The sequence below is a fragment of the Salvia miltiorrhiza genome, unplaced genomic scaffold (assembly GCF_028751815.1).
Source record: "Salvia miltiorrhiza cultivar Shanhuang (shh) unplaced genomic scaffold, IMPLAD_Smil_shh fragScaff_scaffold_143_1, whole genome shotgun sequence".
Lineage (NCBI taxonomy): Eukaryota > Viridiplantae > Streptophyta > Magnoliopsida > Lamiales > Lamiaceae > Salvia > Salvia miltiorrhiza.
This window is the reverse complement of record NW_026651418.1, coordinates 366,306-636,829: the sequence shown is the minus strand read 5'-3', so window position 1 is coordinate 636,829 and position 270,524 is coordinate 366,306. Positions and strand designations below refer to the sequence as shown.

General features: G+C 34.2%; 24 protein-coding genes, 7 long non-coding RNA genes and 1 pseudogene across 32 annotated transcripts; 26 read left to right on the top strand and 6 right to left on the bottom strand.

Moving 5' to 3' along the window:
• The first annotated feature begins 11,326 nt into the window (after positions 1–11,326).
• LOC131002572 (microtubule-destabilizing protein 60-like) lies at positions 11,327–16,922 on the top strand. Its single transcript, XM_057929040.1, has 8 exons — positions 11,327–12,360; positions 12,469–12,511; positions 12,598–12,690; positions 13,537–13,656; positions 14,540–14,638; positions 16,352–16,411; positions 16,495–16,589; positions 16,663–16,922. Exons 1-8 carry the CDS (start codon positions 11,408–11,410, stop codon positions 16,760–16,762), a joined length of 1,563 nt encoding a protein of 520 aa, XP_057785023.1. The 5' UTR covers positions 11,327–11,407; the 3' UTR covers positions 16,763–16,922.
• Positions 16,923–18,318: 1,396 nt separating this feature from the next.
• LOC131002568 (40S ribosomal protein S19-3-like) lies at positions 18,319–20,074 on the bottom strand. Its single transcript, XM_057929036.1, has 4 exons — positions 19,785–20,074; positions 19,094–19,184; positions 18,618–18,801; positions 18,319–18,494 (listed from the first exon to the last, which is right to left on the bottom strand). Exons 1-4 carry the CDS (start codon positions 19,869–19,871, stop codon positions 18,419–18,421), a joined length of 438 nt encoding a protein of 145 aa, XP_057785019.1. The 5' UTR covers positions 19,872–20,074; the 3' UTR covers positions 18,319–18,418.
• A 1,855-nt stretch (positions 20,075–21,929) lies between these two features.
• LOC131002571 (uncharacterized) lies at positions 21,930–23,259 on the top strand. Its single transcript, XR_009094343.1, has 2 exons — positions 21,930–22,462; positions 23,032–23,259. It is a non-coding gene; the product is annotated as an uncharacterized LOC131002571 (long non-coding RNA).
• A 3,070-nt stretch (positions 23,260–26,329) lies between these two features.
• LOC131002566 (zinc finger BED domain-containing protein RICESLEEPER 2-like) lies at positions 26,330–27,750 on the top strand. The gene is made up of 4 exons (XM_057929035.1): positions 26,330–26,671; positions 26,816–27,082; positions 27,278–27,563; positions 27,662–27,750. The coding sequence occupies exons 1-4, from the start codon at positions 26,330–26,332 to the stop codon at positions 27,748–27,750; spliced, it is 984 nt and encodes a 327-aa protein (XP_057785018.1).
• A 6,170-nt stretch (positions 27,751–33,920) lies between these two features.
• LOC131002570 (probable mitochondrial-processing peptidase subunit beta, mitochondrial) lies at positions 33,921–38,455 on the top strand. Its single transcript, XM_057929038.1, has 9 exons — positions 33,921–34,765; positions 35,336–35,500; positions 35,629–35,766; positions 35,851–36,002; positions 36,088–36,196; positions 36,662–36,760; positions 36,865–36,930; positions 37,748–37,855; positions 37,956–38,455. Exons 1-9 carry the CDS (start codon positions 34,109–34,111, stop codon positions 38,040–38,042), a joined length of 1,581 nt encoding a protein of 526 aa, XP_057785021.1. The 5' UTR covers positions 33,921–34,108; the 3' UTR covers positions 38,043–38,455.
• Positions 38,456–39,077: 622 nt separating this feature from the next.
• On the top strand, positions 39,078–42,436 carry LOC131002569 (4-coumarate--CoA ligase-like 1). The gene is made up of 6 exons (XM_057929037.1): positions 39,078–39,527; positions 39,605–39,770; positions 40,793–41,398; positions 41,707–41,852; positions 41,937–42,004; positions 42,097–42,436. Exons 1-6 carry the CDS (start codon positions 39,108–39,110, stop codon positions 42,317–42,319), a joined length of 1,629 nt encoding a protein of 542 aa, XP_057785020.1. The 5' UTR covers positions 39,078–39,107; the 3' UTR covers positions 42,320–42,436.
• A 6,254-nt stretch (positions 42,437–48,690) lies between these two features.
• On the bottom strand, positions 48,691–49,627 carry LOC131002544 (rop guanine nucleotide exchange factor 7-like). Its single transcript, XM_057929014.1, has 2 exons — positions 49,471–49,627; positions 48,691–49,396 (listed from the first exon to the last, which is right to left on the bottom strand). Exons 1-2 carry the CDS (start codon positions 49,609–49,611, stop codon positions 49,289–49,291), a joined length of 249 nt encoding a protein of 82 aa, XP_057784997.1. The 5' UTR covers positions 49,612–49,627; the 3' UTR covers positions 48,691–49,288.
• Positions 49,628–51,678: 2,051 nt separating this feature from the next.
• On the bottom strand, positions 51,679–53,902 carry LOC131002543 (uncharacterized). Of its 2 annotated transcripts, none has more exons than XR_009094342.1 (3): positions 53,642–53,902; positions 53,012–53,092; positions 51,679–52,563 (listed from the first exon to the last, which is right to left on the bottom strand). It is a non-coding gene; the product is annotated as an uncharacterized LOC131002543 (long non-coding RNA). The 2 variants fall into 2 exon arrangements; XR_009094341.1 differs by having other exon boundaries at positions 51,679–52,525.
• A 16,794-nt stretch (positions 53,903–70,696) lies between these two features.
• On the top strand, positions 70,697–73,430 carry LOC131002542 (uncharacterized). Its single transcript, XR_009094340.1, has 2 exons — positions 70,697–70,973; positions 73,157–73,430. It is a non-coding gene; the product is annotated as an uncharacterized LOC131002542 (long non-coding RNA).
• Positions 73,431–100,477: 27,047 nt separating this feature from the next.
• On the top strand, positions 100,478–101,107 carry LOC131002565 (3-ketoacyl-CoA synthase 19-like). The gene has a single exon (XM_057929034.1). The coding sequence runs from the start codon at positions 100,478–100,480 to the stop codon at positions 101,105–101,107; it is 630 nt and encodes a 209-aa protein (XP_057785017.1).
• A 7,368-nt stretch (positions 101,108–108,475) lies between these two features.
• LOC131002511 (probable LRR receptor-like serine/threonine-protein kinase At3g47570) lies at positions 108,476–113,166 on the top strand. The gene is made up of 7 exons (XM_057928987.1): positions 108,476–108,859; positions 108,930–109,154; positions 109,677–109,901; positions 110,106–110,330; positions 111,199–111,342; positions 112,343–112,567; positions 112,888–113,166. The coding sequence occupies exons 1-7, from the start codon at positions 108,523–108,525 to the stop codon at positions 113,064–113,066; spliced, it is 1,560 nt and encodes a 519-aa protein (XP_057784970.1). The 5' UTR covers positions 108,476–108,522; the 3' UTR covers positions 113,067–113,166.
• Positions 113,167–116,319: 3,153 nt separating this feature from the next.
• LOC131002529 (uncharacterized) lies at positions 116,320–119,812 on the top strand. The gene is made up of 3 exons (XR_009094327.1): positions 116,320–117,013; positions 118,869–118,933; positions 119,578–119,812. It is a non-coding gene; the product is annotated as an uncharacterized LOC131002529 (long non-coding RNA).
• Positions 119,813–123,165: 3,353 nt separating this feature from the next.
• LOC131002564 (receptor-like protein 9DC3) lies at positions 123,166–123,897 on the top strand. Its single transcript, XM_057929033.1, has one exon. It carries the CDS (start codon positions 123,166–123,168, stop codon positions 123,895–123,897), a length of 732 nt encoding a protein of 243 aa, XP_057785016.1.
• A 1,670-nt stretch (positions 123,898–125,567) lies between these two features.
• LOC131002536 (uncharacterized) lies at positions 125,568–126,291 on the bottom strand. The gene is made up of 2 exons (XR_009094334.1): positions 126,152–126,291; positions 125,568–125,845 (listed from the first exon to the last, which is right to left on the bottom strand). It is a non-coding gene; the product is annotated as an uncharacterized LOC131002536 (long non-coding RNA).
• LOC131002520 (DNA excision repair protein ERCC-1-like) lies at positions 125,658–129,709 on the top strand. Its single transcript, XM_057929002.1, has 10 exons — positions 125,658–125,795; positions 126,042–126,335; positions 126,423–126,507; positions 126,902–127,005; positions 128,007–128,106; positions 128,189–128,265; positions 128,473–128,572; positions 128,694–128,765; positions 128,855–128,923; positions 129,048–129,709. The coding sequence occupies exons 2-10, from the start codon at positions 126,088–126,090 to the stop codon at positions 129,351–129,353; spliced, it is 1,161 nt and encodes a 386-aa protein (XP_057784985.1). The 5' UTR covers positions 125,658–125,795; positions 126,042–126,087; the 3' UTR covers positions 129,354–129,709.
• Positions 129,710–134,570: 4,861 nt separating this feature from the next.
• On the top strand, positions 134,571–138,632 carry LOC131002563 (leucine-rich repeat receptor-like protein kinase PXL1). The gene is made up of 7 exons (XM_057929032.1): positions 134,571–135,020; positions 135,094–135,318; positions 135,856–136,080; positions 136,618–136,842; positions 138,053–138,277; positions 138,386–138,445; positions 138,535–138,632. The coding sequence occupies exons 1-7, from the start codon at positions 134,642–134,644 to the stop codon at positions 138,630–138,632; spliced, it is 1,437 nt and encodes a 478-aa protein (XP_057785015.1). The 5' UTR covers positions 134,571–134,641.
• Positions 138,633–138,927: 295 nt separating this feature from the next.
• On the top strand, positions 138,928–146,627 carry LOC131002562 (disease resistance protein BAK6-like). Its single transcript, XM_057929031.1, has 5 exons — positions 138,928–139,197; positions 139,902–140,045; positions 141,781–141,852; positions 146,033–146,104; positions 146,521–146,627. Exons 2-5 carry the CDS (start codon positions 139,952–139,954, stop codon positions 146,625–146,627), a joined length of 345 nt encoding a protein of 114 aa, XP_057785014.1. The 5' UTR covers positions 138,928–139,197; positions 139,902–139,951.
• Positions 146,628–148,006: 1,379 nt separating this feature from the next.
• Positions 148,007–148,906, top strand: LOC131002561 (receptor-like protein 9DC3). Its single transcript, XM_057929030.1, has one exon. It carries the CDS (start codon positions 148,007–148,009, stop codon positions 148,904–148,906), a length of 900 nt encoding a protein of 299 aa, XP_057785013.1.
• A 4,269-nt stretch (positions 148,907–153,175) lies between these two features.
• On the top strand, positions 153,176–240,549 carry LOC131002518 (DNA excision repair protein ERCC-1-like; annotated as a pseudogene).
• Positions 160,311–161,905, top strand: LOC131002524 (receptor kinase-like protein Xa21). Its single transcript, XM_057929006.1, has 2 exons — positions 160,311–160,946; positions 161,622–161,905. The coding sequence occupies exons 1-2, from the start codon at positions 160,313–160,315 to the stop codon at positions 161,720–161,722; spliced, it is 735 nt and encodes a 244-aa protein (XP_057784989.1). The 5' UTR covers positions 160,311–160,312; the 3' UTR covers positions 161,723–161,905.
• LOC131002560 (putative receptor like protein 25) lies at positions 167,730–168,638 on the top strand. Its single transcript, XM_057929029.1, has one exon. It carries the CDS (start codon positions 167,730–167,732, stop codon positions 168,636–168,638), a length of 909 nt encoding a protein of 302 aa, XP_057785012.1.
• Positions 184,714–189,208, top strand: LOC131002508 (uncharacterized). The gene is made up of 12 exons (XM_057928984.1): positions 184,714–185,053; positions 185,453–185,485; positions 185,573–185,647; positions 186,253–186,312; positions 186,402–187,162; positions 187,242–187,805; positions 188,024–188,113; positions 188,205–188,291; positions 188,547–188,633; positions 188,710–188,826; positions 188,909–188,977; positions 189,073–189,208. The coding sequence occupies exons 2-12, from the start codon at positions 185,458–185,460 to the stop codon at positions 189,166–189,168; spliced, it is 2,034 nt and encodes a 677-aa protein (XP_057784967.1). The 5' UTR covers positions 184,714–185,053; positions 185,453–185,457; the 3' UTR covers positions 189,169–189,208.
• On the top strand, positions 189,202–190,954 carry LOC131002522 (uncharacterized). The gene is made up of 6 exons (XM_057929005.1): positions 189,202–189,276; positions 189,373–189,542; positions 189,619–189,799; positions 190,087–190,203; positions 190,281–190,424; positions 190,499–190,954. Exons 2-6 carry the CDS (start codon positions 189,379–189,381, stop codon positions 190,859–190,861), a joined length of 969 nt encoding a protein of 322 aa, XP_057784988.1. The 5' UTR covers positions 189,202–189,276; positions 189,373–189,378; the 3' UTR covers positions 190,862–190,954.
• Positions 191,923–194,889, bottom strand: LOC131002559 (protein FAR1-RELATED SEQUENCE 5-like). Its single transcript, XM_057929027.1, has 3 exons — positions 194,696–194,889; positions 193,669–194,461; positions 191,923–193,318 (listed from the first exon to the last, which is right to left on the bottom strand). Exons 1-3 carry the CDS (start codon positions 194,718–194,720, stop codon positions 191,923–191,925), a joined length of 2,214 nt encoding a protein of 737 aa, XP_057785010.1. The 5' UTR covers positions 194,721–194,889.
• On the top strand, positions 221,262–222,104 carry LOC131002525 (probable LRR receptor-like serine/threonine-protein kinase At3g47570). The gene is made up of 2 exons (XM_057929007.1): positions 221,262–221,598; positions 221,673–222,104. Exons 1-2 carry the CDS (start codon positions 221,262–221,264, stop codon positions 221,918–221,920), a joined length of 585 nt encoding a protein of 194 aa, XP_057784990.1. The 3' UTR covers positions 221,921–222,104.
• On the top strand, positions 232,431–233,327 carry LOC131002558 (receptor-like protein 19). Its single transcript, XM_057929026.1, has 2 exons — positions 232,431–233,116; positions 233,222–233,327. The coding sequence occupies exons 1-2, from the start codon at positions 232,431–232,433 to the stop codon at positions 233,325–233,327; spliced, it is 792 nt and encodes a 263-aa protein (XP_057785009.1).
• On the bottom strand, positions 237,836–238,916 carry LOC131002541 (uncharacterized). The gene is made up of 2 exons (XR_009094339.1): positions 238,787–238,916; positions 237,836–237,958 (listed from the first exon to the last, which is right to left on the bottom strand). It is a non-coding gene; the product is annotated as an uncharacterized LOC131002541 (long non-coding RNA).
• Positions 240,550–247,200: 6,651 nt separating the features above from the next.
• On the top strand, positions 247,201–253,884 carry LOC131002540 (uncharacterized). The gene is made up of 4 exons (XR_009094338.1): positions 247,201–247,720; positions 251,664–251,807; positions 253,326–253,397; positions 253,811–253,884. It is a non-coding gene; the product is annotated as an uncharacterized LOC131002540 (long non-coding RNA).
• Positions 253,885–258,794: 4,910 nt separating this feature from the next.
• Positions 258,795–259,709, top strand: LOC131002557 (receptor-like protein 19). Its single transcript, XM_057929025.1, has one exon. The coding sequence runs from the start codon at positions 258,795–258,797 to the stop codon at positions 259,707–259,709; it is 915 nt and encodes a 304-aa protein (XP_057785008.1).
• A 1,728-nt stretch (positions 259,710–261,437) lies between these two features.
• On the top strand, positions 261,438–263,230 carry LOC131002526 (DNA excision repair protein ERCC-1-like). The gene is made up of 4 exons (XM_057929009.1): positions 261,438–261,662; positions 261,909–262,209; positions 262,311–262,395; positions 262,935–263,230. Exons 2-4 carry the CDS (start codon positions 261,962–261,964, stop codon positions 262,974–262,976), a joined length of 375 nt encoding a protein of 124 aa, XP_057784992.1. The 5' UTR covers positions 261,438–261,662; positions 261,909–261,961; the 3' UTR covers positions 262,977–263,230.
• A 440-nt stretch (positions 263,231–263,670) lies between these two features.
• LOC131002555 (DNA excision repair protein ERCC-1-like) lies at positions 263,671–265,014 on the top strand. The gene is made up of 7 exons (XM_057929024.1): positions 263,671–263,715; positions 263,797–263,909; positions 264,047–264,146; positions 264,229–264,305; positions 264,513–264,612; positions 264,734–264,805; positions 264,895–265,014. The coding sequence occupies exons 1-7, from the start codon at positions 263,671–263,673 to the stop codon at positions 265,012–265,014; spliced, it is 627 nt and encodes a 208-aa protein (XP_057785007.1).
• Positions 264,972–265,713, top strand: LOC131002527 (DNA excision repair protein ERCC-1-like). Its single transcript, XM_057929010.1, has 2 exons — positions 264,972–265,377; positions 265,561–265,713. The coding sequence occupies exons 1-2, from the start codon at positions 265,053–265,055 to the stop codon at positions 265,587–265,589; spliced, it is 354 nt and encodes a 117-aa protein (XP_057784993.1). The 5' UTR covers positions 264,972–265,052; the 3' UTR covers positions 265,590–265,713.
• The last annotated feature ends 4,811 nt before the right edge of the window (positions 265,714–270,524 follow it).

Here is a 270,524-nt window from a genome sequence, read left to right as displayed (position 1 = left end):
CTGAATAGATCTACCACACCAACACTGTCTACTGCACGGAATAAGCTCTGAAAACCAATACTTGGAATTCACGTTAAACCATAACACAACGATAGTTAGAATTATATCACATACTTGGCGAAACTTATCGAGATCTAACAAAATTCCGCAAATTATACAACTAACACCAAAATGAACATTACAATGAGAGATCAATTCAGTTAAACCTTAAATTACTACAATCACGCAAACCGCCGTTTCAGATCAGACATCACCGACATAAATAAAACCATACAACAAATCGATAAACTTGATCTACACTCATTTCATCAACAAAATGAAACTCATAAACCTTGGACACATAAACTTCAGAGACAAAACCACGCCCACCGACACAATTCTGGTTGCTGATGTTCGCACATAATGAGAGAGATTAACAATCTATGGACAAAATGAAGTTGTGAATTGGAAATGGTGAGGTTTACCTCTCGATCGCGCGTTGGGATTTGAGGGAGATGAGAGAGAGATCTGTGGGAAGGGGAGTAATGTATGAAATGAATTTTGTTGAAAGCAAAGAGAGCGGGTAGCTCCTTAAATAGTCGTTGGAATTCCAAGATCTACCTCCGTGGACTTCACAAAAAGACGAAAACACCCCTGTGCGTAATCAGATTTCATTAAAATACAACAGTAACCCTACACCTTAAAAGGGGGGTTTGGCATTTGATGATTTTGACGGCCCGCTGGCAAACAGTCTCAAATCTTAAGTGTTATCTCTCTCTTTTTTCTTTTTCTGTACCACGTTTTAGGGATGTCAATGTAGCTTAAAATTCGTGGGCTGACCCGATTAACTCGTCATTCGAGAGGATTAGAGTTGAATATTTTCAACCCGATAAAAATTACAATTCGATTAGCCCGTAACCAAATAGTCCGGCACCCAATAGGGCCGGCCCGACTAACCCGATGGGCTAGCCCGAAACCCAAATACTTAATATTAAATATTTAGATATAAAAATAACAAAATATTATAAAGTCTCATCATTTCGCTTTTCTGTATTTTTGAGATGCTTTGCTTCTATGAATTCAAACTATTGTTGGATATTTTATTGTTTTTTCATTAAAAAAGTTGAACATTTTATTGTTACCAACTTATTTTATATGTTATGCAATCTTGATGTTTTTTTCAATATCTTATATTTTTGCATTTGCTTGCTATATAATTTATATCTTTGATTTCTATGTATATTTTATACATTATACATTAGATCATTAAAAATAATAAAATACAAATGATTATTTTATTTTACGCATTTAAACCGACTAGCCCGGTGGGCTAGCCCGAAACCCGATCGTTTAGGGTTAGGGTTGAAAATTTATAACCCGACAAAATCCTAGGGCTGAGCAAAACCAAACCAGAACCGCCAAACCGAACCGAACCGAGTGGTTTGGTTCGGTTTATGTAGAGAAAACGGTTCGGTTTGGTTTGAAAATTTTCAAATCGCCAGAAAACGGTTCGGGTTCGGTTTGAGAAAAACGGTTTGGTTTGTAAACCGAACCCGCCCGATTTAAATATAATTAATAAATATTTATTTTTAAATAATTAATTAATAAATATTTAAAAATTAAATTTAGAATTTTACACTTTACATTAAATTCAAAAGTACATAAGATTTTTATTATGTGCTTGTTTTTTTAATTTTTACAAACTCTTGATTGTAGAAGTAAATGGATTTATCTAGACGTGGTAATTTTTGCTTATTCATAATACTTTAATTTTTGCTTATAGCTTAAAAAAAAAAAAAAAAAAAAAACGGTTTTGGCCAAACCGAACCGAACCGAAAATTTACGGTTCGGTTTTGACCAGTCAAACGGTTTGGTTTGATTCCAAATTTTTTAGGCGGTTTGGGTTTCGGGTTGGGTATTTCGGTTCGGTTTCAACCCAACCCGCCCGAATGCTCACCCCTACAAAATCCCCAGCCCGATTAGCCCTCACCCGATTAACCCGAAACCCGATAGGGCTGGCCCGAAACCCGATGGGCTGGCCCGATTGACATCTCTACCACTTTTTATACTCTATCCGTGCGTGCATGATTATTGGTGGCACAAATTTTAAATGAATGTATTAAAAGTGAAGAAAATAGTTCATTTTATTATAAAATATGGGTAAAAAACAAAAGGTTAGTGATGAAATCATGTTCAAACATAACAAATACACACTCTTGTAGGGCGTTCCAAAATAAAAAGAAGTGCACACTCTTATGCGACAGAGAGAATATATTTGTAGTTATAACAAACAAATTTCAATTATTATATTATGTATTTGGAAAATATTTATAGTATAATAATGGTTAAAAATGTGATCTTTATTGTAACATTAGTAAATATACTTCATCCGTCTCACTTCAAATGTCTTGTTTTTTTTATTGGGTTGTCTCACTTAAATGTCTTATTCCCCTATATGAAAAAAGTTAGTCTCAAAATGTAAAAGTTTTGGGGTCTACATCACCTTTTAACCGTGTCGAAAAGAAACAGGACACTTGAAGTGGAACAAAAAGAATATTTTATTTCTTTTTTTATCAATACAAAACTATTTTTAATCTAACTAACTAAATAAAATTTAAAAAGTTAACCTGATAAAAATAATTCGTTGAACATCTCAAAATTCTATTTTACAAAACTATAAATTAAGCTAAATAATTTGTAAATATGATGGAAAAGAAATAAAAAAGTTATTTATGGAAAATAATACTCCTTCTGTTCTTTTTGAAACATCTCATTTTTTGGGATACATAAATTAAGGTATATGTGATTTAGGTATAAATCAAGTTGTTTATAATTAAGTTGGAAAGAGAAAATAATTTTTAAAGAATTTCTATCAAATTAACTGAGAGAGAAGGTAAAAACTAACTTTTTTTGCTCTCTAAGAAAAAGACTAACTTTTGTGTGTCATATTATGTAATTAATGAATTATGTGAGGGGTGTTTGTTTTGTGTTGAGTGTCTCAAAATAAATAAACATTTCAAAAGGATGATCAAAATTGAAAAGTATGATATTTCAAATGGAACGAATAGAGTATTTTTGACTGAACGATGTCAAATATGAACTTACTTGATCGTCACTGTTGTTCCTATTAATCCACATATACTTTGTTCCATATTAATTGTGACATAGTCTCGGTTTAATCATAAATATATTACTCCCTTCGTTCCATTACAAATGTCTCACTTTCTATAATGGGATGTCTCATTATAAATGTATCATTCCTTTTTGTGGCAACATATTCTCTCTCTATACCTACTTTTAAAATAATAATTAAACAATTTTCATCAATCCACTTTATCTACTAATTACACATTTCTTAATCTATGTGTCCAAAAGTAATAGAACATTTGTAATGGAACGGATGGAGTATAACTTTTACCATAGAATCATGGTTACATCAAATATATTAATTGCATAGCATTGGCCACAAAACAATTTATCTCTAACCTTGAAAAATGTTTTATTACAAACATTGTATGCATGATAAACAAAGCTAAACAAATATGGATACACGTAAGTCAACCATTGAGTTCGTTCTTTGATGGTGGCTGAGCTACACCACTAAGATTGATCTCGTCGATAGATGGTGCAAGTATGTATTTCATTTTCTTTTTGTCAATTTATATATATGTTGGTACTAGAGTGAGTAATTACTGGTGTATGGATGGAATATACCAATTATAATTTTTCGTTGCTTGTTTATTCAGTTACCAATTAAAACTTTTCGTTACATGTTTACTTCTATTGATAAGACTGATCAATTATGCATAAACAATTAGCTTTCAGATGACTAGATTAGCACATGATGAATGAGTTGACGTCTGTCTAAGTAGTTGACTTGTCTAAGCAAAATTAGCTAGCTAACCTACTGACGATAGATTGTTTTTCAATTGAACATAACTGATGTAGGTGAAAGATGTGGCAGTTAAGTTTCTCGCGTTGCTTTAGAAAATCTTAAGTTGATTATCTATTGGAGACATTAGTCAGTTTATGCAGATCAATTGATTAAGTATGTTGATGGAAGTACGTTGATAATATCAAGCAGTCGAATGAGTCAATTGACATGTTTGTGTGCTTATTGTGATGACAGTTTAATAACACTCATTGTAAAGACATAATTTAAAGTATGCAATGTTCAACATGGTTTAGAGAAACTTCTCCTATGTCCACGGGCTTGATAAAAAATTGAACTCACTTAACTTTACTTACTTTAGAGCTGCAAGTCAGCTGACCAATTATGTAACCTTAAATTGATCCACGAGTTAACTGACCATGACTAGCTATCTTACTTCACTTTCAGTCAAGTAACACTTTGTTGCTTACTTGCTTCTACTTTTAACAACAAACTCCTAATTTTTCTAAGTAAAAGGTAAGTGTTTGAAGGTGGGTTCCAATTTGAACAAACTATTACAATGAAGAACAATAATGATGGTTTAGTTTACTCGATCTGAGGGTTTGGAGTAACTGTTGGAATCTCAAGGGATAACTTGTATTAGAACATGAGAATTTGTAGTAATTGAGTTTCCCTTTTGGTTCCTTCACTGCTATGAGTGATTAAAGATATGAACTTTTAATTCGTTTGTGAGTTTAAGTTTGCAGTATTTTCAGGTACCTTCATCGAGGTGAGTCGTCTGGTATTTATAGGAGGGAAGTGAATAGTAGTCTAAATTACATCAGCCGGTCATCATCATTCGACGGCTTTGGTATCTAACCAAAACGTAAAAAAAAATCCAACATTTTTCTCATTTTTTATGAGGCCTAAACCACTATTAACTCTATGCAACGAATTGAAGAAAAACTTATCTCTACTGAAGGAAAGCGGTGCAGGGAGCTAAAGACTTTATGCAAAAAGACTACTTCCCTATAAGTATGTTACTTTCCATTGTAAGAGAATGGTTAGTGCAATCATTAGAAAAGTAAAAAAAAACTATAAGGACAGAACCTAGACAAAAAATTATTATGGTCGGGTTAAATCAAGGAAATGAGACATTCGGCAAAACTGAGGCACCCAAAGACTCTCCTTTGTGAGAGGTCTTGGGTTCAATCCCGCTTGCGTGCGGTGATGTTTTCTCACTTTTGGTGGTGCTGTATTCCTGTTTGCATGCGGTGTTGTAATGTTTGGTGTTGAGGTCCCACACGCAGGGTGTTTCTCGCCTGCATGCGGTGATGTTTTCCCACCGCTTGGGTGGTGGTGTGGTATCGCATGCATGCGGATTGCATAATTAATTATATTCAAATACCTCTTGTAATTTTAAAAAAAAAATACTTTATTTTTTTAAAAAAATTGTATATAACTATCAGACAAGTTGATTACAAATACATCAGATAATAGATATTAAATCACTACTATATACAATCTATTATATGTAAGATCATTTGGGCTTTCTTTTTCTCTTGTTCACTTTACGCGCATCAACCATTTGAGCATCCTTTTGCTCATCCGCCAGTAGCTGTCCGTACTTGCTAAATACTCTCTCCGTCCCACTTCAATTAGCACACTTGCCTTTTTTATTTGTCTCATTTCAATTGGCACTTTCTAAATATAGCATGTGGTCTCTACCTTGTCTACACATATTAAACAAATGGTCCCCACCCACTTTACACACCCAAACCTTTATTCTTAATTTTCGTGCCCAAAGTAAAAGTGTCAATTGAAGTGGGACGGAGGGAGTATTCAATTAGAGAGCTTTGTATCGAGACTTGTCATGGTGACTCAAAGTTAATAAGAATTCACTTTTAATTTTTATAAATTGTAAGATATTATATATTATATAGATCTTATATTTTTATACAATGTATATTTATATAAATTATACACCATAAATATATATATATATGTGTGTGTGTGTGTGCGCGTTTTTTTAATTTTTTAATACCGTCAAACAAGCTGAAATAGAATTTTATTAAAAGAAAGAAAAAAACGGAAAACCAAGAACCCTTGAAAGCACAAAGAAGCAGACTAAGGGCCGAGCCTCGTTAAAACTTCATTAAGAACACCCGAGGGGGAAGCCTTAGTGAGGAGAAAGAGAACTCGTCTAAGGACCGACGGAGCTAAGTTGGGAGGCCTCAAAGGTTCCGGCCAAACCATCACCCCTAGACCACCCCGCTCACGACCGAGCAAGACAAAAGAAAAAGAGCCAAGAACTCAAGCAAAGCGAGTAAAAAAAGGAATGGTGACATCCTCCGTAACAAATTCATGTAACCCAACAATGTACTTTTATGTATTTTTAATATGTATTTTTATGTGTTTTTTTGTTGTAGATTAATGGTCATATTTTGTTATTTTAACCAAAATTTAAAATATTAATTGCTAAAATCTAATTACCGTGAATTACTAAGCTCAATTATAAATTATTGAATTATAATTAAAATTCTAACTATTATTAATTAAATTGTTAGAGTTTTATTTGCTTGAGAGTTGATGATTGGAATTATAATTTAATATAATTTCATATTTGATGTTGTTATCTCAAGCTGCAGAAGTGATGATGCTCATAACTCAATTATGATATTTCAAATTTCAAATTCCAGAGAGATAATGCTTAAAAATTATAAGTGGTTGTGAAGCTCGAGCCTTTAAATGAGATTATCCTCAAAATTCAGTTATGATATTTTAAACTCCATATGAGATAATGTTTACAAGTCAGGTCTGATCTTTAAATTTCTATATGATGCTCATAACTGAGGTGTGGCCTTTCAAGCTCTAAATGCGATGATATACAAAAGTCAATTATGATTCAAGCTCGAGATGAGATGATGCTAAACAGTCAATTATGTTCTTACGAGATCTAGATGATATGATTAACAACAATGTGACACGTCATTCCTCCATCATATCTAATTATTATTCCCTCTGGCCCACTATAACTGATACAAAACTTTTGAACAGACGAATTAAGGAGAATGTGTAAATTGGTTAAAGTTGACAGGACATGCAGTTTTTTCAATGGTTAATTTTTGTCATTTATGGAACAGACTATTTATAGCGAGACAACTTAAAATGAAATACAAACCACTTTCAATAGGATGAGTGAAGTATTAATTAAGTTGTTAGAGTTTTGTTTGCTAGAGAGCTAATAATTACTTGAAATATACCACCAAATTAATTTGCTCAAATTAAATTAATTAATCAATATAATAAATATTTCATATGTAATAATATTATAAATAATAAAACGATCATAAATTTGAAGTGATAATGTCGAATTTCGACGGGCTAAGCTCTAGTAAATTTTAAGACAATAATATGCTACTTTACTTTATAAATAATGTGTGATTATTCTAATTACATTCTCGTTCTTCTAAATGGACTACTACATTATATGCACGTGGCTTAATAATAAAGTGATTAATGCATGAAGTCAAAAATTATGTGTGAAAAATTTTATATTTAAATCTATTATCGCATAATTTTTTAAAATATTTATTATCTCGATCAAAATAAAATAAAATAAAATACACCACTGTAATATTCAAATACACAACTGATTTTCACGTAAACTGAATCGCCCCTTAAAGCAGTAAAGCTTGATTAACTCTTGCAATGTAAAAAGCATGAACGTAAAATAAGCATCAAGGTATACATAAAAAAGGCATGATTAGTTTATACGGAAAAAAAGGTGGTTATTTAACCATCCTCAACATATATATTGTGATAATGTAGTAAAGTATATACATTATATATAAGAAAATTCTTGAAGCAACGTGAGTTGACATGCATTAATCTACAAGTGATATGAAAGTATATGAGGCCAGCTTTTCCTGAAAAGAATTAACACTAGCTAGTAAAGGTTTTGTGAAGCCAACTTAATCACCAAATTCATGATCAATAGGAATTATATTTTTATGATGGTATATTGGATTGTTGGTGAGATAGTACATGCAATTGGAAGATAATTCAAATCTCACTATTATGGTATTACCTTATAAGTCAAATTCATTGTATATGGCGTCTTCCCTTCCCTTCACTTTCATTCTCTTATATTTATATATGGTTTTTTGGCAAAGGCATATAAGACGAGCAGAACCGATCACCTGCCCACCGTGGGCAAGCATAACGTGCCCACCATTGTTGTGGCAATTTTAATTAGGAAATATAATTAATAAATCTTACTCTAATTAAAATTATCTTACTATAATTACAATTGTCACATTATGGTGGACATGTTATGCATGCCCACGGTGGGTAGGTGATCGGTTCTGATAAGACGAGTTTATCTATAGCACGTTCATAAATATTGACTGCACGCCTCAAAAATATATATATGTTTATATATTGATTGCAGATCTGTTAATAATAATAATAATAATAATAATAATAATAATAATAATAATAATAATAATAATAATAATAATAATAAATTGGGAGTTTTTGATCTAGTAGCAATATTAATTTTGTGTTGACTTGAGAAATCCTCACATTATTTTTTACTGACATGCTAATATATAGGCAGGATTGTAGGAGATGAGTGAGATGTAGCTTTTTGCAAATTCAATGAGCATTCATTGCAGGCAGAAGGTCCAACTTCAGAATGAAGAAACCCACCTTTGCGGGCTCCATAAAAAGTAATTTGGGGAGTGATGTTGAAGCCACAATAATTTAACAGGCTCAGTATCGTAGACTACATTCTAATTGTAATTAATAAATTTTAATTTGGATTAATAAGTAAGTATTAATTAATTAATTGTGGCTTTCACACGTGTTGGTCCTGAACGAGTATGTATCGGTGAGTATACACCAATTTAGTGGCGGATCCAGGATTTGTTATTAGGGGGGACGAATTTTATTGAAGTACGACGTTTGAAAATATCTATACGGGGTTCGGGGGCGGGAGCTCCCGAGCTAAATCTTTTTAAGCATTCCGTCAATTAATTTTTATATCCAACTAGAATATTAATGGGTTTAGAATTAGAATCAGTCACTTAATATACTCCCTCCGTTCCAACGAAAACGGTGCACTTCTTTTTGACACGGGATTTAAAGAGAATAAAATTATAGTGTAAAACTGTATAAAGGTGTGTGGGGCCACATTATTTATAGTGTAAAATTATTATCAAAAAAGGAAATGCACCACTTTCGTTGGGACGGCTCAAAAAGGAATACGCACCGCTTTCGTTGGAACGGAGGGAGTAGTAAATAGTTGTTCGCAATTTTAATTGAATGACAAGTACATTAAAAGCATATAAAGACCTACTTCTAATACGCTTTTTGAAAAATTGTTTTATCTTAAAAAAAAAACTAATTTCATTATTAATAGTTCATAATTTACTTTAACTCGAGGACTGACTCAAATTCAATATTAAAATTTTATTAATTAGAAATGAAAATAAGACAAAAATAACACAAACTTAACAAACTAATAGAACAAATAACTGTAAACTGTTAAACAATTAATGTGGATATTATAATTATTAAAATATTGTATTATATTTTTTTTGTATATATATATAGTAAATAAAAAATAAAAAAAAATTGGGGGTACAGTTGTACCCCCTTGCACCCATGTAGATCCGCTGACCAATTACAAATTTTGCTATGCTTGGAAGATATTGCTTAAGATAATAAGATAAGTTGAGCTGAGTGAAGATTCAACTTAAATGACATTGATCAGTTGACTGAATAGTAAGTTGACAAAAGTCTAAATAAAACTTATTATGTTATTAATTGCTGAAAAGCTGGTCAATTGGACTAATAAGATCATATTGTGCAGAATGTGGTGGTTAAGATATTTGTGTGTTCATGAAATTTTTAAGTGTTCAAGTTGAGCTTAGTCAGTTTTAAATTTGATTAGGAGATTCATTAGTCTATTTTGGTAAGTCAGCTGAAAATTGAACTTTCTGCTTAAGCTGAGTTTTGTACGTCAATTCAAAATGCTTTAAGGGCGTGTTTACTTTGATGGAAAATAAAATAAAATATATATATTTTTCACAAATTTTTCACCATTTTCACACGTATACTATGATAGAATTTTTCTTTGGGCATCAGGCAGCTTCTTTTCACTCTTTTTCTCTCTAATGCTGTATAATATTTTTAGATAGTGGTGTCAAAATATTTTTCAATATTTTTTTTATGTCTAGTAAACACATAATAAAAAAGGAGGAAAATACAATATTTTCTCATATTTTCTTATCCATCATTTTCCAATGAAAATTTTACAACCAAAATGCACCCTAAGTAGATACAGAAAATAAGGCACATACTAGTTTAACGTGGTTCGGAGATAACCTTCCTATGTCCATGGATATGGATTACACGTAAATTCACTTAACTTCTGGATTCCTTATTGTCAAAGCTGCAAGTCAGCTTGAACAACGAATTAAGTTATGTTGAACCACGGGTTACGCGGCTGTATCTATTATGTGTGATTACTCAGTCGTTTTCGAATACAATTTAATTTTCAATGTAACACCCTGATCTAATTAAAATGTTAAATACTTATTTAATCCAAAAAATCATAAAATAATTTTTGATCATTCTAACACCATTTTCAAAATGAACAAGTTCTTGAATGAAATATTCAAATAAAATTTGAGTTAAAGTATCGAGTCATGACATAAAAACAACATGATAAATTGATAATATTAAACGTAGTAAGTCAAATGCTATTTAGAAGTAGTTTGAGTTTCAAAGCTTACACTACAATGCTATTTGGAAGTAGTTTGAGTTTCAAAGCTTACACTAAACAAAACATTAGATATTATATTTAGGTGCAAATAGAAATATCATTTTTCAAAAATGACTTGACGCAGTTATTCAACTCTCCACATGTCTCCAACATTAAATACCTGTTAAATATGGGATGAATATTAATATATTCTTTTAATTATCTTTAAAATTAAATATATAATTGAGATTATTATAAATAATCTATATTTTGTGCCCAAGATATTTTTTATATTAATATAGATTGGTTGGGGGGGGGGGGGTTTCACCTATTCCAAAAGTTCAATTTTAAATATTCAAATTTGTTGCACATTTTCGGCCATAATTTCCATTAACAACTCGAAAATCCTTTACTTGAATTTCAAAGGTTACCATAACACACATTATTGAAATTTTTGTGTAATTAAATCACGGATGAATCCCATCTCTATAGGCATCTTTTTTGTGATTTATTGTTTTTCCTTTGAATAAGGTGACTTATTATTGTCAATTGATATTAAAATTAAAATTATTGATTGTCAATTCACATTCTTTTCCCTCAAAATAAATATATAAATATAAATAATTATTTTGATAGAAAATCAATTGACATATTGACTTGTCCTTAATATTTCATTTTATATCAACTCAAAAACAAATAAATAAATAAACTGATTTTTATACGCTCCAAATTCAGCGCGAGAAAACTAGCCGTTTGCAAGCGCCTCCCAATTCCCAAACCTCAAAATGATCCATTTCTCCTCTTCTCTTCAAATATTTGATCAATGCAATTCACGTTGTAGTTCGAAAAACTCACACTCTCTCTATCTCCCCAATTCGTGGTCGATTTTCATGGAGTCGACGTCGGAGTTCACTAGAGTACTAGTTACTCCGACGAAAGAGAGAGTCGCCGGTTCAGGTCGGACGAAATCGAACGAAAACCTCAAGTATGCGGAAAATTTTGATCCAAACGTTTGTCGTGCTGGAACGAAGCTATACAAATCAGCATCAATGGTCAATTCTATACTCAGCGCCAAAAATCCAAGTCGCGGGAAGTCTAATCTTAACCGATTGGCTTGTCCTTCTGCGATGATGAAGATTCGAGGCAGGAAGTTTGTGATCGCGAAGGAAAAACCTCGGGTAGAAGAATCGAATTCCGCAGCCGCCGCTGTGGATTGTAAGAAGTGTGAAAAGGCGGCCGGGAAATCCAAGTGTTTGTGTGTGGCGTATGTGAGTTTGAGGGCTTCGCATGAAGAGTTTCAGAACAACCAGGATCAAATTCAGAAGGAGGTTGACTCTGATAGGGTAAGTGAGTGCGAGAACCCTGGGATTGACGATGAAGGAACGAAGGAGACAAGTGATGTATTGATTGAGAGTGATTGCGAAAATGGTGAATTGAGGTTGAAAAAGAGCAGGGAAAGGCTTTTGGAAGCGGCGAGACGGAGCGTGCCGGAGCCGGGATCAGGAAGGGTGATGCATTTGGTGAAGGCATTTGAGAAACTCCTTAAGATGCCGAAATCAGGCGATTTTGATGAAAATAAGGAGAAGAATGTTATAAAATGGGCGTTACCTGGATTGCAGCGGCCTCCTAAGGTGCCTCAGAAGCAAATTTCTTCTTCATCGTCAGATTTTTACCAAACATCAGAGAGCTTACCTCTTGATTCTCGTCCTTCTTTCTCATCAGATGGCAACCAAAGAAGGTTAGCGAGGATGACGGCCAACACATTTGAATTGTGATGTCTATGTATAATTGTGTGTTATATATCTGTTCTATGTTGGAATCTAACATTGTTTTTATGAAGCTTCAGCCTGTCATCGAGAACTTCGGCCTGTGGAAGAAGCAGGCTAAGTGTGAGAACCTTTGACTACGCTACACTTAATGGGAGATAACTTCCCTTTTCTTTTTGACAATCTCATCTATGTTGTGATTTTTGCAGAGCTCTGAATCTTCCAGAACCTTCAGCAGAAGACAACGGAAAACAAAGCAGCAGAAGTCAATCTCCCGAAAGCCTTTCATGCTAACGACAGAGGTTAGTCTCATGGAAATTGATTCTTGTGTATGCACTATGCAGCACTCTTTAGATTTGTACTGTGTTAACCAAACACGTTTGTAGCGTGTGGACTCATATGGATGGTGTATGGTTACAATAGAGCTGTGTCATGATGGGATATTTCAATTAAAATAAACAATTCATATTCACATCCACTAAGAAAAATCGGTTATTATTCGTTCATTCCATTTGCATTCTGCCATGTTGACCTGTGGGCGGAGACCATGAGGATATGGTTTTCTTTCAACTGTTTCTAGAAGGTTTAAGTTCTATAAAGTGAAAACTTCAAGCTTGTAACAATTTTTTAGTCTAGTCATAGCCTCCTATTGGTAAAGGTTAGATGTAGAATGATGATTGGGTGAAGGAGCTGGAGTCATAAGAACACATGTGAAGTTGCATATATGAGTAGAAATACGAAAATAATTGTGTAGCAGCAGGAGTCATAAGTTTTTTTTTTTGGGGTGTTTTAAGCTTAGTTTTCAGGGAGATTACTGGTTGATAAACTGGTGAGAGTCAATAGAGCTAAAGCCGATCCATCATCTAATAGTTACAAGTTATTTTTAGAAGGTAAATAACAATAATGATCATTTATACAGTCATAGTGGCGCCTTCCGTTAATAAAAAATTCTCAACCGATCAACAATTTTACTAATCCTAATTATCTGCAAATGGTTTGTATCCAGATGCATGTTTGTATGACAGAAAAAACTCGTGTTTTCGACAGCAGAGATACATGGACCTATGAGCCCGTGCATGGTTTTGATGCTTGGTTATCTGCTCCTTCCTTAAAATTGTTACAAATTTCGGAAACTGATCTTACTGCAGCAAAGAGGAAGATATAAGGAGGAAGATCTCATGCAGAAGCTAGAAAAGAAATTAGTGGAAGAGGAAAAGTTGAGGATACCTATTGCTCTAGGTCTTCCGAGGACAACAGATGAACCAGAGGTAAATTGCTGTTATCTTCTCATTGCTGTTTCCTTAATCATTTCACATGGTTCATCTTAGTGCATTTTTATTGTTTTTCTCTCAGAAATATCGATTTTAATCAGGTTTCTTTTTATATATGTTTAAAATATTTCATATGGTTCTTTTTCGATTTCTAATTCTGTCAGCGTAAGTTATGTTTGTTTCACCAAATCTCGTCTCAAAATCTCAATTTATCTTTCCTAAATTTTTCCACAAAAAAAAATATCAACCCTTTTATTATAGTGGGACAACCACTTGCATAGAGGGTGGTTCCAATAAGTTGAGCATGACTTGGAAGTTTTCAATTTCATCTGGTAAAACTGTACTGGGTAAAGGGACACGGGATTATGAGACTCAAGATCATGATAAATGATAGTATTGCTTTTCATCATTGTTTGAGTTGCAACAATTTTTAGCTTAACAAGTACTTATGCCTTAGCTTGGCCTATACAAGTGAAGATTTTGTAATTGCACTGATATTCAATTATAAGAACAGCAAGTCAAACGCTTGAGTTTGAAATCTGCTCTATTCATTCAAGGATATGATTTGAGACTCACGACAAATATATGAATTTCTTTTTATGAACTCTAAATTGTATCAAATCCAATTTATAGGAAAGCTAAACGTAAATCCTTTATTTTAGTAAGCGTAGCTTTGTGCAGATTGTTAAACAAGCAATACAAAAATTTCAGTTTAGTTCTGTTGCGTAAGGGTGTGATTCCATGAAAAGTAGTTTACTTATTCCCGCTGGCTACTGGACTTTCTGTTTAATATTTTCTAAACCAGAAATACAGACACTAAAGGGAACATCTAATGCATACCAGAAATAGATATTGAGCAATCTGGTCTGTGGTGTTTCAGATCCTTGTGAAGCCCCCAGTTAAAGAAAGCACCAAGCCTGTCGACTTGGTACTGCACAGTGATATCAGGGCTGTGGTGCGTGCAGAATTTGATAATCAGGTACGAAAATAAATTAAATCTGTGAAGTTCCCAAAACTAGAATCTTGATGCTTGCTATTAGTACTACTGAGATGTCATAGTATTATTATTGAGACTCTTTAGATTTCATTTAAATAAGAGCCATGTAAAAATTGCTAAATCACTTGCTTCTTAACTTCATTGTCAAAATTTGTGTAAATCTTCCCCATAACAAAACAGTCATTTGCTAAGTTTTTTGAATTAAACAAATGATGTCTTAGAAAAGTTTTAACTTTTCAATTCTAAGCTTCCATCTCAAAATGGCAAACATAGTCATAGGGTAGACTTAAGAAGCTATCATAGCTGGCAAATTATGCACAGTGAATACTGCTGGAAAAACAGAAGGACAATTCAAAACCTTTCTTTTCCTTATTTCTTTCATATGTAAAATTTAATTTGGGAATTCATGTATATATATATATATATATATATATATATATAGAAATGATAAGTTGATAATAATTAAGATTGTGTTGGATTGATCATAATGTTAATGTAACAAATCAATATATGTAGTCCAATCATACATCAAACTGTAATGAATAAAACTGGGTGATGGAAGAATGATTAAGATTAATACACAGGGATGAGAAAATGGCGTTTGGCCAAGAAAACAACTGAGGATGGAAAAGAGTGATTGGATGACCAAAGAGATTGATCAGAGAGATAATGGATGTATGTGGCTGGGAGAAGATAAAGACAATTAATAAGGAGAAGAGAGCTAATAGATGAAATGCTGGTGACTGTAATAGCAAGAGCATAATAAAATGAGAGAGAGAGAGAGAGAGAGAGATGGAGGGCAAGTGGTGATACACAGTAACATGGTAATTGAAGTGTGGATGAATATGTAATGGTTGAAGGATGTCAATGGAAGAGAGAGAAGAAAAGCATGGAAAGTAAAGAAAGAGAGATTTGGCGGTGAGGAAGAAATGTGGTTCAGATGGCTTTGAGTGATGGATAGGGGAAGAACAGGTGGTAGAAGGTAGTGGTGAAGAGAAAAACAGAGTAATTGTGGATATAAGTGGAAGAGGAAGAAAGAATAGAGGGGGAGAGAGGAGAGAGATGAGGGAAGAGAGGGGACGAGAAAATGCAGAGAATGTGTACAAGGAAGAGAAGAAGTTCTAATGGGTAGAGAATTGGAGAACAAGTATCTTGAAGTTCTAAAAGATGTGAATCTCAGCGCATGCAATTTACACTTTGCTGACTTAAAAAACGAACTTTCCTAGTGATTGATTTTTCCAAAGCTCTTAGTGCAACATAATTCTATGATCTTTGAATATTCTTCCATAGATATTCAAATAAGCTTGGTTTAATGCCCAGTTGACTAGAACAGAAGTATAGATGATCAATACTATTATATTTCCCAAAAGCTAATAAATAGTATGATCTAAGGATTGAGCTTTTAGTTGGTTAAAATCAACATTACTGGATAGGAACAGGTCTTGTGAAACTATTATTAAACCAGAACTTCGTCCATTTCTAAGCCTAGCAAAATGCAGTGTTGATGTGTGTATTGACCAAGCGGTAAGGGATTAATGCCTAAGGACAAAGGTCTTGGATTTAAGTCCCTTGTGGCGCGGCCTTTAAATTTCTTTATTTAATATTGTTAATTTATCAAAAAAAAAGCGGTGTTGGTTCTTTTTGAGGTTCACCACCTGTATTCGTCTTCCGTTGTGACATTTCTTTGTCTTTTAGGTGGCCAAGAAAATGAAGCTAATTGAGCAGTACCGGATGGAAATGGAAAGGCAACGAAGGGTAAACCGCAGTCCAGAACTCGAATTCAATACTGTCATTGTTAACCTAAGCTCACTCTAACGTATATCTGTTTTATTTTGCAGCTAGCAGAAGAAGAAGAAATCAGGAGACTGAGGAAGGAGCTTGTCCCTAAAGCGCAACCTATGCCGCATTTTGACAGACCTTTCGTGCCAAAAAGGTAAATTCACCATGTCTCGCAGAGGAATTTTAACAAGAAAATACGTAATCACCTGCATTCCATTGATCATCAGGTCTGTGAAGCACCTGACCATACCAAAAGAAACAAAATTCCATTTACCTCAACATAAGAAGATCAAATGCGCTACATGCCTGCCTACACAGGTGGAGTGAAGGGATCGACGTTGGATTAGCTTATTACGAGGCTTGAAATTTTCATGTACAGAATTATGGATTGAATGTGAAATTTGTCGATGAGAATCAACCCATATGGTCATGTCCAGCTATAACTAAAGCAATGTTGATTTTTGGATTAGAAATTTCCATACAAAAATCCACCACGTTTTGAAGTAGAGGTGGAAGAGGTGAGCAAGCTCATCAGAACCCACAAGCAGATTGAAAAAAGATGTTAAGAGTTGAAGTCGAAACAAAGCTCTAGAAATCAAGAAATCTAATACTCTCAGTCTAGGTGACTTTTAACTTGATTGAAAATAAATGGTTAAAATTGCTTAAGACGTATGACCAAAGATAGGTTTTTGTCCACAGATATTCAAACGGAAAAGATATCGAGTTCAATTTCTATAGAGGGTATTACTCTTCTTCCCCAGTTATTAATAAAGATTAAGAAATCCAGGGACAACCATCTCTTCATCTCAGTCGACACCATAGTCCCTATATAATTTATTTTTATTCCATCTCTATTCATTTAAGGCGTTTACTTTGCATGATTGATAAGATGTAGGGTTAATATTCGATTTTGTCCCATCGTATTAATATGGCACAAAATTGAATATTTACCCTAAGATGTATGAATATTTTTATCCTCAAAAGTAGGATTTCTCCAATCTAAATAAGAAATCAAGCAAAAAACGGATTTCTCCAATCTCACTCTTTCAATGAAATAAGAAATCAAGCAAAAAACTAATTTAAATGATAAAAATAATCAAGAACCTTAAATATTCCAATCCATCAAAATATTAATTATAAGATTAATCCTCCAAAATAAACTCTTCCTGAAATTTTATGTTAAATACCTAGCTCTTACGCTTTCAATCTTTTCTACTTTTATCTCGAACATAAATGGCAGGGAGACATTTATCTACCATGTTTCATTTTTGGCCCTATTAGTTACTGTTTGAGCTTTCGCACCTCCTTTATTAGTTGAACGAAAATAAAAAAAGCCAGCCTAGGATAAATAAATATATAATCTCTCTATCCCATTATTTTTTACTACGAAGATTAAAAAATATGTAAAAAATAAATAAAATAAATTAATAAAAATTATTTAAATATTAAGTATAAAAAAAATATATTACCAAAAAAAAATGAAACATTTATAATGAAACATCTCATTATTTATAATGGGACGGAGAGAGTATTTTTTTGACAAATTCATGAGAACATTTTAGAAAAATTTATGTTGAATAAGCGATAAATCCTTTTAACCATTTAAAGATAAATATCTACATATCCTCCTCCCCCAATAAAAGACTAAATCAGATACTGAACAGAGTAACATGAGATAATAAGATGAAATTAAGAAACTAGTCCTTATATGAAATTAAAACATACAGTAACAAAAATTCGACAAAAAAAAGTACTAAAATGCCACAGAAACTGGAAACATGCCATCTAGAGATATGTCTGAGATCAATAGTCAACCGCCTGTAACTAAATCACATTTAAATAGCACTTAATTAAAATCCAGAGCACAGCATCAGGACCCAAAATTTGATCAAACATGCAAAGATTTCTATTTCAACCCAAAATCATTTCAGGATTTTACTCAAAGAACAAAGCCAACAAGGTAAAAGATGGGGCGAGCGCAAATCAAGGCGCCACAACAACAATTCTCCCAGAAACTTGGTCGAGATCCCTCCGGCCATTGGATGTGATTCTTCTTCCACTGCAAGAAATTGAAAAGTGCCAATAAATCTCAAGTTCAAAGCTATTTTGCAGACATACTGAGTATTTAAACATGGAACAGGGTCAAGCAAGAAATACATCATATATGGTGGAGAGAGCTTACCCCCTTGGTTCCATCTCGACAATGTTCATGTTCTGCAACTGTTGAAGGATGTGACGAGCAACAGAGCCGCTGCTCTTGCCAAAGTGGGGCGGGCGACTTCCGTTCCTCTTGCTCCCTCCATAAATTCTCCTGAAGGAGCCAACACCAATACCTCCCCTGAGGTATATCTTCCTAGCCATGGAAGCTGTACAATCCATCAAGGCATTTATCAAAATAGTAACCGTGAAATTACCATTACAAAGCTTCCTTATTGTAAAATACTTATGCATAAGACTACAGAATACATTTTCATCCAGACACAATAATAAGAGTATCAATTGGAAAAGGATATTGTATAAAAAAATCATATTTGCATTCTACAAAAAATGCTTGAAAGACTGTAGCAAAGCTCACAAACAACCAGAAAGCTTGAACAGCCAAATAACAAAACACATTAATCAAAAACTTGAAAAAGTGATGAGCAATGAGATTATTACCGGCCCTAATGTAGTACCAGTCGGGATCATAAGGAGCAAGTTCTTTGAGGACACCAGTTTTCACAATGTCAGTCCACTCAGGAAGCTCCATCTATTTGTTTAAACATGACGAAATACAAGTAAATAATCAGTTATTAAAAGTGAACAAATTCAACCTGAATTATTAGTAAGAGCTCCATCAAACTGTGACTTTAGACATCATAAAGTACATTAAAAGATAAACTAATATAACAATTAACATAACAATCCATTAAAAGAGGTAAAAAGAGCTTTAATCTCGATATAATAATTAATGTGATAACCCATCAAGCGATCTAAAAGTCTATATCGTTTCATTTAAATTAATAAATCCTGACATAATACAAAACTAAATTGCGTAATCAAATATCCAATAATCTAAATCGACATATTTCGAAACTGTTCATATTTCTTCGGGAGAATTTGAAAAATTAGATGATCCATAATTCCTCAAATCAATTCTCAGCATGAAATTAATACGTAATCATCTGAAAAAAGAAAACAAAAGTGGAAAACAACAAGCATAAGAAACTATCCATTGTCATCTCCAAAGAATATGTTATCAATTGTCTAAACAAAATTGCACACACTATAAACTTCGATTACCGAGAAAAAGGAAAGGAAAGGAAGGAAAACAAAACGGAATCGCAAAAACTTAAGCAACAAATTTGACCTTGCCGGACCGCTTGAGGTGAGCGGCGTAAGCTTTGACGAACTCATGAGGAGAAACATCCTTAACAGTTTTCGCCGTCGCCGCCATATTTCCGGAAACCGTGCAGCTCGCCTGTCCGCCGAAATAGAGAGATGGCCGAAAAGCAGCAGCGGTGGAGCAGAATGGTTAGGGTTTACGAGGCTATTGCTGCGCGAATATATATACATACATAAATGGTTTTGATGGACCATAGCCCGTTTCGTCAACACTCATTCTTTGGGCTTTATCCCGTTATGTTTAGACCACACACCTATATTTTTTCTAGCCCACTTTGTTTGTATAATTTTTTTTTTTTGAATATTTTATTTTGGGGTTCACCGTGTTTATATACTCCCTCCCTACTTCCAATAGCTAAAAAATAGCTAGACATTATTAATGGAACAATTACTAACGGGACAGAGAGAGTAATTTCTTAATGAATAAATTAAATATTGTGTTGCTAAATACTCCAATTCTTCATATTGTTATAAGACGAATTAATGCTCTCGTGACTAGGGATACGAATTTGGTCAGCATGCTTAATTGACAGGCTATTTGATTATCAACTATTCAAATTATAATATTTTTTAGTTGTAAATTTTTTACCATAACCCTCAATTTTCGGATTCTGGGCTAACCTGTCGAGCTCGAAAATTTATTTAAAAAATTAATTAATATGTAACTCTATATTTATACAATCAATTACCATGTTAAATGAATATTATTCCAACATCAACTTACATAATAATTAATATGTAACTCTTAGATAAATAAGAATACACATATTTTTTTTCAAATGGTTATTATTTTAAATCTTTTTACATCTAAACGGTTTATATTAACCATTAAGAATAAAAACGCAAGATGACATGATGAGTATAACTTTCGAATATTGAACCAAAATGTATTCCACAAATATATCGGAAAAAATCTTATTTTTACTAACTTTCAAAACTAAGGTAATGAGTTTGAAAACCAAATAGCAAGAAAAAAAATCAATTAATAAGGTCAAACTCGTTTTCGGGCAGTCCTATCATGTTCGGGCCATTTTCGGGTTAATCCTATCAGGTTGCAGGCTATTGGTTATTCGAGTTGTAATTTTTTTCATGCTATAAAATTTTAGTTTTAATTTTATTTGATTATCTGTCTATTTGGACCAACCCACGAGTTTTGGGTTAAATTGACATCCCTAATCGTGGTTAATTGAAGTGACAAATTAATGTCACTATGACTAGCTAAAGTGACGTAGACATTCAACTACATCGCTTAGTACATCGGTCATTTAAGTCTTGTAGACATTTCGAAAGTCCACCTCATCATTAATTTGAGAGCAACTGATAATCGTGTGAATAAACAAAATAACTTAGAGTTATGTGTTTGAAGGAAGAACTTTTAGTTCACGAGAAACTAAAATTTGAGATGCAATTATATTTTTTTATTTTATTTATTATGTTTTCTATTTTTACATTACCTTGTATAGCATGAAGTTAATAGTATTTATTAACACAATCAAGGCAGGAAACAGAGATTTGGGATGATAATCAAGTTGACTACAAATTGGTTGTGGCGACTCAAAGAAACACTTATGTATGATAAATCCGTTTGGAAGTAAATTGTTGACTTATTACTTATAACTTGGGTTATCAAATGGTTCAAGTACGTTTAATCGATTCGTAAATTTTGATTACCCGAATTAAAAGTATACCTAACCTAAATTTAATAATTGATACTGAATCGAAATGAATACTCGGTTAACTGTGATGAGGAGTAAAATGTGTACCAACACTGTGCACCAGTGGAAATCCATCTTGGAGATTTCCACCCATGTCAACTTCCAGCCACGATATTTTCCACCCGTGCCAGACTTCCAGCCAAGATATTTTCCACCCGTGGCAGACTCCAGCCAGGATATTTTCTACCCGTGGCAAACTCCATCCAGGATATTCTCCACCCATGGCAGCCAGCTATGTCATTCCAGCTTTGCCAATTTCCATCCGTGTCAATTTCAGCCATGTCAATTTTTGGGCTTGTTTAATGGACTTTAGGGCTACGCCCACTTAGTCACTTATAAATAGGGCTCTCATGTATAGAATTTAGGGGGGATTCCATTCATTTTACTTAGGGATGTCAATCCAACCCGAAACCCGTGGGCTGACCCGAATAACCCGACAAAATTAGAGGGTTAGGGCTGAAAAATCACAACCCGATAACAAATCGGGCTAATCGGGCTAGCCCGTTCGGGCTGGCGGGTTGAAGCGGGCCAGCCCGTCGGGTTGTCGGGCCAACCCGTCGGGTTACTCGATTTAAAAAAAAATTAAAAATACTAAAATTTTAGGGTTTGAAATTGAATTGCTTCAGACCTCAGTTCAGCCGCGCCTCCACTCTTCCATTCTTCTACCTCCGACCCCGCACCAGTCACCACCTCCAGCCACGCCGCCGCGCCGCGCCTCCCCTCTCCGGCGCATCCAACCCAATTTGTCTCCCACCAGGCAACCACCGAACCACGCCGCTTCCCACCTGAGCCCAGCGGGCCAGCGCCATCGCGCCTCGACTCCTCTCCATCTCCCACCGCCGCGCCTCTTCCCACCTGAACTGAGCAGCTATCGCTGTCGTCTGCTGCTTCTAGTCCGCCGCAATTGCCGCTCACTCCATCTACTCCGGTGAGTAATTTTTCAAGCATTTTTAGTTTCATTTTAATATAGTAATTTACTAATTTTTTTCTGCAACTGCCGTCTGCCACTCACCTGAACTTTTTGAATGTTGGTTGCTTCATTTTATTTATTTTAAATTTAAATTTTTAAGTTTTTGTTCATATAGTTTTTGAGCGAATGCTGTTTGAAATCTTGAAAAATATAGACCTCAAAGTGGCAAAGTGCGAGTTTTGTAAAGTTAAGATAACTAGCCTACTGATATTTGGAAAAGATCATATAGTCTCATGAAGTTCGGATGTTCTGTTGTAATTACCCTTTGCAAAAGTTTCAATTCGCAAGTTTAGTTAATGTTGAAAATTTTGAGGTAGGCTCTACTGTGAAACAAGGTAGTTTTTTCGTATGGTTAAACTATGTTCTGCATATAAGGATTTAGCTTGCTGTTGATTAATGGCTTGTTTCATTGCTTCATTGTTTCAAATAAACATTGTGGACACACTTATGTAAGATTCCCTTTTTGTTATTGTGTTTCAAATTATCGAACTATATTATGCTTTAATTATATTGTTTTCTTTTAATAGATGGTGAAGATGATGAGCAAGAAGACATGGATCAAGTTGAAGCACCAAATATTATCAATGTTGAAGAAGAGTGTTACTCAAATGTTTAGACTTTATATTAATTTTTGAGATGCTTTGTTTCCTTAATTTCAAATTATTGTTGAATATTTTGTTTTTATTTTTTTAACAAGTTGAACATTTATTGTTATTAACTTGTTTTATATATTATGCGATCTTGAATATTTTATATTTTTGTATTTCATGCTTTGTTATATAATTTATATCTATGTATATTTTATACATTATACATTAGATCATTAAAAATAATAAAATACAAATGATAATTTTATTTTTACACCTTTAAAACCTCCAACCCGATGGGCTAGCCCGAAACCCGAATGTTTAGGGTTAGGGTTGAAGATTTACAACCCGAAAAAACCTCCAACCCGATTAGCCCGCACCCGATTAACCCGGAACCCGATAGGGCTAGCCCGAAAACCCGATGGGCTGGCCCGATTGACATCCCTAATTTTACTACTCAACTTTTTACATGTAACAACTCAAAAATATAGTGAAAACACAAGCAACCTCCGTGGATGTAGATCATTATGATCGAACCACGTAAATTCTGGCCTTCTTTATTATTTTATTTATTGTGTCGATTTTTGTTTCACCAAACTGATAATTGAAACAGTTATTTTGATTCGATATTCATATATCTGATATAATCGGAAAAAATACATTTTTCTGCATTTTTTCAATTCAAATTCTAAAAAATATAAATAATTCAACGGCAATGGCTCATGATGTGATTGGTGAACATCAGTTATTATTCTATTGTTGTATGTCAGTAATGAGAGATAAATGATAGACAGATGAGGGTGGTCGTGGCGGTGGTCGACGACGAGACGTCGCCGTACCAATGAGGCAGCGACTAAAAAGAAAGAAACACATGATAAACTAAAATAAAATAACACTAAGAAAATTATTAATAACCAAGACTTAAATAATTAAAAAGAGAATTTCCAATACTCTTTATTAAGTGCTAACGTTCGAATAACTATAAGAACCACAAGTACTGATGAACTACTGTAAAAACAACAGTAGGTATCCAGTTAAATCCAACCAATTTAAACACAAGTTTTTACAATCCAACATAAGACTACAACAATTAGAAAATCACAGTGAAAATTGCAGTTGGCAGATATGTATGATTATTGGGCATAGACCCCTTAGAGCTAGGGATGTCAATCCGTCCCAAAACCCGTGGGCCGACCCAAATAACCCGACAAAATTAGAGGGTTAGGTTGTAAAATTGCAATCCACTTACAAATTAGGCTAACCGGGCTAGCCCGTTCGGGCTGACGGGTTGAAGCGGGCCAACCCGTCGAGTTACTAAATTTTTAAAGAAAAAATCGAAATTTAAAATACTTTAGGGTTTGCAGTTTGCTTGTCCCCTGAATCGCTTCTCACTCAGTGTGCCTCCCTTCACTCTTCAGCCATTCCATCTTCAGCCACGTTGTCGCGCCGCGCCTCCCTTTCCTCCGGTGCATCCACTCCGGTTTGTCTCCCACCGGGCAACCACGCCTCTTCCCAGAAGAGCCGTTAGCCAGAGCGCCATTGCGCCTCCACTCTGCTCCCTCTCCCACCATCGCGCAGCGCCTCTTCCAACCTGAGCTGAGCGGCTACCGCCGTCGTCTGCTACTTCTAGTCCGCCGCAACTGCCGCTCATTCCCTATACTCAAGTGTTGTCTCCGGTGCTATCTATACAAAGTTCCGGTAAGTAATTTTTCAAGGTGATGAATTGCTCATGTATAGTGTGTAATCTTATCATCTGTTGTTTGATTTGATTGCTCGCTGCAATCAGTCTTAGCCTCAATTGAAAATCTAGCGTTGCTTTAATCAGAGTTGATGCCCTAATTTGATTTCCCCTAATTTGTTGAAGCCCTAGGAATAATGTTGTTGATTTTCAACCAATTTTGACTTTATCACTTGTATGCAGCTGATAACATCCTATATCTTCGCGACAATTGCAATCTGCATGTGTTTTATGTATGGGATCATTTGTGCGAAATTTAATGCTGTAAAATTGCTTTAGCTTTTGTTTGGTGTGAGAACTAGAATTCTGGAAAAAAAGAGCTCGACATTTTGTGATGTTGCTTCGATTGACTCTAAAATCAAGCCCAATGCTGTTGGTTTCGCCTATTCAATAGATGTGTGTTTTTGTGCTTGTAATCATTCTTCTGATATGGAATTGGTTATGGTGTATTTGTTGTGGGTTATTGACGGGCTTAGTTTTTTATCATATTTGGAATGACATGTTTATTTATTGCTTATTTAATTTTATCACAAGATTGATCGGTCTCAAATTTCACTCACGAGGTTATATCAATAACACCCATCATGAATCTCTTTTTGCAAATTAAATTTTGCTTTTGTAATTGCATGTCGTGTACATATAGAGCATGCATGGTCTGCCCTTGTCAATTCAAGTGAATTTTAGAACATTGATTGAGTTACAAGAGAAGCAAATTTCTGAAAACTTCTTGTGTTGATATAGGTGTTAAAGATGGAGGACTCATCTCCAAGTGTTGATATGGAGAGTGGTGAAGAAGATGTCAAAATTCTTGAAGATTCCAAGGCTAAGAAGAGACAAAAATCTTCTGAAGTTTGAAAAAACTTTTTAGAGGACAAACCCGACAAATATGGAAAGAACATGAAGTGCAATCATTGTGGTCAAAGATGGAAATATGAAGGTATGAAACAATGAACTTCAACTTTTAGTCGTCATATGTTGGTGTGTAAGAAAAAACCAACTTTTGGAGATGTGGGTACTATGTTAAAGGCTAAGAGTAGAGTAATAGATCCTAAAATATATCGTGATTGGATGACTAAGATATCAGTTGCACATGATCTTCCATTGAATTGGGTCGAGTATAAATATATAAGAGGTTTTATGCAGTATTTGAACTCAGATATAAAATTCATCTCTAGAAATACTCTTGCCTCAGATGTAATAAATGTATATGAATCTGAAAAGAAGAAATTGAAGCATTGATTGAATGATATTGCTGGGATGTTGTGTTTGACTTATGATGTTTGGACTGCTTGTACTAATTTGGGTTACATTTGTGTGACTGCACATTATGTGGATGAGAAATGGAAATTAAATAGCAAAATACTTGCATTTTGTTCTATGTCTCCTCCTCCACATTTTGGACCCGAATTAGCTCAAAAGATTTACGATATTTTGGTGGATTGGAAAATAGATAGAAAAGTATTTTATTTGACTTTGGATAATGCTTCTGCCAATACCGCCATGGTGAAAATCTTGAAAACAAGACTTGATTTGCAAAATGCATTGTTGTGCAAGGGTGATTATTTCCATGTGAGATGTTGTGCACATATCTTGAATATTATAGTTCAAGAAGGGTTGAAAGTTGCTAGTGATGCTTTGGATAAAATTAGAGCAAGTGTCAAATATGTAAAAGCATCAGAAGCGAGAATGATTAAGTTTAAGGAATGTGCTAGGAAAATTGGTATTGAGCTCACTTCTTCACTTTGCTTGGATGTGCCTACACGTTGGAATTCCACATATTTGATGCTTGATAGTGGAATTAAATATCGCAAAGTTTTTTGCATGCTTGCATTTGATGATTTGGTATATAAGCATTGTCCGACAGAAGAAGAATGAGATAGAGGATAAGTAATGTGTGAATTCTTGAAGCTATTTTACACCATTACTACTTTGATTTCTGATACATCTTATCTTACTTTCAATTTGTATTTTATGGAAGTTTGGAAGATTGCACGTTTGTTGGAGGTAAATGCTAGAAGTAAAGATAAAGTGGTGAAGTCTATATCTCTTGCTATGCAATCAAGGTTTGAGAAATATTGGGAGGAGTATAGTGATATTATATCAAAGGGAGCAGTGTTTGATCCAAGAATGAAGTTGAAGCTTTTGGAGTATTGTTATTCAAAAATTGATCCTATTTCTAGTAGTGATAAAATCAACATATTGAAGATGAAGTTGCATGTTCTATATGATGAGTATAAGAGAAAGGGTGTTGGTGTATCTTTTGTTCAAAGTTCTTCAATCCAGTTCTAGTTATCCAGTTAGAGAACTTAAATTTAGAGAAAAATGATGAGGAGTGAGAAGACAAGAATTGGGAAGATGATTGAATTTGGATGACAAATAACTTAAATTTGAATGTATTTATATTTCAAATTATACTAATTTATTCATATACAATTATTTTTATTGTAGGAATACAAAAGTTACAAAGGTGGAACTTCCGATTCAAAATCACTTTTGGATATTTATTTGGAGGAAGCCCCAATAAATGAGAAGGTTGAAATTGATTTGCATATGTATTGGAAAGATAATGCTTCCCGCTTTGGAGAACTTGCTAGGATGGCGTGTGATGTGCTTAGCATTCCCATAACGACAGTGGCATCCGAATATTCCTTTAGCACTGTAGCACATGTTTTGAACAAGTACAGGAATAGATTTTTTCAGAAAGAGTTCAAGCTCTTATTTGCACACGTAATTGGTTACATGGATATTCCGATGGTAAGATTCTATTTTTGTTATTATGTTTCAAATTATCGAACTATATTATGCTTTAATTATATTGTTTTCTTTTAATAGATGGTGAAGACGATGAGCAAGAAGACATGGGTCAAGTTGAAGCACCAAATGTTATCAATGTTGAAGAAGAGTGTTACTCAAATGTTTAGACTTTATATTTATTTTTTAGATGCTTTGTTTCTTTAATTTCAAACTAGTGTTGAATATTTTATTTATATTTTTTTAACAAGTTGAACATTTTATTGTTATTAACTTATTTTATATATTATGTAATCTTGAATATCTTATATTTTTGCATTTCATTATTTGCTATATAATTTATATCTTTATTATCTATGTATATTTTATACATTATACATTAGATCATTAAGAATAATAAAATACAAATGATAATTTTATTTTTACGCCTTTAACCTGATTAGCCCAAAACCCGAACGTTTAGGGTTTGGGTTGAAGATTTACAGGTTGAAGATTTACAACCCGAAAAATCTCCAGTCCGATTAGCCCGCACCCGACTAACCCGCAACCCAATAGGGCTAGCCCGAAAACCCGATGGGCAGGTCCAATTGACATCCCTACTTAGAGCATCCACGGTGGTTCTTCTCCACTGTGGTGCCACGTAAACATATTTTTCAATTTTTAATTTTTTTTCAATTTCCTACGTACTATTACGAGCTCATATTTAATGAAAAAAAAGGAAAAAAAACAAACAAGTTGGTTTTAAAAAAAATGAAACAAAAAAACAACTAAATGCAACAATAGTTCTTTTCCCCTTGCCCCATTCTTACAGCGTGCGGTTGTACAACACACATCAGAGTGGTTTTTTTCTTTTTTCTTTTCAATTTTGTGTTGTATGGATGATTGATTTGAGTGAAAATGGATCCGCCAAGTTCAGAGCCTCCTAGCAAGCAATATTGCTCTTTCTCTCCCGTCTCTCCTCGCTTTCTTCTCCTATAAAGGGCATACTTAATGGTAGGAATTTAAAAAGAAATTGATAATGTGAATGGAAAAGAATGGTTACAGAGAAAGTTAAAGTGAATAAGAAAAAGAGGAAAGATGATAGAGGGGGAGTAATTTTCTTGTTGGGAAGCAAGCCACGCGTGGTCCCCACTCAAGGAAAAAGCAATGATGTGATATAAAATGGAAAAACATCACTATGGATGCTCTAACTGTGCTTTCTCGTCCATGTCATCAACTTCCCACAATTTTTTTTCATTGTGGATGCCCTAATCAACAACAAAAGTTTCAACTCAGCTCAACTGCTCCACCTCCATTCACACCAATTCAACCTACACATTTAGAAATACATGTAGGGTTGAGTACAAAGTACTAAATGAAAACATGCCAAAATAATTTAAAAGAAATTGCTTTTAAAGCTATACATATTGCACTTGTCAAAGTAAGCATAACACAAGATGTTTTCATGAAAATAATCATGTGCATGCCAAAATATTGTTATCAAGTAAATATAGTGCAACAAATTACATTATTAAGTATGTTCCACACCTACTCATTATCATCATCATCATCATCAATTTACATATATTGAGAAGTAGATCTCATTCTCAAACACTGTGAACGACCAACTCGAAAGACTACCACGAGCACAATATGTACACAAATCCCTCCTTAAGCGGAACCAAATTAGTCTTTCATATGTAGAGGCATCATATAAAATTATTTATAATATGGTTAGCCAAAACTTCACAATCATTCACATAAATAGGCTTTGCATGATAAATAAAATTTAATTATTTACTTGAGTATAGAAAATCCACATTTTTTTGCTTCTTTACCAACTTGTAAGGTGTTCTTTTTCAATCACTTATTACTTATGTTTGGTCATTTGTAATAATAGACTTTGAGGAATGAGTGCATAAAAAAATAATTGAAGAAGAAAATTTAAATCATATAATACTTGGTGGGTAAATTATGGTGCTAATACTCATATAAGTATTACTATGCAGGGTTGTCTGATCTACTAAAAGCCGATGATGAAAGACGCATCTTTGTGGACGATGAAAAATTGGTAAAATTGGAAGCAATTTGTCAGTTTAGGTTGTTATTAGGAACTGATATTTATTTGGATTTAAGAGACACTTTTGTTGTATCGTTTTTTAGACGAAATTTTGTTTATGTTTCCTTATTGGACAAATTAGGTTATTGTTGTTCATTTGGAAACAATCTGTTTACTTTGTCTTTAAATTCAAATATTATTGGAAATGGTTACCTAACTTCTTATGACAACTTTATTTGCTAGAACTAACTGCATCCTATAATGAAACATTGCACGTGGATTCACGTGGTACTAAGCAAAAATTAAATAAAGAAATTCAACGTCATTATGGCACAAACACTTAGGTCATATCTCAAAAGGTAGAGTTGAGCGTCTTGTGTATGATGACATTTTAGACTCACTTGACTTTACAGACTTTGATATCTGTATATAGCGTATAAAAGGAAAACAGACAGAAACCAGGAGATTGGGTGCCAACATAACTTCAGACGTCTTAGAATTAATCCATATAGACATTTGTGGGCCATTCCCTATAACATCCTAGAATGGTCAACAACATTTCATAACATTCATATACGACTAATCATGTTATGGGTACATATATCTCATTCATGAAAAATCTCAATCACTAAACGTGTTCAAAGCTTTTAAAGCTGAAAATGAAAATCAACTCAACAAAAGAATTAAGATTGCCATATTTGATCGTGGTGGTGAATACTACAGTAGATATGATAGATTAGATGAATAACGTCTAGGACAATTTGCTAAATTTCTAGATGAATGTGGTATTGTCCTACAGTACACTATGCCGAGGTCACCTAGCATGAACGATGTATCTGAAAGACCAACAAGATTCTTAAGGATATGGTAAGGAGCATGATTACTCATTCTACCTTACTCGAATCCCTCTGGGGAGAAGCATTAAAGACAACATCTTACATTATGAATAGAGTACTGATTAGACGTATTTATACACATTTATTTGGGGGATTTTGGTTCGATTTCTATGCTCTATTGTTGATATTTATTATATTTTAGAATGAATCAAGGTCTTATATGTATTTTGATGATATTTGATAGGTTTTGGAGAAAAGACTTGATTTTGAGAAGAGTTTTAAAGTGGTGAAGATGTGAAGAAGAAGTTGTGCGCGTCTACTGCGCGATGTGCTCTTACCATCTGAACGTGGTATGAATTCCATGGAGTTTTGAAGAAGTATCGAGAACAGAGAGTTTAGAAGTTGATTTTTGACCCGTGGACTGCTACTTTGACTTTTATTTATGAGCCCTTTTTTATTTTTTTAGTTGTGGGCTCTATTAAGCCTTTATTTTGTTAAAGGGCTTGCACCACTTTACATTATTGTTATTAGATTAGGTTTTATTTTATTTCTTTAACATTTACTATCTGTGTCCCATAAGAGTGTATACCTTATGGGACGACACAAGTTTTAAGAAAAAGTTTGTAGTTAATGTGTTGAGTATAAATGAGTGGTTGTAGTTGAATTGATTGTGGAGTTATATAAAAAATGAGTGGTTGAGGTTAAAAAAAGAAAGTGGGGGCCATGTCCCAAAATAGAAGTGATACATTCTTATGGGACGGACGAAAATGAAAAATGTGATACACTCTTACGGGACGGAGGGAGCATATATTAGGTAGAATGCTTAGGAAAAAATACAACACATTATTCACACCAATTCTGGAGCAGAATTATGGGCGCAAGTTTTGTAGTTCCAATCAAGTTTTTATTTCCATCATTCTTCTTGAAATTATTTATTGAATTTATTTGTTTTATTTTATTATGAGCTCTAGCTAATTCGTTTATTCGGGCAACGATTGCGGAAGCACTAGCAATATTATTCCGTAAGATCTAATTTATTTTTATACTTTATTTTATGTTTGCATCTGCTATTCTCTGTGTTCAATGATATTAATTATTTTAATCTATTAGATAGTTGCAAATATTTATTGGGTTAGAATTAGTTATATAGCCAATTGAATCGGCCATACGTAATCGTGGTTTAGGTTTGATTAGTGGTAAATTGACACATCAGAGTCAAGGAAAAAACAGTCTTTATTCAGTAATCCCGCGTCAGAGTTTATTGGTTTTGAATCGAGTTTCTCTATAGAGTGTCTCTTACGGTTGTTAGTTGATTAGGGTAGTAATTAGTGAAACGTCTTCCTGATTATCGAATAATTAAGTATAAATAAGATCACTTTTCGGTGGTTATAACTGATTTGCTTGCATGAATTAAAGTGTTATTTGCATCAATGATCGGGATAATTAAACTAGGGTGGACTTAATTGATTGTTGGAATTCTTTATTAATTGTTGGATTTTTATTCATCTTTTGGTAATTGAAAAAATTGGTTTAATTTGGATTATATTTATTTATTTTTACATTTAGTATTTTCTCAATTTTCTTCTCAAATTTCGTGGGTTACATTTCAGGCCTTAATTGCGAAAATTCTCGTCAGTCCCTTGGGAGACGATCTTGCTTACTGCTGTTTGCGCAGTGTGGGCATACCGGCTGACTGCCGTATATTTTTGGTGTAAAACGACGCACCAATCAACTAAAGTAACAACTAAAATACCTTATGAGCTTTGGATCGGCTGGAAGCCTAATCTTAAGCACTTTCACATTTGGGGATGTCCAGCTGAGGCAAGGCCTTATAAGCCATACGAAAAGAAATTGGACTCCAAAACAGTTGGCAGTTATTTTATAAGTTAGTCTGAGCGATCACGGGGCTATAAGGCTTATGATCCCACATCCAGAAATATTTTCAAGACGAGAACTGCCATATTTTTTGAGGATGTTGAGTTTGGGAAAAAAATAAAGTTAGAGACATTACTTTTGAGGAAGAACTGAATTCAACCTCAGTTCATACTATCACTTTTGACGATGTTCAGCTTATGACTATTATTGATCAAGTTGTAAATCCAGAACCTCATCGAGACACTGTTGTACAATTTCTCATTCCAATGAAGCAATTGTTACAGAAGAACAACCTGAACAACCTCAAAGACAAGAGCCATTAAAGAGATCCATAAGAGAGAGGATAAATGAAATTTCTGATGATTATATAGTGTTTCTTCATGAACATGAGGATGACAATAAAATAATGGAAGATAATCCAATCAACTACAATCAGGCCATGAAAAGTTCCAACTCTAAAAAGCTATTCTCATGCAAGAAGAGTATAAGTCTGAAGGTGTAAAACCAATTAGTTGTAAATAGATATTTAAACCAAAAGGGATGCAAATGGTAATGTAGAAAGGTACAAGGCATGCCTTGTAGCTAAAGGATATACTTAGAAAGAAAGCATTGATTTGACTGAGCCTTTCTCTCCAATTTTATCGAAAGACTCTTTTAGGATAATCATGCCGCTCGTTAGTTATCTTGATCTTTGAGTTGTTAAGACCGTCTTTCTCAATGTAGACATTGAAAAAACCATTTATATGGTGCAACTAGAGCATCCCTTGAAAATTGGAAGATCTGAACGGGTCTGGCTTAAATTCGCCGATAACAGTGCTGTTTACAGCAACCCTGATTCATAGTTATAAGAGTGGGACATAGTGGAACACATAAAATTATGAGATATTAGATCTCATCTCTTGGAACAGAGGGGTGTCCAACTGAGCTCTCCCATCGCCTCTGTTGACTTACTTCCCGACGTGTTGAGCCACGACTCCTCGGTCGCCGCCGTTAAGTTATTCAACATCGAGAAAGAAAAATAAACTTTCAACGGCTCATCTAAGAACAACAAAGAGTCTTCACTGTCGGGAATCACCTTGTTGCTCAAATATTCTTTCCACCCAAATGTAGGATTCATCACAGCAAAGTGGAAAGAGGTTCGAAGAAGAAAGACGAATAGTGTTAGTGAAGAAGAGAGCCGAAAATGACTTAAGGTTTACAACTCGAATAGCGCAACGCGAGGAAGAGAGCCGCAAAGTGTGGGAGAGAATCAATTGGGGGTGCAAGTTAGGGTTAATTTTAGGCTTTTATAATTTAGTTAATTAAGTTATTAATTCACCCCTAATTATGCTAAAAAAAGGAGACGAGGCATGTTAAATGAGATAGCTCAAAAAAAAAAAAATACGAGTCAACAATATTAGAACGAAAGTAATATACTTTTATACATCCTACTAAATTATTGATTACATATTACAAATATTTTATCAAACATAATAATAGTTACTAATATTAAAATATAGTGAAAAATAGGTCAGTCAAACAATGGAACTCACTATTTACAAGTTTTCCGAAACTATTTTATGTGTATTGGACTAGTTTTAAGCCCTGGGCCGATTGTGAAGGGAAAAGAATGAGCCAGATGCAACGACGTCGTTATCGGATCTCAAGTATATGAAATGAAATGAGACTTTGCTAATTTCTGGTCGCTCGACTCCCCTACCTCGTCTCCACGACGAAACCCTAATCATCACTTAACACAAACATTTCACCACCGCCACCGCCACCGCCGGAGCCGCGGCCATGACGATCCGCCAGCTAATAAACATCGGTCTCCGTAACCGGAGACCAATCCGCCCATTCACTGCTGCCCGACCTCACTCCACCGCTGTCGCCACCTCCGCCGACGCAACCCTCCCGTCTCCTCCGCCACCAACCGCCATGATCTACGATCGATTGGCGGAAAGTGTGAAGGAGAAGCTGAAAAGGCTGGAAGACCCCGATCCTCGCTTCCTCCGGTACAACTCCCCGCATCCAACATTAGATTCTCACGCCGAAATCTTATCCGCCCCGCTCACGCGAGTCACGACCCTTCCTAATGGCCTGCGCATCGCGACGGAGTCGAATCTCGCCACGACGACGGCTACCGTTGGTGTTTTCATTGACGCTGGATCGAGGTTCGAGAGCGACGAGACCAACGGAACAGCGCATTTTCTGGAGCATATGATATTTAAGGGGACGGAAAAGAGGACCGCGAGACAACTGGAGGAGGAGATTGAGAATATGGGCGGGCATTTGAATGCTTACACTTCAAGGGAGCAGACAACGTACTATGCGAAGGTGTTCGATAAGGACGTGCCCCGTGCTCTAGATATTTTGTCCGATATTCTTCAGAATTCGAAGTTTGAGGAGACCAGAATTACCAGGGAGAGGGATGTAATTCTTCGCGAGATGGAGGAGGTATTTTGTTGACGTTTGAGTAATCTTGCTCTTTTTGATCAATTGCTGGTATTATTTTTGGTTGATGTGATTTATCATTGTTTTAAGTCTCATTGTTTTTGCGTGTTCAATATTGTGGTTGAATTGATTTATTTTTTATTGCGTTTGCATTTGCTTTTGGGGAAAATGTTGTGATTTTTGGCTCGAGATTGCAAGAAATGTTTGCAGGTATAAAGATAAATCCTAGGAAAGTGTCTTTATTGATTCCTATATAATGCTAAAAGTTGGACATTGTCTTAGGATCTTCTTTTAGATTCTAAATATAAGTAGCTGAGGGGATCGATTCATTACTTTATCCATTACATCCTAATTAGAGCTTCTAGCAAGACGTTGGTAATTCAAATGGAAGACTTTTTCCATGGGAACCACACTTTCAGTTCTCAAAAGTTGCTTACTGCCTTACTCCCCAGTGAATGTTTCCTCTATAATTTAGTACAAAAATCCATATTATGTTGCATCCTTTCTTATTATTTATTTAGAGACACTTCTTGTTGCCATGTTCAGTCTTTTCCTTGTCATAACTGATTGTAGGTAGAAGGACAAACAGAAGAAGTTATCTTTGATCATCTTCATGCCACAGCTTTCCAGTATACTCCTCTGGGTAGGACAATACTTGGACCTGCTGAAAATGTCAGGAAAATTGGCAAAAAAGATATACAAGACTACATAGCCACTCACTACACTGCTCCAAGAACGGTAATCAGTCATCGCTGGGCGTTTGTTCATCGAAATCCAGCTAGTTTATTAGCATTTTTTTGCCTTTTGTCATATCATTTTCTTATGAGTTATAATGTTGTATGTTGTCATTGTGGCTTCCGTTCTAGGTTCTTGTTGCTTCTGGTGCTGTTAAGCATGAAGAATTTGTAGAGGAAGTGAAGAAACTGTTCACAAAGTTGTCATCAAATCCAACAACATCTTCTGATCTGGTTGCTAAGGAGCCTGCAATTTTTACAGGGTCTGAGGTATGCTCATCTTTTGTTTGAGTGGTGGTTCTGATAATATGGCGGTAACTTACTATATTAGTTACATTTTCAAAAAATATATAGGTTAGGATGCGTGATGATGACATTCCACTAGCCCAATTCGCGGTTGCTTTTGAAGGAGCCTCTTGGACAGATCCAGATTCGATTGCTTTAATGGTTATGCAGTCGATGCTGGGCTCTTGGAATAAAAGTGCTGGCGGTGGAAAGCATATGGGGTATTTATTTACCTCGCTTGGTTCAAGTGGTTCTGTTGTCACTTTTGCCCCACTTACATAACTTTTTTCTGAATCTCGAATGCAGTTCTGAGCTTGCCCAGAGGGTTGGGATTAATGAAATAGCAGAGAGCATGATGGCTTTCAATACCAACTACAAAGACACTGGACTGTTTGGTGTTTATGCTGTTGCTAAGGTGGGTTTGCCACTAAAGCACTATGGCTCTTAGCTCTCTTTCTCTGAACCCAACCTGTTACTTGTTTATGGTTTAAATATCCACGAACCTTTTGTTTTAAGTTCTCCTTTCACATCATTATTTGTAGACTGAATATCTATATCTGGGCCTTTTGTTTTTGTAAATATCTTTTTTCGTTTCTTCATGGCAACAGTTCTGGTAGATGAGGTTTTTTGTATAGTGCATCTGTTGTCTAATATGGCTGGCAGTCATCTGTTGCTTCTTGGTGCTGAACTTTTCTATTGTGTGCGGACGTTTTGTTTTTGCTAATTCTTTGATATTCTTCCAGTGGCCTCTACTGAATTGGTCTTTCATTTTGCTTTTTTTTTTTTTCCCTCTATTTGGGGTGGGTAAGAAATTAATAATAATTGCTCCTCTGGTGTATGACTCTATAGACTGATTTTACTTCTGCATCCTCTTATGCAGCCTGATTGTTTGGACGATTTGGCATATGCCATTATGTATGAGTTGACCAAATTATGTTACCGAATATCAGAAGCAGATGTTATTCGGGCTCGTAACCAGGTAATTTACTCAAGTCAAATGTCAAGTGAGATTACCTTTTGTATATCGGAGTAATTTTGCCTACTTTGTACATGCTATAACTCACAAAATATGGTCATCTGCAGTTGAAATCTTCTCTGCTGCTTCACATAGATGGAAGCAGTCCTGTTGCTGAGGATATCGGGCGTCAGGTATGTTTTATTATATAATAATGATTCAATAGCATAATCTGATTAAGCATGCATGTACATTCCTGAATGGGTATGCATCTCTTTGGTGGTGGTGGTGGTGGTTGGGGAGGGGGGGGGGGGCAGACTGATCATATAAACCGTGGTTATGTTTCTCAAAAGAATTCCTTGAGTCTATTTAACTGTATGATTGCTTGTAGGACCAAGATTAGGTTAGTAGTAGAGTCTCCTGTTAGCAATAACGCTACTGGCTGCACTGCATGTGTCTTTTTACTGGTCTAGTATTCTTCCTGCTTGTCTTTGCCGTTCCTGACATATATTTTAGGCTACTGGTCTAATATTATTTTCGGAACTTATTTTAGTGAACCAGGCACAGATATTAATATTAATTCCTTATGAGTTATGAATGCCTGTGGTGGGTAATGATGCCCTAATCTTTCTGATGAGGTGTTCTAGTAGCACCTAGCCAATCATAGCTACTCCACTAAGTATCTTCGAGTATCTGCAGATTGGCCTATAGCAGTTTCTGTGATGTGCTGATGAGTCATTTGAACTCCCTGTTAGACAACTTAGACTTCATGTAGATCTTGATCTTGATAAGAAAGGGCTTGTAGCCTTTTGAGGTATTTTAATTTTAAAAGGGAGAGGTGGGTAAACAGTGCAATTAGATATACTAATAGTTTGAAAGCTTGATGTTCTATGAATTGTTTAACTGAGGTAAACTTGCACATGTTTACTCATGGGAAAAGTTTGATTTTAATTTTGGCACTTTGGTGGCGAGCAACACTCTTGTTCAAATTTATTGTTTTTGTGGTTGCAGATGCTTACCTATGGCAGGAGGATTCCTTATGCTGAACTATTTGCCAGAATAGATGCTGTAGATGCCAGCACTGTCAAACGTGTTGCAAACCGATTTATATTTGATAGGGTAGGATGGAGTTCAGAATCTTTTATCAGCTCTAATGGTTCTAGTATCTACCATTCTTGAATACCTTTTAAGTTGCTTATATAAATACGCTGCCTTGCAGGATGTTGCCATCAGTGCCGTAGGGCCTGTCCAGGGCTTGCCCGACTACAACTGGTTCAGGCGCAGGACCTACTGGCTCCGCTACTAGGCTCCTCGCTTCAAACTGGCTCTTCTACGTGGTTCTTTCTTCGACTCACCTGTTTACCTTCATTTGATCCAATGCCACCAGTTTATTGTTCTGATTTCGCCATTTGCTTTGCTGTTTCCTGTATAATTTCTGGTTAGTTAAAATAATGAGGCAGTAATCAGGGGAATGAATTTATCTGCAAGACAAAGTTCAGTGATATCCTTCGGGACGAAGGCACACAGTAGACTTTCTTTATCCGATTATCTTATTTTTGGGCCTTCGTTTGCGTTTAGTGAGATAAGAAAGTTGTATGTACACCCAGCCCCCATGAAGAGATTTTGGCGTTACATACATGATACACCGGTTATATAAGATCCCACAATTAAGTGGATGAATTTTTTTCATAAGAAAGCTTGTTTTTTCTGTTTTGACTCGAGGAGAAATGTGCAGGAAAAGGTTAATTGTTGCAGTTATCAATATTGAGCGGTATATAATGGGCTGATTTTGTATATTTATATGCCAGAGTGCAGAACTCACATATTCATAATTCAAACTAAAATGTTTCAGCTACAAAGTTAAGACAAAATTTGTGTCTGCATTAACGGGTCATTTGTCAATTAGAATTTATTAATCTTTAATCAGGATTTGTTAATCTATAGTTAGGGTTTATTATTATTTGATTATAATTTATTTTTCATCTGGATGCACCAGAGTGTGCATACCAACACATATATGGCTTAACTGATGGTGTAAGGACTAAGGGATACATGAATTTAATCAATAATCTTCATTTAACAAGAAAACAAATACTCGACCGAAAAAAAAAAAGTAAAAATGTATGAGACAAAAATCTAGATGAAAGTTGGGTAAGAGCGGCAACCTTGTGACTTCTTTTTTAAAGTACGAATTAACCCAAACAAGATATCATGTGAAGTAACAAAATTGTATCTGCCAGAAGTCGACTTATTCTGACCTAAACCCACACTAAACTTTCACACGAACATGTTATGATCAACAGAAAATTAATCCCCTATAAATGCTGAAAAAGTTAAACCAACTCCAACTCCAAAAAAGGAAATAAGTAATATGGGAACTGAAGCTAAAAGCTTAGTGCATGAAGAGATCATCTTCAGAAGCAAATTTCCAGCAGTTGAAGTTCCTGAAGATGTGACCCTGCCGGAGTTCGTGCTGTCGGGCATCGAACCGTATCTGGACAAGGTGGCGGTGGTGGACTCGATAACGGGAAAAGGGTACACCTACAGAGAAGTGAAGAGGGACGTCTACAGATTCTCCAAGGCCCTGCGGTCGCTCGGGCTGAGGAAAGGCCGGGTGGTGGTGGTGCTCCTCCCCAATGTGGCGGAGTACGCCACCCTCGCCCTCGGCATCATGGCGGCTGGGGGAGTCTTCTCCGGTGCCAACCCCAATGGCCATGCATCCGAGATCAAGAGCCAAGTTGAGGCTGCTGATGCCAAGCTAATTGTCACTGATGGATCAACCTATCATAAGGTTATTAATTTACTAGTATTTCTTAAAATAATATGTGCATCCAAATTAAAATTGATGTATGCATAAACACTAAACAGGTGAAAGATTTGGGAGTGCCGGTTATAATACAAGGCGAAGATCGTATAGAGGGAACTATAAACTGCGAAGAGCTGTTGGAAGCGGCTGATAAGGCTAACACTAACACTCTCTTCATTGACGATAAAGTGCTGCAGACTGATCTCTGCGCCCTTCCATTCTCATCAGGTCATTTTTTTTTTCACTTTTTGGTTGATTTATGATTTTTTTTATAACAGTTTTAATAAAAGTTAATTTGTATTTGATGAGTGGAGAATAATATCAATATATCATTGCTTATTTTAAATTCTTAAGGATAATTTAATAATATATATATATATATATATATATATATATATATATAAGACAAGAATATTTTTGTGTCTAAAGTTCCCTAAAATTAAGACAAAATTTATAAATTTTGACATGCACACATATATAGAGAAAAAATTGAATGAAAATGTTATCTTTCATGAGGACGAGAATTGATATGAATAAGTAAATAAAATTTACGAATAAGCTTCTTATAAATTATTATTAATTATTATAACTTGTATGTGCATCATATTGCACATTATCATTACGTAATTTATTTAAGGGAAAATTATAGTTTAATATTCAAATTATTGATCTTTTATAATTAAATAGTCGAACTATTGACATATTAACGAAAATGCCACGAACTACATATAATTACATTTAAATGACTCACAAAATAAAAAAAGAATGCCCGACCCAAATTTAGTATCCAGTCACATAAAGATTATGTGGCTCGTCAAAAATCATTATCATTTTTACATTTTAGAAAGCTAACGACGTTCTTTGATGCTAGCTTTATTTTTGTGTTAAAATCCACATAATTAATCTTTCTGTAATAAGTAATGTGTGCGTATGTTGGTCTAGTGGTAGGTAATTAATTCACAAATATATCAACGCTCGACATGATCGACTTGCAGTGGTCGAGCATGTCATGCAAAGTTTATGATTTAAGTAAGGACAATTTTATTAAAATAAGTAGTTTTTATAATGAATATTTTTATTTTTTGTGTTTGGGAAGGTAAAAGCATATTATTATTACTACAGTTGTTATACTTGAGGTAATTAATTGTTAGTATTAGTTAAAATATTTGATTGTAATGATGTAAATTAGGCCAGTAATTTACTAGTTATTAAAGCGTGATAGATAAATTTAGAATTGGGATTTGGATCAGGTACAACTGGGGTGTCGAAAGGCGTGATGCTGAGTCACGAGAACCTGGTGGCCAACCTCTGCTCCACGCTGTTCGGCGTGGGCCCCGAGCTGATCGGCCAGGTGGCGACGCTGGGCCTCATCCCATTCTTCCACATCTACGGCCTCACCGGAATCTGCTGCGCCACCATCAAGAACAAGGGCATGGTGGTGGTGATGCAGCGCTACGAGCTCCGCCTCTTCCTCAGCGCCCTCATCAGGCACCGCGTCACCTTCGCGCCCATCGTCCCCCCCATCATGCTCGGCCTCGTCAAGAACCCCATCGTCGACGAGTTCGACCTCACCAAGCTCTGCCTCAGGTCCGTCCTCACCGCCGCAGCCCCTCTCGCGCCCGAGATATTGAACGCCTTCCAGCGCAAGTTCCCGGGCGTGGACGTTCAAGAGGCGTATGGGATGACGGAGCACAGTTGCATAACGCTGAGCTACGGCGGTGTGGTTGCCAAGAGGAACTCCGTGGGATTCATCCTGCCCAACTTGGAGGTGAAGTTCGTGGATCCCGACACGGGGCGTTCCCTTCCCAAGAACGCCCCGGGGGAGATCTGCGTCAGGAGCAAGTGCGTCATGAAAGGTGAACTAGTAACTAGCTACTTTAAATCGAATACTTCCTTCGTCCCTGTTCAATAGGCCACATTTCCTTATTTGGATATCCCAATTCAATAGGTCACTTCCCAAAATAGAAAGTCAATATATACATAACAAATAACGTTAACTAATTCATTATTTACATCATAGGTTATTGTGATCCACGTATAATTACTTCTCTTCTCATTTAAAAAAGAATATCTTCGTATCTCTCTACTAATTCTTTGCAAATATATTCTAAAAAAGAAGTTAATAAATACTCCATCAAATTTGATAGTGGTGTGTGGTTTTCAGGTTATTACAAGAAGGAGCAGGAGACGGCCATCACCATTGACAAAGACGGATGGCTCCACACTGGGGACATCGGCTACATTGATGATGATGGCGATGTTTTCCTCGTCGATCGTATAAAAGAGCTAATCAAATACAAAGGTTTTCAGGTAAACAGATGTTCATATTCTTCATCTTTATACGCTAAGCCAACTTCAAAAAACATAAATTACTAGTATTTTTTGAACATGCAGGTTGCTCCAGCTGAATTAGAGGCAATCCTACTAAGCCACCCTTCAGTAGAAGATGCTGCTGTTGTGGGGTACGGATTCGCATAAAACTCTAATATATAATAATTAATTTTATTATGGTAAACGTGTGACATGAAAGAAATGTGGGTTTAATTTGCGGCAGATTACCAGATGAAGAAGCAGGAGAAATTCCTGCAGCATGCGTAGTGATAAAAGCAGGAGCAAAAGAAAGCGAAGAAGACATAATAAAGTATGTATCATCAAAGTCAGCGAGCTACAAAAGAGTTAGGCTTCTGCAATTTGTTAGCGCCATCCCCAAATCGCCTTCTGGGAAGATATTGAGGAGACTTATTAGGGAAAATATGCTCAAAGATCTGCACAACTAATTATCATATTTTATCACAATATTCAACTACTGATTTTAAACAAATAATGGAATAGATTCACCCATCGCATGCATCAATCTCATATATTAGTATTGTTCTCAGTTTAATTATCACTCATTTCTTTCCATGTTCTCAATATTGTAGCTTCTGCAGACTACATATATACTTTCTCTGCCTGCCATAAAATTACCTAGTCTTTTTTTTCCTCTTCGGGATATTTCAAAACCTTCTTTAATTAAAACTAGTACGCGCTCCCGTGCGATGCACGGACAACATCAAAATTAAACAATGTTTTAAATAAATAAATATATTTATTAAATATAATCAAAATATAAGTAATTGTGCTTTTATATATGTATGTGGTTACATATATATATAAGTAATGGAGGTCAGATTAATGATTATTCAAATCAATTTAAATTTTATAAAAGTTGTATATTTCTAAATTAAATATACTAACATTATGTAAATAATAAAAGCTGACCAATTTTTTTTTTTTTGCCGTAAAATAGTATGTGGGAGTTGTTGAAATATAAACTTGATTTGTAAGTAAAGATATTTTGTAAAGAAAAATCTAGATTCAAAAATAAAAATAAAATATAGGAAGAAAGTAGAAAAATCTAGAACCTAAGATATTTAGATTAAAAGGCAACTTGAATTAATTAGCTAACTATCTAGATTATTCTAGCAAATAAGTGTCATAGAATAGTCTAGCAAATTAAGTCGGTTACTTAACCGACATAGTCATAATATATATATGTGTGTACACTTTGGTATTGAGGTGTAGAGCAAAAAAAAGCAATCAAGTTAAATAGCTTTAAAAAAGTGTTCCCCTTGTTCATTTCTTTGTTTGTCACGTCCACACACCCACATACACATTAATTCTTATATAGCCTCTTCATAAGTTTCATCCTCCAAAATAAATTTCTAAATAAATTTGCTTACATTCTCTCATCCTATATTCCAACAAAGTGGTATCAGAGCCACAAGATTCTACTTGTGGTATGGCGAATTTACAATCGTTTCAAGTCCCCATGCTCAACAAGAGCAACTTCGACAATTGGAGCATCAAGATGAAGGTGCTATTGGGAGCCCACGACGTTTGGGAGATCGTGGAGAATGGCTACGAGGAGCCGCAGGACGAGGCCGCACTATCCCAACAACAAAAGGATAGATTGCGAGACGCGAGAAAGAGAGACAAGAAGGCTCTCTGTCTCATTTATCAGGCGCTAGGGGACGACGATTTCGAGAAAATCTCAAACGCGAGCACCGCCAAAGAAGCATGGGAGAAGCTCCAGAACGCGTGCAAAGGAGCGGAGCAAGTAAAAAAGGTACGACTTCAAACTTTAAGAGGAGAGTTTGAGTCTTTACATATGAAAGAGTCCGAATCGATATCGGATTATTTTTCAAGAGTCTTGGCGGTGTCTAATCAAATGAAAAGAAATGGTGAAAAATTGGAGGATGTAAGAATTATGGAGAAAATATTGCGCTCACTAACCCCAAAGTTTGAGCACATTGTGGTGACGATCGAAGAAACTAAAAATTTGGAGGAGATGACGATCGATCTCTTGTTGGGGTCGCTGCAAGCATATGAGGAGAAGCAAAAGAAGAAGCAAGAAATTTCAGAGCAACTTTTAAAGTTGCAAGTAAGCCCGAAAGAAAAAGAAGAAGGTTCGAGCAATGGCCATGGACAATTCGGGAGAGGACGTGGTCAAGGTCAAGATCGAGGAAGAGGTCGTGGACGTGGACGAGGACGAGGAGGCTTCGTCAACAGTGGTGAAAGAAAGGAGTTTACAAGTGGTCGGGGGAGGAGCAACCCGCAGTCGAGGTACGATAAATCTTCGATAAAGTGTTATAATTGCCATAAATTTGGGCACTATGCTTCCGAGTGCAGAAGTGAAAAAGTAAGGATTGAAGAGAAGGCCAATTACGCCGAAAGTACAAATCAAGATATTGGTAGTGTGCTTCTGGCATATAAAGGAGAAGCTGGAAGACAAGATGACACGTGGTACCTCGACACTGGTGCTAGCAATCACATGTGCGGGAAAAGAAATATGTTTGTGGATCTCGATGAGTCGGTAAGTGGCAACGTCTCCTTTGGTGATGAATCTAAAATTCCAGTTAAAGGAAAAGGAAAAATTTTAATCCGCTTGAAAAATGGAAATCATGAATTTATTTCCAATGTTTATTACGTGCCCAATATGAAAAATAATATCTTGAGTTTGGGACAACTCTTAGAGAAAGGTTATGATATTCACATGAGAGATTATAACCTTTCAATAAGAGATGGCAAAAATAATCTTATTGCCAAGGTGCCAATGTCGAAAAATAGAATGTTTCTATTAAATATTAGAAATGATGTGGCCAAATGCTTGAAAGCTTGCTATAAAGATCCGTCTTGGTTATGGCACCTACGGTTTGGGCACTTAAATTTTGGCGGCTTGGAGTTGCTATCAAAGAAAGAGATGGTGAGAGGCCTACCATCCATCAAGCATCCCGATCAACTCTGCGAAGGTTGTCTACTCGGGAAGCAGTTCAGAAAGCCGTTTCCAAAGGAGTCAAGCTCAAGAGCTCAAAAGCCACTGGAGTTGATTCATGCTGACGTGTGTGGGCCGATAAATCCAAGCTCCCTTGGTAAAAATAATTATTTTATGCTCTTCATTGATGATTTTTCTAGAAAAACGTGGGTATATTTCTTGAAGCAGAAGTCAGAAGTATTTGATGCTTTCAAGAAATTCAAAGCTGCCGTCGAGAAGGAGAGCGGACGACAAATCAAGGCCATGAGGTCCGATCGAGGCGGAGAATTCACGTCAAGGGAGTTTCTAGAATTTTGCGAAGCAAATGGAATTCGGCGGCCTCTGACAGTTCCGAGATCCCCCCAACAAAATGGAGTGGCGGAAAGAAAGAACAGAACAATCATGGAGATGGCGAGGAGCATGCTAAAGACGAAGAATTTGCCTAAGGAGTTCTGGGCAGAAGCAGTGGCGTGCGCGGTGTACCTATCCAACCGATCACCGACAAGGAGCGTGTGGGGAATGACTCCACAAGAAGCCTGGAGCGGGAGAAAGCCAGGAATTTCTCACCTAAAGGTATTTGGGAGCAAAGCCTACGTGCATGTACCAGATGAGAGAAGGAAGAAGCTCGACGATAAAAGCGAAGCATTCATCTTTATCGGGTACGACTCTAACTCTAAAGGCTATAAGTTATATAACCCAGAGACCAAGAAAACAGTGATAAGTCGAGACGTCGAGTTCGACGAAGAAGGAGTATGGGATTTCAGCTCCAACGGTGACTTCACCTACATCCCACAGTTAGAAGAACAAAGAGCAGAAGAGCAAGTTGGAGAAGTCCAACAAGAGCCAGTGACTCCACCAGCTTCACCAGTGCCAGTCACTGAAGACTCGCCACCATCTTTCTTAAATGAAAGAGCCACACCACGAGCAAGGAGTTTGGGCGAGATATATGAGGAAACTGAAAGGTTAGAAGATCTTACCTTATTTTGCCTATTTGCTGATTGTGAGCCTGTTAGCTTTGAAGAAGCAGCAGATAGTGAAAATTGGCGAGTCGCGATGGATGAAGAAATCAAAGCCATAAAGAAGAATGATACATGGGAGCTCGTGACACTACCAAAAGGGCACAAGGCCATTGGAGTCAAGTGGGTGTATAAAGTTAAGAAGAATTCCAAGGGTGAAGTGGAAAGATATAAAGCGAGGCTCGTCGTGAAAGGATATAGTCAAAGAGCTGGAATCGATTATGATGAGGTATTTGCTCCTGTCGCTCGCTTAGAAACTATCAGACTAATACTCTCTCTTGCAGCCCAAAATAGATGGAAGATTTATCAAATGGATGTCAAGTCAGCCTTCTTGAATGGGTATATAGACAAAGAAGTCTATATCAAGCAACCAATGGGCTACGAGGTGAAAGGGCAAGAAGATAAAGTCTTGAAGTTAAAGAAGGCCCTATACGGACTAAAGCAAGCACCAAGGGCATGGAATAGCAGGATCGATAAGTACTTGGAGGAGAATGGTTTCACCAAATGCCCTCACGAGCATGCTCTCTACGTGAAAGCCAACGGAGGAGATGTCTTAATTGTGTGCTTGTATGTAGATGATTTGATTTTCACAGGAAATAATCCAAAGATGATTGAGGAGTTCAAGAAGGCCATGTCAAAGGAGTTTGAGATGACAGACATTGGGCTGATGGCGTACTACCTCGGCGTGGAAGTCAAGCAACTCGAAGATGGGATCTTCATCACACAAGAAGGATATGCCAAGGAAATTCTCAAGAAGTTCAAGATGGAGGACTGCAAAGCAATCAACACGCCAGTGGAATGCGGGATAAAATTATTCAAGAACGATGGAGGAGAAAAGGTGGATCCGACATTATTCAAGAGCTTGGTTGGAAGTTTACGGTACTTAACTTGCACAAGGCCGGACATTCTTTATGCGACAGGACTCGTGAGTCGCTATATGGAGAATCCAACCACTACGCATTTTAAGGCGGCAAAGAGAATTCTTCGATATCTAAAAGGTACGCTCAACTATGGCCTGTTCTATTCAAGTACTGATGATTATAAGCTTGTTGGGTATAGTGATAGCGATTGGGCCGGAGACAATGACGATCGCAAGAGTACAAGCGGTTTCGTATTCTTCATGGGAGACACCGCTTTCACCTGGATGTCCAAGAAGCAACCCATAGTCACGCTATCAACTTGTGAAGCTGAATATGTGGCTGCTACATCCAGTGTTTGCCATGCAGTTTGGCTACGGAGTTTACTGGAAGAGCTTGGATGGCCACAAAAGGAGCCAACAACTATTTGTGTGGATAACAAGTCGGCAATCGCGCTCTCAAAAAATCCGGTGTTTCATAATCGAAGCAAACATATTGACACCCGCTTTCACTACATCAGAGAATGCATTGCAAAGAAGGAGGTTCAAGTGGAGTATGTAAAATCACAAGATCAAGTTGCCGATATTTTTACCAAGCCGCTCAAATTTGAGGATTTCGTCAAGTTCAGAGTTTTGCTCGGAATGACAAATCAAGTTTAAGGGGGAGTGTTGAAATATAAACTTGATTTGTAAGTAAAGATATTTTGTAAAGAAAAATCTAGATTCAAAAATAAAAATAAAATATAGGAAGAAAGTAGAAAAATCTAGAACCTAAGATATTTAGATTAAAAGGCAACTTGAATTAATTAGCTAACTATCTAGATTATTCTAGCAAATAAGTGTCCTAGAATAGTCTAGCAAATTAAGTCGGTTACTTAACCGACATAGTCATAATATATATATGTGTGTACACTTTGGTATTGAGGTGTAGAGCAAAAAAAAGCAATCAAGTTAAATAGCTTTAAAAAAGTGTTCCCCTTGTTCATTTCTTTGTTTGTCACGTCCACACACCCACATACACATTAATTCTTATATAGCCTCTTCATAAGTTTCATCCTCCAAAATAAATTTCTAAATAAATTTGCTTACATTCTCTCATCCTATATTCCAACAGGAGTTTAGGTACACTCGTTATTTCTACGTGATTTTGTAAATAAATTAGGATTTATTTTCATAAATACTTGTTTTATTAAGTTTAATTTTATAACATTGAATGATAATGTTGGGTTTCACTTTTGATTTTAATACAACAATTATCTGAACATTGATGCTAATCATGCTATTGGTGAATCGTGAGTATATACATGCCAAATAGATTGAATAAATATGAAAATGGTTATTTTATATAAATTTAAATGTTAATTTATGTTATTTTACCGAAAGTTACTTTTTTTTTTTTATCTATGAGTTAGTGGGAAAAAGAGGTTGAATATAAGACAAATGTTGTTCATTTTAAAATAAATAAATGTTGGTGGTACTTTCTTAAAATTTAAATAGACGTGATACCATAAAATTGAACTCTTAAATTTACCTTTATCTTTTAAAGATGAACAATAATGATTTTTGAATGAGTCATTTGATTCTTAAGTCACTCACATATTAGAAATAGAAAATATAATCTTAGTTACATTAATATTAATATTTAATATTTATATTCATATTAAATATAACTTATACGTAAGTCAATTATAATCAAATAACTTATATTCAATATATGCACATAATACATAAATAAATTTAAAAAATAATTGAATTTTTTAATTTTTAAATAGTAATGGTAAACGTGATTGTTATCATGATCCAAACATATAATCAAATTACTTATATACAATATATGCACACAATAATATTTATTATATGATTCTTAATCACTGAAATTTCATTCATTGAAAATTTATTATTTTCAAAATAATTTCAGACAAATTTAATAAATTATGTCAATACCCTCTACTCAAGGAACACCCATAAGTATAAACATCTCTCTTCTATTAAAATAAATGCACTTTCGCTTTTCTCTCTTTATTCACTATGGGCCAATTAAAAAAATTAATTTAGGGTCTAAACTAAATAGAGCCTAACATAAAAGGTATTTTCTCTTAAAATTAAGATCTCTTTCATGCTCTCCCTCTGTCTCATCTTTCTTTTTCTCTCAGTTATAGAGAAATACATAACCATTCTCTCAAAGTCTGAAAAAATAACATAACGATTCTATCAAATATGGCAGCTGAGTCTCCCTCAAAGTTTGATGAGCGAACGATGAAAGGCGAACGTCAGTAGATACGGCGCTGTAGAATTCTCTCGTAGGGTGCTCGGAAATGAATCCGATCTCTCCATGCTGTTTCTCATCATCTTCTTCCCTTTCCCATCTATGCTCAAATAATCTGTCAAGATCTTCTTCACCCCAAATCCACCAAGCGGGAGGTTGCAGTTATCCTTGTATGGCGCTGCTCTCTTCCCCTTTGCAAGGGTGCTGATGAGCGGCGAAGGTGAGAAGCTCCGAGCTGCAAAGGTGGCCTTATACCCGAAAATCTTGTGAATGAGCACACCAACTTTGGACATGGAAATGAGCTGATCCGAATGCTTAAGACAAGTCGTCCACAGACATAAGATCATCTATACGTGCCACAATGTTGAATGCTAGGCTCTCAAGAACTCTTGAATAGCTCTCCAATATAGATTTTCCCACATCCTAGTCAACACCAACTGCATCAACAACAATATCATGCATAAATTCTATAATACATTTGTAACTAACTGATTCACCTTGTTGCATTGGATCTTGCATATGTCTAGTGTGGTTTGAGGCAGGCCAGAGAACCTCAGTTTCAAGCAGATGAGAAGGCTCTCAGCCCTCCCAGCCAGCACCTCACGTCTATCTGCATCACTAACAAAATCCTTAACCATTTAGCATGATGATCTTCAACTGCTGTAAAGGGTTGTGAAATTGGAGGCATATTACGAACCCAGATTTTTTTCACTTCATATTTTCGAATCGAATATTTTCGAATCGAATCATATCGAATACCATTCGAATACTCGAATCGAATATTCGGAAAAACAATTTAAGGAACTATTATACAACGAATCGAATCGAATAACTCGAAAATATCAACGAATCGAATAACAAATCAAATTTAATATTCGAACTCGAATCGAATCACGAATCGAATAATAGTTGCATTTCATGAATACGAATCGAATATGTTGATATTCGCTTCGATTCGATTCGATTACAACCCTACCCCGTACCCAAATCTTGACCTGTATCTTGACTCAAATCGTATAAATGATATTATTTGGTTATACAAATGACATTACATGTAATTGAGAGAGAAATCAATGTTTCTTAATGATTTCTGGATTCATCTCTCTTTTTACTACACATTCAAACTCCTAATATTGTGAAATACAATTCGTTAAACTTCAATATACAGATTAGCCTTCTGTTCTTCACTCAATTATGTAGTTGAGATCGCTTTGATTATTACGAATTGTGTTAGGCATGTTACGAATTAAATTGTAAGGTAGTTTATACGAATTTGATTAATTATATTACACAATCGTATATGATGATTTTTAACAATATTTTATTGATTTTACGAGTCTTTGATTATTTAGGCAGTGGGGTATGGTTGCATGTATTTTATTAACATGTTACGAATTTTATTTACTATGTTACATAAAGGTATGAAAATGAATTGTCTACGCATTTCAGTGGTTATGTTACGAATTTAACATGCAAGAAGGTTACACGAATTCTTACGCATTTCATTAGTTATTATGCAATTTCTGGTCATTTTTTGTGGGAATTTTAATTCGAGTCTCTTTGATTATTGGGCAGTGGGGTATTGTTACATGTATTTTATTAACCATGTTAAGAATTTTATGTATTATGTTTCGCAATGGAATAAAAACAAAATGTGTACGCATTTGGTTGGTTATGTTACAAATTGAAGTTGTAGGAAGTTCACAAGAATTGTTAAGCATTTTTTCTTAGTTAAATTTTGAATTAATAATTAAAGTGGAAAACTATTGGTCAAAATGCTTTGTTCACTAATATTGTTTCATATTAAAGCAAAGAAACCTAAGAGAAGGTACAGGAAATGTGGTCGCATTGTTCGACATGATTCACGTAATTGTGGCAAGGTTGTTGAGGAAGATAGCGAAAATGAGTGATTGGACGACGAGAATTTAATATTGTCATTCTGACTTTCAAATTTTTTAGTTTTGCATGTGATTTGAATTTTATTTGGATTTCTTGACATTCTGAAGTCATAAAATTATTTAGGCATTGCTTATAAATTCAATAGTGGGTTTTTTTTTTTTTTTTACTAGCTCAGCCGATCTTTAGTATTTGTATTCTTCTTATTTATTGTGCTACGATTTATAGTCGTACTCATGGAGTACTTCTAACAAAAAATGGAATAGAATTTTGGATCCTTAAAGTTAACCTACTAATTCATACAAATTTTTTAGAAATTCGTAACACGTGTGTAGTTTGTGCAAAAAAAAAAACGCCATGGTATTATTCAGTCATTGCTTATAAATTCGTACGTCCGTGTGTAGTTTGTGTATAGTATTTTTTCTTTCAACTATGAATTACGATTTTTACGTATTTGTATTGTTCTTAATTATAGTACTTCGATCTATATTCCTATACTCATTGAGTTCTCAAAAATTTGATTCCTTACACATAATAATTCATACAAAAATGTTAAAAAAGTCATAACACTTGTGAGATTATTTGTAAGCTGTAAATTGTGCCTTCACAAGAACCAAGATAAGTGGTCAGAGATAAATTATTAAAACTGTAATTTGTGGGCTGACTTTTCGAACACACCCTTCAACCACAATATACTTATTAAATATGTGAATTTTCCACATCCATTTATCTAGAATTCTATTTCTAGTGTTTTACCTAGTACGAATTATAAATTAATATGCACTATCCATAGAATCAAATACCAATAGTTAAACAAAACCACGCTTATTCAGCAGGAAACCAAATCAGTTATGCAACATAATTAACAAAACTTCCAACAAATATCCAGAAACCAAAAATAACAAAATGATCCAAATATGAACCAACTCACCAACAAAGAAAAACAAAGTCTAACTCTGCAAGTAGATATGCGTCATCATTCCAAGATCCATATATTAGTTGAATTCATCATCCTAGAAAAGTAGCATCAATGTCTACAGTGGGGTTGTTGAAGACCTCGTCATAGTACACATTAGCTCCGACCGCAACCGCATCTCTGGCAATAATTTTCTCCCACCCAAGAAGCATTGCACAGTACCTCGCACGTAAGAGATTTAGTTGCTTCTTTAGCTTCGGCGCTAATCCATAACTCCATAAAGATGGAGTCTCACCCATAAAAGCCTCCATGTGTCGCATCATGTATACGCCAGAGTCATTTATGTTCTTTGAATCCCCCCCATTTGATATGTGGTATCAACATTTTTGCTCGTTTCACAATGTTGCTCTTGTGCACATGACCTAAATGTCCCATGTAGTCTCCAAGCATTTGTTTATGTGTAATTAATAAGCATTACAAAAGGACATAAACATTAAACAATATACCACATTGAAAACAAAGTCGCAAAACAAACAAAAGCAATTATTTTCACCACATCGTTGACCGTAGACAAGTATTTTTCATCTCGGTAATGTATTTGGGTCTCATTCCGACTGTCTAAAACATACGCCTTCTCTTTCCTTAGGTCGACAATGGATCCAGCACCAGCAGGTAGTTCGCTCTGAACTACTCCAACAGTAGGCAAATTAGCCGATGATCCACCAATTTCATGAGCTTTCCTTTTAAGAATGTTCGTTGTACAACATTCAAAGAAAAACTATTCAATATAAAAAATTATTAAACAAGTTATAAATTAAAAACATATACAGTTTATTACAAACATATAAACCAACATATTAATCAACAACACATAGACCAAAACAGTCTGCTTAAAATTCTGCTTCATACACACGAAATAGCCAAACAAAAGTCGCAACAATCTACTAGAAAAATGTAAAAACCAATAAATCCCATAAAAATCTTACTGAATTCGTAACAAATTAATAAAAATTCATATTAAATGCCAAAAAGATTCGTAACAAATTCTATACATTACACATGCAGATAAAATTCGTAACATAAACGTCACAATTCATAACTAACAGCCCATATTTCGACTACATCTAGGGTGCATCTAGTGTACAGAATAAATAAAAACCAAGCCACATCAATCCACATAATAAAAAAAACAAATAACCATGGAACACAAGAATTAATTATTATACCTTCATTAGATTGGCAGCCACGAACCCCATGTTCCACGACTTGGTCTCCTTGTTTTTCTTTACCCTTTGACTTCACGTTTGCTGCATTTGTCGAATTAAAGTTAGATCTTGCACGTGCTAGGAACTAACTACGAAAGACAATTCATAAGAAAATTATGCCCTTCTTCACACGCCACATCTCAACACAATTCGTAACATAATCGCAAACAAAATAGAAATAACGACACATCCTTAAAAAAACTTTGTACCCAATCGCAACTAAAATGGAAAAAACTACACATCACAAAAAAATTCGTAACCGAACGCAGCCAAAATGGAAACGACACATCCCCAAAAAAAAATCGTAACCAATCACAACCAAACATTCTGTCCTTCTACACACGACACATCTTAAAACAAAAACCCCAAATTCAGACCCCCAATTCTCAAAAACCTCAAATACGGACCACACACATAGAAAACCCCACAAGTGTTAAAAAAAAGTGGAAGTTTAAGAAATCTGACTGATTCTTCACAGCAATCGACCAAAGTTAAGAGATTTATAGAGAGATTGCATAACCAAATTATATAAAAAAAACCTTCCTATGAATCTTAAATAAATGTAAGCATAAAGAATGCACAGTTACGAACCTCCCGAACCGCCCTTCGTCTTCGCCATGTCGTTGCGTCCACAATGCGCCGTGAATGGATTACCGCCGTCAATGGAAGAGGGAAGGTTTCGTATTTTCGCAGACCTAGTTATAAAGTGAGGGAGAGAATCTCGATAATATCAATGACTTATACTTGCAAATTCATAATGCACTAGAGTAAATGTATTAATTTTTATCTTCTCCTAATTGAAAAGATCCGATCTTCCATTCCCATAAGAGAGAGAGATATTAATTTCCTAATTTCAATCACAAATCATTTCAGATATGAAAAATAAATCTTACCATATCAATCGGCTACATAATCGGAAAAGACAGTCATAAATAAAATGCCAAATTTCTGGTGTAACAATTATACCCTTATTGTATTTATCACTACTGTTGGGAACCTTGTGGAATATCCTAACCCTTGTTTTGATGATACCAAAAATCATAGGACTTATTTGTAATAGACTAGAATCGTTTTGAACTCAAGTGTTAGAGTTCGTTTCTAGTTTAGTTGCGGTGTCGAAGACTGAAGACTGGAGTTACCAACTGAAGTATCAGTTGAAGACTGATTATTTAATGCGCGCAATGGACTGATACTAAAGTCAAGTATCAGTTGAACATTCCTCCTAGGACTGATCTTCCAACGTTCAGAGGAAGCCACGTACGCACAAGTACAGCCGCATTAAATGCAGAGATATCACAATATCTTATCTCTGCAGAGGTCATTCCTATCTGGTGGTTACTTTTCAGAGATGTCACTTCTCCTGTCCATCAAAGAGAGCTGTTTCCACACAGACAAGGAACCTCGAAGATTGAAGCCTCAGCCCAAATTCGAATTGCTCTCCAACAGAAGAAATCTTGAGGACGATTTACGCCAACGGATCTATTCAAGAGTTCTCCTACAAATAGCGCTCGAGGATCACTTCAATCTTCACCGATTCAACGACATAAGCTGAAGCTCTGCCGAAATTGCTACTCAGCCTAAAGCTTAACCACCTAAAGCTTGAATCGAAGAAGAGAATTCCAAAGCCAAAATCAGTCTCTACTGATTACATACATTCTCTTAGACCCTAGGCATATATTTGTTTACCCAGAAGCCAAAGGTCAAACTTGCTTCAAAGAACTTGTTCTTTGTAAGTATAGTTGGCACTCGTTTAAACCTCTCCTCCATAAGAGTGTTTGAGTGATTCGGAGTTCAGGAAGGAACTCTGAACTCTGAGTGGGAAGTCTGAGCACGAGGTGTGCTTAGCAGGGAAATCCTACGCGAGGTGTGTGGGTGCTGAAGAGAGTTTATCTTCAGTCTACGGTTGTGTACACCAGGCAAGCACACGGGTACGGTTTGCAGTGCACCAGGCAAGCACTTGCGGAGTGGATTGTTGGTCTGATCAACCAGCCGTGGATGTAGGAAAGGGTTTTTCCGAACCACATAAAAGTCTCTGTGTTATTTACAGCTTTCAGTTTTACATTCAATACTTGTGCGATTTCAATTGATAAAACTGAACACTGACTAACAGGAAAGAGAAACCTTAATCCAACTATCTGCTCCACCGAGGCTATTCGAAACTAAGTTTAATTTCCGCTGCGTATGATATCAATCTGACTGAACTATCCTCTGATAGTAAGGAAGAGTGATATCATCTCTATCTTTGCAAACACGACTGAAGCCCTTACGTGGATCAGTTAAGTTCCAGTGACTTAACTGATAACTCTTTACTGAAGAGCTTTCAGTATCAGTCGTCAACCCTGTTGGTCAAAACTAATTTCGGTAAAACAGGTGTCTTGTTTGCATGTAAAGTTTCGCTTTAATCTCTGACTGAGATCCCTCTGATTGAGGTCGGTAGATTGTTGTAAAAATAGCCTATAGGTGTATTCCCCCCCATACACCTATTCGAGACCCCCCGGACCTAACAACTACGAATCACAAGTATAAACATTAAGAATCATCCGTCTTGCAAATACATGATCTGGTCCGTTGATTTAAGAGTAATGGATGGATGGATTTTATCCATAATTTATACACTTAAGAGTGTTTTCATCCTAGGCCACCCCATATATATATATATATATATATATATATATATATATATATGGGGTGGGCTAGGATGAAAACACTCTTAAGTGTATAAATTATGGATAAAATCCATCCATCCATTACTCTTATATATATATATATATATATATATATATATATATATATATATATATATAGGGGAGGGCTATGGTATAAACACTTCTTAATATATAAAATATGCTAAAATGTATGAATTATGTGTAGAACACGACACCAATTTTTCAAGTATTGTTTTGACGGAGAAGTCTTAAGCAGTCAATCTATAAAGTTTTACTCTGCGTTGATTGGTCAAGAGTAAGGATTGAAGATCAAGGACATTAGAACGTAGCAGGTTGTTTATTTGTCCGATTAACATTTTGTGTTGTATCAACATTCTAGGTACAATTAATAAATAGATGTTTTAATTTTAGACAGTCAATCTGTAAAGGTTGATCACCAAGAGATTTTGTATTGTACTGTGTAATATTGTTGATTAGCATAGTGATTTTGGTTATGGGACATTTACGGGTTGTATTTACATAACCCGTGAAAAAATATCATGTAGTATTTTATTTTCGCTGCTTATTAGTTTGAATGTTATCAATATTTCTGCTATCTACATAATATTACTTGTTGTAATTTGAGATACTAAATTCTTTCATGTATCAACTTGCACAATAATCTCCATTCAGAATAGTATTTTATTGTTGGGAAATGGATTGAAATGCGATTAACGAATCAATAGTGAATCCCATCATTTCTACATTTAGTAAGTATTGTTGTTGGGAAATGAATTCAAATGGGATTTAATTAAATAATCAATCAGGAATCCCCATATCTGGATTATGGTGAATGAGTTGGAAAGACAACTTATGCGAGAAGTTTGACTATGGAGATCACAGATTCACAGTCACATTTTTTAATTGTTGTAATCCTGTCACGTTCATTAGTCATGGAAACATGTGACATAATTGAGTTCCAACCCTAATTACACATCACTTTAATTCAACATTAAGCACCGGCGATTAGCACACAAATGACAAGATTAGAATTTAAAGGATAACAATAAACGTGATGCGGATTTTGTCCGGATCTTCCTCACTCAAAATATATTATTAACGATTTGCATAAGAGGTGGTTTTGGGTACATTCGAGTGTACCGTACACTCGAGTTGACCCGTACCTAGGGTTGTAAATGAATCGAATAATTTTGCTCGATTCGAGATTCGATTCGAAATTTCCTGATTCGTATTCGAAATTATTCGATTCGTATTCGATAATAAATATTCGATTCGATTCGATTATTATTCAAATACTTATATGAAATTTTGATATTCGATTCGATATTCGTAGATATTCGATTCGATATATATATATATATATATATATATATATATATAATTTTAATTAAATTTTTTTAATGTTTAATTCTGACCCTTATTGTGTATATATACTATATATATAGAATATCAATATTTAAATTATTATTTTTGTAATATCTCATTTTTTAACCCTCTCTTTAAAAAAAATACTAGTAAAAAAAGAGTGTAACCCTAAATCTAATTAGCAGCCTGCCGCGTCGCTGCCCTAAAGAGTGTAGCCTCTTCTTCCCCATTTCAAAATTGCAATTGAGGGTTTGAAAAAATTGCTGCGCCGCCTCTTCTTCCCCACGCAAGTCGCCGCGCCGCCCTGTCGATCGTCGCCTCCATCGCTCTCTGCCCCACCCCCGCCGAAGATCTGCGCCTGCACTGCGTCGCCGAGCCGCGTTGCTCGTCGCGCCTGCATCTGCACCGCGCCGTGTCGCCGCCTGCATCTGCATCGCCGCCTACTCCAGAGATTGCACCGCGTCGCAGGTCTGCTCGCCGCCCTGCTCCAGAGCTTGCACAGTGTCGCCACACCGCCTGTACCGCGTCGCCGCGCCCCCACCGAAGATCTGCGCCAGCACCGCGTCGCCGCGCCGCTTGTCGCGCCTGCATCTGCACCGCGCCGTGTCGCCGCCTGCATCAAATTGGGTTTGATTTTTGTTTTCCAATTTCGATTTTATGTTAATGTTTGTATCCAAAAATTGTGTGAACTTTGCCGTTCCATTTTTCTACTGTTGCTTTTGCTGAAGGAAGCTGCAGATTTTAGTTTAATGGTGATCCATGGAAGTTTTGTGAAATTGGAGGCATATTACGAACCCAGATTTTTTTCACTTCATATTTTCGAATCGAATATTTTTGAATCGAATCATATCGAATACCATTCGAATACTCGAATCGAATATTCGGAAAAACAATTTAAGGAACTATTATACAACGAATCGAATCGAATAACTCGAAAATATCAACGAATCGAATAACAAATCAAATTTAATATTCGAACTCGAATCGAATCACGAATCGAATAATAGTTGCATTTCATGAATACGAATCGAATATGTTGATATTCGCTTCGATTCGATTCGATTACAACCCTACCCCGTACCCAAATCTTGACCTGTATCTTGACTCAAATCGTATAAATGATATTATTTGGTTACCCAAATCTTACTATTTTTGTATAAACGATCACATATGTCCAGTAAATGTAAAATATTTAGTAAATATATGTATTACAAATTTAACAACTGCGTTGGGCTGAGTAGAGTAGGATTCGCGGGGCAAAGCGTATTTAAGAGACAAAGGGAGAGTCATGTGTACGAGGTTGGGATGAGTAGAGTTGGATTCACGGTGGTCAAGGGTATTTTGGACCGAAATTATAAAAAATGGCCATAATTTGTTTTTTCAGATGGGTGGCCGAAAATTGAGTTTCATTGCTCAATATGGCTATATGAGTGTATATTCTCTAATAATAGTATAGAAGAGGCAAAAACATCTAAACATTCTAAATTATAATTGTTTAAACAAAATAACTCATAATATTAATATTATATGCAATCAAATTAGTTCATTAAAAGTAATTTGTCATTCGCATACACGAACATAAAAGATTAAATTTTCACATTTAAAATTTTGAGGACATTATAGAGTATAACAACTCTCAATCAAGACAAGTGATTTACTACATTTGTTATCAACTTTATAAATTTTCAGCAGAAAAATAAGAATTAAGATGTGAGCAGGATTAAAAAATTTAAAAATACAATTAAATTCGTTATTACAATTTGAACTTACGAAGATAATCAATTTTTTTATGAAGCGTGAAAGCAAGAATGTGAAAATGTTATTCAAAATAATTTCATTTTCATTGAATTATTAAAAAAAATCATTTACTTTCTTAAGAAAATCTTAAACCTTTATATTATCTTATGTCATTTTCCTCATTCAAGTTATTTCATTAAAAAAATTAATTCATTTTTTTTAATTAAATTAATTCATTTTAGTTTTTAATTTATCTAGAAAAAATTATAAATACACACAAAAAAAGAGTATAATTTTTGGTGTGCTCAAAACAATCATCTAACTTCTTCTCATCTCTATTGTCCTCGTCCACGTTGAATAAAATATATCTATTTATCTCAATTAAATAGACTTATTTTCTTAATGAGTAAAAATTATTCATTAAAAGTTTAAGAAGATCTTTTTTGCTAATATACATAAAAAAAAAAGTTTTAGAAAATCTTTTTTGCTTAGTAGCAACCTTAAATAAAAAATATATGAATATTTTGGTGGTTATTTTAACAAGCTAATAATGATCGTTGATAAAAATATGTTGTTAATTGAGATATTGGTCATTGATTTGACACACATACAACTATAAAAGTAATCTTTATTTGAACAATTATAGTATTAGTGAGATGTATCTTATGTATAAGTTAGAAAATTATTAATGTTATCTTTTAAGTTATGAAAATATTACAAATTTTGTTATAGCTGTATGATATAAAAAGACATTCAACTTCAAAATTATAAATTACTTATACTTTTTAATAATTTAGTTAAATAACTATTACCGTGCATCGCACGGGAGCAAAACTAGTTTTGAGTAACAATGGAGTCTCCAAGCAAAAGGGATAAGGAGAAGGGTTTTTGCAAGTGATATGTGAGAAAAATGGTTGTTCAACTCCCGCTACAAATATTAGTGGGACCAACGTACGTATTCTTTTTTTTTTTTTGAAACAAATTTATTGTTAGTTCTTAATTATTGATTAAGGTTGTTTTTGGTCTCTTTCGGTTTCATTGATAGCAGGAGACTGTTTTGGTTAAGAAATATACTAGTGGGACCCATTTTAAAAAAAATAAATAAAAAATAAAAAATACTTAACGGTGTTAAGTGTCATTAGTCACAGGGGGCATTTTGCACTTTTTATGAGATGTTGAGGGGCTAACAGCCCAACATCAAAAGATAGGGGGTAAATGTGTTAGGGGGGTGTATGATAGGAGGGTATATGCTACTTTTCCCTAAAATATAAAAATACTCCCTCCGTTTTTTATTAAGTGTCCCCAGCCGTCAAAATACACATACCAATAAAATAAGATATTTTACATTTGTAACCTTAGTAATTAATATTATCATAATAAATGCATATATACAATTAATTATTATATTCATACAAATATTAAATAAGGATAAAATAGGAAAAATGTCCTAAATATACTCTCAAATTTTGAAATGGGACATTTATTGAAAAACAAAAAAAATGAGCTAAATGTGACACTTAAAAAAAAGGGTAAATTTGGTTTAAAACCATAATAAATTTTCAAATTTTGGGTTTTCCCACAATCTTTCATTTTTGTTTCAAAATTCATAATAAATTATTTTTTTTGGAATTTCCCACGATGACAGATTCCAATAAAAAATTTAAATAACGTACCAATACAATGTAATTACATGGAAATTATGTGACATGACAATCTAATTGCCCCTTACGTTTTAACGGTGCTTGATCCCGTTAGAGCTGCGCTTGGGGCGGCCGTTAAAATGTGGGGGCGTTTTTCTTCAGTTTTGAAACGTTGAGGTAGTAAACAGCGCCAACCCTAACGTTAGGATGTTAAAGGCGATAGGGGTGTCAACATTGAGGGGGAAAGTGGTACTTAACCCTTAAATATGCCACATCATTCAAGTTCGGCGCCACGTCATTTAAAAAATTCGCTGAAAAGTCACACTGTGGGAAATTCCAAAAAAAGTCATTTATTATGTATTTTGAAACAAGAATGAAATTTTGTGGGAAAAATCAAAATTTGGAAATTTATTATGGTTTTAAACCAAATTTACCCCAAAAAAATGGAGGGAGTATTAGTTTGTTCCGAAAAAAACACTTTTCATTTATTGGAGTTAGTTTCGTTTTCATATGCTCCGAGCGGTTATTAATGGCGCGTCAAACGGTTAATACTTAAACCCCTTTTTTTTTATTTGCCTTCAAAAACCTTTGTTGTCATTTCTTCTCCTTCAGAAAGGAGTTCGACTCCCATGCACCACAATCAAGATCATCAGAATGCTCTCCAATAAGAAATATTTTATTTAAGCGATTTTTTTTTTATAAGATCGAGTTGATTACTGTAGAATTATTTTGATCTGCTCCGCTGAAAATCAGAATTTTCGCAATTGATTCTTTCGCAGTTTCCTTTGCAATGTTGGTTCTTGCAAGCGCAGTAATTGCCATGGCGCTTGCTATCTACGCTTGTTGGAAGGTAACAGCTATACTCCTTTCTTTTCTGCAGATTGTAAGTTTGGATACTCAATTTGCAGATCTGCGCCTCTCGTAGGCTGATTGCGCTAGTTTGAACTCAACTTCCTTCAATTTTGCAGATCTGCGCCTCTCGTAGGCTGAATGCAAGGGGGATTGAAAATGCCGTTGATACGATAACAACAACATCTGACGTGATGGCTGCCGAAGTTGAAGATCTTAAAAATGAGGTATGCCAGGGGTTGGATGCTACCGATTCGAAGTTGGATGAGATCCGTGAGATCAATAACAATACACTTGCTCAGGTACGGTTCTTTAATTTCACTTTTAATTAGCTGTATTCTCTAGCTTTTTTTTTTATCCATGATCGTCACATTTTCACAACACTTTGTTTTGTTGTTGTAGGCTGGGATGACTGGCCTTCAGATAAAGTCAGTTGAAGAGGAACTAGAAGAATTAAAGGGAAAATTTGTTGCGGTTGCAGAGTGATTGGCTGAGGCATAAGCTAGGGCAGAATCTTTATCAAACGCTGTGACTTCCGCTGTTCTACGCCAGTCAGCATGGCAGAGAATGCAGTACTGGTTGTCTTGGAACTCGGGTAAGTAACTGGTTCTGGCAATAATTGCTACAAGTCTTCTTGCTTCTGCATGTTCAATTTTTGAAATAACAGTTGATACAAACGAATATGTGTTGCACGGTAAATTCTACTCCGCACAAAGGTGCTCGACACCCTCTATCTTGATTGTCGACACGTGTCCTTACACTATTTATTAATTTTGAATTTTCTTTTCTAGTGTTAAGTTAACGCTGTTAACTCCTTCAGTGAAGCCATCATTACGTTCTCGGGGCATGTTATAATTCGGCATTAGAGTTGGGCAACTTATGCTGGCCAAACCTCCTCCAACCTAAAATTTATCATTTTTGCCGCCCTTTTTCGAATGACACTGTTTTAATGATATATTTACGAAACTCTTGGACTACTTTTCTTTTCTACGAATCTATCAGCTCATTTTGAAACTCTTCATTGTTTTCATATCAAAATTAAATCGCAAGCTCCGTAAGCTCGAATTTTAGAATTTAAATCGTGAGGTTGTTGTATCATTTGTAAAGGCCGCTTTATCACCTTTTTGGTTGCGAATTTTTGTGTTCTTAATCCATGTTTGAAAATTCATTTTTTATTTTCTATTTTTCTCGGTTGTTGTTGCTGATTTTATGTTTTGCTAATTAGATTCGTCCATTGTCATTCATGATTATTATAATATGATGTTCGTAAGTTTTTTTTTTAAACTCAACATGATGATTTTCTTATCTTGTTTCATGTTTCATGGTTTTTCATAATTTTGGCAGTTTTTTTTCTTTCAAATGCGTATAATTTTTTAATAATTATATATAATCATGCCGAAAAATCTGCCGATATATGATTTCTATATAATAATTAAAGCTTTTGAATTATTTCGGCATTTTTGAAAATTTTCGCCATTTATTGGATTATTTCGGCAATTCCTGAAATATTTCGGTTGTTTTTCAATTATTTCGGCAATTTTTAAAATGTTTCGGCAGCTTTTGAATTATTTCGGTGATTTCCTTGTTATAATGATATGAATTAATTTTGTTCGTATTGTGAATGATTTTTGTGTCATTATAGGTTAATGATGGATTATGATTTGAACGAGTTCATCTAATGATGTTGGCGATGAAGATGAAGTATTGTCAAGGAAGGAAACATGTGTTGATGAAAATAGAAATGAAGATTGTGATGATAATTTAGATGTTGGAGACGGAGATAAGGATCAAAGTCTTGAAGAAGTTGAGGAAAATGTTGAAGATGAGCAACATGTTGAGCATGATTATGGCAAATTTATCGATCTACTTAATAGGATTGATGTACTTGAGATGGTATTAGAGGTTGGAAAATCTGTGAAAGATCTCGAAGCAGCTCATATTTTATATTTCAAGTATGCAAGACTGAAGGGATTTAGTGTGACAAGAGATAACAAAGGTTACTTTAATGGTACTAGAATATGTAGTTACAAAACATTTCTTTGCTCTTGCCATGGTAAGAGTGAAACGAACACATCATTGGATACAGGGATGGCTACTTACAAGAAGCAAGATCGAAAGACCATGTGTAAGGCAAAGCTAAGGGTGTCACGCAGACGTAATCAGCCATGGAAAGTGAGGTCTTGGTACAAAGATCACAATCATGAATTATTCCCCTCTGACCAGTCCTATTTGTTACGCTCAGCCCGTTCTTTGTCTAAATCTAAGAAACTTTAGATAGAAGCAATGAATTCAGCAGGCATTGGCATCTCTCGGGCTTGTGCATTCATGGAGAAGGAGTCAGGCGGGCCACAAAATTGTGGTTTTACACGGAAGGATGCATATAATCACATTAATGGCATAAAGATGAAGACAAAAGTGGAAAACGGTGATGCAAATAGCCTTATTCAATATTTCAGTAAGATGTCGAATAGTGAGGCATTCTTTTATTTTAACTTTCAAGTAGATGATGAAGGGCGACTTATGAATTTTTTCTTCAGAGACTCTCGCAGCTTTTTGGATTACGATTATTTCGGAGATGTGTTGTCTGTAGATAGTACATATCGGACCAACAGATACAAGCTTGTTTGTGTTCCTTTTGTTGGTGTCAACCATCATTTGAAGAATGTTATGTTTGGAATTGGTTTCCTATCTGATGAAACCACCCAATCTTACGAATGGTTACTTTCCACTTTCTTGGAGTCTATGCATTCGAAACAACCGGACATAATTTTTACGGATCAATGCCAATGGCTTATTGTTGGGAACCTTATGGAATATCCTAACCCTTGTTTTGATGATACCAAAATTCATAGGACTTAAATGTAATAGACTAGAATCGTTTTGAACTCAAGTGTTAGAGTTCGTTTCTAGTTTAGTTGCGGTGTCGAAGACTGAAGACTGAAGACTAAAGAATGAAGACTGAAGACTGAAGACTGGAGTTACCAACTGAAGTGTCAGTTGAAGAATCAGTTGAAGACTGATTATTTAATGCGCGCCATAGACTGATACTAAAGTCAAGTATCAGTTGAACATTCCTCCTAGGACTGATCTTCCACCGGTCAGAGGAAGCCACGTACGCTCAAAGTACAGCCGCATTAAATGCAGAGATATCTCAATATCTTATCTCTGCAGAGGTCATTCCTATCTGGTGGCTACTTTTCAGAGATGTCACATCTCCTGTCCTTCAAAGAGAGCCGTTTCCAGACAGACAAGGAACCTCGAAGATTGAAGCCTCAGCCCAAATTCGAATTGCTCTCCAACGGAAGAAATCTTGAGGACGATTTACGCCAACGGATCTATTCAAGAGTTCTCCTACAAATAGCGCTCGAGGATCACTTCAATCTTCACCGATTCAACAACATAAGCTGAAGCTCTGCCGAAATAGCTACTCAGCCTAAAGCTTAACCGCTCAAAGCTTGAATCGAAGAAGAGAATTCCAAAGCCAAAATCAGTCACTGCTGATTACATACATTCTCTTAGACCCTAGGCATATATTCTGTGTACCCAGAAGCCAAAGGTCAAACTTGCTTCAAAGAACTTGTTCTTTGTAAGTATAGTTGGCACTCGTTCAAACCTCTCCCCCATAAGAGTGTTTGAGTGACTCGGAGTTCAGGAAGGTACTCTGAACTCTGAAAGGGAAGTCTGAGCACGAGGTGTGCTTAGCAGGGAAATCCTACGCGAGTTGTGTAGGTGCTGAAATCCTACGCGAGGTGTGTAGGTGGGGAAACCCTACGCGAGGTGTGTAGGTGCTGAAGAGAGTTTATCTTCAGTTTACGGTTTGCAGTGCACCAGGCAAGCACTTGCGGAGTGGATTGTTGGTCTGATCAACCAGCCGTGGATGTAGGAAAGAGTTTTTCCGAACCACGTAAAAGTCTCTGTGTTATTTACAGCTTTCAGTTTTACTTTCATAACTGTGTTATTTCAATTGATAAAACTGAACACTGACTAACAGCAAGAGAAACCCTAATCCAACTATCTGCTCCACCGAGGCTATTCGAAACTAAGTTTAATTTCCGCTGCGTATGATATCAATCTGACTCACTATCCTCTGATAGTAAGGAAGAGATATATCATTTTCATCTTTGCAAACACGACTGAAGCCCTTACGTGGATCAGTTAAGTTCTAGTGACTTAACTGATAACTCTTTACTGAAGAGCTTTCAGTATCAGTCGTCAACCCTGTTGGTCAAAACTAATTTCGGTTAAACAGGTGTCTGGTTTGCATGTAAAGTTTCTTTTCTATCTCTGACTGAGATCCCTCTGATTGAGGTTGGTAGATAGCTAAAAATAGCCTATAGGTGTATTCCCCCCCCCATACACCTATTCGAGACCCCCCGGACCTAACACTTATGAATGCAATTAATTCCGTATTCCCAAGCGCGAGTCATCGTCTATGTCAGTGGCATATCAACCAAAACGTGCCATCGCATTTTGGGAACTTGAATGGGAATTCACTCTTAAAAAAAGCTTGGTTTCATTGTATGAATGGATGTGACACTGAGGATGAATTTGAAGTAACATGGATGTGTATGATTGATGAATACGGGCTTGCCGAGAATAGATGATTTAATACCATGTACGGGTTAAAAAAGAGGTGGTCCTCTGTCTTTACAAATCAACGATTTTGTGCCAGCCTACATGCAACATCGCGTAGTGAGGTAACAAACAAGGTTATAATTAAGAACCTTTGTAGTGCAAGCACATCATTACATGATTTTGTGCTTAAGTTTGAAGAAGTATAAATTAATGGCGGCGAAAAGAAGCTGAAGAGGATGCACTCTGTATAGGAATGCCAGGGTTATTTGTGCAAAACAATGAACTGTTGAATAGTGCAGCTAAATTCTTGAGACGAAGTGTCTTTCGAAAATTGGAGCATGAGGCTAATTATTCAATGAATGTTGATTTAATCAAAGGGCCATCAAGTTATGCTTCGGATGACATAGAATTCACTGTGTCGTCTGGTAACTCTGGTGGGAACCTGAGGGTTGTTAAATTCAATAGGTCAAGTGACCTTGCTACCTGCACTTGTCGTCTTTTTGAAACAGCGGGATATTTGTGTTCTCATATTTTCAAGATTTATTATCTTATGAATGTGAAAAGTATTCCAAAAGAATATTTGTTGACGAGACTATCTCGGTTGGTGAAGAATAGAATTTCGATGAATCTAGCTTTCGGCAACGCTATAGAGAATGATCCGGAACTACATATCTCCAGTTTGGCCTTTGTGAATCACTTGATGCGGTCGACATATGATCTTGCTGAATATGCAAAACTGCATAGTGATAAGTGTGGCCTTATTATGAACCGCCTAACATCATTGCGTGAGGAGGTTTATGGTTCGAAAGAAGCGTCAAATGCCTCGGCAAGAAAAAATCCTAACTTGCCGAAAGGAGGTGTTGTATTTCGAAATCCGAAAGTGGCAAAAACACATGGTGAAACGAATGCAAGAATTGAAAGATACTGGGATAGATCTAAAGGCAAGGGCAAGGAAAAAATACCGAACAAGAAAGCAGGTGAGATTTCCGAAAAATCTTTGCATAGGCCGAACAATTTTAGAAGTGATCGAAATTTTTTGCCGTCGGCCGAAATTTTTTGCCATTCGCACTGCCCGAAAGTTTTTGCCATTGGCCGAAAAGTATAGATCTAGAATAATATATTGTAGTATTGTACTATTATTCTCATCTTCCATACTCATATTTATACCATCAATTGTATGTAACAGGTTGTCAAACTCGTGCATCTCAGAAACGTAAGTTGCACCACTCGGACAATGTTAGGAACTGTACATCGATTGATATGCCATGTGATTATCAGGGTACTCCTAATCCTACTGACACACCTACTTCTCCATGGACTCATTCTGATTCTATGGTATTTTTCATGTACTTCGTGATATTCAAGTACTTATTTATTAGTACTACTTATATATTTTTGTGTAATTTTTGACCTAATTTATATTTGATATAATTGTAGGCATATGTCAAAATTATTGATAATGAAGAACCTGTAAATCCCACTCCAACTGACGACTCTAAAGGCAAGACTAACCAACAAATCCCACTTCTGCAATTTGTTAGCGCCATCCCCAAATCGCCTTCTGGGAAGATATTGAGGAGACTTATTAGGGAAAATATGCTCAAAGATCTGCACAACTAATTATCATATTTTATCACAATATTCAACTACTGATTTTAAACAAATAATGGAATAGATTCACCCATCGCATGCATCAATCTCATATATTAGTATTGTTCTCAGTTTAATTATCACTCATTTCTTTCCATGTTCTCAATATTGTAGCTTCTGCAGACTACATATATACTTTCTCTGCCTGCCATAAAATTACCTAGTCTTTTTTTTCCTCTTCGGGATATTTCAAAACTTAGACCACTTCTTTAATTAAAATTATACTAAAGCATTCTTTTACTAATAATATATACTCCCTCCCGTCCTCCAAATAATTTTCTAGGAGGGAGCAGGGCCGGGCCTAAGAGAACGTAGACCCTGTGTGAATTCTTAAATTTGAGCCTTTTGTACGTAGTTGAAAAAAATTTATAAATTAAAAATATTTGATTTTGTTAAATTATTTAATAAATGTATAAAAATTTAGTTATACACTTAACAATAATTAATGAAAACAAAAAACTAAAAATATAAAATATAATTAAAATTTTAAAGCAATCACGTTGCTTTGAACTTGAGATATTGTTGAAAAAAACTTTAAAAGAGAAGATGCATGAGAGCAAGAAATTCTAAAAATAATAATAATAATAATAATAATAATAATAATAATAATAATAATAATAATAATAATAATAAAATTTAGAAGCTTGTTCGATAATTTCAAAAAGAGAAAGACGTGTGATTGCTTTAAATAAAGGATATCATATTTTCGCAACATAAATAAAAAGGCCGGGTCTTTAATTAGAAAAAAAATAAAGAAATGCAAAATAAGAAAAAAGTTCTCGCAATATCTCCCGTGAGTAGGGGTCTGAATTTGGTTATTCAGTATCCAATTAACCGAATTTTTTTTAAATTAAAATCGAAACCGAACCAAAAAAATTGAATTAATCCGAGAAAAACTGAAAAATCTGAAAAAATCAATTTTTTTTATAAGATTAAAAAAAATTGCTCAAAATTAGATTATACTATATTTTATCAGTACCCATCATTTATTTCAAGAACATATAATTAAAATATTATAATAATTAGATATTAGAAAATTATAATTAAAATATTATATATATATATATATATAATATAATTAAGTTTTCGATTTTGTTCGGTTTTAAAAAATTCAAACCGAACCAAAAAATCGAAAAAACCGAATCATATTTTAAAATTTCGATTTGGATTGGTTCGGTTATTCAATTTCGGAGTTTTTGCTCATGACAAACATGGTTTTCGTACCTCAATATCGCATGAATTGTTGTCATTTTCCCCCATGAATTGATTGCTAATATGTGTTTGTATCCAATTTTGAGTTTTGTTGAGTTTTAATTCCTTGGTGTAGTTTTGGAGTGATTTCAGGGAAAATCAAGAATTAATTGGAGGATTTTGAAGACATGAGATCGAAGTACGTCTCGAGAGGAATCCGTGAGCGCAAACGGCGACCAAATCCGAGTCCGGACGAGAGAGAACGGAGCAAAACGAGCGGACTGTGCAAAACGCCCAGTACCCCGCGGTCACCACCCGCGGCCGCGGGGTAAGACCGCGGGTCAGCTGTTCCCAACTCAGGAGACACCCGCGGTCACCACCCGCGGCCGCGGGGCGGGACCGCGGGTCCCCTGAGCATCCCCCACGTTTGAAGGCCGCGGACGCGGGCCGTGACCGCGGGAAAAGGGCGGGGCTCCCCCAAGTGGACCCCAAACGCGATTTTAGCCTCAAAACTCCATTTTTCTCTTCTTTTCCCCATTCATTCACCACACACACCCACTTCATCTTCCCCAACTCTCCAATTCCAAACCCTAGCCTCCATTCTCTACCATTTTTTCTCTCTTCCACACACAAAAACAACACCAAAATCAAATAAAGAAGGGGAAGACTTGGAAAGGAGCTCATCAAGACTACATGATTGAAGATCAAGATTATAGGATTTGTCTATGAATCTCTATCTCTCTATATCTTTATTTATGTTTTCTTATGACTTGAGATTTGCTTTTATTATGAATATGCTTGGCTAAAATCTCTTATCTTAGGGATTAGATTAGATGGATTTGTAATGGATTGATTTCTTTGTTCAATATATATCTTGATTGTGCTTATTGTTATCTTTTCAAGTCCTAGATTTATCTCTTGTATGATTGGTTGGCCACCTTTTGTGCATTTCTAATTTGTGATTTGAATCGGGAGAGGATAATTACAATAGATTAGGAGTTTGATACATATCATCTCAATAAACCGGGAGGTTGAGAGGTGGGTGAGGGCTTATTGATCTTTTGTGCTATTGGGAGTTATAGGTTAGAAATTGACCGGGGACGGCAATTATGACCCGTAATCTACTGTTTTAGTCGTCCGGGAGGGGGCTAAAACTAGTGGGGAGATCGCCCTAGATAAGTAAGTCATAACAAGATTTATATTGATTTAAATTGAAGTTCATTACGATCCATCGAAATCTAGTCCCTAGGATAACTTTCCTTTGAGTCATTCCCCAATTTATTAACTAAGTTTATATTTTTGTTATTTAGTTTGCTTGCTTTAATTTAACTTTGATTTAACCTTCAATATCTCTTCATCTTTGGTTGTCTAAATAGATTGAAAACAACTTATTAATGGTATTTAGAAGTTTGAATTCATCAATCCTTGTGGGATACGACCTTGCTTCCTTTATATTGCAACTACACCGTATACTTGCGGCGTGGTGAAAATAATTGCGAACAGCTCACCCCTACTCGTGAGGGCTCGATCCCAGATCAAGCAAACTTGAAAGGAATTATGGATTAAGCTATATTAAACATTTAACTATTATAAGAATTTTAATGATTATATATACATATGAACCTATATATTTTGGGGGCCCTATTTTTTCAGAGCCCTGCGCAGTAGACCACCTCGCGCAAGACCCAAAATCGTCCTTCAAAGGGAGGGGCATGAGTTTTAACACAACATTGTTGAGTATGTTGGTAGTGGTGAAAAGTGTTATAATTAATACTAATGATTCATTAAAAGTGATGAAAATGTATTATAATTAATATTAGAATTGGTGAAAAGATGAAAAGTAAGGGCGTCTTTAACTGTCTAGTATGGTTATGCCACTTTAGTCAAACTCAAGGAAATGGTAAGGGCAGGGGGCTAGTTAGGTTATATTAGAAATGTGTTATGTGGTAGATGTTAAAATCATGATACAGGTGTTTACGTGTTTGATAAGGCCATATTAGAATATTGTATAGTGTGTGAAAAGTCTATTATAATAACCTTTTCAATTTTCTGTTTTCCAAGCTTGTCCCTTAGATCTCCCGCCGCTACTTGTATTTGCGAGGGAAAAAATCGTGGCTTCTTTTTTATGCCAGATCAAAGGACACACAATTGCCAGCCTTACGATTCGGCTTTCGGAGCTCGCACGGATCAAATCTCAGGCGATTCTCAACTTTTTATATTCTCATATCGATATGAGTTCGACACATCAAGGTACGAAGCTTGTTCGTTGATTGTGCAACCCATCTGCTAGGGTTTGATCCTTGTTTGGTGCAAATCCCTAACCGTAGTTCTGACAATTGAATTGGATGTGTTTTGGGACATTCTGTGTTCAGGCTGTGTGAAATTATATATGTTGTTGTTTGAATTGCGATGGTTATAAATTCCATGCGTAAGTTATTTTGGAGGACGGAAAGAGTATATATGTTTGAGAAAATAATATATATATATATATATAGGGTTCGAATCTATGGAGAATTAAATATATTTCGTTCTGAATAAGTCAATAATTTTATCGAATAAATCACATGACCGCACATTTATCCATTCAGTAAAATTGTTAGCGTATTCAGTAAATTTGTTGACTTATTCAAATCGCTTTTCTCATTCTCTCTTTCTCTCAATATTTAGCATTCTCTATTAATCTCTTCCCCCTCTCTCTCTCTCTCTCTCTACATATATATATATACAGAATCAAGAAGTTCAATAACAGAAAACTATAAGTTCATTTGACTATATCTACAAGTTCAATAAAATTAACTACACATTCATTGGACTCCACCTGCAAGTTCGGAGAAGGGGGCGGCTTCCTTGCTGGAGTTTAGAGAGGTAGGCGCTCGGGATCGACAAAATCAATAAGTTCAATAACATATAACTATAAGTTCATTTGACTATATCTACAAGTTCAAAAAAATTAATTATACATTCATTGGACTCCACCTACAAGTTCGGAGAAGGGGGCGGCTTCCTTGCCGGAGTTCAGAGAGGTAGGCGCTGACTTCAGACTTCGTGGCGGCAGAGGCGATGGAGGGCGGCTTGGCAGACGTGCAACGACGGAGGCGTGAATTGCAGCAGCAGCCGCTGCGTCTTCTCCCGGCAGCAGATAGCAGCCGCTGTGTCTTTCCCTTGCCGGTTGTCGCCTTGAACGGCGACGTTTTTCCGGAAGCAGCAGCAGCAACAACAGATCCGTGTTGGTGGTGTGGCGTCTGAGGTCTGGAGTGCCACCGCTGATCGAAGGCGTTGGAAGAGGCGGCGCCGCGCTGAGGGATTCGAACCCTAGGCGGCGCGGGTTGGGGCGTTCACGGTGACAGGGGGCGGCAAAGAGGGAGAAGAAGAGATAGACGTTCGTGGCGGTGGGAGGATGTTCGTGCGGTGGGGAGAAGAAGAGAGAGAGAGAGAGAGGAAGATGAGAGAGGGGACGGAAGAGAGAGAGTGAGATGAGGGAGAGAGAAAGTGGAAATGAGTAATTTTAGGGATATATGAATCTTACCAATTTTAAGTATATTCACTTTTAATCTCAGCCTTTGATCAAGATTGATCTAATGAACCATATTGCGTCTCCTTTCTCCATCTAACTTTGTGTTTCCATAGAACTTTACCCTATATATATATATATATATATATATATATATATATATATATATATGGGTGAGCTACCGTGAGAGCACATCTTAAAATAAGAAATAAGAGCAATTTTTATTGTATGAATTTTATGTAGAACACATATAAATTCGCTGTATAAAGGTATGAATTGTGAAAAATAAATTTTTGCTACCTTTGAGATTCGAACTCAGGACCATAAATCCATCCAACGGGATTACGAATCAACCGTAGATCTTAATGATCTAAGGGCTGAAAATGATTCTTATTTTATATCTTAAGAAATGCTCTTATTTTAGCCCTTCCCTATATATATATATATATATATAGGGGAGGGCTAGAATAAAAACACTTTTAAGTGTATAAAATATAAATGATTTTCAGCCCTTAGATCATCAAGATCTACGGTTGATTCGTAACCCTGTTGGATGAATTCGTGGTCCAGGGTTCGAATCCCAAAGGTAGCAAAAAATTATTTTTCATAATTCGTAACTATGTTTGATGAATTCATAACCCTGTTGGATAAAATTCGTATATTAAAAAACGTTTATATTTATATTTTAAGAAGTGTTTTTACCGTAGCCCTCCCCTATATATATATATATATATATATATATATATATATATATATATATATATATATATATATAGAGGGCTACGGTATAAACACTTCTTAACATATAAAATATGCTAAAATGTATGATTTATGTGTAGAACACGACACAAGTTTTTCAAGTATTGTTTTGACGGAGAAGTCTCAAGCAGTCAATCTGTAAAGTTTTATTCTGTGTTGACAGGAGGTCAAGAGCAAGGATTGAAGATCAAGGCCATTGGAACGTACGTAGCAGACTGTTTATTTGTCCGATTAACATTTTGCGTTGTATCAACATTCTAGGTACAATTAATAAATAGATGTTTTAATTTTAGACAGTCAATCTGTAAACGTTGATCACCAAGAGATTTTGTATTGTACTGTGTAATGTTGATATATTAGCATAGTGATTTTGGTCATGGGAAATTTGGAGGTTGTATTTATATAACCCGTGAAAAAGTATCATGTGTATTATTTTATTTTCGCTGCATGTTAATTTGAATGTTATCAATATTTCTGCTAACTACATAGTATTACTTGTTGTAATTTGAGATACTAAATTCTTTCATGTATCAACTTGCACAATAGTCTCTATTCATAATAGTATTTTATTTGTTGGGAAAGGGATTGAAATGCGATGAACGAATCAATAATGAATCCCATCACTTCTACATTTAGTAAGTATTGTTGTTGGGAAATGAATTCAAATGGGATTTAGAGGGTGTTTGGCTAAGCTTATTTTAAAGAATTTATAAGTTTTTTGAGCTTATAAGATGTTTCAAGAGCTTATAAGATGTAATTTTTAAGAGATTATAAGTTGTTAAAGTGTTTGGATAATTGAGCTTATAAGCTAGAGAGAGATTTTTTTTCTGGAGAGAGAAAATATTTTTTTAGAGAGAGAAAATCGAAGAGAAATAAACTTGAGTGATAAATGATGAAAATAATAAATTATAGTTGGAAAATATTTATAAAATAATTATTGCATATGAGATTATAAAAAAATAAGTTGGGGTAGAGGAACTTATAAATTCTTGGAGCTTAATTATTTGGAACTTATAAGTTATTTAAGAACTTATTTTATCAAATACTTTGAAAGAGCTTATAAGCTCAGCCAAACACCCTATTAATTAAATAATCAATTAGGAATCCCCATATCATGGTGAATGAGTTGGAAAAACAACTTCTGCGAGAAGTTTGACTATGGAGATCACAGATTCACAGTCACCTTTTTTAATTGTTGTAATCCTGTCACGTGCATTAGTCATGGAAAAATGTGACATAATTGAGTTCCAACCCTCTAATTACACATCACTTTAATTCAACATTAAGCACCGGCGATTAGCACACAAATGATAAGATTAGAATTTAAAGGATAACAATAAACGTGATGCGGATTTTGTACGGATCTTCCTCACTCAAAATATATTATTAACGATTTGCATAAGAGGTGGTCTTAGGTACATTCAAATGTACCGTACATTCAAATTGACCCGTACCTAGATCATGATCCGCATCTTGACTCAAATCGTATAAATGACACTATTTGGTTATACAAATGACATTGTATGTAATTGATACTATTATGTTATACAAATGACACTGTGTATAAATGACACTATAACATTGTAAATGACACTGTGTATAATTGACACTATTCAGAAATATAAATGGCACTTCCTGACACTATAAGATTTTAAATGACACTATAATATTTTAAATAACACTATAAGATTGAAAATGACACTATAATAACATTTTAAAATATTACAATGTTATTTATATAATTGAATAGTGTCAATTATAAGCAGTGTCATTTGTATAATTGAATAATGTCATTTACACAATTTGAGTCAGGATGCGAATTTAAATTAACATGCAGATCAGACTTTGAGTACGAATCAATCAAAATATAAAAGTACATCTGAATGTAGAGAAGATTTTGTGTTTGCATAAACACTCATTTTGAATCGAAAATGGGTGTGGGCTTATCATAATTTGATTCCAAAAGCGTGTTGTCAAGATATAAACATTGCATTAATAAATACACGTGTTTCGAGTAATAAAAAATTCAAACTAAAATCGCGTTCAAGTAAGCATCTTGGATTAAAAAATAAAAATAAAAACAAAATCAAAATTTTCGTTTCATTAGGCTACACTCTTAAATTTTCAATTATTTTGATTGGACTATTTTTGGGTCGAATCGAAACTTAAACAATCCTCACCCCAAAATTATATATGTGAATATGAGCTTGTTTAATTTCATGGCTATATTAATAATAATAATAATATGTTTTTTCATGAAAAAAGAAAAGGAAAAATGATTGGATATTTGCGTGGGGTGGGGGAAGGGGAGAATGATAAGCATGCAGGGAATGTGCAGAACATGGTGTTATTGGTGTACAAGCGATGCTTCACTGTCTCAACTTTGTCACATGCAAAGCTACAAATATAATCCTCTTTCCCTGCTGCATGTGCTTTCCATGTGCTCTTTCTCTATCTCTATCTCTCTTCGCATGCCCCATCCCACTTTCACATGTGCCCTTTTCCGACCCCACACCACCCCGCCTACACTTCAAATCTTACAAATGCCCTCCATTTTACTTACTACTTTCATACCTTAATAGTCACATTTTCTTATTTAAACATCTCAATTTAATACATAATTTCTTAAAATAAAAAATTACTAATATATAACAAATATTTTCACTTTAACTCATTATTTACAAAAGGAAAAATAGCACCAAAATCCTTGTGATTTCGAGAAATTCGCATATTTCCCTTTACCTTCAAAAGGTAGTGATTAAATCATTGAACTTAATCCCGATTCTTATTTTTCCCATAAAATTGATTGGCCCCTAAACTTATGCTGACATGGCTGTCGGAAATCCACGTAGAATTAAATTTCCGGCGAATCGCTGACTGTGTTTAAGTGAGAACATTAAACGTCGTCGTTTTAAATGAAATTAAGATTCTTCAGAGATGATCTGCTCCTCTCCTCTCCTCTCTTCTCCTCCGGCCGCCGCGACCAGGTCACCGGTTGCCTCTCTCCCGCTAATCTATCTCTCATCTCTTTACAGATCCCTTCTCCTCTCTTCTCCTCCGGCCACCGTGACCAGGCCATCGGTTGCCTCTCTCCCGCTAATCCCTCTCTCATCTTTTTACAGATCCCTTCTCCTCTCTTCTCCTCCGGCCACCACGACCAGGCCGTTTCTCTCCCGCTAACCCCTCTCCTCATGATCTCTTTACAGATCCCTTCTCTTCTCTTCTTCTCCGGCCGCCACAGACACACAAGCACGAGGCGGCCACCGCTGTAACTCCGGCGAGGAGCGTCGGCCTCGTCCTTCGTCTGTACTCCCTCAAACAGAAACACCCTCTAAATCTCCCTCTCTGTCCTCTCCCATCCGCCCTTGGCTGGGCAGCGCAGCGACGCCGCCGCCGTCGCCGACCCCAGCCACCCTCATCTCTCTCAACTCTGCCCCTAAGTCAGATGACGGCACACAACCGTCGACCGCCTTGTTCCCTCAACCAAACCAACACCCTCAACAAGAAGCTCAACAAAACAGCGAGAAAACATCATTTTAAGGTCAAAGGAAAAACGATAATCGCGCCAAACTTCAAGGATTTTGACGCTATTATGTTAGACGCAAAACGACGTCGTTTAGCTTCTAATTAATCTACTCAGCATAAGTGTGCTATATTGGTGACACGTCATCTAATTAATGGCCGGAAAACATCACTTAAGGGAAAAACGAGAATCAGAGCAACGGTTAAGGATTTTATCACCACCTTTTGAAGGTCAAGGAAAATATGCGAATTTCGCGAAACCACAAGAATTTTGGTGCTATTTCCCCTTTATAAAACATGTCATTGTAGCTCACACATAATTATCTCTTTTTCTCATTTTATCTGTCTTACTTTTAAAATAAATATATTCTAAAAAAAATTAATCTCTCTCCTATTTTATGATAAAGAAAGAAGTAGCAAATAATCCCTTTTCATATAACCCCTGTAACGCCCCAATTTTCATAAACTTTTCAAACTAAAATCTTGAAGAACTAATAGTTAAAAATAAAATTCCTTGACTATCAAAATTTATAAAATCAACTTGCTAAAACTAAAGTAGTAACATGAAATAAAATGATAAACTAAAAAGTAACATGTTTCAACTTAAATTTCTATGGAAATACTAAATCTCTAGTCATTCTCGACTTCCATGGCCACCTCGACTCCATAACTGCAAAACTGAGAAGATAAGGGGTGAGCATATTGAAAATATACTCAGTGAGGAAATTAACATGCAAATATTCACATACGCTTAAACATGCAAATAATTCACATTGTCATACACATATACTGATAATCTGATGGGCGAACTGAGAGCCCCTGAACATGTATTTCAACATGGCTAAATTTCTGAACATGTATTTCTACATGGCTGAACATGTATTTCAACATGGCTGATTTTCTGAACATGTATTTCTACATGGCTGAACATGTATTTCAACATGGCTGATATTCTGAACATGTATTTCTACATGGCTGAGCAAGTATAATCAAACATGAACTAAGAGCATATAAAAACATACATGAATATAACCACAAGCATATAATCCCTCACCTTAAAGTCGAAGCTAAGTAAATCAAATCCGGAATGAAGGTCTTAATAGCGCCGCACCAGAAGAATTCGTCAAAAACGCAGCTGAACAGACCAGTCAGCTTCAAGCCTTCGTTTGAAGCCTGAAACGTCCTCAAATCGTATTTTGCCCAGAAATACGACTTCTTCGTCTTCGAGAGAGATTTCTGTGGCCGCCTGTTTCGCTTGAATCGGAGTTCTGTGGAGGAAGTTATGGCCGTTCTCCCGAAACTGTCAGAACTTGATTTCCTGCGAAAATCTGACTCCACACGTTTCTGGCCCTTTCTGCTCTCTAAAACCCTAATTAATTAGTGTGTCCGTCTGTTTTAGGGTTTGAAAAATAGATCTCATATTTATACTAGTTTTTAAAGAGTTCTAGTTCTAATAGGAAACAAAAATAATACTACTACTACTACTACTACTACTAATAATAATAATAATAATAATAATAATAATAATAATAATAATAATAATAATAATAATAATAATAATAATAATAATAGTCTAGATAAAATTAAGGGTTAAGTACCAAATACCCCCCCAACGTTGGGGCCCCTATCGCGTATAGGACCCTATAGTCAGGGTCCGCGCTGTTTACTACCTCAACGTGGCTAAACCTAAGCAAATCCACCCCCAACGTTGGGGCCCCTATCGCGTATAGGACCCTATAGTCAGGTATTAAGTACCAAATACCCCCCCAACAGTGACTTAATGCAGGGGGGGTATTTGGTATTTGAGGGGGGGATTTGTTTAAAATTAGCCACGTTGAGGTAGTAAACAGCGCTTACCCTGAGTATAGGGTCCTATTTGCGATAGGGGCCCCAACGTTGGGGGGGTATTTGGTACTTAACCCTAAAATTAATGGTGCATATCTATATGTATCATGTAATTATTTAAAAAAATAAGCTATACAAGAAAATACTATTAATTAAACTTATAAAATAAATCTAAGTTATCGGGGTGTTACAACCCCTAATATATTTACCTCCTCATCTTTTGATTTTGGACTGTCAGTCCCCCAACATCTCATAAGGAGTGAAAAATCCCCCTTCTATTTTTTTCCATTGGGGTTTCAATAAATTTTGCTATGTTGAAGAAGAAAAAAATTATTTAAAAAAAAATTATATTTCTACGTGCATTTGATTAATTTGGATGCTATAATAATTTGAACAGTTGATATTTCCAAGATTCATGTGTGTTATTTTGCAAATTCAATCTTGGGTTATAAAATATTTTGCTTATATAATAGCTGTCAATAATAATACAATTCCTTAATTGAAACTTTAAGAACTAGGGATCTTATGCGTATTTTGCTCTTCTTATCATCCCTCAATTGGCAGTTTATATCCGTAGAGTGTGACTCACTTAAGAAATAGAAAAAAAAAAAAAAAAAAATTGGACGGAGTTAAGTGTCCGTCATAAATAAGAGGGATTTTGCACTTGTTATGAAACATTAAGAGGATGACAGCCCAAAATCAAAAAATGAGAAGATAAGTATGTTAGGGGGTTATATGATAGCTGATTATTTTCTACTTCTTCTTGTTATAAATTATTTATTTTTTAATATTCATGCTTAACTCTGGTAGCCTATTACTTGGAACGAAGGAAGTATAATTTTATGAAGTTTTGTCACTTGCAGGACATTTTGGGCCTAATTATTTGGGAAAAAAATCACAAATTTTGGGTGACTTTTAGTTATAACATGTTTTCTTAGTTATAGTAATAATAACCATATATACTTCTTACTACACTCCCCAAATATCTTTTTCAGGGACATAAATTAATGCTACTGCTTCCAAAATGACTACCAAATATTACATCGACTACTTGAGCCAAATCCAATTGGTACTACCCAAAAACACAAATTAACGAAGGTAGAAATTTCCGTTAACAATTCGAAAAAACTCGTCATTCTCAACGAAAATAATTTGAAAATTTCTATCGTTAATTTTTTTAATGAATAATCAAGGAACGATCACTAAATTAATCGTGAAAAAAAAATTAACAATAAAAATTTCCATCGAGAAACTTAACGACAGATTGTTGATGGCCAACTCCCGTCGTTAATACATGGAAATACAATGTCACCAAATCGAAATAACAAATTAACGACGGGTTAATGAAGGAAAATCCCGTCGAAAAATTAACGACGATATTTCCCTATCGAGAAATTATTTTTATTTTGAAAATCGCGGTCCATCGAGAACCCGTCAAGAAATTAATTAATTTTTGGTCGAGAATTCGTTAAAAATTACATTTTTTGCTTCCCGTCGAGATTCATTTTTTTTTTTTTTTTTAATGTAATAACCTGTAAAAAATTAATTTAAACATCCAAATTCAAACATACTTATCATAATAAAACATCTAAATTCAAACATACCTACAAATATAAATGGGGTTATTGCCGGAAAATACATATAGTTTGTCAATTTTCTGGTTTATAACATGACCTTATAATTTGACCAGAAAATATATCAATTTTTAATTTAATCGTAATTATAACATGACTTTATAGTCTGACCAGAAAATACACCACGTTTCAATTTATTATCAATTATAACATGACCTTATTTAGATTATTTTTCATCCTAGATGTATTAATATTTATTGTATTCATATTAAATTGTTATGTATAAAATATTGTTAATTGATTGCTTAATTTTTATAAAAATTAAGTTAGATGATTATTTATTTTATAATAATTATTTCATTATATATATATATATATCAAGATATTATATTGATGGTTTAAAAATACACATATATATATATATATATTCAACACACAAATGCACATATATATATATATATATATATATTTGATTTTAATATTCTATTAATATATTACATATATAATAAGTATTTATTTATTTAAATTATGAAATTATAAAATATTAGGACCAATAATAATTTAGGTACATATATAATAGAAACTATGTTAAAAAGTAAATAATATTATATATTATTTACATATAGATGTATATTTATCAAATATATATGTATATATATAGTATATTGTGAGATGAAAAGAAAATAAAAAATATTTAATATTAAACTTTGATATTAGGGGTAATTGCCTGTAAATTCCTAACGTTTACACGGAATTGGTTTTTGCACCTTTTTTTTATTTTTCTTCTTTTAAATACCTAACCTTTAGTTTTTGTCTGGAATTTGTCCGGTGACCGGTTTTTACTGACACCGGCGCCGGAAATTACAAGGTGGCAGCCGGAATCGATGAGGTGGCAGCCGGAAAGTGACACCTAAGCAAATTTAGGACATGTGGAAAAAAAATAAAAAAAATGATAACGAAAACATCCACATCATCATCTTCTCCATTCTCCCACCTCCCAAACCCTAACTCCCCCCCTCCCCCCCCGGCGCCGCCTGCCGCCACCGCACGCCGGCGCCGGCAGCACCTTCCCCCTCCCTAGACCCGTCGGCCTCCCCCTCCCCAGACCCCGTCTACCCCTCCCCTCCCCCAAAATCCCGTCAGCCCCTCCCCCATCCCCAGATCCCGGTGCCCCCCTCCCCAACCCCAGATCCCGCCGCAGCCTGCCACAACCACACGCCGGCGCCCGCCGCCCCCTCCACCTCCCCAGACCTCGCCGGCCTTCTCCTCCCCCTCCCCTCTCTGAAATTTCGGCGACAGCAGCGGCGAAGCCGCCGCCATCGTCTCTCCCTCAAACCCCATCTCGGCACTACAACCCAAAGCCCTAAATCCCCAAATCCGACCCCCACCTCGGCACCGCCACTTCCCCCTCCCCCTCCCCAGACCGCAACGGCCAAATTCTTCCTCAACAGACGGGCAACAGTCAACAGAGGCACCTCCGCCTCCGCCTCTCTCCCTCCATACCAGCACAACTCCCTCTCCGCCGCCCGCTGAAGTCTGGATTTCAGAGCTTGGATTCGAAGAAAACAGAGGGGGCTCGACTCTTCTGTTTGGGAGTGGCGGTGGAGGGTGAGGGAAGGCGAGGGGGCGGCGGTGGTGGTGATGGCAGAGGGTGGGGGAAGGGGAGGTGGCGGCGGTGGAGGTGGCAGGGAGCGGCGCCGGTGATCGGTTTGGGGTGGGGGGAAGGGGGAAAACGGAAAAGACGATTGGGGGGTGGGGGGTGGGGTTTCCTTTTCTTTTTCTTTTTCTTTTTAATTTTCTTTCCACATGTATTTTTTATTTTAAATTTCTTTAGATATTTTTTCCATATGTCACAAAAGTGCCACCATGTTAATTTCCGGCTGCCACCTCATCAATTCCGGCTGCCACAGTGGCATTTCCGGCGCCGGTGTCAGTAAAAACCGATCACCGGACAAATTTCAGACAAAAATGAAAGGTTAGGTATTTAAAAGAAGAAAAATAAAAAAAAGGTGCAAAAACCAATTCCGCGTAAACGTTAGGAATTTACAGGCAATTACCCCTTTATATTATTATACTAAATTAATTACAAGGTCATGTTATAATTGAGAATAAATTAAAACTTGATGTATTTTATGCTCAGACTATAAAGTCATGTTATAATTGTGATTAAATTGAAAATTGATGTATTTTCTAGTCAAATTATAAGGTCATGTTATAAACCAAAAAATTGACAAATTATATGTATTTTCTGGCAATAACCCCAATATAAATTAAACTCAGTATCTAAATCCAAACTCCATAGTGATAACATAAATCCAAACTCCATAATGATAACATAAATTCAAACTCCGTAAACAGGTATCAAGGATTAGGACCCGTTATTCATATTTGCCATCAACTCCGCCATCATACTCTTCAGATCATTGATGGTGCCATCTTGCTCCAACATTGAGCCTTAGGGTTGTCCCCTTTAGCAACCTGCACATCTAATTAAGCTTTGAGCGCCTCAACTGTAGTGACCCGCTCTTTTATAAACATTAAATCCAGTAATGAGTGTTTATTTATGTTCATCAGTGAATTCAGCTTATGATCCTGAATTCATATTATTAAAGCAGTCAATGATATTATTTCAGAGTTATAACTGACTTAGCAAAGTCACGTTATTTATTTAAGCGAGATGGAATTAGATTTTATTCTTACTCAAGTTGTGGATTATTTCAGACTCGTGAGTTAATTAAATCTGCGGATTTAATTTATATATTAGAACAACGAACGAATTAAATCTACGGATTTAATTTTGATTCATTATATAACTTATCGATTTTAGCGAGATATCACATGTCGAAATCGAGATTTATGTAAATACAGTATCAAGCAGAATCGAAGTCAGTATTTTATTTCAGTTACGGAATCACCGAGACATAGAAAATACATCATTAATTCTTCTCTATTTTTTTTTCTTTTTATTTCCATCAATCTTTGACCACCACTTTTCCCCACCACTCATTTTTCACCCCGACCATTCACTCTTTCCCAATCCCTTCCCCTACACCCTACTACCATTCTCCTTAGCACACTCAAGTGCACTCCATCGCCCCTTTGCCTTCCTAGCCTACAAGTTCAGCCAAAACACTCCCTTAATCACCAGCAAACCAAGGGAAGTAACTAGTCTAAGCTGCTGCCAGAAACTCCAAGGTGAGATTTGGCTTTCATTCATCCACCTTCCTCCATTATTCACCTGCAATTACAAAAGCAACAACGCAAATTTGTTCCAGCCATTCCAGTGCAGATAATACCCAAAGATCCAAGAGTAAGAAAGAACATTGATACACTGCCATAAGCTCTAAGGTAAACCTTGGCATTTATCCCTCATCTTCTTACATTTGCAACCTGCATTTATTGAAAGAAACAAGTATGATTTATATCATTTATTTCAGAATCCTCCCATTTAATCCACCCACAGCAGCCAACCAACACAATCCACCCACAGCAGCCAACCAACACCTATACCTCAAGGTATTTTATGCTATCTCAGTTCACTATCTTCATATACATTTCACCCCACGCATCATGTATTAGAAGTTCAGAAATATAGGTTGAAGTATATTACAGAGGGGCAGCAAATCACATATGCGTACATAATTTATGGCCTTCAACAGAAATAGTATGATTCATACATTGAGATATTACCACTGTACATAGAACCAAAGCCATGAGAACTCCCATCATGTAGTGACATGAATCGAAATACAATAACAGAGGATAGAACAAAAAAACTTAGCTTTAGAAGAGGAAAGGGGCCACTGCCCTGCTCTGCTCTGAAACCAAGAAGGACGGTGCGACGGAGCTCGGAGGACGACGGAGGCGACGGGCCTTCACCTGCCGCCGGGAGGAATGCAGCAGCAACGGCGAGATTGAGAGTGCGCTGAGAGGACCAGGGCTCGACCTCTGCCTCGGGTGTGTGTGTGCGTGTTCCCGGAGCTTCCAGAAGGGAGAAGAGATGAGAAATGGCGCCGGGCTCAGGCTCTACACCGGCGTCGCCGATTTGGGAGGAAGAACGATGACTAGCAGTCGCCGGATTTACAGAGTCCACGGCGAAGGCGATTCGAGACTTAGAGAATTTTGGGGGCCGCCCTTTGACCTCGCGCACGTGCATTCAGAGAGAAGGAGAGATCGACTCTCGTCGGATTACAGAAGCAGCGGCGTCGCGGAGGAAGGCAGCGGCCGCTCACCGGTCTTTCAGTTGCAGCGGCGGCGGGTTTTCGACGGCAGGAGAAGAGCTAGGGCTCGATTTTGGAAGGGGGTGGAATTTGGGCTCGATTTATGATCTGCGACTGAATTGAGGAGAGAGATGACAACGCCGGGATTAAACGCGTCAATAACCGACGCCGGTGGTAGCAGGCGACGGCTGGATGGCCGGAGAAGGAGGAGCCGAGCGATCCTCGGTGGGAGAAGAAGAAGCCGAGCGGGCGGCTCTTTGAGGAAGGAGGAGAAGAAACCGAGAGTTTAGAGAGAGAGATTGGGCTATTTTTTGTTATTTAATTTGGGCTCCTATTTATTTCAATTTGGGCCCTATTATTTTTATTGTGTAATTGGGCTCACCCTTTTAATTAAGTTGTTTCAGCCCACTCTCATTATTCTGTTGGGCTTTAATTATTCAGATAATTGGGCTGGCTTATTTATTAATATTGGGCCTCTGATTTTATTTAAATGGCCGATTTTAATTACTGATTGGGCCTCCGATTTTAATTATACGGGCTTTGATTTAATTATTGTTTTGATTTGTATGGACTTCACTTAATTGAGTTGGACTTTATTTATTTTAATAATTGGGCCATTACATTGGGCCATTTCATTGGGCCGGAGTTTATTTAATTATGTTGGACTCCTTATTTGGGCTTCGTTTCAGTGGGCCGATTTTATTTTAAATTACAGTGGGCTTGAGTTGGGCCGAAAATTTGGGCCTTTATTTTATTTTCTTTGGGCTTCATAATTATTTATTTTTGGGCCTTGTTGTATTTATTATAATTGGGCCTAATTCAATTATTTTGCTTGGGCTTTAGTTTAATTCATTGGGCCTAATTTAATTAATTCATTGGGCTTTGCTATTTTAATTCCGATTGGGCCTCCTAATTATTTTCTTTAGGCCTTGGTTATTTATTCAACTGGGCCCTAAATTTTTTTTTAATTACTTGAGTCCATGAATTACTCCAACTAAACTTTTCAATTTAATTATTGGAATGCCACGATTTATTTAATTCAAGCCCACTTTTCTTAATTAATTATTAGGCTGTATTATGTTGAGCCTTTTAATTATTTGACTTATATTATTACTTCAAGTCATATTTGTTTGGCCCGGTTAATTAGACGCAGCTGCCCAATTACGATTAATTCTTACGAGATTACTAAGCGAATGAGCCGACTTAGTTATTTTCTTTTAATCGATTAAATAGAGCGAGATCTTTTAATCCCATTTAAGTTAGAACACCCTAAGAGAACGGATTAATTTTTATTAATTATCCGGCTTCATGAAACGAGACTTAGCTTTTGTTTAAATCCGATAGCTTGGATTAACAATAGAAATTCCTTGATTATTATTTCAGAATAATAATTCATGCATATAGATCATGCATAATTAATTCTGTATTCTCATTATTTGAGGATTTTACTCGAGCAATATCTTATTTATATTCTCGTAATAAAGGTCAAGCACGAGATTAATAATCAGTCAAGGAGCTACTGTACCACAAAAAGTTTCTAACAGGTGGGCATTACTTTCATATATATCAAATGAGTTTAAATGTTACGTTCAAGCAAGTTATTTCATGACTAAATTAATTGAAGTTATTTCAAATATTGTCTTGCCATAAAATGTTTAAATTTCAGTATGATATCTATCTGATGTGACTTTAATCATGTAATCGAATTCGGGTCTTGAGCAGTTGATAGCTATCCTGCCAGGGCTAGTGTACACCAATGACCGTGAGTCATCTAGCGGGTTGGCCGGTCAAGTGTCCGTGAGAGGTGGCCACCTCTCCGGCACAAAGTTCCAGATATGATAGATTACAAGAGAACTTAGTCTGCAGACGAACTTTAAGAATCACAAATGAATTTAGTAAGCTTGGGCCTTTTAGCGAAAAACTCCCTTGCTGTACTGTTTAATTATGGCATGACAATTTACAGTTTTGAAGCATGTATTTTATACTTAGGCATACGTGCCCACTGAGTACTTTTGTACTCAAGCCCTGCATATATTTCTAAATGTGCAGGTTGAGCAGCTGCAGATGGTGATGAAGTGACGAGCGGGATTCTTTTGTCTTGTTATGTATTAATGAACTCTAGGGTTACATGTCTTCATACATGTAATCAGAATCATATTCCGCTGCGTACTCAGAATTTTTATGTTTATTTGGCTAAGTCAGAGATATCTGAACTTATTAGTTATTTGAGTCTATACGACTAAACTTCTGTTATATTATAAATATTCCTTTTGTTAAATTATAAAATGTGATTCTTCTTTGTTTAATTATCCCCTTTCTACCCCGCTTCTAATATCCCTCCATTAGTCACGGTTTCCCGGCTTAATTATCCTTAATTAGGACCGGTCGTGACAGAGTGGTATCAGAGCAGTTCATTTGCTCTGAACCCTAGAGTTAATAAATTTTTCTAGTATGATCACTAGTATGAAAGAGTCAGTCGGCAAAAGCTCAGCACTTCATCACATCGCTATGCTCAACAGAAAGAAATGCAACAGAAAGTTTCGAATGTTGAAGTTTATATTTCGCCTTGATGCAAATGTTGATTTTACTTATGCCTTTTTATGGAGATGTTACTCAATGAACTTAGATGCGCTAAGGATGCATGATCACTGTTATGAACACAACAATAGAAGGAATTTAGCAAGAACATTTTTGCTTTTCTCTGTAAATTGAGGCGATGAGTAAATTACAAAATTAGTGAACCAGACGAGAAACCAACAAACAAAATACAATGGGGAGTAAAGAAAAGTGTCACACATGAGATAGTGACACGGGCATAGATCTTCGTTCGGATTATTCACGCGAGGCGGATACCGAATCAACTATTGCCTTAATCAGAGTATAGTGGGAACACTTTTCATAGTAATAAGAATACCCTACATAGTTTGGAAACTGCGACATAACGGAGTTAATTCTTTTCAAAACCCTAATTAGTACTAGTTGTAGCATATTTAAGACTTCACGAGTTATATATTCGAGTCTAGTGTTAGGCTCGGTCCTCTTATGATTATAATACCGTGGTTAGAATTTCGAGACTCAAACAGAATTTTTACCTTACTGTTGTAGATGTGTTTGAACCTTACTGTTTTTGCCACCTATTTTGATATTCGTGAGTTTGATTATGCGCCCTTCATGTATAGATGGCGAGGATGCGCTTTACCAGACGACGGCCGTTGCGTCGAGATGCTAGTCCGGATGCTATCAGGAACTCATATTTTACTTATCGCCGATGCCACGGTGATGACTTAGGCCAATTCTTGGCCGGCTTCCATCGACACTGGGTCGCTGCAAGAGACCATGGGATATCGGACTATGACGGAATGGAGCGGCTAATGGATTTGCTGCCATCAGAATGGCAGGGATGGGCGAGGATGATTTCCGCTCACTACATCACTCGTTCTGGCAGGTCCTATGACTTGCATTATGACTTCTCTGGATTTACTGCTGAGATCCAGGCACAATTCACTCGTTGGGGAAATGCTCCTCGAGGGCCGTATATACGTCCGGGAGACCTTGCTCGAGTCGGAGTACCTTCGCCCGACGAACTACTGGACCCACTTCCGGAGCCGACTCCACCAGCAGCCCCTATCTTAAGGCAACCCAGGAGGCACGACGCTGAGGCAGGCCCCTCTAGACCTCAAGCCTACAGAGATTTTCCACCTGGCACGGGTTCAGTGCCATTAGTCTGTGAGCCACCATTGTCATCGAGGCAGTTGAGCAAGGCAGAGATAGCAACCGCTATGGCCGACGTGGACAGAGTCTTAGCCGATACCATGGATTTCCTCAAAAAGGGCAAAGCCCCGGCCATGGACGACCGCCCAACTCTTCGAGTCACCTTGAAGATGATTCGCTCAGCCATCATTGGCCAGGCAGCAGTTGAAGGAGGGGGTGAGTCGCACCCATCTGGCGGAGAAACAGATGAGGATCCAGAGGAAGATCCGGAAGAGGATCCAGAGGAAGATCCGGAAGAGGATCCAGAGGAAGATAGCCATGCCCCGACCCAGGGATCTTGTACCCGATCTTCTTAGACTGGTTTATATATATGTCTAGTATGATGTTATTTAAATATTCCAGAAACATAGATAATGTTAATGCTTTTGTATGCCATATGCCGGCATAGTCTTTTGACTAGTATTAGTACGGATACGCGAAACCTTGGGCGTTCTGTGATTGAGTACTTTTTGTAATGGCTTCGCTGGATAGCCAGTTCATCATGTGTGGTACTTACATAGATCTTTGAACCTAGATTTTTATGATGATGTAAAGTCCTCATTGAGGCAATTTTCCCTATGTTATATATGGTGACCTTATTGGTCTTTCGTGGCAAGTCATTCCGCTATGTTTTATTTATATTTTCGCTTAAGTTTTAACAGGAGCAGAACTCGATGAGTTAAAGAGTAACTATAGAAATGATAGTATGTCCTTATTGCATTTTAATGCGCTGACAACTTATGTTTTGACCTAATAGAATGCCGCCAAAACGAGGACGACCAAGAGGAGGGGGCAGGATTCCCCGAAATGAAAGAAGAGACCCAGAAACAGTGCCAGAACCAGAACCCGAAATAGTTCAACCACCTGTTCAGCCAGAACGACGGATTGAAGAATTATTCTTGCGACAGAACCCACCTACCTTCAACGGGACAGGAGACCCGGCAGAAGCTGAAACTTGGGTTCGTGCTATTGAACGCATTTTCAACTTCCTGCGTTGCACCGACCAAGAACGTCTGACTTGTATGTCCTTTCAGTTGACTGGGTCAGCTGATTTCTGGTGGGAAGCACGGATGAAAACGATGACAGCAGAGCAGTTAGAAAACCTGACCTGGGAACAATTCAAAGCTGGTATATATGACAAGTATATACCCAAGAGCTACCGCAAGAAGAAGGAAGCTGAATTTTACAATCTAAAGCAAGGGAAGATGTCGGTAACTCAATATGACAGGATGTTCTGCGATATGTCTAGATATGCGCCGGAACAAGTGGACACAGATGAGAAGATGGCTGAAAAGTTTTGTGCCGGTCTGAGGCACGAGATTAGGATGGCCTTGGCAAGCCATGGAGGATTGTCTTACACTGAGTCGCTCAGCCGAGCGTTAGACATTGAGGCAGCCATGCCAGGAGAAAGACTTGCAACTGTACCTGCTCCAGCACCTCTACATGATCAAAATCATAATCAGAATTTCAAAGGGAAGAGGAGATGGGACAACAGTAACCCGAACCAAAGCGAGAAGAGGCCATGGCAGGGACGGGTCTTCCAGTCACAGGGCTATGGAGGTCAGAGTGCACCGAAACAGATGGGAAATAACCAACAGAGGGCCCCACATTGCCCCAAATGTAACAAAAATCATGTGGGAATCTGTAAGGCCGGCAGTGATAGTTGCTATATCTGTAACCAGAAAGGGCACTATGCAAACCGGTGCCCGAATAAGCAACATGGAACGAGTTCAAGGCCAAACCCACCTATCCAGGCTCCGCATCTTCGAGCAATTCAAGCTTTGCCCCAACCATACCCAAGGCAGCAACCACAGTATCAGCAGCCACAGCAGCACCAACAGCTACAGTACCAACCACAACCTCAACAACCATATCAGCAACAGGCCCGCCAACAACAGCAGCGACAACAGAAACAACATGAAAAACCTCGTCATGCTAGAGCCTATGCTATGAGGCAGAAGCAGCCCGAGAACAACCAGGGAAACCTGGCAGGTATGGGCATGCTACTCAATACTCCTGTTGTACTTCTATTTGATACGGGCGCATCGCATACTTTCATTTCAAGTACATGTGTTGACACATTAAAACTTAAAATGGAAAGAGCTGACCAAGAGTTGAGTATATCATCACCTATAGGAGGGATGACGACAGTAGATCATGTGTGCTTGAACCTAGAACTGAACATAGGGTCACACAAGATTGTAGTGAACAACTCCTATGTTATACCGATGGGAGATGTGGACATAATCCTAGGAATGGACTGGCTAGCCGAGAACTATGCCACCATCCTTTGTAACGAAAGACGGATATCGTTTCGACCCCCAGGAAGGGAGCCGTCACATTTCCACGGAATTAGTATGGGAAGAAGAAAGATGATCATCTCCGCCCTACAAGCAACGAAAATGATGAAGAAGGGATACCCAGCTTACCTCGTATATTTGCACGGAGAACTGGGTACTGAAAAGAGTATAGAAGATGTAGCAATTGTACGGGACTTTTCAGATGTATTTCCAGAGATTCTGCCAGGGCCACCACCGGACAGACCAATTGAGTTTACCATTGATTTGGAGCCCGGGGCAGCTCCCATTTCGAAGGCACCATACCGGATGGCTCCTAAAGAGTTGGAAGAACTCAAAATACAACTGCAAGAACTTTTGGAACTTGGATTCATTAGGCCAAGTGTATCACCTTGGGGTGCACCTGTACTTTTTGTGAAGAAAAAGGATGGCACATTGAGAATGTGCATAGACTATAGGGAACTGAACAAAGTGACACTGAAGAACAAATATCCTTTACCAAGGATAGATGACCTCTTCGACCAGCTCAAGGGAGCAAGCGTGTTCTCGAAGATTGATTTGCGGTCTGGTTATCACCAGCTGAAGATTCGACCAGAAGACGTACCTAAGACGGCATTTCGAACTAGGTATGGCCACTACGAATTTGTAGTTGTGCCATTCGGGCTAACTAATGCGCCAGCCGTGTTCATGGACCTCATGAATCGAGTGTTCCATCCGTATTTAGACAAATTTGTCTTGGTATTCATAGATGACATCCTGATCTACTCGAAGAACGAGAAAGACCATGAGGAACATCTGAGAATTGTCCTAGAAACGTTGAGGACGGAGCGCCTTTACGCCAAATTCAGCAAGTGCGAGTTTTGGCTCAGCGAAGTCACATTTTTAGGACATATTGTGTCATCAGAAGGGATTAAAGTGGACCCTGAAAAAGTGCAAGCGGTGCGCGAATGGAAATCGCCTACTAACCCTAATGAGATAAGAAGTTTCTTAGGATTGGCAGGTTACTATCGGAGGTTTATGGAAGGATTTTCCAAAATTGCAAGGCCAATGACGCAACTACTCAGGAAGGGAATAAAATTTTCTTGGACAGAGGAGTGCGAGAAGAGCTTCCAAGAACTTAAGGAGAAGTTAACTACAGCACCAGTGTTAGCCGTCCCAACAGCTGATAAGGAATACATGATCTACACAGACGCGTCCAAAAATGGACTTGGTTGCGTGCTGATGCAAGAAGGAAGAGTGATAGCATATGCGTCACGACAGCTTAGGCCACATGAACTGAATTACCCGACTCATGATCTGGAGTTAGCTGCAGTGGTGCATGCGCTGAAGATTTGGAGGCACCACCTATATGGAGTTAGGTGTGAAATATTCACAGATCATAAAAGCCTGAAATACTTTTTCGAGCAAAAGGACCTCAACATGAGACAGAGGAGATGGCTCGAACTAGTGAAAGACTATGACTGCGGTATTAACTACCACCCAGGCAAGGCCAACGTAGTGGCTGATGCATTGAGTCGTAAGACCCAATCTAAATTGGGAGCTCTCATCACTCGAGAGACGGTGCTCATAAGGGAATTTAGCAAAATGAGCATAGAAGTGGTTAAACCACCAGGGACGATAGCAAGCGTTGTGGCAACAGTACCTAACTTGAGGAAGATGATCGTAGAAGCACAAAGAAAAGACGGGAAGATGGAAAAACTACGGGAAGCAGTAAGAAAAGGAGGCGTCAAGAATTATCAAGAAGCATCAGATAATGTTATCCTCTTTGAAGGAAGAATATGCATCCCCCACGATGATGAGCTTAAGGATAAAATCATGAGTGAGGCTCACGATACCCCTTATACTGCCCACCCAGGCAGTACTAAGATGTATCAGGACCTAAAGAAACACTTTTGGTGGGAAGGAATGAAGAGAGACATAGCGTCATTTGTGGAGAAATGCCTAGCATGCCAACAGGTGAAGGCCTTACATCAAAGGCCATATGGAAAACTACAACCGTTGGAAATTCCAGAATGGAAGTGGGAGCACATAGCAATGGATTTTGTGACCAGTTTGCCCAAAACAAAGAAAGGAAACACTGCCATTTGGGTAATAGTAGATCGACTCACAAAATGTGCTCATTTTATACCAATACCGATCACACATGGGTCAGACAAGCTAGCTCAGTTGTATGTTCGAGAGATTGTACGCTTACACGGTGTACCAGTGTCGATCACTTCAGACCGAGACTCAAAATTTACTTCTAGATTTTGGATGAGCTTACAGAAGGAGTTAGGCACGAGGCTAAATTTCAGCACCGCCTTCCACCCACAGACAGATGGGCAGTCTGAAAGGACAATTCAGACCCTCGAAGATATGTTGAGAACAGTGGTGTTAGATAGAGGTGGAAGTTGGGAAGTAGTGCTGCCGTTGATTGAATTTGCCTATAATAACAGTTACCAGACGACTATCGATATGGCACCATATGAGGCATTGTATGGAAGAAAATGTAGATCACCACTTTATTGGGATGAAGTGGGTGAGAGAAAAGTTTTAGGACCAGACATGGTAAATGAGATGGTTGAGATAGTCCGCCAAATCAGAGGGCGAATAAAGGAGGCGCAAGATAGACAGAAATCTTACGCTGATGCACGCCGAACCGAATTACAGTTTGAATTAGGAGACAAGGTCTTCCTAAAGGTATCCCCTACCAAGGGGATAACTAGGTTTGGTGTCAAGGGAAAACTTAGGCCCCGATTCGTAGGACCTTATGAGATTTTGGAAAGAATAGGCCCAGTAGCCTATAGGTTGGCATTACCGCCAAGTTTTGGAAACGTTCACAATGTTTTCCACGTATCACAACTCAGAAAATACGTTTTCGATCCAAAGCACATAATCCACCAAGAAGAGATGATCCTTTGCCCAGACTTGAGTTATGAAGAGAGACCAGAGGCCATTCTAGATCGAAAAGTACAACAACTCAGGAATAAGGCAATCATATCAGTGAAAGTCTTATGGAGACACCACGGACAAGAGGAAGCCACGTGGGAGCTTGAAGACAAAATGAAGGATAAATACCCCGAACTATTTTAGAAGAAATATGCAAATTTCGGGACGAAATTTTTGTTAAGAGGGGTAGTATGTAGTGACCCGCTCTTTTATAATATTTAAATCCAGTAATGAGTGTGTATTTATGTTCATCAGTACGGATATTATTCTGATATGAATTCAGCTTATGATCCTGAATTTATATTGTTAAAGCAGTTAATGATATTATTTCAGAGTTATAACTGACTTAGCAAAGTCACGTTATTTATTTAAGCGAGATGGAATTAGATTTTATTTTTACTCAAGTTGTGGATTATTTCCGACTCGTGAATTAATTAAATCTGCGGATTTAATTTATATATTAGAACAACGAACGAATTAAATCTACGGATTTAATTTTGATTCATTATATAACTTATCGATTTTAGCGAGATATCACATGTCGAAATCGAGATTTATGTAAATACAGTATCAAGCAGAATCGAAGTCCAGTATTTTATTTCAGTTACGGAATCACCGAGACATAGAAAATACATCATTAATTCTTCTCTATTATTTTTTTCTTTTTATTTCCATCAATCTTTGACCACTCATTTTTCACCCCAACCATTCACTCTTTCCCAATCACTTTCCCCCATCACTCATCATTTTTCCTACCACTCATCACTCAAGTGCACTCCATCGCCCCTTTGCCTTCCTAGCCTACAAGTTCAGCCAAAACACTCCCTTAATCACCAGCAAACCAAGGGAAGTAAATAGTCTAAGCTGCTGCCAGAAACTCCAAGGTGAGATTTGGCTTTCATTCATCCACCTTCCTCCATTATTCACCTGCAATTACAAAAGCAACAACGCAAATTTGTTCCAGCCATTCCAGTGCAGATAATACCCAAAGATCCAAGAGTAAGAAAGAACATTGATACACTGCCATAAGCTCTAAGGTAAACCTTGGCATTTATCCCTCATCTTCTTACATTTGCAACCTGCATTTATTGAAAGAAACAAGTATGATTTATATCATTTATTTCAGAATCCTCCCATTTAATCCACCCACAGCAGCCAACCAACACAATCCACCCACAGCAGCCAACCAACACCTATACCTCAAGGTATTTTATGCTATCTCAGTTCACTATCTTCATATACATTTCACCCCACGCATCATGTATTAGAAGTTCAGAAATATAGGTTGAAGTATATTACAGAGGGGCAGCAAATCACATATGCGTACATAATTTATGGCCTTCAACAGAAATAGTATGATTCATACATTGAGATATTACCACTGTACATAGAACCAAAGCCATGAGAACTCCCATCATGTAGTGACATGAATCGAAATACAATAACAGAGGATAGAACAAAAAAACTTAGCTTTAGAAGAGGAAAGGGGCCACTGCCCTGCTCTGCTCTGAAACCAAGAAGGACGGTGCGACGGAGCTCGGAGGACGACGGAGGCGACGGGCCTTCACCTGCCGCCGGGAGGAATGCAGCAGCAACGGCGAGATTGAGAGTGCGCTGAGAGGACCAGGGCTCGACCTCTGCCTCGGGTGTGTGTGTGCGTGTTCCCGGAGCTTCCAGAAGGGAGAAGAGATGAGAAATGGCGCCGGGCTCAGGCTCTACACCGGCGTCGCCGATTTGGGAGGAAGAACGATGACTAGCAGTCGCCGGATTTACAGAGTCCACGGCGAAGGCGATTCGAGACTTAGAGAATTTTGGGGGCCGCCCTTTGACCTCGCGCACGTGCATTCAGAGAGAAGGAGAGATCGACTCTCGTCGGATTACAGAAGCAGCGGCGTCGCGGAGGAAGGCAGCGGCCGCTCACCGGTCTTTCAGTTGCAGCGGCGGCGGGTTTTCGACGGCAGGAGAAGAGCTAGGGCTCGATTTTGGAAGGGGGTGGAATTTGGGCTCGATTTATGATCTGCGACTGAATTGAGGAGAGAGATGACAACGCCGGGATTAAACGCGTCAATAACCGACGCCGGTGGTAGCAGGCGACGGCTGGATGGCCGGAGAAGGAGGAGCCGAGCGATCCTCGGTGGGAGAAGAAGAAGCCGAGCGGGCGGCTCTCTGAGGAAAGAGGAGAAGAAACCGAGAGTTTAGAGAGAGAGATTGGGCTATTTTTTTTGTTATTTAATTTGGGCTCCTATTTATTTCAATTTGGGCCCTATTATTTTTATTGTGTAATTGGGCTCACCCTTTTAATTAAGTTGTTTCAGCCCACTCTCATTATTCTGTTGGGCTTTAATTATTCAGATAATTGGGCTGACTTATTTATTAATATTGGGCCTCTGATTTTATTTAAATGGCCGATTTTAATTACTGATTGGGCCTCCGATTTTAATTATACGGGCTTTGATTTAATTATTGTTTTGATTTGTATGGACTTCACTTAATTGAGTTGGACTTTATTTATTTTAATAATTGGGCCATTACATTGGGCCATTTCATTGGGCCGGAGTTTATTTAATTATGTTGGACTCCTTATTTGGGCTTCGTTTCAGTGGGCCGATTTTATTTTAAATTACAGTGGGCTTGAGTTGGGCCGAAAATTTGGGCCTTTATTTTATTTTCTTTGGGCTTCATAATTATTTATTTTTGGGCCTTGTTGTATTTATTATAATTGGGCCTAATTCAATTATTTTGCTTGGGCTTTAATTAATTCATTGGGCTTTGCTATTTTAATTCCGATTGGGCCTCCTAATTATTTTCTTTAGGCCTTGGTTATTTATTCAACTGGGCCCTAAATTTTTTTTTAATTACTTGAGTCCATGAATTACTCCAACTAAACTTTTCAATTTAATTATTGGAATGCCACGATTTATTTAATTCAAGCCCACTTTTCTTAATTAATTATTAGGCTGTATTATGTTGAGCCTTTTAATTATTTGACTTATATTATTACTTCAAGTCATATTTGTTTGGCCCGGTTAATTAGACGCAGCTGCCCAATTACGATTAATTCTTACGAGATTACTAAGCGAATGAGCCGACTTAGTTATTTTCTTTTAATCGATTAAATAGAGCGAGATCTTTTAATCCCATTTAAGTTAGAACACCCTAAGAGAACGGATTAATTTTTATTAATTATCCGGCTTCATGAAACGAGACTTAGCTTTTGTTTAAATCCGATAGCTTGGATTAACAATAGAAATTCCTTGATTATTATTTCAGAATAATAATTCATGCATATAGATCATGCATAATTAATTCTGTATTCTCATTATTTGAGGATTTTACTCGAGCAATATCTTATTTATATTCTCGTAATAAAGGTCAAGCACGAGATTAATAATCAGTCAAGGAGCTACTGTACCACAAAAAGTTTCTAACAGGTGGGCATTACTTTCATATATATCAAATGAGTTTAAATGTTACGTTCAAGCAAGTTATTTCATGACTAAATTAATTGAAGTTATTTCAAATATTGTCTTGCCATAAAATGTTTAAATTTCAGTATGATATCTATCTGATGTGACTTTAATCATGTAATCGAATTCGGGTCTTGAGCAGTTGATAGCTATCCTGCCAGGGCTAGTGTACACCAGTGACCGTGAGTCATCTAGCGGGTTGGCCGGTCAAGTGTCCGTGAGAGGTGGCCACCTCTCCGGCACACAGTTCCAGATATGATAGATTACAAGAGAACTTAGTCTGCAGACGAACTTTAAGAATCACAAATGAATTTAGTAAGCTTGGGCCTTTTAGCGAAAAACTCCCTTGCTGTACTGTTTAATTATGGCATGACAATTTACAGTTTTGAAGCATGTATTTTATACTTAGGCATACGTGCCCACTGAGTACTTTTGTACTCAAGCCCTGCATATATTTCTAAATGTGCAGGTTGAGCAGCTGCAGATGGTGATGAAGTGACGAGCGGGATTCTTTTGTCTTGTTATGTATTAATGAACTCTAGGGTTACATGTCTTCATACATGTAATCAGAATCATATTCCGCTGCGTACTCAGAATTTTTATGTTTATTTGGCTAAGTCAGAGATATCTGAACTTATTAGTTATTTGAGTCTATACGACTAAACTTCTGTTATATTATAAATATTCCTTTTGTTAAATTATAAAATGTGATTCTTCTTTGTTTAATTATCCCCTTTCTACCCCGCTTCTAATATCCCTCCATTAGTCACGGTTTCCCGGCTTAATTATCCTTAATTAGGACCGGTCGTGACAGATCAGGAAGGGCAATTCTGACTGAGTGGAGAATTCAAAACCAGGCCTTTAAGAGAGAGAGAGAGAGAGAGAGAGAGAGATTGTTCAGAATCACATAAGTTATTTTTTGGACTTGGTAAAAAAACATTGGATTGCATTTTTACTTAATGTCGACAAGTGACAACCAATGTAGGAACTAAGAAAAAGAGGAATAAGAACGTATTGGAAATTTTAGCATTTTTTTTATCTCATATTATATGATGGAAAATTGTGGGAAAATATTATCACACTAATTGGAGTGAAAAAAGATTGCCAGAAAAAAATAAAATGAGTCGTTATCAATTGGACGGAGAGAGTATTTTGGCGAAAGCATTTTGAAGGTTTTTGTATAAATGGTTTTTTTGTTTCGATAGGTTTTTTTAGAGGATCAAAACTTTCATTTTATTAAATCCCTTTATTTCTATATATCATCGCGTTATTTCTATTAAAAGGTCATAAGTTTTTCATCAATTACATTACACGTCATTCTTTTCTATTCATATGCCCTTATATCAATGTATGTATAAAATAAAATTAGAAATATACATTATATATTAATAAAATAGAACATAAACGTAATACAATAATGTCAATCGAGATAATTAAATTAAATCATGTTCTTCCACTCTTTAGAGGTTTTAACGAGATCTGACCCTTGTCTTCTTTGTTGTGCTTCCAAAGGTTTATATATATATATATATATATATATATATATATATATAGGGTTAGCTTATATTGAGATTTTAAATTTTTTGAGATTTTGAGATAAATGAACATATCAATAAATTCTTTGAACATAACCAATATAACTGATGAACATATGAATCTATTTAATTTATTTAAAAAACACGCCACTTGTAGGGATTGAACCCCAGACCAACGCGCGTTCATAAAAATTAATTGACAAGTTCATCAAAATGTACTTATATGTTCATTTATCTCAAAATCTCAAAATATATATAAATCTCAATTGAACCAATTCCTATATATATATATATATATATATATATATATATTGCAATAAATCTCAATTTATTTAGTTGATGGGAGTACGAACCCCCCATAAATACTTGTGGGGAAGAAAGTTAAAAGTAAATAAATATAAGAGTAATATATGTGTATGGATCTAGGTTCATAACCACGATAGGTAAAATTTACCTACAAATTAACTAGTATATATACTTCACGAGATTTGTACTTTTACCTTTTATCTTTATTAGTATTATATTTTAATATCACCAATATAATTGCTATGAATTAATACACGTACGTTTTAGCTTTTTCATTATTTTGTTGGTGTTCTATCAATATATAATCTCACTTTAAGTCCTCTTAAGATTTTGTTGTACAATTTCTTGAAATTGTTAGGACCATAACTTGCTTTAATTAAATTCAAAACTTTATAAAATATTTCATGTCTTGGAGCCTTCTTCGGGAAATTCTAATAGCTTTAAGGGCTCGCTTGCTATGCAGTATGGAATAATGTATGATATCTTTGAATGTGTTATTTATTAATTTACTATATATCAATATATATCATGTTTGTGATATTAATATCATGTGATACAGAATCAACAATATATGGATTGTAGATAACAAACTACATTAATTTATAAAGATGTTTGATTTTTTAAAGCAAACAACATATTAGGATGCCATAGGTATATATGTATCACCCTTATCATGTATAATAAATGAGCCCTAAATGATATAGTATGCCGTGTCGCGTCGAAATTTTAATATTTTTTTAGGGTTTTGTACAAAAATTAACAAATAATTATTGACCATTTTGCTATTATGGACGGGATAATTACATTTTACTATTTAAAAACATGTTTTGACAGGCTAAATCACATTTTTTATACATATAAAATCAGAAAAAAAAATACAAAATAGTACTACAATTTAATTACAATAATTCAAAAAATTGCCTGCATGATGACAGGGACTAGTGATCAAAGATTAATTATACAAGTTCAAATTATACCAACAAATTATGCTTTGAGTAGCATGGGTGCATTTATATAGTCTTGAAAAAAATTAAAAAAGAGTTATTGTGATATTAAGTTGGGAGACATAGATAAATCAGCAACTTTCTCTAAATTGTTTTGCTTGTAACAAGTTAGGAAACGATGCATAAATGCATTAATATTTGACAACTCATCTAAAACAAGGGGCTCCCCTCCATTAACTCGTACACATTCGTACTACAAAGTTGAAATCAATTTTTAGACCAACACTCAATTAATTACATTAGTCACCCCCCTTCAGTCATTTTTATTTATTTATTTTTGTAGGATTATTGTTAAATTATAGTCCAATTTTTGACAACATGGAAACTTTTAACCAAAAATAAAAAGTATTATAAATATAATCTATATTTATCTCTATTTTTTCACTTAATATGTCGGGTCACAATTTTGGTTCAACTTAAGAGAGTTTTCGTTGGTTTTTCAGCATTTAAAGAAAAAAAATCGATTGTTTGTAGGCATTTCATTGGTTTTGATGTCTGTTTCTTGAAGATCACACGTTAATTGGTCGAAAATTTTTACTTGTGTTGTGTGCGTGTCTTGGCCAAGTGTAACGTGGTTAATACTTGAGGTCAAACGTCTCAATTTGAATCCATTGTCACATAATGTTTAAAAATATTTGTTTCTCCTGCTAGAAAAGATGAACTTGGACTATTAAATAAACAACATATACAAATACAATTTATACTATTTTAAGTTCACATTTTTGAGCTATAATTTAAGAATAATTCTTTTTTTTATTGACAAAAACCGGTGTGGGACAAACCCTAGACTTCTCTTTCTCTTTTTTCTTTGACAGAAAAATCAAATATGACGTTCGACTTGAATTTAAAATTATCGGCCTTAAACATTAACAACACTACTACTGAATCAACACAGGCACGCAGACTTCTCTCTTAAGACAAGAGTTTTCACCGCTTGAATGTTCCCGAACAAATAAAAAGTCACCCCTCCATCAAACTCCAAACTATAAAACCAAACACACTACTAACCAACCAACCCCATCACCCCCACCCCCAAATGGAAACCCCCACAACCCTCCTCCTCCTCCTCTTCCTCTCTCTCCTCCTCACACTCACCTTCCTCCTCAAGCGCAAGCACTCCACCACCTGCTACATGCTCAACTACGAGTGCTACAAACCCTCCGACCACCTCAAACTCGACACCGAGGCCTCCTGCCGCGTCGTCCTCCGCAACACGAACCTCGGGTGGGAGCAATACAAGTTCCTCCTCAAAACCATCGTCAGCTCCGGCCTCGGCGAGGAGACCCACAGCCCCGCCAACGTCGTCGCCGGCCGAGAAGCCGACCCGTCCCTCCCCGACTCCCTCCAAGAGCTCGACCACATCTTCTTCCAAACCCTAGACAACCTCTTCGCCAAATCCCGAGTCTCGCCGCGGGAGATCGACATCCTCGTCGTCAACGTCTCGCTGCTCTCGCCGGCTCCCTCTCTATCGTCTCGAATCATCAACCGCTACGGAATGCGCTCCGACGTCAAGGCCTTCAACCTCTCCGGCATGGGCTGCAGCGCCAGCCTCGTCGCCGTCGACCTCGTCCGTCAGCTCTTCAAGACGTATCGGAATAGGCTCGCCGTCGTCGTCAGCACCGAGTCCCTCGGCCCCAACTGGTACGACGTCTGTCTCCTTAATTGATAGTAAATTCACAAACTATTAGTATATATATATATATTTTTTTTTTTTCATATTTTATAACGTTGGTGAATAATTAAATACATACATGAATTTTGATGAATTTTGAAAATATTACGAAATTAAGATTTTGATTAAATTTTTACAAAATTTTAGATGTGACATCGCTGTGTATAGAAATACGTCTATTGGATTGGTCTAGTTAGAAAACTCGAACCGTGCTTAATCGAGAAAAAAAAAAAGTCAAATTAGAGTAATTGTACCTAGATATAAGATATTCACATCAAATTTATGTCGTCGTTATTAGGGGAAGTGGCAAATTATTGTCATCGTTACTAGCTGAAGAGGCGTAGACACATCCAACCAGGGGCGTAGCCGGGGGGCTGAAGCCCCCTCCCAAATTTTGAGAATCAAGTACATTTCCTATGGCATGGTTTGACACCACTCTTATTCCGATGTAGCCACTATTATGATCATAGAAACATGTGTTTTGCAGGCTCTTGAGATAACAATATCTTGACACCATCATATTGAAATGCACCTATTTGATATACCTGAGATCTCGAGAAAGGACCTTTAACAACACCTCTGTGCATCAATGAGGACCATAAACCTAACTTGGCCACTTCCTTTTGCCTTGAGTTTATTTTTTATCTGCAAAATCTTGGTTAACTAGTACTTTTTGGCTTCCAAAGACCAATATTTGAACGAAAGTAAGTTTATAATTTGATACCCAGAAGCAAGATTTAATTTCATTAACAAACTGAGAAAATAAACTGCATTAATTTGTTATACTATCAATGGTTATATATATGAGGGGTTTGATGTGGATGCTAAAAGCATACTTGATTATGTCCCTTTCTCTAACTGTTCTGATATTTAAGCACTTTTTACTTTTTGCTTGTGGGAAATTGGACAAAATTCTATTAATGTTAATTATTCTAGGTGATTTACTTAGGCCAATCTGGTGATTTATGGTGCATTTTCATTTTGCTGTTATGGGCATTTGTCCCTTTAAAGTCATATCCAATTTTCAGAAAATTAAGAGGTTATCTCCCATAATACTTCTTCGGAAGAATTCGGTTAATGAAATTTATGAGTTTCTTTTCTTATATAAATAGATTCAATTAATATTGTATTGACCAAATAAATTAAACACGAGTTAATATAGTTGGGATATGTGTTAAGTTAATGACTAATAGTATATAATAAACACACATTTTTTTAACTACTCATCATTTTCAACTTGTAGAGTCTCAAGGCAATCTATAGAATTTTTTTCTACAATTGTGAAATATCATTTTCGTATAAAATAAATACATATAAAAATAAAATATAAACAAATAAAAAATATGTTTTAGTAAAATGTAATAATTCACATCAATTACTCAATAAAATTCTGAATTTAAGAATGTAAATATTCAATATTTATACAAAGTGTAATGATAATTATAGTTATTAAATAAATTTAAAAAATTATTCGATAATAAAAATTTTCAGTAAACATATGTTATTCATCATAATAAATAAAAAACTATAAATTTTGAATGAAGAGAAATAAAATAAAATATTTTAAATTTTCATAACGTATTCATTTTAAATTCATTTTTGATGATTTTTGTACAAAATTAAATTTATGATACATATTGATTATTTTTTCATGATCAAATTTGATGACATTTAGAAAATAATTACAATATAAAAAGGTAAAAAGAAAAAATATTTAAAATTTTAATGGAAGAAACCTCCAACCCTCGATCTATCAGAATCGACCCCTCGCATCCCTAAATCATCAACACTTTTACCATCAACCTCAAAAACTCCTCACTGGGAATCATTAATTATCCTAAGAATTACTATATTTTTCCTCAAAATATTGCACTCCACACTTAATTGCATAATTGCATTCTCCATGAAATTTATTGTACTCTATCCAAAAAAAAGTGAAATTTTTGCTCCGCATGAAATTCAAACTTAGGTGATGCACTTATGCTGCATATTCACTGTAAGTATTTACGATCGAATAAATAATTGTTTGAGTTATATTTGAGTATTTGGTCATCAAATAATTATAATTGGATTTAAATCGAAAGAAAATTATACATAGTGCCAACTAAGTTGAGAGTTTTACCACTTAGTTGAGTTATATTCTAATTATGTCGACTTATATTCTACCACTTTCTGAAACAAATTAATTTGTTAATTTGCTGTAATTCGTTAATGTAATTTGTTTGTAAGATTTATTCGTAGCTGTCAAAGCGATTAGAATTGGGTGGAAATTTTCAGTAGTAAAGGCTGAATTTTTACTGAAATGATTTGGTTGTATTATGTTGATTTCATAAAAATACCCAAAAAGAGGATTAGTGATGAATTGGGCCTGGGGAGTTCAATTAAAGTAATTACCTAATTAATTCAGCGTATTAATTACTTCGAAAAGTTTTCATCTTTGGCGTGTTAATAATTTCGACGTCTAAACATATTTTTTGCTTTCTTCAAACTTTCTGATCATGAAAAGAGCTTTCTCTCAAATTGTTAAATTAATTATAGCTGTCTTCATATTCTTCGATTAAATATATAACTCTATTATGACCTGTGATTGAATTCTGGAGGGGGTAAATTTTTTACCACATTTGTAAATTTTATTGATTTATTTATTCTCATTGGATTCCAATCTTATAGAAATAATATTTACCTTAACTTTAATACCTCAACAAAAATTCGATAATTACAAGAAAATTTTCACATAAGAGGATTTATTTACAATGTGATCCGAATGAATATATAATTTTGTGTAAAGTCAAGTTACACGAATTTTGATTACACGTAAATTTCATGTAACCCGTGTAAATGTGTAAAAGCATATTAATATGGACATAATTTTCTTTTAAGGTCCATTTACTTTGATAGAAAATAGGAGAAAATTTTATATTTTCATCATTTTCCTATCATTTAATTTTCACATATTTACTATGATAGAAATTTTTCTCTTGGTAGGGTGGAAATTTTCTCAGCTTTTTCTCACTCATTTTTTCTCCAATATTGGGTAATGGTATGAAAATATTTTCCAACATTGTCTCATCTTTTCATCTTTAGTAAATAAGTAAACATATGATAGAAAAGAAAAAAAAAATAGTACTCCCTCCGTCTACCAAAGAACTTCCTATCTTTCTTTTTTGGGACGTCCACAAAAAAACTTCATACCTATTTTTTAACTATACCCCACCACTTATAATTACTTACTTTTCACTTTTTCACAACTCTCAATATTAAATATAATTTCCCGCTGAAAATTTTACAATTAAAATAAACACATCCTTATTATATAGGAAATGTTAGAATTCATTATTGTCTTTTATACTCCCTCCGTCCCATTTAACATGGCCCCTTTAGTCTTAGTGTCGTGTCCATGTTAAATGGGACGGAATGAGTAATATTATAATCATTCTTTATTTGAGAATTGCCAGAGTTTGCTGCACTTCTCAAGTTCTCATAGATTTCGAAGACTTGGTCCAACTACAAAATTGATCCTAAAATCAATTTCTTTAGTTTAGCCTTCTGCTTTATTCAATTAAAATCTATTTTATGCTAGTGCCTGTCGTCTCCATTAATATACTACTCCCTCCGTCCCACTAAAGTTGGCTACATTTCCATTTTGTGCGTCCCACTAAAGTTGGCCACTTTCCTAAAATAGAAATATTTATCACATTCTATCTCCTACTTTATCATATTCTCTCTCCTACTTTATCACATTCTCTCTCCTACTTTATCACTTTATTACCTTCTCTCTCATACTTTATCACATCCTCTCTCCTACTTTATCACTTTATTACCTTCTCTCTCTCACTTTATCACCTTCTATTTCTTACTTTATTACTTTTATACTTTATTAACTACACACTTAAAATACTAATCTACAACTTCTTAATTCCCGTGCCGAAACGAATGTAGCCAACTTTAATGGGACGGAGGGAGTATAATAGTAGTATCATTCAAAATCTTAATTTCCACAAGTCTACTTTTCCTTTGCTGATAGTCACACACCACTCACTATTCACACGTCTACTTTTGCACTCCACCTCCACTTTATTAAAGACCCACTCATGTGGTTTATAATATCTTATGTATGGATGTTAATTCAGTCCGTAACTCGTGAATTGATCCGATTAACTCGTTGATCCGAAAGGGTTAGAGATGAAAATTTTTAATTCGATTGGCCTGTAACCAAATAGTCCGGCACCCGATAGGATCGACCCGAAATTAACCCGAAATCCTATAGAACTGACCCGAAAAAATGTGTTCGCTTGATTATATGAAAATTTTCTCATTATTTGATTTTCAACTTCATTACTTTGCTTATGAAAATTAGTATAATAAGATATTTAAAAAAACAAATTGTGAAATGTATTTTAATTCAATATTAGAAAGTAATACTCATCATCAGTATTTTTAATCCAATATTTAACATAAAATATTTAGTTGTAAAAATTAAAAAATGATACGTATTTGATAACAACATTGCATTTTATATCTCTAAGACTTGCATATTATATCTCTAAACTTGCATTTATATCTTGATGTTGAAATATTATTTATTTATGCATTTATTTATTACAAATGTAATATTATCAAAAGAAATATGTTAGTTAATTTTTTTAAAATAAAATTTTGAGCTAGATTAACCTGATGGGATAGCCCGAAACAAGAACATTTAGGGTTAAGGTTAAAAATTTCTAAAAATCTTCAATATGATTAGCCCGCACCCAAATAACCCGTAATCCGATAGGGCTAGCCCGAAACCCGGTGAGTTGGCTCGATTGACATTCCTAATCTTATTAATTCATCAATTTAAAATTCTCAACAAAAATAAAACTAGTTTTTGACCATCAAATTTTGGTACAAATCAACAATACTAATTGAAATTGACATTGAGTTCGATTGGTGGAATAATAATTTTTTTAAAAAATGTTGCGTAATATTTTCTCAAGAAAAGAAAAACGAAAACAGATTCTAATATTTCCATTACATGAAATTTCATCAGTTTTCTTATTTGCCCAAATCACACTCCAATATTGAGAGCATAAAGAAGACTAGGCCAATTAATTTAATTCCTAAATTGAAAACTTACATTTTGGGGCGAGACAAAATAGTGACTTACGCTGACTTCAAAAAATGTGGAAAATTTACATTTTTGGGGATATGAGCAGTAACAATATCATTAGACTTTTTGGGGACAATTTTTATCATACAAGGCGTTTACTTTACATGATTAGATATTTTTTATCTTTAAAATAGGATTGCTCCAATTCCACTCTTATAATGAGATAATAATAAAATAAAATTAGCTTAAATGGTAAAAATAAAGATATATAGCTATGATTACTGCGGTGGACTCTTATTAATTTATTTATTTTTAATTATTATTATTTCTCTCACTCTCTCACTCTTTCTATTCTTGACTAAGTTTGCATCGATCTAAATAGAATTGTTTACAATTTAGCCCATATGACAAGATATATTCACTTTCATATAATTAGATAAAGCACATCACTAAAAATAATGGCCTAATATATATATGTCAATGTGAGCCTTATGGGCCGAGCCGACATGGTTTGGTCAGAGATCAGCCCAACTTTTGATTCAGACGTATATAAGGTTAGAATTGATTCATAATTCCTATACAAGGGTATTGTCTTATTGAATATATATTTAGACATAGGGAATGCTCAAATAAATGCACGAGATTGTGTGTATTGGTTTGGGATTCTCTTAGATTTTTTTGGATTTTAAATATATATTCAGACTGTCTTTCTTTTTCTCTATACATTTAACATTCTCTATCGATATATTCCCTATATAAATATATATTTTCTTTTTTCTGAGAATTACAAGAGGTATTTATTACATAATCAAATAAGTAACTCGCACGCACACGGTCCCCTACTTTTGCAGATGGTCACACACCACATACTATTCACACGCATACATACACTCATATTCTTCACATATTTCTTTTTGGAGTTGAAAATTACCTTTAAAGTGAAGAGATGATACTTGCTCCAGTAAATTTTAATCTTTGTTTCTTACTTTTTCTTCATTTTAATTGTTTCTCTCTTTCTCTTTTATCTTTTTGAATTAGGTCGACTTATATACTACCACTTTCTGAAACAAATTAATTTGTTAATTTGTTGTAATTCATTAGTTTAGTTTGCTCTGTGAGACTTCTGTCGTGCTTAATTAGATATATTGTAATTACAATTCGGTAATAATTTATGTAGTAAAGGCTGAATTTTTCCTGAATTTAAGTTGGTTGTATTACTAGACCAAATATTCAAACAAATACAATTCAATATCTACATGCGGTTGATGAGATAGAATCTTTTGGTGCATCAGTTTTGCTGCTTGAACTAGGCCTCTTAACATAAATTATTCTGGTTGTGTCACATTGATTGAAACATCTACTATCGAATACATTTTTAGAAATATTGATGCTTTAATGCATTTCGTGATTGATATAATTATAGTTCCGAAGGTTCAATATAAGTTATAATGTTAACTTTAATTTAAACTGATAGGGAAATAATGAAATTTGTTTTTTTCTAAATAATGAAAAAAAATAAAAATAAAGAAGAATTAAAAATGATAAAAAAATTTGGAAAACAGTTTGTCTAATTTATATCTTCAAAGTTCGTATAGTCTCTCAAGTAATATCAAATATATTTAATAAATTATTCTCGAAATTGTCTCGATAATAAATGAATTTCACCCACATTTAATTTAGTCTATCGACTCTAGTGCCGGTCGCCTATGAAATTTTTAGATGGGCATGTGGAGACCATTAATACAATTAATATTATTGACTATCACGCAATCATACACTTTAAAAAGTAATAAAAAAATATATATTTCCCTTTCAATCAATTTCAGAGAATTATCTCATTCAAGAAAATAATACAAGGCGCAATTTTTCATAAGGAAAATATACAGTTGTTTTGCCATTATAATGATCAAAACGTCCATTAAATTAAAATTCAAGAGATTTGATGTGTTAAATTGTGAACCCATTTCAATTAAGCTAACATTATCTTCAACTTGAATAATATTGATTCTCCATTCAAATTAGTACGTACATTGAAATTAAATGATATATTTAAATAAATAAATATTTTCGTATATAGAATTTTTTTTAATGAAAAGAGGGAAAACAAAATATTTTAAATTTTAAATTTTTCATAACCTATTTGTTTTAAAATTGATTAGAGAAGCTTCCCTCATATTTCCACAAAAATGTGCGTGGAAAATTTGCATTCCAGTTGACTTAGACTTGACTTGTAAATAGACTCTGCTACAATTATTTTAGATTTGAATATAAATGTCAATTGGTAGGCTTTTTGTTTTCTCACACAATTAGCACTCACAATATGGATACATTTTCCACATTTTTCCTTCTTTCGCTACTCTTATTGTTTTCATGTCTTAGCCTCTCAGTTGCACAGAACATAACTCAAATCAAAAGTGATGAATCCATACTTCTTGCTTTAAAATCCCACATCACTTCAGATCCTCACAATATGTTGAAAAATAATTGGAGCAGTGGAACCTCGTTTTGCACGTGGATAGGAGTTACTTGTGATTCACGTCGTAGCAGGGTGACTAAATTAGATATCTCTTATATGCAACTCGAAGGAAGCATTCCACAGGAAATTGGAAATCTTTCTTCACTCGTTTATCTTGATATGAGTAGAAACTCTTTTCATGGTTGTATTCTTCATCCATTTTTAAATTTGTAGTTAGTAGAATCTATTTATTTATATGGTAATCCTATCAGGTCGGCTACCAAAGGACATTTGCATGCACAACAATCTTCAAAGACTCAAACTACTTGACTTGTCGTCTAACAAATTGCAAGGAGATATACCATCGAGTTTGTACCAATGTCCACAACTTGAGAGTATTGGCTTGTCAAGCAACAACTTTAGTGGATATGTGCCTGCACAAATTTGGAATATCACACTGCTTAAGGTATTAGACCTTAGTTCCAACAATTTGAGAGGTATGATCTTATCTCTATACTGAGAATTTAACAAGTTTGATACCTTACTATTTCATTTCTATTGATAATCCAGAAATTGGTTGATAATGTCATTCGGTTTAAACGTAATGATATTCTGCAGTTCCTCGGTAACATGATGTATATATAGCTAAGCAATTTATTTATTCTTTTCTCATTTTACTTTCAACTTTATTAATACTAATTCTTTATTCAGATGCTCAATCTAACAATAAAATCGGGCATACACCTAAATCTAGATTTGGTATATTATAGTCTCCAACTATAAAAAACTAGTGAGTATTTTGACGTGGAATTATTTTAAATTGTAATTTAAATTAAGTTATAGTATTATTTTCCGTAATGCTATTATCTAAGCTGATTTGTGAGATTATATCGTCTGGAGTTTGTAAAATTTAGTCACAATACACTTAACAAAATTCTTAAAATTTGTGCCGAAGCTATTTAGGTATATATATTTTTTTGCGTACGGAGGGTGTATTTTATAGCATAATACTTTATCAGGCCGTCTACCAAAAGACATTTGCTCGCATAACAACCTTCAAAGACTCAAACTACTTAGCCTGTGGGCGAACAAATTGGAGGGAGAAATACCATTGAGTTTGGGTCAATGTACACAACTTGAGAGTATTTACTTGTCAGCTAACAACTTTGGTGGAAATGTCCCTCGAGAAATAGGGAACATCACACAGCTTAAGGAATTATACCTTGATAGAAACAACTTGAAAGGTATGGTCTTATCTTTATACTAATAATTTAACTGATAATCTCGAAATCAATTGATGATATATAACGTCATTCAATTTCATGCTTTGTTTTCAAGCTTTGCATTGTTTTCTCTTCGAGTTTATTTCTCTTCGCCGACAGTCACCAAATTTTCTTTGGATTAACATATTGGCCAACAATCACTTTAACTCATTCACTTTATATCAGGCCGCCTACCAAAAGACATTTACTCGCATAACAACCTTCAAATACTCAAAGTACTTAGCCTGTGGTCGAACATATTGGAGGGAGATATACCATTGAGTTTGGGTCAATGTACACAACTTGAGAGTATTTACTTGTCATCCAACAACTTCGGTGGAAATGTCCCTCGAGAAATTGGGAACATCACACAGCTTAAGGAATTAGACCTTAGTTGGAACAATTTGAAAGGTATGCTCTTGTCTTTATACTAATAATTTAACTTAAATAGAAAAAATATTAATTTATTTAAATTATTTTTTAAAATAAAAATAAATTATATTCTCTACATTGTAGTTTTTTTATAATTTTTTGCAACTTTTTTAGTTTTATTAAAAATAAATTAAAAATAAAAGATGCAAAAAAATAACTACAATATAGATAATATAATAAAACGACTAAATTCAATTAAATTAATTGAAATTTTTTCTATTCAACTAAATTGTGGGTGACCAAAATATGGCTACATAGATTTATTGAATCTAATAACCATTATAGGTTCAACAAGTTTTGAAATATCACAAGAGATACATACATGCATTCATTTATTTTCATATAGTTGGACAATGTTAATTTACATTTCATAATTGATAAGATGTATGGATATATTTTTTTTTTCATTATTTGAATTTTTTTAGTCCCACCCTTGTAATGGGATATTAACTCACGTAATAGTATTTATGAAGGTCTTGAGATATCCTAAAATCTTACTTATGTTATTTTTATTTATCTAAGATTATCGTAAACAATAATTATCAATACACCTTTTGTTTATATCCACAACTTCCCCCATTGACGTTCACATTTTATTTCTCCGAGTTTATTTCTCTTCGCCGACCGTCACCAAATTTTCTTTGGATTAAAATATTGGCCAACAACCACTTTAGTTCGTTCTTCGCGTAGTAATTATATAATATTTATCCTCACTTTCATATAATTAGGAAAAGAACACCACTAACTAATTTTCTCCAATATTTATGATTTTGGAGTTCATACTATTTGTAACATATCATTATACCTGATTCAAATCGAGCTTTCATGATTTAACACAATTTTACAGGTGGTATTCCGAAAGAGATCGGTAATCTTAATAATCTAGAGATATTAGAGATGAGTTACAACAATCTTAGTGGACCATTTCCAAGACAAATTTTGAACATCACAAGTCTCCGTCAACTAGACCTCAGCAACGCCTCTTTAAATGGTATGTCTGCACTACTCTTTAAGCCAAAACTTTAGTGAAAGAGTTTGGTATATCGTAACTAATCATGAGAATTGGAAAAAATATGTGATACACATTTAGTCTTATGTTTAAGTCAAAGTCTATTGCCCGTCGTGTAAGAGATGATTATATTTCCCTCTCATTCGATTTTTGAAAATTATTGCGTCCAAGAAAAATAATTGAAAGCAATTTTCCATATAGAAGATGCCATTAATTTTTTTATAGTTAAGAAATTTAATTATTCATTTGTCATTCCATGAGCCTAAGAGACCCGATTACTTATTGCAAGTTATAGCACCAAAAATCGAACATACCAGCTTCAAAAGAGGTGAAATAATAATAATCTTTTTAAAAACTTGCGTAATATATTTTCCCGATAAAAGAAAAAGGAAAACAGACTCTAATATTTTGAAAAATAATTGGAGCAGTGGAATCTCTTTTTCACATGAGACTTGAAGGCAGCATCCCACTTGAAAATGGAAATCTTTCTTCGCTCGTCTATACTAGGAATTTAACTAGTTTCATACCTTACTATTTCATTTCTATTGATTATTCAGAAATAGGTTGATAAAATCATTTGGTTTAAACGTAGATTTTTGGGAAAATGGCAAAACTACGGCTCTTGCCTCTAATGATATTTTTCGGTTCCTCGGTAACGTGATGTATATATAGCTAAGCAATTTAATTATTCTTTTCTCATTTTACTTTCAACTTTATTAATACCAATTCTTTATTCAGATGTCCAGTCTAACAATAAAACCGATCATACACCGAAATCTAGATTTGATGTATTATAGTCTCCAAATATAAAAAAACTAGTGAGTATTTCGACGGGAAATTATTTGAAATTGTAATTTAAATTAAATTATAGTATTATACACATAACAAAAACTTAACAAAATTCTTAAAATTCGTGCTGAAGCTATTAAGGCATATATATTTTGCGTACGGAAGATGTATTTTATCGATAATACTTTATCAGGCTGCTTACCAAAAGACATTTGCTCGCATAACAACCTTCAAAGACTCAAACTACTTAGCCTGTGGTTGAACAAATTGGAGGGAGATATACCATTGAGTTTGGGTCAATGTACACAACTTGAGAGTATTGACTTGTCACACAACAACTTTGGTGGAAATGTCCCTCGAGAAATTTGGAACATCACACAGCTTAAGGAATTACGCCTTAGTTGGAACAATTTGAAAGGTATGCTCTTGTCTTTATACTAATAATTTAACTTAAATAGAAAAAATATTAATTTATTTAACTTATTTTTTAAAATAAAAATAAAATTTAGTTATTTTATTATATTCTCTACATTGTAGTTTTATTAATGTTATGGGAAAGTATAAAAAGAAATCTAACATTGTGAGAGATGATGTAGTCAATGCAGGTGAGCACTAACAATATCATTAGACGTTAACTATTTTTCTACTAATACTTATGATTTTGGAGCTCATACTATTTGTAACATATCTATATGCCTGATTCAGATCGAGCTTTAATGATTTAACACAATTTCACAGGTGGTATTTCAAAAGAGATTGTTTATCTTAATAATTTAGAGATATTAGACATGAGTGGCAACAATCTTAGTGGACCATTTCCAAGACAAATTTTGAACATCACAAGTCTCCGTCAACTATACCTCAGCAACGCCTCTTTAAATGGTATGTCTGCACTACTCTTTAAGCCAAAACTTTAGTGAAAGAGTTTGGTATATCGTAACTAACCATGAGAATTGGAAATAATATGTTATACACATTTAGTCTTATGTTATACACATTTAGTCTTATGCATGTCATTGGGCTCCCCAATAATTTGTCTATAGTTAAGAAATTTAATTATTCTTTTTTCATTCCATGAGCCTGAGAGATCCGATTACTTATTGCAAGATATAGCACCGAAAATAGAACATACCAGCTTCAAAAGAGGTGAAAGAGTAATTTTTTTGGGAATTTATACTGAGAGGTATATATGTTCTTATCTCTATACTGAGAATTTAAATAGATTGATACCTTACTATTTCATTTCTACTGATAATCCAAAAATTGGTTGATAATATCATTCAGTTTAAACGTAGATTTTTGGGAAAATGGCAAAACTACGGCTCTTGCCTCTAATGATGTTCTCCAGTTCCTCAGTAACATGATGTATATATAGCTAAGCAATTTAATTATTCTTTTCTCATTTTACTTTCAACTTTATTAATACTGATTCTTTATTCAGATGCTCAATCTAACAATAAAACCGGGCATGCACCTAAATCTAGATTTGATGTATTAGTCTCCAAATATAAAAGCTAGTGAGTATTTCGATGTGGAATTATTTTAAATTGAAATTTAAATTAAGTTATAGTATTATTTTTCGTATAATGCTATTATCTAAACTGATTTGTGAGATTATATCGTCTGGAGTTTGTAAAATTTGGTCACAATACACTTAACAAAAACTTAACAAAATTCTTAAAATTTGTGCCGAAGCTATTTAGGTATATATTTTGCATACGGAGGGTGTAGTTTATACCATAATACTTTATCAGGCCGTCTACCAAAAGACATTTGCTCACATAACAATCTTCAAAGACTCAAACTACTTAGCCTGCGGTTGAACAAATTGGAGGGAGATATACCATTGAGTTTGGGTCAATGTACACAACTTGAGAGTATTGATTTGTCAGACAACAACTTTGGTGGAAATGTCCCTCGAGAAATTGGGAACATCACACAACTTATGGAATTAAACCTTGATCAGAACAATTTGAAAGGTATGGCCTATCTTTATACTAATAATTTAACTGATTATCTCGAAATCAATTGTTGATAACGTCATTCAGTTTCATGCTTTGTTTTTTAAGCTTTGCATTGTTTTACAGTTATATCCATCATAAAAGAAAAGATGATTTTGGAGGCTTTTCCGAGGCTCAAAAAAAGTTAATTTACCATTTTGTCATAATTATTATTCATTTTTCTCGTTTTGGGGTTTGAGATATAATATAGAGACAGCACCCTACTCCAACCAAAACCTTTTAGTCTTAGGAAATTCTAGTCATACAAATAAAAATATGGAAATAACAGCATTTTTTTTACTAAAATACCTTTTTAGTGTGTAACAGTTTAAAATACTCTACTACACACTTTTTAGAAGCGAAAAAGTGCGTAACAGTGTAAATACACTATTACACGATTTTCGTGATTATTACATGATTTTTGAAAAAGTGTGTAACAGTGTATTTTATATTATTACACACTTTTTCGCGAAAGTGTGTAACAGTGTATTTTCACATTATTACACACTTTTTCGCAATTACACACTTTTGCGAAAAAATGTGTAGCAATATTAAGGGTATAATTGTACATTTACATTAAAAAATGCTAGTTTTTTCATATTTTTATTTGGGTGGACATTTTTTCCTTTTCTTATCTAATTGAGTCCATTAAAATATGAATACTCTCTCCATCCCATAAAAACATGCATAATTTTCCTTTTTCGTCCGTCCCGTAAAAACATGCATAGTCCATTTATAGTAATAATTCTCTCACTATACATCACAATCAATGTGGACCATTTCTCCACTCACATTATACGATTTCTTAAACACGTGCCATCCCAAATCTAATAGCCATTATAGATTGAACAAGTTTTGAAAGATGACGCAAAGTACTCAAAATATCACAAGAGCTCGATGTGATCTGATATAGTGGTCTTATATATTTATCTTCACTTTTTTGTCCTATTTTTTTGTTCTTTGAACATTGTGCATGTGTGGGTGGGAAAGTATGACAAGCATTAATAATACGAGACAAAATTAATGTTATGGGAAAGTATAATAAGAAATCTAACATTGTGAGAGATGATTTAGTCAATGCAGATGATTTATCCATGTAGGTCGTTTACTTTGTATGATTGAGTATTTTTTATCTTTAAAAGTAGGATTGGTCCAATTCCACTCTTTTAATGGGATAAGAATAAAGCAAAATTAAGTTAAATGATAAAAATAATCAAGGATTATATATGGGATATTTTAAAGTCCGATCCGTCAAAGTAAACAAAGGATTAGTCTTACTATTTTTATCTATCAAGGCTAATCCTTCAAAGTAAAACGCCCCATAAATATCTTCTTCTCCCAAAGAAGAGTTTGGAAGAAGCAATTCCATCAACATTTAGCAAGGGACGTACACTTTGACGTTCATGATTTTTAATAAATTATATTATTCCAAAGAAATTTTACAACTTTGACGTTCATGATTTTTTATTTTTTATTTAGAAATTAGTTGATAATGTCATTCAATTTCATGCTATCACTACCTTGTTATGCCATTTTTTTTTAATTATGCTTTATTGACTTGATTGGAATAATAATTTAGTTTTTGAAATAATTCAAAAATATGGAAAATAATTTTGGGTTGTCTAAATTTTTTATAAAAACTATTTTTGATTGAATGATATTTTTATCTAAGAATCAATAGAATACATGTTTTTATTAAAGAAGACCCTTTCATAAAAAACTTAAGAAAATGAGCATTTTTATCTATGTACACTTACTTTTATCCATCTAAACAAATCCTCAAAAATAAGTTTCTATAATATTTTTGATGAATTAATAGTAATTTGATTAGAAGTCAAATTTTGTGGCTCAATGATTTCACTTCCACAGATCTAATGATAAAAACAAGACTGTAACTTTCAATATTTTCAGAAAGAGGACTATATGTTACGAAATTTGAAAATAAGGACTATATGTTACGGAATTTAAAAATGAGGGCTATAACTTTTATTTTTTACATTTACACTCCTATTTCGGGCCCTTATTTGATGTGTTAATGTAGTAGCCCGCTCTTTTATTTATGATAAAAACTAGTAAATGCAATTTTTTTATAAATGAATCCAGTTTATGGTTCTGATTTTTTTTATCAGAGGCAGAGTTATTATTTTAGCGTTATATTTTTATAACGTATGAAAAAAAAAAAAAAAAAAAAAAACGCGACGAGGATTATTGAGCAATCAATAATTATTATTTCCAAGTTATAACTGACTTAGCAAAGTCATGTTATTTATTAATCGAGAAACAGAAGCAGTTATATTTTATTAGTGCTACTAGAAGTCGAGAAATTATTCCGACTGCAACGCAAATTCAATCTACGGATTTAATCTAGATTCATATTACTGTATTAGCATCACCAAGGCATGAGGATATAATTCATTTATTCATCAATCTCATTCTCATACTTTACAAACTCTTATAACCAATTACAGTTTCACCTATCAATGCTATGAAGTAGATACATGAATATGCTAGACATATATGTAAGCATACAATCATCATTATTTTTTTTCCACTCCCTAATGTCTCCTACACTATACACGCATAATCTCCACTTCTCCACTCCACCAACTATCTCCACCACCTTTTGCTTTCTTCCACTACATTTTTTCTCACCACCCTTTCCACTCCACTAATTCCACTACACCAAACTTTCCACCTACTCCCTTCCCCACCACACACAAGAATGCATCTAACATTCCATTATACAGGCAACAATCTTTTCATCATCTTCATTCTTCACTAAGGAACCGAAGAGCAGCCACGAGTTCTGCCATAAGCACACTGCTCCGGCAGTGTTTTGCAAGGCGATTCCAGCCATCCAAAAGGTTCCCAAAAATTCCCAAATTAATTGTGTATCATATTTCATATGTTTTCTATACTTTGGCAAAATTTCAGAAGGTTTGAAGGTCTTATGATTTATTTATGAATTTGTAAACATCACTGCCCATCTGGAATACATTTTTGGTAAACAATCTTTGGGAGGCCATAAGTAAAGTTTCAATCGGTGAAAACCTTTGAAACTTGAATATGTCACTCTAGACTCCCGTATCTTTCTTTTGACATCGGCCTCACCATTTTTGAATAAGGGAAACAACCGGTATAAATTCTTGAAATCTAGTTCTTATTCCATGTACCATCCAGTAGATTTTACAAACCTACGACTTTGAGGTGGCAAAGCCCGACTTAAATCTTTGATTCTCAAGCCTAGCTTTCTACTGAATATTCAATGACATGTTGGGAACTTACTTGCTTAGTTTTAGAATTTTTGGTGAAGCCTAAAGTTGGTTTTCTGATTTATGTTATGAATCTGCCAAACTTGAACGCTTTTTGTGCACTGAACTTTAGACAGTCATATCTTCTAAACCATGAATGTTCTTAGAGTAAATCCAACTGGAGAGTGTTATGATCTCTCCCTAGTTTCCAGATTGACCCTTGGGGTTCCCAGTGGAGTTTTGTAAAGGGAGATATGAATTTTTAAAGAAAGCCCACTGACTTGGTTGTAATCTGGAAATCTGAAATTTTCAGATTTTTGCTTGTTAAATACCCATCTTTGAGAGGGCATATCTTGCTCGGTTGAATTGTTTTTCATTCGATTCAAATTGGAGAATGATCCTTGAAATGTCTAGTTTCCAGAATGTCTTTTGGAGCATCATTTGGAGATCCGAGGCAGATTTGGTGTCTGTTGCAAAACAACCCCTTAAGAGCTCAAGTTGTTGAATTATTTTCTATGTATCAAAGTTTATTTTAAAGGATGTTTCATGAAAGATTTAGTATATGTGCGTAACAAGTTTGGGACTATTTATTTTAAATGAGGTCCGTTCTTTATTTAAATTATGATGGACTTTTAATGAATATTTTTGGGATTAAACTCTTATTTCTTGATTTATATAAATTATTTTTTTTAAGGACTTATAAATATGAATTTCGTAGGCCTACTGACCTACTGTGATCGACGGTTTGTCGATGTCTAATAGCTTTGAAAATTTTATAGCAAGTCCTGACATGAGTCTTGAGTACCCTGGTAAAATTTCAAGCCATTCCAACTTCGTTTGATACTTCTTTAAAATGCAAAACCTAAACTGCACATAACTACCGAGAATTTCAGAGAACAGATGAAAGAGTCATTTATTTCAGTAGCTTCCTGTGTGATCTAGCTTTCCAAATTTTTATGGTATTAACCTTATTGTGTTAGCTAGATATCCACCAAAGTTGAGCCCAGTTTGACAACGTTTACTATTTGTCAAAAATCCAAGTTTTCGATTGTTCAAAACTGCCGAACATGGTAGATCGTGGTAAAAACGTCATATCTCTCAAACCACTTGGAGTTTTCGACTCTACTTTTTTTTATATGAAACTAGATTCGAAGATCGTTCTTTCGGTATGAGTCTCGAGTCCAGGAGATGTCGGAGTCAGAACAGATTAAATTTTGAAGTTGAGTCAGTGTAAAAACAGAGCATGTTTTGATGATGTTTGATTGTGATTCTTATGTGCCTTATGTGTTTGTGTTGCCTATGTGTTTGAATGAGATTAGACGAGGTATGATTGATTTTTGACTGTCTTTAATGTAACGAATTATGGATGCTAGAACCCTAAAACACTAAAAGATACCCTAGGCACGTAGAATTAGACTTTGTCTTATGACAATTACTTCACGAACTTATCGACTCTTCATCAATGAAGGTCCGGGCGACAGAAAGTGAAGCCGAAGAAGAAACGACTCCACGCCAGCTTTAAGAACAATTGAGGTGGGCAATTTCTTACGCGTAAATAAAATGCTATGCAAGTGTTATGCTTTAAAATGCAAATTGGATCTTCAAGTATGGTATGCTTTATTACGCTTAAATGAGTTAAGCTTTATTATGATGCACATTAAATGATTACGCTTATTTACGCTTGAATGCTTTACGCTGATAAGTTTATGCTTATGTTTGATGCTTGCGTCTGTTGGGGGAGGCCTCCCTCAACAGTACGATGCCGTGTCCGCTGAGGAGGGCCTTCCTCACGGCGTGATGCCCGTGTCCGCTGAGAGAGGCCTCTCTCGCGGCGCGATGCCAGTATGTCAGTATGCCAGTGTTACAGCGTCTATTGGGGGAGGCCTCCCTCAATAGTACGATGCCGTGACCGCTGAGGGAGGCCCCCTCTCACGGTGCGATGCCCGTGTTCGTTGGGGAAGGCCTTCTCCACGACACGATGCTTGTTTATGATTGTTGATGATGAAGAATGCCCTTATGCTATTTATGAATTTGGAAATGTTTAATGAGCAAATGATATGAAAGAAACTTATGCCTCTTATGCGAAGTTGTGTTTTGTTGTTGATATTATGTTATATGCTTGGCACTGCCCACTAAGTACTCTTGTACTTAGCCCTTCGATGTTTATGTTTGTGCAGGTTGAGCTGTGATGGGCGATGAAGTGTTGTTGCTGAGTGGAGTTTTTGTCGAACTTAAAGTAGGCTCAGAAAGGGTACATGTCTTCATACATGTATCTCAGTTATGCATTCCGCTATAAACACTGATTATTTCAGTTACGCCTTCCGTTGCAAACTCTGATAATATTTTAGCCAAGCCCCTAACGATGCCTTTTTCCTTTTAAGGAATATAACGCGTATACAAGTTCTTTGAGTACCCTTTTTATGCGACCTATGCCTTTTTCCCTTTTAAGGAATATTTCACGCGTATTCAAGTCCTTTGAGTATTCTTTTATGCGCCCCTTTCTCAACCCGCTTCTTAATTTCCCTTCCCCAGTCATGGTTTTCCCGGATTAATTATCCTTAATTAAGGCCGGTCGTGACAGTTAAATAGGAGTGTAATTATAAAAAATGAACGTTATAGTCTTCATTTTCAAACTCCGTAACATATAGTCCTCATTTTCAAATTCTGTAACATATAGTCCTCTTTCTGAAAAATATTGAAAGTTACGGTCCTATTTTTACCATTAGGTCGACTTCCACGCGGCATTGTCACATAGGTCAAATAATGACTTGCAAATTGAGTTGTCTTGTAAATTAATACTCCCTCCGTTCCACAAGAGTGTGCATCATTTTTTGTGGCACGAGTTTTAATGAAATGTTAGATAAGTGTATTGGCAGTTAAAAAAGTGATTGACTTTATTAAAAAATAAGAATAAGAAATAAAAAGTTAGTGGTGGAGTAGTGTCCAAAAATGACAATGCACACTCTTATGGGCCGGAGGAAGTAGTCTCCAAAAATTCTAGGCTCACAAAAACAGATTTAGATTTGAATATAAAGGGCATTTGTAGGCTTCTAGTCTCCAAAATTCTAGGCTCAAAATAAAATGCTAGCATATTTTAAGCATGTATCTTGGGAATAAGAAATTCCACAATGCTATGAAAACTTCAACAAATCTTTGGCCATCTTTGGTTCAATTATAAATCAGTTTAGTGGCAAAAAAATTAGACGGAACATACATAAATTATCTATCATCCATTTCCTAATTTGTTGGTTTTAGATGCATTTGTTGAAAAGATATTTCAAATTATCTGTCGAAGTAATTCTTGTGAAGGTTTGCTACTAACTTTCAGGTCCAATACCATCCATCATTGGAAATCTATCAAATCTGGAGTGGCTAAATCTCTTTGACAACGAGTTAAATGGTGAGTTTTCACTCCATCTACAACTTGACATCCCTTGCTATCTGCAACTCAGCAGAAACAATTGCAAAACTTGATCAAATCTTTATCTTATTTTGCTTTCTTTGCTTACTGGCTTGTTCTCATATAACTAATTTATGCTTAGTTAGATAAATACTCTAACAGCAATTGGATTTTCTGTTTCCAGCCATATTGGATCTTCTATTTTCTCAACGTTAACACATGATTTGTTAAATTATGATGTCATCAAGTATACTTGGTGTGCATGTCTTCGTGATACAGGGAAATATAAGATTTGTAACAAAATATCTTGTGTGCATTGCTAATTGATTTATACTTTAAAGGCATTTAGCAAATAATAAAGTTTCAGTGTATGTTTTCAAGTACAAAATAAAATGTGTTTCTTATTATGCTCCATCTTTAAAGTGATTGAAATGAAGGGTTCTTCAATTTTTAGGTCCAATACCATCCACCATTTGGAATTTATCAAATCTGCTGAACCTAGACCTCTCTTCCAACAAATTAAATGGTGAGCTCCCATTCTCCATCTGCAACTTGACATAACTTCTTTACAAACTTGATCGGATCTTTGGCCATTTTTTTTTAAACTAGTCTTTTTAATATTTTACATTTGTTAAGATAAGATATGCGATTTGTCTAATTCCTTTGCCAATGCATGTACAATATGAAATAGAACACAAATGATATTTAAAAAAAGAAAAAATCCCAATTGTATGACTTAGCTAATTTAGTTTTCCCGGCTTGCTAAATGACATTAAATATATGAGACATGCGTGGGGTGAAATAAGAATAGTAGTTGTAATTTAATTTGTGTCAAAAGATCTGAGTGCTTTACATCTCTATCTTTAAATTGATTTTGATTTATATGAAGGGTTCTCCAATTTTCTATCAAATCTGCAACTTGACATCCCTTCAATTTCTTATTCTCTCAAGTAACAGTTTGGAAGGGTCAATTCCGTAATGCTTTCGAAACATGAGCAAATCAATATTTATGAGATGGTGTATTTTTTAGTCTAACAATTTGAGTGTTAATAAATTGCAAGGAAATTTGTCTATACGTGTGTTCATATAAGATATGTGATTTGTCTAATTCCTTTGTCACTCCATGTGCAATATGAAATAGAAAAGGACGACTTATCTAATTTTGAATCTTTGATTTCAAAACTTGCTAGGTTGTTCTCATTTAATTAACTCGTGCTCAATTAACTAAATACTTTAACAATAGTTGAATTTGTTGTTTCCAGCCATATTGTAACTCTATTAATTTTAAGGATCAATGTTAGCAAATGCTATAGTAAATTGAGATGCCATTGAATATATGAGACATGCATGGGTGATATAAGAATAGAAGAGGTAATTTAATTTCTATCAAAATACTTCTCGTGCATAAAATGTATTTCTTCATTGCCATGTTTTTTTTTTATGTGTCCAGATTGTCTCTAAAGCAATATCTATGTTGACTTCTCAAACTTCCAGGTCCAATACCATCCACCATTGGGAATCTAAGAAATTTGTATTTTTTAGTGCTCTCTTCCAACAAATTAAATGGTGAGCTTCCATTCTCCATGTGATTTGTCTAATTCCTTTATCCCTCCATGTGCAATATGAAATAGAAAAGGATGACTTATCTAATTTTCAATCTTTGATTTCAAAACTTGCTAGGTTGTTCTCATTTAATTAGCTCGTGCTTAATTAACTAAATACTTTAACAATAGTTGGATTTGTTGTTTCCAACCATATTGTAACTCTATTAATTTTAAGGATCAATGTTAACAAATGCTATATTAAATTAAGATGTCATTGAATATATGAGACATGCATGGGTGATATAAAAATAGAAGAGATAATTTAATTTCTATCAAAATACTTCACGTGCATAAAATGTATTTCTTCATTGCCATGTTTTTTTTTTTATGTATCCAGATTGTCTCTAAAGCAATATATATGCTGACTTCTCAAACTTCCAGGTCCAATACCATTCACCATTGGGAATCTATCCAAGTTACGGTTGCTAGAGCTCTCTTCCAACAAATTAAATGGTGAGCTTCCATTCTCCATCTGCAACTTGACATCCCTTGGGATTCTTCTTCTCTCAAATAACAGTTTGGAAGGGACAGTTCCACAATGCTTTCGAAACTTGAGCAAATCGTTGTCCATATTTCATTTAAATGCAAATAACTTTAGTGGCCTCATTCCATCAATATTTATCAATGGGTGTAGTCTTCAGTCCATCAATTTGAGTGGTAATAAATTGCAAGGAAGATTACCGAAATCCTTAATCAATTGCAAAAGTCTGAAGGGTCTAGACGTTGGAAATAATAGAATACAAGATGAATTTCCGTTTTGGATGGAAGCTCTTCCTAAGCTTCGATTACTCATATTGAAGTCCAACAAGTTTGATGGTAACATGTCGTTGGCTTCACGAAGCAACCTTCCATTTCAAAAGTTGCAAGTTTTAGATATATCTGACAATGAATTTGTGGGGTCTCTCCCTCAAACATATTTCAAGAACTTTAGAGCAATGATGGATGTGAAGGAAAATAAGACAGATCTAATTACAAGTATTGATTATTTTCTAAGGTATGTGGAGATGAGAATCACCTTGAAAGGCTTGGATCAGTTATTGAAGAGATTGTTGGAAGACTTTACAATCATTGACTTATCCTCCAATAAATTCTCTGGGACTATTCCACGTTTCATAGGTAATCTTAATTCTTTGAGATACTTGAATTTGTCGCACAATAATCTCATGGGACACATACCTGCATCTCTTGGAAATATAAGTGTGCTTGAATCATTGGACTTGTCATCGAACAAATTGGATGGAAGAATTCCAAGTGAATTGACGAGGTTGACATTTCTTGCGAAATTAAACCTTTCAATGAATGATCTTGTGGGGCAAATACCACAATCTACTCAGTTTTCCACATTTGAGAATGATTCATATGTGGGAAACTTGAGATTGTGTGGAGTTCCGTTGACGAGAAAATGCAACGAGGAGAATGGGCAGCAGATGCGGCCAAAAGAAGAAGATGATGAAGATGATGAGTATGGATTTATAGATGGATTTGGATGGTGAAGTGTGGTGATGGGATATGGAAGTGGAATCATAGTTGGAATTGGAATTGGTTGTTGGATTATTCGATTTGGAAGGCCAAGATGGTTGGTGGAATTCTTTTTTGGTGTTGGATATACATACAACAAGAACAAGAAGAAGAAGAAGACAAGGAAGAGAGCTACTCCAACACAGAGGAGAAGTTGATTCAAGACAAATATAAATTATGAGCTTTTCTTTCTTGCTTTTTTGTTCTTTTCCGGACTTTAGATTGTTGTTTTCTTATTGCTACTTGTGAGTTTGTGTTTTGGAGTTTATATAATGTTTTTTATGTTCAAAGTTTGCTAAGTTTTAATTTTATCTCATTTAAAATAGTTTTGTGATAAGCATTTTTTTTCATCTGAACTTTTTGTCGAACACTTGGCGGACTGATTTTCGCTATTCTTCTCCACCGTCTTTACTTCACCGGAAAATGGAGATTTTACTTCGTCTACGGTGTCATTTTTCTCGAAATCCGGAGTGTGCGAAATACTTGAGAGATCTCCGACAATAGTTTACATGATTATTAATTTTGAGTAGTGACAACTTGGATGCATTTTAGATCTTGGCATTCAAATAAATGAGATTGGATATATCATATAATCCACCCAACTTTGGATTGATAAACGATTGTAAGCTGAATTATCAATCACTTATCAATCACGTGTCCAATCATGCAAACCAAATATTTGATTAAGGTGAATTATTTTGATCTTAATTTGTATCATACTTTTTCTTGAACTTTCGGTCCATTCTGATTTTTCCCATGAATTTTGAAAATTCTCAAAAAATACACAAACTTTGACTCATTTTATTTTTTCCACGAACTTTGAGAATTATCAAAAATTACACAAACTTTGGCTTCATTTTATTTTTTTCCACGAAATATATTGTTATAAAAATGATTCAAATAATTATTTAAATTTTTATTTTTTTCAAAACGACGTCGTTTTGATTACGAGTTCAACTTAAAAAATATCATGTCACTCATGAATAATTATCGTCTATCATTAATTAAATCAATTAAGCTAGCTAGTTAAATATAAAAGAATTATTTGGATCATTTTTTAATAACAATATATTTCATGGGGAAAAAATGAGCCAAAGTTCATGTACTTTTTTTGACAATTCACAAAGTTCATAAAAAAAATGAGTGGAAAATCCAAAATAAGCTCAAAGTTCGTGTATTTAGCTTAGGCGTTAATAACTCTTTTATCTTTTTGTATTTATTGCTACTTATGTGGTCGTTCTTGATTATTGACAAATGATATATAATTACAATAAATCTATGCAACCACATTGTGGCCACCCACATTCTAGTTTAATAGAGAAAATTTGAATTTATTTAATTTATTTTTAAAAATAAAAATAGGATTTATTTATTTTATTGTATTCTCTATATTGTAGTTATTTTTTGTAATTTTTTTTGCATCTTTTATTTTTTATTTATTTTTTAATAAAAATAAAAAAGTTACAAAAAATTATTAAAAAATAACTAAAATGTAGATAATACAATAAAAGAACTAAATCCTATTTTTATTTTAAAAAATAAATTAAATGATATATAATTATATATGTTTTAATTATTAAATTTGAAGTTAATTAATATGTTCAATAATATAACAATTTTTTCAGTATGTGAAACTCTGTAGAAATGACTTTTTTAATACTTCATAAATTAAGACGATGTCGTTTTGATCCAAGATAAGTTGGAAGAGTTTTACAGTTAATATTTAATATTGTTTCTCCCAATTCTCTCCTTGGCCGCGTTTCTCCGCCGCCGTCTGGAGCATCGGTAAGCAAGCCGCCGCCGCCGCCGCCGCAGTGCGCATCATCCGTTCCGGCTAAATTGTTCCGCCATCACTTCTGCTCTTCCATTCGAGGTACTTCTCCTTCTTCATCTAAATTAGGTCGATTTATATGCGACCACTTTCTGAAACAAATTATGTTGTTAATTTGCTGTGATTCATGGATGTAATTTGTCCCGTAAGACTTCTTCGGAAGAATTCGGTAGAATTTTCTGTAGTGAAGGCTGAATTTTTACTGAATTGATTTGGTTGTATGTGTTTATTGAATGTTCTGAAGGTTGGGTAAAATTATAATGTTAAATTTGATTTAAACTGATGTAGAAAGGAGGGATTTTGGAAAGGTGAATTAGGAGAGTGAGTTGTGAAGATGGAAAACAGAGGTGATCCTGAGCATCAGAAACAGAATAATGCATCATTTGTTGTGAAAATACCTTCATATGAAGAGGTGGTTGAGAGCTCCCAACCTAAGTCGCAATCTTTATTCAAGCCTTCCTCCTCCTTTTCGCAAGCTTTCAATTTTATCAAAAACACTGAATTTTACACCACCCCGCCATCTGTACCGGTGGCTCAGTCCTCCAAAGATGCCTCTTCATCCTCTCAAGGATCTTATCCAAGGTCTCTATCTCCCTCTCTCTATATATAATTATGAGAATGCTTTTTTTGCTTTAGAGTGGTTAATGTAGGATGTTGGTTGTGTTGAAGGCAAACCATTCAATCTGAAGCTCCTTCCACTTCAGTTTCATCAGCTGGTGCAAATCGGAATGCCATCATCGTTAGCCATAGACAGGTGAGTTTTTTTTAATAATGCTTTGATACATAGGTGAAATAGCATGTGAAACTCATCGTTATGTTTAATTTGTTATTTGTTATGTGGGCTCAACATGACTAAACGTAACCTGGGGAGCCAGTTAAAAAGTGTAGATTAGCCACCAAAATTTTGATATAATGCATTTTTTAACCTCTATCGGCATAAAACTTGGTGACTTGTATTTGTTATTTTGTTCAAATTACATGTAGTTTGGCCTGTTATAAGCTGGCGATGCCTTCCAAATTCTGAGACTGTAAACTGTTGTGGCATTTTCATGCTCCATTGGGAATAGATAACTATGTTTTCCAGGTCCTGTAGGTTGATACTTGATAATATGATTTCTAAATTATCCCATGTTTGTCTTGTAATGCAGAAGGGCAACCCTTTGCTAAAGCATATAAGGAATGTTCGATGGGTTTTCGCTGATGTTGTTTGCGACTACTTGTTGGGCCAAAATGCTTGTGCGCTTTATTTGAGGTTTGAAGTCAAGTACAATTTCATTGATGTTTATGTGTTGGGAATCAAGTACATTTCCTATGGCATGGTTTGACAGCACTTTCCGATGTAGCCACTATTATGATCATAGAAACATGTGTTTTGCAGGCTCTTGAGATAACAATATCTTGACACCATCATATTGAAATACACCTATTTGATCTAACTGAAATCTTGAGAAAGGACCTTTAACAACGCCTCTGTGCAACAATGAGGACCGTAAACCTAACTTGGCCACTTCCTTTTGCCTTGGGTTTATTTTTTATTTGGTTAACTAGTACTTTTTGGCTTCCAAAGACCAAAATTTTAACGAAAGTAAATTTATAATTTGATACCCAGAAAGCAAGATATAATATCATTAACAAACTGAGAAAAAAAATGGCATTTTGTTATACTATGGTTATATATATGAAGGGTTTGATGGGGATGCTAAAAGCATCTTGATTATGCCCCTTTCTCTAACTGTTCTGAATATTAAGCACTTCCTAATTTTGCTTGTGGGAAATTGAACAAAATTCTATGAGAGAGAGAGAGAGTATGTTTTATTGCTCAGAAAATGTTGTTGAGAAGTTACAAGGAAGCAATGTGTTTCATAGAAATGAAAATACCTGGAAGGCAAAACGTGACATGCTGTCAGGCATATTTGTATTACTTTGTTCTGCTAATGTGACACATATTCCAGCTTTCAACCTAGATTATTAATGTTTCATTATTCTAGGACTTAAAGCCAAGTCTGGTGATTTATGCTGCTCTAGATGATGAGAATGTCTTCCCTCGTCCATTTTTATTTTGCTGTTATGTGCATTTGACCAATGTTCAGAAAATTAAGAGGTTATATCCCTTATCAATGGATTTTGATACTTTTAGTCCTCATTGCATATTGTTAGAATCAAGCCTACATGTTAGCATATCTTTCCATTGTTCATTCAGTTAGTATAGTGATCCTCTTATATAATCAGGATTTGTTCTCTTGTCTTGTTCAGTCTTCGCTATCATCTTCTACATCCAGATTATCTGTATTTTCGGATAAGGGAACTGCAAAAGAATTTCAAGCTTCGCGTCGTATTATGCCATGTTGATGTGGTAAGCCTCTGATATTATCTTATACAAATTTTGAACTAAATTTTCATATGGGGTCTCTGATTTTCTCCCCTGTTGGTACCAGGAAGATGTTGTTAAGCCTCTACTTGAAGTCACAAAAACGGCACTACTCCATGACTGCACTCTTTTATGTGCTTGGAGGTATCTTTTCTGTGTCTGGTGCCTATGTTACAATGAAAATTATTACTTCATCAACGTTTATTTATCGGAGTTGAAAAAGAATTGTCATTGAATAAATTGGTTATTGAAACTCGAAAACTGCTAATGCCTGCCCCCTTCTTTTAACCCTTTCTTGTGTAATTTTTTGTTTACGTTACCCGACTGGTTTTTTGCCTTTTCTTTATTTAGCTTGGAAGAGTGTGGTCGGTACCTGGAGACCATTAAAGTTTATGAAAATAAACCTGCCGATCTTATTCAGGGACAGATGGATATGGACTACATTTCACGGGTATGGCTCATTTCAATGATAGTTTATTAGCTTTCGTAGTTAGGAAGCTTATGACATTCGACAAACTATTTCCTGCTGATTAACATAATATAACCGATACTAATGTCGTGTTCTGTTATAGTTAAACCATGCACTCACATCAATCCGGCATGTTAACAAGACAGATGTTGTTACTCTTGGGTCTACATTCGGGGTAAGGCTCTGGTTTTTTAGTTATGCACTTGATTCTATTGGTTACTGATTTTGTTCTTGTGCACTGACTTCGAATTTTACCAAATTTAGTCTCTTTCCAATATCATGGATGCATCAATGGAAGATCTTGCCCGTTGCCCGGGCATAGGAGAAAGAAAGGTAGGTAATGCGTTTGTTGCGGTTCCTGCACAATGCTGGGTCCAAATCTGATACACAATCATAGTATTGCAGTTTCAGTTATCTAGAGCATGTCTTTAGATAGTCATCATTTTTTCTACGACAGGTCAGACGCTTGTACGATACTTTCCATGAGCCGTTCAAGCGCGCAGTTCCTAACCCTGCTGCGCCCGTTGCTGAAAATGCTATTGCGTCTGTAAGTGAAAGAAACGAGGAAGTTAAGGAGAATCAAGAGACGAGCAGAGAGCATAAGAAAGAAGAAGAGATCAGCGTAAGATCTGCCCTGAAGGCAGCGTTTGCCAAGTACTCCGGCACCAGGGGAAGCAAGAGGAAGGCCGCGGTGCAGGCGGAAACGGAGGAGGATGCAGCCGACACCCGACGAGCCAACGATGGTGAAGAAGGTACGAGATGAGTCTTTTCACTCAGTTATGAGATGGAATTACTATAGAAGCTTTTTTCAAGTTATCACAAATCACACCTGAAAAGAGGCCGTTTAGGTTGTTTGTAATCTTTGCAAGAAAGGCTAATGTATTCCAAAAAAAGGTATAAATAATTATTCCTTACAACATTGAAATGCATTGCAGTTAGGACTGTAAACGAGTCGAGCTCCTAGATCTCGAGATGTTGATGATACTCAGCTCAGTAGCTGCTGAGCTCATTAAGTGAGTTAACTTGAAAATACGTGATTATTAATTTTGGGACAATTTGATCTTTTTATATTATAATTAGTAATGAGAATATATAATAATTCATCATTGAATTTTCTCATTCTTTGAATATTTCATGTTGGTGATATTGTACGTTATACTCCCTCTGTTCACCAATTCGTGTCCTAATTTGCCATTTTTGTCTGTCCACCAATTCGTGTTTTTATTTTTAGTAACTATTTCTTTAATTACTACCCTTATATTTCACACTTATTTACACATATGCCATTGTGATACCCATCACTTTTAATCTTAAAAAATGTCATTAGTAAACTATACGTACTAATTGCGGGTTCCTTTCTTCATTCAACAAATTATAATACACTTTTTTTTAAAACCCGTGTGAGTATGACCGTGTCCCTTTTAGTCTTTCTCTTAGGACACGAATTGGTGGACGGAGGGAGTAAGAATTTAGTATCAAAATGTGAAAAATGAAAAGAAAAAAATGTATCCAAATATCTGACAGAATAAATGTATATACTGCCATTAAATGTGTGATCAGGAAGGGCAATTCTGACTGAATGGAAAATTCAGAACCAGGCCTTTAAGAGAGAGAGAGAGATTGTTCAGAATCACATAAGTCGTTTTTTGGACTTGGTAAAAAACATTGGATTATACTCCCCCCGTCCCATATACATAGGCTGATTGAGATTTTCACAAAGATTAAGAAAAATCATTGGAAATAAAAATATATAAGTAAACTTCCTAATATGCTCATATTTATTATTCAATGATATATTAAAGTTGGAGTAAATTAAAGAATTAAATAGGAATATAATAGTAAATGAATAAAAAAACATTACTTTTTATAAAAATAGGCCTATATAAATGGAACATCCGAAAAAGGAAAACAAGCCTATATATATGGGACGGAGGGAGTATTTTTACTTAATGTCGAGACGTGACAACCAATGAACTAAGAAAAAGAGGAATAAGAACGTATTGGAAATTTTAGCATTTTTTATCTCATATTATAGGATGGAAAATTGTGGGAAAATATTATCACTAATTGGAGTGAAAAAAGATTGCTAAAAAAATTTATCCACCCTAAATACGAAAATATATATTTTTCATCATTTTTCGCCCTAAAAAAAGGGAGAAGTAAGACTGTAAGAGTATATAATTTGAGTGATAGGTCAAAATATATTCTGACAATTTGGTTTACTGTTTTCTTACGGGAGAGGAAATTAAATGTGTGATTACGTGTGAGAGAGAGAGAGAGAGAGATGCTTTCTTACTGGAGAGGAAATGTGTGTGATTATGTGTGTGTGTGAGAGAGAGAGGATCAACCATTAGGAAGTTAGGAACTGCACTTAAAAGAGTCTTGTTATTTACTTTATACTAAAAAAGAAATCTTGTTATTTGAAACAATGATATCAAATTACTAAATTTATTCTTATTTAATTTTTCAATAAATCTATGCAGGAAAATCTTGATTTATTTATTTTATTTTATTAAATAAAAATAGAATTTAGTTATTTTTATTATATTCTCTACATTGTACTTATTTTTTTTTTTTTGCATTTTTTTTTTGCTGTTATGGGCTTTTGTCCCTTTAAAGTCATATCCAAATTTCAGAAAATTAAGAGGTTATCTCCCCTAAGACTTCTTCGGAAGAATTCGGTTAATGAAATTTATGAGTTTCTTTTCTTATATAAATAGATTCAATTAATATTGTATTGACCAAATAAATTAAACACGAGTTAAGTTTATAGTTGGGATATGTGTTAAGTTAATGACTGTTTGATATTTAAGCAGTTTTTACTTTTTGCTTGTGGGAAATTGGACAAAATTCTGTTAATGTTAATTATCCTAGGACTTAGGCCAAATTAATGTAATAATTCACATCAATTACTCAATATAATCCTGAATTTAAAAATGTTATCCAAAGTTGACGTTAAACAGAATCTCTATACAGCCACGCATGTGTATATAAATGTGCACACACACGTTAAAAAGGCTAGCTATAAGCAAGAAGCAGTAGCAGTATAGCTGAAATTAAAATTAAGAGTGATTTAGATCAGAATTAATTCAAATTAAGATGGGAGGTAGGTGGCTCAGGAAGATCTCGGCCCACATCCAATCAAGAATTGTATCACTTGCTTTCTCCAAGACAATTCCCATCAACATTAATTGTTTACTAGCTAGTATATTCGTTCCAGAAATAAATTGCTGCACATCTCCATCCCGGCCATTTTGAGACCTTTTTTTTGGATACGGAAATTAAGAAAGTAGTATTTTGTGTGTAGGTGAAAAAGTAAATAAAGGGTAAAATTTTGACAAATAGGGAAATGTCTCAAGATAAGTGGGACGTCCAAAAAGAAAAGTGTCTCAAGACAGGTGAGATGGAGGGAGTAGTTTCTTTCTTGATTATGTACTCAATATAATCCTGAATTTAAAAATGTAAATATTCAATTTATACGAAGTGTAATGATAATTATAGTTATTAAATAAATTTAAAAAATTATTCGATAATAAAAATTTTCAGTAAACATATGTTATTCATCATAATAAATAAAAGGGTTAATGCCGTGAAAAAATCATGAACTTTAGTGCGATTTCAAAACTTTCCATAAACTATTTTTTTTTTATCAAATTTTCCATGAACTTAAGGGATTGATCAATTTTGCCATGATTTTCAAAAATCCCCAAATTGAGTGCTGACATGGCCTTTTTAAGTGACTTGAAAAGTGACATGGCGTCACCGGCGGTGAATCAAAACGACATCGTTTTGAGCCCAAAACTTTCTCTCTCTATCTCTCTAGATCTCTCTCTGTGTGTTAGTGGTCGAGCTCGCCGAAAGAAGGTTTTCTGTCTCCGTGGGCTCTTCTAACCACCTGGTAATGCGGAGGGGGGCGGCGGATCTGCGAGGTGGTGGGGGAGGGCGATGGAGAGAGGGGTGGTGTGAGGTCGGCGGCGCGAGATCTGGGGAAGAAGAAGATTTTTTGAGGGAGAAGAAGTCGATGGCGGCGATGGATGTTTGGAGAAGAAGAAGAACGAGGGACAGAGGTGACTGGCGCGACGGCGTCAGGGGCGCCGGATCTGGTGCGGGTGCCGGAGGCGGTGGTGAGGGAGGCAGCGGATCTGCAGGGTGGTGGTGGTAAAGGCAGCGTAGGGGCAGCGGATCTGGTTTGTGGTGGACGGCGGCGGTGGAGGTCTGGAGAGAAGAAGAATTTCTGGAATGATGTGAGGTCTGCGGTGGACGGCGGCGGTGGAGGTCTGCGGTGGACGGATCTGGTGTGGTGGTGGTAAAGGCCGCGAATTGGAGTAGCGGAAAGGGCGGCGACTGGCGCGGCGGCGGATCTGCAGTTAGGGAGGCGGCGGCCAGAGCAGAGCAGCGAGGCGGCCAGAGCAGAGCAGCGAGGCGGCCAGAGCAGAGCAGCGAGGCAAGCAGAGCAGAGAAAAATATTCGATTTTCTATTTTTTTTTTCCAAGTAGGCGCCACATCAGCTCAGTATTACCACGTAGGCGTCATGTCAGCTTGGTAATGCCACGTAGGCACTACCCTAAGACCGGAAATCACCGGAGATAAAAATCGTGGAAAAATTGTTCAGGCGTTTAAGTTCATAGAAAATTTGATAAAAAAAATAGTTCATGGAAAGTTTTGAAATCGCACCAAAGTTCATGGTTTTTCACGGCATTAACCCTAAATAAAAAGCTATAAATTTTGAATGAAAAGAAATAAAATAAAACATTTTAAATTTTCATAACTTATTCATTTTAAATTCTTTTTTGATGATTTTTGTTCAAAATTAAATTTATGATACATATTGATTATTTTTTCATGATCAAATTTGATGACATTTAGAAAATAATTACTATATAAAAAGGTAAAAAGAAAAAATATTTAAAATTTTAATGGAAGAAGAGAGGAAAAAAATAGAGGGAGAAAACTCCTCTTTTATATATTATAGATGGATTCATTGGTGGTTTTAACATCACTAGTACACTGTATTTAATTTCTACACGAATCTTCAATACGCAATTAAATCACCACTCAATTATAATTAATTATAAATTAATCTTGGACTTTACTTGATAAAATTATACACTATTAATCAAATTATAAAATGCTTGACTACAGTCAATTCCATACAACTCAAAATCTTATCACTCACGGATGGATGGATGGGAACAGATAAAAAATATGTGATGCACATTTGGTCTTTTGCTTAAATCCCTTTTTAAAATGGAAACAATTATATATCCTTTTCAATCAATTTCTGGAAATTATGAACCTCCAAAAAATTTAATACAATTGATTAACCAATTATTGTTCTGCGATTATTGCGATACCGAACCATTAAATATTGCAAATTCAATTTCACAATGACTTCCTCTAATGATCACTGTTAACATACATGGGTGTGATTCAATTTCACTTACCATTAAATATTGCAAATTTAATTTATCCATGAAAATTGGAAAAAAAAAAAAAAATATGTGATACACATTAAGTCTTATGGTTAAGTCAAAGTCTATGTCCGTTGTGTAAGAGACAATTATATTTCCCTTTCAATCGATTTTTTGAAAATTATCACGTCCAAAAAAATACAAATTGAAAGCAATTTTCCATATAGAAAATTTCATTGTGGGCTCCCCAATAATTTGTTTATAATTAAGAAATTTAATTATTAATTTTTCATTCCATAGGTGTGAGAGATCCGATTACGAATCACAATTACCCCAACTCAAAGAAGAGAGAGATATTGCACCACAAATCAAACATCTCAGCTTCAAAAAAGGTGGAATAATATTTTTTTTAAATGTTGCGTAATATTTTCTCAAGAAAAGAAAAAAGAAAACAGACTCTTCTTTGCCCCCAAATCACACTCCAATATTGAGAGCATAAAGAAGAATAGGTCAATTAATTTTGGGTCGAGACAAAATAATGACTTGCATTGACTTCCAAAAACTGTGGAAAATTTACATTCTGCAATTCTCAGTCTCCAAAACTCTAGGCTCACAAGAAGTGTTTTAGATTTGAATATAAATGGCATTTGTAGGCTTCTTGTTTTCTCACACAATTAGCACTCACAATATGGATACATTTTCCACCCTTCTTTTGCTTCTCATATTGTTTTCTTGTGTTAGCCTCTCTGCTGCACACAACATAACTCAAATCAAAAGTGATGAATCTATACTTCATGCCTTAAAATCCCACATCACTTCAGATCCTTTCAATATGTTGAAAAATAATTGGACGAGTGGAACCTCGTTTTGCACGTGGATAGGAGTTACTTGTGATTCACGTCGTAGCAGGGTCACTAAATTAAATATCTCTGATATGGGACTCGAAGGAAGCATTCCACAGGAAATTGGAAATCTTTCTTCACTCGCTTATCTTGATATGAGTGGAAACTCTTTTCATGGTTGTATTCCTCTCTATCCATTTTTAAATTTTTAGTTAGTAGAATCTATTTATTTATACGGTAACTCTATCAGGTCGGCTACCAAAGAACATTTGCAGTCACAATAACCTTCAAAGACTCAAACTACTTGACTTGTCGTCTAACAAATTGCAAGGAGATATACCGTCAAGTTTGTACCAATGTCCACAACTTGAAAGTATCGACTTGTCACGCAACAGCTTTGGTGGATATGTGCCTGCACAAATTTCGAATATCACACTGCTTAAGGAATTAGACCTTGGTGTGAACAATTTGAGAGGTATATATGTTCTTATCTCTATACTGCTTAAGGAATTTGATCCCTTACTATTTCATTTCTATTGATAATCCAGAAATTGGTTGATAATGTCATTCGGTTTAATCGTAGATTTTGGGGTAAATGGCAAAGCTACGGCTCTTGCGTCTAATGATATTCTTTTGCTTCTCATATTGTTTTCTTGTGTTACCCTCTCTGCTGCACACAACATAACTCAATTCAAAAGTGATGAATATATACTTCTTGCCTTCAAATCCCACATCACTTTGGATCCTTCCAATATTTTGAAAAATAATTGGACCAGTGGAACATCATTTTGCACATGGATAGGAGTTACTTGTGATTCGCGTCGTAGCAGGGTCACTAAATTAGATCTCTTTGATATGGAACTCGGAGGAAGCATTCCACAGGAAATTGGAAATCTTTCTTCACTCGTTTATCTAGATTTGAGTCATAACTTTTTTTATGGTTGTATTCCTCAATCCATTTCTTAATTTGTTATTAGTTGAATCTATTTTATTTATATGGTAATTCTATCAGGTCGGCTACCAAAGGACATTTGCAGTCACAATAACCTTCAAAGACTCAAACTACTTAACCTATCTAGGAACGAAATGGAAGGAGATATACCGTCAAGTTTGTACCAATGTCCACAACTCGAGAGTATTGACTTGTCAGACAACTACTTTGGTGGATATGTGCCTACACAAATTTGGAATATCACACTGCTTAAGGTATTAGACCTTAGTTGGAACAATTTGATAGGTATGTTCTTATCTCTATACTGAGAATTTAACTAGTTTGATGTCTTACTATTTCATTTCTATTGATAATCCAGAAATTGGTTGATAATGTCATTCGGTTTAAACGTAGATTTTGGGGTAAATGGCAAAGCTACGGCTCTTGCGTCTAATGATATTCTTTTGCTTCTCATATTGTTTTCTTGTGTTAGCCTCTCTGCTGCACACAACATAACTCAATTCAAAAGTGATGAATATATACTTCTTGCCTTCAAATCCCACATCACTTTGGATCCTTCCAATATTTTGAAAAATAATTGGACCAGTGGAACCTCATTTTGCACATGGATAGGAGTTACTTGGGATTCGCATCGTAGCAGGGTCACTAAATTAGATCTCTCTGATATGGAACTCGGAGGAAGCATTCCACAGGAAATTGGAAATCTTTCTTCACTCGTTTATCTAGATTTGAGTCATAACTTTTTTTATGGTTGTATTCCTCAATCCATTTCTTAATTTGTTATTAGTTGAATCTATTTTATTTATATGGTAATTCTATCAGGTCGGCTACCAAAGGACATTTGCAGTCACAATAACCTTCAAAGACTCAAACTACTTAACCTATCTAGGAACGAAATGGAAGGAGATATACCGTCAAGTTTGTACCAATGTCCACAACTCGAGAGTATTGACTTGTCAGACAACTACTTTGGTGGATATGTGCCTACACAAATTTGGAATATCACACTGCTTAAGGTATTAGACCTTAGTTGGAACAATTTGATAGGTATGTTCTTATCTCTATACTGAGAATTTAACTAGTTTGATGCCTTACTATTTCATTTCTATTGATAATCCAGAAATTGGTTGATAATGTCATTCGGTTTAAACGTAGATTTTGGGGTAAATGGCAAAGCTACGGCTCTTGCGTCTAATGATATTCTGCAGTTCCTCAGTAACATGATGAATACATAGCTAAGCAATTTATTTATTCTTTTCTCATTTTACTTTCAACTTTATTAATACTAATTCTTTATTCAGATGCTCAATCTAACAATAAAATCGGGCATACACCTAAATCTAGATTTGATATATTATAGTCTCCAAATATAAAAAACTAGTGAGTATTTCGACAGGAAATTATAGTCTCCAAATATTATAGTCTCCAAATATAAATCGGGCAATTTTCCATATAGAAAATGTCATTGTGGGCTCCCCAATAATTTGTTTATAATTAAGAAATTTAATTATTCATCCAGAATTCCCCCAACTCAAAGAAGAGAGAGATATTGGACCTCAAATCCAACATCTCAGCTTCAAAAAAGGTGGAATAATAATTTTTTTTTCAAATGTTGCGTAATATTTTCTTAGGAAAAGAAAAAAGAAAACAGACTCTAATATTTTGAAATTTCATGATTTTTCTTCTTTGCCCCCAAATCACACTCCAATATTGAGAGCATAAAGAAGACTAGGTCAATTAATTTTGGGTCGAGACAAAATAATGACTTGCATTGACTTCCAAAAAATGTGGAAAATTTACATTCTGCAATTCTCAGTCTCCAAAACTCTAGGCTCACAATTTGAATATAAATGGCATTTGTAGGCTTCTTGTTTTCTCACACAATTAGCACTCACAATATGGATACATTTTCCACCCTTCTTTTGCTTCTCATATTGTTTTCATGTCTTAGCCTCTCTGCTGCACAGAACACAACTCAAATCAAAAGTGAAGAATCTATACTTCTTGCTTTGAAATCCCACATTTCAGATCCTTTCAATTTTTTGAAAAATAACTGGACCAGTGGAACCTCGTTTTGCACGTGGATAGGAGTTATTTGTGATTCGCGTCGTAGCAGGGTGACTGAATTAGATCTCTCTGATATGGAACTCGAAGGAAGCATTCCACGGGAAATTGGAAATCTGTCTTCACTTGTTTATTTAGATTTGAATTGGAACTCTTTTCATGGTTGTATTTATTTATATGGTAATCCTATCAGGTCGGCTACCAAATGACATTTGCAGTCACAATAACCTTCAAAGACTCAAACTACTTGACTTGTCGTTTAACAAATTGGAAGGAGATATACCGTCGAGTTTGTACCAATGTCCACAACTTGAGAGTATTGACTTGTCACGCAACAGCTTTGGTGGACTTGTGCCTACACAAATTTGGAATATCACACTGCTTAAGGAATTAGACCTTAGTCACAACAATTTGAGAGGTGTGTTCTTATCTCTATACTGAGAATTTAACTAGTTTGATCCCTTACTATTTCATTTCTATTGATAATCTAGAAATTGGTTGATATTGTCATTCAGTTTAAACGTAGATTTTGGGGAAAATGGCAAAGCTACGGCTCTTGCGTCTAATGATATTCTGCAGTTCCTCAGTAACATGATGTATATATAGCAAAGCAATTTAATTATTCTTTTCTCATTTTATAACTTTCAACTTTATTAATATTGATTCTTTATTCAGATGCTCAATCTAACAATAAAATCGGGCATACACCTAAATCTGTCAAATCGGGCAATATTCTTTTCTCGTTTTGGGGTTTGAGAAGAAACGGATTTTGATGTCAAATCTAATAACCATTATAGGTTCAACAAGTTTTGAAAGATCACGTTAAGTACTCAAAATATCACAAGAGATACATATATTCACTTAATTTCATATAGTTGGACAACGCTAATTTACATTTCATAATTGATCGTATGAATATTTTTATTTTCATTATTTGAATTTTTTTAGTCCCACCCTTGTAATGGGATATTAGCTCACATAATAGTATTTATCAAGGTCTTGAGATATCCTAAAATTTTATTTATATTCTTTTTCTTTTCGTATATCTGTGTATGGAATTCGGATTATAGTCCACCCAACTCCTTTTTCTGCATTTGCAACTATCCACAATGGATAGGGGAGCAGTTTGAAGTGGTATACCACTAATATACTTTATAATCAAACATAATTTTTTAACTTGACATTATTTCACAGGTGATATTCCGAAAGAGATTGGTTATCTTAATTATTTACAGGTATTGAGCATTGGCAACAACAAATTCAGTGGACGATTACCAAGACAACTTTGGAATGTCACGACTCTTCGTGAATTATACATTTTCAACATCTCTTTAACTGGTACGTTGTTACTTTTTTGCTAATTTTTTTTTATTGAGATATTTGGTCTGAGGCATTAATTAACCACCTTTATTGTTATTTCTAATAAGCCAATTGTTAATCATATTATCGTCACTTTTCTGTCCTATTTTCTGTTCTTTGAACATTGTATATTACTTCTTTGACTCGGTTTACAGTTGAACAAAGAATATATGCTTTGATTAAATAAATGACTTTTTAATTTTATTTTAACAACTTATAACCAATTCGTAAATATCAGAGAGACCACTTAACTTAATTAATACTATTGCTCATGATTACTTTAGTAGACTCTAAACCGAATTGTTTACAACTTAGCCCATATCACAAGATATATTGCTCATGCATTACTGTTGGTGGGCTCAATTTCACAGGTGGACTTTATTATTATTATTATTATTATTATTATTATTATTATTATTATTATTATTATTATTATTATTATTATTATTATTATTATTATTATCTCTTTCTCTCTCTCTCTATTATTGACCCAATTTGCATCGATCTAAATGGAATTGTTTACAATTTATCCCATATGATATATTCACTTTCATATAATTAGGAAAAGCACTTCACTAACTATTTTTCTAATACTTATGATTTAATTTGCAGTTCATACTATTTGTAACATATTATTACACCCGATTCAAATCAAGTTATCATGATTTGACACAATTTCACAGGTGGTATTCCGAAAGAGATTGGTAATCTTAATAATCTAGAGATATTAAGCATGCGTTCCAACAATCTTAGTGGACCATTTCCAAGACAAATTTTGAACATCACAAGTCTCCGTGAACTAGACCTTGGTGGCGCCTCTTTAACCGGTATGTCTGCACTACTCTTTAAGCCAAAACTTTAGTGAAAGAGTTTGGTATATCGTAACTAACCTTGAGAATTGGAAAAAATACGTGATACACATTTAGTTTTATGCGATGAATATTATATTTCCCTCTCAATCGATTTTTGAAAATTATTGCATCCAAGAAAAATAATTGAAAGCAATTTTCCATATAGAAGATGCCATTAATTTTTTTATAGTTAAGAAATTTAATTATTCATTTGTCATTCCATGAGCCTAAGAGATCCGATTACTTATTGCAAGATATAGCACCGGAAATCGAACATATATACCAGCTTCAAAAGAGGTTCAAGGGTTTTATGTGTAAATATTTCTTTTTACCCACACATAATTCAAATGTCAACAAGTGTGGATAAAGCTTTGTAAAGAATGAGTTTTACCCACACATACATATATGTGTAGGTAAAACACTAAACATTACCTACACATACATGTCACTAAATGTATATTTTATGTGTGGTTAAAAATATTTCTGGTATAATGTAATGATTACATGGAAATGACGTGGATTATGACGTGTATATATACGTGGCTATTTATATGTGTGGGTAAATATTATAATTTATGTGTAGGTAAATTTTTTTAAAAAATAATTATTTTAATTTTAATTTGCTACATAATATTAGTATTATAATATATTTTATATTAGTCAAATATAATATGATCTTATTAAAAAAAATCCTAAATTAAGTGTAGTACAACACATTAAAAAACAGCAACATTATAAAAATTTTATTTCATAAATAATATTAAATAATATTAAAGTACACAATATTTATATGACAACTACACAAAACTTTACATGTCAAAATAACTATACTTGACTCGGTTTACATCGATCTAATTAAATGGAATTGTTTAGAAATTAGCCCATATGAAAATATATATTCACTTTCATATAATTAGAAAAAGCACGCCACTAACTAATTTAGATTGGTTAGATTAACTATATATGACTGTGCATTGAATAGGTTAGATATAAATTTTTGTACATTAATCTTTTAGCAATAAACCGTATGCTTTGATAAAAAAAAAATGACTTTTTAATTTTATTTTAACAACTGAAAATCAATTTGTAAATATCAGAGGCCCCACTTAATTGAACCATTGCCAAGACTAAATTGAACTGAGTCAAAATTATTTGGATTGAACAATTACCATTTAATATTCACCTAATAATGTATTCAAATTGACAAAAACGAACCATTAAATATAGTGTTCTAATTATACTTATTATTTTTGTGGTCGTGTTATAATAATCAAATCAATTCTTTTACGACTTGGCAATCAAAAAGATTGATTATGTATATCTTGGGAATAAGATCTTTAGCTTATTTTGTTTTCTTAGCTTGCTGGCTTCTTCTCATATAACTAATTTATGCTTAGTTAGATAAATACTCTAACAACAGTTGGATTTTCTGTTTCCAGCCATATTGGATCTTGTATTTTTTCAATGTTAACAGATGATTTGTTAAATTATGATGTCATCAAGTATACTTGGTGTGCATGTCTTCGTGATACAGGGAAATATAAGATTTGTAACAAAATATCTTGTGTGCATTGCTAATTGATTTATACTTTAGAGGCATTTAGCAAATAATAAAGTTTCAGCGTATGTTTTCAAGTACAAAACAAAATGTCTTTCTTACTATATGCTCCATCTTTAAAGCGATTGAAATGAAGGGTTCTTCAATTTTTAGGTCCAATACCATCCACCATTGGGAATCTATCCAATTTGCGAGTGCTAGATATCTCTTCCAACAAATTAAATGGTGAGCTTCCATTCATCATCTACAACTTGATATAATAACTTTTTTACAAACTTGATCGGATCTTTGGCCATTTTGGTTTGAACTAGTCTTTTTAATATTTTACATTTAGTAAGATAAGATATGCAATTTGTCTAATTCCTTTGCCAATGCATGCACAATATGAAATAGAACACGAATGATATTAATAATAAAAGAAAAACATAGAAAACACTTTTTTTCGAAATGTATGACTTAGCTAATTTGTGTCAAAAGATCTGAGTGCTTTACATCTCTATCTTTAAAGTGAATTATATTAAGTAGACTACTTTGGTTGGGCACATTGAAATTAAATACTAATATATTTAAATAAATAAATAAAAATATTAAATAAATAAAAAATATATTTTAAAAATAAAATAAACAAAAACATTCCACGTCAATTACTTAATAAAAGCCTGAACTTGAAAATATAAATTTTCAACTTTGTATAAAGCGTAATGATAATTAAAGTTATTAAATAAATGTAAAAAAGTCTATAATAAAAATTAGCATTAAGCATTATTATTATCGAGTATTACACATCATAATAAATAAATAAATATTTTTATACAAAAACATAAATGAAAAATTGTAAAATTTTAATGAGAGAAAATTTTTAATTTTTTTCATAACTTATTTTCTTTAAATTCATTTTCACGATTTTTATACTATATTAAATTTAAAATGCATATTACATATTTTTTTTTAAATCAAATCATGTGACAATGTTTAGAAAAGAATTAAAATATAGAAAAAAAATTAAAAATAGTGATAAAAATTGATGGGAGAAGAGATAGAAAAAAGAAAGGAAAGAAATAGAGGAAAAACACTTTTTTTTATATATTATATAGATGAAACAATAGGGCCGGATGGCCCTATTGGTGATTGAAACTTAAATTTTGTCCACAAAATTTAAAACATCAATATTTGGCCATCTTTTATGTGCTCTACCTAATTTACCCTTTAACTCAATAGATCCAACAACTTTCTTTGACCCGGATTCAGATTTAGGGATTAACCCATGCCTTGTCTACCCCCCATACCCCCGACCCCACCCACCCCCCACCCACCCCCCCCCCCTACCACCCACCCCAAGCCAAAAAAAAAAATTTTTTTTTACTTCCCCTGCTTGTCTACCCCCCAGACCCCCGACCCCACCCACCCCCCACCCACCCACCCACCCCCAAGCCAAAAAAAAAAAAATTTTTTTTACTTCCCCTGCCTTGTCTACCCCCCAGACCCCAGACCCCCAACCCCACCCACCCCCCACCCACCCACCCCCCCCACCACCCACCCCCAAGCCAAAAAAAAATTTTTTTTTTACTTCCCATGCCTTGTCTACCCCCCCAGACCCCCGACCCCACCCACCCCCCACCCACCCACCCACCCACCCACCCCCCCCACCACCCACCCCCAAGCCAAAAAAAAAAAAATTTTTTTTTTACTTCCCCTGCCTTGTTTACCCCCCAGACCCCCGACCCCACCCACCCCCCACCCACCCCACCCCCCACCACCCACCCCCAAGCCAAAAAAAAAAAATTTTTTTTTTACTTCCCCTGCCTTGTCTACCCCCCAGACCCCCGACCCCACCCACCCCCCCCCCCCACCACCCACCCCCAAGCCAAAATTTTTTTATTTTTTTTTACTTCCCCTGCCTTGTCTACCCCCCAGACCCCCAACCCCACCCACCCCCCACCACCCACCCCATGCCAATAATTTTTTTTTTACTCCCACTGCCCTGCCTACCCCCTGACCCCCGACCCTACCCCCCCACCCACCCCCAAGCCAAAAGGAACTTTTTAAACACTTCCCCTAGGGTTTAGATATTCCATTTAGGGTTTAGATTATCCATTTAGGGTTTAGATGTTCCATTTAGGGTTTAGATTATCCATTTAGGGTTTAAATGTTCCATTTAGGGTTTAGATGATGCTGTTGTTTCTATATTTGTTCTGCATGTTTGGCACTTATGGCACTATTAGTGCCATAAGTGCTAAAAAGACCATTTTACTTTATTTTATTTTGGATTTTCGTTGGCACTTATGGCACTAATAGTGCCATAAGTGCCATAAAATAAAATAATAAAGTAAATTTTTTTGACTTGGGGGTGGGTGGGGTGGGTGGGGTCGGGGGTCTAGGGGGTAGACAGGGCAGGGAGAGTAAAAAAAAAAATTTCGTTGGCACTTATGGCACTATTAGTGCCATAAGTGCCATAAAATAAAATAATAAAGTAAAAGTTTTTGGCTTGGGGGTGGGTGGGGTGGGTGGGGTCGGGGGTCTGGGGGGTAGACAGGGCAGGGGGAGTAAAAAAAAAATTCGTTGGCACTTATGGCACTTATAGTGCCATAAGTGCCAAGCTTGGCACTTATGGCACTAATAGTGCCATAAGTGCCTAACCCGACCCGCGTGCCTGATCCTACCCGGCACGCGACCCGCGCTCCTGACCCTACCCAGTCCGCCCAATTAAGGGCAAAAACGTCCCAAAGCTATAAAAATGGCCAAAATTTGTGTTTTTTCAATGTGTGGCCATAAATTGTGTTTTATGCTTCATTTTGGCTACTTCAAAATTTTACTCTTATATAGATTATACACATTTTAGAAAGAAAAAAAAAAAGAAATTGGTAAAGTATCATGTTTTTAAAGTGGGCTGAGAAACTAAACCGTATTTGGATAAATTGGATGAGTGTCCGAAAATATGGGATTATAGTTGGAAAAGAAAAAAACTAATTTTTTAAAATTTGGCGGTAAAAAATAGTTGTTAGAACTGTCTTTTTATATATAATATAGATATAGATTTTCGGTCCTATTTTTTGTTCTTTAAACATTATGCATGGATGGCCGTGGGGTGACAATTAGCCCATATGACAATTTATATTCACTTTCATATAATTAGAAAAAGCACATCACTAACTAATTTTCTAATACTAATTATGATTTTGGATTGGTTAGATTAACTATATATGACTCTACATTGAATAGGTTAGATATAAATTCTTGTACATTAATCTTTTAGCAATAAACCGTATGCTTTGATAAAAAAAATGACTTTTTAATTTTATTTTAACAACTGAAAACCAATTTGTAAATATCAGAGGGCCCACTTAATTGAACCACTGCCAAGACTAAATTGAACCGATCGAGTCAAAATTAAGTGGATTCGACAATTACCATTTTTAATATTCACTTAATAATGTATTCAAACTAACAAAAACGAACCATTAAATATAGTGTTCTAATACTTATTATTTTTGTGGTCGTACGTGTTATAATAATCAAATCAATTTATTTTACGACTTGGCAATTATGGAGGCGATATTCCAAAAGAGATTTATTATTATTATTATTATTATTATTATTATTATTATTATTATTATTATTATTATTATTATTATTATTATTATTATTATTATTATTATTATTATTATTATTATTTCTCTCTCTTTTTCTATACTTGACTCGGTTTACATCGATCTAATTAAATGGAATTGTTTACAAATTAGCCCATATGACAATATATATTCACTTTCATATAATTAGAAAAAGCACGCCACTAACTAATTTTCTAATAGTAATTATGATTTTAGATTGGTAGATTAACTATATATGACTCTGCATTGAATAGGTTAGATATAAATTTTTGTACATTAATCTTCTAGCAATAAACTGTATGCTTTGATAAAAAAATGACTTTTTAATTTTATTTTAACAACTGAAAACCAATTTGTAAATATCAGAGGCCCCACTTAATTGAACCATTGCCGAGACTAAATTGAACCGAGTCAAAATTATTTGGATTGAACAATTACCATTTAATATTCACCTAATAATGTATTCAAATTGACAAAAACGAACCATTAAATATAGTGTTCTAATTATACTTATTATTTTTGTGGCTGTGTTATAATAATCAAATCAATTTTTTTACGACTTGGCAATCAAAGAGATTGATTATGTATATCTTGGGAATAAGAAATTCCACAATGCTATGAAAACTTTAGCAAATCTTTGGCCATCTTTCGTTCAATTATAAATCAGTTTGGTGGTAAAAAAATGAGATATATCTGTCGTCCATTTCCTAATTTGTTGGTTTTAGATACATTTGTTGAAAAGATATTTCAAATTATCTATCAAGTAATTCTTGTGAAGGTTTACTGCTAACTTTCAGGTACAATACCATCCACCATTGAGAATCTATCAAATCTGCAGTGGTTAGTACTCTATGACAACCAATTAAATGGTGAGCTTCCATTCCATCTACAACTTGACATCCCTTGCTATCTGCAACTTGGCAGAAACACTTGCAAAACTTGATCAAATCTTTAGCTTATTTATATATGTTTAGTTAGATAAATACTCGAACAATAGTTGGATTTTCTATTTTCAGCCATACTAGATCTTCTATTTTCTCAATGTTAACAAATAATTTGTTAAAATTATGATGTCATCAAGTGCACTTGGTGTGTCTTCGCATACAGGGAAATATAAAATTTGTAACAAAATATCTTGTGTGCATTGCTAATTGATTTATACTTTAGAGGCATTTAGCAAATAATAAAGTTTCAGCATATCATGTTTTCAAGTACAAAACAAAATGTGTTTCTTACTATGCTCCATCTTTAAAGTGATTGAAATGAAGGGTTCTTCAATTTTTAGGTCCAATACCATCCGCCATTGGGAATCTATCAAATTTGGAGAATTTATATCTCTCTTCCAACAAATTAAATGGTGAGCTTCCATTCTCCATCTGCAAGTTGATATAACTTCTTTACAAGCTTGATCGGATCTTTGGCCATTTTTGTTTGAACTAGTCTTTTTTATATTTTACATTTGGTAAGATAACATATGCTATTTTTCTAATTCCTTTGCCAATGCATGCACAATATGAAATAGAACACGGATGATATTAATAATAAAAGAAAAAAAATAGAAAACACTTTTTTTCGAATTGTATGACTTAGCTAATTTGTGTCAAAAGATATGAGTGATTTACATCTCTTCTTTAAAGTGATTTATATAAAGGGTTCTACAATTTTTAGGTCTAATACCATCCACCATTGGAAATCTATCAAATTTACAGGGCCTAGACCTCTCTTCCAACAAATTAAATGGTGAGCTTCTATTCTCCATGTGCAACATGACATCCCTTCAAATTCTTATTTTCTCAAATAACAGTTTGGAAATCTTTGGACATATTTCATCTAAATGCAAATCACTTTAGTGGCCCCATTCCATCAATATTTATGAGAGGGTGTATTTTTGAGTCAATTTGAGTGTTAATAAATTGCAAGGAAATTTGCCTAATGTGTGTTCATATAAGATATGCGATTTGTCTAATTCCTTTGTCACTCCATGTGCAATATGAAATAGAAAAGGATGACTTATCTAATTTTGAATCTTTGATTTCTCAACTTGCTAGGATGTTCTCATTTAATTAACTCGTGCTTAATTAACTAAATACTTTAACCCGACCTCGTAGGGTCCTCAACTAACAGAAAATGGTACCCGTACCTGAAACAACAGGGAAGGCAATGAATTCAAAAGACGAAGAGCGAAACCCAGGAAGCATAGTTGGATTTGTTGTTTCCAGCCATATTGTAACTCTATTAATTTTAAGGATCAATGTTAGCAAATGCTATATTAAATTAAGATGCCATTGAATATATGAGACATGCATGAAATGTATTTCTTCATTGCCATGCTTTTTTATATATCCAGATTGTCTCTGAAGCAATATTTATGTTAACTTCTCAAACTTCCAGGTCCAATACCATCCACCATTGGGAATCCATCAAATTTGAAGTATTTATTCCTCTCTTCCAACAAATTAAATGGTGAGCTTCCATTCTGCATCTGCAACTTGACATCCCTTCAGTTTCTTCTACTCTCAAATAACAGTTTGGAAGGGACAGTTCGACAATGCTTTCGAAACATGAGCAAATCGTTGTCCATATTTCATTTAAATGCAAATAACTTTAGTGGCCCCATTCCATCAATATTTATCAATGGGTGTAGTCTTCAGTCCATCAATTTGAGTGGTAATAAATTGCAAGGAAGATTACCTCAATCCTTAATCAATTGCAAAAGTCTGAGAGGCCTCGATGTTGGAAATAATAGAATACGAGACAAATTTCCATTTTGGATGGAAGCTCTTCCTAAGCTTCGAGTGCTCGTCTTGAAGTCTAACAAGTTTGATGGTAACATGTCGTTGGCTTCACGAAGCAACCTTCCATTTCCGAAGTTGCAAGTTTTAGATATATCAGAGAACGAATTTGTGGGGTCTTTACCTCAAAAATATTTCAAGAATTTCAGAGCAATGATGGATGTGAAGGAAAATCAAACAGATGGTGATTATGACTATTTTTCAAATTACGTGGAGATGAGAATCACCTTGAAAGGTTTGGATCAGTTATTGAAGAGATTGTTGGAAGACTTTACAATCATTGACTTATCCTCCAATAAATTCTCTGGGACTATTCCACGTTTCATAGGTAATCTTAATTCTTTGAGATACTTGAATTTGTCGCACAATAATCTCATGGGACACATACCTGCATCTCTTGGAAATATAAGTGTGCTTGAATCATTGGACTTGTCATCGAACAAATTGGATGGAGGAATTCCAAGTGAACTGATAAGCTTGACATTTCTTGCGAAATTAAACCTTTCAATGAATGATCTTGTGGGGCGAATACCACAGGCTAATCAGTTTTCCACATTTGAGAATGATTCATACGTGGGAAACTTGAGATTGTGTGGATTTCCGTTGACGAGAAAATGCAACGAGGAGAATGGGCAGCAGATGCAGCCAGAAGAAGATGATGAGTATGGATTTATTGATGGATTTGGATGGAGAAGTGTGGTGATGGGATATGGATGTGGAATCATAGTTGGAATTGGAATTGGTTGTTGCATTATTCGATTTGGAAGGCCAAGATGGTTGGGGGAATTCTTTTTTGGTGTTGGATATACATACAAGAAGAAGAAGAAGAAGAAGAAGAAGACAAGGAAGAGAGCTACTCCAACACAGAGGATAACTTGATTCAAGACAAATATATATTATGAGCTTTTCTTTCTTGCTTTTTTGTTCTTTTCCGGATTTCAGATTGTTGTTTTTTTATTGCTACTTGTGAGTTTATAAAATGTTGTTTATGTTCAAATTTGCTAAGTTTAATTTTATCTCATTTAAAATAGTTTTGTGATGGAGCCCCGTGTTATTAGATAAGCTTTTCATGTGGGCTTTTTGTCGAACACTTGGCGGACTGATTTTCGCTATTCTTCTCCACTGTCTTTACTTCACTGGAAAATGGTGCTTTTACTTCGTCTACGGTGTCGTTTTTCTCGAAAGCCGGAGTTGTGTGAAATCCTAGAAAGATCTCCGACAATGGTTTACATGAGTATTAATTTTGATTGGTTGAGGTTGGTTATAGTGATAACTTGGATGCATTTTAGATCTTGGCATTCAAATAATCGAAATTGGATATATCATATAGTCCACCCCACTTTGGATTGATAAACGATTGTAAGCCGATTTATCAATCACGTGTTCAATCATGCAAATCAAATACTTGATTAAGGTGAATTATTTTAATTTATCAATCATGTAACGCCCCGATTTTTCATAAACTTTTCAATTTAAAAATCTTGAAGAACTAATAGATAAAATAAAATTTCTTGAATTATAAAAGTTTAAACCAATATAAAATCAACTTGCCAAAACTAAAGTAGGAATATAAAATAGGGTTAAGTACCAAATTCCCCCCTATCGATGGCGTCCCTATCGCGTTTAGCCCCCTACCGTCAGGGGGGAGAGCTGCCCACTACCTCAACGTGGCTTTATCGCACCAATTTCCCCCCGGCTTTTAACGGACGTTAACACCGTTAGCCTCCAGCTCTCTCTCTGCTGCCGCTGCCGCCTTCTCTCTGCTACCGTCTTCTCGATGGCGGCGCCGTCGGTGCGACTGCCTCCGTCCCCAACCCTTTCTCTTCCCTCTTGCTTGGAAAAGGGCGATGGTGGCAGCCTTGTGGCTGCTACTCGCCGGAAAATTTAGGGCAGGAATGGTGGTCCTATCTACCGAAATTGAACAGAGCAGAGGGAGATGCATCGGCGGTGGGCTGGTGGCCTTGTTGCCGTCGTCTGACTCAGGGAAGAGGGTGGATGGAGGCGGCATCGTGTGTGGCGCAGAGGTCGCCGGAAAATAATTAAAGGGAATAGCAGGGGTTGGGGACGGCGAGAGGAAGACGCAGGGACTGTTCCAAGTAAGAGGGAAGAGAAGGGGTTGGGGATGGAGGCAGCCGCACCGACGGCGCCGCTGTCGAGAAGACGGTAGCAGAGAGAAGGCGGCAGCGGTAGCAGAGAGAGAGCTGGAGGCAAACGGCGTTAACGTCCGTTAATGTCCGTTAAAAGGCGAGGGGGAAATTGGTGCGATAAAGCCACGTTGAGGTAGTGGGCAGCTCTCCCCCCTGACGGTAGGGGGCTAAACGCGATAGGGACGCCATCGATAGGGGGGAATCTGGTACTTAACCCTATAAAATATAATAAAAATAAAACGATAAACTAAAACTTAACAAGTTCAACTAAAATGTTCAATGTAAAAATCCTTATCCCTAGTCATTCTCCACTTCCATGGCCACCTCGACTCTGGAACTGCAAAACTGAAAAGATAAGGGGTGAGCATATTGAAAATATACTCAGTGAGAAACTATACATATATTCACATACACTTAAGCATGCAAATAATTCACATTGTCATACATACATACTGATAATCTGATGGGCGAACTGAGAGCCCCTGAACATGTATTTCAACATGGCTGAATTTCTGAACATGTATTTCTACATGGCTGAACATGTATTTCAACATGGCTGAACATGTATTTCAACATGGCTGATATTCTGAACATGTATTTCTACATGGCTGAACATGTATTTCAACATGGCTAATATTCTGAACATGTATTTCTACATGGTTGAGCAAGTATAATCAAATATAAAATAAGAGCATATAAAAACATAAATGAATATAACCGCAAGCATATAATCCATCACCTTAAATTTTAACGCAAGAATATGTTGATAACAAAAAAAAAACATTCTACATGCTGGCCGATCCTAACTCTTTTCTTTCCCTCCCCCCAAGACTAAAGATTGAGGCTATTTATACTAATAGGTTAAAGATTTTAATTACTATAGATTTTGGTTTGTGTAAATCCATATGAAAATTCTCAAAAAATATAGAAATTTTTACTCTTTTTGTTTTTTCCACGAACTTTGAGAATTATCAAAAGTTACACAAACTTTGGCTTCATTTTGTTTTTTCCCACGAAATATGTTGTTATAAAAATGATCCAATTTTTTTTTTTTTTTTTTCAAAACGATGTCGTTTTGATTACGAGTTCAAATTAAAAAAAAATCATGTCACTCATGAATAATTATCATTTATCATTAATTAAATCAATTAAGCTAGCTAGTTAAGTACAAAAGAATTATTTGGATCATTTTTTAATAACAATATATTTCATGGGGAAAAAAATGAGCCAAAGTTCATGTATTTTTTGACAATTCTCAAATTTCATGAAAAAAAAAGAGTGGAAAATCCAAAATAAGCTCAAAGTTCGTGTATTTAAGCGTTAATAACTCTTTATCTTTTTGTATTTATTACTATTTATGTGGTTGTTCTTGATTATTGACAAATGATACTTCCTCCGTCCACGAAATGAGTACCCATTTGTGGACGGCACGGGTTTTAAGAAATGTATGGAGTGTAGTGTGAATAGTTTAAGGGACTTACTTTTTGAGTGTATTAATTAAAGAGATGTGTGGGGTACACTTACCAAAAAGGGAAATGGGTACTCATTTCGTGGACGGACGAAAAAGGAAATATGGGTACTCATTTCGTGGACGGAGGGAGTATATAATTATATATGTTTTAATTATTAAATTTGAAGTTAATTAATATGTTCAATAATATCCTAAATTGTAACACTTTTTTCAAGTTGATGGTAAATTATATATCGACTTTGACTAATTACTCTATCCAAACCAAACCACAAGAAACAATGCAAATATATCTTCAAACAATTTTTTCAGTGTGTGAAACTCTGTAGAAATGACTTTTTTAATACTTCATAAATTAAGACGATGTCGTTTTGATCCAAGATAAGTTGGAAGAGTTTTACAGTTGATATTTAATATTGTTTCTCCCAATTCTCTCCTTGGCCGCGTTTCTCCGCCGCCGTCTGGAGCATCGGTAAGCAAGCCGCCGCCGCCGCAGCTAAATTGTTCCGCCATCACTTCTGCTCTTCCATTCGAGGTACTTCTCCTCCTTCATCTAAATTAGGTCGATTTATAAGACGGAAGCGCGAGGCGGCGCGATTTGCGTTGGCGGCGGTGACGCGAGGCGGAGCAGGAGGTGTTGGAGGCGGTGAAGATGGAAGCGCGAGGCGGCGCGATTTGCGTTGGCGGCGGAGACGCGAGGCGGAGCAGGAGGTGTTGGAGGCGGTGGAAGGTGGAGGGGTGAGAGGAACGGTGGCGAGGAGGTGTTGGAGCCCGGCGCAGTGGTGGCGGTGAGAGGTGGGAAGCGGTGGAAGAGGATGGTGGGTGGGGTTGAGACGAGAGAGAGATAGATAGAGAAAGAGAGAGAAAGAGAGAGAAGCAGGTGGGTGTGGGGAGGAGAGAGACTTAATTAAATGCTTAATTGAGTCCTAATTAATGCCAAAAAAGGAAAGGGGACTTGTTACATGGGACGGCCCAAAAAGGAATAGGGGACTTGAATATTGGGACGGAGGGAGTATAAAAGAATTATTGGATAATTTTTTAATAACATTATATTTCATAGAAAAAAAGAGAGCCGAAGTTCATGTATTTTTTGACAATTCTCAAATTTCATGAAAAAAAAGTGGAAAATCCAAAATAAGCTCAAAGTTCGTGTATTTAGGCGACAATAATCCTTTATCTTTTTGTATTTATTGCTACTTATGTGGTCGTTCTTGATTATTGACAAATGATATATAATTATATACTCCATCCGTCCGCCAAGATTATGTCACAATTACTATATCGGTTGTCCGCCAAGATTATGTCACTTTCCTTTTATGGCAATGGTCCCACCATCCACTTTAATATTTTATCCTTACTAACACTCTTTATTTACAAAAAAACCACTCAAAATTCATCCGTGTGTGAAACCACAAGAAACAATGCAAATATATCTTCAAACAATTTTTTCAGTGTGTGAAACTCTGTAGAAATGACTTTTTTAATACTTCATAAATTAAGACGATGTCGTTTTGATCCAAGATAAGTTGGAAGAGTTTTACAGTTGATATTTAATATTGTTTCTCCCAATTCTCTCCATGGCCGAGTTTCTCCGCCGCCGTCTGGAGCATCGGTAAGCAAGCCGCCGCCGCAGTCGCATCATCCGTTCCGGCTAAATTGTTCCGCTATCACTTGCTCTTCCATTCGAGGTACTTCTCCTTCTTCATCTAAATTAGGTCGATTTATATGCGACCACTTTCTGAAACAAATTATGTTGTTAATTTGCTGTAATTCATGGATGTAATTTGTCCCGTAAGACTTCTTCGGAAGAATTCGGTAGAAATTTCTGTAGAGAAGGCTGAATTTTTACTGAATTGATTTGGTTGTATGTGTTTATTGAATGTTCTGAAGGTTGGGTAAAATTATAATGTTAAATTTGATTTAAACTGATTTAAATTAGGAGAGTGAGTCGTGAAGATGGAAAACAGAGGTGATTCTGAGCAGCAGAAACAGAATAATGCATCATTTGTTGTGAAAATACCTTCATATGAAGAGGTGGTTGAGAGCTCCCAACCTAAGTCGCAATCTTTATCCAAGGTCTCTATCTCCCTCTCTCTATATATAATTATGAGAATGCTTTTTTGGTTTAGAGTGGTTAATGTAGGATGTTGGTTGTGTTGTAGGCAAACCATTCAATCTGAAGCTCCTTCCACTTCAGTTTAATTTTGAATTATCTAATTAATTTTGAATCTTTGATTTCTCAACTTGCTAGGTTGTTCTCATTTAATTAGCTCGTGCTCAATTAACTAAATACTTTAACAATAGTTGGATTTGTTGTTCCAACCATATTGTAACTCTATTAATTTTAAGGATCAATGTTAACAAATGCTATATTAAATTAAGATGCCATTGAATATATGAGACATGCATGGGTGATATAAGAATAGAAGAGCTAATTTAATATCTATCAAAATACTTCACGTGCATAAAATGTATTTCTTCATTGCCATGTGTTTTTTTTATGTATCCAGATTGTCTCTAAAGCAATATATGTATCCAGATTGTCTCCGCCATCACTTTCTTGCTCTTTCCCAAATGCACTCATCTAGCGTAATTCATTTAATAAAAAAATTTATTAAATTTTTCACATCGTAAGATGTAGATACAGTTTAATTTTCAGTTTATACAGTTTAATCCTACAGTTGCAACATTATTTTAAGGCTGAACAAAAATAGCCTATTAGGAGGTCTCGAAGTTCAAGCGCAATGCAAAATGCAATTTAAAAGAAATTCGAGATAAAAATAAAATGAATTAATTTGCACAATGGTAATGGAAAAATAATGGATATATTAGATTTGTTAAATAAGGATTTATCAAAACAAAGTATATAAGTAAAGGACTTAATAAATTTTGCCTAAATTCTATTTAAATCAAAATCTAATTGTCACTCATATCATATGGATGGGAATAGGCAAAAAAAATAAATATGTGATGCACATCTGGTCTTCTGCTTAATTAGAAGACTATTCTAACGCTCGGAGATAATTTCATTTCCCTTTCAATCAATTTCATGTCTGAAAAATGAAAATGATTTATTTTAATTCCAACAAAATTATTTGTAAAAGCTTTTGTAAATTGTTATGCATTGCATCTTATTTAATTTTATTACATTAATATTTATATAATTAATTTTATATATGAGTATTAATATTTATGCAAGGATTAAAAAGAAAAATCCTATCACCCTCCTCAATCTCCTCACACTCCATATTTTGGCTAAGCTTATTTTAAAGAGCTTATAAGTTGTTTGAAGAGCTTATAAGATATAATTTTTAAAAACTTATAAGTTGTCAAAGTGTTTGGATAATTGAGATTATAAGCTAGAGAGAGATAATTTTTTTGTTAAAGAGAGCAAATCGAAGAAAAATAAACTTGAATGATATATGATGAAAATAATAAATTATAGTTGAAAAATATTTGTAAAAAGATTGTTGCATATGAAATTATAAAAAAATAAGTTGGGGTAGCGGAACTTATTTTTTGGGAGCTTATAAGCTCTTAGAGCTTATTTTTGGAGCTTATAAGTTATTTAGAAGCTTATTTTGTCAAACACTTTGAAAGAGCTTATAAGCTCAGCCAAACACCCTCTTAACATCACTCTCTGCAAATCCATACTCCTTCAATTCTCCAACAAATACTACAGCTAAATTTCTCCTTCTCTCATCTCAAACAATTCATTCTCGCACAAGAGAAACTCAAATTCAAGAGAATATTCCACAAGTCTCTTCTTCACCAATTTGACAAACCAACAAACAAACACCCCCATCTCATTCAAGGTTTACTATTTTTGAACTCTAGCTTATTTCAGCTTTTTATTTCGCATCCTGTTTGAGTCTAATTTATTAAACCAACGAGAAATAGCAATAAACTGAATAAAGATATGAACTGTACTACTGTATACAATCGAGATACAGAATGGATTTTTTATGAATAAGTATTTGAATTAACAATATATTATTTGGGTTAATTAATTCAAAGTTAGGGTATATATAATTTTTTTAAATTTAAAATTTTAATTATAAATATTAATTAGAGTTCATAATATAATAATAATTTTAATTTATAGAAAAATTAATTATAAAATATAAAAAATAAGAGTGGAAAATGATTTCATCCGGAAGAAATGAGGGAGGAAACGGCTGCGTGAGAAAGAAAATGGAGGATTAGGTTTGGGCTCAAGTATTGGGCCTGAATAATTATAAGTTGGGCTGCTAAGTCTGGGCCGATTTAGATTTAAAGTGATGGGCTTCTTCTTGGCTGAGGATGTTGGGCTATGAATTTGGGTTTTATAATAGATTGGGCTCTCAATTAATTATTTTAATTGAGCTGCAGATTTTATCATTTGTTGAAAGATATTTCAAAAACTTTGGAACAATTAATGATAGAGGTGACATAAATTAAGACTTCTTCCATAGCTGTCAAAGCGATTAGAATTCGGTAGAATTTTCTGAAGAAAGGGCTGAATTTTTACTGAAATTGATTTGGTTGCATTAGGTTTATTGAATAGAATTACAGTTCTGAAGGCTGGGTAGAATTTTAATGATCAAGGAAATAGAATTATAGAAATGAGGGATTTTGGAAGGGTGAATGAGGAGAGTGAGTTGTGAAGATGGAAAACAGAGGTGATCCTTTCAATCAATTTCAATTATACACTTCCAATTAATATTATTGACTATCACATATTATACACTTTGAAAAGTAATAATAAAAAAATATATTTCTCTTTCAATCAATTTCAGAAAATTATCACGTTCAAGAAAATAATACAATGCAATATTGAATAGAGGTTATTGCGGAAAATATTAAATATCTCAATTTTCTTGTCATTTTTTTATTTATTTATATCATGATCTTTGTTTTTTCCAGTAAATTCATAAATTTAATATTATTTCTGAATCGTCCCTGCGACACACAATTTCGCCCTAATTCAATCTGAATAATCCACTTATTAAGGGGTTTAAGCAATGCTGCAAACTGATAATAGGGCGAAATATGACAATTTCGGTCAAATCCAATTTGAATAGTCCCACGACTTGACATTTTTCATTGCCACATTAGATTGAATCTAGGTGAAATTGACTGTCGTGGGGGACGATTCAGAATCAACTTAAATTCATAAGTTGGTCTGCCATTATCATGATCAAACCACTAAAATAATATTCAAGAGATTTGTCGTGTGAAATAGTGAACCCATTTCAATTCAACTGACATTATTTCTTCAACTTGAATAATACTTATTCTTCAACTAGTTTTCAGATTTGTTTTTACATCTGTATTTCTGTAATCGAAGGTGGTTAAGACTTAAAGAAATTCATTTCAAGCTTTGAGAAATATTTCATGTGAAACGTAGATTATGGTGACAAAGTATTGTCTTTCTCAAGTAAATAAAATTGATTAGAGAAACTTCCCTCATTTTCCCACAAAAAGTGTGGAAATTAAATTTGCATTCCAGTTGACCTGGCTTGTAAAATGTCTCTGCCACAATTGTTTTAGGTTTGAATATAAATGGCATTTGGTAGGATTCCTGTTTTCTCACTCACAATATGGATACATTTTCCCCATTTTTCCTTCTTTCGCTACTCTTAGTGTTTTCTTGTCTTAGCCTCATGTTTTGTATGCATAATTTCATTTGTTTTTTTATAAAAGTGTCATTTGTTGTTAGTAAAAATATCATTTACGCAATAACTGGAAAGAGTAGGATCACGTATAATATATCGATAGTAGAAGCCCACTAAACTATGTTTCTGCATATCGCACACACCTGCCTAAAATCATGACATCCCTAGACAATAGTAAAAAGGTTAATTGGGTGTAAAATACATCACTTTCATCACATTTTAGTTTTGCATACAAACTTTAAAAGATAGTGTGATAATTATCGAACCAATTTAATTTTTTTTACAAAATTAAATCTTTCGATGTTTGAATTTTTCCCAAAAATATATTCATGGTCTTTCCAAAAATATTTCGTACTGATGGTCATTATGTCAAATAAGACATTTCATCCCAATGGGTAATTAAAGTCTCTAATTTGTGCTCCTCATCCACAAAAAATAGTCCTAGAATAAGAATATAGGATGACACGTGTTTTAATTATATATTGTGAATGGAGATTGAGACCCACCATGACCACGTGATAAAAAATTTCTAAAAATAAAAAAGGGACTAATATTTGTGGACATCTCAAAACGGCAAAAATGAACTATTTTTTGTGGACGGATGGAATAGTAGTTTTACGGATTGCATTTAAGATTTTTTTTTTTTCATTTACAATTATAATATGAACATGTATTACATCCGATAACAAAAATATATTTTCAAATCAAGCTAATTTGCACTAGTTTAATTATTATTTGATTCTATTATTTCCCTTTCAATCGATTTTTGAAAATTATCACGTCCAAGAAAAATAATTGAAAGCAATTTTCCATATAGAAGATGCCATTGGGCTCCCCAATGATTTGCTTATAGTTAAGAAATTTAATTATTCATTTTTCATTCCATGAGTAGTGAGAGATCCTATTACTTATTGCAAGACATAGCACCAAAAATCGAACATCTAAACTTCAAAAGAGGTGGAATAATAATTTTATTAAAAAAAAGTTGCGTAATAAATTTTCTCGATAAAAGAAAAAGGAAAACAGACTAATATTGGAACGGTGGAATCTCTTTTCCATGTGGATAATAGAGGGACTCATATAGAACTCTAGGGTATGAGACTCGAAGGCAGCAGTACTTGAGATTGGAAATCTTTCTTCACTCATTTATCTTGGTATGCGTGGAATCTAATAGATAGAATAGATCGATTATCAATTTATATTAATTGAATAAATTACGCTATTAATTAACGAGATACTTCATATAAATATATGAATTTTGAAGATTTTTATAGTTTGAACATTAAATGGTCGAAGTCTAAATCTGCGTTTGATGATAAATTTATATAAATATTTATATAATCAAATAAGCAACTCAACATTAAATGGTCGAAGTCGAAACCTGTGTTTGATGTTAAATTTAAATAAATATCTATTATACAATCAAATAAGCAATTTACATAAATATCTATTATATAATCAAATAACCAACCTGACGACACTAAATGGTTGAAGTCGAAATCTATGTTTGATGTTAAATTTACATAAATGTCTATTATAGGTGAGACCACTGCCCACATAAAGGTAGGAAAACTACCCGCATGCAGACCGGATTGAACCCAAGACCTCTCACAAAGGAAAGTTTTTGGGTGTCTCAGCTTTGCCACTTGAGCTAAGTTTCATTCGCAAGGTGGTATTATATGAGATAAATTGACATTCAACTTTCACATTTAACTAATTGACTATGCATGATAATGAAATTAATTAAGAAACTACAATTTCATTCATACTCCATTTTGTGTGGATAGCTCTATAAATTCTATGTTAATTTCATTCCATTTCTTCATCATTCTTTAAATTCGACTTATTTGTTATACTAAAATCGGTTCATTGGTGGTTTTAACACCATTGTACACTGGTTTTAATTTCTACATGAATCTTCAATACGCAATTAAATCACCACTTAATTATAAATTAATCTTGGACTTTACTTGATAATAATAAAGTTACACTATTAATCAAATTATAAAATGCTTGACTACAGTTAATTCCATACAACTCAAAATCTTATCACTCACAGATGGATGGATGGGAATAGATAAAAAAAATATGTGATGCACATTTGGTCTTATGCTTAAATCCCTTTTTCAAATGGAAACAATTATATATCCATTTCAATCAATTTCTGAAAATTATAAACCTTCAAAAAGTTAATACAATTAGATTAAGCAATTATTGTTCAGCGATTTTCGCGATACCGAACCACAAAATAGTGCAAATTCAATTTCACACCATGATTCTTCCTCTAATGATCAATGTGTGTGATTCAATTTCACGTACCATTAAATATTGAATTTAATTTATCCATGAAAATTGGAAAAAAAATAAAAATATATATGATACAGTCTTATGGTTAATTAAGTCAAAGTCTATTGCCCGTCGTGTAAGTAACAATTATATTTCCCTTTGAATTGATTTGAAAATTATCACATTCAAAAAAATACTAATTGAAACCAATTTTCCATATAGAAAATGTCATTGTGGGCTCCCCAATAATTTGTTTATAATTAAGAAATTTAATTATTAATTTTTCATTCCATAGGTGTGAGAGATCCGATTACGAATCACAATTCCCCCAACTCAAACAAGAAAGAGATATTGCACCACAAATCGAACATCTCAGATTCAAAAGAGGTGGAATAATATTTTTTTTTTTAAATGTTGCGTAATATTTTCTCAATAAAAGAAAAAAGAAAACAGACTCTGATATTTCCGTTACATGAAATTTCATGAGGTTTCTACTTTTCTTCATTGCCCAAATCACACTCCAATATTGAGAGCATAAAGAAGACTAGGTCAATTAATTTTGGATCGAGATTTTTTAATGACTTGCATTGACTTCCAAAAAATGTGGAAAATTTACATTCTGCAATTCTCAGTCTCCAAAACTCTAGGCTCACAAGAACTGTTTTAGATTTGAATATAAATGGCATTTGTAGGCTTCTTGTTTTCTCACACAATTATCACTCACAATATGGATACATTTTCCCCACTTTCCCTTCTTTCGCTTCTTATATTATTGTTTACTTGTCTTAACCTTTCTGCTGCGCACAACATAACTCAAATCAAAAGTGATGAATCCATACTTCTTGCTTTGAAATCCCACATCACTTTAGATCCTTTCAATATTTTGAAAAATAATTGGACCAGTGGAACCTCGTTTTGCACGTGGATAGGAGTTACTTGTGATTCACGTTACAATAGGGTGACTCAGTTGAATATATCGTACATGGGTCTTGTCGGAACCCTCCCACGAGAAATCGGGAATCTTTCTTTCCTTGTCTCTTTAAATGCGAGTCACAACTCTTTTCATGGCCTCATTCCCCCATCTATCTTCAACATGTCATTTCTAGAAGTTTTGGCACTAAAGAATAATAGTTTGTCTAGTAGTTTACCTCTTGATATGTGCATACACAATCTGCATAGACTCAAGTGGCTTCGTATATCTTACAACGAGTTGTATGGGGAAATACCATCGAGTTTGGGGCAGTGTTCACAGCTTGAGTATCTTTCTTTGTTCAACAACACTTTCACTGGATTTGTGCCGACAGAAATTGGGAACTTGACCAAGCTTCAAGAGTTGTTCCTTAGTGAAAATAAGTTGACTGGTAAGTGGATTCCTATATTTATGAGGTCAATTCATGCATTTAATCCCGTATTATTTAATTCTTTAATTTATGTGCTTTGCGTTTGAGGGTCAAATTTGAAATTTTATCTCATGTTAATTGTATTGTATAAACTCAATTTGGACCACTAATCATTATACAATAACGCATACAATGTAAGGATGTGATTTGTTTATAAAGAGTGGTTCTTTTTTGTTGTAAATTTATCATGAGAAAATGAGGGATAAACAAAATTTAACCCTTTAAATCCTTCCTTTCTTTTCCTACATTTCCTACTTGACCCTTACTCATTCCTCAATTACACTATAAAGAAGGGATAACATTATCACACCATTTTTGGAGGGATAATATTATCCCTCATTTGTAGTGTAAATGAGGAATGAATAAGGGCCAAGTAGGAAATGTGGGAAAAGAAAGGAAGAATTCAAAGGGTTAAATTTTGTTTATCCTTCCTTAATTTTTCCATGATAAATTTACAACCAAAGAGAACGCACCCAAAGAGTTTATTTTTCTTTGAGTTATAACTCGTACACATCCTTATGCACGTACACTGGATGAGTCGAACCTCCAACCTACATAATTTGATCTTCTTTAAATGGTATGTTGTCTTGAAGTTGGTATTTTATGTTATACATAATTTCTCCTCTTTAATTTCAGGTCCAATACCATCTACTATTGGAAACCTCTCAAACTTGGTATACTTAGATCTTGGTTACAACAATTTAAATGGTGAGCTTTCATCCTCCATCTGCAATTAACATAAAATTTGGATACACCCTCCATCAGCAACTTAATTGACATTCCTTGAAATACTTATTTTCTCTAATACGTACAGTTTGGAAGGATTAGTTGCACAAGGTTTTCGAAACTTCAAATTTTTTTTGATGATCTTTCATTTAAACACAAACAGTTTAGTGGTAATAAATTGCAAGAAGTGGGACACCCTAAAATAAAAATAGGGTAATTTGAAGAGGGAGTACTATTTATTTTTCTCGTTTTGGGGTTTGAGAATCAACAGATTTTGATGTCAAATCTAATAACCATTATAGGTTCAACAAGTTTTGAAATATCACGTTAAGTACTCAAAATATCACAAGAGATACATACATTCACTTAATTTCATATAGTTGGACAACGTTAATTTACATTTCATAATTGACTCATGACTATCTCGAAATCAATTGATGATAACGCCATTCAATTTCATGCTTTGTTTTTCAAGCTTTGCATTGTTTTATTGTTATATCCATCAAAAAAGAAAAGATCATTGGAGGCTTTTCCGACGTTCAAAAAAGTTAATTTACCATTTTGTCATAATTATTATTTACTTTTCTCGTTTTGGGGTTTGAGATATAATATATACTCTCTCCGTCCCATAAAAACATGCATAGTTTTCTTTTTTTGTCCGTCCCATAAAAACATGCATAATCCATTTATAATAATAATTTTCTCACTAAACATCAAAATCAATGTGGACCATTTCTCCACTCATATTATACTTTGTACAGGATTTCTTAAAATTTGTGTCGTCTCAAACTATGCATATTTTTATGGGACAAAGGATGTATATAAATTCGGTTTTCTAGTTTTCAGTTTTGATTTTTTGTCATTTCACAATATTCTTCGAGAATCAACGTATTTTGATGTCAAATCTAATAAGCATTATAGATTCAACAATGTTTGAAAGATCACGCTAAGTATTCTTTTTCTTTACGTATACCTATAAATGTTATTCGGATTATAGTATTTTTTTGCATTTGCGACTATCCGCGATGGATAGGGGAGCAGTTTGAAGTTGTATACCATTATACTTTATAATTAAACATAATTTTTGTGTCAAATGTTGGAAAAGAAAGAAAACATTTAAAGGCCTAAAATTTTATTATCCATCATTTACCATGAATAAATTTATCCATCAAAGTAAACGCAATCTTACAGTTTTACAGTTTAATTAACATTGATATTTTTATCTATCAAAAGCTAATCCTTCAAAGTAAACGCCCCCTAAATATCTTCTTATCTCAAAGAAGATTTTGGAAGAAGCAACTCCACAATGCTATGAAAACTTTAGCAAATCAGTGGCCATCTTTCATTTAAATATAAATTAGTTTAGTGGCCTAAGCAATTCCATCAACATTTAGCAAGGGATGTAGACTTCACGAACCAAAAGTGATGAAATATGAATATATACTTTTTGCCTTAAAATCCCATATCACAAGATATATTGCTCATGCATTACTGTGGCGGGCTCTTATTTATTATTATTATTATTATTATTATTATTATTATTATTATTATTATTATTATTATTATTATTATTATTTCTCTCTCTCTCTATCTATCTATTATTGACTCAGTTTGCATCCATCTAAATGGAATTGTTTACAATTTAGCCCATATGATATATCACTTTCATATAATTAGGAAAAGCGCATCACTACTAACTATTTTACTAATACTTATGATTTTGGAGTTCATACTATTTGTAACATATCTTTATGCCTGATTCATATTGAGCTTTCATGATTTAGTAAAAACTATTTTTGATTGAATGATATTTTTATCTAAGAATCAACAGAATACATGTTTTTATTCAAGAAGACCTTTCATAAAAAATTTAAGAAAGTGGACATTTTTATCTATTAACACTTTCATTTATCCATCTAAACTAATCTTCAAAAATAAGTTTTTATAATATTTTTGATGAATTAATAGTTATTTGAGTAGAAGTCAAATTTTGTGGCTCAATGATTTGACTTCCACCCGGCATTGTCACGTAAGTCAAATAATGATTTGCAAATTGAGTTGTCTTGTAAATTAATACTTTATTCGTTCCATAAAAGTGTGCATCATTTTTTTAGCACGAGTTTTAATAACATGTTAAATAAGTGTATTGGGAGTTGAAAAAGTGATTGACTTTATTAAAAAATAAGAGTAAGAAATAAAAAATTAGTGCTGTAGTAGTGTCCAAAAATGACAATGCACACTCTTATGGGCCGGAGTAAGTAGTCTCCAAAAATTCTAGGCTCACAAGAACAGTTTTAGATTTGAATATAAAGGGCATTTGTAGGCTTCTAGTCTCCAAAATTCTAGGCATATTTTAAATCAACTATTACTCTCCTTTTTATTAAAAAAAAAGATTAATAACGATTTTTTATTTTTCCCAATAGTGATTCGAATCCCTAATCTATTAATTGGAAGTGGAGAACTTTACCAATTGAGTCACGCTTTGGTATGAAATTAACTATATATATATATATATATATATATATATATATATATATATATAACTTTGCATGACTATATATGACTTTGAATTGATTAGATATAAATTCTTGCACATTAATCTTTTTGCAATAAACCGTATGCTTTGATTTAAAAAAAATGATATTTTAATTTTATTTTAACAATTTAATACCAATTTGTAAACTCAATTCATAACTATATATAACTTTGCATGACTATATATGACTTTGAATTGATTAGATATAAATTCTTGCACATTAATCTTTTTGCAATAAACCGTTTGCTTTGATTTAAAAAAATGACATTTTAATTTTATTTTAACAACTTAATACCAATTTGTAAATATCAGAGGGCCCACAAAACTTAATTGATATTGCTCATGATTACTTTGGTTTACTCTAAACCGAATTATTGACCACTACTTAGCCCATATCACAAGATATATTGCTCATGATTACTACGGTGGGCTCTTATTTATTATTATTATTATTATTATTATTATTATTATTATTATTATTATTATTATTATTATTATTATTATTATTATTATTATTATTATTATTTCTCTCTCTTTTTCTATACTTGACTCCGTTTACATCGATCTAATTAAATGGAATTGTTTACAAATTAGCCTATACGACAATATATATTCACTTTCATATAATTAGAAAAAGCACACCACTAACTAATTTTCTAATACTCCCTCCGTCCGCCAAAAGTAGATCACTTTGGTTGGGCACGGGATTTAATAAAATTGGTGATGATTTTGATGTAGTGGAGAAAGGGTCCCACCACTTTATGAGATGTGTGGTTGAGATTGAATTTGGGGTGGGTTTTTTTGTAAATAAAGAGTGTTTGTAAGGATAAAAGATTAAAGTGGATGGTGGGACCATTTCCATAAAAGGAAAGTGGTATACTCTTTGCGGACGCCCAATATAGTAAAAATGGTCTACTTTTGGCGGACGGAGGGAGTAGTAATTATGATTTTAGATTGGTTAGATTAACTATATATGACTCTGCATTGAATAGGTTAGATATAAATTTTTGTACATTAATCTTTTAGCAATAAACCGTATGATTTGATAAAAAAAAATGACTTTTTAATTTTATTTTAACAACTGAAAAACAATTTGTAAATGTCAAAGGCCCCACTTAATTGAACCATTGCCAAGACTAAATTGAACCGAGTCAAATTATTTGGATTGAACAATTACCATTTAATATTCACCTAATAATGTATTCAAATTGACAAAAACGAACCATTAAATATAGTGTTCTAATTATACTTATTATTTTTGTGGTTGTGTTATAATAATCAAATCAATTTTTTTACGACTTGGCAATCAAAGAGATTGATTATGTATATCTTGGGAATAAGAAATTCCACAATGCTATGAAAACTTTAGCAAATCTTTGGCCATCTGAGTGGTTCAATTGAGAAGCTCAAATGTGTTGAGAAGTTGAGAAGCAATCTAATAGATGAACATGTTAGTACATTTTGATGAACATGACAATTAGACCCTAGATCAATAAATTCTTTGAACATACCAAATATAACTAACGAACATACGAATAAAATACGTCACCGCCAAGGATCGAACCCCAGATCAAACTCGTGTTCATAAAAACTAATTGACATGTTCATCTATTAGATTGCTTCTCAACTTCTCAACACATTTGAGCTTCTCAATAAAACCTAACCCTATGGAACATTACATAAATTATATGTCATCCATTTCCTAATTTGTTGGTTTTAGATACATTTGTTGAAAAGATATTTCAAATTATCTGCCAAAGTAAATGGTGAGCTTCCACTCCATTTACAACTTGACATCCCTTGCTATCTGCAACTTGGCAAAAACGCTTGCAAAACTTAATCAGATCTTTAGCTTATTTTGTTTTCTTAGCTTGCTGGCTTCTTCTCATATAACTAATTTATGCTTAGTTATATAAATACTCTAACAGCAGTTGGATTTTCTGTTTCCAGCCATATTGAATTTTCCCTTCTCAATGTTAGATGATTTGTTAAATTATGATGTCATCAATTATACTTGGTGTGTCTTCGTGATACAGGGAAATATAAGATTTGTAACAAAATATCTTGTGTGCATTGCTAATTGATTTATACTTTAAAGGCATTTAGCAAATAATAAAGTTTGAGCGTATGTTTTCAAGTACAAAACAAAATGTCTTTCTTACTATCCTCCATCTTTAAAGTGATTGAAATGAAGGGTTCTTCAATTATTATTCGCAATAATGTCAGTACACATAGCGTTAATAAGGAGACAAAATTAACGTTATTGGAAAATATAATAAGAAATCTAACATTGTAATGGAAAATTGTGAACCAATTATAAATTGGAGTATTTAGAAGTCAAATTAGAGGGTCGTGATATAAACCAAAAAATGAAAATTTCTCATGGATTTAGCAGCTATTTAAAGTGATTTATATGAAGGGTTCTCCAATTTTCAGGTCAAATACCATCCACCATTGGATATCTATCAAATCTGCAATACCTAAACCTCTGTTCCAACAAATTAAATGGTGAGCTTCCATTCTCCATGTGCAACATGACATCCCTTCAAATTCTTATTTTCTCAAATAACAGTTTGAAAATCTTTGGACATATTTCATCTAAATGCAAATAACTTTAGTGGCCCCATTCCATCAATATTTATGAGAGGGTGTATTTTTGAGTCTAACAATTTGAGTGTTAATAAATTGCAAGGAAACTTGCCTATACGTGTGTTCATATAAGATATGCGATTTGTCTAATTCCTTTGTCACTCGATGTGCAATGTGAAATAGAAAATGATGACTTATCTAATTTTGAATCTTTGATTTCTCAACTTGCTAGGTTGTTCTGATTTAATTAACTCGTGCTTAATTAACTTAATACTTTAACAATAGTTGGATTTGTTGTTTCCAGCCATATTGTAACTCTATTAATTTTAAGGATCAATGTTAACCAATGCTATATTAAATTAAGATGCCATTGAATATATGAGACATGCATGGGTGATATAAGAATAGAAGAGGTAATTTAATTTCTATCAAAATACTCCACGTGCATAAAATGTATTTCTTCATTGCCATGTTTCTTTATGTATCCAGATTGTTGACTTCTCAAACTTTCAGGTCCAATACCATCCACCATTGGGAATCTATCAAATTTATATGTATTACAACTCTCTTCCAACAAATTAAATGGTGAGCTTCCATTCTCCATCTGCAACTTGACTTCCCTTGGGTATCTTCTTCTCTCAAATAACAGTTTGGAAGGGACAGTTCCACAATGCTTTCGAAACTTGAGCAAATCGTTGTACATATTTCATTTAAATGCAAATAACTTTAGTGGCCCCATTCCATCAATATTTATCAAAGGGTGTAGTCTTCAGTCCATCAATTTGAGTGGTAATAAATTGCAAGGAAGATTACCTAAATCCTTAATCAATTGCAAAAGTCTGAAGGGTCTCGACGTTGGAAATAATAGAATACAAGATGAATTTCCGTTTTGGATGGAAGCTCTTCCTGAGCTTCGAGTACTCATATTGAAGTCCAACAAGTTTGATGGTAACATGTCGCTGCCTTCACGAAGCAACCTTCCATTTCAAAAGTTGCAAGTTTTAGATATATCTGACAATGAATTTGTGGGGTCTCTCCCTCAAACATATTTCAAGAATTTCAGAGCAATGATGGATGTGAAGGAAAATAAGACAGATCTAATTGCAAGTAGTGATGATGATGATCAGACCTTTCAAGATTTCCTGGAGATGACAGTCACCTTGAAAGGTTTGGATCAGTTATTGAAGAGACTGTTGAAAACCTTTACAACCATTGACTTATCCTCCAACAATTTCTCTGGTAGTATTCCAGATTCCATAGGTAATATGAATTCTTTGAGATACTTGAATTTGTCGCACAATAATCTCATGGGACACATACCTGCATCTCTTGGAAATATAAGTGTGCTTGAATCATTGGACTTGTCATCCAACAAATTGGATGGAGGAATTCCAAGTGAACTGACAAGCTTGACATTTCTTGCCAAATTAAACCTTTCAATGAATGATCTAGTGGGGCAAATACCACAATCTACCCAGTTTTCCACATTTGAGAATGATTCATACGTGGGAAACTTGGGATTGTGTGGATTTCCGTTGACGAGAAAATGCAACGAGGAGACTGGGCAGCGGATGCAGCCAGAAGAAGAAGAAGATGATGAGTATGGATTTATAGATGGATTTGGATGGAGAAGTGTGGTGATGGGATATGGAAGTGGATTCATAGTTGGAATTGGAATTGGTTACATTATCATTAGAAAAGCAAGGCCAAGATGGTTAGTGGAATTCTTTTTTGGTGTTGGATATAATAAGAAGAAGAAGAAGAGACGCAACACCTCAACACCAACAAAGAGGAGAAGTTGATACAACATGAAAAATTTAAAAGCTTGTTCGAGTTATTTTGATCTTTGTATCACACTTTTTCTTGAGTTTGTTGTAAGTGCTTGTGCTTCAATTGTTTCTCTCTTTCTTTTTTTTCTTTTTGTATTTATTATTAAATTTGAAGTGGATTAATATATATAATAATATCCTAAATTGTAACACTTTTTTCAAGTTGATGGTAAAAATTATATATTGACTTTGACTAATTACTCTAATCCAAACCACAAGAAACAATGTAAATATATCTTCAAATAATTTTTTCGGTACGTGAATAGTCAGAAAGATCATTGCAAATGGAGTAGGTTGATGTGGAACTATAACAGTAGAAATTATTTTTTTTTAGATGCAAGTAGAAATTATTTTTTTAATACTAGTTAAATTTGAAACGGTTTTTATCCATGAAAAATCAAAAATTTGAAATATAATATAGAATTGTCAAAAATGTTAATCGAGCTAGGTTGGGCCATAGAGCTTCAGGCCCAAAAAGTTTTCAAGCGAAAATTCATGTTTTGATTACTGGGCCGAGCTTGGTTGGTGGGTTTACTTTTCGAGTTGGGTCGACCCTCAATCCCTGCTATCTTTTTGTCATTTTTATCTGTCCACGATAGTGTGATTTTTTCATGGACATAAAATTTTATACTTTTATCCCATTCACACATAATAATTACAACAAATTCATCTTATATACACACTATTTATTACTCCCTCTGTATCCTAAAGCTTGAGCATTTTCTTTTCGACACAGGTTTTAAGGAGTTAGTATTTTATATGTTAAGTATGGTAGATGAAAAAGTGAACATGTGAATAAAAGGAAAAACTTTTACCATATAAGGAAAGTGGTCATGTTTCGCGTGACAACCCGAAAAGAAATATTGCTCAAGTTTTGCAGGACGGAATGAGTAATTAACTAACAATTCAATTTTGATGGGATATTTTCTCTACTTTATACACATAGGGTGTGTTTACTTTGATAGAAAATGTTAGAAAAAGTATATTTTCCATCATTTTCACATGTTTCCTATGATGGATAATTTTTTTCGGTCAGGCTGGAAAATTTATTCGGGCAGCCCCTTTTCACTCCTTTTCTCATAAATGTTGGATAATATTATCCTATTGGGAGGGTGTGAAAATATTTTCCAACATTTCAATTTGTTTATCCATCTATTTCTAACAAAGTAAACACATGATAAAAAAATGAGAAAAAAATAATATTATCTCACCTTTTCTTATCCATCATTTTCAAATGAAAATTTTACTACCAAAGTAAACACACCCATATTTTAAAATTTTCTCTAAACCCATGTTCTTCCTTCTGCACCATATTTATGGTGAACAGAGGGTAATATTTTTAAAAAAAATATACACATATTTTTCATGTCAAATTCATGAAGATCTTACTCAATTTTTACGTGTTGAAAATTTTGTTCATTAATAAATTTGCCTAGTTTTTTTTATAAATATGAGCATTAATTGGTCAAAATCAGTAATTAAGCAAACCGCCGTCTCAGTTCGACTCTTCCATAGGAGGTACTTCCTCTTCTTCATCTAAATTAGGTCCACTTATATTCTATCATTTTCTGAAACAAATTAATTTGTTAATTTGATGTAATTCATTAATTTAATTTGTTCTGTAAGACTTCTTCCGTAGCTTTCAAAGCGATTAGAATTGATTGGGTTGTATTATGTTGATTTCATAAAAGAGAAATACCCAAAAAGAGATTAATTAGTGATCAATTTGGGGAGTTCAAAAAGTTTTCATCTTGTCGTGTTAATAATTTCGACATTTAAACATATTTTTTGCTTTCTTCAAACTTTCTGGTCATGAAAAGAGCTTTCTTCAAACATCTTTGACTAAATAACACTATATGAGTCGTTGAAGGAACAAAATATGATTCTTATATGTGATTGAATGTTGGAGGGCTAAATTTTTTACCACATTCATAGATTTTATTGATTAATTTATTCTCATTAGATCTCAATCTTATAGACATAATATTTACTTTAACTTTAATGCCTCACGGAAAATTCGATCATTTACCATTTGACACGAATGAATAACTTTGTGTAAATTCTTGTTACACGAATTTTGGTTACACGGAAATTTCATGTAAACCGTGTAAATATGTAAGAGCATATTAATACAAATTGAGTATTATTTTCATATTTTTATTTACATGAATATGGATAGAATTTTCTTTAAGGACGTGTTTGCTTTGAGGTATAAGGACGAAATAAGAGACATTTATCATCTTATACCTCGTTTGCCAATTTGATGTATGAAAAATTCGGACAGGTTGTACTCCCTCCATCTCACAAAAACATTAACAATTGGGAGTGACACGGATCTTAAGAAATGTTAGTTGAAAATTATTGTGAGTGGAAAATGGGTTCCACTTTATAAAGTGTTGTGAGAGTAATGAATTTATTAATGAAAAGTAGTGGTGGGCCATGATAGTTTTTTTATGAATAACTATAAAAAGAAGGGATAAAAAGTAAGGGGGTAATGTACAAAAAAAGAAATATTTATGTTTTTGTGAGATATCTCAAAATGAAAAAATGTTCATGTTTTTGTGAGATGGAAGGAGTATAATTTTTTGGGCAACTCCTTATGCCTTGAGAAAGAGATAATTTTATACCTAAGAAAGGGTGTTATATCACCTTATAAGAAGTGAATAAATATATTATCGTTCAAACCAAATAAGATATAAAAAATGTGGTCTTCACTTTAAGTAATAAATTTATACCTTGTTATATACTTATATTACCCCTCTATTTAAAAGGATGAAAAGCAAACACACCCTTAGAGTCCATTACTTTGATGGAAAATAAAAGGGAATATATATTTTCACCGTTTACTTTGATGGAAAATGAGAAGTGGGCCAGAGTTTGCCCACTTCTCATAGTTCGCCCAACCCAGTCATAAACTAGAAAGTTCGGGGGCGAACAAAGAATCGAACTTTCTACGTAATCGAACTGAATCTCTTTCCAAAAATTACGTTTGAACGAAAACAACTCACATTTTGTGGTGACACCAGAATAACTAAAATAATCTTGCATGTTGTACTTAACAACATCAAAGATTCTAATGACCTTGTAGTCGTTAGATGTAAAATTATAGCCGAAACCACAATTATAAAAACTGATATAAGACGAAGGGGGATTTTATTATGTAATCTCTAAAAATTTTGCCACCTGTGGCGAATTATTTTACTTGATTTCAATTCACAAAAAAAAAAAAGCTTATCAATTGTCCAAACTTTCATTCTAATTTTTTTTCGCACTATCAAAAAAAATAATGGCCGAATATGACTATGTGAGCCTTATGGGCCGGGCTGACATGGTTTGGTAAGAGTTCAGCCCAAGACATGGTTTGGTAAGAGTTTAGCCCAACTGCGAATATTTACAACACATATAATTTTTTTTTATTTTACACCAAGTTATCGAATTGATCTCTATTTCAATTTGGTCTACGATAGTCCAACAAAGAAATTTTTTTGTAATACATAGAAAACATTATTATAAATATAGAGAAACATGGTTGCATTGAGGAAGTAGTTGATGTGCCATGTCACAATATTTTACGTGTCCCACTATTAAATTTATTAATTTAAATTATAAAAATTCAATTAAAAATAAAATTGATTATATTCGTTCAAAAAACTACATAGCTTAATTATATCAATTTTAATAACTATAATTCCTCTAAAAAAAATTCTTGTAACTAATTAATTATATCCCCCAACGGAATAATATAAAAAGTAATTAATAAATAGAAAGTTAAACTATAAAACGCGAGAAATTAAATAAAGAAAAAATATGGAAGAAATCTTACAAAATATTAGTGGAACTCATATAAAATATATTTTTCTAGGTATATGACTGCATAGATCACTTTTTAATTGTTAGTAAATGTTACTCCCTCCATCATGTAAAAATAGTCATAATTTTTTTTGAAGCGTTTTAAAAAAATAGTCATATTCTATTTATGGATACTATCCTACTATAAATTACCCTCTATATATTAATTTATTTACCTATTCTGTCATATGATGAGACTCTTTCTCCATTCATAATATAATTAATTATTATTATTATTATTAATAGTGTGTGTGTTGGCCTAGCGGTAGGAGGTTAATGCCCAAGACCTGAGGTCCTGGGTTCCGAGTACTCCGTCGCGCGATCTTTGAATTTCTTTATTTAATTATGTAATTTATCAAAAAAATATTATTATTAATACTATCTTTATGATATGAACCTTTCGCCACTCATAACATACTTTATAAACATATTTGACCTATTTTATTAAAATTTGTGTCACTTCCTCTTAGAACTAGATATTTGTACATGATCCATTATCATCCTAAGAGAGAAGAAAAGAAGTTGGTAGAAATAATTTTCTCTCCAATTATTACCAAAAAGCTGAGCTCTGTGCTGTCTTAATTTCCACACGTCTACTTTTGCAAATAATCACACACCACTCAACATTCACACGTCTACTTTTGCATTCCACCTCGCTTTAATAAGGACCCTCGTTTTAATAGCCCGACTTTTAACATTTGGTATCAGAGCCAATCACATACTTTGATTTGGGTGCATTTTATATCGCTCTAGGGTGTGTTTACTTTGGTAGTAAAATTTTCATTTGAAAAGGATGGATAAGAAAATGTGAGATAATATTATATTTTTCTCCTTTTTTTATCATGTGTTTACTTTGTTAGAAATAGATGGATAAATAAATTGAAATGTTGGAAAATATTTTCACACCCTCCCAATAGGATAATATTATCCAACATTTGTGAGAAAATGAGTGAAAAGGGGCTGCCCGAATAAATTTTCCAGTCTGACCGAAAAAAATTATCCATCATAGGAAATATGTGAAAATGATGGAAAATATACTTTTTCTAACCTTTTCTATCAAAGTAAACACACCCAATATAAATTGAAGCATGTGATTTGTAACACCTTAAGCATTTTCTCAAGCATTTTCTCTTGAATATACTAAAGCAAAGGCCCACCCTTGCAGACAACAACTTTTTCTAAAGAAAAAAAAAGGGTTATCACCAAGAAAGTTGTTTTGCAATTAATAATATGATAAATAGAAAACGTGACGGGTTTGAGGTCTTCTTTGCCGTACACGTGGCGCACAATTATATGTTGGCAGTGTATTCGAGAATTTTGAAATAAAAATAAGAATAGAATTTAAAAAATGATCAAATTAAATAATAAAAATATAAATTATCCTGTAAAATCATAAATTTAAAAAATAATCACATTTACTAGTTTATTTTTTACAATTCACTACTAACCTATGATCTGCGTTCGGTGATGTTTTCCCACTTTAGGTGGTGTTGTATTGTTTGGTGCTGAGGTCTCACGCGCAGGGCGTTTCTTGCTTGCGTGTGGTGATGTTTTCCCATCGTTTGGGTGGTGGTGAGGTCTCGCCTGCGTACGGGTTGCATAATTGATTATATTCAAATAACTTTTGTAATTTCAAAAACTAACCTATGATTTGGGTGATTTTAGGTTTAAAACTCAAATTCGCAACTATGGTTATTTTTAATTGTGAATTCTAACTTTAAAATTTGAATTCACAACCTATATCCGAGTTGTGAATTCATCGTGAAATTGAGAACAACAGCAATACACACTCGATTAAATCACATTTTATTACAAAAATAAAGTTACATTTAAATGTTAAATTCATTTAAATTTAGATGTCGGTTGATGAACGAGATAACAAAACAACACTTGTTATACAAAAATCACATAGCTTGCTTATACCAACACTCAAATTTCAGATTTCTTCATTAATTTTGATTGGTTGAGGTTGGTTATAGTGATAACTTGGATGCATTTTAGATCTTGGCATTCAAATAATCGAGATTGGATATATCATATAATCCACCCAACTTTGGATTGATAAACGATTGTAAGCCGATTTATCAATCACTTATCAATCGCGTGTCCAATCATGCAAACCAAATATTTGATTAAGGTGAATTATTTTATCAATCATGCGTTACCACTCAAACCAAACACCTCCTTAGATTCTTGAATTTGTCTAACAATACTTGAATTCCCTTCGTTTCTTGGAAATATGAGCATTCTTGAGTCACTGGAGTTGTCATCAAATAGATGGGATGGAGAAATTTCGAATGAGTTCATCAAGTGACATTTTTCACAAAATTAAACTAGCATAAGGACATTTTTTACGAATTTTTTTTACGAAATTACAAATTTATGGGCTTGCTCGAGTTATTTTGATCTTTGTATCATACTTTTTCTTAAGTTTGGTGTAAGAGCTTGTGCTTTGACTGTTTCTCTCTTTCTTTTTCTATCTTTAGGTTATTGGCATCTAGATATACGAACTTTCGGTCCATTCTAATTTTTCCCATAAATTTTGAAAATTCTCAAAAAATACACAAACTTTAACTCTTTTTGTTTTTTCCACGAACTTTGAGAATTATCAGAAGTTACATAAACTTTGGCTTCATTTTGTTTTTTCCTACGAAATATATTATTATAAAAATAAATCAAATAATTCTTTTATTTTTTATTTTTTTCAAAACGACGTCGTTTTGATCACGAGATATATTTTCAAATTAAAAAAATCATGTCACTCATGAATAATTATCATTTATCATTAATTAAATCAATTAAACTAGCTAGTTAAATACTCCCTCCGTTCGCCAAAAGTATTCCACTTTGGCTGGGCACGGAGTTTAATAAAATTGGAGATGATGTTGATGTAGTGGAGAAATGGTCCCACCACTTTATGAGATGTGTGGTTGAGATTGAATTTGGGGTGGGTTTTTTGTAAATAAAGAGTGTTTGTAAGGATAAAATATAAAGGTGGATGGTGAGACCATGACTTAAAAAGGAAAGCGAAATACTTTTTGCGGACGTCAAATATAGTAATTGTGGAATAATTTTAGCGGACGGAGGGAGTACAAAAGAATTATTTGGATCATTTTTAAATAACAATATATTTCATGGGGGAAAAAATGAGCCAAAGTTCATGTATTTTTTTCACAATTCTCAAATTTCATGGGAAAAAAAAGAGTGGAAAATCTAAAATAAACTCAAAGTTCGTGTATTTAGGCGTTAATAACTCTTTATCTTTTTGTATTTATTGCTACTTATGTGGTCGTTCTTGATTATTGACAAAATGATATAATTATATATGTTTTAATTATTAAATTTGAAGTTAATTAATATGTTCAATAATATCCTAAATTGTAACACTTTTTTCAAGTTGATGGTAAATTATATATCGACTTTGACTAATTACTCTAACCAAACCACAAGAAACAATGCAAATATATCTTCAAACAATTTTTTCAGTATGTGAAACTCTGTAGAAATGACACATTTTTAATACTTCATATATTAAAACGATGTCGTTTTGATCCAAGATTTCGAAGACTTGGTCCAACTACAAAATTGATCCTAAAAATCAATTTCTTTAGTTTATAGCCTTCTGCTTTATTCAGTTAAAATCAAAACGATGTCGTCTCCATTAATCTTGGAGCTTGAGACAGATTAATGATTCTCTATCCATTTACACTACCTATCATCCCTTTAACTTAATCATAAAGTGAACTGAATTTATTCTTTCTTTTTGTAATTATTGCATGAAAAAAGATAGTAATGACAAGGATAAATTGAGAAGAAGTTTGACATAAAATAGGACACTTATTTTAAAATGAATGGTGACATTATTACTAGTTCAAGAATGGAACAAGTAGACATGGCCACGGTTCGGTTCCCGGTTCGAACCGAACCGGAACCGGCGGTTCCACGGTTCCGAACACGGGAACCGGAACCGAACCAAGTTACAACTTTCACGGTTCCGGTTCCGAACCGTGAACCGGCGGTTCCGGTTCCGGTTCTGAACCGCCGGTTCCAGTTCCGAACCGCCGTTAATTTTTTTTTTTTTTTAAATTGTATTCAAATTAAATATGCTTTAATTAAATAAAATAAAGGTTGTAATTCTTACAAATATAAAATAATTAACTTATATATATTCTTACAAAGAATATATTCTTCTATATTATTAACTTATTTAATTAACTTATATTGTTATGTAATTAAGTTATATATTCTTACAAAGAATATATTCTTAGAAATATATATTCTTACAAATATTCTATCAAATATATTTAACTTAAAAATTGCAATTGCAATTCTTACAAATATAAAATAAAAGTTGTTATTCTTAACTTATATAATTAACTTATATTCTTATGTAATTAACTTATATATTCTTACAAAGAATAGATTCAAACAAATATATATTCTTACAAATATTCTTATTTATATTCTTACAAATATTCTTACAAATATTCTTATTTATATTCTTACAAATATTCTTATTTATATTCTTATTTATATTCTTACAAATATATTTATATTCTTACAAATATTCTTACAAATATTCTTATTTATATTCTTACAAATATTCTTACAAAGAATATATTCTAACAAATATATATTCTTACAAATATTCTTATTTATATTCTTACAAATATTCTTACAAATATATATTCTTACAAATATTCTTATATAATTAACTTATATTCTTATGTAATTGAATCTAGTAGTATTATTTATTGTTTAATTTTGGTAAAGAATAACCATGCATTCACTAATTTATATTATTTATTACTACTATATATAGTATTTTTTTTTGGCCCAATATTACTACTATATTATTATCGCTTAAATAACCATGCATTCACTAGTTTAATATGCATTCACTAATTTAAATAACCATGCCGGTTCTGCACGGTTCCGAGCCGGTTCTGGCGGTTCCGTTCGGTTCCACGGTTCCACGGTTCCGGTTCCGGTTTGGAACCGGGAACCGGCAGTTCCAGAAAATGGAACCGTAACCGAACCGTTTGGAGCCGGTTTCGGTTCCGGTTCGGAACCGTCTCTCACGGTTTCGGTCCGGTTCCCGGTTTCGGTTTTTTTGGCCATGTCTAGGAACAAGTATATTACATTAACTCCAAAAATTATATAGAAGCTTTTTAGACAAGGTATTATCAAATAGCATAAGCAACTTAAATATTCATGGAAAAACAAGCACAAGTTATTGATGTAATACCATTTTATACCTTTTAAAATAGTTAATTAAAATTCATAAATATTAATTATTGCAGACAAATACTAGTAGATATGATTAAATAACGTAGGCTGCAAATGCAGCATGTATGACAGACTTATAGACTAACTTTTTGTGTATATATAAAATTCTATAATTATTTATATATATTGTGCATTCGCACAGATACAAAAGTATAGTTGGCAGAAGAAATAATTTTTTCTCCAAAAGTATAGTGCGGTCGTCTTAATTTCCACAAGTCTACTTTTCCTTTGCATATAGTCACACACCACTCACTATTCACACGTCTACTTTTGCACTCCACCTCCACTTTAGTAAAGACCCAGTCATGTGATGTTAATTCAGTCCGTACGTAACTCGTGAACTCATTGATTCGAGAGGGTTAGGGATGAATTTTTTTAATTCGATTGGCCTGTAACCGAATAGTCCGGCACCCGATAGGATCGACCCGAAATTAACCCGAAACCCTATAGAACTGACCCGAAAAAATGTGTTCGCTTGATTATATGAAAATTTTCTCATTATTTGATTTTCAACTTCATTGCTTTGCTTATGAAAATTAGTATAATAAGATATTTAAAAAAAACAAATTGTGAAATGTATTTTAATTCAATATTGGAAAGTTATACTCATCATCAGTATTTTTAATCCAATATTTAACATAAAATATTTAGTTGTAAAAATTAAAAAATGATACGTATATGATAACAACATTGCATTTTATATCTCTAAGACTTGCATATTATATCTCTAAACTTGCATTTATATCTTGATGTTGAAATATTATTTATTTATGCGTTTATTTATTACAAATGTAATATTATCAAAAGAAATATGTTAGTTAATTTTTTTAAAATAAAATTTTGAGCCAGATTAACCCGATGGGATAGCCCGAAACAAGAACATTTAAGGTTAAGGTTGAAAATTTCTAAAAATCTTCAATATGATTAGCCCGCACCCGAATAATAACCCGTAATCCGATAGGGCTAGCCCGAAACCCAGTGAGTTGGCTCGATTGACATTCCTAATCCTAATATTTATTTACAAAAAGTAAATAAAATTACCACTTTATTTTAAAAAGATTTTAAAATTAATATAAAATTAAAATTTTGACTTTTTAATATAATATAATTTAATTCCTCATCTTCAAATATAATCCTATTTCTATGCATGCAAGTATTCCATCCGCCACATTTATAAATAATAAACTGTTAATAAATGAGACACATAAATTAAGAAATTGAAACTTAAAACACTAAAATATGTTTTTAAAGTCAATTAAGAGAAATAAGTGAGGAGAGAAAGAAATAGCAATAATAAAATAAATATGGATAGATTAAAAGGGAGACCAGAAAAAAGAAGTTAATTTATTTTATTTTATGGATCGAGACATTATAAATAAAATAATTCAACAAAAAATTGGAATATTAATTAACGGAAGGGAGACTAGGGAGTAATAATTAAGTGAATTTTAAAAGAAACAATTCTGTAATTAAGAAAACAAAACATAAATATGTGCGACCACTGGAAAAATAATCAAAAATAGAAAGGGCGAGTACTCTCGGCCACAATAACCACTAGGTGGGGTGTGTGTGTGGTTTGTATTATTTACAATGTAATTTCATCAAAAAAAAAAAAAAAAAAAAAAAAAAAATAGAAAGGGCGAGAAATATTTTAGGTGAAAATTAATCTCTGATATGTCAGAAGACAAAAGATACATAAGTGCGGCAAATGAGAATAATACTCCCTCCGTCCCAATATTGTTGGCCATATTTCCTTTTTGGTTTGTCCTACTATTGTTGGCCACTTTCTAAAAATGGCAAAGTTTATTTTAATTAAGTCAACAATTACTCACTAATTAAGTCAACAATTGTTGGCCACTTTCTAAAAAGGCTAAAATTACTCACTAGTTTTGATGGGTCACACTCAATTAAAACATAACACTCAATTTCTTAATCTCCGTACCGAAAAGAATGTGGCCAACAATAACGGGACGGAGGGAGTAACCAACAACAGAAAAAAGGGCGAGAAACATTAAGCTGAAAATTAATGTCGACCACAAAGCATAGATAATTTAATTAGTTGCGATGGTTGCGAAACCATGCAGCGGGATCGCTCTCGAAATCCTTCCTCGGAATGAAGTAGTCTTTTCCAGGAGCTTTCATCATCTTTTCGTTAGAACTTCCGATCAACTTCGAGAGACCCCATAACGCCACGGCAGCGACACCAACAGCCGCCCCTACCGCCATCAGAGTCGACAACTCTCCGCCTTCTTCCTCTTTCTGCTCCACCTTCTGTTTGGATGATGAGCTATTTCCTCCACCAGCCTGGAATGCCATGCCTACTTGTTTGATTTCTATAAAATTGAGAAAGTAGGAGTATTGTTTTTGGTCGTGACCGTCACTTATACTCCGAATGTGTAATGAGAGGCTATTTATAGAGGCGAAAGAGTATAAATTTTAATTTTCGTATTATTAATTAAATATTTTGGGGTGTTGATTGTTTTTTTTTTTACTTTTATCTCAATATTTACAAAAAAAAAAGTCATCTCGCACACTATTTATTAACAATTCAATTTTGATGGGGTCTTTCTCTATTTCATACACATTTTTTAAAATTTTCTTTAAATCCATGTTCTTCTTTCTACACCATATTTATCGTGAACGGATGAAGTAATATTAAAATAAAATAAAATTATACACATATTTTTAATGTTAAATTCATGAAGATCTTACTCAATTTTTACGTTTTGAAATTTTTTTTCATAAATAAATTTACCTAGTTTATTTGTAATATGAGCATTAATTGGTCAAAATCGGTAACTAAGAACAGAATTGAAACATAAATATTTGTTTGAGTTATATTTGAGTATTTGGTCATCAAATAATTATAACTGGATTAAATTGAAAGAAAATTATACATAGTGCCAACTAAGTTGAGAGTTTTACAGTTAATATTTAATATTGTTTCTCCCAATTCTCTCCTCTGCCGCGTTTCACCGCCGCCGTCTGAACACCGGTAAGCAAGCCGCCGTCGCAGTTCGGCTCTTCCATTCGAGGTACTTCCCCTTCTTCATCTAAATTAGGTCAACTTATATTCTACCCCTTTTTGAAACAAATTAATTTGTTAATGTAATTTGTTTGTAAGATTTATTCGTAGCTGTCAAAGCGATTAGAATTGGGTGGAAATTTTCAGTAGTAAAAAGGCTGAATTTTTACTGAAATGATTTGGTTGTATTACGTTGACTAGTGCGTAACCCGTCGAAATTCGACGGGAAATTATTTTAAGTTATTATTTAAATTATATGATACTCCCTTCATCTTTCAAAATTATGCATATCTTTTTTTTTTTGGTACGACCCCCAAAACTATGCATACCCTATTTTTAGACATTCCCCACATATAATTCTTACAATTTTACTCTTTTAACTTACACTATTTATTCATAATCTATTTAACAATACCCTCACCGTGGGACCATTTCTCCACTATCATTACTACAAACTTTCATGCATAATTTTGGAGGACGGGGGAGTATTATTTTTGTATAAATAATTATTTATATATAAATTATTTTTAAATTTATTTAATTTAAGGTAATATAGTTGAAATTATATTAATCTGAAACATATTCCTCAATTAAATGTTAACATTTTGTTAGAATAATAAATATTCTTTTTGTATAAATTTTTATTTAATAATATTATCGATAAGGTCAATATTGAATATTTTATTTCATCTGAGCATCATCTCGTCTGAACCACACTGTAGGATCATAACATCATCTAAAGTCCGGAAGACGACATCTAATGTTTGAACATCAGGCTTTTGAGCATCATCTCGTCTAGACCTTAAAATACAAAAAATGAACTTTTATGCGTCAATTTTTTTAACATCACTATCTAGAGGTTTAAAAATCAAATTTGACTTGTGAGATTGTATGATTTGGAGCTTCTAATATCATAACTAACTTGTAAACATCATTTTGTATGAAACTTGAAAAAATCTTGACAAATTTTTATGCATTATTAGCTTCAAATAATATAATTAGGTTTCAAGAATCATCTCGTTTGGAGTTTGAAAGAATAAATTTAACTTGTGAGTATCATCATTTAATTGGGTTTCGAGAATCATCTCGCTTGGAGCAATTCAAATTGTATTAGTTTCAATCATTCCGCCAATTAAATATAGATTTTTAATTTGAAGAGCAAGAGCTTCTTCTTGTATAAGTTTTATTTTAGTGATATATATATATATATATATATATATATATATATATATATAGGGAGAAGATCCATGGAGAATGCTAAATATTTTGAGAATAGAGAATGCGTTCGAATAAGTCTGTAATTTCGATGAATAAATCAATATATCGTATGAATAAGATTTTTGGTCATGGTTCGAATCCTGATAGGGGCGAGATTTTCACTATTTTTACCATATTTACTGAATACATTTGTTCACTATTTATGCTGATCTGTTCGTAAAATTTATAAACTTATTCGTTATTTTTCATTCTCTCGAAAAATATAATTCTCTATGGATCCCTACCCTATATATATATATTTATATATATATATATATATATATATAGGGGGCCGCTCCAATGAGACCCCTTAATTTTAGTGAGATCTAGGGCACGATCTGATGCGTTTATTTCATCAATCCTATGGCTGATATTGTATCTGGAGGGTGATTTTTTTTCGCAGGGTTCGAATCCTGGAGGGAGCATAATATTTTAAATTTTGTTATTCATCATTATATACTGCATTGTTCATCAGTATATAGGCCATGTTCATCAGTATATATGTCTTATTCATTACGATTTTTTAAAATTTTATTTTTCATCGGTATATACATCTTGTTCATTAGATATGCGTTTTGTTCATTAGTATTATATGTCTTATTCATTGCACTCATGTTACACGAAAAATAGGGGGTCTCACTGGAGCGCGCCCCTATATATATATATATATATATATATATATATATATGGTGTGGTTCTAGAGAGAACTACATTATTTGTGAGAACGGGAGAACCATCAAATATAATGCATCCACTGTAAAAATTAATGCATTCGCTGTTAAAATTAATGCACTAAAAAAATTAAAAAAAAATGCTCCCTTCAGGATTCGAACCCAGGATCTGCATTCATCCAACAAGATGATGTGTCCACCGTAGATCTTGATGATCGAATGACTGAAAATGATTCTCCGATTTTCTTTTATTTATGGTTCTTTCTTGAACCTCTCCCTATATATATATATATATATATATAGGAATGGGATCATATAGATCTCAATGCTTATAATAGATCCGTAGATCCAAATCTAGACCACACATTTATGACATGTGGCGCATCAAGATGCATAAAGGCATTTCAAGGCAAAATCTGGAGAGGGGTAAAATTGGAATGTAATTTTCGAAATTAAAAAAAAAATAGATTTTCTCAAAATAGGTATATTTTAGATGCATAAAATTTCATACGAGAATGCATGAACTTTCATATAAAAATGCATAAAGTTTCATATAAAAATGCATAAGATTTCACCTCACCCCACCCCCACCCACCCCCTACCCCCCCCCCCCACCCCCCCCCCCATCACCCCCTTCCCCCCCCAATTTTTTTTTTTTTTTTAAAACTGATTTTCTGACCACTGACCCACCCCTACCCCACACCCCCCCCCCACCAATTTTTTTTTCTTTCTCAAAAACTGATTTTCTGACCACTGACCCCCCCACCCACCCACCCCCCGACCCCCCCACCCCACCCCCAATTTTTTTTTTTTTGAAAAACTGATTTTTACATGCATAAAAAAATTACATGTTTTACATGCATATACTTTCACACAAAAATGCATATACTTTCACACAAAAATGCATTACATTTTTTGAAAAAATATATATTTTTTTTGGGCTGGAGGGTGGGTGGGGGGTTAGCGGTCAGAGAATCAGTTTTTAAAAAAATAAAAAAAATAAAAATTTGGGGGGGGGGGTGGGTCAGCGACTCAACAATCAAAAAATCAGTTTTGAAAAAAAAAATTTGGGGGGGGGGGGGGTTGGGGGGTCAGTGGTCAGAAAATTAGTTTTTGAGAAAATAAAAAAATAAAAAAAAAATTCGTGGGGGGGGGGGGTGGGGCAGGGGTGGGGTGGCGAAAATACTAGATTTATTAAAATAAAATGCATTTTTTGTATAATTTAATGCATTTTTAAGTAAAATCTTTATGCACTTTTGTTTGATTTTATATGCATGTGAAACATGACTATTTTGGGTGGTGGTAATGGGGAGGGTTGGGGGGTGGTGTGGGGTGGGTTGGGGGGTGGTGCGGGGTGGGGTGGTGAAAATACCAAACCTGTAAAAATCAAATGCATTTTTCTGTTCAAAGTCATGCATTTCATGTGAAAACTTTATGCATCTTTGTGTGAAACTATATGCATCTAAAATATATCTATTTTGAGAAAAAAAATTTTAATTATTAAATCCCAATTTTACCCCTCTCCAGATTTTGCCTTGAAATGCCATGCCACGTGTCACCATCTTGATGCGCCACATGTCATAAATGTGTGGTCTAGATTTGGATCTACGGATCTATTATAAGCATAGGGATCCACATGAACCCAACCCTATATAGGAATATATATATATATATATATATATATATATATATATATATATATATATAGGGAGAAGATCCATGAAGAATGCTAAATATTTTGAGAATAGAGAATGCGTTCGAATAAGTCTGTAATTTCGATGAATAAATCAATATATCGTATGAATAAGATTTTTGGCCATGGTTCGAATCCTGGTAGGGGCGAGATTTTCACTATTTTTATCATATTTATTGAATATATCTGTTCATTATTTATGCTGATCTATATATATATATATATATATAGGGTGGGGATCTACAAAGAATCCCCTTAGTATAAAGAATAAGGAATTAATCCTTACCATAGGATCTGAATAAATTAATGGTCCAGATTAGCACTAATTACTAATTAATCTACATTATTTTTTTTACTGAATACCTTTAAAAATTATATATAAAATCGTTGGGGGTATGTTAGACATTTTGTCTATTCAGAAAACTGTCATTCCTAAATTAACTCCAGTAAATTAGGACATTTACTTTCACCCCCACTTTCATCCACCAAACCATCTTCCCCCCACTTTCGTCTGCCAAACCCTAGAGGCGACGGCGATTCTAGTAAACCAGACGGCGCTCCATCTATAGCAGACGACGCTTCTGTTTTCGCCGGCGAAAATCGAGTAAGTAGTTAGGATTCATTTGTTTTGATTTAGTTCATATGTTCATTCGACAATTCATACGAATCTCCTGTCAAATCGGAAACTTCTTTCGGTGTGACAATGGCGATTAGTATACAATGTGTCTACGATTCATCCGAATAGATAGTTATTTCTATTTGTTTATGTTTCTTGTGTTATTCTGAATAGTTTAAGAAATATGCAGAGCAAGGTCGCTCGATACTTTATGAAATGGCTATGAAATCGACAAATCAAGGTTTATATTGAGTACTTTTTGACAGTATTATATGGTACTTTCAAGTACTGTATGTTAATATGGTCCCCTCATGAATTTTCTATTCTATTCGGTCGAAATGTGGGCTATGGTGTTACAATAAATTTATTATATTTTCATGTTTGTAGGGACAATGACTAAAAAGGGAAAGAAGATAGCAGGTTATGATTAAATTCATGTATTTATATATTTTGTTTTAACTCTATACAGTTCGTATATCTTAAGTTTTAATTGAAATTTGATTTCAGATGTTGGCGAGCCATCTTCAAGTAAAAGCAGAGTTAAACACAAGAAGACTAAAAGGGTAAAAGCAACTGAAGAAGGTATGTCAATGATTTCGATTTATTGGAGTGAAATGTACATTTATAGATTGTGAATTATGTTTTTGTTTGTAAAATTGTTTTGTTGTGTATTTGGTCTGCTAAATCCCAAAAATGATAGAGATATTATGATAAATTGTTTTTTTATTCAGTTGGTATAATTCCTACTTTCACTTACCCCTAAAGGTTGGCAACATTATTCAGATGTTATAATATTAGTTATATGAAAATATTCAGATGTTATATCGTATGTATTCACATGCTTGGCAAGTATATTCAGATTATTTGTGAATTACTAATATCATTCCAAGCAATAAAACTAATGTGCTGACATTGAATTATGCTTAATTTTTTATCATCGAGATATTAACAGTGTGTAAACAGATTTTTGTTAACATTATTCACATGATTTAAGTTTTTAATATTGAAAATTAATGTTTTTGGTCTGAATTAATTTTAAATATTTTGAATTAAAGATGATATTCATACAGAAAATTATGTTTATCTTATGATAAACTGTATTTTTATTCAATTTGTGTACTTCCTACATTCAAATCCACTTTAAGGTTATTCAGATAATATTTACAATATTTATTGCCAAAATACAGGTGAAACCTCAAGCAAAACTGATACAAGGCTTAAGACAAAGACGAGACCTTTAAAAACAGGTAATTGTAATAAAGTGAAATCTTTGATATATTAATAATTTACAAGTTATGATCATGTAATTAATATACTTGCTTATTGAAATGCCCAGCAAAAAGGATAATAACTACAGAGGAGCAGGCAGAGAGAATTAGGGTGCAAAGACGGAGGAATTTTAACAAGAACAAAGATGTTACCTGTAAACGTCGAGGTGATGTAAAAAGCGAGCTGGAAGGAGCACCTACAAAGTTTCCATCGCTAAATACTCGAACAACACCATCATCCTTGTTTGATGAGCTGCCAAAATTGAATGATGCCCAGAGACAAGCCATTCAGGATATTGGATTTGGAAGTGTATTGAGTTTGCAGGTGAAAAAGTTGCCTTGCAGACTTGCCTATTGGATTTTGGAACATTTTGATGAGAACAGATGTGAGCTGGAGCTTGAAGGAGGAATCAGGGTTAAAATCACCGAAGATGACGTTTATAGGGTTTATGGATTCCCAAAGGGGAGTGAGATAATACCGGATTTTAATCGTTGTTCAAATACTGCATTATGTGAAGAATGGGTGGCGTTTTTCGGGCTTGCTAATCGTGAGAAGATAAAGATTGGCCACGTCTTGAGTGAAATGCTGGACTGTACGACAGGTGGAACATGGTTCAAGCGCCATTTTATGATAGCAATGACGCATTCACTGATACAAAGTTGTACAAGTGGAACGGTTTATCCTCACATCCTGAGGTGTTTGGAGAATGTGAGAACGCTAAAGAAATGGAATTGGGGGGAATATGTTCTCAGGAGTCTCGTTGATCATAAGCTGTCATGGGTCGGTGATGAAGATAAGGTCTTTTCTGGGCCAACGCTATTCCTCGTGGTACGGCTAATTAATCTTATATTTTTTACTGATCAAAAACTGATATTACTTGTTCCTCATAACTTGTTCCTTTTTTCAGCTATTTTACGTTGATAGATGTGAGCTGCATCGAAAGAGAGTGGAAAGAGAGTTCCCTATTATAAAGAATTGGACTAGCGCAGCGTTGAGGAAGCGTCAGGCAACTGAGGAGAATATCAGAAAGTTTGGGACTGGTTCATGGCGTGAACCCATTGTCCTCCCAGCCGAGTATGTAGATAATGAACAACCCGATGGAGATTCCAACGACAAAGATGATCGTCTGGGATCGAGAATCATGAAGATGGCGGTGTCCATAAGTGCACAACTGGAAGACTTGAGAGACTTGATATACAGTGCATCTGTCGTGGACAAGGAGTCAAGTTACTTTCTTCAATGCGTGGATGCGGCAATTAAGATTACAGGTGTGAAGGTGGATATGGATGGCCCACGACCATGGCGTCGCCCTGAGGGTATGGAGATTGATGACGATCCCTTATCTTATTCAGATGAGCTGCGTGCGTCGGTTGATGCAGCATGTGCTAATGTGCAAAATGAAAAGGTGAGGGAGAGGGTATCGACAGAAGGAATACCTAGTTTCGACCTCGATATGGGAACTCAGGACGAGGTAATGGGTTTAAATTTATTATATTAATTATAACTTAATTTAAAAAAACTAAATTTTGCTATTCAGATGTTTTTTATGGCTATTCATATAATTGTTAGATTTATTGGATTAATAAAGTAATGATATTCAGAAAAATTTAAGTTTCGTTTGTTAGTGTTTTTCTGTATTCTGGTTTTTAGTTGCTAAAATTTAATGCATGTACATTATAATCAATTAAGGTTCCTATTGAGAAAGATCCCGTCGAACATGTTCCCAACAAGGAGGGTGCTACTATGGTCGAGGATAGCTTTGCCAAGGAATCTGCAGTGGTATTATTAGTTTTTATAATGCATTTTTGTTAAAATTATGTGTCATTGCTTCGTACGGTTTATAAATATTGTGTGTGTGTTTTTATCTTAGTTTGAAGCTACAATCTATAAGGAGCAATCGAAAGAATATGGCATGGTCGATGATAGTGTAGCACACGAAGCAGGGAATGGTGAACTGGTATGAGTTATATAATATTCTCTGACCATAAAATAATGATATTCAGTTTGGTTGTGTTTTCCTGTATAGAAGGAAGTTACTTGCATGTACCTTATAATTAATTAAGGTTCCAATTGAGGGTAAAACTATGGTTGAGTAAAGTTTTGCCAACAAATCGGTAGTGTTATTATTAGTTTTTATAATGTATATTTGTTAAATTTATGTGCCATTGCATCGTAATGCCGATAAAATATTGCGTGTGTGTTATTATCTTAGATTGAAGAAAGAGCCCAACAGGAACCATTAAAAGAATCTGCCATGGTCGAGGATAGTGCAGCACATGAGACGGGGACTGTTGTACTGGTATGAGTCTCTATATTGTTTTCTAAAGATGTACAAATATAACTTAAACAATAACATGGAGTTCTTTATATATAAGGGAAAGTCTGTTGACGGTATAGAGCAACCGTCCAAAGAAGCAACTGAAGAAGGATTTATGGGAAAGGGAGCCATGGATGCAGTTCAGAGTAAAGGTGGCTGTGTTGTCAAAAAAGTGGTATGTTTTAGTGTATTACGTAAGACTCATAGCTTTTAACAAACATAGAAATTAAAAAATTATACATATGTTAAAATTGTAGGTTGCTAGAAAGGCAGACATTGGAAAGGTGAATGAGGTTGCCAAGACTCCACCCCGTAGGTCAACAAGGGTATGGAACCAGAAATTCTTCTTATTGAGTTTAAATACAACTTATGTTGATTTTGATAAAATTCTTCTTAATTGGAGTTGTGTTTATATCTGTAGGTTGGAGGTGCAGCCCGTGGAAAAGGTTCAGACAACATTGATAAACAGTTGGAGGTGCTGAAAAAAACATATGTTAGGAAAAATGTGAAGAAGTAGTTCAATATGGTTGTAACTTAATTTATATTTTGCGATAAACAGGTTAATGGAACTGAGATATTAGATGGCAAGGCAGCACGTTTGCCTCTGGGAAGAATTGACGAAAACGTATGTGAATATTGTTAAAATTAAGTGCTATTATGAACTTGGTTAAGTACTATTATAAATGCATGTGCTTGAATTTATTTGTTTATGTGCGAGAAGATCCCAATGCAAGCTAGGAACATTGGTAAAACACCAATGAAGAGTTTGTTAAGAAAAACAGCAAAATTCAGATCACCCTTCCTACAAAGGGAAATCTCAACATCAAAGCAACTGACCATAAAGGAGAAAGAGCTTGCTTTCTACACATTGTATGCAGTTGAAGAAGATAGGTACAATACTTTTTGGTTTGCTACTTTATGAGAATTTATTGTTTAATAGTACTGAAGTGAAATTATATATTTGTAGGCATGAGCTTATGTTTTCGGCCATCGATGTTGACTTAAGGCGTTATGATATGATAACCCTAAAAAGAGGCATAGTAGTTGGAACGGCTGTCATAGATGCATGGGCAGTAATCTTGAATGGCCAAGAGCAATATCGCTCTGAAACATCGCCTACACGATTCTTTGCAACAACAAGCATATATGTGAGTGAACAATTATTACAGTGTGTTAGCAAATTAAATTCAATAAGTTTATATTTGATATTCAGAACATCGTAATATAAATTCGGATTGACAACTTATGCTATTCGGATTTATTCAGATAAATATATCATGTTATTCGGATAAGTTACGCATGCCATTCAGTAATATTCAGATTAAATAACTGCTATTTTGTTCAGTTTGAATATGAAGCATATTCGGCGCTAGGAGCTTTTTACATTTTATTTGTGTAAAGCTTATTAGATTAAAAAGGTATTATGTTGTAATAGGTGGATTGTCTGAAGCCAACTGATTGGTCCTACGCCGACCAGAAGACTTCATTTTTTCTAACACTATATGCTGAGATACAGGCACATCATGGAGATTTGCTTTCTGTTGTAGACATGGTAACTTTACTACTTGTGAAAATATATCTTTTTCAATGTATTATTATTCGGTATTAAAAGCAACTTTATGTCTATAGTTTTTCTTCCCGGTGTACGAAAAAGAAAAGTACTATGCTTTGTGTTTCGATACACGTCGTCAGCGACTGTATATACTAGACAACACTAATGAAGTAACTGGAGATGCAAATGACACCAAATATAGGGGTGTATGCCGCGATCTGGTGAGTGGCTTGATATCCATATTTATTCTTCTGGTTTATATGTCAACTTTAATGGATATGTTTGTTTGTTGTAGCGTAAACTATTGGCCGACTTCCTATACTACCACAACGATGAGAGAAAGGCGAAGGCAGTGGCTAACTCAGTTGAGCATGTCGTCAAAATGTCGTGGGCTGATAGTAAGAACGAAGTCGACACAGGAGTATACCTAATGAGGCATTTAGAGACATTTATGGGTGATGTTACAAAGGGGTGGACATGCAACTTATCCAATAAACGCCCACAACAGTTGACAAGGTTGCGCATAAGGTATTGTGCATCGATAGTTGCGTGGGAGGGAAACAGCGAGAAGAAAGAGATTGGAGACAAAGCATCGTATACCTTTACAGAGATGTGCAAGAATCCAGGATTCAATGTGAACTCGATCCTACTTGGGTGAAACTTCATCAACTGAACACTATTCCACGTTATAAATTTCAGACGTTTTTTTGGGGAAATAAATTATATTGCAGACTCCAAATTGATTTGAATAAATGTGTACTGGTTTTCAAATATTATGGTGTGCTTGTTTCAGACGTTTTTTTGGGGAAATAAATTATATTGCAGACTCCAAATTGTTTTGAATAAATGTGAACTGGTTTTCAAATATTATGGTGTGCTTGTTTCAGACGTTTTTTTTGGGGAAATACATTATATTGCAGACTCCAAATTGATTTGAATAAATGTGAACTGGTTTTCAAATATTATGGTGTGCTTGTTTAGAATAGTCAAATACTTACAAAATTCTGAGTGTTTGATGTATTAAGTTCTGTATATACTAACACAATATTGGATCTATCAACAAATATAAACTTCAAATTAACAAAAATATTGGGCTAGATTATTCAGATGTTTTAAATTATAATTCACAAAAGGGAGTCATGATGTTCAGTCAATCAGTTTTCTATTCGGTTAGGTTATTAAGTTTTCTTAGTGTTTCTACAATTATTTCCATAATTTTTCAATATTTAAATAAGTTTTTAGGTTATTCAGAAAGGGAAGACATGATATTCAGTTTTTAAGTTTTATATTCGGATAGGTTATTCAGATAAATGGAGTTGTAATTCAAATAGTGTTTAAAAAATGTTCATTAAATAAGTTATCTATAAGTTATAATTATTGTCAGAAGTTCTTCTATATTGCTACATTATTCAGATGTTTAGAGTAATAATTCAGAGCGGTGGATAATGATGTTCAGATGTGCCTTTAATTTATTCAGATAAATTAAATTGTAATTCAGATAAAGTTTCAAAGACGTTGATCAAATAAGTTATAGTAAATGAGTATTTATAAATTCTATAATTGGTTGTACAATTCTAAAATATACGATCAGAATAGTAATTGGTCAAGTCAACTGTAGTTCTAAAAAAATAATGTGGATCAATATTCTAACAAAATAATTCGTCAACGTCAAATTAATTGAAGCAAACTAAAATGTGAAAAAGACAATAGCTAAAAACTTCATGGCTTAACAACTGCCTTGGTGGGACAATTCCGAGAGTCATGGTGTCCCATGGTATTGCATCTTTTGCAGTTACGCAAAGGCTTCTGAGCTAAAATCATTGCCTTCTCATTGCCGGATTTCCTGCGACCACCGACTCCACTGCCTTTGGTTTTAACAAAAGCAGGGGAAAGCACTGTAGGAACCTCAGGTCGCACAGACCCATAAAACTCTTGAAATATAGCATCCTTCGAATTTAGCGTTGCATTTTCGTTTCGAAGCTTACCAAACTTGTTCTCAACTTCACTTAATGCACCAAGCAACTGCTTCATCAAAACTTGATCCCCCGAAACATGACCAATACATCTGCTGAAAACATGGAATAGATCATGCTTGCCAACTACTTTGGTTGAAGACGAATCTGTCGTACAATTCATCACTTGCGGTGTGGATAGCATAAAAGATTTACACCACCGATTAGCAATGTATCTGTCAGGAATCTTCTCAACTTTCAACCACCGCAACACATAGAACATGTGTCTGCATAAAAGTCCTTTCCTGGTGAACAAGTTGCACTTGCATGTCAAAGAATCGGTAATTGTATCATGCACAACTGTGAATTCGCCATCAACATTGTCATCAACTACGAATGTGTTACCCTCCATCTTTGCCATCATGCATGCTTGAAAAGCAGATACAATCTCCTCCTGTACCTCCTTGAAAATTGAGATGGTGTATAATGTAGAGGCATGTTTCTCAATTGCCATCGTTGTAAGGATGGGGAGAACACCAGTCTCATCCTCATAATTTAGCCGCTGACATGTATCTCGTTGGGCATCTAAGGCGCTGTTATAATTCATAAACAGCACAACTAGATCAGAAAACTTGCTAAGGAAGCGTTTGAAATAACTATTCTCACTCTCAGACAAGGAAGTGGTGCGAAACAGCCCACTCATACTGATGTCACGAAAATATGCAGGAATCCATAAAGCACGATCCTCATACATTGAAGAGAACCACCTGTTATCACCCAACTCATATTCAGCTATCAAATTATTCCATTCTTCCTCAAACTCATGAGTGTCAATCGTATCAGACCATATTATATTATTTAACTTCGATTTGAACTCAGAATCGTCCCTCAAATTAAATGGCAGTTTCTCCACGACCTTCATCGTGATGTGCCACATGCAAAACCTATGATGTGTTTCGGGCCAGACAAGAGCAACGGCCTTCTTCAATCCAGGATCTTGGTCAGTCATAAACACACGAGGCGCATTCCCAACACACTCCGTAAACTTGCTCAAAACCCATGCATATGAATCCATGTCTTCATGTGATATGATTGCCGCACCAAACGACACACATTTACCGTGGTTGTCCCTACCAGTAAACGGAGTAAAAATCATTTTGTACCTACAACAATAAAAAAATCGAACATCAGACTTGCCAAATAGACTACAACAACATACCGAATAAAGTAAACATATGTATGAACAACTATGTAAACCAAACTGAATGAGAACAAAAAAAATAAATAATTGGTGATCAGTAAAATTCAAACACAACCAAAACTAATTTATCTATCATAAAGGAAATATATATATGAACAACTATGCAAACCAAATTGAATAAGAACATTAAAACTTAATTAAATAATTTATCTATCATAAAACTGAAAAAATGTTATGACAAGTTGAATAAGCATATACATGTACTGAATACAATAAAATCATATCCGAATATACATATAAAAAAACGTAAACCTGTTGGTGTTGTATGTTGCATCAAAAGACACAGCCTGTCCAAAATTTTTAAAGTTGATCACAGCTTGTTTATCTGTCCAGATAAGGCGGCGCAGCTGTTTTTCCTCATCAACGTCGTAAAAATATTGAAAACCATCACAAAGCTCCTTCCTATCCTTAAATGTTTCAAGCAACATATGGGCATCCGAACCAGCGACATAGACCTTCAAGTCTCGACCATAGTTCTTGAAATCAATACTAGTGCAACCAACCTTATCATAACCACCAACAATCTCTTTAAAAATGCGAAATGTTTTAGTTGGACCAATGTTGGCTTTAATACCCGCGTGAATAAAAAACTGGTGCACTTCGTCGACTTGCCTATTGCTCGACATAAAATGACGACTGCTTTCAGTAACCATCTTATGGTTATGACCCTCACTAAAGGTTCCAACTCTAAAACGATCATAAGACATGGCCTTAAATATGATACGAGCTCTGCAACCAATCTTGAATGATGTTCTCTTGCGTTTCTTATCTTCTCTGTTACCCTCGACCAAAATTAACGAATCTGCATGGTTAGGAGCACCTTCTCTATTACAAAGCATAAATCGAGTACTTATGGACCCATCGTCATCTCTGTTGATGGTAGCCTTGCGAGGAATAAAACCACATACTTTTGCGTAATCCTCATAAAACTTCTCAGCTTCTTGAAGATTACAGAAAATCTGCCCCTCAAATGGTTTTTCCTTAGCATCACAGTAAGGGATAAAAAGATCGGCACAACCTTCAACTTCATTTGTCGTTGAGTCACCTAAAACAATATAAATAAACGTTGGCAAAAAAATATCACTAACCACAAACCACCTATTCGGACAAGTTTATTCAACTCGACATCCGGCCGTGCATGTCTAATATTATAACTGGAAATCTCATATATATAAATGTTCTCCAACGTAAAAGGTAAAGTATAATGCTATAAAACATGATGTATCCGTTCGAAATGTTGAAACTAATGTAAATATTACGAGCCAAACTCGACACAAACCTGTACTACACGAGCCAAACTCCATCGCAGGTTCAACGGACGATGATGTTTGCGCTGCCGATTTTATAAGTAATTTTATAGTTCGCCGGAATGATGGAGACTTCAGATGAAGGACGCCGATGGAGACTTCAGATGAAGGACGCCGACGATGATATACCAACTTGCTGCAACAAAAACAAAACGTCAAAGCTAGACCAGAAGGTGTTAGGTTTTCCTAAGTTTAAGGAAAGAAAAAGATTTGCCATATAATTGATGGATATTTACGGTAGTGTTAATTAGATTAGGACAAAAATAACCTTTCATTGATTTATAGATGTAATATATATTCTTAATCATCAGCCGTAGGATTTAAAACAATAAAGGGCCGGATTTGATTCCTTATTCTTTTTACATTTAGGATTCTTTTTTGATCCCTTCCCTATATATATATATATATATATATATATAATGAGGTGATTTATATGAATTCTTCACTCGATTGAGATTATTATAAATTTAATATATAATTAAATATTTCTAATGCCTTTTAACATCATATCCTCTATTGTTCTTTATCTCAATTCTTCATTTATGCATTACTAATTAATTTCATAATTTATCTACTATTATTGACAAAATTGAAACAAATAATGTTTTTAGATATGAAAAATATATTTTTCTTCCCTATACAAATAAAATGTACGGATATATTTTATAAAAAATAAAAATAAAATTTTAATTATTTTGATAGACATAAAATAAGATTTTGTTTTAAAGTAATCATGTTATAGAATTTGTGCCTTATTATTCAAACATGTAAATCAATGACTGAACCCGTTTATAATTTACATACTTTTACGTGTCTCAATTCAAACTCAATACATACATATATATAAATTCATACAATATAATATATTGCAACATATACATATAATATATACGCTTTTGAGAAATATAAAATTAATAACAAATATATATCTAATCACTAACATTCAATTAAAATCATTTATTGTATATAAATTAGTAATTTTTTTCTTGTCAGACATGTAAATCTATTTTTTTATCGAGATAAAATAAATAATAAAGTTTATTAATTTAGATTATATGTAAGTTATTATTATTATTATTATACACATTTATTAAGATTAATTTTTATAGAGATAAAAAATAATAAAATTTATTAATTTAGATTATATGTAAAGTTACTAATATTATTATATATATACATTTATAATTAATTATATTTATTAAGATTAATGAATCTTTATATGGAATGTAATAGTTAATTAATTAATAAATGATGAAGATTATATATGGTAAATTTTGAAATGGTGAGATTCTAGATATGCCACATAGGTTAAGTCTTAATCCTATTATAAATAAGATTTCATAAAAATACCCAAAAAGAGGATTAGTGATGAATTGGGCCTGTTAATTAAAGTAATTTCTTCAAACTTTCTGATCATGAAAAATTGAAAAGAGCTTTCTCTCAAATTCTTAAATTAATTATAGCTGTCTTCAAATTCTTCGATTAAATAACTCTATTATGACCTGTGATTGAATTATTTTTTATTGATTTGTAAATTTTTTATTATTGATTTATTTATTCTCATTGGATTCCAATCTTATAGAAATAATATTTATCTTAACTTTAATACCTCAACAAAAATCTGATAATTACAAGAAAATTTTCACATAAGAGGATTATTTACAACGTGATCCGAATGAATATATAATTTTGTGTAAATTCCTGTTACACGAATTTTGATTACACGTAAATTTCATGTAACCCGTGTAAATATGTAAGAGCATATTAATAAAAAATGAGTATTATTTCAATATTTTTATTTACATGAATATGGACAAAATTTTCTTTTAAGGTTCATTTTCTTTGATGGAAAATGGGAGAAAAATTTATATTTTCATCATTTTCCTATCATTTAATTTTCACATGCATATTTACTATGATAGAAAATTTTCTCTGGGTAGGGTGGAAATTTTCTCAGCTTTTTCTCACTCATTTTTTCTCCAATATTGGGTAATGGTATGAAAATATTTTCCAATATTGTCTCATCTTATCATCTTTAGTAAACAAGTAAACATATGATAGAAAAGAAAAAAAAAATAGTACTCCCTCCGTCCACGAAAGAACTTCCTATCTTTCTTTTTTGGGACGTCCACAAAAAAACTTCCTACCTATTTTTTTTACTATACCCCACCACTTATAATTACTTACTTTTCACTTTTTCACAACTCTCAATATTAAATAGTATAACACATTTTCACCACTCTCAATACACTCAACAACTTTTTCTCTACTCTCAATACACTCAACAACCTTTTTCTTAAAACATGTGCCACTCCCTCCTAGGAAGTTCTTTCATAGACGGAGGGAGTAATATTTTCTCGTCTTTTTTTTTTATCTATAATTTTTCGCTGAAAATTTTACAAATAAAGTAAACACATCCTTATTATATGGGAAGTGTTAGAATTGATTATTGTCTTTTTATACTCCCTTTAGTCTTAGTGCCGTGTCCATTTAACATGGCCCTTTTAGTCTTAGAATTGATTAAAGTGAACTGAATTTATTCTTTCTTTTTGTAATTATTGCATGAAAAAAGATAGTAATGACAAGGATAAATTGAGAAGAAGTTTGACATAAAATAGGACACTTATTTTAAAATGAATGGAGACATTATTACTAGTTCAAGAATGGAACAAGTATATTACACTAACTTCAAAAATTATATAGAAGCTTTTTAGCCAAGGTATTATCAAATAGCATAAGCAACTTAAATATTCATGGAAAAACAAGCACAAGTTATTGATGTAATACCATTTTATACCTTTTAAAATAGTTAATTAAAATTCATAAATATTAATTATTGCAGACAAATACTAGTAGATATGATTAAATAACGTAGGCTGCAAATGCAGCATGTATGACAGACTTATAGACCAACTTTTTGTGTATATATAAAATTCTATAATTATTTATATATATTGTGCATTCGCATAAATACAAAAGTATAGTTGGCAGAAGAAATAATTTTTTCTCCAAAAGTATAGTGCGTGGTCGTCTTAATTTCCACAAGTCTACTTTTCCTTTGCATATAGTCACACACCACTCACTATTCACACGTCTACTTTTGCACTCCACCTCCACTTTAGTAAAGACCCAGTCATGTGGTTTATAATATGTTAGGTATGGATGTTAATTCAGTCCCTAGCTCGTGAATTGACCCGATTAACTCGTTGATCCGAGAGGGTTAGGGATGAAATTTTTTAACTCGATTGGCCTGTAACTGAATAGTCCGGCACCCGATAGGATCGGCCCGAAATTAACCCGAAACCCTATAGGGCTGACCCGAAAAAATGTGTTCGCTTGATTATATGAAAATTTTCTCATTATTTGATTTTCAACTTCATTACTTTGCTTATGAAAATTAGTATAATAAGATATTTAAAAAAAACAAATTGTGAAATGTATTTTAATTCAATATTAGAAAGTAATACTCATTATCAATATTTTTAATCCAATATTTAACATAAAATATTTAGTTGTAAAAATTAAAAAATGTTACGTATTTGATAACAACATTGCATTTTATATCTCTAAGACTTGCATATTATATCTCTAAACTTGCATTTATATCTCCATGTTGAAATATTATTTATTTATGTGTTTATTTATTACAAATGTAATATTATCAAAAGAAATATGTTAGTTAATTTTTTTAAAATAAAATTTTGAGCCAGATTAACCCTATGGGATAGCCCGAAACAAGAACATTTAGGGTTAAGGTTGAAAATTTCTAAAAATCTTCAATCTGATTAGCCCACACCCGAATAACCCGTAATCCGATAGGGCTAGCCCGAAACCCGGTGAGTTGGCTCGATTGACATTCCTAATCTTAATAATTTATTGACTTGATTGGAATAATAATTTAGTTTAAGAAATAATTCAAAAATATGGAAAAAAAAAATTGGGTTGTCTAAATTTTTTATAAAAACTATTTTTGATTGAATGATATTTTTATCTAAGAATCAATAGAATACATGTTTTTATTGAAGAAGACCCTTTCATAAAAATTTTAAGAAAGTGGGCATTTTTATCTATTAACACTTACTTTTATCCATCTAAACTAATCCTCAAAAATAAGTTTTTACAATATTTTTGATGAATTAATAGTTATTTGAGTAGAAGTCAAATTTTGTGGCTCAATGATTTGTCTTCCACGCGGCATTGTCACATAAGTCAAATAATGACTTGAAAATTTAGTTGTTTTGTAAATTAATACTTTATCCGTCCCATAAAAATGTGCATCATTTTTTGTAGCATGAGTTTTAATAAAATGTTAAATAATTGTATTGGGAGTTGAAAAAGTGATTGATTTTATTAAAAAATAAGAATAAGAAATAAAAAAATTAGTGGTGTAGTAGTGTCCAAAAATGACAATGCACACTCTTATGGGTCGGAGTAAGCTAGTCTCCAAAAGTTCTAGGCTCACAAGAACAGTTTTAGATTTGAATATAAAGGGCATTTGTAGGCTTCTGGTCTCCAAAATTCTAGGCATATTTTAAATCAACTATTACTCTCTTTTTTATTAAAAAAAAAAGATTAATAACTATTTTTCATTTTTCCCAATAGTGATTCAAATATCTAATCTATTAATTGGAAGCGGAGAACTTTACCAATTGAATCACGCTTCGTTATGAAATTAACTATATATAACTTTGCATGACTATATATGACTTTGAATTGATTAGATATAAATTCTTGCACATTAATCTTTTTGCAATAAACCGTATGCTTTGATTAAAAAAATGACATTTTAATTTTATTTAAACAATTTAATACCAATTTGTAAATATCAGAGGGCCCACAACTTAATTGATATTGCTCAATTTATAACTATATATAACTTTGCATGACTATATATGACTTTGAATTGATTAGATATAAATTCTTGCACATTAATCTTTTTGCAATAAACCGTATGCTTTGATTAAAAAAAATGACATTTTAATTTTATTTTAACAACTTAATACCAATTTGTAAATATCAGAGGGCCCACAAAACTTAATTGATATTGCTCATGATTACTGACTCTAAACCGAATTATTGACCACTACTTAGCCCATATCACAAGATATATTGCTCATGATTACTACGGTGGGCTCTTATTATTATTATTATTATTATTATTATTATTATTATTATTATTATTATTATTATTATTATTATTATTATTATTATTTCTCTCTCTTTTTCTATACTTGACTCGGTTTACATCGATCTAATTAAATGGAATAGTTTACAAATTAGCCCATATGACAATATATATTCACTTTCATATAATTAGAAAAAGCACGCCACTAACTAATTTTCTAATAGTAATTATGATTTTAGATTGGTTAGTTTAACTATATATGACTCAGCATTGAATAGGTTAGATATAATTTTTTGTACATTAATCTTTTAGCAATAAACCGTATGATTTGATAAAAAAAAAATAACTTCTTAATTTTATTTTAACAACTGAAAACCAATTTGTAAATATCAGAGGCCCCACTTAATTGAACCATTGCCAAGACTAAATTGAACCGAGTCAAAATTAAGTGGATTCGACAATTACCATTTTTAATATTCACTTAATAATGTATTCAAACTAACAAAAACGAACCATTAAATATAGTGTTCTAATTATACTTATTATTTTTGTGGTCGTGTTATAATAATCAAATCAATTTTTTTACGACTTGGCAATCAAAGAGATTGATTATGTATATCTTGGGAATAAGAAATTCCACAATGCTATGAAAACTTTAGCAAATCTTTGGCCATCTTTAATTCAATTATAAATCAGTTTAGTGGTAAAAAATGAGATATATGGAACATTACATAAATTATCTGTCGTCCATTTCCTAATTTGTTGGTTTTAGATACATTTGTTGAAAAGATATTTCAAATTATCTGCCAAAGTAATTCTTGTAAACGTTTGCTACTAACTTTCAAATCTGCAAATCCTACAACTCTCCTCCAACCAATTAAATGGTGAGCTTAATTCCACTCCATCTACAACTTGACATCCCTTGCTATATGCAACTCGGCATAAACGATTGCAAAACTTGATCAAATCTTTATCTTATTTTGTTTTCTTTGCTTGTTGGCTTGTTCTCATATAACTAATTTATGCTTAGTTAGATATTATCAATACTCTAACAACAGTTGGATTTTCTATTTCCAGCCATATTAGATCTTCTATTTTCTCAATGTTAGCAGATGATTTGTTAAATTATGATGTCATCAAGTATACTTGGTGTGCATATCTTCGTGATACAGGGAAATATAAGATTTGTAACAAAATATCTTGTGTGCATTGCTAATTGATTTATACTTTAGAGGCATTTAGCAAATAATAAAGTTTGAGCATAAGTACAAAACAAAATGTCTTTCTTACTATGCTCCATCTTTAAAGAGATTGAAATGAAGGGTTCTTCAATTTTTAGGTCCAATACCATCCACCATTGGGAATCTATCAAATTTGAATTATTTATTGCTCCCTTCCAACAAATTAAATGGTGAGCTTCCATTCTCCATCTGCAACTTCACATCCCTTCAAATTCTTATGTGATTTGTCTAATTCCTTTATCACTCCATGTGCAATATGAAATAGAAAAGGATGACTTATCTAATTTTGAATCTTTGATTTCAAAACTTGCTAGGTTGTTCTCATTTAATTAACTCATGCTTAATTAACTAAATACTTTAACAATAGTTGGATTTGTTGTTTCCAGCCATATTTGTTGTTCTCATATAACTAATTTATGCCTAGTTAGATAAATACTCTAACAACAGTTGGATTTCCTCCGTCTCAAAAAAAAAAAAAACAGTTGGATTTCCTGTTTCCAGCCATATTGGATCTTCTATTTTCTCAATGTTAACACATTGAGTGTCACAACCGGCCCTAATTAAGGATAATTAAGCCGGGGAAACCGTGACTAAGGGAGGGAGATTAGAAGCGGGGTAGAAAGGGGGATAATCAAATATGGAGGATCGCATTCTATCATTGCTAACAAAAGGAATATTTATAATATAACGGAGGTTAAGTCATATTGACTCAAACAAACTAGTAAGTTCGGATAATTCCGACTTAGCCAAAATAACATAATATTTCTGAGTACGCAGCGGAATAAGGTTCTGATTACATGTATGAAGACATGTATCCCCAGAGTTCATTAATACATAAGGATAAGACAAAAGACTCCGCTCGTCACTTCATCACCATCGGCAGCTGCTCAACCTGCACATTTAGAAATATATGCAGGGCTTGAGTACAAAAGTACTCAGTGGGCACGTATGCCTAAGTATAAAATACATGCTTCAAAACTGTAAATTGTCATGCCATCATAACCAGTACAGCAAGGGAGTTTTTCGCTAAAAGGCCCAAGCTTACTAAATTCATTTGTGATTCTTAAAGTTCGACTGCAGTCTAAGTTCTCTTGTAATCTATCATATCTGGAACTTTGTGCCGGAGAGGTGGCCACCTCTCACGGTCACTTGACCGGCCAACCCGCTAGATGACTCACGGTCACTGGTGTACACTAGTCCTGGCAGGATAGCTATCAACTGCTCAAGACCCGAATTCGATTACATGATAAAAGTCACATCAGATAGATATCATACTGAAATTTAAATATTTTATGGCAAGACAAAATTTGAAATATCTTCAATTAATTTAATCATGAAATAACTTGCTTGAACATAACATTTAAACTCATTTGATATATATGAAAGTAATGCCCACCTAACAGCACTCCTGCTATGGTGCCTCAGCTCTCAATGTAGTTACTGCTCGCGCGCTTGACCTTTATCGCGAGAATTTAAATAAGATATTTGCTCGAGCAAAATCCTCAAATAATGAGAATGCGAAAATAAATATGCATGACTCTCTTATGCATGGTTTATTATTCTTGCTTAATAGTCCGGGAAATCTACTATTAATCCTAACTCTCAGATTAAATAAATTAAATAACTTAAATAAGGCTCGTCGCATGAGGTCGGATAATAACTATAATGAATCCGCTTATCTAGAGCTCAAATAAATGTGAAAGAAATAATAATAATAATCCAATAATTAAAAGGCCCAAACAATGGCAGCCTAATAATTAATAAGTAGAAGTGGGCCTGAATTAAAAGTCATGGCAGCCCATCAACTAAACAATAAACCCAATTTTGTAATAGCTATCAGCCCAAAGAATTAATTAAGAAAGAGGCTCACACATTAAAATGAATAAGGCCCAATTGCAAAACAAAGGAAGGCCCAACAATAATTAATGGAATTCGGCCCAAATAAAATAAATGAGGAGGCCCAAATCCTCCCCCCTCAACAATCGGTTCTCTCACTCTCAAAATCAGACGCCGCTCAAGACCTCTCTCTCTCTCGCCCGTCCTTTCTCTTTGCGAGCTCCGGCGAGGACGACGGCCGGCCGAGCCTCCTCCTTTCGTCTCGTTTCTTTCTCAATTCATATCGTCAGCCTTAACTCACGAATTGAAGGCCTCAATCGAGCCCTAACTCACAAAATCAAAATCGCCGCCGCCGCCGCCTATGGAAGAACGGCGAACGGTCGCTGGTCGTCGCCCTGCCTGACTCGGACGCTCCCTTCGCCCATCTCCTTTCGGCTTCAATCGTTCTCCTCTCCCTCGAATCTATTGAAGGAACGAAGAAGCCCTAATTTCTGCCAGAGAAAAGGATACCGCCTCCGCTGCGACTGGAGGACCGGCTTCGCCGCGCCGCCGGTCTTCAGCCCGCCGAGGGCGCCGATCCTCGGCTGCTCCCCCTCCCACCTCACTTCCTTTCCTTGAAGGTCGAGGGAAAAGAAAAGGGAAGAAACCCAAGTTCCTCAGTCAGAAATCGTCTCCGCCTGAAACTCCACTGCCGCGGCGCACCGAGCTGCTGCTGCTATTTTCTCCGGGGTCGAAGGTTTGAGCCTCGCCACGCTGCTGCTGGATTCGAGTAATGGGTACGCCGCCGCTGCTGCTACTCCAGAATCGGCGAGGGGCCATCGCCGAGGTCGGGAGTCGTCTGCCTTTCACCGCTCGACGCCGTCGACGCTGCTGTTCCCGCGAGTTGCCGCCCAGATATCGTATCTCGGCTTGACTAAGCAGAGCAGCGCCCCTCATTTCTAAAAGCTAAGTCCCCATCTACTCTATTGTAAAGCTTGATTTTCCTTGTTGTGCTTAGTATGTTGAGTCCCTTGAGTTCTTACATACAAGTATAGTGATTGGTGTTCTGCCTTATAGAGTGTGAGATGTCTTTGTTTTAGCTACATCAATGTGATTCTTCTTGAGTTGGTCTATGCTCTGCTACGGAACTTGTGCTTTAGCTATTGTCTATCATATATGGAAAGGTTTTCTTATCAAATAGCCCTTGTCATGTTATTGGTATGAATGTGGACTGGATGAATGTCTGGGATATCATAAATACCTTGAGTATTGTTGTTGTTGAATGAACTGTGATTATGCTAAGCATGGATGTGAACTGAATTGAATATTCAAGATAGTAGAATACCTTGAATGTTTTCGAGCTGATGGGTGGCTGTTGAAGTTCGAATAGCTTGTGAAATGACTGAAATGAATTGGTCTTCTGTTAATGCAGGTGAACTTGATGAAAAGAGATAAATATTGAGGCCAAGCCTTACCTTGAGATCTTAGCAGAATGAATTGGGGCTGCTCTTCGATATTTTTCGGTGAAATGAAGTGAGATTGAGAGCTGTTTGTTGGCTGGGGTTGATACTAATAATTCATTGGTGAAGACTTGAGTGTAGTGGTGGGGGAGGTAGGAGTGTAGTGGTGGTGGGAGATTGAAGAGATGGCTGTCATAGAATGGCTGTCATTGTCATAGAGTGGTTGTGGTGGCTGTCATTGTCATAGGGTGGCTGTCATTGACACCTATGGCATGGTTAAAGGGATGAGAGAGTGGCTTAAAGGCTGCTGTTGCAGCTATTCTACACACATAGCACACGTCCCCTTTCTTTCCCTTTCTTTGGTTTGCTTTCTTGATGTAGTAGGTAGGAAATAGGAATGCAGAGAATAATAAGTTGTAAAGTTGTGATGTGATGAGTAAAATCTTCATTCTGTATTTGTAATACTAATTGCGTGCTCGTATCTGCTTGATACTGTTTATTTAAATAAATCTCAGATCTCGATATTCTTGTCTTTCTAATGTCGATAGACTGTAAAATAATCTAAATTAAATCCGTAGATTTAATTCATCTGCTCATCTAATATCTAAATTAAATCCGAAGATTTAATTTTCCTCACAAGTCGGTATAATCCACGACTTAAGTAAAATAATAATAATAATAATATTTTTATTGTTACAATTAAATAACATGACTTTGCTAAGTCAGTTATAATCTGAAATAATAATTATTGACTGCTCAATAATCCTTATCGTGGTTTCTCAAGTGAAATAAAATAATAACTCTGCTTCAAGTATTATATAACTCAAAGTCATAAGTCGAAATTAATCAAAAATCAACACTGAAAGATGCAATAATTAATTATTGCATTACTGATTTTAATAATTTAAAAGAGCGGGTTACTACATACTACCCCTCTTAACAAAAATTTCGTCCCGAAATTTGCATATCTCTGCTAAAACAGCACGGGTATTTCTCCTTCATCTTGTCTTCAAGCTCCCACGTGGCTTCCTCTTGTCCGTGGTGTCTCCATAAGACTTTCACTGATGTGATTGCCTTATTTATGAGTTGTTGCACTTTTCGATCCAGAATGGCTTCGGGTCTTTCTTCATAGCTCAAATCTGGGCTAAGAATAATCTATTCTTGGTGGATTACGTGCTTTGGATCGAAAACGTATTTTCTGAGTTGTGACACGTGGAAAACGTTGTGAATGTTTCCAAAACTTGGCGGTAACGCCAACCTATAGGCTACTGGGCCTATCCTCTCCAAAATCTCATAAGGTTCTACAAACCGAGGTTTGAGCTTTCCCTTGGCACCAAATCTAGTTATCCCCTTGGAGGGAGATACCTTTAGGAAGACCTTGTCTCCTATCTCAAAATGTAACTCGATTCGGCGTGTATCATCGTAGGATTTCTGTCTATTCTGAGCCTCCTTTATTCGTCCCCTTATCTGACGGACTATCTCAATCATCTTGCTAACTGCGTCCGGTCCTAAGATTTTCCTTTCACCCACTTCATCCCAATAAAGCGGTGATCTACTTTTTCTTCCATACAATGCCTCATATGGTGCCATATCGATGGTTGCCTGGTAACTGTTATTATAGGCAAATTCAATCAACGGCAGCACTGATTCCCAACTTCCACCCCTGTCTAACACCACTGTTCTCAACATATCTTCGAGGGTCTGAATTGTCCTTTCAGACTGCCCGTCTGTCTGCGGGTGGAAGGCGGTGCTAAAATTCAGTCTCGTGCCTAACTCCTTCTGTAAGCTCTTCCAAAATCTAGATGTGAATTTCGAGTCTCGATCTGATGTGATCGACACGGGTATACCGTGTAAGCGTACAATCTCATTGACATACAACTGAGCTAGCTTATCTGATCCGTATGTGATCGGTATCGGTATAAAATGGGCACACTTCGTGAGTCGATCCACTATTACCCAAATTGCAGTGTTTCATTTCTTTGTTCTGAGCAAACTAGTCACAAAATCCATTGCAATGTTTTCCCACTTCCATTCCGGAATTTCTAAAGGTTGTAACTTTCCATATGGCCTTTGGTGTAAAACCTTCACTTGCTTGCAAGCTAGGCACCTCTATACAAATGATGCTATGTCTCGTTTCATACCTTCCCACCAAAAATACTTCTTCAAATCTTGGTACATCTTAGTGCTGCCTGGGTGGGCAGTATAAGGGGTATCGTGAGCTTCACTCATGATTTTATCTTTAAGCTCCTTGTCGTGTGGAATACATATTCTTTCCTCAAAGAAGATAGCATTATCCGATGCTTCCCTATAGTTCTTGAGGTCTCCTTTCCTTATTGCTTCTCGAAGCTTTTCCATTTTCTCGTCCTTTCTTTGTGCTTCTATTATCATTTTCCTCAAGTTATGTATCATTGCAACAACGCTTGCTATCGTTCCTGGTGGTTTGACCACTTCTATTCTCATTCTACCAAATTCTCTTATGAGCTCCATCTCTCGAGTGATGAGAGATCCCAATTTAGATTGAGTCTTACGACTCAATGCATCAGCCACTACGTTGGCCTTGCCTGGGTGGTAGTTAATACCGCAATCATAATCTTTCACTATTTCGAGCCATCTCCTTTGTCTCATATTAAGGTCCTTTTGTTCGAAAAAGTATTTCAAGCTTTTGTGGTCCGTGAATATCTCACACCTAACTCCATATAGGTGATGTCTCCAAATCTTCAGTGCGTGTACCACTGTAGCCAATTCTAGATCATGGGTCGGATAGTTCAGTTCATGTGGTCTAAGCAGTCGCGACGCATATGCTATCACTCTTCTTTCTTGCATCAGCACGCAACCAAGTCCATTTTTGGACGTGTCTGTGTAGATCACGTATTCCTTGTCCGCTGTTGGGACGGCTAACACTGGTGTGGTAGTCAACTTTTCCTTGAGTTCTTGGAAGCTTTTCTCGCACTCCTCTGTCCAAGAATACTTTATCTCTTTTCTGAGTAATTGCGTTATTGGTCTTGCGATTTTTTTTTTTTTTTGAAAATCCTTCTATGAATCTTCGATAATATCCTGTTAATCCCAAGAAACTCCTTATCTCATTGGGGTTAGTTGGTGATCTCCACTCTCGCACTGCTTGTACTTTTTCAGGGTCCACTTTGATCCCTTCCGATGACACAATATGCCCTAAAAACGTGACTTCGCTGAGCCAAAACTCGCACTTGCTAAATTTGGCATAAAGGTGCTTCGTCCTCAACGTCTTTAGGACAATTCTCGGATGTTCCTCCTGGTCCTTCTCGTTCTTCGAGTATATCAAGATGTCATCTATGAATACTAAGATAAATTTGTCTAAGTATGGATGGAAAACTCGATTCATGAGGTCCATGAATACGGCTGGCGCGTTGGTTAGCCCGAATGGCACAACTAAAAATTTGTAGTGGCCATATCTAGTTCGAAATGCCGTCTTAGGTACGTCTTCTGGTCGAATCTTCAGCTGGTGATAACCAGACCGCAAATCAATCTTCGAGAACACGTTTGCTCCCTTGAGCTGGTCGAAGAGGTCATCTATCCTTGGTAAAGGATATTTGTTCTTCAGTGTCACTTTGTTCAGTTCCCTATAGTCTATGCACATTCGCAATGTGCCATCCTTTTTCTTCACGAAAAGTACGGGTGCACCCCAAGGTGATACACTTGGTCTAATAAATCCAAGTTCCAAAAGTTCTTGCAGTTGTATCTTGAGTTCTTCCAACTCTTTAGGAGCCATCCGGTATGGTGCCTTCGAAATGGGAGCTGCCCCGGGCTCCAAATCAATGGTAAACTCAATTGGTCTGTCCGGTGGTGGCCCTGACAGAATCTCTGGAAATACATCTGAAAAGTCCCGTACAATTGCTACATCTTCTATGCTTCTTTCAGTTCCCAGTTCTCCGTGCAAGTATACAAGATAAGCTGGGTATCCCTTATTCATCATTTTCGTTGCTGGTAGGGCGGAGATGATCATCTTTCTTCTCCCCATACTAATTCCGTGGAAATGTGAAGGCTCTTTTCCTGGGGTCGAAACGATATCCGTCTTTCATTACATAGGATGGTGGCGTAATTCTCAGCCAGCCAGTCCATTCCTAGAATTATGTCCACGTCTCCCATCGGTATAACATATGAGTTGTGCACCATCATCTTGAGTGATCCTATATTCAATTCTAAGTTCAAGCACACATGTTTGACTATCGTCATCCCTCCTATAGGTGATGATATACTCAACTCCTGGTCAGCTCTTTCCATCTTAAGTTTTAAGGTGTCGACACATGTACTTGAAATGAAAGTATGCGATGCGCCCGTATCAAATAGAAGTACAACAGGAGTATTGAGTAGCATGCCCATACCTGTCAGGTTTCCCTGGTTGTTCTCGGGCTGCTTCTGCCTCATAGCATAGGCTCTAGCATGACGAGGCTTTTCATGTTGTTTCTATTGTCGCTGATACGGTTGTTGAGGTTGTGGTTGGTACGGTAGCTGTTGGTGCTGCTGTGGCTGCTGATACTATGGTTGCTGCCTTGGGTATGGTTGGGGCAGAGCTTGGATTGCTCGCAGATGCGGAGCCTGGTTAGGTGGGTTTGGCCTTGAACCCGTTCCGTGTTGCTTATTCGGGCACCGATTTGCATAGTGCCCCTTCTGGTTGCAGATATAGCAACTATCACTACCGGCCTTACAGATTCCCACATGACTTTTGTTACATTTGGGGCAAGATGGGGCCCTCTGTTGGTTAGTTTCCATCTGTTTCGGTGCGCCCTGGCTTCCATAGCCCTGTGACTGGAAGACCCGTCCTTGCCATGGCCTCTTCTCGCCTTGGTTCGGGTTACTGTTGTCCCATCTCCTCTTTCCCTTGAAATTCTGATTATAACTTTGATCATGTGGAGATGCTGGCGCAGGTACAATTGCAAGTCTTTCTCCTGGCATAGCTGCCTCAATGTCTAACGCTCGGCTGAGCGACTCAGTGTAGGACAATCCTCCGTGGCTTGCCAAAGCCATCCTAATCTCGTGTCTCAGACCGGCACAAAACTCTTCAGCCATCTTCTCATCTGTGTCAACTTGTTCCGGCGCATATCTAGACATATCGCAGAACATCCTGTCGTATTGAGTTACCGACATCTTTCCTTGTTTCAGATTGTAAAATTCAGCCTCATTTTTCTTGCGGTAGCTCTTGGGTATATACTTGTCATATATACCGGCTTTGAATTGTTCTCAAGTTAGGTTTTCTAACTGCTCTGCTGACATCGTTTTCATCCGTGCTTCCCACCAGAAATCAGCTGACCCAGTCAGCTAAAAAGGGCACGCAAGTTAGGCGCTCTTGGTCATTGCAGCGAAAAAGCTGAAAATGCGCTCCATCTTTCGTACACATGTCTCAGCTTGTCCGGATCTCTTGTCCCACTGAAGACAAGTGGACTTTGTCATAGGAATAGTTCTTCTATTCTATGTTCTAGTTGTATGGGTGGTGAGGCCATGTTTTGTTTTAGCCCTGGTACTGGGCCTTTTCCACCATCTCAGGGAATTTATTTCCCCTTCTCTCGGACGCATTTGCTTTGTTGGCATTCCGATGAGTCGACATATAGTCACCAATGTAATACACAGATGCATATCATCAATTCTGTAAATTGCTTTCTTAATTCCCGAATTTCGCTCGTACTTTTTCTCATAAAGGTATATAAATAACATAGCGGAAGTGACTTGCCACAAAAGGCTGATAGGGTCACTACATAGACATGGGAAATTAGTATCAATGAGGACTATTTCATCAACATTTGAATATAGATATGGTGATCTATCCAAGCATTATACATGATGAACTGACTATCTTGCAAATTCATCATGAAAGAGCTCAGTTCCAAAATGCCTTATTAACCAGCGTTTCCGTACTAATACTAGTCAAAATAACTAAGCCAACATAGGGGCATACAAAAGCATCGAAATGATCATCGTTTTCGAAATACACAAATAAGGTCCTACTAATTGCACAAAAGATTGTCTGTATGCATTACATGCTTGACCCTTGGGTTGAAGCATACGTGTTTGATTGATTTAATCTGATGAGTATCTGTTTGTCCTTGGGTCACAGAAAATCTACCAACAGCTAGTAGATCGCAATGATTCAAATCACAAATGGCAATTAGGCAAAGTGTTTCAATAATTTGCCAAATAATTGAAAATGAATAACCATAGGGTAGGAATGAATTGACTGAAAGGTCGAAACGAAATGACCTAATAGTCTGAACCCGTTTGGCTTTTCAGATGAAGGTTTAAAATATATAGGTTTAAAGACCCATATATGACGACTACTGAGATTTTGGCCATGTGGACTGGCCAGGTCCGACACAACTACTTCTCAGTCACTCGGAAATACTTTTCCGAACTTGGTAACTCTTGTTCATTGGCTGCAAAATGTATATTTGGTCTAAAATCACCACTTTCTTCTTAACATCTTGAACATGTCCTTGAGAATATTCTAGAGCTTCTCAAACTTGGAGTCTGTCTCCTAATTTAATGCAATCCTTTAACATCTTCTATAGGCGAAATAAGATAGGTTCAACCTTACTCAACAATCTTCCTCTACATGATCTTAATGTAGTACTTCTAGTACTTAGTGTTCATTCACATAGCGCTTGAAATGCAACCATATAATTTGAGGTACTCTTCCGTGTCTTTGCAAAAGACCTTCTGAATCATCACACATTCAATAAGGAGATAGATTTTGCTCCTCTGAGCATGTTTATAGGGTATGTGTCACCATACGTAATGCTAAGTCATGGAATAACCTTAGTCAATGCTCTCATTCCGGCTACTAAACTAAATGCCTAATCCAAGACGTTCTAACTGAGGCGATGTCCTTGATAGGTTAAGGTATGTATACTTATCTTGAGTATATCCTTTGGGTCTCATTAGAATCTTAATTCATTTGTTTCAGCATCGATCCACTGTCGGCGCTTCTAGCTATTATTAAACTCTGAACCATCTTCGAGAGCTTCTCACGTCTTACGCATTGGCGTAGACTTTTATGATCAATCATAATGGCTGGTAACTGCTAGTACCCATATCACATCTCGTCTTTCCAATTCGTAGTAGGTGATCATAATCAATAGGGATTCTCAGTCATGTCCTCATCTAATACGATAGGTACTGTAAGTAGAATGGTTCCGAATATCTGAAACTATAAGCTGATAGCTTTAATCGTAATATTATAACATCATATACAAAGCATTTTGACCCCTCGTAAGTCTAACTCTGAAGTTCATACATGAATCATGAAGGTTATCCTCAAGCCATAGCTAGTGATAATCGAGGCTAGAAGTGAGTCTCAGCTTATTAGGGATTAGCTAGCTGATTACATGAGTCGCACTCTTCGCTATAAGCAATATCATACTTAAACTATCATCGAATAAAGCAATAGTTGGTTAGGTGTTCCGCCTCGTGTGAACAACCTGAATGAAGAACTATGTCTGCGTTAGTGATTCGTGCGTGGCACTCTGCATGCACTTCTTTCATTGGATTTTCTTCCTCTTTCTTCACCAATGCTATAGTGAAATATAACTGAGTTTCTAGCTTCTATTGTTCTTCTCGTAACTGTGATCATGCATTCTTAACGCATCTAAGTTCATTGAGATATCTAATCAATCAATAAAGCATAAAACTTGAATGTAAGCATCAGTACATTCATATAGAACGTGAACTTCTCAATGTTTTAAAATCATTACCACCTTCTTTCTTGCTGAGCATGACGATGTGATGAAGTGATGAGCTTTGGTTGACTGACTCATATATACTAGTGATCATACTAGAAAAATGGGCTAACTCTAGGGTTCAGAGCAAATGAACTGCTCTGATACCACTCTGTCACAACCGGCCCTAATTAAGGATAATTAAGCCGGGGAAACCGTGACTAAGGGAGGGAGATTAGAAGCGGGGTAGAAAGGGGGATAATCAAATATGGAGGATCGCATTCTATCATTGCTAACAAAAGGAATATTTATAATATAACGGAGGTTAAGTCATATTGACTCAAACAAACTAGTAAGTTCGGATAATTCCGACTTAGCCAAAATAACATAATATTTCTGAGTACGCAGCGGAATAAGGTTCTGATTACATGTATGAAGACATGTATCCCCAGAGTTCATTAATACATAAGGATAAGACAAAAGACTCCGCTCGTCACTTCATCACCATCGGCAGCTGCTCAACCTGCACATTTAGAAATATATGCAGGGCTTGAGTACAAAAGTACTCAGTGGGCACGTATGCCTAAGTATAAAATACATGCTTCAAAACTGTAAATTGTCATGCCATCATAACCAGTACAGCAAGGGAGTTTTTCGCTAAAAGGCCCAAGCTTACTAAATTCATTTGTGATTCTTAAAGTTCGACTGCAGTCTAAGTTCTCTTGTAATCTATCATATCTGGAACTTTGTGCCGGAGAGGTGGCCACCTCTCACGGTCACTTGACCGGCCAACCCGCTAGATGACTCACGGTCACTGGTGTACACTAGCCCTGGCAGGATAGCTATCAACTGCTCAAGACCCGAATTCGATTACATGATAAAAGTCACATCAGATAGATATCATACTGAAATTTAAATATTTTATGGCAAGACAATATTTGAAATAACTTCAATTAATTTAGTCATGAAATAACTTGCTTGAACGTAACATTTAAACTCATTTGATATATATGAAAGTAATGCCCACCTAACAGCACTCCTGCTGTGGTGCCTCAGCTCTCAATGTAGTTACTGCTCGCGCGCTTGACCTTTATCGCGAGAATTTAAATAAGATATTTGCTCGAGCAAAATCCTCAAATAATGAGAATGCGAAAATAAATATGCATGACTCTCTTATGCATGGTTTATTATTCTTGCTTAATAGTCCGGGAAATCTACTATTAATCCTAACTCTCAGATTAAATAAATTAAATAACTTAAATAAGGCTCGTCGCATGAGGTCGGATAATAACTATAATGAATCCGCTTATCTAGAGCTCAAATAAATGTGAAAGAAATAATAATAATAATCCAATAATTAAAAGGCCCAAACAATGGCAGCCTAATAATTAATAAGTAGAAGTGGGCCTGAATTAAAAGTCATGGCAGCCCATCAACTAAATAATAAACCCAATTTTGTAATAGCTATCAGCCCAAAGAATTAATTAAGAAAGAGGCTCACACATTAAAATGAATAAGGCCCAATTGCAAAACAAAGGAAGGCCCAACAATAATTAATGGAATTCGGCCCAAATAAAATAAATGAGGAGGCCCAAATCCTCCCCCCTCAACAATCGGTTCTCTCACTCTCAAAATCAGACGCCGCTCAAGACCTCTCTCTCTCTCGCCCGTCCTTTCTCTTTGCGAGCTCCGGCGCGAACTGCTCCGGCGAGGACGACGGCCAGCCGAGCCTCCTCCTTTCGTCTCGTTTCTTTCTCAATTCATATCGTCAGCCTTAACTCACGAATTGAAGGCCTCAATCGAGCCCTAACTCACAAAATCAAAATCGCCGCCGCCGCCGCCTATGGAAGAACGGCGAACGGTCGCTGGTCGTCGCCCTGCCTGACTCGGACGCTCCCTTCGCCCATCTCCTTTCGGCTTCAATCGTTCTCCTCTCCCTCGAATCTATTGAAGGAACGAAGAAGCCCTAATTTCTGCCAGAGAAAAGGATACCGCCTCCGCTGCGACTGGAGGACCGGCTTCGCCGCGCCGCCGGTCTTCAGCCCGCCGAGGGCGCCGATCCTCGGCTGCTCCCCCTCCCACCTCACTTCCTTTCCTTGAAGGTCGAGGGAAAAGAAAAGGGAAGAAACCCAAGTTCCTCAGTCAGAAATCGTCTCCGCCTGAAACTCCACTGCCGCGGCGCACCGAGCTGCTGCTGCTATTTTCTCCGGGGTCGAAGGTTTGAGCCTCGCCACGCTGCTGCTGGATTCGGGTAATGGGTACGCCGCCGCTGCTGCTACTCCAGAATCGGCGAGGGGCCATCGCCGAGGTCGGGAGTCGTCTGCCTTTCACCGCTCGACGCCGTCGACGCTGCTGTTCCCGCGAGTTGCCGCCCAGATATCGTATCTCGGCTTGACTAAGCAGAGCAGCGCCCCTCATTTCTAAAAGCTAAGTCCCCATCTACTCTATTGTAAAGCTTGATTTTCCTTGTTGTGCTTAGTATGTTGAGTCCCTTGAGTTCTTACATACAAGTATAGTGATTGGTGTTCTGCCTTATAGAGTGTGAGATGTCTTTGTTTTAGCTACATCAATGTGATTCTTCTTGAGTTGGTCTATGCTCTGCTACGGAACTTGTGCTTTAGCTATTGTCTATCATATATGGAAAGGTTTTCTTATCAAATAGCCCTTGTCATGTTATTGGTATGAATGTGGACTGGATGAATGTCTGGGATATCATAAATACCTTGAGTATTGTTGTTGTTGAATGAACTGTGATTATGCTAAGCATGGATGTGAACTGAATTGAATATTCAAGATAGTAGAATACCTTGAATGTTTTCGAGCTGATGGGTGGCTGTTGAAGTTCGAATAGCTTGTGAAATGACTGAAATGAATTGGTCTTCTGTTAATGCAGGTGAACTTGATGAAAAGAGATAAATATTGAGGCCAAGCCTTACCTTGAGATCTTAGCAGAATGAATTGGGGCTGCTCTTCGATATTTTTCGGTGAAATGAAGTGAGATTGAGAGCTGTTTGTTGGCTGGGGTTGATACTAATAATTCATTGGTGAAGACTTGAGTGTAGTGGTGGGGGAGGTAGGAGTGTAGTGGTGGTGGGAGATTGAAGAGATGGCTGTCATAGAATGGCTGTCATTGTCATAGAGTGGTTGTGGTGGCTGTCATTGTCATAGGGTGGCTGTCATTGACACCTATGGCATGGTTAAAGGGATGAGAGAGTGGCTTAAAGGCTGCTGTTGCAGCTATTCTACACACATAGCACACGTCCCCTTTCTTTCCCTTTCTTTGGTTTGCTTTCTTGATGTAGTAGGTAGGAAATAGGAATGCAGAGAATAATAAGTTGTAAAGTTGTGATGTGATGAGTAAAATCTTCATTCTGTATTTGTAATACTAATTGCGTGCTCGTATCTGCTTGATACTGTTTATTTAAATAAATCTCAGATCTCGATATTCTTGTCTTTCTAATGTCGATAGACTGTAAAATAATCTAAATTAAATCCGTAGATTTAATTCATCTGCTCATCTAATATCTAAATTAAATCCGAAGATTTAATTTTCCTCACAAGTCGGTATAATCCACGACTTAAGTAAAATAATAATAATAATAATATTTTTATTGTTACAATTAAATAACATGACTTTGCTAAGTCAGTTATAATCTGAAATAATAATTATTGACTGCTCAATAATCCTTATCGTGGTTTCTCAAGTGAAATAAAATAATAACTCTGCTTCAAGTATTATATAACTCAAAGTCATAAGTCGAAATTAATCAAAAATCAACACTGAAAGATGCAATAATTAATTATTGCATTACTGATTTTAATAATTTAAAAGAGCGGGTTACTACATACTACCCCTCTTAACAAAAATTTCGTCCCGAAATTTGCATATCTCTGCTAAAACAGCACGGGTATTTCTCCTTCATCTTGTCTTCAAGCTCCCACGTGGCTTCCTCTTGTCCGTGGTGTCTCCATAAGACTTTCACTGATGTGATTGCCTTATTTATGAGTTGTTGCACTTTTCGATCCAGAATGGCTTCGGGTCTTTCTTCATAGCTCAAATCTGGGCTAAGAATAATCTATTCTTGGTGGATTACGTGCTTTGGATCGAAAACGTATTTTCTGAGTTGTGACACGTGGAAAACGTTGTGAATGTTTCCAAAACTTGGCGGTAACGCCAACCTATAGGCTACTGGGCCTATCCTCTCCAAAATCTCATAAGGTTCTACAAACCGAGGTTTGAGCTTTCCCTTGGCACCAAATCTAGTTATCCCCTTGGAGGGAGATACCTTTAGGAAGACCTTGTCTCCTATCTCAAAATGTAACTCGATTCGGCGTGTATCATCGTAGGATTTCTGTCTATTCTGAGCCTCCTTTATTCGTCCCCTTATCTGACGGACTATCTCAATCATCTTGCTAACTGCGTCCGGTCCTAAGATTTTCCTTTCACCCACTTCATCCCAATAAAGCGGTGATCTACTTTTTCTTCCATACAATGCCTCATATGGTGCCATATCGATGGTTGCCTGGTAACTGTTATTATAGGCAAATTCAATCAACGGCAGCACTGATTCCCAACTTCCACCCCTGTCTAACACCACTGTTCTCAACATATCTTCGAGACCAGTTAGTTGGAACCATAAGTAAGCTCCAACTTGATATCTAAATTATACCATAAGTAAGCTGGAACAGTTAGTTGCGGGCTTCACTTAATTCACCACTCCTAGCACTCCAGTTTACAAATTGGCTACAATTTCAGTTGAATTTGTTACTAAATTCGCAATAAAATCGAAAACCACACCTTCCTTGAAGACGAGACCAGTCAGAGCCGCAAACAGGGGACCAACAAACCACACAGCCGTCGGATTCTCAACGACGTACTCCACCAAACTCTTCCCCGCCGGCTGAGCCAAGGCGGCGTACGTTGCTAACAAACTCTCAATAAATAAATAAAAATAAATTATTTTATGTGATGATGGTTTAAGCAGGAGAGATTATTTTGATTTTAGGAAATTGTTTTGGAGTTTCAACATCTTGCGCTCATCAATTGATTTCCTGATCAACGGTGCAACACTCTCTTTCAAATTGAGCGGTGTGTATCTGTTGATTAAGAGTAATAGCATAAACTGCAACAATACTCAGTTCCATTTTGTCCATGCTTCTCATCTTGAATGCTACTCATCGGGTCGTCACGTATTGATCAAGCAGCTGATATATGTCGGTTTTTTCTTTAAAGCTTATCCATTCAAGATCATCAACACCTTCCCAATCTCAAAATGTGCTCTGTCTCACTTAAAGGAGGGATAATCCCTCCATTGTTAGTGTGATAATATTCTCTTTTTAGATAAAAATGAGAAATAAGGAAAAGTGAAATTCTATTTTGTAGAAATTAAAATTAAAGTGTGATTTTTTTTTTTCTTTTTTCATAATAATAATACACTCAAAATATATCACAAGAAATTACTTAGAAATACCACAAGAAACAATGCAAATATATCTTCAAACGACTTTTTCTGTACGTGAAAAAGGTTAGTAAGATCATCGCAAATGGAGCTAGATTGGGCCATAGAGATATAAAACGAAGTGGGTCAAAAATGAATTGATCGAGCTAGATTGGGCCATAGAGCTTCAGGCCCAAAAAGATTTCAAAGCAAAAAATCATATAGCCCAATTTAGTCTATTCTATGCTAGTGCCGGTTATCATGAGGAGACCATTAATATAACTTCCAATTAATATTAGGGTGATTTTGATACAGGTCCACAGCAAAAGATTCTGAGCCTGCTGATGAACGTTTTTGAAATAACATAAATTTTTAATATGATGAAACTGAGATCATCACTTAGTTAATCTTCTATTAATTTTATCACTATAGCCCCTTAATTAAAATAATAATAAAATACTTATGATTATACTATTATACCCTTATAGCCACCATTTAAACTTTATTAACAAACCTTCCTACCCTTGTAAGCCTTCCAGATTCTGTACAATTCTTCTTTCTTCCCTTGAGGAGAAGAACTAACAAAACATTTCTCCTCAACTGCTTTATAAGTTTCTTGAGTAGTTGCATAGATTCGTCAAATGATCCAAATCGCTGAAACCTGACTTAACAACATATTAGACTACAACAAGCTAAGGCATACCAAAAACAACATACGCATCATATAACTGAATCGTGCATAAGAGGGATTATATGATTAGATGAGAAATCGTGCATGGTATTTCTCAACTGTCACATATAAGAAGATTGATTAGTCATGTTAAAGATAATATCCCTAATTCCCCATATGGCTGCAAATATACCTATGCTCATCCTTATTGAGAAAGAAACCAAACTACTTTTCATTTGATGCACTCCCTCAGCATGTGTCCACAAGTTAGAGCATTTCCCTTGTTAACTAAATTGACTGTTAATGCTCAAATTACCTTCAATAGAAGACAAAAATTATAACAAACCAATAACAACAGAAAAATTAGAACCAGCGAATCACAAATTATAATCACATTTTTCACTGAAAATGTTGCGGAACTTGAAGCTTATATAGCTTAGATGCAGTAATGGAATCGATCACCATGAGACTATCCTTTATCGCCTTCGCCAATTCCTGTGGTGTCTTAGGCCTCGACTGCTTGAAGAACGAGAACGACGTTATGATGATTCATGAAATCACGAAATAGTACTTCGATAATCGAAGAGAAAAACGACATTGTGATGATTCAGTCGTTGGCGATGGCGACGACATCTATAACATCTGACGAGGCTCTGCATGTGAAGAGAGAAAGAGATAGAGAGAAAGAGATAGAGATAGAGACAAAGGGGCTATACAAATTTGAGTTGGGCTATATAAATAAATTAAGAAATATTTGGAATGAGGCTATATGAATTTGAGATTGAACATAAATGTTTTTTTAATTTAACTTTTATGACTTATGATTCATTATAAATTCTAAACGGTGGCTATAAGGGTATAATAGTATAATCATACTTATTTTTATTATTATTTTAATTAAGGGGCTATAGTGATAAAATTGGGAGCCATGTTTAAAATTACCCTTTTTAAAAATAATGGCCAAATATATATATGTCAATGTGAGCCTTATGGGCCGGGCCGACATGGTTTGGTCAGAGATCAGCCCAACTTTTGATTCAGACGTATATAAGGTTAGAATTGATTTATAATTCCTATACAAGGGTATTGTCTTATTGAATGTATATTTAGACATAGGGAATGCTCAAATAAATGCACGAGATTGTGTGTATTGGTTTGGGATTCTGTTGGATTTTTTTGGATTTTAAATATATATTCAGACTGTCTTTCTTTTTCTCTATACATTTAGCATTCTCTATCGATATATTCCCTATATAAATATATATTTTCTTTTTTCTGAGAATTACAAGAGGTATTTATTACATAATCAAATAAGTAATTCGCACGCACGCGGGATCTCTACTTTTGCACATGGTCACACACCACATACTATTCACACGCACACATACACTCATATTCTTCACATATTTCTTTTTGGAGATGAAAATTTCCTTTAAAGTGAAGAGATGATACTTGCTCCAGTTATTTTAATCTTTGTTTCTTACTTTTTCTTCATTTTAATTGTTTCTCTCTTTCTCTTTTATCTTTTTGAATATTTAGGTCGACTTATATACTGCCACTTTCTGAAACAAATTAATTTGTTAATTTGTTGTAATTCATTAGTTTAGTTTGCTCTGTGAGACTTCTGTCGTGCTTAATTAGATATATTGTAATTACAATTCGGTAATAATTTATGTAGTAAAGGCTGAATTTTTCCTGAATTTAAGTTGGTTGTATTACTATACCAAATATCCAAACAAATACAATTCAATATCTACACGCGGTTGATGAGATAGAATCTTTTGGTGCATCAGTTTTGCTGCTTGAACTAGGCCTCTTAACATAATTTATTCTGGTTGTGTCACATTGATTGAAACATCTACTATCGAATACATTTTTAGAAATATTGATGCTTTAATGCATTTCATGATTGATATAATTATAGTTCCGAAGGTTCAATATAAGTTATAATGTTAACTTTAATTTAAACTGATAGGGAAATAGAGAGACTTTGTGAGCTCAACAATAATGGAAGTTGAATAGAAAGGAGGAGGCTGAATTAGGAGAGTGAGGTGTAAAGATGGAAAAAATAAATTTGTTCTAAATAATGAAAAAAAAAAATTAAAAATGATACAAAATTGGAAAACAGTTCGTCTAATTTATATCTTCAAAGTTCGTATAGTCTCACAAGTAATATCAAAGTATATTTAATAAATTATTCTCGAAATTGTCTCGATAATAAATGAATTAATTTCACGCACATTTAATTTAGTCTATTGACTCTAGTGCCGGTCGCCTCTGAAATATTGAAATGGCAAGTGGAGACCATTAATACAATTAATATTATTGACTATATCACGCAATCATACACTTTAAAAAGTAATAAAAAAAATATATATTTCCCTTTCAATCAATTTCAGGGAATTATCTCATTCAAGAAAATAATACAAGGCGCAATTTTTCATAAGGAAAATATACAGTTGTTTTGCCATTATAATGATCAAAACGTCCATTAAATTAAAATTCAAGAGATTTGATGTGTTAAATTGTGACGATGGAAGTTGAATAGAAAGGAGGGATTTGGAAGGCAGAATTAGGAGAGTGGGGTGTGACGATGGAAAAAATGAATTTGTTTTTTCTAAATAATGAAAAAAATAAAAATAAAGAAGAATTAAAAATGATAAAAAAATTTGGAAAACAGTTCGTCTAATTTATATCTTCAAAGTTCGTATAGTCTCTCAAGTAATATCAAATATATTTAATAAATTATTCTCGAAATTGTCTCGATAATAAATGAATTTCACCCACATTTAATTTAGTCTATCGACTCTAGTGCCGGTCGCCTATGAAATTATTCTCGAAATTGTCTCGATAAAAAATTAATATTGTTGACTATCACGCAATCATACACTTTAAAAAGTAATAAAAAATATATATATTTCCCTTTCAATCAATTTCAGAGAATTATCTCATTCAAGAAAATAATACAAGGCGCAATTTTTCATAAGGAAAATATACAGTTATTTTGCCATTATCATAATCAAACCGTTAAATTAAAATTCAAAAGATTTGAATATAAATGTCAATTGGTAGGCTTTTTGTTTTCTCACACAATTAGCACTCACAATATGGATACATTTTCCACATTTTTCCTTCTTTCGCTACTCTTATTGTTTTCATGTCTTAGCCTCTCTGCTGCACAGAACATAACTCAAATCAAAAGTGATGAATCCATACTTCTTGCTTTGAAATCCCACATCACTTCAGATCCTCACAATATTTTGAAAAATAATTGGAGCAGTGGAACCTCTTTTTGCACGTGGAGAGGAGTTACTTGTGATTCACGTCGTAGCAGGGTAACTGAATTAGATATCTCTGATATGGGACTCGAAGGAAGCATTCCACAGGAAATCGGAAATCTTTCTTCACTCGTTTATCTTGATATAAGTGGAAACTCTTTTCATGGTTGTATTCTTCTCTATCCATTTTTTAATTTGTTGTTAGTAGAATCTATTTTAATTATATGGTAATTCTATCAGGTCGGCTACCAAAGGACATTTGCATGCACAATAACCTTCAAAGACTCAAACTACTTAACCTATCGGCAAACTACTTGGAAGGAGATATACCGTCAAGTTTGTATCAATGTCCACAACTTGAGAGTATTGACTTGTCACGCAACAGCTTTGGTGGATATGTGCCTGCACAAATTTGGAATATCACACTGCTTAAAGTATTAGACCTTAGTGAGAACAATTTGAGAGGTATGTCTTTATCTCTATACTGAGAATTTAACTAGTTTGATGCCTTACTATTTCATTTCTATTGATAATCCAGAAATTGGTTGATAATGTCATTCGGTTTAAACGTAGATTTTGGGGTAAATGGCAAAGCTACGGCTCTTGCGTCTAATGATATTCTGCAGTTCCTCAGTAACATGATGTATATATAGCTAAGCAATTTATTTATTCTTTTTTCATTTTACTTTCAACTTTATTAATACTAATTCTTTATTCAGATGCTCAATCTAACAACAAAACCGGGCATACACCTAAATCTAGATTCGAAATATTATAGTCTCCAAATATAAAAAACTAGTGAGTATTTTGACGTGGAATTATTTTAAATTGTAATTTAAATTAAGTTATAGTATTATTTTTTGTAATGCTATTATCTAAGCTGATTTGTGAGATTATATCGTCTGGAGTTTGTAAAGTTTGGTCACAATACACTTAACAAAAACTTAACAAAATTATTAAAATTTGTGCCAAAGCATTTTAGGTATATATTTTTTTTTTTGCGTACGGAGGGTGTATTTTATACCATAATACTTTATCAGGCCGCCTACCAAAAGATATTTGCTCGCATAACAACCTTCAAAGACTCAAACTACTTAGCCTGTGGTTGAACAAATTGGAGGGAGATATACCATTGAGTTTGGGTCAATGTACACAACTTGAGAGTATTCACTTGTCATTCAACAACTTTGGTGGAAATGTCCCTCGAGAAATTGGGAACATCACACAGCTTAAGGAATTAGGCCTTAGTTGGAACAATTTGAAAGGTATGCTCTTGTCTTTATACTAATAATTTAACTTAAATAGAAAAAATATTAATTTATTTAACTTATTTTTTAAAATAAAAATAAAATTTAGTTATTTTATTATATTCTCTACATTGTAGTTTTTTATAATTTTTTGTAACTTTTTTAGTTTTATTAAAAAATAAATTAAAAATAAAAGATGCAAAAAAAATAACTACAATATAGATAATACAATAAAACGACTAAATTCTATTAAATTAATTGAAATTTTTTCTATTCAACTAAATTGTGGGTGACCAAAATGTGGATACATAGATTTATTGAATCTAATAACCATTATATAGGTTCAACAAGTTTTGAAAGATCACGTTAAGTACTCAAAATATCACAAGAGATACATACATACATTCATTTAATTTCATATAGTTGGATAATGTTAATTTACATTTCATAATTGATAAGATGTATGGATATTTTTATTTTCATTATTTGAATTTTTTATATTAGTCCCACCCTTGTAATAGGATATTAGCTCACGTAATAGTATTTATGAAGGTCTTGAGATATCCTAAAATCTTGCTTATGTTATTTTTATTTATCTAAGATAATCGTAAACAATAATTATCAACACACCTTTTGTTTATATCCACAACTTCCCCCATTGACGTTCACATTTTATTTCTTTGAGTTTATTTCTTTTCGCCAACCGTCACCAAATTTTCTTTGGATTAAAATATTGGCCAACAATCACTTTAGTTCGTGTATCGCGATGCATGAGAAGGCGTACTAAATATATAATATTTATGATTTTGGAGTTCATACTATTTGTAACATATAATTATACCTGATTCAAATCGAGTTATCATGACTTAACACAATTTCACAGGTGGTATTCCCAAAGAGATTGATTATCTGAATAATTTAGAGATATTAGACATGAGTGGCAACAATCTTAGTGGACAATTTCCAAGACAAATTTTGAACATCACAAGTCTCCGTCAACTATACCTCGGGAACACCTCTTTAAATGGTATGTCTGCACTACTCTTTAAGCCAAAACTTTAGTGAGAGAGTTTGGTATATCGTAACTAGCCATGAGAATTGGAAATAATATGTGATACACATTTAGTCTTATGCTTAAGTCAAAGTCTATTGCCCGTCGTGTAAGAGATGATTATATTTCCCTCTCAATCGATTTTTGAAAATCATTGCATCCAAGAAAAATAATTGAAAGCAATTTTCCATATAGAAGATGCCATTAATTTTTTTATAGTTAAGAAATTTAATTATTCATTTGTCATTCCATGAGCCTAAGAGATCCGATTACTTATTGCAAGATATAGCACCGGAAATCGAACATACCAGCTTCAAAAGAGGTGAAATAGTAATAATTTTTTTGCAAGATATAGCACCGGAAATCGAACATACCAGCTTCAAAAGAGGTGAAATAGATCCGATTACTTATTGCAAGATATAGCACCGGAAATCGAGCATACCAGCTTCAAAAGAGGTGAAATAGTAATAATTTTTTTGGGAATTTATACTGAGAGGTATATATGTTCTTATCTCTATACTGAGAATTTAACTACTTTGATACCTTACTATTTCATTTCTATTGATAATCCAGAAATTGGTTGATAATGTCATTCGGTTTAAACGTAGATTTTTGGAAAAATGGCAAAACTACGACTCTTGCCTCTAATGATATTTTTCGGTTCCTCGGTAACGTGATGTATATATAGCTAAGCAATTTAATTATTCTCTTCTCATTTTACTTTCAACTTTATTAATACTGATTCTTTATTCAGATGTTCAATCTAACAATAAAACCGGGCATGCACCTAAATCTAGATTTGATGTATTGTAGTCTCCAAATATAAAAAGCTAGTGAGTATTTCGACGAGGAATTATTTTAAATTGTAATTTAAATTAAATTATAGTAGTATTATACACATAACAAAAACTTACCAAAATTCTTAAAATTCGTGCTGAAGCTATTAAGGCATATATATTTTGCGTACGGAAGATGTATTTTATCGGTAATACTTTATCAGGCTGCTTACCAAAAGACATTTGCTCGCATAACAACCTTCAAAGACTCAAACTACTAAGCCTGTGGTGGAACAAATTGGAGGGAGATATACCATTGAGTTTGGGTCAATGTACACAACTTGAGAGTATTGACTTGTCAAGGAACAACTTTGGTGGAAATGTCCCTCGAGAAATTGGGAACATCACACAGCTTAAGGAATTACACCTTCACCAGAACAATTTGAAAGGTATGGTCTTATCTTTATACTAATAATTTAACTAATTATCTCGAAATCAATTGATGATATATAACATCATTCAATTTCATGCTTTGTTTTCAAGCTTTGCATTGTTTTACAGTTCAATAAATCTATGCAACCACATTGTGGCCACCCACAATTTAGTTTAATAGGAAAAATTTCAATTTGTTTAATTTTTTTTTAAATAAAAATAGAATTTAGTTATTTAATTTATTGTATTCTCTACATTATAGTTATTTTTTTGTAATTTTTTTGCAACTTTTATTTTTAATTTATTTTTTAATAAAAATAAAAAGTTACAAAAAATTATAAAAAAATAACTACAATGTAGAGAATACAATAAAATAACTAATTTTTTTTTCTATTTAAGTGAATTGTGGGTGGCCACAATTTGGCTATTTAGCATTACTCTTTACATTATATCCATCATATGAAAAAAGATTATTGGAATTTACCATTTTGTCATAATTATTACTCATTTTTCTCGTTTTGGGGTTTGAGAAGAAACGGATTTTGATGTCAAATCTAATTGAAAGATCACGTTAAGTACTCAAAATATCACAAGAGATACTTATATTCAATTAATTTCATATAGTTGGACAACGTTAATTTACATTTCATAATTTATAAGATGTATGAATATTTTTATTTTCATTATTTGAATTTTTTCAGTCCCACCCTTGTAATGGGATATTAGCTCACATAATAGTATTTATCAAGGTCTTGAGATATCCTAAAATTTTACTTATATTCTTTTTCTTTTCGTATATCTATGTATGGAATTCGGATTATAGTCTCCTTTTTCTGCATTTGCAAGATAGGGGAGCAGTTTGAAGTGGTATACCACTAATATACTTTATAATCAAACATAATTTATTAACTTGACATTATTTCACAGGTGATATTCCGAAAGAGATTGGTTATCTTAATTATTTACAGGTGTTGAGCATAAGCGACAACAAATTCAGTGGACGATTACCAAGACAACTTTGGAATGTCACAACTCTTCGTGAATTACACATTGCCAACATCTCTTTAACTGGTACGTTGTTACTTTTTTGCTAAATTTTTTTATTGAGATATTTGGTCTGAGGCATTAACCACCTTTATTGTTATTTCTAATAAGCCAATTGTTAATCATATTTATCGTCACTTTTCTGTCCTATTTTCTGTTCTTTGAACATTGTATATTACTGCTTTGACTCGGTTTACAGTTGAACAAAGGATTAACCTTAGCAATAAATTAAATAAATGACTTTTTAATTTTATTTTAACAACTTATAACCAATTCGTAAATATCAGAGAGACCACTTAACTTAATTTGTTTACAACTTAGCCCATATCACAAGATATATTGCTCATGCATTACTGTTGGTGGGCTCAATTTCACAGGTGGACTTTATTATTATTATTATTATTATTATTATTATTTCTCTCTCTCTCTATTCTTGACACAGTTTGCACTTTGCATCGATCTAAATGACAATTTATCCCATATGATATATTCACTTTCATATAATTAGGAAAAACACATCACTAACTATTTTTCTAATACTTATGATTTAATTTGTAGTTCATACTATTTGTAACATATTATTACTACACCCGATTCAAAAATAGTTATCATGATTTGACACAATTTCACAGGTGGTATTCCGAAAGAGATGGGTAATCTTAATAATCTAGAGATATTAGCCATGAGTTCCAACAATCTTAGTGGACCATTTCCAAGACAAATCTTGAACATCACAAGTCTCCGTTACCTATTCCTTGATGGCGCCTCTTTAAATGGTATGTCTGCACTACTCTTTAAGCCAAAACTTTAGTAAAAGAGTTTAGTATATTGAGAATTGGAAATAATATGTGATACACATTTAGTCTTATGCTTAAGTCAAAGTCGTGTAAGAGATGATTATATTTCCCTCTCAATCGATTTTTGAAAATTATTGCATCCAAGAAAAATAATTGAAAGCAATTTTCCATATAGAAGATGCATGTCATTGGGCTCCCCAATAATTTGTTTATAGTTAAGAAATTTAATTATTCTTTTTTCATTACATGAGCCTGAGAGATCCGATTACTTATTGCAAGATATAGCACCGAAAATCGAACATACCAGCTTCAAAAGAGGTGAAATAATAATAATTTTTTTGGGAATTTATACTGAGAGGTATATATGTTCTTATCTCTATACTGAGAATTTAAATAGATTGATACCTTACTATTTCATTTCTACTGATATCCAAAAATTGGTTGATAATGTCATTCAGTTTAAACGTAGATTTTTGTGAAAATGGCAAAACTTCGGCTCTTGCCTCTAATGATATTTTTCGGTTCCTCAGTAACGTGTTGTATATATAGCTAAGCAATTTAATTATTCTTTTCTCATTTTACTTTCAACTTTATTAATACTGATTCTTTATTCAGATGCTCAATCTAACAATAAAACTGGGCATGCACCTAAATCTAGATTTGATGTATTATAGTCTCCAAATATAAAAAGCTAGAGAGTATTTCGACTTGGAATTATTTTAAATTGTAATTTAAATTAAGTTATAGTATTATTTTTCGTATAATGCTATTGTCTAAGCTGATTTGTGAGATTATATGGTCTGGAGTTTGTAAAATTTGGTCACAATACACTTAACAAAATTCTTAAAATCTGTGCCGAAGCTATTTAGGTATATATTTTTGCATACGGAGGGTGTATTTTATACCATAATACTTTATCAGACCGCCTACCTAAAGACATTTGCTCGCATAACAACCTTCAAAGACTCAAACTACTTAGCCCGTGGTCGAACAAATTGGAGGGAGATATACCGTTGAGTTTGGGTCAATGTACACAACTTGAGAGAGTATTCACTTGTCAGACAACAACTTTGGTGGAAATCAACTTGTACATTAATCTTTTAGCAATAAACTGCATGCTTTGATAAAAAAAAAATGACTTTTTAATTTTATTTTAACAACTGAAAACCAATTTGTAAATATCAGAGGGCCCATTTAATTGATTCATTGCCAAGACTAAATTGAACCGAGTCAAAATTAAGTGGATTCGACAATTACCATTTAATATTCACTTAATAATGTATTCGAACTAACAAAAACGAACCATTAAATATAGTGTTCTAATACTTATTATTTTTGTGGTCGTGTTATAATAATCAAATCAATTTATTTTACGACTTGGCAATTGTGGAGGTGATATTCCAAAAGAGATTGATTATGTATATCTTGGGAATAAGAAATTCCACAATGCTATGAAAACTTTAGCAAATCTTTGGCCATCTTTCGTTCAATTATAAATCAGTTTAGTGGTAAAAAAATTGGACGGAACCTTACATAAATTATTTGTCGTCCATTTCCTAATTTGTTGGTTTTAGATACATTTGTTGAAAAGATATTTCAAATTATCTGCCAAAGTAAGATATGTGATTTGTCTAATTCCTTTGCCAATGCATGCACAATATGAAATAGAACACGAATGATATTTAAAAAAAAAAAGAAAAAAAATAGAAAATACTTTTTTTCGAATTGTATGACTTAGCTAATTTGTGTCAAATGATCTGAGTGCTTTACATCTCTATCTTTAAAGTGATTTATATGAAGGGTTATCCAATTTTTAGGTCCAATACCATCCACCATTGGGAATCTATCAAATTTGCAGTATTTAGAGCTCTCTTCCAACAAATTAAATGGTGAGCTTCCATTCTCCATGTGCAACATGACATCCCTTCAAACGTCATTCAATTAGTTGATAATGTCATTCAATTTCATGCTTTCACTACCTTGTTATGCCATTTTTTTTTAATTATGCTTTATTGACTTGATTGGAATAATAATTTAGTTTTGGGAAAATTGCACCTAAATACACAAACTTTGCCGAAAATCCATATTTGACGCGAAGTTAGGAATTTACATTTTAATACACCAATTTAAGAAGTTGTTCAATTTTGACACATTTTTCAATTCCGGCGACCGGCATTCTGACGTGGACGCCGGAATGCCACATCATCACCACGTCACACACACACACACTCCACTCTCTCTCTCTCACACCCTACTCTCTCTCTCTCTCTATACACGTCACCTTCCCCCTTCTCTCTCATCACTCTCGCTGCCCTCCACCCTCTTTCTCCCTACCTCTCTTCCCTCTTCTCTCCTGCCGGCGCCGCCGCCTTCCATTCCCGGCGAAATCGCCACCAGCTGCCACCACCACCTTCTTCCCCTCATCAAACTCACTCAAATCCCGTTCTTTCATTCTCAAAACCGAACCAGATGAAGTAACTCATGAAACTCCCTTTTCTCTCAATTTCCCGTCGACAGACGGCCGGCGAGTGCCGCCGCCGCTCTCTCTGTCTTTCCTTCCTTCCCCCGACTCTCGCTCTCTCGCTCGTCCCCCTTATCTCCTCCCTCATAAAAATCCCCCAAATCCACAAATCACTCTATCTAAATCCCTAAACCCTCTTTCTCCTACGATTTCCGGCGAGGTTACCGCCGCCATCGCCGCCTCCCTCATCCTCGCCTCTGCCCTTCTCCTTGACAGACGAACAGCAGCAGCCCTCGGCCACCACCGCCGTCGACCTCGCCCTCTCTGGACCGTCGGTCGACCTCAAAGGCTGAGGCCGCCATTGCTCTCTCCGCCGAACAGCCCCGCTGTCCAGTTGCCTCCCCTCACTCTCTCTCTATCGACGGTGGTGGTTGGAAATCCGGTTAGTATGGTTGGTGGAGGTGGCGGGTGCGACGCGGTTCTGGGGAGGGGGAAGTGGCTGACGGCGGGAGGCTGGGCTCGGCGGCGGTGGTGCGACGCGGTTCTGGGGAGGGGGAGGGTCCGACGGGGGGAGGGGGGGAGGTGACGTGTAGAGAGTGAGAGAGAGTGGGTGTGTGACGTGGCTGCGACATTGGCATTCCGGCGTCCACGTCAGAATGCCGGTCGCCGGAATTGAAAAATGTGTCAATATTGAACAACTTCTTAAATTGGTGTATTAAAATGTAAATTCCTAACTTCACGTCAGATATGGATTTTCGACAAAGTTTGTGTATTTAGGTGCAATTTTCCCTTTAGTTTTTGAAATAATTCAAAAATATGGAAAAGAATTTTGGGTTGTCTAAATTTTTTATAAAAACTATTTTTGATTGAATGATATTTTTATCTAAGAATCAATAGAATACATGTTTTTATTAAAGATGACCCCTTCATAAAAAACTTAAGAAAGTGAGCATTTTTATCTATTAACACTTACTTTTATCCATCTAAACTAATCCTCAAAAATAAGTTTTTATAATATTTTTGATGAATTAATAGTTATTTGAGTAGAAGTCAAAATTTGTGGCTCAATGATTTGACTTCCACGCGGCATTCTCACATAAGTCAAATAATGACTTGCAAATTGAGTTGCCTTGTAAATTAACACTTTATCCGTTCCATAAAAGTGTGCATCATTTTTTGTAGCACGAGTTTTAATAAAATGTTAAATAAGTGTATTGGGAGTTGAAAAAATGATTGACTTTATTAAAAAATAAAAGTAAGAAATAAAAAATGGACGGAACATTACATAAATTATCTGTCGTCCATTTCCTAATTTGTTGGTTTTAGATACATTTGTTGAAAAGATATTTCAAATTATCTGCCAAAGTAAATGGTGAGCTTCCACTCCATTTACAACTTGACATCCCTTGCTATCTGCAACTTGGCAGAAACGCTTGCAAAATTTGATCAGATATTTAGCTTATTTTGTTTTCTTAGCTTGCTGGCTTCTTCTCATATAACTAATTTATGCTTAGTTAGATAAATACTCTAACAGCAGTTGGATTTGTGTTAACAGATGATTTGTTAAATTATGATGTCTTCGTGATATAGGGAATATAAGATGTGTAACAAAATATCTTGCGTGCATTGCTAATTGATTTATAATTTAAAGGCATTTAGCAAATAATAATGTTTCAGTGTATGTTTTCAAGTACAAAAGAAAATGTCTTTCTTATTGTGCTCCATCTTTAAAGTGATTGAAATGAAGGGTTCTTCAATTTTTAGGTCCAATACCATCCACCATTGGGAATCTAAGAAATTTGACATGGCTAGAACTATCTTCCAACAAATTAAATGGTGAGCTTCCATTCTCCATCTTCAGCTTGACATAACATCTTTACAAACTTGATCGGATCTTTGGCCATTTTTGTTTGAACTAGTCTTTTTCATATTTTACATTTGGTAAGATAAGATATGCAATTCGTCTAATTCCTTTGCCAATGCATGCACAATATGAAATAGAACACGAATGATATTAATAATAAAAAGAAAAAATAGAAAACACTTTTTTTCGAATTTGTGTCAAAAAATCTGAGTGTTTTACATCTCTATCTTTAAAGTGATTTATATGAAGGGTTTTCCAATTTTCCAATACCATCCACCATTGGAAATCTATCAAATTTGGGGTATTTAAGGCTCTCTTCCAACAAATTAAATGATGAGCTTCCATTCTGTGCAACATGACATCCCTTCAAATTCTCATTTTCTCAAATAACAGTTTGAAAATCTTTGGACATATTTCATCTAAATGCAAATCACTTTAGTGGCCCCATTCCATCAATATATATGAGAGGGTCTATTTTTTAGTCTAACAATTTGAGTGTTAATAAATTGCAAGGAAATTTGTCTATACGTGTGTTCATATAAGATATGCGATTTGTCTAATTCCTTTGTTACTCCACATATGAAATAGAAAAGAATGAGTTATCTAATTAATTTTGAATCTTTGATTTCTCAACTTGCTAGGTTGTTCTCATTTAATTAGCTCGTGCTTAATTAACTAAATACTTTAACAATAGTTGGATTTGTTGTTTCCAACCATATTGTAACTCTATTAATTTTAAGGATCAATGTAAACAAATGCTATATTAAATTAAGATGCCATTGAATATATGAAACATGCATGGGTGATATAAGAATAGAAGAGGTAATTTAATTTCTATCAAAATACTTCATGTGCATAAAATGTATTTCTTCATTGCCATGTTTCTTTATGTATCCAGATTGTCTCTAAAGCAATATATATCTACTTTGACTTCTCAAACTTCCAGGTCCAATACCATCCACCATTGGGAATCTATCAAATTTGGTGTATTTAGGGCTCTCTTCCAACAAATTAAATGGTGAGCTTCCATTCTCCATCTGCAACTTGACATCCCTTCAGTTTCTTCTGCTCTCAAATAACAATTTGGAAGGGACAGTTCCACAATGCTTTCGAAACTTGAGCAAATCGTTGTCCATATTTCATTTAAATGAAAATAACTTTAGTGGCCCCATTCCATCAATATTTATCAAAGGGTGTAGTCTTGAGTCCATCAATTTGAGTGGTAATAAATTGCAAGGAAGATTACCTAAATCCTTAATCAATTGCAAAAGTCTAAAGGGTCTCGATGTTGGAAATAATAGAATACAAGATGAATTTCCGTTTTGGATGGAAGCTCTTCCTGAGCTTCGAGTGCTCGTCTTGAAGTCTAACAAGTTTGATGGTAACATGTCGTTGGCTTCACGAAGCAACCTTCCATTTCCTAAGTTGCAAGTTTTAGATATATCAGAGAACAAATTTGTGGGGTCTTTACCTCAAAAATATTTCAAGAATTTCAGAGCAATGATGGATATGAAGGAAAATCAAACAGATGGTGATTATGACTATTTTTCAATTTACGTGGAGATGATAATCAACTTGAAAGGTTTGGATCAGTTATTGAAGAGATTGTTGGAAGACTTTACAATCATCGACTTATCCTCCAATAAATTCTCTGGTACTATTCCACATTCCATAGGTAATCTGAATTCTTTGAGATACTTGAATTTGTCGCACAATAATCTCATGGGACACATACCTGCATCTCTTGGAAATATAAGTGTGCTTGAATCATTGGATTTGTCATCGAACAAATTGGATGGAGGAATTCCAAGTGAACTGACAAGCTTGACATTTCTTGCGAAATTAAACCTTTCAATGAATGATCTCGTGGGGCAAATACCACAATCTACTCAGTTTTCCACATTTGAGAATGATTCATACGTGGGAAACTTGAGATTGTGTGGAGTTCCGTTGACGAGAAAATGCAACGAGGAGAATGGGCAGCGGATGCAGCCAGAAGAAGAAGAAGATGAGTATGGATTTATAGATGGATTTGGATGGAGAAGTGTGGTGATGGGATATGGAAGTGGAATCATAGTTGGAATTGGAATTGGTTGTTGGATTATTCGATTTGGAAGGCCAAGATGGTTGGTGGAATTCTTTTTTGGTGTTGGATATACATACAAGAAGAAGAAGAAGAAGAAGACAAGGAAGAGAGCTACTCCAACACACAGGAGAAGTTGATTCAAGACAAATATATATTATGAGCTTTTCTATCTTGCTTTTTTGTTCTTTTCCAGACATCAGATTGTTGTTTTATGATTGCTACTTGTGAGTTTGTGCTTTTTGAGTTTATACAATGTTGTGATGGAGTCCCGTTATTACATAAGCAGTTATTTTCATCTAGGCTTTTTGTCGAACACTTGGCGAACTAATTTTCGCTATTCTTCTCCACCGTCTTTACTTCACTGGAAAATGGAGCTTTTACTTCGTCTACGGTGTCGTTTTTCTCGAAATCCGGAGTGTGTGAAATACTAGAGTGATCTCCGACAATGGTTTACATGATTATTACTACTAATTTTGATTGGTTGAGGTTGGTTATAGTGATAACTTGGATGCATTTTAGATCTTGGCATTCAAATAATTGAGATTGGATATATCATATAATCCACCCAACTTTGGATTGATAAACGATTGTAAGCCGATTTATCAATCACGTGTCCAATCATGCAAACCAAATATTTGACTAAAGTGAATTATTTTATCAATCATGCATTACCACTCAAACCAAACGCCTCCTTAGATTCTTGAATTTGTCTAACAATACTTGAATTCCCTTCGTCTCTTGGAAATATGAGCATTCTTGACTCGTCATCAAATAGATTGGATGGGGAAATTCCGAATGAGTTGATCACGTTGACATTTTTTTACGAATGAGCATACTTGTGCTTCAACTGTTTCTCTCTTTCTTTCTTTTTTTTATCTTTAGGTTATTGACATCTAGATATATGAATTTTCGGTCCATTTTGATTTTTCCCATGAATTTTGAAAATTCTCAAAAAATACACAAACTTTGACTCATTTTATTTTTTCCACGAACTTTGAGAATTATCAAAAATTACACAAACTTTGGCTTCATTTTATTTTTTCCCACGAAATATATTGTTATAAAAATGATTCAAATAATTATTAATTTTTTTTTTCAAAATGACGTGGTTTTGATTACGAGTTCAACTTAAAAAATATCATGTCACTCATGAATAATTATCGTCTATCATTAATTAAATCAATCAAGCAAGCTAGTTAAATATAAAAGAATTATTTGGATAATTTTTTAATAACAATATATTTCATGGGGAAAAAATGAGTCAAAGTTCATGTACTTTTTTTGACAATTCTCAAAGTTCATAAAAAAAATGAGTGGAAAATCCAAAATAAGCTCAAAGTTCGTGTATTTAGTTTAGGCGTTAATAACTCTTTATCTTTTTGTATTTATTGCTACTTATGTGGTCGTTCTTGATTATTGACAAATGATATATAATTACAATAAATATATGCAGCCACATTGTGGCCACTCACATTCTAGTTTAATAGAGAAAAGTTGAATTTATTTAATTTATTTTTAAAAATAAAAATAGGATTTATTTATTTTATTGTATTCTGTATATTGTAGTTATTTTTTGTAATTTTTTTTGCATCTTTTATTTTTAATTTATTTTTTAATAAAAATAAAAAAAAGTTACAAAAAATTATTAAAAAATAACTAAAATGTAGATAATACAATAAAATAACTAAATCCTATTTTCATTTTTAAAAATAAATTAAATGATATATAATTATGAGTAAAATTTTGAAGTAGCCAAAATGAAGCATAAAACACAATTTATGGCCACACATTGAAAAAACACAAATTTTGGCCATTTTTATTGATTTGGACGTTTTTACCCTTAATGAGGCGGACCGGGTAGGATCAGGCACGCGGGTCGCGTGCCGGGTCGGGTTCGGCACTTATGGCAATATTAGTGCCATAAGTGCCAAGATTTTACTTTGATCTTATTTTGGATTTCCGTTGGCACTTATGGCACTATTAATAGTGCCATAATAGTGCCATAAGTGCCAACGGAAATCCAAAATAAAACCAAGTAAAATAGTCATTTTGACACTTATGGCACTATTAGTGCCATAAGTGCCAACGGAAATTCAAAATAAAACTACGTAAAATGGTCATTTGGGCACTTATGGCACTAATACGTGCCATAAGTGCCATACGTGCAGCACAAATACAGAAACAACAACAATAACATCATTTAAACCCTAAATGGATAATCTAAACCCTAAATGGAACATCTAAACCCTAAATGGAATATCTAAACCCTAGGGGGAAGTGTGCACTTATGGCACTAATAGTGCCATAAGTGTCATACGTGCAGCACACAGATCAGATCAGATCCGCCATGACTGAAATCGAAGGAGGCGGAGATCAGATCTGCCGATGGAGGAGGCGGCGCAACGATCAGATCAGATCCACCGCCGCCGCCTCATCAGATCAGATCTGCCGCCGCCGCCTCATCCTCCGACGAATTCTGCCCAGGCGGCGCGCTGGAGAGAGAGAGCGGCAGCCGCTGGAAAGAGAGAGAGAGAGGATCTCCTCCACCACCGCCGCGAGAGCTCCGACAAATTCTCCAAGCTCGGCGCCGCTGCCGCGCAGCCGCTGGAGAGAGAGAGAGATGAGAGAGAGAGGAGCCGCTGGAGCAGAGAGAGGAGCCGCTGGAGAGAGAGAGGGAGATGAGAAAGAGAGAGGAAAGAGAGAGAAGGGTAGAATAGTCATGACATACAAAAAATGGCCAAAATTTATGTTTTTTCAAATGGTGGACAAAATTTAATGTTGTATGTTGAATAGGGCCATTCGGCCCTATTGTTTCTATAATTATATATGTTTTAATTATTAAATTTGAAGTTAATTAATATGTTCAATAATATCCTAAATTGTAGTAACACTTTTTTCAAGTTGATGGTAAATTATATATTGACTTTGACTAATTACTCTATCCAAACCAAACCACAAGAAACAATGCAAATATATCCTCAAACAATTTTTTCAGTATGTGAAACTCTGTGGAAATGACTTTTTTAATACTTCATAAATTAAGACGATGTCGTTTTGATCCAAGATAAGTTGGAAGAGTTTTACAGTTAATAATATTGTTTCTCCCAATTCTCTCCTTGGCCGCGTTTCTCCGCCGCCGTCTGGAGCCATCGGTAAGCAAGCCGCCGCCGCCGCCGCAGTGCGCATCATCCGTTCCGGCTAAATTATTCCTCCATCACTTCTGCTCTTCCATTCGAGGTACTTCTCCTTCTTCATCTAAATTAGGTCGATTTATATGCGACCACTTTCTGAAACAAATTATGTTGTTAATTTGCTGTAATTCATGGATGTAATTTTTCCCGTAAGACTTCTTCGGAAGAATTCGGTAGAATTTTCTGTAGTGAAGGCTGAATTTTTACTGAACTGATTTGGTTGTATGTGTTTATTGAATGTTCTGAAGGTTGGGTAAAATTATAATGCTAAATTTGATTTAAACTGATCAAGGAAGTAGAAAGGAGGGATTTTGGAAAGGTGAATTAGGAGAGTGAGTTGTGAAGATGGAAAACAGAGGTGATCCTGAGCAGCAGAAACAGAATAATGCATCATTTGTTGTGAAAATACCTTCATATGAAGAGGTGGTTGAGAGCTCCCAACCTAAGTCGCAATCTTTATTCAAGCCTTCCTCCTCCTTTTCGCAAGCTTTCAATTTTATCAAAAACACTGAATTTTACACCACCCCGCCGTCTGCACCAGTGGTTCAGTCCTCCAAAGATGCCCCTTCATCCTCTCAAGGATCCCATCCAAGGTCTCTATATATCTATGTATAATTATGAGAACGCTTTTTTGCTTTAGAGTGGTTCATGTAGGATGTTGGTTACATCAAGAGCTATTTTTGTCATCTTCTAGGCAAACCATTCATTCTGAAGCTCCATCCACTTCAGTTTCATCAGCTGGTGCAAATCGGAATGCCATCATCGTAAGCCATAGACAGGTGAGTTACTTTTGTTGTGCACTGTTACCAATATGTTCAATCAATAATAAGCATATGCCAAACTCATTGTTGATGTGTAATTCGTTATGTGGACTCAAAATGACTAAACATTATTACCTGGGGAGTTTTTCAATGTTTACTTGGTCATTATGTTAACCTACAGACAGTTTTTATATGCTTGGGTTAGCACAATGGATTTTTCTTTTATTTTTGTAAATATGACCTTTAGTCAGTTAAAAAGTGAAGATTAGCCACCAAAATTTTGATATAATGCATGTTTTAACCTCTATCGGCATATAAATTGGTGACTTGTATTTGTTATTTTGTTCAAATTACATGTAGTTTGGCCTGTTATAAGGTGGCGATGGATGCCTTCCAAACTCTGAGACTGTAAAGTGTAAACTGTTGTGGCATATTCATGCTCCATTGGGAATAGATAACTATGTTTCTCTATCCCTTGGAAGTTGGAGTTATCCAGGTCCTGTAGGTTGATACTTGATAGTGTGATTTATAAATTATCCCATGTTTGTCTTGTAATGCAGAAGGGCAACCCTTTGCTAAAGCATATAAGGAATGTTCGATGGGTTTTCGCTGATGTTGTTTGCGACTACTTGTTGGGCCAAAATGCTTGTGCGCTTTATTTGAGGTTTGAAGTCAAGTACAGTTTCATCGATGTTTATATGTTGGGAATCAAGTACATTTCCTATGGCATGTTTTGACAGCACTCTTATTCCGATGTAGCCACTATTATGATCATAGAAACATGTGTTTTGGCACAGGCTCTTGAGATAACAATATCTTGACACCATCATATTGAAATGCACCTATTTGATATACCTGAAATCTCTAGAAAGGACCTTTAACAACACCTCTGTGCAACAATGAGGACAATAAACCTAACTTGGCCACTTCCTTTTGCCTTGGGTTTATTTTTTATCTGCAAAATCTTGGTTAACCGGTACTTTTTGGCTTCCAAAGACCAATATTTGAACAAAAGTAAGTTTATAATTTGATACCCAGAAGCAAGATTTAATTTCATTAACAAACTGAGAAAATAAACTGCATTTTGTTATACTATCAATGGTTATATATATGAGGGGTTTGATGTGGATGCTAAAAGCATACATGATTATGTCCCTTTCTCTAACTGTTCTGACTTTTTGCTTGTGGGAAATTGGACAAAATTCTATTAGAGATATATATATATATATATATATATATATAGAGAGAGAGAGAGAGAGAGCATGTTTTATTGCTCAGAAAATGTTTTTGAGAAGCTAAAAGGAAGCAATGTGTTTCATACAAAACTATGGTGGGAAACAATCTGCAACCAACTATTATTAACTGACATGGCTGATGAGTTGGTTCCAACTGGAAGGCAAAATGCAACATGCTTAGCCTGTCAGGCATTCTCTGTATTACTATGTTCTGATAATGTGACACATATTCCAGTTTTATGCTGCTCTAGGTGATGAGAATGTCTCCCCTCATGCATTTTCATTTTGCTGTTATGGGCATTTGTCCCTTTAAAGTCATCCAATTTTCAGAAAATTAAGAGGTTATCTCCCTTATCAATGGATTTTGATACTCTTAGTCCTCATTGCATATTGTTAGAATCAAGCCTACATGTTAGCATATCTTTCCATTGTTTATTCAGTTGGTATAGTGATCCTCTTACGTAAACAGGATTTATTCTGTTGTCTTTTTCAGTCTTCGTTATCATCTTCTACATCCAGATTATCTGTATTTTCGGATAAGGGAACTGCAGAAGAATTTCAAGCTTCGCGTCGTATTGTGCCATGCTGATGTGGTAAGCCTTTGATACTCTTATACAAGTTTTGATCTAAATTTTTGTAAGGGGTCTCTGATTTTCTCCCCTGTGGGTACCAGGAAGATGTTGTTAAGCCTCTACTTGAAGTCACAAAAACAGCACTACTCCATGACTGCACTCTTTTATGTGCTTGGAGGTATCTTTTCTGTGTCTAATGCCTATGTTACAATGAAATTATTAGCTCGTCAAAATTTATTTTTCGGAGTTGAAAAAGAATGTGTCATTGAAGAAATTGGTTTTTGAAACTCGAAAACTGCTAGTGCCCTTGCCCCCTTCTTTTTACCCTTTCTTATGTAATTTTGTTCACGTTACCCGACTGGTTTTTTTCCTTTTCTTTATTTAGCTTGGAAGAGTGTGGTCGGTACCTGGAGACCATTAAAGTTTATGAAAATAAACCTGCCGATCTCATTCAGGGACAGATGGATATGGACTACATTTCACGGGTATGGCTCATTTCATTGATAGTTTATTAGCTTTCGTAGTTAGGAAGCTTATGACATTCGACAAACTATTTCCTGCTGATTAACATAATATAACCGATACTAATGTCCTGTTCTGTTATAGTTAAATCATGCACTCACATCAATCCGGCATGTTAACAAGACAGATGTTGTTACTCTTGGGTCTACATTCGGGGTAAGGCTCTGGTTTTTTAGTTATGCACTTGATTCTATTGGTTACTGATTTTGTTCTTGTGCACTGACTTCGAATTTTACCAAATTTAGTCTCTTTCCAATTCATGGACGCATCAATGGAAGATCTTGCCCGTTGCCCGGGCATAGGAGAAAGAAAGGTAGGTAATGTGTTTGTTGCGGTTCCTGCACATCTGATACACAATCATAGTATTGCAGTTTCAGTTATCTAGAGCATGTCTTTAGATAATCATCATTTTTTTCTACGACAGGTCAGACGCTTGTACGATACTTTCCATGAGCCGTTCAAGCGCGCAGTTCCTAACCCTGCTGCGCCCGTTGCTGAAAATCCTATCGCGTCTGTAAGTGAAAGAAACGAGGAAGTTAAGGAGAACCAAGAGACGAGCAGAGAGCATAAGAAAGAAGAAGAGATCAGCGTAAGATCTGCCCTGAAGGCAGCGTTTGCCAAGTACTCCGGCACCAGGGGAAGCAAGAGGAAGGCCGCGGTGCAGGCGGAAACGGAGGAGGATGCAGCCGACACCCGACGAGCCAACGACGGTGAAGAAGGTACGAGATGAGTCTTTTCACTCAGTTATGAGATGGAGTTACTATAGAAGCTTTTTTCAAGTTATCATAAATCACACCTGAAAAGAGGCCGTTTAGGTTGTTTGTAATCTTTGCAAGAAAGGCTAATGTATTCGAAAAAAAGGTAAAAATAATTATTCCCTACAACATTGAAATGCATTGCAGTTAGGGCTGTAAACGAGTCGAGCTCCTAGATCTCGAGATGTTGATGATACTCAGCTCAGTAGCTGGTGGGCTCATTAAGTGAGTTAACTTGAAAATACGTGATTATTAATTTTGGGACAATTTGATCTTTTTATATTATAATTAGTAATGAGAATATATAATAATTCATCATTGAATTTTCTCATTCTTTGAATATTTCATGTTGGTGATATTGTACGTTATACTCCCTCCGTTCACCAATTCGTGTCCTAATTTGTCATTTTTGTCTGTCCACCAAATCGTATTTTTTTTAGTAACTATTTCTTTAATTATTAAAATGCGATTTTATTAAAAAAGGAAAAGAAAAAATCAAAGAAACCCTTGAAAGTACAGGAGAAGCAAACTAAGGGCCGAGCCTCGTTAAAACCTTTCTACGGAAAACCCATAGGGAAAAACCGTAGAAAGGAAAAAGAGTACCCGTCTGAAAAAAAAAAACGAAAAGAAGGGGGGCGAGAGCGGAGGGTTAATTTTCCGGAACTCCGGCCTAAGCATCGTCCCCAAACCAACCCGGCTCTCACCCCTGAAAAAAGACCATCACTTTAATTACTACCCTTATATTACACTTATTTACACATATGCCATTGTGATACCCATCACTTTTAATCATAAAAAATGTCATTAGTCAACTATACGTACTAATTGTGGGTTCCTTTCTTCATTCAACAAATAAATAATACATTTTTTTTAAAACCCATGTGACTGTGTCCCTTTCAGTCTTTCTCTTAGGACACTAATTGATGGACGGAGGGAGTAAGAATTTAGTATCAAAATGTGAAAAATGAAAAGAAAAAAATGTATCCAAATATCTGAGTCTGACAGAATAAATGTATATACTGCCATTAAATGTGTGATCAGGAAGGGCAATTCTGACTGAATGGAAAATTCAGAACCAGGCCTTTAAAGAGAGAGAGATTGTTCAGAATCACATAAGTTGTTTTTTGGACTTGGTAAAAAACATTGGATTATACTCCATCCGTTCCATATACATAGGCTGATTGAGATTTTCACAAAGATTAAGAAAAATCATTGGAAATGAAAATATATAAGTAAATTTCCTAATATGCCCATATTTATTATTCAATGATATATTAAAATTAGAGTAAATTAAAGAATTAAATATGGATATAATAGTAAATGAATAAAAAAACATTACTTTTTTATAGAAATAGGCCTATATAAATGGGACATCCGAAAAAGGAAAACAAGCCTATATATATGGGACGGATGGAGTATTTTTACTTAATGTCGAGAAGTGACAACCAATGTAGGAACTAAGAAAAAGAGGAATAAGAACGTATTGGAAATTTTAGCATTTTTTTTTCTCATATTATATGATGGAAAATTGTGGGAAAATATTATCACTAATTGGAGTGAAAAAAGATTGCTAAAAAAAAGGGAGAAGTAAGACTGTAAGAGTATATAATTTGAGTGATAGGTCAAAATATATTCTGACAATTTGGTTTACTGTTTTCTTACGGGAGAGGAAATTAAATGTGTGATTACGTGTGTGTGTGAGAGAGAGAGAGAGATATATATATGTGTGTGTGTGAGAGAGAGGATCAACCATTAAAAGAAATCTTGTTATTTGAAACAATGATATCAAATTACTAAATTTATTCTTGTTTAATTTTTCAATAAATCTATGCAGGAAAATCTTGATTTATTTATTTTATTTTTTTAAATAAAAATAGAATTTAGTTATTTTTATTATATTCTCTACATTGTACTTATTTTTTTTAATTTTTTTGCATTTTTTTTTTTGCTGTTATGGGCATTTGTCCCTTTAAGGTCATCTCCCATAATACTTCTTTGGAAGAATTCGGTTAATGAAATTTATGAGTTTCTTTCCTTATATAAATAGATTCAATTAATATTGTATTGACCAAATAAATTAAACACGAGTTAAGTTTATAGTTGGGATATGTGTTAAGTTAATGACTAATAGTATATAATAAACACACATTTTTTTTTAACTACTCATCATTTTCAACTTGTAGAGTCTCAAGGCAATCTATAGAATTTTTTTTTTCAAAATTCAACTAACCTAGAAAAAGTTTCTAGAAATATGTGAATGGGGACAATAGAGATTAGAGGAGTTAGCTAGTTTGATGAAGGGATAGCATTGTTAAGTTGGGTGATTATTTTAATTTTATGCACAAGAAAATTAATCCTATGTTATTCGATGAGATTTATGGATTTTTTAATGATAAATTTGCAACTAAAATAAATTGAATGCAAATTTGAAGAAATACACTATTAAAAATTAAAAATTTGAGCATAAAGTGTTGTCCAAAACGAGTTGACCCAATTTCTTAACTGGACTGGGCCATAGAACTTTGGGCGTGTGAAAAATTTGGAAAAATTTAATATATATAGTTTGAGCATTAAATGTTGAAGTCGAAATCTGTGTTTGATGATAAATTTACATACACTGTGTTCGATTCGTGTCTCTATTTTCTAAAATTATTTATTATGCACAAAGGCAGGACGTCTACCTACATAAAGTTGAGAAAAACTGGAAAACTATTCGCACGCAAGCGGTATTGAACCCAATACATCTCATAAAGGAGAGTCATTGAGTACCTCAGTTTTGCCACTTGAGCTAAGCCTCATTGGCGATGCAACTAGTATATGCTCATTCGTGTGATGCACGATCGATATCGAAATTAAACGATAAATTTAAATAAAATAAATACATATAAAAATAAAAATAAAAATAAAAACAAAATATAAACAAATACAAAATATGTTTTAGTAAAATGTAATAATTCACATCAATTACTCAATAAAATCCTGAATTTAAAAATGTAAATATTCAATTTATACAAAGTGTAATGCTAATTATAGTTATTAAATAAATTTAAAAAATTATTCGATAATAAAAATTTTCAGTAAACATATGTTATTCATCATAATAAATAAAAAGCTATAAATTTTGAATGAAGAGAAATAAAATAAAATATTTTAAATTTTCATAACTTATTCGTTTTAAATTCATTTTTGATGATTTTTGTACAAAATTAAATTTATGATACATATTGATTATTTTTTCATGATCAAATTTGATGACATTTAGAAAATAATTACAATATAAAAAGGTAAAAAGAAAAAATATTTAAAATTTTAATGGAAGAAGAGAGGAAAAAAATAGAGGGAGAAAACTCATCTTATATATCCTATAGATGGGTTCGTTGGTGGTTTTAACATCACTAGTACACTGTATTTAATTTCTACATGAATCTTCAATACGCAATTAAATCACCACTCAATTATAATTAATTATAAATTAGTCTTGGACTTTACTTGATAATAATAAAGTTATACACTATTAATCAAATTATAAAATGCTTGACTACAGTCAATTCCATACAACTCAAAATCTTATCACTCACGGATGGATGGATGGGAATAGATAAAAAAATATGTGATGCACATTTGGTCTTATGCTTAAATCCCTTTTTCAAATGGAAACAATTATATATCCTTTTCAATCAATTTCTGAAAATTATAAACCTTAAAAAAATTAATACAATTAGATTAAGCAATTATTGTTATGCGATTATCGCGATACCGAACCATTAAATATTGCAAATTCAATTTCACAATGAGTTCCTCTAATGATCAATGTTAACATACATGGGTGTGATTCAATTTCACTTACCATTAAATATTGCGAATTTAATTTATCCATGAAAAATGGAAAAAAATAAAATAAAAATACATGCGATACACATTTAGTCTTATGGTTAAGTCAAAGTCTAGTGCCTGTCGTGTAAGTAACAATTATATTTCCCTTTCAATCGATTTTTGAAAATTATCATATTCAAAAAAATACTAATTGAAAGCAATTTTCCATATAGAAAATGTCATTTTTGAAAATTATCACATTCAAAAAAATACTAATTGAAAGCAATTTTCCATGTAGAAAATGTCATTGTGGGCTCCCCAATAATTTGTTTATAATTAAGAAATTTAATTATTCATTTTTCATTCCATAGGTGTGAGAGATCCTATTACGAATCATAGTTCCCCCAACTCAAAGAAGAGAGAGAAATTGCACCACAAATCAAACATCTCAGCTTCAAAAGAGGTGGAATACTATTTTTTTTTTAAATGAAGTGTAATATTTTCTCAAGAAAAGAAAAAAGAAAACAGACTCTAATATTTCCGTTACATGAAATTTCATGAGTTTTCTTCTAGCGCCCGTCGTGTAAGTAACAATTATATTTCCCTTTCAATCGATTTTTGAAAATTATCACATTCAAAAAAATACTAATTGAAAGCAATTTTCCATATAGAAAATGTCATTGTGGGCTCCCCAATAATTTGTTTATAATTAAGAAATTTAATTATTAATTTTTCATTCCATCACAATTCCCCCAACTCAAACAAGAGAGAGATATTGCACCACAAATCAAACATCTCAGCTTCAAAAGAGGTGGAATAATTTTTTTTTTAAATGTTGTGTAATATTTTCTCAAGAAATTAAAGAAAAAAGAAAACAGACTCTAATATTTTGAAATTTCATCAGTTTTCTTCTTTGCCCCCAAATCACACTCCAATATTGAGAGCATAAAGAAGACTAGGTCAATTAATTTTGGGTCGAGACAAAATAATGACTTTCATTGACTTCCAAAAACTGTGGAAAATTTACATTCTGCAATTCTCAGTCTCCAAAACTCTAGGCTCACAAGAAGTGTTTTAGATTTGAATATAAATGGCATTTGTAGGCTTCTTGTTTTCTCACACAATTAGCACTCACAATATGGATACATTTTCCCCACTTTCCCTTCTTTTGCTTCTCATATTGTTTTCTTGTGTTAGCCTCTCTGCTGCACAGAACATAACTCAAATCAAAAGTGATGAATCCATACTTGTTGCTTTAAAATCCCACATCACTTCAGATCCTCACAATATTTTGAAAAATAATTGGAGCAGTGGAACCTCTTTTTGCACGTGGAGAGGAGTTACTTGTGATTCACGTCGTAGCAGGGTAACTGAATTAGATATCTCTGATATGGGACTCGAAGGAAGCATTCCACAGGAAATCGGAAATCTTTCTTCACTCGCTTATCTTGATATGAGTGGAAACTCCTTTCATGGTTGTATTCTTCTCTATCCATTTTTAAATTTGTAGTTAGTAGAATCTATTTTATTTATATGGTACTTCTATCAGGTCGGCTACCAAATGACATTTGCATGCACAATAACCTTCAAAGACTCAAACTACTTAACCTATCGAGGAACGAAATGGAAGGAGATATACCGTCAAGTATGTACCAATGTCCACAACTTGAGAGTATTGACTTGTCACGCAACAACTTTGGTGGATATGTGCCTGCACAAATTTGGAATATCACACTGCTTAAGGAATTAGACCTTAGTGAGAACAATTTGAGTGGTATATATGTTCTCATCTCTATACTGAGAATTTAACTAGTTTGATGCCTTACTATTTCATTTCTATTGATAATCCAGAAATTGGTTAATAATGTCATTCGGTTTAAACGTAGATTTTGGGGTAAATGGCAAAGCTACGGCTCTTGCGTCTAATGATATTCTGCAGTTCCTCAGTAACATGATGAATACATAGCTAAGCAATTTATTTATTATTTTCTCATTTTACTTTCAACTTTATTAATACTAATTCTTTATTCAGATGCTCAATCTAACAATAAAACTGGGCATACACCTAAATCTAGATTTGATATATTATAGTCTCCAAATATAAAAAACTAGTGAGTATTTTGACGTGGAATTATTTTAAATTGTAATTTAAATTAAGTTATAGTATTATTTTTCGTAATGCTATTATCTAAGCTGATTTGTGAGATTATATCGTCTAGAGTTTGTAAAATTTGGTCACAATACACTTAACAAAAACTTACCAAAATTCTTAAAATTCGTGCTGAAGCTATAAAGGCATATATATTTTGCGTACGGAAGATGTATTTTATCGATAATACTTTATCAGGCTGCTTAGCAAAAGATATTTGCTCGTATAACAACCTTCAAAGACTCAAACTACTTAGCCTGTGGTGGAACAAATTGGAGGGAGATATACCATTGAGTTTGGGTCAATGTACACAACTTGAGATTATTTACTTGTCATGGAACAACTTCGGTGGAAATGTCCCTCGAGAAATTGGGAACATCACACAACTTAAGGAATTAGCCCTTGGTAGGAATAGTTTGAAAGGTATGGTCTTATCTTTATACTAATAATTTAACTGATAATCTCGAAATCAATTGATGATATATAACGTCATTCAATTTCATGCTTTGTTTTCAAGCTTTGCATTGTTTTACAGTTTAATAAATCTATGCAACCACATTGTGGCCACCCACAATTTAGTTTAATAGGGAAAATTTCAATTTGTTTAATTTATTTTTTAAAATAAAAATAGTATTTAGTTATTTTATTGTATTCTCTACATTATAGTTATTTTTTTGTAATTTTTTTGCAACTTTTATTTTTAATTTATTTTTAATAAAAATAAAAAGTTACAAAAAAATTATAAAAAAATAACTACAATGTAGAGAATACAATAAAATAACTAAATCTTATTTTTATTTTAAAAAATAAGTTAAATAAAATAATTTTTTTTTAAGTGAATTGTGGGTTGCCACAATTTGGCTATTTAGCATTACTCTTTACATTATATCCATCATATGAAAAAAGATGATTAGAATTTACCATTTTGTCATAATTATTACTCATTTTTCTCGTTTTGGGGTTTGAGAAGAAACGGATTTTGATGTCAAATCTAATAACCATTATAGGTTCAACATGTTTTGAAAGATCACGTTAAGTACTCAAAATATCACAAGAGATACTTATATTCAATTAATTTCATATAGTTGGACAACGTTAATTTACATTTCATAATTGATAAGATGTATGAATATTTTTATTTTCATTATTTGAATATTTTCAGTCCCACCCTTGTAATGGGATATTAGCTCACATAATAGTATTTATCAAGGTCTTGAGATATCCTAAAATTTTACTTATATTCTTTTTCTTTTCGTATATCTATGTATGGAATTCGGATTATAGTCTCCTTTTTCTGCATTTGCAAGATAGGGGAGCAGTTTGAAGTGGTATACCACTAATATACTTTATAATCAAACATAATTTATTAACTTGACAATATTTCACAGGTTATATTCCGAAAGAGATTGGTTATCTTAATTACTTAGAAGTATTAGACTTGGGTTCCAACAAATTCAGTGGACGATTACCAAGACAACTTTGGAATGTCACGACTCTTCGTGAATTATACATTCGCAACATCTCTTTAATTGGTATGTCATTACTCTTTCTGCTAATTTTTTTTATTGAGGCATTAACCACCTTTATTGTTATTTCTAATAAGCCAATTGTTAATCATATTTATCGTCACTTTTCTGTCCTATTTTCTGTTCTTTGAACATTGTATATTACTGCTTTGACTCGGTTTACAATTTACAATTTACAGTTTAATTAACATTAATATGATTGTCAGTGAACAAAGGATTAACCTTAGCAATAAATTAACCGTATGCTTTGATTAAATAAATGACTTTTTAATTTTATTTTAACAACTTATAACCCATTCGTAAATATCAGAGAGACCACTTAACTTAATTAATACTATTGCTCATGATTGTGAAGATTTGCTACTATTGAGAATCTATCAAATCTATGGAACCTAGACCTCTCTTCCAATGAATTAAATGGTGAACTTGGCAGTTCAATAAATCTATGCAACCACATTGTGGCCACCCACAATTTAGTTTAATAGGGAAAATTTCAATTTGTTTAATTTATTTTTTTAAATAAAAATAGGATTTAGTTATTTTATTGTATTCTCTACATTATAGTTATTTTTTTGTAATTTTTTTAAGTGAATTGTGGGTGGCCACAATTTGGCTATTTAGCATTACTCTTTACATTATATCCATCATATGAAAAAAGATGATTAGAATTTACCATTTTGTTGGACAACATTAATTTACATTTCATAATTGTTCGTATGAATATTTTTATTTTCATTATTTGAATTTTTTCAGTCCCACCCTTGTAATGGGATATTAGCTCACATAATAGTATTTATCAAGGTATCCTAAAATTTTACTTATATAGTCCACCCAACTCCTTTTTCTGCATTTGCACGATAGGGGAGCAGTTTGAAGTGGTATATCACTAATATACTTTATAATCAAACATAATTTTTTAACTTGACATTATTTCACAGGTGATATTCCGAAAGAGATTGGTTATCTTAATTATTTAGAGGTATTGAGCATGAGCGACAACAATGACAGTGGACGATTACCAAGACAACTTTGGAATGTCACGACTCTTCGTGAATTATACATTGCCAACATCTCTTTAAGTGGTACGTTGTTACTTTTTTGCTAAAATTTTTTATTGAGATATTTGGTCTGAGGCATTAACCACCTTTATTGTTATTTCTAATAAGCCAATTGTTAATCATATTTATCGTCACTTTTATGTCCTATTTTCTGTTCTTTGAACATTGTATATTACTGCTTTGACTCGGTTTACAATTTACAGTTTACAGTTTAACATTAATATGATTGTCAGTGAACAAAGGATTAACCTTAGCAATAAATTAACCGTATGCTTTGATTAAATAAATGACTTTTTAATTTTATTTTAACAACTTATAACCCATTCGTAAATATCAGAGTGACCACTTAACTTAATTAATACTATTGCTCATGATTACTTTATTATTATTATTATTATTATTATTATTATTATTATTATTATTATTATTATTATTATTATTATTATTATTATTATTATTATTATTATTATTATTATTATTATTATCTCTCTCTCTCTCTCTCTATTATTGACTCAATTTGCATATATCGATCTAAATGGAATTGTTTACAATTTATCCCATATGATATATTCACTTTCATATAATTAGGAAAAGCACTTCACTAACTATTTTTCTAATACTTATGATTTAATTTGCAGTTCATACTATTTGTAACATATTATTACACCCGATTCAAATCGAGTTATCATGGTTTGACACAATTTCACAGGTGGTATTCCGAAAGAGATTGTTTATCTTAATAATTTAGAGATTTTAGACATGAGTGGCAACAATCTTAGTGGACCATTTCCAAGACAAATCTTGAACATCACAAGTCTCCGTCAACTAGACCTTGGTCGCGCCTCTTTAAATGGTATGTTTGCACTACTCTTTAAGCCAAAACTTTAGTGAAAGAGTTTGGTATATCGTAACTAACCATGAGAATTGGAAATAATATGTGATGCACATTTAGTCTTATGCTTAAGTCAAAGTTTATTGTCCGTCGTTAATATGGAAACTCTTTTCATGGTACTATTTCCTCTATCTGTTTTTTAATTATTCATATGTCACTCCATGAGCCTAAGAGATCCGATTACTTATTGCAAGATATAGCACCGGAAATCGAACAAATAAATTTAAAGCACTTATTGCAACATATAGAATGATATTAATAATAGAAGAAAAAAAATAGAAAACACTTTTTTTTGAATTGTATGACTTAGCTAATTTGTGTCAAAAGATCTGAGTGCTTTACATCTCTATCTTTAAAGTGAATTATATGAAGGGTTCTCCAATTTTTAGGTCCAATACATCCACCATTGGAAATCTATCAAATTTGCAGTTACTATATCTCTATTCTAACAAATTAAATGGTGAGCTTCCATTCTCCATGTGCAACATGACATCCCTTCAAATTCTTATTTTCTCAAATAACTGTTTGGAAATCTTTGGACATATTTCATCTAAATGCAAATCACTTTATGAGAGGGTGTATTTTTGAGTCTAACAATTTGAGTGTTAATAAATTGCAAGGAAATTTGCCTATACGTGTGTTCATATAAGATATGCGATTTGTCTAATTCCTTTGTCACTCCATGTGCAATATGAAATAGATTTATATAAAAAAAAAGTTGCGTAATACATTTTCTCGATAAAAGAAAAAGGAAAACATACTCTAATATTTTGAAAAATAATTGGAGCAATGTAATCTCTACTTTATTACTTGTACAATATAAATAAGAAATTTGGCATATCTCTACTTTCTGCCACAAGAAATTTGCATTGATTGTTGATAATAGCAATACAGTAGAACAGATCCTATCAACATATTTTTAGCTATACATACACATTTCAAATTCACAACAAAAAAACAAACATCTAGACAGTGCAGAGGCAAAAAAAATGTAATGATTTTTCACATAAATGTGTGCTACAGCACCAAAAGCTCCCCTAACACAGCAGGGAGAAAAGAAAGCAAGTCCCCTAACACTGCAGGGACAGGAAGAGAAGGTTAGGAAACTCACCTAACAGCACACTTCAAGCAGAAATTTCACCTAAATGCTCCAAATATTTCTACACCAAAAAATCAGTAATTAATCCTAGAGATTTTTGGTGAAATTGAAAGCCCAGTATAACCAACAGTTTCAATCGACGAAAAAATTGGAAGAAAAGTGGATGAGATCGACAGAAATTATGGTTATGGAGTAAAACTGACCTGAGCTCGACGGAATTGGAGATCTTCAATGGAGATGTTGATGAAGCTTGACGGAAATGGAGATCTTCAATGGAGATCTTGATGAAGCTCGACGGAAACTAGAGAGAAAAGTTGCGAAATGGAGAGAAAGCGTGAAAGGAGAAAAAATGTTTTGAAGAGAACGGGGAATGGAGCGGAATGGATTTCGTTTCCAGTCTAATTTGAGGGGAATCAATTGGATGGATTGGGTAAACCCTAGGTAAGGGTAATGGTTAACCCAATGTCTAAACCAAACAGCAGCTAACGGATTACCTTAAATGAATCCCTTTCCTAGCTCTTAAAAAGCCTAACCAAACATGGGCTTAGCCCATATCACAAGATATATTGCTCATGCATTACTGTTGGTGGGCTCTTATTATTATTATTATTATTATTATTATTATTATTATTATTATTATTATTATTATTATTATTATTATTATTATTATTATTATCTCTCTCTCTCTATTATTGACTCAATTTGCATCGATCTAAATGGAATTGTTTACAATTTATCCCATATGATATATTCACTTTCATATAATTAGGAAAAGCACTTCACTAACTATTTTTCTAATACTTATGATTTAATTTGCAGTTCATACTATTTGTAACATATTATTACACCCGATTCAAATCGAGTTATCATGATTTGACATGATTTGACACAATTTCACAGGTGGTATTCCGAAAGAGATTGTTTATCTTAATAATTTAGAGACTTTAGACATGAGTGGCAACAATCTTAGTGGACCATTTCCAAGACAAATCTTGAACATCACAAGTCTCCGTCAACTAGACCTCAGCAGCGCCTCTTTAAATGGTATGTCTGCACTACTCTTTAAGCCAAAACTTTAGTGAAAGAGTTTGGTATATATATCGTACATAACTAACCATGGGAATTGAAAAAAATACGTGATACACATTTAGTTTTATGCTTAAGTCAAAGTCTATTGCCCGTCGTGTATGAGATGAATATTATATTTCCCTTTCAATCGATTTTTGAAAATCATCACGTCCAAGGAAAATAATTAAAAGCAATTTTCCATATAGAAGATGCCATAGGGCTCCCCAATAATTTTTTTATAGTTAAGAAATTTGATTATTATTATTATTTGCTTTTATAAAGTTACAATATTAAACAAAGAAATTTAAAGGTTGTTCTTGCCTCTAATGAGGTTCTGCATGCAGTTCCTCGGTAACATGATGTATATATAGCTAAGCAATTTAATTATTCTTTTCTCATTTTACTTTCAACTTTATTAATACTGATTCTTTATTCAGATGCTCAATCTAACAATAAAAATATGCATAGTTTTTCTTTTTGTTCCGTCCCATAAAAATATGCATAGTCCATTAATAGTAATAATCCTCTCATTAAACATCACAATCAATGTGGACCATTTCTCCACTCACATTATAATGCAATTATCTAAGTTGATTTCTAAGATTATATCATCTGGAGTCCGTAAAATATGGTCAAAATACACTTAACAAAATTCTTAAAATCTATGCCGAAGCTATTTAGGTATTTGTACCTTTATTGTTATTTCTAATAAGCCAAGAGTTAATCATATTTATCTTCAATTTTTGGTCCTATTTTTTGTTCTTTAAACATTATGCATGGATGGGCGTGGGGTGACTGGGCGGGATATGATGGAGTCAAAATTAGCCCATATGACAATTTATATTCACTTTCATATAATTAGAAAAAGCACGTCACTAACTAATTTTCTAATACTAATTATGATTTTGGATTGGTTAAATTCTTGTACATTAATCTTTTAGCAATAAACCGTATGCTTTGATAAAAAAAAAATGACTTTTTAATTTTATTTTAACAACTGAAAACCAATTTGTAAATATCAGAGGGCCCACTTAATTGAACCACTGCCAAGACTAAATTGAACCGATCGAGTCAAAATTAAGTGGATTCGACAATTACCATTTTTAATATTCACTTAATAATGTATTCAAACTAACAAAAACGAACCATTAAATATAGTGTTCTAATACTTATTATTTTTGTGGTCGTACGTGTTATAATAATCAAATCAATTTATTTTACGACTTGGCAATTATGGAGGTGATATTCCAAAAGAGATTGATTGTGTATATCTTGGGAATAAGAAATTCCATAATGCTATGAAAACTTTAGCAAACCTTTGGCCATCTTTCGTTCAATTATAAATCAGTTTAGTGGTAAAAAAAATTGGACGGAACATTACATAAATTATCTGTCGTCCATTTCCTAATTTGTTGGTTTTAGATACATTTGTTGAAAAGATATTTCAAATTATCTATCAAGTAATTCTTGTGAAGGTTTACTGCTAACTTTCAGGTACAATACCATCCACCATTGAGAATCTATCAAATCTGCAGTGGTTACTACTCTATGACAACCAATTAAATGGTGAGCTTCCATTCCATCTACAACTTGACATCCCTTGCTATCTGCAACTCGGCAGAAACACTTGCAAAACTTGATCAGATCTTTAGCTTATTTATATATGTTTAGTTAGATAAATACTCGAACAATAGTTGGATTTTCTGTTTTCAGCCATACTAGATCTTCTATTTTCTCAATGTTAACAAATAATTTGTTAAAATTATGATGTCATCAAGTGCACTTGGTGTGTCTTCGCATACAGGGAAATATAAAATTTGTAACAAAATATCTTGTGTGCATTGCTAATTGATTTATACTTTAGAGGCATTTAGCAAATAATAAAGTTTCAGCATATGTTTTCAAGTACAAAACAAAATGTGTTTCTTACTATGCTCCATCTTTAAAGTGATTGAAATGAAGGGTTCTTCAATTTTTAGGTCCAATACCATCCGCCATTGGGAATCTATCAAATTTGGAGTATTTATATCTCTCTTCCAACAAATTAAATGGTGAGCTTCCATTCTCCATCTGCAAGTTGATATAACTTCTTTACAAGCTTGATGAAATGTTAGATGAGTATATTGGCAGTTAAAAAAGTGATTGACTTTATTAAAAAATAAGAGTAAGAAATAAAAAGTTAGTGGTGGAGTAGTGTCCAAAAATGACAATGCACACTCTTACGGGCCGAAGGAAGTAGTCTCCAAAAATTCTAGGCTCACAAGAACAGATTTAGATTTGAATATAAAGGGCATTTGTAGGCTTCTAGTCTCCAAAATTCTAGGCTCAAAATAAAATGCTAGCATATTTTAAGCATGTATCTTGGGAATAAGAAATTCCACAATGCTATGAAAACTTCAGCAAATCTTTGGCCATCTTTGGTTCAATTATAAATCAGTTTAGTGGCAAAAAAATTAGACGGAACATACATAAATTATCTATCATCCATTTCCTAATTTGTTGGTTTTAGATGCATTTGTGGAAAAGATATTTCAAATTATCTGTCAAGTAATTCTTGTGAAGGTTTGCTACTAACTTTCAGGTACAATACCATCTACCATTGAGAATCTAACAAAATATCTTGTGTGCATTGCTAATTGTATGTTTTCAAGTGCAAAATAAAATGTGTTTCTTACTATGCTCCATCTTTAAAGTGATTGAAATGAAGGGTTCTTCAATGTTTAGGTCCAATACCATCCACCATTGGGAATTTATCAAATCTGCAGTATTTATATCTCTCTTCCAACAAATTAAATGGTGAGCTCTCATTCTCCATCTGCAACTTGACATAACTTCTTTACAAACTTGATCGGATCTTTGGCCATTTTTGTTTAAACTAGTCTTTTTAATATTTTACATTTGTTTATATAAGATATGCGATTTGTCTAATTCCTTTGCCAATGCATGTACAATATGAAATAGAACACGAATGATATTTAAAAAAAGAAAAAAAAAATCCCAATTGCATGACATAGCTAATTTAGTTTTCCCGGCTTGTTAAATGACATTAAGTATATGAGACATGCGTGGGTGATATAAGAATAGTAGTTGTAATTTAATTTGTGTCAAAAGATCTGAGTGCTTTACATCTCTATCTTTAAATTGATTTTGATTTATATGAAGGGTGCTCCAATTTTCTATCAAATCTGCAACTTGACATCCCTTCAATTTCTTATTCTCTCAAGTAACAGTTTGGAAGGGTCAATTTTTGTAACACGAGTTTTAATAAAATCTTAAATAAGTGTATTGGGAGTTGAAAAAGTGATTGACTTTATTAAAAAATAAAAATAAGAAATAAAAAATTAGTGGTGTAGTAATGTCCAAAAATGACAATGCACACTCTTATGTGCCGGAGTAAGTAGTCTCCAAAAATTCTAGGCTCACAAGCAGTGACGTAGCCAGACTTTTTAGCTAGGGGGGGCCAAATACTCTCTTCGTCCCAACTAATTTAATCAATATTCATTTTTGGACCATCCCAGCTAAATTTATTTCAATTTTCTAATATGGAATAAATATAAGCAAAAACATCTAATCACTTATTCATTTTATTACCAAATACACTAATTTTGATGGAAAACAAAGAAAAAATACATTTTCATCCATTTTCCACCATTTTCACATGTTTATTATGATGGAAAATTTTCTCCATCCAGTGTGAAATATTTTATCGGGCATCCCCTTTTCACTCATTTTCTCTCCAATATTAGATAATACTATTCTAAGATATGGGTGTGAAAATATTTTTCAACATTTTATCATTTTTTCATCTCTAGCAAAACATATGATAAAAAAAAGGAGAAAAATATTTTCTCACCTTTTCTTATCTATCATTTTTCAATAATTTTTTTTTCAACCAAAGTAAACACACCCTTAAAACACTAGTTTTACAATCGTTCAATAGCTTATCTCCTACACGTAGAGAAAAATTGGGATTATTGCTAAAATAAGAATATTTATGTATTTATTTAATATTAAATATAAAATTACTAAAATACCCCTAGTGTTTTTTGAAATTTCCAGGGGGGCCCAGTGCCCCCACTGCCCCCCCTCTGGCTACGTCAATGCTCACAAGAACAGTTTTAGATTTGAATAGTCTCCAAAATTCTAGGCATATTTTAAATCAACTATTACTCTCTTTTTTATTAAAAAAAGATTAATAACGAATTTTCATTTTCCCAATAGTGATTCAAATCCCTAATCTATTAATTGGAAGTGGAGAACTTTACCAATTGAGTCACACTTCGTTTTGAAATTAACTATATACTTGTAACTTTGCATGACTATATATGACTTTGAATTGATTAGATATAAATTCTTGCACATTAATCTTTTTGCAATAAACCGTATGCTTTGATTAAAAAAAATGACATTTTAATTTTATTTTAACAACTTAATACCAATTTGTAAATATCAGAGGGCCCACAAAACTTAATTGATATTGGTGCTCATGATTACTTTGGTAGACTCTAAACCGATTTATTGACCACTACTTAGCCCATATCACAAGATATATTGTTCATGATTACTACGGTGGGCTCTTATTTATTATTATTATTATTATTATTATTATTATTATTATTATTATTATTATTATTATTTCTCTCTCTTTTTCTATACTTGACTCGGTTTACATCGATCTAATTAAATAGAATTGTTTACAAATTAGCCCATATGACAATATATATTCACTTTCATATAATTAGAAAAATCACACCACTAACTAATTTTCTAATAGTAATTATGATTTTAGATTGGTTAGATTAACTATATATGACTCTGCATTGAATAGGTTAGATATAAATTCTTGTACATTAATCTTTTAGCAATAAACCGTATGCTTTGATAAAAAAAATGACTTTTTAATTTTATTTTAACAACTGAAAACCAATTTGTATATATCAGAGGCCCCACTTAATTGAACCATTGCCAAGACTAAATTGAACCGAGTCAAAATTATTTGGGTTGAACAATTACCATTTAATATTCACCTAATAATGTATTCAAATTGACAAAAACGAACCATTAAATATAGTGTTCTAATTATACTTATTATTTTTGTGGTCGTGTTATAATAATTCTTTTACGACTTGGCAATCAAAGAGATTGATTATGTATATCTTGGGAATAAGAAATTCCACAATGCTATGAAAACTTAGTTCAATTATAAATCAGTTTAGAAAAATGAGATATATGGAACATTACATAAATTATCTGTTTGTCCATTTCCTAATTTGTTGGTTTTAGATATATTTGTTGAAAAGATATTTCAAATTATCTGCCAAAGTAAATGGTGAGCTTCCACTCCATCTACAACTTGGCATCCCTTGCTATCTGCAACTTGGCAGAAGAGCTTGCAAAACTTGATCAGATCTTTAGCTTATTTTGTTTTCTTCGCTTGCTGGCTTATTCTCATATAACTAATTTATGCTTAGTTAGATAAATACTCTAACAGCATATGGATTTTCTGTTTCCAGCCATATTGAATCTTCTATTTTCTCAATGTTAACAGATGATTTGTTAAATTATGATGTCATCAAGTATACTTGGTGTGCATGTTTTCGTGATACTGGAAATATTAGATTTGTAACAAAATATCTTGTGTGCATTGCTAATTGATTTATACTTTAGAGGCATTTAGCAAATAATAAAGTTTCAGCGTATGTTTTCAAGTACAAAACAAAATGTCTTTCTTACTATGCTCCATCTTTAAAGCGATTGAAATGAAGGGTTCTTCAATTTTTAGGTCCAATACCATCCATCATTGGAAATCTATCAAATTTGCAAGCGCTAGCTCTCTCTTCCAACAAACTAAATGGTGAGCTTCCATTCATCATCTGATATAATAACTTTTTTACAAACTTGATTGGATCTTTGGCCATTTTTGTTTGAACTAGTCTTTTTAATATTTTACATTTGGTAAGATAAGATATGCAATTTGTCTAATTCCTTTGCCAATGCATGCACAATATGAAATAGAACACGAATGATATTAATAAGAAAAGAAAAAAATAGAACACGAGTGATTTATATGAAGGGTTTTCCAATTTTCCAATACCATCCACCATTGGAAATCTATCAAATTTGGGGTATTTAAGGCTCTCTTCCAACAAATTAAATGGTGAGCTTCCATTCTGTGCAACATGACATCCCTTCAAATTCTCATTTTCTCAAATAACAGTTTGAAAATCTTTTGACATATTTCATCTAAATGCAAATCACTTTAGTGGCCCCATTCCATCAATATTTATGAGAGGGTGTATTTTTTGGTCTAACAATTTGAGTGTTAATAAATTGCAAGGAAATTTGTCTATACGTGTGTTCATATAAGATATGCGATTTGTCTAATTCCTTTGTTACACCACAAATGCTATATTAAATTAAGATGCCATTGAATATACCATTAAATTAAGAATAGAAGAGCTAATTTAATTTCTATCAAAATACTTCACGTGCATAAAATGTATTTCTTCATTGCCATGTTTCTTTATGTATCCAGATTGTCTCTAAAGCAATATATATCTACGTTGACTTCTCAAACTTCCAGGTCCAATACCATCCACCATTGGGAATCTATCAAATTTGAAGCATTTATTCCTCTCTTCCAACAAATTAAATGGTGAGCTTCCATTCTGCATCTGCAACTTGACATCCCTTCAGTTTCTTCTACTCTCAAATAATAGTTTGGAAGGGACAGTTCCACAATGCTTTCGAAACTTGAGCAAATCGTTGTCCATATTTCATTTAAATGCAAATAACTTTAGTGGCCCCATTCCATCAATATTTATCAAAGGGTGTAGTCTTTGGTCCATCAATTTGAGTGGTAATAAATTGAAAGGAAGATTACCTAAATCCTTAATCAATTGCAAAAGTCTGAAGGGTCTCGACGTTGGAAATAATAGAATACAAGATGAATTTCCGTTTTGGATGGAAGCTCTTCCTAAGCTTCGAGTACTCATATTGAAGTCCAACAAGTTTGATGGTAACATGTCGCTGCCTTCACGAAGTAACCTTCCATTTCAAAAGTTGCAAGTTTTAGATATATCTGACAATGAATTTGTGGGGTCTCTCCCTCAAACATATTTCAAGAACTTTAGAGCAATGATGGATGTGAAGGAAAATAAGACAGATCTAATTACAAGTAGTGATGATGATGATCAGACCTTTCAAGCTTTCCTGGAGATGACAGTCACCTTGAAAGGCCAAGATCAGTTATTGACGAGACTGTTGAAAACCTTTACAACCATTGACTTATCCTCCAACAATTTCTCTGGTAGTATTCCAGATTCCATAGGTAATCTTAATTCTTTGAGATACTTGAATTTGTCCCACAATAATCTCATGGGACACATACCTGCATCTCTTGGAAATATAAGTGTACTTGAATCATTGGACTTGTCATCGAATAAATTGGATGGAGGAATTCCAAGGGAATTGACGAGGTTGACATTTCTTGCGAAATTAAACCTTTCAATGAATGATCTGGTGGGACAAATACCACAATCTAATCAGTTTTCCACATTTGAGAATGATTCATACGTGGGAAACTTGAGATTGTGTGGAGTTCCGTTGACGAGAAAATGCAACGAGGAGAATGGGCAGCGGAAGCAGCCAGAAGAAGAAGAAGAAGATGATGAGTATGGATTTATAGATGGATTTGGATGGAGAAGTGTGGTGATGGGATATGGAAGTGGAATGATAGTTGGAATTGGAATTGGTTGTTGGATTATTCGATTTGGAAGGCCAAGATGGTTGGTGGAATTCTTTTTTGGTGTTGGATTCAAGAAGAACAAGAAGAAGAAGACAAGGAAGAGAGCTACTCCAACACAGAGGAGAAGTTGATTCAAGACAAATATATTTTATGAGCTTTTCTTTCTTGCTTTTTTGTTCTTTTCCAGACATCAGATTGTTGTTTTATGATTGCTACTTGTGAGTTTCTGCTTTTGAGTATATACAATGTTGTTTATGTTCAAAGTTTGCTAAGTTTTAATTTTATCTCATTTAAAATAGTTTTGTGATGGAGTCCCGTTATTAGATAAGCAGTTATTTTCATCTGGGCTTTTTTTCGAACACTTGGCGAACTGATTTTCGCTATTCTTCTCCACCGTCTTTACTTCACTGGAAAATGGAGCTTTTACTTCGTCTACGGTGTCGTTTTTCTCGAAATCCGACAATGGTTTACATGATTATTAATTTTGATTGGTTGAGGTTGGTTATAGTGATAACTTGGATGCATTTTAGATCTTGGCATTCAAATAATCGAGATTGGATATATCATATAATCTACCCAACTTTGGATTGATAAACGATTGTCAGCCGATTTATCAATCACGTGTCCAATCATGCAAACCAAATATTTGATTAAGGTGAATTATTTTATCAATCATGCGTTAGCACTCAAACCAAACGCCTTCTTAGATACTTGATTTTGTCTAACAATACTTGAATTCCCTTCTTCTCTTGGAAATATGAGCATTCTTGAATCACTGGACTTGTCATCAAATAGATTGGATAAAGAAATTTCGAATGAGTTGATCAAGTTGACATTTTTTACAAAATTAAATATTTTGATGATTGAATTTTTTCTATATCTCATTTTATCATATATTCATGTCAAATTTGTTGTAGTTTTAAGCATTAAGCATTAAGGACATTTTTCACGAAATTAAAATTTTATGGGCTTGCTCGAGTTATTTTGATCTTTGTATCATACTTTTTCTTAAGTTTGGTGTAAGAGCTTGTGCTTCAACTGTTTCTCTCTTTCTTTCTTTTTTTATCTTTAGGTTATTGGCATCTAGATATACCAATTTTCGGTCCATTTTGATTTTTCTCATGAATTTTGAAAATTCTCAAAAAATACACAGATTTTGACTCTTTTTGTTTTTTCCGCGAACTTTGAGAATTATCAAAAGTTACACAAACTTTGGCTTCATTTTGTTTTTTCCCACGAAATATATTATTATAAAAATGATCCAAATAATTCTTTTATTTTTATTTTTTTCAAAACGAAGTCATTTTGATCACGAGATATATTTTCAAATTAAAAAAATCATGTCACTCATGAATAATTATCATTTATCATTAATTAAATCAATTAAGCTAGCTAGTTAAATATAAAAGAATTATTTAAATCATTTTTAATAACAATATATTACACAATTCTCAAAGTTCATGAAAAAAAATGAGTGGAAAACTCAAAATAAGCTCAAAGTTCGTGTATTTAGGCGACAATAACTCTTTATCTTTTTGTATTTATTGCTACTTATGTGGTCGTTCTTGATTATTGACAAATGATATATAATTATATATGTTTTAATTATTAAATTTGAAGTTAATTAATATGTTCAATAATATCCTAAATTGTAACACTTTTTTCAAGTTGATTTTTTTTTTTGACTTGGGGGAGTTGGGGAGGGGGAGCAGTGGGGTTTGAACTCGGGACCTCACTATTCACACACAGGAGGTCGACTTTGACTAATTACTCTATCCAAACCAAACCACAAGAAACAATGCAAATATATATATCCTCAAACAATTTTTTCAGTATGTGAAACTCTGTAGAAATGACTTTTTTAATACTTCATAAATTAAGACGATGTCGTTTTGATCCAAGATAAGTTGGAAGAGTTTTACAGTTAATATTTAATATTGTTTCTCCCAATTCTCTCCTTGGCCGCGTTTCTCCGCCGCCGTCTGGAGCATCGGTAAGCAAGCCGCCGCCGCCGCCGCCGCCGCAGTGCGCATCATCCGTTCCGGATAAATTGTTCCGCCATCACTTCTGCTCTTCCATTCGAGGTACTTCTCCTTCTTCATCTAAATTAGGTCGATTTATATGCTACCACTTTCTGAAACAAATTATGTTGTTAATTTGCTGTAATTCATGGATGTAATTTGTCCCGTAAGACTTCTTCGGAAGAATTCGGTAGAATTTTCTGTAGTGAAGGCTGAATTTTTACTGAATTGATTTGGTTGTATGTGTTTATTGAATGTTCTGAAGGTTGGGTAAAATTATAATGTTAAATTTGATTTAAACTGATCAAGGAAATAAAAATGAGGGAATTTGGAAGGGTGAATTAGGAGAGTGAGCTGTGAAGATGGAAAACAGAGGTGATCCTGAGCAGCAGAAACAGAATAATGCATCATTTGTTGTGAAAATACCTTCATATGAAGAGGTGGTTGAGAGCTCCCAACCTAAGTCGCAATCTTTATTCAAGCCTTCCTCCTCCTTTTCGCAAGCTTTCAATTTTATCAAAAACACTGAATTTTACACCACCCCGCCGTCTGCACCAGTGGTTCAGTCCTCCAAAGATGCCCCTTCATCCTCTCAAGGATCCCATCCAAGGTCTCTATATATCTATGTATAATTATGAGAACGCTTTTTTGCTTTAGAGTGGTTCATGTAGGATGTTGGTTACATCAAGAGCTATTTTTGTCATCTTCTAGGCAAACCATTCATTCTGAAGCTCCATCCACTTCAGTTTCATCAGCTGGTGCAAATCGGAATGCCATCATCGTAAGCCATAGACAGGTGAGTTACTTTTGTTGTGCACTGTTACCAATATGTTCAATCAATAATAAGCATATGCCAAACTCATTGTTGATGTGTAATTCGTCAGTGGACTCAAAATGACTAAACATTATTACCTGGGGAGTTTTTCAGTGTTTACTTGGTCATTATGTTAACCTACAGACTACAGTTTTTATATGCTTGGGTTAGCACACTGCATTTTTCTTTTATTTTTGTAAATGTGATCTTTAGCCAGTTAAAAAATTTTGATATAATGCATTTTTTAACCTCTATCGGCATATAAATTGGTGACTTGTATTTGTTATTTTGTCCAAATTACATTTAGTTTGGCCTGTTATAAGCTGGCGATGCCTTCCAAACTCTGAGACTGTAAACTGTTGTGGCATATTCATGCTCCATTGGGAATAGATAACTATGTTTCTCTATTTCTTGGAAGTTGGAGTTATCCAGGTCCTGTTATAAGCTGGCGATGCCTTCCAAACTCTGAGACTGTAAACTGTATGATTTATAAATTATCCCATGTTTGTCTTGTAATGCAGAAGGGCAACCCTTTGCTAAAGCATATAAGGAATGTTCGATGAGTTTTCGCTGATGTTGTTTGCGACTACTTGTTGGGCCAAAATGCTTGTGCGCTTTATTTGAGGTTTGAAGTCAAGTACAGTTTCATCGATGTTTATATGTTGGGAATCAAGTACATTTCCTATGGCATGTTTTGACAGCACTCTTATTCCGATGTACCCACTATTATGATCATAGAAACATGTGTTTTTGGCACAGGCTCTTGAGATAACAATATCTTGACACCATCATATTGAAATACACCTATTTGATCTAACTGAAATCTTGAGAAAGGACCTTTAACAACGCCTCTGTGCAACAATGAGGACCGTAAACCTAACTTGGCCACTTCCTTTTGCCTTGGGTTTATTTTTTATTTGCAAAATCTTGGTTAACTAGTACTTTTTGGCTTCCAAAGACCAGAATTTGAACGAAAGTAAATTTATAATTTGATACCCAGAAAGCAAGATATAATATCATTAACAAACTGAGAAAAAAAACGGCATTTTGTTATACTATGGTTATATATATGAAGGGTTTGATGTGGATGCTAAAAGCATCTTGATTATGTCCCTTTCTCTAACTGTTCTGAATATTAAGCACTTCCTAATTTTGCTTGTGGGAAATTGAACAAAATTCTATGAGAGAGAGAGAGTATGTTTTATTGCTCAGAAAATGTTGTTGAGAAGTTACAAGGAAGCAATGTGTTTCATAGAAATGAAAATACCTGGAAGGCAAAATGTGACATGCTTAGCCTGTCAGGCATATTTGTATTACTTTGTTCTGCTAATGTGACACATATTCCAGCTTTCAACCTAGATTATTAATGTTTCATTATTCTAGGACTTAAAGCCAAGTCTGGTGATTTATGCTGCTCTAGATGATGAGAATGTCTTCCCTCGTCCATTTTCATTTTGCTGTTATGTGCATTTGACCAATGTTCAGAAAATTAAGAGGTTATATTATATTATCAATGGATTTTGATACTTTTAGTCCTCATTGCATATTGTTAGAATCAAGCCTACATGTTAGCATATCTTTCCATTGTTCATTCAGTTAGTATAATCAGGATTTGTTCTCTTGTCTTGTTCAGTCTTCGCTATCATCTTCTACATCCAGATTATCTGTATTTTCGGATAAGGGAACTGCAAAAGAATTTCAAGCTTCGCGTCGTATTATGCCATGTTGATGTGGTAAGCCTCTGATATTATCTTATACAAATTTTGAACTAAATTTTCATATGGGGTATCTGATTTTCTCGCCTGTTGGTACCAGGAAGATGTTGTTAAGCCTCTACTTGAAGTCACAAAAACGGCACTGCTCCATGACTGCACTCTTTTATGTGCTTGGAGGTATCTTTTCTGTGTCTGGTGCCTATGTTACAATTAAAATTATTACTTCATCAACGTTTATTTTTCGGAGTTGAAAAAGAATTGTCATTGAATAAATTGGTTTTTGAAACTCGAAAACTGCTAATGCCTGCCCCCTTCTTTTAACCCTTTCTTGTGTAATTTTTTGTTTACGATACCCGACTGGTTTTTTGCCTTTTCTTTATTTAGCTTGGAAGAGTGTGGTCGGTACCTGGAGACCATTAAAGTTTATGAAAATAAACCTGCCGATCTTATTCAGGGACAGATGGATATGGACTACATTTCACGGGTATGGCTCATTTCATTGATAGTTTATTAGCTTTCGTAGTTAGGAAGCTTATGACATTCGACAAACTATTTCTTGCTGATTAACATAATATAACCGATACTAATGTCCTGTTCTGTTATAGTTAAATCATGCACTCACATCAATCCGGCATGTTAACAAGACAGATGTTGTTACTCTTGGGTCGACATTCGGGGTAAGGCTCTGGTTTTTTAGTTATGCACTTGATTCTATTGGTTACTGATTTTGTTCTTTTGCACTGACTTCGAATTTTACCAAATTTAGTCTCTGTCCAGTATCATGGACGCATCAATGGAAGATCTTGCCCGTTGCCCGGGCATAGGAGAAAGAAAGGTAGGTAATGTGTTTGTTGCGGTTCCTGCACAATGCTGGGTCCAAATCTGATACACAATCATAGTATTGCAGTTTCAGTTATCTAGAGCATGTCTTTAGATAATCATCATTTTTTTCTACGACGACGCTTGTACGATACTTTCCATGAGCCGTTCAAGCGCGCAGTTCCTAACCCTGCTGCGCCCGTTGCTGAAAATCCTATCGCGTCTGTAAGTGAAAGAAACGAGGAAGTTAAGGAGAATCAAGAGACGAGCAGAGAGCATACGAAAGAAGAAGAGATCAGCGTAAGATCTGCCCTGAAGGCAGCATTTTCCAAGTACTCCGGCACCAGGGGAAGCAAGAGGAAGGCCGCGGTGCAGGCGGAAACGGAGGAGGATGCAGCCGACACCCGACGAGCCAACGACGGTGAAGAAGGTACGAGATGAGTTTTTTCACTCAGTTATGAGATGGAGTTACTATAGAAGCTTTTTTCAAGTTATCATAAATCACACCTGAAAAGAGGTCGTTTAGGTTGTTTGTAATCTTTGCAAGAAAGGCTAATGTATTCGAAAAAAAGGTAAAAATAATTATTCCTTACAACATTGAAATGCATTGCAGTTAGGGCTGTAAACGAGTCGAGCTCTTAGATCTCGAGATGTTGATGATACTCAGCTCAGTAGCTGGTGAGCTCATTAAGTGAGTTAACTAGAAAAAAATGTATCCAAATATCTGACAGAATAAATGTATATACTGCCATTAAATGTGTGATCAGGAAGGGCCATTCTGACTGAATGGAATTCGGAACCAGGCCTTTAAGAGAGAGAGAGATTGTTCAGAATCACATAAGTCGTTTTTTGGACTTGGTAAAAAACATTGGATTATACTCCCTCCGGCCCATATACATAGGCTGATTGAGATTTTCACAAAGATTAAGAAAAATCATTGGAAATGAAAATATATAAGTAAACTTCCTAATATGTCCATATTTATTATTCAATGATATATTAAAGTTAGAGTAAATTAAAGAATTAAATAGGAATATAATAGTAAATGAATAAAAAAACATTACTTTTTATAGAAATAGGCCTATATAAATGGGACATCCTAAAAAGGAAAACAAGCCTATATATATGGGACGGAGGGAGTATTTTTACTTAGTGTCGAGAAGTGACAACCAATGTAGGAACTAAGAAAAAGAGGAATACGTATTGGAAATTTTAGCATTTTTTATCTCATATTATAGGATGGAAAATTGTGGGAAAATATTATCACTAATTGGAGTGAAAAAAGATTGCTAAAAAAATTTATCCACCCTAAATACGAAAATATATATTTTTCATCATTTTTCGCCCTAAAAAAAGGGGGAAGTAAGACTGTAAGAGTATATAATTTGAGTGATAGGTCAAAATATATTCTGACAATTTGGTTTAATGTTTGCTTACGGGAGAGGAAACTAAATGTGTGATTACGTGTGTGTGAGAGTGAGAGAGAAAGAGAGAGATGTTTTCTTACTGGAGAGGAAATGTGTGTGATTATGTGTGTGTGTGAGAGAGAGAGGATCAACCATTAGAGCATCCACAGCGGTGGGTGCGATGGCCGGATCGAACCCGGCCTATCGCACCCACTGCCATTGCCGCTCCCGGGTGCGATGGGGTGGAGGCGTTCGTTCGCACTCGAGGTTTGTGGGAGCGAAGGAGGGGGCGTGTAAACACGCGCCCCTTTCCGAAAAAAAAAAAAAATAAAAAAAAAAAAAAAAAAAAATAACGGTCATTTGACCGTTGCCTTCAACGGTCTTCGGCCGAATTTTTTTTTTTTTCCTTTTTCACCTATATATATCCCCTTCAATCACAAACACGTTTCATCCACCAATTCTCTTCAACTCCTAAAAAATGTCTTCATCCACCAATTCTTCCAACAATAATTCTTCCTCAAATTCTTCATCCGAAGAAGAAGTTCATGTTGATCCCGCACAACTTCCTCCTCTTCCCGATCCTACTCAAGCCCCCGATTTATTTTTTATGAGATGTGCTGTGAATTTTATGCAAGTGGCAAGTTCATATCAGTTCGACCCGTAGTTCGACGGCTTTAAATTATTCGAAAATTGGATGTTTTAAATATTTGTTGTTTTTTTAATTTTATTTGTAATGTTTGGATTTTTAATTGAATGAATTTTATGTTGTTAAAATTGAAGTTGTTTAATTTGAATTGAAAAAAGAATAAAAGTAAAGAGAAAATGAAATTAAAATCTATTGCACCCGGGTGGGTGCAATACCATTGTTGGAGTGGGTGCAATAGAAATGGGACTCATTCTATTGCACCCACTATAGGTGCAAGCATTGTGGATGCTCTTAGGAAGTTAGGAACTGCACTTAAAAGTCTTGTTATTTGAAACAATGATATCAAATTACTAAATTTATTCTTGTTTAATTTTTCAATAAATCTATGCAGGAAAATCTTGATTTATTTATTTTATTTTTTTAAATAAAAATAGAATTTAGTTATTTTTATTATATTCTCTACATTGTACTTTTTAAAATTTTTTTTTTTGCATTTTTTATTTTTGCTGTTATGGGCATTTGTCCCTTTAAAGTCATATCCAATTTTCAGAAAATTAAGAGGTTATCTCCCGCAAGACTTCTTCGGAAGAATTCGGTTAATGAAATTTATGAGTTTCTTTTCTTATATAAATAGATTCAATTAATATTGTATTGACTAAATAAATTAAACACAAGTTAAGTTTATAGTTGGGATATGTGTTAAGTTAATGACTAATAGTATATAATAAACACACATTTTTTTAACTACTCATCATTTTCAACTTGTAGAGTCTCAAGGCAATCTATAGATTTTTTTTTTTCAAAATTCAACTAACCTAGAAAAAGTTTCTAGAAATATGTGAATGGGGACAATAGAGATTAGAGGAGTTAGCTAGTTTGATGAAGGGATAGCATTGTTAAGTTGGGTGATTATTTTAATTTTATGCACAAGAAAATTAATCCTATGTTATTCGATGAGATTTATGGATTTTTTAATGATAAATTTGCAACTAAAATAAATTGAATGCAAATTTGAAGAAATACACTATTAAAAATTAAAAATTTGAGCATAAAGTGTTGTCCAAAACGAGTTGACCCATTTTCTTAACTGGACTGGGCAATAGAACTTTGGGCGTGTGAAAAATTTGGAAAAATTTAATATAAAAGTGATTATTTTTTTGGTCGGATGTGGACTTGCTTTTCGTAATATTGGAAAAATATGTTTCTACATATATATATATTTTCATGATAAATTTGCATAGTTTTTTTCATTTATTTTATATATATATAGTTTGAGCATTAAATGTCGAAGTCGAAATCTGTGTTTGATGATAAATTTACATACACTGTGTTCGATTCGTGTCTCTATTTTCTAAAATTATTTATTATGCACGAAGGCAGGACGTCTACCCACATAAAATTGAGAAAAACTGGAAAACTATCCGCACGCATGCGTGATTGAACTCAATACCTCTAATAAAGGAGAGTCATTGAGTAGCTCGGTTTTGCCACTTGAGCTAAGCCTCATTGGCCATTACTTGTTGTTTGATTTGGGTTACCCTCAAATAAAAGTAACCCAATCACCCAATTTGTTACCCCTCAAAATAGAGAGGAAATAAAAGAAAGGAAATCCCTTACTAATGATTCATTTCCATTGTTAAACCAAATACTTAATAAAAGTAATGGTTATTGTTACCATTCCACTCCTTTATTTGATTCCATTCCCTTTCTATTCCTCTACTTGAACCAAACGAGCACGTAGTCAAAATAGATGCGAGGTAAAAGAAATATATTAGGTTTTGGGTAACTATTTTTTTTCATTATAACAGATGTACATAGAGGAATGTTTGGGTGTTCAGTGAAAATGTTAGAAAAATTGTGATCTTGTGTATTTGCACTTTTATATATAGTTCGTTTGAATTTGAGCAATGAAAATTCAGTATTGTAGTATAAATCTTAAATTCGTTTGAAAAGGTTTTATATGTTTCCTCAATTTTGCTCCCTAATTAACTTTCTTGATTAGGATTTTGGATTGTATATAATCGCTTTGACTCTAAAATGAATTGTTTACAGTTCAGCCCATTTACTTGCATATTTGTATGTCACAAGTATGTTCCCTTTCATATAATTAGGGAAAGCACATCACTAACACTAACTAGTTTTTTAATACTTATGATTTCGGAGCTCATACTATTTGTAAAATATGATTATACCTTATTCAAATTGAGTTGTCATGATTTAACACAATTTCACAGGTGGTATTCCAAAAGAGATTGACAATCTTAATAATTTGGAGATATTAGACATGAGTTACAACAATCTTAGTGAACCATTTCCAAGACAAATTTGGAACATCACAACTCTCCGTAAACTATACCTTCGTGATGCCTCTTTAAATGGTATGTCCCTTTCACAACATGATGCCTCTTAAATTTATAAGCAAGAGTTTGTTCATTGTCCAACATTGGTCAAATGATATGTGCAAGTTTTTCTATAAAGGAAGTAGATTGGTATTCTTATATATCCAAATTATCTGTCAAGTAATTCCTGTGAAGGTTTGGTACCAACTTTCAGGTATAATACCATCCACCATTGAGAATCTATCAAATCTGCAGTGGCTAGAGCTCTCTTCCAACCAATTAAATGGTGATTTATTAAACATTATTTCCCTTTTTTGCTTTCAAGTGCGAGTTCAGATCATAGATAAATTTTGCTATTTCCTTCGTCATTGCATGTACTGTATGAAACAGAACATGATTGATATTAACTTTTAGAAACTATCATATGTTTCTAATTTAGTTTTTTCTAGCTTGCTGGCTTCTTCTCATATAATTAATTTGTGCTTAATTATTTAAATACTCTAAACAATTGTTGAATTTTCTATTTCCGGCCATACTGGATCTTCTATTTTCTCAATGTTACCAAATGATTTATTAAATTATGATGTTGTGGAGTATACGTGGTGTGTATAGGTGCTATAGGAATAGAAGATGTAATAAGATTTGTAACAAAAGATCCTCTATTAATACTTCACTGTATGTTTTCAAGTAATTGCTCTTAAATTTATTATGCTCTATCTTTAAATTGATTTGTGTGAAGGGTTCTCCAATTTTCAGGTCCAATACCATCTACCATTGGAAATCTATCAAATTTGATTATTTTATCGCTCTCTTCCAACAAATATAACGGTGAGCTTCCATCATCCGTCTGCAAGTTTCAATGTTTGATTTCAAGTACATCTGCTCCATCTTTAAATTTTTTAAAAAATGTATTTCTCTGCTCCATCTTTAAAGTGATTTGTATGGGTTTTCTAATTTTCAGGTCCAATACCATCCACCATTGGCAATCTAACAAATCTGATTACTTTATCGCTCTCTTCCAACAAATTAAATGGTGAGCTTCCATCCTCCATCTGCAACTTGACATCCCTTGATGTTCTTCTTCTCTCAAATAACAGTTTGGAAGGGACAATTCCACAGTGCTTTCAAAACTTCCAATCTTTGCTCATCTTTCATTTAAATGCAAATCACTTTAGTGGCTCGTTCC

What these genes read in the sequence shown, in the direction of transcription:
- LOC131002572 (XM_057929040.1), top strand. Translation starts at nt 11,408, where the DNA reads ATGATCCATTTCTCCTCTTCTCTTCAAATATTTGATCAATGCAATTCA. An exon ending in GGACAACAGATGAACCAGAG is followed by an intron (nt 13,657 to 14,539) that starts GTAAATTGCTGT and finishes GTGGTGTTTCAG; the next exon opens with ATCCTTGTGAAGCCCCCAGT. An exon ending in AGACCTTTCGTGCCAAAAAG is followed by an intron (nt 16,590 to 16,662) that starts GTAAATTCACCA and finishes ATTGATCATCAG; the next exon opens with GTCTGTGAAGCACCTGACCA.
- LOC131002568 (XM_057929036.1), bottom strand. Translation starts at nt 19,871, where the DNA reads ATGGCGGCGACGGCGAAAACTGTTAAGGATGTTTCTCCTCATGAGTTC. An exon ending in ACCTCAAGCGGTCCGGCAAG is followed by an intron (nt 19,185 to 19,784) that starts GTCAAATTTGTT and finishes TTAAACAAATAG; the next exon opens with ATGGAGCTTCCTGAGTGGAC. An exon ending in CTGGTACTACATTAGGGCCG is followed by an intron (nt 18,802 to 19,093) that starts GTAATAATCTCA and finishes TGGATTGTACAG; the next exon opens with CTTCCATGGCTAGGAAGATA.
- LOC131002566 (XM_057929035.1), top strand. Translation starts at nt 26,330, where the DNA reads ATGGTGAAAATCTTGAAAACAAGACTTGATTTGCAAAATGCATTGTTG. An exon ending in TGCTTGCATTTGATGATTTG is followed by an intron (nt 26,672 to 26,815) that starts GTATATAAGCAT and finishes GAAGTTTGGAAG; the next exon opens with ATTGCACGTTTGTTGGAGGT. An exon ending in CTTATTTGCACACGTAATTG is followed by an intron (nt 27,564 to 27,661) that starts GTTACATGGATA and finishes TTCTTTTAATAG; the next exon opens with ATGGTGAAGACGATGAGCAA.
- LOC131002570 (XM_057929038.1), top strand. Translation starts at nt 34,109, where the DNA reads ATGACGATCCGCCAGCTAATAAACATCGGTCTCCGTAACCGGAGACCA. An exon ending in CAATTTTTACAGGGTCTGAG is followed by an intron (nt 35,767 to 35,850) that starts GTATGCTCATCT and finishes AAAAATATATAG; the next exon opens with GTTAGGATGCGTGATGATGA. An exon ending in TTATTCGGGCTCGTAACCAG is followed by an intron (nt 36,761 to 36,864) that starts GTAATTTACTCA and finishes GGTCATCTGCAG; the next exon opens with TTGAAATCTTCTCTGCTGCT.
- LOC131002569 (XM_057929037.1), top strand. Translation starts at nt 39,108, where the DNA reads ATGGGAACTGAAGCTAAAAGCTTAGTGCATGAAGAGATCATCTTCAGA. An exon ending in CGCCCTTCCATTCTCATCAG is followed by an intron (nt 39,771 to 40,792) that starts GTCATTTTTTTT and finishes GATTTGGATCAG; the next exon opens with GTACAACTGGGGTGTCGAAA. An exon ending in GAGCAAGTGCGTCATGAAAG is followed by an intron (nt 41,399 to 41,706) that starts GTGAACTAGTAA and finishes TGTGGTTTTCAG; the next exon opens with GTTATTACAAGAAGGAGCAG.
- LOC131002544 (XM_057929014.1), bottom strand. Translation starts at nt 49,611, where the DNA reads ATGGTTAAGGATTTTGTTAGTGATGCAGATAGACGTGAGGTGCTGGCT. An exon ending in GCAAGATCCAATGCAACAAG is followed by an intron (nt 49,397 to 49,470) that starts GTGAATCAGTTA and finishes GGTGTTGACTAG; the next exon opens with GATGTGGGAAAATCTATATT.
- LOC131002565 (XM_057929034.1), top strand. Translation starts at nt 100,478, where the DNA reads ATGGAAACCCCCACAACCCTCCTCCTCCTCCTCTTCCTCTCTCTCCTC.
- LOC131002511 (XM_057928987.1), top strand. Translation starts at nt 108,523, where the DNA reads ATGGATACATTTTCCACATTTTTCCTTCTTTCGCTACTCTTATTGTTT. An exon ending in GAGTAGAAACTCTTTTCATG is followed by an intron (nt 108,860 to 108,929) that starts GTTGTATTCTTC and finishes TAATCCTATCAG; the next exon opens with GTCGGCTACCAAAGGACATT. An exon ending in TAGTTCCAACAATTTGAGAG is followed by an intron (nt 109,155 to 109,676) that starts GTATGATCTTAT and finishes ATACTTTATCAG; the next exon opens with GCCGTCTACCAAAAGACATT.
- LOC131002564 (XM_057929033.1), top strand. Translation starts at nt 123,166, where the DNA reads ATGGAAGCTCTTCCTAAGCTTCGATTACTCATATTGAAGTCCAACAAG.
- LOC131002520 (XM_057929002.1), top strand. Translation starts at nt 126,088, where the DNA reads ATGGAAAACAGAGGTGATCCTGAGCATCAGAAACAGAATAATGCATCA. An exon ending in TCTCAAGGATCTTATCCAAG is followed by an intron (nt 126,336 to 126,422) that starts GTCTCTATCTCC and finishes GTTGTGTTGAAG; the next exon opens with GCAAACCATTCAATCTGAAG. An exon ending in GCTTGTGCGCTTTATTTGAG is followed by an intron (nt 127,006 to 128,006) that starts GTTTGAAGTCAA and finishes TGTCTTGTTCAG; the next exon opens with TCTTCGCTATCATCTTCTAC.
- LOC131002563 (XM_057929032.1), top strand. Translation starts at nt 134,642, where the DNA reads ATGGCATTTGTAGGCTTCTTGTTTTCTCACACAATTAGCACTCACAAT. An exon ending in GAGTGGAAACTCTTTTCATG is followed by an intron (nt 135,021 to 135,093) that starts GTTGTATTCCTC and finishes TAACTCTATCAG; the next exon opens with GTCGGCTACCAAAGAACATT. An exon ending in TGATATTCTGCAGTTCCTCA is followed by an intron (nt 138,446 to 138,534) that starts GTAACATGATGT and finishes TTCTTTATTCAG; the next exon opens with ATGCTCAATCTAACAATAAA.
- LOC131002562 (XM_057929031.1), top strand. Translation starts at nt 139,952, where the DNA reads ATGCGTTCCAACAATCTTAGTGGACCATTTCCAAGACAAATTTTGAAC. An exon ending in CTCTTCCAACAAATTAAATG is followed by an intron (nt 141,853 to 146,032) that starts GTGAGCTTCCAT and finishes GCTAACTTTCAG; the next exon opens with GTACAATACCATCCACCATT. An exon ending in CTATGACAACCAATTAAATG is followed by an intron (nt 146,105 to 146,520) that starts GTGAGCTTCCAT and finishes TTCAATTTTTAG; the next exon opens with GTCCAATACCATCCGCCATT.
- LOC131002561 (XM_057929030.1), top strand. Translation starts at nt 148,007, where the DNA reads ATGGAAGCTCTTCCTAAGCTTCGAGTGCTCGTCTTGAAGTCTAACAAG.
- LOC131002524 (XM_057929006.1), top strand. Translation starts at nt 160,313, where the DNA reads ATGGATACATTTTCCCCACTTTCCCTTCTTTCGCTTCTTATATTATTG. An exon ending in TAGTGAAAATAAGTTGACTG is followed by an intron (nt 160,947 to 161,621) that starts GTAAGTGGATTC and finishes CTTTAATTTCAG; the next exon opens with GTCCAATACCATCTACTATT.
- LOC131002560 (XM_057929029.1), top strand. Translation starts at nt 167,730, where the DNA reads ATGGAAGCTCTTCCTGAGCTTCGAGTACTCATATTGAAGTCCAACAAG.
- LOC131002508 (XM_057928984.1), top strand. Translation starts at nt 185,458, where the DNA reads ATGACTAAAAAGGGAAAGAAGATAGCAG. An exon ending in AAAGGGAAAGAAGATAGCAG is followed by an intron (nt 185,486 to 185,572) that starts GTTATGATTAAA and finishes ATTTGATTTCAG; the next exon opens with ATGTTGGCGAGCCATCTTCA. An exon ending in CACCCCGTAGGTCAACAAGG is followed by an intron (nt 188,978 to 189,072) that starts GTATGGAACCAG and finishes TTATATCTGTAG; the next exon opens with GTTGGAGGTGCAGCCCGTGG.
- LOC131002522 (XM_057929005.1), top strand. Translation starts at nt 189,379, where the DNA reads ATGCAAGCTAGGAACATTGGTAAAACACCAATGAAGAGTTTGTTAAGA. An exon ending in TATGCAGTTGAAGAAGATAG is followed by an intron (nt 189,543 to 189,618) that starts GTACAATACTTT and finishes ATATATTTGTAG; the next exon opens with GCATGAGCTTATGTTTTCGG. An exon ending in GGGGTGTATGCCGCGATCTG is followed by an intron (nt 190,425 to 190,498) that starts GTGAGTGGCTTG and finishes TGTTTGTTGTAG; the next exon opens with CGTAAACTATTGGCCGACTT.
- LOC131002559 (XM_057929027.1), bottom strand. Translation starts at nt 194,720, where the DNA reads ATGGAGTTTGGCTCGTGTAGTACAG. An exon ending in GTTTGGCTCGTGTAGTACAG is followed by an intron (nt 194,462 to 194,695) that starts GTTTGTGTCGAG and finishes ATATTGTTTTAG; the next exon opens with GTGACTCAACGACAAATGAA. An exon ending in GCAACATACAACACCAACAG is followed by an intron (nt 193,319 to 193,668) that starts GTTTACGTTTTT and finishes TTATTGTTGTAG; the next exon opens with GTACAAAATGATTTTTACTC.
- LOC131002525 (XM_057929007.1), top strand. Translation starts at nt 221,262, where the DNA reads ATGGATACATTTTCCACATTTTTCCTTCTTTCGCTACTCTTATTGTTT. An exon ending in AAGTGGAAACTCTTTTCATG is followed by an intron (nt 221,599 to 221,672) that starts GTTGTATTCTTC and finishes TAATTCTATCAG; the next exon opens with GTCGGCTACCAAAGGACATT.
- LOC131002558 (XM_057929026.1), top strand. Translation starts at nt 232,431, where the DNA reads ATGGAAGCTCTTCCTGAGCTTCGAGTGCTCGTCTTGAAGTCTAACAAG. An exon ending in CCAGAAGAAGAAGAAGATGA is followed by an intron (nt 233,117 to 233,221) that starts GTATGGATTTAT and finishes TCGATTTGGAAG; the next exon opens with GCCAAGATGGTTGGTGGAAT.
- LOC131002557 (XM_057929025.1), top strand. Translation starts at nt 258,795, where the DNA reads ATGGAAGCTCTTCCTAAGCTTCGAGTACTCATATTGAAGTCCAACAAG.
- LOC131002526 (XM_057929009.1), top strand. Translation starts at nt 261,962, where the DNA reads ATGGAAAACAGAGGTGATCCTGAGCAGCAGAAACAGAATAATGCATCA. An exon ending in TCTCAAGGATCCCATCCAAG is followed by an intron (nt 262,210 to 262,310) that starts GTCTCTATATAT and finishes GTCATCTTCTAG; the next exon opens with GCAAACCATTCATTCTGAAG. An exon ending in TCATCGTAAGCCATAGACAG is followed by an intron (nt 262,396 to 262,934) that starts GTGAGTTACTTT and finishes CTTGTAATGCAG; the next exon opens with AAGGGCAACCCTTTGCTAAA.
- LOC131002555 (XM_057929024.1), top strand. Translation starts at nt 263,671, where the DNA reads ATGAAAATACCTGGAAGGCAAAATGTGACATGCTTAGCCTGTCAG. An exon ending in TGACATGCTTAGCCTGTCAG is followed by an intron (nt 263,716 to 263,796) that starts GCATATTTGTAT and finishes TCATTATTCTAG; the next exon opens with GACTTAAAGCCAAGTCTGGT. An exon ending in TATTATGCCATGTTGATGTG is followed by an intron (nt 264,147 to 264,228) that starts GTAAGCCTCTGA and finishes TGTTGGTACCAG; the next exon opens with GAAGATGTTGTTAAGCCTCT.
- LOC131002527 (XM_057929010.1), top strand. Translation starts at nt 265,053, where the DNA reads ATGTCTTTAGATAATCATCATTTTTTTCTACGACGACGCTTGTACGAT. An exon ending in AGCCAACGACGGTGAAGAAG is followed by an intron (nt 265,378 to 265,560) that starts GTACGAGATGAG and finishes AATGCATTGCAG; the next exon opens with TTAGGGCTGTAAACGAGTCG.